General features: G+C 38.9%; 14 protein-coding genes and 4 long non-coding RNA genes across 36 annotated transcripts in view; 7 read left to right on the top strand and 11 right to left on the bottom strand.

The window, feature by feature from the left end:
- Positions 1–11405: 11405 nt before the first annotated feature.
- On the top strand, positions 11406–48332 carry LOC125985095 (uncharacterized). Its single transcript, XR_007487220.1, has 2 exons — positions 11406–11853; positions 47005–48332. It is a non-coding gene; the product is annotated as an uncharacterized lncRNA (long non-coding RNA).
- klhl20 (kelch-like family member 20) lies at positions 44097–51337 on the bottom strand. The gene is made up of 14 exons (XM_049747547.2): positions 51198–51337; positions 50285–50345; positions 49869–50126; positions 49656–49764; positions 49331–49537; positions 49028–49186; positions 48841–48935; positions 48581–48696; positions 48075–48258; positions 47757–47900; positions 47539–47672; positions 47044–47252; positions 46763–46869; positions 44097–46605 (listed from the first exon to the last, which is right to left on the bottom strand). Exons 2-14 carry the CDS (start codon positions 50305–50307, stop codon positions 46521–46523), a joined length of 1830 nt encoding a protein of 609 aa, XP_049603504.1. The 5' UTR covers positions 50308–50345; positions 51198–51337; the 3' UTR covers positions 44097–46520.
- A 638-nt stretch (positions 51338–51975) lies between these two features.
- LOC125985076 (LIM/homeobox protein Lhx8-like) lies at positions 51976–56241 on the bottom strand. 5 transcript variants are annotated; one of them, XM_049747568.2, is made up of 8 exons: positions 56085–56241; positions 54945–55088; positions 54536–54657; positions 54123–54355; positions 53840–53931; positions 53580–53675; positions 53040–53217; positions 51976–52817 (listed from the first exon to the last, which is right to left on the bottom strand). In XM_049747568.2, exons 1-8 carry the CDS (start codon positions 56109–56111, stop codon positions 52741–52743), a joined length of 969 nt encoding a protein of 322 aa, XP_049603525.1. In that variant the 5' UTR covers positions 56112–56241; the 3' UTR covers positions 51976–52740. The 5 variants fall into 5 exon arrangements, with proteins under 5 accessions (XP_049603525.1, XP_049603520.1, XP_049603521.1 ...); XM_049747563.2 differs by lacking the exon at positions 56085–56241 and adding an exon at positions 55408–55836; XM_049747564.2 differs by lacking the exon at positions 56085–56241 and adding an exon at positions 55408–55835 and having other exon boundaries at positions 53840–53928.
- Positions 56242–62696: 6455 nt separating this feature from the next.
- Positions 62697–100110, top strand: map4l (microtubule associated protein 4 like). 6 transcript variants are annotated; one of them, XM_068648711.1, is made up of 17 exons: positions 62697–62931; positions 69205–69404; positions 70944–71030; positions 71231–71308; positions 71560–71799; positions 73658–74854; positions 84080–84444; positions 85515–85703; positions 86028–86142; positions 86492–86551; positions 86746–87002; positions 89101–89157; positions 92261–92353; positions 93437–93518; positions 93601–93710; positions 94079–94274; positions 94543–100110. In XM_068648711.1, the coding sequence occupies exons 2-17, from the start codon at positions 69215–69217 to the stop codon at positions 94545–94547; spliced, it is 3321 nt and encodes a 1106-aa protein (XP_068504812.1). In that variant the 5' UTR covers positions 62697–62931; positions 69205–69214; the 3' UTR covers positions 94548–100110. The 6 variants fall into 6 exon arrangements, with proteins under 6 accessions (XP_068504812.1, XP_049603478.1, XP_049603480.1 ...); XM_049747521.2 differs by lacking the exon at positions 73658–74854 and adding an exon at positions 76519–76527 and having other exon boundaries at positions 62790–62931; XM_049747523.2 differs by lacking the exon at positions 73658–74854 and having other exon boundaries at positions 62790–62931.
- Positions 100111–102038: 1928 nt separating this feature from the next.
- LOC125985052 (myosin-7) lies at positions 102039–112766 on the bottom strand. The gene is made up of 38 exons (XM_068648710.1): positions 112615–112766; positions 112118–112338; positions 111894–112037; positions 111663–111819; positions 111572–111599; positions 111382–111490; positions 111121–111213; positions 110980–111043; positions 110589–110687; positions 110395–110498; positions 110169–110307; positions 109782–109900; positions 109560–109709; positions 109301–109471; positions 108916–109225; positions 108734–108801; positions 108177–108382; positions 107965–108088; positions 107753–107889; positions 107244–107499; positions 106916–107158; positions 106671–106847; positions 106451–106596; positions 106279–106369; positions 105641–106030; positions 105421–105547; positions 105240–105358; positions 104974–105170; positions 104709–104892; positions 104448–104613; positions 104241–104365; positions 103841–104149; positions 103559–103762; positions 103186–103482; positions 102965–103069; positions 102779–102874; positions 102576–102710; positions 102039–102158 (listed from the first exon to the last, which is right to left on the bottom strand). The coding sequence occupies exons 2-38, from the start codon at positions 112316–112318 to the stop codon at positions 102138–102140; spliced, it is 5811 nt and encodes a 1936-aa protein (XP_068504811.1). The 5' UTR covers positions 112319–112338; positions 112615–112766; the 3' UTR covers positions 102039–102137.
- On the top strand, positions 108214–127826 carry LOC125985092 (uncharacterized). The gene is made up of 5 exons (XR_007487216.2): positions 108214–108340; positions 115310–115383; positions 115485–115540; positions 122168–122310; positions 127539–127826. It is a non-coding gene; the product is annotated as an uncharacterized lncRNA (long non-coding RNA).
- On the bottom strand, positions 116329–125552 carry LOC125985051 (myosin-7). The gene is made up of 37 exons (XM_049747500.2): positions 125324–125552; positions 125099–125242; positions 124866–125022; positions 124771–124798; positions 124578–124686; positions 124370–124462; positions 124245–124308; positions 124076–124174; positions 123881–123984; positions 123661–123799; positions 123456–123574; positions 123235–123384; positions 122993–123163; positions 122613–122922; positions 122434–122504; positions 122147–122352; positions 121899–122022; positions 121691–121827; positions 121320–121575; positions 120989–121231; positions 120744–120920; positions 120524–120669; positions 120348–120438; positions 119828–120217; positions 119608–119734; positions 119427–119545; positions 119161–119357; positions 118912–119095; positions 118603–118768; positions 118391–118515; positions 117995–118303; positions 117713–117916; positions 117329–117625; positions 117116–117220; positions 116946–117041; positions 116720–116854; positions 116329–116555 (listed from the first exon to the last, which is right to left on the bottom strand). Exons 1-37 carry the CDS (start codon positions 125522–125524, stop codon positions 116535–116537), a joined length of 5814 nt encoding a protein of 1937 aa, XP_049603457.1. The 5' UTR covers positions 125525–125552; the 3' UTR covers positions 116329–116534.
- A 580-nt stretch (positions 127827–128406) lies between the features above and the next one.
- LOC125985053 (myosin-7) lies at positions 128407–139843 on the bottom strand. Its single transcript, XM_049747503.2, has 39 exons — positions 139724–139843; positions 139616–139654; positions 139321–139532; positions 138816–138959; positions 138564–138720; positions 138438–138465; positions 138196–138301; positions 138022–138114; positions 137868–137931; positions 137469–137567; positions 137288–137391; positions 137031–137169; positions 136825–136943; positions 136569–136718; positions 136327–136497; positions 135937–136252; positions 135789–135856; positions 135489–135694; positions 135279–135402; positions 134799–134935; positions 134434–134689; positions 134113–134355; positions 133847–134023; positions 133619–133764; positions 133429–133519; positions 132967–133356; positions 132761–132887; positions 132553–132671; positions 132292–132488; positions 131881–132064; positions 131342–131507; positions 131152–131276; positions 130760–131068; positions 130483–130686; positions 130101–130397; positions 129884–129988; positions 129571–129666; positions 129326–129460; positions 128407–128516 (listed from the first exon to the last, which is right to left on the bottom strand). Exons 3-39 carry the CDS (start codon positions 139519–139521, stop codon positions 128496–128498), a joined length of 5814 nt encoding a protein of 1937 aa, XP_049603460.1. The 5' UTR covers positions 139522–139532; positions 139616–139654; positions 139724–139843; the 3' UTR covers positions 128407–128495.
- A 3045-nt stretch (positions 139844–142888) lies between these two features.
- On the bottom strand, positions 142889–153350 carry LOC125985090 (myosin-7-like). The gene is made up of 37 exons (XM_049747588.1): positions 153150–153350; positions 152658–152801; positions 152428–152584; positions 152320–152347; positions 151880–151985; positions 151719–151811; positions 151551–151614; positions 151369–151467; positions 151165–151268; positions 150560–150698; positions 150371–150489; positions 150105–150254; positions 149863–150033; positions 149478–149787; positions 149327–149406; positions 149037–149242; positions 148840–148963; positions 148612–148748; positions 148260–148515; positions 147952–148194; positions 147707–147883; positions 147477–147622; positions 147308–147398; positions 146846–147235; positions 146543–146669; positions 146338–146456; positions 146068–146264; positions 145803–145986; positions 145333–145498; positions 145127–145251; positions 144730–145038; positions 144452–144655; positions 144071–144367; positions 143631–143735; positions 143454–143549; positions 143251–143385; positions 142889–143025 (listed from the first exon to the last, which is right to left on the bottom strand). Exons 1-37 carry the CDS (start codon positions 153348–153350, stop codon positions 143005–143007), a joined length of 5820 nt encoding a protein of 1939 aa, XP_049603545.1. The 3' UTR covers positions 142889–143004.
- Positions 146367–154671, top strand: LOC125985093 (uncharacterized). Its single transcript, XR_007487217.2, has 4 exons — positions 146367–146464; positions 149058–149200; positions 152983–153045; positions 153173–154671. It is a non-coding gene; the product is annotated as an uncharacterized lncRNA (long non-coding RNA).
- A 9271-nt stretch (positions 154672–163942) lies between these two features.
- Positions 163943–166013, top strand: fitm1l (fat storage inducing transmembrane protein 1, like). 3 transcript variants are annotated; one of them, XM_049747576.1, is made up of 3 exons: positions 163943–164072; positions 164726–164920; positions 165001–166013. In XM_049747576.1, exons 2-3 carry the CDS (start codon positions 164742–164744, stop codon positions 165626–165628), a joined length of 807 nt encoding a protein of 268 aa, XP_049603533.1. In that variant the 5' UTR covers positions 163943–164072; positions 164726–164741; the 3' UTR covers positions 165629–166013. The 3 variants fall into 3 exon arrangements, with proteins under 3 accessions (XP_049603533.1, XP_049603534.1, XP_049603532.1); XM_049747577.1 differs by lacking the exon at positions 163943–164072 and adding an exon at positions 164079–164490; XM_049747575.1 differs by lacking the exon at positions 163943–164072 and having other exon boundaries at positions 164079–164920.
- Positions 166014–166371: 358 nt separating this feature from the next.
- trnau1apb (tRNA selenocysteine 1 associated protein 1b) lies at positions 166372–171791 on the bottom strand. 2 transcript variants are annotated; one of them, XM_049747562.1, is made up of 9 exons: positions 171611–171791; positions 171193–171290; positions 170543–170642; positions 169755–169807; positions 169544–169672; positions 168835–168951; positions 168243–168558; positions 167788–167827; positions 166372–167240 (listed from the first exon to the last, which is right to left on the bottom strand). In XM_049747562.1, exons 1-9 carry the CDS (start codon positions 171644–171646, stop codon positions 167104–167106), a joined length of 1026 nt encoding a protein of 341 aa, XP_049603519.1. In that variant the 5' UTR covers positions 171647–171791; the 3' UTR covers positions 166372–167103. The 2 variants fall into 2 exon arrangements, with proteins under 2 accessions (XP_049603519.1, XP_049603518.1); XM_049747561.1 differs by having other exon boundaries at positions 167788–167830; positions 171611–171790.
- Positions 171792–174820: 3029 nt separating this feature from the next.
- Positions 174821–176042, bottom strand: dad1 (defender against cell death 1). Its single transcript, XM_049747586.1, has 3 exons — positions 175721–176042; positions 175327–175495; positions 174821–175023 (listed from the first exon to the last, which is right to left on the bottom strand). Exons 1-2 carry the CDS (start codon positions 175929–175931, stop codon positions 175365–175367), a joined length of 342 nt encoding a protein of 113 aa, XP_049603543.1. The 5' UTR covers positions 175932–176042; the 3' UTR covers positions 174821–175023; positions 175327–175364.
- Positions 176043–176354: 312 nt separating this feature from the next.
- abhd4 (abhydrolase domain containing 4, N-acyl phospholipase B) lies at positions 176355–179736 on the top strand. Of its 2 annotated transcripts, none has more exons than XM_049747558.1 (8): positions 176355–176547; positions 177249–177334; positions 177627–177731; positions 177872–178160; positions 178311–178498; positions 178579–178690; positions 178824–179010; positions 179194–179736. In XM_049747558.1, the coding sequence occupies exons 1-8, from the start codon at positions 176495–176497 to the stop codon at positions 179281–179283; spliced, it is 1110 nt and encodes a 369-aa protein (XP_049603515.1). In that variant the 5' UTR covers positions 176355–176494; the 3' UTR covers positions 179284–179736. The 2 variants fall into 2 exon arrangements, with proteins under 2 accessions (XP_049603515.1, XP_049603516.1); XM_049747559.2 differs by having other exon boundaries at positions 176535–176607.
- A 578-nt stretch (positions 179737–180314) lies between these two features.
- tgm1l1 (transglutaminase 1 like 1) lies at positions 180315–192411 on the bottom strand. The gene is made up of 14 exons (XM_049747530.1): positions 192249–192411; positions 188097–188383; positions 187793–187984; positions 186147–186398; positions 185214–185332; positions 184625–184732; positions 184363–184540; positions 183704–183842; positions 182873–183065; positions 182614–182767; positions 182212–182496; positions 181558–181718; positions 181343–181479; positions 180315–181258 (listed from the first exon to the last, which is right to left on the bottom strand). The coding sequence occupies exons 2-14, from the start codon at positions 188380–188382 to the stop codon at positions 181114–181116; spliced, it is 2349 nt and encodes a 782-aa protein (XP_049603487.1). The 5' UTR covers position 188383; positions 192249–192411; the 3' UTR covers positions 180315–181113.
- Positions 192412–197990: 5579 nt separating this feature from the next.
- On the bottom strand, positions 197991–211802 carry lrrc24 (leucine rich repeat containing 24). Of its 2 annotated transcripts, none has more exons than XM_049747546.2 (5): positions 211703–211802; positions 202376–202558; positions 201151–201429; positions 200869–201037; positions 197991–200121 (listed from the first exon to the last, which is right to left on the bottom strand). In XM_049747546.2, the coding sequence occupies exons 2-5, from the start codon at positions 202535–202537 to the stop codon at positions 198887–198889; spliced, it is 1845 nt and encodes a 614-aa protein (XP_049603503.1). In that variant the 5' UTR covers positions 202538–202558; positions 211703–211802; the 3' UTR covers positions 197991–198886. The 2 variants fall into 2 exon arrangements, with proteins under 2 accessions (XP_049603503.1, XP_049603502.1); XM_049747545.2 differs by lacking the exon at positions 211703–211802 and adding an exon at positions 209226–209501.
- Positions 200066–201484, top strand: LOC137839618 (uncharacterized). Its single transcript, XR_011085629.1, has 2 exons — positions 200066–200194; positions 200891–201484. It is a non-coding gene; the product is annotated as an uncharacterized lncRNA (long non-coding RNA).
- A 4837-nt stretch (positions 211803–216639) lies between the features above and the next one.
- slc6a9 (solute carrier family 6 member 9) overlaps positions 216640–225252 on the bottom strand; it is a 33646-nt gene continuing 25033 nt past the window's right edge. For all 5 annotated transcript variants that reach the window (XM_068648648.1, XM_068648649.1, XM_049747542.2 and 2 more), the window contains 9 exons: positions 224637–224769; positions 224374–224508; positions 223736–223839; positions 222724–222961; positions 222463–222597; positions 222222–222321; positions 221716–221816; positions 220716–220886; positions 216640–220412 (listed from right to left, as the gene is read on the bottom strand). In XM_068648648.1, coding sequence (XP_068504749.1) covers positions 220170–220412; positions 220716–220886; positions 221716–221816; positions 222222–222321; positions 222463–222597; positions 222724–222961; positions 223736–223839; positions 224374–224508; positions 224637–224769 — 1360 coding nt within the window. In that variant the 3' untranslated portion in view covers positions 216640–220169. The remainder of the gene's footprint in view (positions 220413–220715; positions 220887–221715; positions 221817–222221; positions 222322–222462; positions 222598–222723; positions 222962–223735; positions 223840–224373; positions 224509–224636; positions 224770–225252) is intronic.

Genomic DNA, 225252 nt, shown 5'->3' with positions numbered 1-225252 from the left:
ATTCAGGGCGGCTCGGTGGCGCACTGGGTAGCACGTCCGCCTCACAGGTAGGAGGGTGCGGGTTCGATTCCACCTCCGGCCCTCCCTGTGCGGAGTTTGCATGTTCTCCCCGAGCCCGCGTGGGTTTTCTCCGGGCACTCCGGTTTCCTCCCACATCCCAAAAACATGCTTGGTAGGCCGATTGATCACTCCAAATTGTCCCTAGGTGTGAGTGCGAGTGCGAATGGTTGTTTGTCTCTATGTGCCCTGCAATTGGCTGGCGACCGGTTCAGGGTGTCCCCCGCCTACTGCCCGATGACAGCTGGGATAGGCTCCAGCACGCCCGCGACCCCCGTGGGGACTAAGCGGTTCAGAAAATGGATGGATGGATGGATGATGTCTATTCATTTATATAGTTACAATATGTACTGTATATGGATTCAGTTTTATTTCACACCTTAGATTCTTATCCATTGAGAAGAAGCCCAATATTTCAATTTTAGATTCTTTGTGTTAGCCTTTTTTAGTTTAGCAAAGCTGTGCAGTATTTTTCTATTGGCAGCATAAAGTGTCTTCCTATGATTATTATGTATTACGTTAATATGTGACCTTCAAATTCTGAAATTGTAAGCTCAAAGTCCTTTTTAAACCAGGTTTTATGGTGAAAACTTGAGAGGCCAATTCAATTGTATTAAAAAGAGCAACCACCTTGGTAAAAAAAGAAGAAACAGAAATTTGAAAATCATAATAATTAAAAAAATATTAATTATATATATATATAATATATATTCACTCCATAAACTGCTTATCACTTGGCTTGAACATTTTACGTTCTATAGTTCCTTGGGGGAACTGTGGTTCCTCTTTATCGTTTACAATATGGTAATTTTCCACTTTCAAATCGAGAAAACAAATCACCTGTAAAAGCACAACTTGACAGATAACCCTCTCCCACATCTCTATCAAAATGTAAACACTGAGGGTGCAGGGTTAAGTTGTGGTTATGTGAAGAGTCGGTAAGAGTGCAATCACATCCAGCATGGATTAGATATGGACATTGTGGACACGCCTGGCCTTCCATGCCTGGGGATGTTCAATCTCAATAATCACTACACAACACCGAGGCCTCTAGTACACACTCACACTTCTGGAAATGGACCCACTTGAAAGTGCAATTTTGCAGATAACTCTCGCTGTTGACTTCCATTTCTATTACATCAGCGGTGTGCACACTCACACTGGGCAAGTTCCACCTTCGGCATAATATCCCCTTCCTCCTACAATGCACTGCACTCATTCCCCCCTTCAGCTTGTTTTTCTGTGCCATCATTTCCTAATACAAATCAGTAGTACCACAACTTTCTTGATTTTGTGAGTAATTTTAAATTGTTCTATTCTGTTATGCAGATTAGATAAGTGGATCCGCACTCAAACACATCTTAAGGTGAGAATTGTGATGTACAAATGGGTGAGTGAATACACTCGGTGTGTATGTTATTATTATTTTTTTAAGTTGCTTAGTATTTGTCACCCCTAGTTTGATTTCTTACCACGCTGTGTCTGAATGTGCCATATAATAGAGAATGAGTCTATTACCCTGGCCCAGAACAGTAAACCTACTGTTTTGTACACACTCATTCTAGGATAGTCTTCTACAATAAACAAAAGAAATATGAACTTGATTTTACAGGAAGCCGGTCCTCCCCTGAAGACACTGTGGTGAGAAGGAAGGAAGATTTCCTCTAGGAGAGAGCTGTTAAACTGACTGTGAAATGGATTTGTGAAGAGAGCTGCATCAAGGTATCGTCCACTGGATTCTGTGTGAACACAGCCCACCTATGATCTGACAGCCAAACCTGGGGTCAAGTGCTTTTGAGCACTGCTGGGTTTCATAGTAAACGTGTGCTCTCAGTTTCTAAAATGCTACATTTTATATTCTCTGCATCTTTTTTTTTAGCATTTAATCCCATTTCACTATACTGCATTAACTTCATTTTGAAACGTTAATACGATTGCTTTGATTATGCATTAAGCCACCGTCATAAAAACAAAATTCACAAATGAAATTTAAAAAAATTCAACTGGTGGAATCAGCTAAAAGCAAAGTATCAGATTTGAATTATCTACAGGGGCCCTGCTATGCACTGCATGGGGTCATGTGAGCCTAGCGGTAGGAAACATCAGAGGATAACAGTCGAGAAATCACTGCCAGCCATAAAATAAGTGTTGAGATGAGGCAGAGGGACGGGGGAGCCATCAATATTGCAATCTTTAGTCATAGGTTTAGCAAAGGCCCAGTGGTAAAATTTACTCTGTATGGGGCCATTACATGGAGAGGCCAGCAAAGCAATTAGATTCTTGCAGTGGGTTTTGGTGTTGGGGAATCGACTATAAGATCTCCATGGAGGCGAGGATTGCTGTGAAGAAGATGGAAATGTGTGTGTACACGAGTGTGTGTTTTAAAAGAAGAATATCAGATAATCATTTTGTTGACCTCTAATCCCACACGCTGTCATAAAAACCATTTTCATCAGCTTTCATCCATGTCTCATTATATAGCAACAGAAATAGAAGCACCCCATCAATGTGGCATCTCTACAAAGTAACCCACTGCTTTATGGCTTCATAAATAAATTCAAAGCCATAGTAATAATCATGCAGCTCCAATTATTTAAGTAATCTTATTGGATATGTGTTGAAATATCGATCTGATTATGTAATGATGAATAATAAAACCTTTTACACCTAGAATTTGCTATCTGTGGATAGGTTTGAAAAAGTTCTCCATGTCGCCAAGTTCTGTTATATGCGGCCAAACTTTTAAAATGTCTTTCACCTAACCTTGCAAACACTGCTGCCTTCTGTTATTGGTCATCCGTGAAGAGGAATAATACTTGATTTAAGGCTTTCTACTAAAACATCTAATCAACACAGCGTGAGCAAAATCATACTCTGTTGATTAAACGAAATTAAATCTGGACACGTGCAGTATTTTTTTTTTTTTTTTACAATTATCATCCTCTACTTGGTGAAAAGACAAGTATGCTTGAGCATATATGACTAAACACTAAATACTGTTATGAATTAATTTTATTGTGATGAACTTTTCAAGCATATTGCCCAACGGTACCATTAACAGATAAGGGATAAATGAACTGAAGCAGTAGGAGAAAACAATTAGCAGAATTAGTCTATGCCGAGCATGCAGGACAAATGTATGCATGATTTCCCCCGTCCTTGAAAATGAGAGTTTACTGTTTTTCAAACATAAATAGAAGTGCAGTTCGAATATGAAAATGGTGCTTATATTCATAAAGCAGATTAAACGATTTTACATTTACATGAAAATGGCTTTTTAATTAGGATGCCATTTTTTCTTGTAATTGCTGCATGGCGCTTCATTGCCAACCACTCCCTGTAGTTTATGTAACATTCGGAAAATTATCATGTCTTACTGACTTTAGCCATGCCTCTTTGTTGGGAATTGATTACTGTTATTATTATTGTCGTTATTCATCCGGTTTAAAAAATGCCCATGTTTTTTTGACATTCAGCTTACCTCTCGTTAAAGCTTGAGGTCTTGTTTATTTTTTTAATCACAAGATGACCCTAATTAACCGTATCTTGGGCTATGCCAAAGGTCTGTTTTGCACATAGTGTGGTGTGAATATATTTATTTTCTTCTTCCCTCTTTCAGGCAAAATTGATTTGTTTTTTTTTTTTACCAATTTTCCTTTTTGTTATATTTTGGAATATGACACTGACTGTTGCTTTTGCTATTGCCAGACACAAATATAAAAATGAAATGAAGTGAAAGTTTTATAATAACTTCTCCAACAACAACCGTCTTGCTACTTTTAAAGATAATCAGAATTGTGTCATTCATTTCTGCATTCCCAGGAATATCAATCTCTAAAGATCTACGTAACTCGGGGTGTGAATGTATCCTCGTCTTAGTTCCTGAATGATGTATGTTTGAAGTGTTCCCTGGGAATATAGTTGTCAGGATGCAGAAAGGATATGTCACTTGAAGGTCATGTTCTTAAGTCACCATGGGAAATAGATCACTAAGACTGTGCAGATAAACATACCGGCCGATCTATATTCACACACCTGGGAGAGGTGAACCACATGTTGAGAATGCAGCAGTCAGAACAGAATACTAATGTTAAATTCATATAGAATTTCTCTTGAGGGAAAATTGATGCATGCAGCTCACAAACCGAGTTACAGGGGGGGATGCTTCTCCTCGGTGCATTTGTGTAATATATTCAGTTTCAGTTAGTGCGAATGTTTGCATTGCATTGTAATTCTATTCTTCTTTCGGCTGTTTCGAGTGTGAGAGATTAGATTTTTTGAAAAAAGGCAATATTTTGAAATGCTTCAGTATACAAAGATTTGAGTTCAGGGTAAATGAAAATCCCTCTTTATACAATAGCTTTTCTTGGTATTTAGAAAAAAAATTAATGTCTACCTTTTCCGGGGGCTCTCCAATTATTTATCAGTCTGTTTTATCTCATTTACAGCGACATTTGTCCCCCCTTGTGGGCCCACACTGAGTATGAGTAGCACACGTATTCTGTAATTATCCACTCAAATTGACTTGATAGGGGGTATCTAGGTCACAACTGAGCCCCCAGCACACAATTAAACACGTTCATTACTATTTTTCATTGCATAGTTCAGGACCCAAAGGTAGGCTGCGGGAAGGATATTGGCGCTCCTGACTATGCTATTTGAGCTGTGCAGCAGATTTATTTCATCAATCCCTGGCATACAAAAAAATGACAATGACAATATTCCAGTTTGTTCTTTTTTATAGATTATTCATTGTATTGTTTCTCTACTGCATGAAGGCGACATCCACAAAGTGAATACATTGGTAAATAAATGGTGCAATAGAAATCTTTGGTATCTTTCTCTAGGCTGGTAGTATATCGTTAGAGCTGAGGGGCCAGAGGAAAGAAAAAAAAGTTAGTCACCTGTGGCACATTTCCAGCACGAAGCCCGTACATGTGCATATGAATACAATAATACATGTAAGAAATGTTTACTTTAACTATCGCTGACTTTGCATAACGGAACATGTACGTACCTAGAGGTAGGTTTTCGACATAAAAATGTGCGTGACTTGAGAATTCGTTACATAGGGTCGTTCATGACTGGAGGGTTTAGCTGTCTTTGCATTTTTCTTTAAATCCAACCACTTTGCATAAAATATTACCAAAGTTCCTCTTATCCTATTCTCGGTTGTCTTAGATGCCCCACCACCACCATCACCCATCTCCTGCTCTGCCACGACATAGTACAATCTCAAAAGCCCATTTCTTCTTCTAAGTATAAAGTGAGCTTGTGGCTGAAGAAAAAAAAAAAAAGAACAAAGTGTTTTGCTCTATTGAGTGCCAAATGTTGATCGATTGAAGAGTGAACATCAGACGACAGGCAAGCCCTGACAAACTTAGACCTCAGAGATTAGAAGTGAACCTGCTCCTAAGAGACTGCAAGATTTCAAGGCTGAAAAAAAAAAAAAAAATATATATATATATATATATATATATATATATATATATATATATATATATATTGGAATACCTTGGAAGAATGCAACATAGGAATATTTCAGTGTTGTTAATGTTGCTAACAAGTCCGAGGCAAGTCCGAGTCCACAAAAAAACTTGTCCAAATAGTGGCTCAGGCATCATTGTCCGTCACTTGATGAGAAGAAACTTGCAGGCTTTACCTTCTATATTTGTACGGATCATATTAAAGTGTCCTTGAGCATGCTACCTCAATAAAGCGTAATTACTCTTGATGAGCTGCACCATCAGTGTGTGAATGTGAGTTTCCAGTCTGATTAGTATGCGTTCTATTCCAGACGCTGCTACATCAGCAATACTGCACATCGTGTTGCAAGATGGACGCTGTACATTGCATGCAACATTTGCCACCTGTTTTTCTACATAGTTCATCCATCCATCCGTCCGTCCATCCATCCATCCATCCATCCATCCATCCATCCATCCATCCATCCATCCATCCATCCATCCATCCATCCATCCATCCATCCATCCATCCATCCATCCATCCATCCATCCATCCATCCATCCATCCATCCATCCATCCATCCATCCATCCATCCATCCATCCATCCATCCATCCATCCATCCATCCGTGTGTGTGTGTGTGTTGCTGCTTCCTAGCTTTTTATCTTGGTTATGCTCTTCATTTTTTTTTTTTTCATGGCCTCTCACCTGGCAACAAAGCTGGAATCTTCTTAAAGCTCTCTTCTTTCTTGCTACAAGCTTGGGAATGATTAATAAACCAGAATGAACTAGCACACAAATGCACACAAAGTACACACGCATTTACACACACACACACACACACGCTCGATGACTCAGTGGTTTTGGGGAACATTTAAGGAGTAACTGATGAGCTACTGCATACCTGCCATCCCCACAGTCAGCAGGGACGTTAGAGATAAAGTTATAACAGAACCCCGCTTTGATTCATTGAGCTCAGAAAATCCTTTTTTGTGATCTTAGTCAAACCAGTTTGAAATGCAAATCAAATTGGATTTATATATATAGATGTACTTTTTGTTTTCCATTCTTTAAACGTTTTGGCAAAACAGTCCAGCACATGCTATAAGTAACAGAATCTGACTGTGGAATTGAGAAATTTCATTCCACACTGTAATCCAAGTCCCTATTCTCATTACCCAACGAACAATGAAATGACTTTTGGATATGATCCTGTCAGATGACCTTGAGCTGCTCATTGCTTCCCCTACAATTTGTATTCATCTGCACATCTGCCGATCCAATCCGGTAGTTATTTCACACTACATCAAAATGGCATGTTAGGGGCACAACACCTCATCCTACCAATGTGAGTGTGGCAGAGAGGAGTGTGAAGTAGAAATACATTCAAATGAAAAAGAGATAGAAAAAGAGAAAGGCAAGGTGAATTGGGGAAATATGAATATTGAATACTTAATGTAATTTCTTCTTTCTATGCTCTCAACTGGGCAGCTCTAATAGTGTATTTACAATAAACACCAGAATGACCTCCGTCACCCAAAGTGGCATGCATGAGATTATTTACTTTAAACTCTGTGTAGGGTTATAAATATTTACTTTGACCTTTTTTCCTCCAACACAGCATACAGGCAGTCAAATGTGATGATCTCTTATCCGTCGACGTGGGACGTGGCTATGTAGTCATATAATCATTTTTTTTTGTAATTTTGCCTTCCTGACCTGTATGCCATAATTTGTATTTTGAATAATGCCTGTGGCGTATATAAATCAGCATAGTACCTGCTCTTTTCTACGGGGAATATGCATTAATTTTTCAAATTAAACCTTTTTATTTTAGAATTTATCATCATTATGTTCTCCGACAGATACTTTACAGACTGTTTCATCAATGTTACACTATGCTAGGACATAATTACAATGGTCTATGGTCACTACACACTGTTGCATTTTCTAATTAAGATGTAAGGTTACATTCAAGGTTAAATTGAATATTGAGGTAAAGTGATTAAAATCTCTGCTTTCATATGAAAACATCCCGCAACTCTTGGAAGGACATACGTTGCCTGTTAAGAGCTTCCGTTCCTTCGGATATGTGTAATAATGACTAGCCATGGTTCACTGAATGGAGTCTATTGGTCATTGTTGAACATGACAACAGTGTTTGCCATTTTTAGACATACAGTCAATTCCGACATTCTTCTAAAGAGTCTTGACCCCCCTCTTTTCCTGACTGAGACTTCCTCCACTTTTTCCAGCACTTTGAACAAGAGTATGGTGCGTGGTGTATGATTACTGGTCTGACTTTGGACGCCAACTCTTTTCAAGGTTTCTCCTGCAATCAATGCCTTTTTCAAAAGAACCCAGCTGTTGCCAAGTCCACTCACCAAAGGAAATCTCTATGCTATAACCTTTACAGGTGACTTGACTTTTGAAAGCATACGCCATCATTTAAGTGCTCTTTGCACAAGTATAACATAGTATTCTTTCACAAGAAAATGAACAGCAATTTATTTTTTAGAAAGGGGTTTTAATTATATCCTTTTGTGTCTTTCTGTGTCTCAGCTCTCTTTTACAACCTGATGATAAAACTAGTTAGTTGTCCACTTCACGCAGAGAACATAATGTTTTCTTGGAAGTTGACCAATTATGGATGAATTGAAAATGTCAAAACTGGAACAATTAACTGAAAATATCAAGGAAAGGAATGAATTGTAGCTTACAGGAATCATATGCAATGATCAGGGAACAAATGCCCTACTTTCTGAAACATTTAGAAGAACCCACTGAGTAAATAGAGTTACCGTATTTTCTGGGCTATAAGGCGCACCGGACTATAAGGCGCACCTTCAATGAAGGGCCCATTTTAAAACTTTGTCCTTATATAAGGCGGACTATAAGGCGCACCACTAATGCATCGTGTCAGATTTTTAATCCAAATCAAACTTTTTGATTCATGATTCATAGTCTTCAGTGGGCCACTTATGATTGATTTCATGACACAATGCTTCGGGCCAGTTTAAATTTAGGAAGTTGGTCCATATATAAGGCACACTGTTAGCTTTTGAGAAAATTTTAGGTTTTTAGGCACGCCTTATAGTCCGGAAAATACGGTACTCCTGCATTAACCATGACGCACGGACAACAGAATTGATTACACACCACATTTCCCGATTCAGAACCCCAAATTTCAGCCTTATCTGCTGCATAACTCCCAATCAGTCATTTGTCTCGTGAATCTCCCGATTTTATTGTCAAGAGTTTCCATTTTGGGGAATTTGATGCAACATTGCTTCTCTTCATTGAGGAGGGGGAACTGCTTGCATAGATTTTTAGTCAGATGAAACCATCCAGCTTTAAATTGACCATGGTGATCTGCAGATTGTCTTGACAATCAATGCAGCTACTGGTTGCTATGGGAACCCAAGGGATGGAATGCATCTGGGCTATAGGGTGACCTAAGGGCAGTGCTGCTTCTGTTTGTTTTTCAAGGGTAGCTCCTCAGGGGCCTTCGGTAGTTGGTGCGGTGATCAAGTTGCCCCATGCTCAGTCTTGGCCCTGTTCTTCTGGCTGCACCCTCTGGTGTCAATGGATGACAGGCACTCCCATACCTCTGGGAGGCCACTGGGGTTGTGGTGTGCTGTGCCTAAAGCTCCAAGCGTGTTATTTCTATTCTTGTTGCAAGTTGTCATCAATGTGGTTACCACAAACTGTACATGTACACAAAAACAATCATTTAAAAATTATCATTAACGGTGATTATTTCTGGACTATGGCGTGAAAATTCTAATTTACACTCTGCATGCAGCTGCAAAAGCCTAACACAAAATGAGGCATAACAGGGAAACATAATGTAACAGCATTTATATGATGATGCACTGATAATAATTTTATTAACCTCAAGAATGCAGCCTAGTGATAATTCACTTCTCTCGCAGGAATGAGAATTAGGGATATAATTTTAATTGTAAATAAAATTAAAAATAAAGATATTCTGTACCGTTTGTCCCCATGGGGGTTGCGGGCGTGCTAGAGCATATCACAGCAGTCATCGGGCAGTTGGCAGGAGACACTGTCAGGGTTTTCCAGGTTATCTTTATCGTATGATTATGTTGGAATGCAACCTGTAATAAATAACCTAGCTAGATTAGTTTTATGCTTATGTTGGAATGCAACCTGTGATAAATAACCTAGCTTGTCCCATCCTACACAAAGTCGTAAAACACCCCTTGCTATGTTTTGACTAGAGGTCAAGGGCTTTCTCTATTCAGTCCACTCTTACCCCCACCCTGTTTCTCTTAATAAAAATGCTCTTGCAGGAGCCGAGAGTCAGACCTCCATTCGAATGGACTCTCCACCTGCAGGTGTCTAAAATGACTTACTTGTCTCCCGTGTGGTTCTTGCAAAATAAGTTGGAGTGAGCGAATCTCTAACAGACACCCTGGTTGGACTGGTTGCCAGCAAATCGCAGGGCACACAGAGACGAACAACCACTCGCACTTGCACGCACACCCACGGATAATTTAGATTGCCCAATCAGCCTACCACGCATTTTTTTGGGATGTAGGAGGAAACCGGAGTTCCCGGAGGAAACCCACGCAGGCACGGACTGAACATGCAAACTCCACACTGTCTTTACTTTTTTTTTTTTTGTCTCGCAGTCAACAAAAAGTGAACTCCGGCACTGTTAGAGTACACTTATTCATGATCACAATCCAACTAGTAATTCAATTTTAAACTAGGTAAAGAGAAATTATAACTGTTGTCTCACAAAGGCAAAAAAAAAAAAATCCAATTACACTCAAGAGTCATAAACACATAGTATTATGCAAATGGAGTACATCGGCTTCGAGGGTTCTGCATAGAAAATTCTAGTGAGGAGCACGGCTTTAACTTTGGCTTCTTATGCAGATGGATGTTATGATTAGAGCATCGCCACAAAAAAAAAAGTATAATGCGGGATTATCTCAATTGTGAGAGCAATCCCATTAATCTTCGGATTTCTTGTGAAAAGCATCTGCCCAAGACATCGAAAGCAATTCCCTCATGGGCATTAAATTGTTCTTCCTCTGAGTAACCTGCTATTTATCACCAGGACAAGCAAACAGTAAATCAGAGTATGGAACGGGTCATTTATTCGTATCGTTTACTTATTTAATAACATCAGACTCACTGTCAAATATCCTGCATTCTAGATATACTATAATAAAAGTCAGTTTTAACTGACACTGTCAGATATGTATTAAATTAACAATGTTCGAATTTTGATGATGACACGCATGAAGGTTGATTGTTTTGCTTGATAATATTTTTATCATTTGACTAAAATAGAACTGCAATTACAATGTTTTTTTTATTATTGATCTTGACCCCAGTTGAAGGCTGAGGAGCACAAAAATGGTGGCCTGGAAATGGCTGTCAAGATTTGTCAGTGAGAAATTGACGCTCAGTCCTGGCTGGCATCAATACCAATACTGACTTAAGTTTCGACTGCCACTTCTGAACCCATCAATGCTATTGCTCAAGATAAATGGGATTAGCTGAAGTTGATTCATATTTATTTTATGGTCTTTGAAAAAAATATATGAATCAGTATTCATTTCAAATGGCCATAAGAGAACTGTGCCCTTTTCTGGTACATCAAATCTCCATGGTGAAGCCCACGAAATATTGGCTCATCTCTCTGTCTGAAACTGTAAGTTATTATAATGAAATCTCATCTCTCTTACAAGTTTTTCTTCCTGATCCAGATACATAAATATTATTTGAAACGTTTGATGAATGCAAGAATTACTGTTATTTGGCGAATATCAAGCATATTTCACTTGACAGAATTGTCATTTATTATCCATCCATCTAAATTGCTTTTTCTGATATGGGGGCATATTTGTTACGTTTTATGATTGATCATTTTGTTGAATCTTTTTCTAATGTTAATTTAGTGTTGCTCCACCCGATTCCTCAGTCTTCTTAAGTTATTGTGTGCACCAGTGCTGATTTTCCCTTCCCCTTGTCTTACCCAGTCAGCCTCCTCCAGCCAATTGTGTCTCGTCAGTTTGTTGTTATTTAGTTGTTTGCTTTGTTTCAATCCTACAGAAAAATATTTAGTCAAAATATCCACTAGTCCTCCTCCAGACCTGAAGGTGGCAGAGAAAAAACAGCCAAATCACCAAACTTCCTGTCAGATGCGAGGGACTGCCATATTGCCTATAGACCAGCTTGTGAGCTGGGGGAACAAAGAAGGGAAAGTTTGTTAGTGAAACAAAGAAAAAGCTTGGAGAAAGCAAAGACAAAAAACTAAAGAGACTTCCGAGTTCCTGATCACATGCAACAGGTAGGAAATAGTCACTTGGATAATATAGTTTGGGAAATGCTTAGTTTGTTTGAAATGTTTGAGCCACAACCTGTTTTTATCTTAATTTTGAGTCAGTTTAAAGTACTCACAAAGACAAATTGGATGTTTATGTTTGGCATTTATGTTTAAACATTCAGGTAAGTTGCTTATTTACTTTAACTTCATTACTTATGCTTCATTTTCTCCTGGCATATGTATGCAATGACTGAACTTAAAATGATGCAATGTTTTGTTTGTTTAAGGTTAGGAACCTAATCACCTTCTAATTAACCTTGCAAAACTGCAAAAAGAAAGAGGAAGATCTGAGTTGGTCTTGTGTTCTAAGGACCAAGGCCCATTTTCAAGTTAGGGCAAAGAACTGGGGAAAGTCAGGACAACTTGACAATGATGATAACTGTAGTGTTTGATTTGCGTTTCAACTCTAACATTTTGCAGGGAACACTCTAATTTGAAAGTCACTCAACCCAGAGTGCATGTGTTTCATGAAACTGTAAGTAGCACACTTAAATCCTGTTTCAGAACTTTTAACAATGAAATGAAAACAAAACCAACAGGGGAACTTAAGTTGTTGCACTGATTCGCCCTTGCTCGTGAACAAGACCCAAAATACTTGAACTCCTCCACTTGGGGCAGGATCTCATCCCTAACCCGAAGAGGGCATTCCACCCTTTTCCGACTGAGGACCATAGTCTCAGAGTTGGAGGTGTTGACTTTCATCCTGACCGCTTCACACTCGGCTGCAAAAGCCTCCAGTGAGAGCTGGAGATCACAGCTTGAAGAAGCCAACAGCACCACATCGTCTGCAAAAAGCAGAGCTGCGATGCTGAGGTCACCAAAGTTGACAACCTCAACGCCTCCGCTACGCCTAGAAATTCTGTCCATAAAATTTATGAACAGAATCAGTGACAAAGGGCAACCCTCACTGTGAACGAATCCGACTTACTGCGGGAAATGCGGACAAAACTCTGGCATCGGTGATACAGGGACAGAACCACCCCATACACCCTCGAGGATCTTGCAGAGGGTATAGAGCTGGTCCACTGCTCCTCCTAAATCCAAGATTCGACCTCCGACAGACCCTTGAATAGACCTTACCAGGGAAGCTGAGGAGTGTGAGTCCTCTGTAGTTGGAACACACCCTCCGGTCCAACACCACCCCAGTCTGCCAATGCAAAGGCACTGTTTCCGATGCGCTACTACCTTCACCCACAGCCCGAAAAGGCAACGTGGGTCCCCCTTCCCATGGGCTCACCATCTGTGAGTGGGGTCAAAGGGGTCGGGTGCAAAGAGAGCTGGGCGGTGGCCAAAGGCGGGGACCTTGGCGGTCCGATCCCCAGCTACGAAAGCTGTCTAGATAAATTATATAAAAAAAACTTCCTAATTAGACTAGACTTCCTTTATTTGTCATTAAAACAGAGTATATAGAATACAGAACAAAATGTTTCACTAATAATAACCTGGTGATCCTGAAAGGGGGATCCTTCCATCTGTGGTCCCTTCTCAAGGTTTCTCATTTTCCCCTGGCAGGGGTTTTTGGAGTTTTTCCATGCCCTTTTGGGAGCTTAAGATCAGGGGATGCTTTGAGAATAATTGTCAATTTTGGCTATGTGAAGCCCTTTGAGACTGTTTGTGATTTAGGGCTATACAAAGAAACTTGACTTGACTTGACTTGACTTGACTTGACTTGACTTGACTTGACTAATAAATGGGTGTGATTATACATGCTCTCATTACCGTAAAAACAAAAGTGCTATAAACTGTACGTATTCCGCTGTAAACTGTTTCCCAAATTCAAACTCCTTCATCAAAGTCGTCGTCGTCAAATATGTGAAAGGTTCCAAACCATGTATTTTTCAAGAGGCAACAAGAAGAAACGTAAGCACAACCTCTAAGGCAGAATAATAAAAAACACTTAGACCCTCAGTGAAGTGTGTATCTCAAATCAAGCCTGCTGCTAAAATCAAAGGAGTGTAAGTGTTTTCCATTGGTTGTATTCCCGTTAGAGACAAGGCAATATTCTTTGATTCCGCCCCCAATCTTGCACCTTTCCCTGTGCTGATATTGTCAGCCTTGGCTTAACAGCATATATATGAGGGTTTGTCTTTGGCACTTGGGCCAGCATCAGTGTGTATTGGTTTATGATTGTTTGTCTACTTCAATGACACCGTAAAGTAACCCCTGCAAAACGAATGAAGCCACAGAAGTATGTTTTCACTGTTGCTGTGTAAATAAACCAGGTGAGTAATATTCGGGAGAAGGACACATTTCCGGTTTCTGCTTGTGTATCTCCAGCGAGACCTTCATGGGTTGTTTTTTTCTTCACCGTATGCTTGTTTTTTTTCCGTCTGTGTTTGCTTATTTATGCTCGTGCGTGTGACGGCAGACTGTTGTTGGAAAATCTCGTTTGTGACTGACAGCTGACTATGTAGAATGTGCAAGTGTGAGGAGAAGAGGGTTTGAGGAAGAAAATGGGAATGGGAGAACTAGGACTGTAGCAAGCTAAGAGACAAATGTAAAAAGCAAGAGAAAAAGAGTGTAAAACAAAGCTTTTTATTTTTCAGCCTTTTTATAAACGATCACGTCATCGTCCTACCTCTTTATGCTCTCTGCTTGGTGTTGAAGGGAGCTATTGATTTTTATTGAGTCTTCTGCAGCAAAATATTCTGCTCTTTTATAACAATGATGAGAATCACAGAGAATATCTACCATATTACATCTACCATTATTTTATTATTAATATTGTATGTAACGTATTTGTTAAATTCTTTGATGACCAAGTTAGTGGCCTGATCAAATTATCAACATGCACGCACACACACATACACCAGAGATGCAGACAACATCTCTTGAATTGAAAATGTGCATGCCTATTTGAGACGTGTCCATTGAATTCCAAAAGGTTTAACAATTCATAAGGTGAGCACAATGTGAGATGAATGACACAGAAGGTGTTTTAATGGTCTCTAAATTAATTATATAGTTGTACATTTGGCTGTGTCATAGGATATTTCTGGCTAAAATCTCAAGTGGCAGTTGCTTGAGGGGTTTCACTGCATGCATAGAAAGGTTTGTAATGACTGCAAGCAGTCTCTCTAATCGCGTGACCTTTTTCATGTGTTGAAGAACACTGTACATTAATAATGATTAGATCCTGACTGATCGTGTCAGTGAGTAGAAGTTATTAATAATCGATGAAGTCTCAGTTCTGCTGTGCTTTATGCAGCCATGTTTATTTCTTTCTCTTCAAGATAGAAGTCCTCATCATTTCTGCTATAGGGGAAGCACTACTGTCACTTTATAATGAATGTGTACTGTAAAGCTGAACCGTCTGCTATCCAGCAAGTTAAAAACAACTTTGGACAGAGGGTCCAAGGTGACATTAATGCAGACAATCTATTAGAGTAACATGAATCAACTGGAGCTCTTTGAGTTAAAGGAGGGTGTGCCAGTCCAGTTCCTGGGCTGTCCTAGAAATGTAATTAAACACAGGCAGCAACAGAACATTAAGCGTCTGCAATGCATTGTCCTCCTGCCTACTTTGCAAAATGAAAGTACATATAAAACCGTCAGCATTTTTTTTTGAGGACTGCAACACACCACATTTGAGAATTAGCATGGAAATATAATAATTGTAAATATAACTTGTTCAAATATTTTTTTTAACTTTAACCAGTACCGTATTTTCCGGACTATAAGGGATACCTAAAAACCTAAATATATGCACCTTATATATGCATAAGTGGCCCGCTGAAGACTATGAATCATGAATCAAAAAGACTATGGATCATTATTTGGTGATTCTAAAGTAATTTGTTGCGTCTGAAGTTGAAATAAAAAAGATAAAATGGAGAATGATTTGATTTGGATTAAAAAATTGACATGATGCATTAATGGTGCGCCTTATAATCCGGTGCGCCTTATATGAGGACAAAGTTTTTAAATAGGCCATTCATAATCCGGTGCGCCTTATAGTCCGGAAAATACGGTAACTTGTTCAACATGGTACACTTCATTCACTTCAACTAAGCAGAGCATGTTTTTTTCCCTAATTTAGTTCAAATCAATAAATAATAAGTAAAAATTGTTCAATCAAAATACTGTGAATAAGTAATGTCCTCTCTATGCACAAAACATACAATGAAAATGCACCATCCAACCTCTACTAACCATGCACCATTTATAAAAGTCTCTTTACAGCAACCAACATCTTCCTTCTATGTTCTCTTATAAAAGGTCTCCATTAGTCATTTATTTTACACCATTACATTACTTTTCTCTTTCATTTAGGCTTGATTGATTTTGGGATGTCAAAGACTGGATGTAATGGATCAGCAGCCATTATGCACTCAATACACTAATGTAATGTAATTAATCACCAAAAAGGCATTCAAGTGTATGGTGCCATATGGGGCTGCAACAGATTTGAATCTGTTTACAGAGATTGCAAGGCCAGTATATGAGCTTTTTTTTTTTTTTTTTTAGAATACGTTACAATAGCAACAAATCGGGGTCATGTGCTTTCTTATGAATACTTCCCTGAATTAACAAAAACTAGTGAGGACGAGCGGTTCCGAAAATGGACAGACAGACGGATGAATGGATGATTGATGATGCGTATCATTTGAGAATTTCATGAATTGTTTCTTAGTACTTTCTTTCTTAGTACTTTCTTTCTTAGTACTCTTGCATTTATCAGTGGATAATGACAAAACAGTTGCTGATGAGCCATTTAAGTGCTCATTAGTGGAATAATAAAAAAAAAAAGTCTTCATAAAAAGCATGGGCCATCATGACACATGACCGACCCCTTCTGGGATATTTTATCATCCTTTACTGCAGTAAAGCAACAATACGTACGTAGTACATTTATCTCACTCAATTACAGATTTTAAATTGTTACTCCTTGCACAATGCGCACATTTCTGTTCAAGTCGGTGCATTGCAGCAGATAATGAGTATCATTTACTTGTGCTTGGAAAGGCACAAAATGAGCAATTTAGAGAGCGGCTAGGTTATCATAAATAAGTGAATACATTGTTACAGTTTTGTGCTTCTAAGCAGCCGCTTCAGCATTATAAGGACCGATGACTGATGCTGACAGATGATGATGATGATGAAAGCTGCTGCAATGCTGACTTTTCAGCATTTGAATTATTTCAAAAGCTGAAAAGTCAGCATTGCATAAAGCAATCCGTGTCACAGTGGAGTTATATATCTTCGCTGTGACATGGATTGCTTTATGGTTTGCAAAATGTGTTCTACTGTGGACAGCAGAGATGAAGAATAAAAGCAGCAGGGTAATTCTAAAATTAAAATGGGCAAACATCCATCAGAAATATTTTAGCTGCATTAGTTACAAGCTGTATGGAACTGTTGTGATTTAAAAGGATCGTGTTTGTTTATTTTTCTATATGTATTGCAATGTAAATTTAATGTAAATTTCAAAATACTCACATTTGTTTGGGTTATTGTTGCGTCGTGTGGCAGGAAGTAGTTACAAGTACCGTATTTTCCGCACTATAAGGCGCACCGGATTATAAGGCACAGCTTCAATGAATGGCCCATTTTAAAACTTTGTCCATATATTTGGCCCATGGGCCGGACTTTGGACATGTCTGCTGTAGTGGCTCAACATTGGTCCATATATAAGGCGCACCTGATTATATGGCGCACTGTTGGCTTTTGAGAAAATTGGAGGTTTTAGGTGCGCCTTATAGTGCGGAAAATACGGTAGTCGGATAATTGCGTCAGGTCTGTGAGGAGGAAGATGAAACATAACGTGCATGCAACAAGATTTGGATTACTCTTATTTGCTCCTGAATTCCTGTCTGGAACATGAAACGGTATGAGTCAGTGTGTAATGTATTGTTTATGTTGTACACTGTGAATTGATGTATTTTCATTTTAGTTTTTCACCCAAATTGTCTGAAATGGATGTTCTGATATTAAAAGTGGTGATGTTGGCTCATCTGAAAGATCAGTAACTGCACAAGTCCCTGTCCATCCAAAATTAAGAATTGCAATCCAAGCATAGCTTCATCAGACATAATGCAAGAGTGCAACTTCAAGCAAATCAGCCTGATGCACAGAATCCAGAGGGAGGAAGCTGACCATAAAACTTTTAAATGAAGTAATGAATGATTCAAAACAACACTTCTTGTGAATTAGCTGATGGCTGAAGTTGATGAAAATACAGAAGCCCCTCTATAACCTATGAAGGCTACTTTCATCTCTTCATTAGAGGAGACTTTTTGTTGTTGCCATGATCATTCATCAACATCAAAACACAAAGTGGCATGGACAGTAAGCACTTTGCTTTTTAATTGGGATGCTGTGATGTTTCTGCTTGTTAAGTGAAGCACCACCTGCAGAGGTAGCATAGCGGAATGACTCAGCGGGCTTCACATAGCCCATATACCTCAACGGGTGTTTCACAAAATTGCATTCGTCTTTTGTCCCCTCAGTGCACATTAACTGAAATAGAAATCCCAATTGAAGCACTCTTTAGTAGTAATTGCTTATTCAACCAGCTTCCCTCTGTGCTCATGGATAGAAAATGGTTTAATGAAGTTCACCTAAGTACCACTTGTAAAACTGCTGAAATTACCCCGAGAGTGCAGATATAGTCTTTGTTTTATGTCAATAAAAAAAATTATCTTTTTTAATACATTAAAGAAACAATATATAGCTCCAAGGGTCTTAAGATTGAGCAACTGACAGCTGTACTGCAGGGTTGATGAAATATTACATATAATATTTATGCATGTGATATTTTTCATGTTCATATGCAGTTCTCGATGGAAAACGTTTCCCTGCTCTTCTGAAAGATGTGGTTGGGGAGCCCTCTATAAGCTTTTGCTTCACTCAACTCAATTTTTTTTTTGCGCATTTGTTTTTTTTAGGTAGTATAATGTTGACGCGAGTTTGAAACAGCAAGGTACAAAATGTACAATGACATTATTTAGACAGTATTTTAAACAAGCAAAACAGCATGGCCACCAAAAACTGACACCTTTTCCATGCCCAGAACTTTTTCCATGCTCCGCTGCCTTGAAAAACAAGTTTTTAAATATTCAATATTTTACTGTTTGTTGTTATTGTAAAGTTCTGCTGTTTCTTCAGTCGGGCCTTTTTTTTTTTTTTTTTGGGCTCCACTGCAAGCATGAATTAATAAAGTCAAATAAAATAAAATAAAAATACAACTGGAACAAAGTAATGCCTGGGCACCCAAAAAAAATTTTTTGAGCTCCTGTAAAGTTGTTATTTAACAGTACAAGGTTGCCGCCTGACAGCGATGATGTTAATAAAGAAACACATTTATGATTTTGGTCATAAAAAAAATAAAAATAAAAAAAAGGGGGCTTCCCCTCCATTAATGACCAGCAGTCACCACTGAATATTACCGGTTCCTGTGTGTCCCTGAATGCAGCGTGACTAAACTTTTCTTCTTAACTGCAATTAACTTTAACCCACCGGAATTTAGTTCACCAGCATTTAAGTATCTTTTTCCCTTGGTAGATTGATCCTCTGCTCATGCATGACTTTCCAACATTTGTGTCTGGATTGATTTGATTGTTGTTGACCCTGCCTGACCCAACTTCGACGAATGGATTTTTTCTGAAGCTTTTTCAATCAACCTGTGGATCTTCCAGAATTTGAATGAGTTTGGTCAACCCTCTTCTTGCATCACCACCTACATACCACGCCCTACAACAGTCAAGGACGACCATGGAATTTTATTTCCAGTTTACCCTGTTAAATTATGGGAATGTTTTTCTAAAGGAAAAATATTTTTCTGGACAGAAGACAGCATCTTAAAAATAATTTTAACACTAGCCGGTGTAATAGCCAAGTATCTGTATCTGATTGTCGCATTGCAAGTTTCAACCCACCAACATGATCCTGCCAAGCTTTCACAAACAACAATTATTTACCATCCTGTGTGAAGTAAGGGAGTTGATTGTGATGTGGATGCAGGAGGTAAATCATTTAGCTAAACAATCAGAGAATTTAATTTTGTGTGAATGGTGTTATTGAACAACTCATTTGAGAATAATTGATTTTACTCTATGGTAATTGCTAAGCGAGCAAAGCAGCAATAATGACAATTTAGGTGATAAAAAGAGCAGTCCTGCAAAAGAAATATATTTGCCAGAGGCCTCAGTGGGGCAAAAAGCTAATTTTTCTTGTTAAAACTTTAGCTTATTTTCCGTTATAGGGTTCAAACCAGCCTGACACCAGCCTCGCTTGTCCCAGCTTGACAAACGTGCTTTTTCATTACAACGTGCGCCAATGAATTGATCAACTGAACTATCAGTGTAAAGTTCACATTCAAAAAGTGTGGGGTTCTGCCCAAAGATTTCACGAGAGGTGAGTCTCGGCCTCTGGATTTCATAATGTGATTTTGAATCTCATTTGCATGATGTGGTGACATTGCAAATTTCAGCCCATAAAAATGCACACATTTTCACACAGATAGAAAAAACATTTACTGATTCAAGCAAATGAGACAGAGGGTGGAAAAAACAACTCAATAACGTAATAGTGACATTTCTGAACCGGACTTGGATCAGAAAAGCGTTCTGTTAGTCACTCAAGACTTCAGCATAGAAAATGCTGTCCCTGGAGTCATCAGGATATCATTAGATAGATTGCATCGTCTGGACTGAGACACACAACTTGACTTGCCCTCACTGTGTGTTCTGGCTATTGTAGTTCCACTGCAGCAAATCCAGACAATATTCACTTTTTCCATTTATTTGCTGTAACAGCCTTATCCCAAAATGGCGTAAATCATCCTTTCCCTCAAAATGACTTATCCCATAATGACAAAGTGAAAAAAAGTCTGTTATGGTGCTAATTTAGTAAATGCACCTTTCGCAGTAATAAGGAAATATTCTAAGCTAGCCATTTGCACTAAGAAAAAAAAAATCACAGCACATGCTTATTTTATTTTTGAATCAGTTTCCCTTTTTTTTTAAATTGTGGATCATATATACATGCCTTGGAAAATACATTAGCAAAACTAAAATTTATTAGGAGCATCTATTTTGTACGCATGCATGTATTTTGTCCGCATTTAAAATAACATTTTTCTCATTCCTCCGGTTGGAAACTGCGTTTGCGGCCAATACGAAGCACCGATTAAAAAAAGTAAGTTGTCCAGTTTTGATGTATTCAGATACGAACAGTGTCAATCATATTCCTCTTGTATAGTACTAGATATAATATAGACAGATAAGGTAAGCCGCAGGGTTCCAAATTTTGGAAAAAAGTTGCGGCTTATAGTCCGGAAATTACGGTAGTAATATTTATCAGCCGTGATATTCCCTGCATTACTAATGATGTAGATGTATTCACTTTTCCAGGAGAATTTCCTGATGTATAACTGAAACGTAGAAAATTATATAGGAAAATCAATGGCCAAGCATATTGAGTCACAATAAGTGTGTGCACTCAATAAAAACGAAGATTAAAAGTTTACAAAGCACTGTGCCATCCCTGATAATAAAAAGGAAGACTGCTGTGCTGACAGGGCAAAGAGTGAAATTACAATGTTCATTAAGCATTCACTAAATCCTCACTCAGCTGGGAGCAACATCTGTCTTGCTGGTTAATACCACTGTAGATCACGCACACACACACAGACACACACACTGTCGCACATAGGTATAGAGGAGGAGACAAGACACACAATGGTTTTTCAGACAAAACTATTAAATAACTAGAATAAGATCAAAAAATGAACAAATGACAAATTTGTCCAAAAATATGCAAATTGAGGGGGAAAAAAAAGTTCTGTGTTATTCAAGCAAAACCTTTTTTATTTGACAATAGGCATTTAAATGTTGACTTAAAATCCTTCCAGACTTTATGCCAAGCTTTGTCTATTCTGTATTTCCCATCCCATCTGTTGTGTGTCTGGAATGTACTCCCCTGTTGTTTGATTGACTGCCAGTATCATTGTTTGAGTAAATTTCATTCGTTCCATTGTCTAATATCTGCTCCGTCATAGCTGCGCTTTGGGTAATAATCGTGCTTGTCTGAGCAGCAGTATTACAATCCAGTCCAATGTCAATCTTTCTGCCAAATGTTTTCAGAGTGCGAACAAAATACATCCCTTTTGAGATTATTTATTTTCTCTTTGATCCCATTATGCAGTATATTGCAAAGTAGCTAGGAAGTAAATCCACTTTATCACAGGTTACATTTCATGTAAAATAATCTACATTAGTGACCATTTGATCTCAAATTATTTTTTTAATTAATAAAAAATCACTAATCGATATAATTGTGCCATTCTTGTATAATTCTGTCAATCGTTGATGCAGACATTCACAAAATGCTGGTCAAAAAAAACAATCATGAATGGTCATATTTTTCTATGAGCTTAAGTAAAAAAAAGATCTGCTCACTGACACACTAGTTTGGCTGTGAGGATTCTCCTGTCCACTGAAGGCTGTCATTTATACAGCTTCTCGCCAGATATGCACTCTGGGAGATACTCTAAAATGTCGCCATTCCTTGTTAAATCTGGTCATCTGTAGATTCTCTAGTCAACATATGCAGATTTCTTCTGCTGTAGTAAAGACTGTAGAGAGAGTAGTAAATCCAGCAGCCCAGGAAGGTGAACCATCATATTGGGCATGATGTTTTACAATACATCCCGCCACAATTATTATACACTTCAAAAAAGCTACCGTATGTAACCATATGTACCGTATTTTCCGCACTATAAGGTGCACCGGATTATAAGGTGCACCTTCAATGAATGGCCCATTTTAAAACTTTGTCCATATATAAGGCGCACTGGATTATAAGGCGCACCTTCAACAAATGGCCCATTTTAAAATTTTGTCCATATATAAGGTATATACATTTTCCCCGCGGGCCGGACTTTGGACACGCCTGCTGTAGTGGCTCAATATTGGTCCGTATATAAGGCGCACCTGATTATAAGGCGCACTGTCGGCTTTTGAGAAAATTTGAGGTTTTTAGGTGCGCCTTATAGTGCGGAAAATACGGTAGCTATATAGAGAGCTTGAGATAGAAAAAAAAACACACCAGCATATTTATACTCTTTTCACCTACAACTGAGAGGGGTAGCTTCAAACTCAAATGCTGGCGTCCGACAGTGAAAAACAAGGCTCAGGTGGTTCTTAAAAGCGTAGGGCTCCCACTATTACATTCATCAAACGGCACAGTGGGAAATTTTAGTACTGTATTTTCAAGACTTTAGGACAGTCGCTACTGTTTTCCTATGCTTTGAACCCTGTAGCTTTAAATGTGACTCTTTTGATCAAAATTGTCTGCATGGGAAGAGCGATGCTCACAACAGGTATTGTAGAAGTTTGTCCTGACAGCAGGTAGATCCATTATAACCAACGGATTTCAAATGGCTGCACTGACTGCTGCGTGATCGTACTCAAGCCCATCTTTGAATTTGCCTTGTGATGTCATTTAAGGTAAATGTTTTTAAAAATCCATCTGTGCGACTTATTACTTTGCAAATAGCTGATTTCATAAAAAGCTAACTAAACTAAAAACCGAGTCATTAAAAGTCTAGCAGCTGACGGTACTGGACACATTTTTTTTCCGTTCTATGCTGATTGATTGCTGTCTATTGGCTCAGCTTTGCCCCAACTCAGAAATGCGCATCGATGCAATGATGCGACTCCACACCAAAGGAGAGGATTATTCATCATTACTCCCCCCCCCCCCCTTCTTCTCTTCCCTTCTTTTCAAATTTGGCACCTCAGGCAATCAACTCAATGCCCTCACCCACTCAACGCTACTGGTCTGAAGTGTCCTGAAGAGTGTTGGACCTTATTTAACTCAACACTGACACAGACAAAATATAAGTTCCCATGGTTACATAGATTATGAAGTGAAGAACAAGAAGCACAGATATTGAGGAGGGAATCAAATCTCAAATGTCATTATTGAGTGCTTGAGAAAGAAAGCTCTGTTCTCCCCAGTCATAAGATGATGGACCTGAGTCTGCAAGTTGAACACTACATTGCTTCCATTTATCCACATGACTAGATAGAGCCTGTTCTCGTGAGAATTTAATAGGATTTGGTATGAAATGCAATGCAGTGTACAGTTGTTAGTACAATATGGATACATAATACTCAACGGCTTGAAAAGCTTTATTAATTTATCGGAATCACTCTAATGACCTCGCTCAGCAATTCTCAAAGTGGCTCCCTTGTAGGTAAAGGATGAAGTCGATTTTTGGGAGAAAGTCTGTCGGTCAGAACTGTGATTTTGTGTCGCCATGAAAAAAGTCACTGATTTGAAATTTCAGAAGGACCTTGCTGCAATGACATTTTAAACTCTTCTTAAATTCAGATTATTTTTATTCGGGATATTTTAAAATTGGTCCTTGAATAATAAATAACCTTTTAGTAGTTCTGGGCTTGGGAAATACAAGTAAAGACACATGTCACGTGACTCATTCTTTCTCCCATTTATGTCACACTAAATGGGCTGACTGACCAGCCAGTAAGTAATGAGGTACCGTGTTCTCACGAAAAAAAAAAGGCTTCTTGAAAGCCTGGCTTTATCAGCACAGCTCAGAAGTCTTAGGGTGAACAACTAACGCGCAATACAAGGAAGGTGTGCGTCTTATCTTTGGCAGAGGTCAGCTGGAGCGAGGAAAAATTCAGCGGGGGACATGACGGAGGGGGATTAACTCCAATCCTAATTAAGGACTGCCTGGAAATGACGTTCTCGCCAATCAATGAGGGAGGTCACAGTAATTCCTGTTGGGGGCAAAGCTGGACATAAAATGTAAATTGGTCACAAAGATACTTGCCAACCTCACACAGAGGAGAAATCTGGAGAGACTATAGGCATGTTTTAATCATGCCTATAGTGTAATATGATAACACACGACAGCCACTGCATTTACTCATACTGTATACATTAGCATTCAGCCAAAGGAGTTGCCAAAGGGAACTCTAGTCAACTATAAGAGCAAATATGCAGAGAATAAAACATGTTCTATCCGGTGGTAAATATTTGATTAACTACCCGATATGCATGAGATATGTAAAGTAGGATGTGACACATTTGCGATAACTGCCAGTTATGGGAAAGTCTTCAACATTGTATTGTAAGATATAGACAGTAAGTAGATTGGAAAGCAAACTGTAATCTTCCAAAAACAATCCTCCAACACAGTAATCTTCTTTGCTGTGCGGGTTATGTTCCAAATATTTACTTGATTATATGTTTTAAACTTCAAAACAGAAGCCCAAATATACTACATATGCTGCTGAGGTTCGGCTATTATTTATAATATTAAATCCATGCATCTGTACATCCATTTTTGAACCACCTATTTGGTGGATGAAATATTGATTTGATTGATTGATTCCACAATTGACAGTTGGATATGCAGAAGCGTATACTTACACCCAAAAACATTCCGTCTTGCATTAAATTCTTCAAATTATTTTATATGAATATTTTCTGATTAACTGAGGCGGAGAGTAAAATGTGTATTCATAAGTGATTTAATAATATAGCGTCTATGCAAAAATATTCATATGTAAAATAGCATCTAAGACACTATACTGTATTGCCAAAGCAATATTTTCCATAAAATTTCATTTTAAAAGTCAAATAGATTACAATTTATGGTGAAGCAGTTCGTATCTAACCTAGCAACCTTAATCAATATTGTATTGGTATTCTATTAAATTAGAGTTCATTTGAAGGGGTGTTTCATACGCCTTCGTCCACTGTACGCGCAAATCAACCATTTAACTGGATTGTTCTTAGCTACAAACCAACCCTCAATGTTTTCTAATTAAATGATGCTGAGGGCATTACTTCTCTAATCTAAAGACCGATTGAATTTCAAGTTAGCATTTAAAGCCTATAATTTGAGCGAGTAATTAACCCTAATGCTGAGTCTCATCTCAGATGTGTTGAACTTCAAACATGTTTAGTGAGGCATGATGAGGACAATCAATTATCATAGCTGCCCTAAAAAATAATAAACCAATAGTTAGCTGCCCTAATAAATAAATAAATAAAATAAATAAAATAAATAAAATAAATAAAATAAATAAAATAAATAAAATAAATGTGTTTGGACTATTTGTGTTGAACCCTGAGTTTTATTTTTTTTAAATTTGTGTTTTATAATGTTAACTGTGCTCCTCTATATTTTTCCCTGTGTCATTTATCCAGTCCCAATCAATTTTTGACCTGTCTTCTGCAGTGTCCCCTTCATTGCTGTCCTTTTTTGTCATGTTGTTCTCTGCCTCATTCTTGTTGTCTTGCTGACCTTTACTCAGGTAAATAGTACACGTAGAGAAAACTTGTAGCGGCTAACTGAGGTGCCTCAGTAATGGTGGTCATTGCCCTGTTCACCTTATGTCCACTTCACCTGTCAGTGTCTCCTGTTTTTCCAGCTATTCCCTAAAGAACAGCCTTGGACATTTCTATTTGTTTGGTATCCAGTCCGTCCTCCTGACAGGCCCTACTGAGTCTCTTGTGTTGGGTGTCCCAGTGGACACACTGAGTAGCCCCAATGATCCAACCGTGCTTGGTGTCCTTAGCGCCACACTGACCAAATTTCACCGCACCCAGTTGTGTGTGTGACAATCATTGGGACTTTAACCTTTAACCTTTACTTCCTTTGAATGCATGACAGTGGTGCTGAAAGGCATTGCAGTTACTTATCTTAAATGTGCAATTTATTTTGGAAAGGGAAATTTGCTTCTGACAACATACAGCATATGACAAATTTGTTGCTCTGACTACTTATTTTATTTCTTCTTCTTCTTTTTTTGATGGTTGGCAAATTTGTCTGGTGAATTACGCCCACCTTCTAAAATAGTGCGTGTTTCAATGACTGGTGATTCATTTTTGAAAATTGCAGCATTTCGTTTTTATGGCCAGTACTTATCGTAATTTGAGTCAGTTATCAGTCTTCAAACTAGGAAGAAAAGTAGACTAAAATGTATACTGTAGTGGCATGTGGCAGTAGTAATTCAATGTAAAATCTAATCTTGGTTTAGAATACTCATTGTTTGAACAATTAATTTTTTTTCAGCCTCTGCAAAATATGTTTATGCCATTAAAGAAAATATTCTACTGCCTCATCTGCTTAATATTTGTTCTTTTGTTATCTTCTGAGTTAATGAGAACGTGACTCACAACTGATTCATAATCATAGTAAATTACAGCAGTTTACAAAGAAATCAGAAAAACCAAAGGTTAACATTTTCACATGTCACAGTGATCATGCTTCAGTAAACAGTTTTCATACTCCTTCAGTACTTGGGACTGGCTGCTTTTTTTTTTTTTTTTTTTTTTAAATCAAGCTGTTTGGCTGGGTAACCAAGCATTTCATGAGCAACCAAATCATGACAAATGTTCATGTTTGGAGAACAATGGACCAAAAAATAAAGACTACAATGAAGACGTATGGCAGCACACACGCGTTTATCTGCCAGTTGAGAACTGTTAGTTAGGCGTTATTGGTAAAAAGTTACACTGATAAGTTGCGTATTTTCTACTTCATGATTGGAAGACGTGGTGATGCATGTGCAGGAGGAAATTACTGTTTATGATTTAAAGCCAAGCTTTTTGAAAGCTAAGGTCACAGGTATTTTTATCTATCTATCTATCTATCTATCTATCTATCTATCTATCTATCTATCTATCTATCTATCTATCTATCTATCTATCTATCTATCTATCTATCTATCTATCTATCTATCTATCTATCTATCTAAAGTTCTAATACAGACACAGATTTATATTTATTAGATCTTTGAGTTCAACTCATTAAAAATTGGCGCATACAAATTAATATTCTTGTTCATTGTGTAACAGCTTGCTACTTGCACGGTATTGCTTGATTTAAGTTTAGAATGAAAATGCAAGAATAATTACAGCCAAATGTAAGTTCCAAAATTGTTTGAGAAATGGGAAACCAGAATAATACTCATGCATTGAATTATCTGAGGGTCAAATGTTGACACAGAACCAGTGTTGGCCCCAAATGAATCATGATACAAATGACCCAAACTATGAGAACAGCAGAACATTGCCAAACTCATCAGCTTACAGAAAGGGGATTAGTATGCTGAATATTAAATGATGATGGAAAAACACAGACATTGAGAAAGATATCAGTTTTGATTTTGAAGAAAAAAAAAAAAAATCACTGGCAAACGTCCCTGTCCAAACCTTGGACAGTTCCCACACATAATTTCAGCAGACATTAGCACCTAAACATTTCTGCCCAAATTTCAACAAGGCTTGAGGACGACTCTTTCTCACACCACCGACTTTTAATGACTTTGTAATTTATTTTTAGCTCGAAGTTTGAACACGTTAACCAGATAGCTGCCACGGCTGCAGGCTAAGTAGTTAACACAAAGGCCCCATATAATACCAATTTTGACAGGGAGAAAAAACAGTAATATGTGCTGTGGGGGGCAGTCACGTAATTGATTAATTTAGCATAAAAATTCACTGACAGTAGCTCAGTCTGCAAGGACTCACCCTCTGGCAAGAGAGGGTATGGACTTGGTATGTCAAGTTGGTGTTGAAGAGATTTTATTTACAGTATCTACTCTTGAAGTGCCTCTGAGCAAGGCAGCAATCCCCTACACACTCATCTTTCTTGCTTCCCTTGCTTGTGTATGGTCAAATTCTCTTTGGTGTAATAAACATGCCAATATGTAGAGCAAGGTGAAAATTGAATGTGCGCTGCGATTGGTTGGCAACCAGTCCAAGCTGCACCTTGCTCCTTGGCCAATATCAGCTGGGAAAGGCTCCAGTTCACCCACAATCCTAATAAGGACAATTACATAGAAGTCAAGGGGTATAGAAAATTGATTGCTTGGTGGATGAAAATTGAATTTTCCTTCAGGGATCAATACACATTGCAGGTTCGAAAGAGTCTGATTTTGTTCCGAGCGTGAGGTTTGCTTTAAAATAATTGTAAATGTGATTTTTGAGGATTACCAAATAATGGTGTAGTTAGATGTTCAGTTCAGTTCACAGTGCTCAGCAGACAGGGGTCACGGAAAACGAACGGAAAACTAAAGTCATACGATAAGAAATTGAAATGAGCTGCATCACTGTCAAACTAAAAACCAAAAGATATTACAAAACAGAGATTGCCATGATTGCTCTAAAAATGATTAGTTCTCATGTTCGACTAAGAATCACAAAAATAGTTTCATTATTGCAAATAAAGAGGAACTCAAAACAAGAGAAAATATATGCTGTGTATAGTTCCCAACAGTAAACAAGTAACTTTTTCAAATGTCTATTTTTACCGTAGCAAACTGTGGTGACGGCTTCCGCATGACGCAATCTTTTGCAAAGGCTGGCGCATGAATTGTCTGAGATAAGCAAGACAGGACTGCTTGTCAATGGCAAAACTAAGTAGCGAATTAAGTTAAAATAAATAAAAAAGTAAACTAAATACTTACTTGGCTGAATGAAGGTCAGACAAGCTATAGATAAGAGGACCAACAAAAACAACATTCACTATTTAGAGTAGATACTGAGGGGAGAATGTTACTGCATCAGTTTGACTTATTTTTTTAAGCTAAATATTTCCATTATTTCAGGGGAGTTCTGTGTTCTTAGGATTTCAGGAAACTAACGTGAATGTTGTTTCTACACTCATTATTGGGGTACTGTGGTTCACTGAGAAAACTAACTATCCATAAAAAAGTCATTAAGAAAGATGGCATTTAGATATCACGACACACAAGAAACATATTGCACTTGCATCAGCAGATTTATTTATTGTGATGGCTCATTCATCAGCCGTTTGTCTCGCAGCGAAAAGCCCAACATTATTAATGTAGGCTATTAAAAAAAACATCAATGCATCTTATTTCTATATCTAGATTAATTGATAAAATAACATCTGTTGATTTTTGACTTTTTATTTGAAGGCATATTTTGGTAGAGCCATGTGTTCGGATTAGAAAAGAGCACAACTTCACGCACGCACACACACACACACACAAAACATTGAGTTATTTATCCTATGCGCCTTATGTATGGACAAAGTTTTAAAATGGGTCATTCATTGAAGGTGCGCCTTATAATCCGGTGCGCCTTATAGTGCGGAAAATACGGTATGTCATTCATAGATATGTTAACAGCGTCGGAAAATCCCTCTGAATCATGGTAGAAATCAATTCATTGAGCAAATTACTACTTAGTACTTAGTCTTTAACACTGCTCTCCCTGGAACGTTCCACTGCTGATCCCTTTCTGAAATGTGTTATGGTGATTACCTTATTGACTGGTTAGTGATCTCAAAGCCCCACACTCCATTGTCCCCTCTTCTTTATTTTGCTTTGGAGCAATTTTAAAGTATTACTTGAATTAACTTATTACATTTTAAAATGAGTGGGTTCATAGGTCATGTTTGACCTCGGGGCTTCTTTTCATGCTATTATCCATGCTTTACTCAGTCCAAATGATTGCAAAATAGTAAGTAAAAGTACTTTCATTAGGCCACAATTTTATTGGTCATGGCCTAACACATTTGATTACAAGCCAACCACAGTGTTAACAAAATTTACACCAAAACTATTACACCAAAGAGAAACAGATACAGCCAATGCAAATCCAACTGCTCCGTACAGTTTTACTACTTGGGTCCTTGCAAAGGGGCCATTTTATTTTAAAGTGTGGCTATCTTGCTAATGAGTCTCAAAGTGAATACTGACTTCCCGGGAATGAGCACCATTGTGTAAGCTGTGATTTGAAATTCAGACCTGCCAGACTGCAAATAAATCATATCAAGACAAACTAGATGACAGACACCCAGCTGTCACACAGTAATGACTGTTTAAAAATATAAACATGTCTTGCTTGGTAATGTATGACGTCCTCTCCAAACGCCTCTCTTTTTTTCCTCTTGCCACTGCTTTTTTTTTTTTTGCTTGTGAAAGGAAGCTGGCGGTAGTCAAGTCGGTTATTTATATTGTGCCAATTCACAACAGTTATATCAAAGCACTTTCTATATTTAGCAGGTCCAAGAAAAACAACCTATCAAACCCCACATGAGCAAGCATTTAATAGTGCTGAAAATACAATATTACTATGTTGATTTGTTTATCAATATTTTTTGGGAGACCTAAAAAATATTTTATGATGCTAGTTAGCTTCTTGTGGTTTATTCCTCAAGTAATTTCTCTAAATAAAACAGAAACCTTCCTTCAAGCTGTTGTCTGGTTTTAATGTACCGTATTTTCCGCACTATAAGGCACACCTAAAAACCTCAAATTTTCTCAAAAGCCGACAGTGCGCCTTATAATCAGGTGTGCCTTATATATGGACCAACATTGAGCCACTACAGCAGGCGTGTCCAAAGTACGGCCCGCGGGCCAAATGTATATATCTTATATATGGACAAAGTTTCAAAATGGGCCATTCATTGAAGGTGCGCTTTATAATCCGGTGCCCATTATATATGGACAAAGTTTTCAAATGGGCCATTCATTGAAGGTGCGCCTTATAATCCGGTGCGCCTTATAGTGCGGAAAACACGGTATGTCAAAAAAAAATCCTAAAGTTTCTGGAAATATAAAAATAACAAAAACAGGATACCTGCGTTAGATCATGTCTCCATTATTACAGAACATTTGCATGTTCATAACTCCTGTTGACTGTGTCTTGAATTTTGGATTTGAAGACTAGGGCTTAGTGCAATCTAGTTAAAGCATTTTTATTTTTCACAGCAACCTTGCAGGTTGAGGGACTTGCTGTAAATGGGTAGCCAGCCACACTCTTGTCTAACACAGAGTGGGTGGATGTTCGCTTGTGGGTAGGTCGCCTTTAGGTCATGTATCCACTCGGCGGACAACATACTGTATTTCTATAGGCACAAACAAACAAGTGCCCAATGCTCTGCAGCAGTCGTTTAGTTGGAAAAAATAGTAGTCATTATACCACACGTCGATAAAAAGCTGTGCACACTATTTTGCAATAAATGTGGGTTTGGTGGAAATAAATAATAGATGTAAAGGGTGGTACAGAAATAATAAATGTAATGCATGCAAGTAATTAGCTGATTCATTCTTAAAATGGTAAACGCTCTTGGAACTTCTTCAAACATTAGACGATCAAAAAACACACCTCATGAGTTCAACCTCTAAAGCCCCATAGCTTGTAATCACAGCTAGCTGCGGGGATGAATGGCTTTGATTGCACAGGTCAAGAGGAAATTGTGTCCACCTCCTATTATTGACTGGAAGCTATTTGAACTTGCTCAGTCTCTGCTACACCTTAATATGTCATTGTCTTCACCATGACCTTTTGATCTTTGCTGTGTGATTTCCTGTTGACAAAATTGTCCCTCACTCTCCCATGAGAAGGTGTCTGCATTCCTATAATAACCAGTGACCTTGGGTCGCATGAGCTGGGAGATGACGGTCGTCAAAATGTACAAATGAAGGGAACCGCGCCTGCAGCCAGGATAGGAATATTTCGATACATCAGTCTCCAGCACCCGATAGATGTAGGTAAAATGTTCTGCACACTGCCTCCCCCTCAGAGCAGGGACAGATAGATTCTCTATCACTATTCATCACAACCTTGTGTGGGTTGTCTCACTTTTTCTTGTTTTCCGTTTCAACTTGATGTAATCATTTTCTTTATTTTGCTGTGAGGATTGTATTGTCCATCATCGAACTTCTTGGCTGAAAGATTTCATCTACAACACCCACTAACGAAGTGCTGGGGATGGAAGGAACAATTTAGACCCCAGGGAGCTCACACAATGTTTTTGTGGTTAAAATGGGATTCATGTTCCAAAGTAAATATACCGTAATTTCCGGACTATAAGCCGCGACTTTTTTCCAAAATGTTGAACCCTGCGGCTTATAGTCAGGTGCGGCTTATATAAGATTTTTTTTCGTGATTTTTGTGATGACGTGATCACTTTTATACACTCGTAAAAAGTAATGAATGTGAACTTTTAATGCATTTTATTCAGAAGGTTACTTTGAACCCTCAGGCTTAAATGGCGGCGCGGCGTACTTATGAATTTTTACGGCTTTCTGTGTACTGTCTTTCCTTGTAAAAAACTCATGTGCACGTGCGGCTTATAGTCCGGTGCGGCTTATGTAAGAAAAAAACTAAAATATCCCTGAATTTTAGCTGGTGCGGCTTATAGTCCGGTGCGGCTTATAGTCCGGAAATTACGGTAATTGTTGACCGTATCTGTGGGTGCTATTTTTATTTTTTTCAATGTGCGCAGATAATAACATGACATATGATGGCTAAGTCCATAGACAGACGTATGCTGTATACGATTCATAGACCTTACCTCAAACGCTGAATCATGCAACAATATTGTTCCGACATTGGATGTGGAAAATTGGAGCGACCGGCGAACGTGCAGTATTTTTATTGCAGACACGGATCTCTCCACACTAGCCCAAATATATACAGTAGGTACTCTACCAATTCTCTGAATACAAAAACATATCGCCTGAATGAGGACAAGAGTATAAAGGATGGATGGATTTTCCGAACAGAATATTAAAAGCACAACCGCTAGACATAGTGATGACTGACATGATCTGATGTTAGGACAGCATAATAAATCATTTGACCCAGCTTCTACAGCTCAAAGTATTACAAATGGCCTCACAAAAATTCTTAGTCATTTCAGCGCTTTGGGGTAAAGTTAGTTCAAGTTAGTACAAATGCCTCTTTGAATTGTCAGTGTGATTTAAACCTGGGGAGAACTTGGCTGTGCTTGTCATCCGGATGTTTTTTTTTTTCTTCTGTTCTTAATGAGAATGTCTGAAAGTGAGGAAGGAATAAGGAGGGAGGGATGGAAATTGGGCAGGGATAAGCAAGAGTGCATTCTTGCATGTTTGCAGGCTCACCAGCTGCTATCACTAAATATGGCTGCACAGTTAGCTTGGCACAATGCATGCTGTCGCAGAAACAAGACCAGAATAACAAGCTCCTGCAACCCCAACACCTACGGAGTGAGAAGGATCACACTTCTGCTTTCTTCTGAAGCTTAAATATACAGGATATGATTTTATTATATCATAGGCTTTTCCTTTTTTATTGGAAGTTCAATTTTCTAAGTCATATTTTAGATGGCCCAATTATAGCCTCTGTATTTTCAATTCAATATTATTTCATTTTGTGATTTGGCTTGAAATTTAATTTAACTGGTGCCGGTTCATGGACATGTTCTGCTGATGGAAAAAAATCGTTGGAAAAATACAATACATCAGTGCAAACAATACAACCTTTACCCGAAATCGTAAATTTCAACTACCCAAAACTCAATCGGAGGAAAAACCAAAACACATTTAAAATGTATTTTTTTCTTAATATCTGTGTTCTTGTAGACAATCCTGAAAAAAATACTGATCAACCTTTAATGGAATATGACTCAAATGTACTTTCAAATGCTAGCTTCAAAATAACTGAACAGTGATGGTACATTAGCACGTTTGATGGTAGAATAGAGATGCTTCCAGTGCCAGCGCAAACCAGATTACCACCCCTCTACAATATTAGTCGACCCACTTGCCTGGACACTGTTTACATTTTGTTTGAAAATGACTCAGTGCAGACCCTTTACAATGAACGGCATAAACAAAGTAATTGCCAAGGGCATGGTTGGACGCAGCAGTGGTTGAGTATGCAACGAAGCGGCATGGGGAGAGAATGGGATGTTCTGACAATGTGCCAAAGAGCAACTAGAGCTTAAGCTCTGAAAGACACCAGGCCTGTGACAAAATAGTATCACAGCAATTGCAAATGTCAAGGACCCAAACACAGTAAAAAAACGAATGGTGGTCTACCATAGGCAAGTTTTGTTAGTCGTGTATTGTGTGAATTGCTTAGCAAATTTATGAAATGATTTATCTATTTATTTTCAACATCTTCCCTAATTAAACCAAACTGACGCTTATTTTAATTCTAAAATAGAATCCTTATTGGTATCGGTGAAAATGCATACATTTTATGGGTTTGATGTTTTTCTTCTCAGAAAATTGAAGAAAGAAAAAGTTCAGTTTGAAATTATTCCTGTTAAAGTTGAGCGCTCCGTGAAGATAACGGTCCGCATGAAAGCACTTTGAGATTCTGGATAGTCCCTGAGACGATGAAGTGTGGTCGCCTAATGAATTATGCACTGTACATTCATAGGCACTTAATTTATCCATCCCAGGCTTGAAGGTAGGTTGATATTGCATAATCAGTTAGTCACCATTAATCATAATATAACAGAAAATAACCAATTTAGTATTATATTAGCTGGACAAAAACTCTGAAACTGAATGCATACTGTCAGAATTTTTCAGCCATTGTCTTGATATTCACCTGCAGTCACCCATTTCGTCGGTGTCATAAGTCATGGTCACTCATAACGCCAGCTCCGATGTGTCTGGCAGAGTTATTGATTTTTTTTTGCCAAGGCCTTCTGATCCCCTGTGAATTTGCCCTGATGTGGAAATGGCCTAACAGGTGCTAACCCCCTGGTTCGAATGTGTGCTTTAAAAGCATCTGAGACTCCACGGGCGTGTGTATCACAACACGGGCTGGGATGCGGCATTATCGAAATCTGAATGTTGACTGAAACATCCTGCTGGCAGAGTATGTAAAACCCTCTGAGCAGCACTACGGAATTCGCAAATGGCACAATAAGAGATTAAACACATGGGAGACATTTCCTGGTGGTTCATTCATACTGACTTACTGACTATAGATCTGTAGACTGAGATCCAATTCATGAATGCCTTCCTTTAATTAGCAGTGTTGTGATAGCTGAGGAGGATCTGTTACGCTCCACTGAGCATGAAATATTGTTATGGAGCAGCAGTACAAAAGAATGTGTGCTCAGAAATAAACAGGCCAACCCACCAAGCTCATCCCTCAAAATGTTACATCGCTTTACATTCCGAATCGCAGGCTAAATAATTGTCGTTGAGTCTGAGCCATGTGATTAGCATACAGCCTTAAAGCTGAAGTGCAGCATTCCACTTGATAAGTACGTTGTAAAATGGCAATCTGAGAGCTTATAGCTCGCAGCTTTTTGTATGCGGATTTTAGCATATGATGAGGGACTGTGTGGAGCACTCTTGAGAAAAGTATTTAACCTTTAACCACTTCCCTTAAAGTCACACTGTTCCAGATAAGGGCAGGAGAAAAACAAGTGATGATTAACATTCTGAGAAGCAATGCTGCCATCACCAGGCGATGATGAGCATATCACCCCCAAACATGGTCAAATACTGATGGACCTTCATGATTTGTGCACAATTATTAATTATTTCTTTGTTGTTGTGATTACTGCAATGTCTTTTCACTGAACGTGAATTGAAATACAGTGTAACCTACAGTAATTATCCTCTTGTAGATTTAGTTCATTACAGACACACACACGATGAAAAACATTTATTATTGTACTGTGACTTACGGTATATGTAACCAATTTGAAAGAGAAATAAAAGTTAAGAAGAGATTCTTCCATATGATTTTTTAGAAAAATAATTGCTTGACTGAACTAAATTTCTTTATTCTACAAAGTATACAAAGAGCAAAAGAAAACTACTTCACAACTAATTTGTGAAGGAAACTATTGTTATTGTATCATGGAATAGCCCTAAGTGGCATTATACCAGAAGGACCTCATTAAACTTTTAAGGTGTTGTTTTGCTGTTACTACATTATTGTTAAAAATGCATTCAATGCCGTACACAGACTAGCTTTTTTCGCCACAAAACATAAAATGGCTTGTATACATAATTTATTTGCCATATAGTGTCATGAAAAAGTATTTGCCCTTCCTGATTTCAGACTTTTGTTGCAAATTTATCATTGTAAATATGAAAAGCACTTTCGACATAATCGACAAAATCGGCATTTCAGCAGACCAAGAGCATTAAGTATTAAAAGCTCCCAGCGTGCCTCACAATTTGGTGACAGAAAGTAAACTATAGACAAAAGACCAGCTAAAAGTTGGTCTATTTTGCGGCGCAGATAGTGAAACATGATTTTGGTATACTTCACCGAGATGCAGTAAGACACATTTTGAAAAAAATGTATGCGGTGGATGTCATCGTACTCCTTAATAAGTACTTTCTATGTTTTAAATATGTTCAAAATAAAGATATCAATCAATCAATCAAAAAAATGTGACAACAGTGTGCCCCAATTCCTCTGAACTATTATAAGAATTAATTGAAGGAATTATTAAACAACACACAAAGAGATCTTGCACTTCCTATAGTATGCACACAAGCATTTTCCATTTTGACTATTGACTTCACATCTCAGCTAACTTTTGGCTCCGGCTTACTATTGTTCAAGCAATGAGAAGGATATTTTCCTCATTATCTATTATTCCCCAAATGTTGAACTATCGCTTTTAAACAGACGCAGAATTGGCCTCACATCATTTTCATTAAATATAATTTATGCATTTATTCTACTACAAAAAAAAATGAAGAAAGCATGAAATCTGATTCTGAAGCCTTTTCTTATCACTTCTGCTGCTGTTGAACTTTAAGAAAATCCTTAACATATCGCACCAGGATTAAACACTTTGAAGATTCCCTTCCATTCAAGGTAGCATGTTGAATAATTTGTAATTTTACTGCTTTGTGATGATGTTTGACCTGATGGATTATTCTTTCCCACTAAAATGTATCACATTTATTTGTTGGGGAGCTCTGGCGCTATTTGATTGGGAAATTATACAGTGAATTTATCAACCATAACAAATAGAGTTGATAAGGTTCTTATTAATGATTTCATAAAAGTGTTAATGTCTTGACTTTACTAACACTTTCATAAAGTTACAATATATCAATAACTCAATATTGCTCAAACGTTAATATCACACAACACACAAAATAAACACTTTAATAAGTTAGTCCTCATCCACAAATCCATATTGGTCCATATATAAGGCGCCAAAAATTGGAGGTTTTTAGGTGCGCCTTATAGTGCGGAAAATACGGTAATTGCCCATTTTACATGATGTTAAATTGTAGAAAGGTCTTGAGTTAAACTGTGACTGACTAGACAAAGATTTGTCAAGCTGATCCCATATTCTGTCTCTTGTCTATTTCATTGGTTTCAAAGTTTAAGCAAAATGAATGTGCTCACGTAATTCACAATTTTTTTCGGCCATCTGGGTCTTCTTTTCTGTCAGGATGTTTATGGCAATAAGATAGCTGTGAATGTTCAGCTTGAGTGGAAAGCAGAAAATGCACTCATGTGTAAACACGTTGTAAAGGTGCAACAAGTTCATTTCACACTGCCATAGATTGAAAGAAAACAATGCGGGGCAATATTCTTCCATAAGTCTTTGCCAACTCCAGACTTAAAATGAAAAATCTCTTGCGACAGACTCCAAGTCACCGTCATCACATTATGCATTTTAGATCAGAAGACACAGGAAACGCTACTAAAATATTTACACAGCATCACGTTCCTTTCTATTGGAGCTGACACGTGCACCAAAGGAAATAAGAATGCAGTCTCCAGCTTTTCGACGGCTGAGAAAATTAAACAGACTTGTATCACATCTTTGAAGATGAAACCAGATGAGCAATACTGTCACACACGTCAATATGATTTTATTTAACAGTGATCCCGAAATAGACTATTTGTCATTCGACCTGCATTTTTCCTGTATATTTTTTTTTTTTACACAAATGCAATAAGTCCGCAACAGTATGAAGGGACAAACACTCTGGTTTAAATAACAAACAAACAAACATCTGCCACAAGGTATTGACTTTGTAGTCAGAGGGAGTGAAGATAATATTTATTGTTGCATTACAGTTTATTCAGTCATATTTCAGTTCTCGTGAGCAGTGTGTTCATTCCTAGGAATTTTCCATTAGAGAATGATTTCTCCCAAAGTGCTTTGGTGTTTACTTTAACAATGTTATTCCATTTTGTTTGGCTAATTAGTAGACTGAGCTTTATCGTCATTCGATAAACACACTGCAAATTTTTGTAAGATGTTGTGTTTAGAGCAGGGGTGTCAAACTCATTTATTTTGCGAGCCGCATTGTCGTCATAGCTTCTTTCCGAGGGCCATTACGACTGTCAACCCAAATAAATGCAAGAGCACTTCATATTATATACAGTAAAAGCTACAAAACAAACTGACATAACTCGTTTTCATATCAGTCGAGTAAAAACTGGTCAAATACTTAAAAAAAGATATTACCGTAATTTCCGGACTATAAGCCGCGACAGATATTAAAAGTGAAGACAATTTGCAATTCTAGTAATGACACACGAATTCGATGCACAATTTGTCTTGGCGGGCCACATAAAATGATGTTGTGGGCCGTATCTGGGCCCCCGGGCCTTGAGTTTGACACCTGTAAATATGGTCAAGGTGATACAACAACTAACTTTGTAAAATGCAAAGCGTAAGAGCTCATCTGACTTGGCCTGGCTTGAAGAGGGAGGCAAGTGTTGTGTTGCTGCCTCAGGCTTGACTCTTCTTTCTCCTCTGCTAACCTCCTAATGAAGCCCAAGTGACACGAGGCACCTGTTCATGCAGTTTCATTCTCTTGGCTCCTGCCACTGCTTGCTATGGGTTAAATGTGCCCTCACTACACAAAGGCTTGCTTCTACTGATTGTTCACCCCACTAAACGACTCTCTTTTGTCTTTCTGTCTTTGCCAAGCTAAAAATTGCACGTGGGTCGTGCCATCGGCCTCTCTGGTGATGCCTCAGTAGCGTTGAAGTGTGTAGAACGCTCTTAGCCCGACCCCCACGTTTTATTTTCCCGTTAACTTCCTTGCTGTTTTGTCACATTTTAATTAATTCTTCATTTTGTCATTTTCTTTTGTCAGCTGAACAGTGTTTGCCCTGAGGGTTTATGTTTATTTCAGCGCTTTTAGTTAGAATAAATGCTTTGCTGTAGTTTATCTGAGAGCTTATTAAGAGTTTTGCTTGATGTGCTAGGTTTTCATTTGGTGAAGTGATGTCTTTCGGGAGTCTTTTGCACCTTGAGATTACACCATTTTGTTTTCTTTGAGAGCGTTAGAAGAGATTGTTTCATGTCGTGGGTGGGAGACATCTTGCCAGCCTGTTTGGATCCCTAGGTAATCAATATCCTTCAATTTTTTTTTAATATGGCATGAGAAGTATGTGGGCAATGTTGCCTCGTGTTTTTTTTTCTTGTTGCTTCCTTCTTAGTCATGGTTGAAGACAGCACAGAGTTATTGTGTTATTGCCGTCGCCAACCTCCTGATTCCTTTCTCTGTCTGCAGGAAGAAGAGTGCTTTGCTTGACCAGTTCCTTTTTTAAAATCTGGCACTGCTGTGTCTTTTTTTTGTACAGTGTATGTGCATCATCTGTTTCATTGGGTTTTCACATGGAGGCACAGCTGATAAGCATAGCACTTTGTTGTATTTTTTTTTTTTTTAAATATAATCATTTCCGATTCCACTTCACCTCCATTGTCCTCAGGCTCTTTTACATTATGGTTAGGATTCTATTGATCAAACCACTTTTTGAAACACAAAAAGATCCTGCGTCACTGATTTTCACCTCTGTTCAAATTTGTAAATTAGAAAATATTAACTAATAAGCTCACTGTAACTTTCGTGATATATTTAAAAATACGTATACTATCCATTTGTAAAAATAAGACAGGATCAGCTGAAGTGGATGAAGTGCAAAATATTCAATATGTAATATTTAATTCTAGGACTGCAACAAATTATTATTATTATTATTATTATTTTATTTTAATTATTTAATTTGCTGATTTGATTGCCAATGCATCAGCTAAAAAAATTAATGAATTTAATGAATTTATTCTTTTTATTAAAAACAGGACATTACATCAGAAAATAGACCAAAAATGTTTATCACTGTTTTTGAAAGTAAATGTTTTATTTCTGATTCAACGTAAGGCTGCTATCATGATGGACTACGGAATAGGATATTCATTGGAAAGTGAGAGCAAGAAAGAGAAAAATTGCAATTGTTATTCTATTTTAATCAGTTCTCGGATGTAGTAGTTCCTACCATAATATTTCTGCAACATTACTACCAAACACCATTAGTATTTTACTTTCATGAGCACTGTACACCAACCTTTTTTCTTGTCACCTCCTAAAGTAAGATCATAAATAGTCCAGCCTGCTATTGCAGTTCACCATGCATAATTTTATTTGCCTTGCTGCATAGAGTCAAACATTTGAATAATTTATCAAGTGGCACTTTCATTTCATGATGTTGTCATGAAATAGCGAAGGAACATGAATATCCATTTATTGTGTGGATGTGACTTACTATCTGGTCAAAATACAAAACAGGATTAATTTTAACATGTGTATTCCGTTATAGTTGCAGAAAAATAAGACATTACAGTTTTTTGCAAGTCAAGTACAGTAGTCCTCCCATATTCCAATAACATGCATTCTAAGCTAATTAAGGGCTTTAAATTACCCATAGGTGGGAATGTGAGTCTGCATCATTCTCCATCTCTATGTACCTTGTGATTGACTGATTTGCTGAGTGTGGATCCTGCCTTGCCCCCCCCCCCCCTCCCCCCACCATTCAGGCTGAGCAATATGAACAATGCATGTATGAAAGTCAATGTCATTATAATTCAGAGCAGCATTCACGGATGACAGATGACCAAAGATATCTAATATCCAGTCTATTGCAAATCTGAGCATTTTACTGATGGATCCTTATCATTTCTTTACCAGGGTTAGGGTTTATGAACGTAATAAGTTTCAATATAGTCAGCCACAAAAGAATATGCTGTATGTGCCAGGTGACGTTTGTGGCAATAATGCTTATTTCCTTTTTATCTAGGGAGTCAAAAGATAGAAATACTGTATGCCTGTGGGGTTTTCTGGGTTATTGTTTTTTTTTTTCTGTATGGAAGTGTCACCCTTTAAAATTTAATGATTGAGGTGTTTTATATTATATATATTACATTACATTGCGTTGCGTTACGTTGTGTTATATTATATTATATTATATTATATTATATTATATTATATTATATTATATATACAGCACTATATGTTTCCAAATTTGGAATAGTGAGTTTATGAATCAAATGGCATTAGAACCAATGTCTTTTTTTTTTTTTTTTTGCTCTTTAGAGAATGCATGATGAATAATGCATATGTTTTTCCAACATTGATAGATTATAAATCATGTGAAGGGCTTCTTCATTAGTCTACCTGCTTTTACATAAAAATAAGCATAGTTAAAAAACAAATATTGTATGAAGTTGGTGGAAATTTGCATTATGAGCCTCAACCTAACAACATGTGACAGCAGCCGACAGCTGTAGCTTTTCCAAAAACCAACAACTATAATTAGCCTGAAATATCTGACAAAGATTGTGGACTAGCTTTTGTACCTGCTGTTTATTTGTATAACGACCAAGTTGGCAAGCTTGACACACAAAGTATCGATGTGATGTGAATCAAAATACCACTGTCAGATTTAATTCAACATCACACTAGACCTGTTTCTTAATAAGAAAGACTTTACCCAAAACATGCAGAATGATTGCAAGCTATCGTCTTTTTTAATGCCTTGACTCCAAATCAACATTTATTTGAATTTTCTTCTTTGTACCATCAAAATAATTTTTCCTGAGTGTAACCTCAAAGACTAGCAGCATTGTCACAGAGGTTCAATGGCCTATTTCAGTCTCCTGATGTCGCTTAATCAAAGGACACTTGTCTTCATGTGCGCTTGTTCATTTAGTGCAAGCTTTCAGAATAATAAAAAGCCTAACTTGATCATGACAAACCCTGACAATAAGGAAGTAAAAGCCATTAGAATCAGACAGCGTCCCGAAATATCGTAAAAAAAAAAAAAGCAGTCATACATACTAAATATAAAATATTCATATATATATAAAATATTTCACTTCCTGGATTTTTCTGACTTCACCAGAGCATTTCTTTGCTATACGTGCTTGTGTGTCCAAAGCGCTTTGTATTGTTCACCTTGAGGGAATCTTGCTGTGGAGCCCTTCCAAGTTGACATCAATGTTTCTCAGGAGCACTACGGTCTCTAAACATTCTCTGAACTTTGACAGATGCAGCTGTGTGCAGCGGCGTGTGTTCTCAAACATCTGACAAACTCCTGCTGAAAACCCGAGTTGCAAGCCTGACTTTTATCCCCTGTTATTCCCACTGAGTTATTTTCAACTTGTTCTCAGGTTTACTGAAGTTACTTTCGCTCCTGGAGATGCCTCTAACTTCTTTTTGTCTGATGGAGTTTACAAAGCTTTTCATTCAACTTGCAGCTCTGCTGAGACTATTGTTGAAGTCTTTGTGATGATGTTTCAAACGTCATTCATCCATGCTTGATTCACGAGGCTCTCTACACTGTCATACGATGCCCCATAAATGGCAATTACAGTGGATTAGTCATCTTATTTTAATATTTCATAGACAGTGATATCATCGCAGAGGGGCAGGCAACAGGTTAGGGGGTTCTGTTTTACAACTCCATTTGTGTCTGTGCTCCACAAACAAAGCCACTCATAGCTGTGCTGACGACAGGGGTATGATTTAAAAAAAAAAAAAAAAAAAGGCATAATCATATCATAATTAATGCTCCCACGCTCAGGTCATGTGTACGGGAAGTGGTATGCAAATATTTGTCTTTCTGCATCATCAGTGCCATGTGAATGCATATTTTTAAAAGCTGGAGAAATAGAGCATGAAGAGGAGGTGGCTATAAATCTTCTCTTGAGAAGAAATTATTTTTAATGAAAATTTAAATACTGTACATTTTGACATTTTGTTTCGGTTCCCTTTATAAGAAAGGTGAACACATGTACAACATATTTTATATTTAAAACTAACCAGTGCCGCTCGGAAAACCTATTATTTCTGAATGAAAATTTTAAAAAAGAATACTTCCTAGTGCTTATTGCATTTTGTTCCAAGCGTATTCATAACATTTTCTTAGTTAAATTGCCATGATTGCAAGCTTATTTTGACGTAAATAAAATGTTTTCCGGACTTCCAAACCACATCAATCATAAACACTATTACTTTGTGATTGGATGATCAAAAATGCTGAAGAAAAACTTCCAGCTGCAAGGCTTTCCAGTTAAAAATAAATTAGCTTTCAGGCTTCGACATACATGATGCCAGAGTTTGTTGTATGTCTTATTTTCGTGGCTCAGAGTATGAATTTCAGAAAAGAGAAAATACTTTTCAGGTCAGACACGAAAATAATTTTATCATAGAAAACATACAACATACATGAACACGGGAACCTTTCTTTCCCCACTAAAACAAATGTTATTATTTTCAAGGAGAACATTTTTGATGTTGAGGCCATAGCTTAAAAATGAATCTGTGTTAGGAATTCTACAGAGGTCACACCAAACAAGTTCCAACTGATCGTGACAAGAGCACATTAGTTCTGGAAAACTCCCGTCTATTATAACCATGTACAGATACCCCAGAAAATTGTAAAACTGTTGAAGAAAATGCTCAAATTAAGGCTTTTAAAGAAAGAACATGAGGGAAAAAATAGTGAGGACATACTTAAATTATTTATAGCTCTTCTTCTTGAGCAACTGTACTCCTTGAGCATTAATAGCAGATTTGTTTTGTAAAATAAAAACAGAGATGCCCTGACACAAAAAAAAAAGGGCTGTGTGATACATTTCACAATGGCAGTAAAACTGCATAACTGAATTAGGCATTTTTCAGCAAGAGGATTTCACTTTTGTATCTAAAACGAGGCTAGATGGTGCATGTTGTTAAAAAATAAAATAATAAAATGCATGAAATTATCGAATTTTGTGAAAAATGCATCTGTAACACAAAGACTTGCATAACTAACGTGGCAGATTGGCGGGAATAACTTTCCTCGAACATTAATCCTAGAGAGCATTTGTTCCTTCATGAAATTGAGAAATCGGAGATGAGCTGCCTTTAACATTTACTTAACGTTATGAGCTTTGTGATTGCAGTGACACACACACGCACACACACACACACACAAAGCACTTTGAGACAAAAACCAGTCAAAACGTCAAGCACCACTGCATTAAACAGTCTAAATGTTTGCCTCCAAAAAAACTGGTGTCATGAAATATTTGTATGCAAAGTACAACAAAATAGATTTAAAGAAATTAAATTAAATCTGAAACTCACTTCCAGTTGCACTGCAATACATTCTGAGTATATAAACGTCTGTCATGAACTGTTCGTAAGGTCACCCCCGCCTATTGGAAAGGCAGCACGATTACTAATGAACAGCTGCACTATTCCACAGTTTCCAGCAGATGGCACTATTGCACCACATTGCTGTACACAAGCCAGCTCAGATGTAATGTGACCCAAAGCAGAACTTGATGGAAGAAGAGGGATGAATTCTAGTAATGACACGAATTTGATGCACAATTTGTCTTCGCCACATAAAATGATGTGGCGGGCTGTATCTGGCCCCCGGGCCCTGAGTTTGACACCTGTGGTCTAAGTTAAGTGTCAGCAATCCAATTTAGAAAGCATTGGCCTGTTCTTAAGATTTTTTTTAAAGATATAGATAACTGAATACTTTTCAAAAGGGAAGCTATTTCTAAAAAAATAAAAATGCAGTAATCCAGTAAGCAAGCAACACGATTTCCAGACCGTTGTATCCACTAACAAGTTTTTTTTTTTTTTTTATTGCCACAATTTCATCAATCAAATGTTTATTAGTCTGCTTTTGAAAGTGATCAATAACAAGTATATTAACTTAGGACAGTGTGGTCTCTTTTGTTATAAAGGAAATCAACTTTTCATATGTGGACTCTCCGCACAAATTTAATTGTGCAAGTCAGCTAAAAGCACACTGAGCTGTTTCAGAATGAGACTCGGCGAGCGTCAGAAATGGCTGATTTTGGAGTTTAAACCTTTATTTATTGCAGTAGTGTGATGAGGGGCCTGAACAAAGTATTTAAAACACATCATCATAAAACACAATGTGTCATATGCGGCCTACAAATAGGATGACTCGCTTGTCCTGATTTTTCTGTTGGAAAGTGGCAGGATTGTAAAGATGCTTTTTATCGACAGGCGGCAATTTGTTTTGATCACTTTCTGTTGTTTAAATTGCATACATAAATATTAACTGGGATGTCGTACAAGTTACCTCAAGCTATGTGGAAATGTGAGTAGGTTGTACATTGAGTTAGCGTTCGTTATCTGTCTCATGGAAACTGGACAAAATGATTGCTTGTTTGCTGGATGCTGTACAATGTTTTATTTTGCCTCCTTTGATGATCTTTTAACCCTTCCCTGGTTCTAAGGTTTAGAAACAGTCACTGCCCACACGTCTCAATTAAGATGAGGTCACTGGAAGGGTCCTTACAACTGCTTTCCCAATCTGGTGCTTCAGTGATGCCCAGCGTGTGCTCTCTGTGCACGATGCATAACAAGGAGATAATGTTCAATCACTGAAGACAGAAGTTTTGAAAGTTGAAGAGGGATGATGATGATGATGCGTAGGAAATGCGTTCTGCTTGCAATGTCGTCCAAACATTTCTTTTATCCTCACATAAGTAACGGTCTTTTATGGAGGTATGAGTGTTGGTGGCGTCCACTTCGAAGGCTGTGTGTGTGTGTCTGTGAGGGAGGCTAGCGTTACCATATGTGGGATTCACAGTGAGTCATTTTAATGACGCCCACTCCGCCACCTAGTCGTCGGTAATTCATTCCTCCGTACAACCTGTGAAGGGGTCAAATCAAGTTAATTGTGGTAGGGACTCAACGTAATATTTCAAAATGAGTAATTTTCACATTGTTGAATGGCATTCAATGAGTATACAGAAACACTGTTAAATATACACAACTTAAATATAATTAGGGTAGCAAAAGGAACTTACCTCCATGTGTTGGCATCAGGGTCGTAAACTTCGATAGTTTTCAAATATGTCGTCCCATCAAATCCTCCTACTGCCATCAATTGACCATTGACTACAGCTAAGCCCACCTGAAGGCGCAGTGATAATCAAAACCAACACATCAGCATTAAGTGATCCAAGTGTAACATGCTAATGTGAAACTTTTTGGGGGAGAAAGACTCATTGAATGTTTTTAATTTTTTTCCTCTGAATGCATTTCGCAGGTTTACACAATTCATATGCCGGCTGACTGCGGTACATACCCCACTCCGTCTGGATGTCATAGCGACTACGGGAGACCACTGGTTGGTCCTGGGATTGTAACGCTCTGCACTGCTCAACTCTGTTGTGTCATCCCGGCCTCCAACAGAATAAATCATGTCTTGGTAGACTGCACAGCCAAGGTGCTTACGCCGCGTACCCATTGGAGATACGGTGTGCCATCGGTTCTCCTGAGGATTGTAACGCTCCACTGAGGAGGAGAACGAGAAAGCAAAACTGTCAGGTGAATATTATTTCCCAATTTGTTTTCCTCACTGTAACCTTCTAATTTTGCATCGTGTTGACTTATTTTTTAAAAATGGTCTCTTTCCGCATTATGTTCCTTCCCTAGTTCTATACAAACCTAGAAATGTGCGTTACCATTGTTACTTGTAGATACATTTTTGAAAATTGCACAGTTGGAAAAGTTCAGATCATACAGTTTATTTAATACCTGTATTTCAAGTCAAGTCAAGTCAAGTCAAGTGACTTAATACCTGTATTTAATGGGGATGTCCCATCAGAGCCTCCTACAGCATACAGAAAACCTCCGAGCACAGCCACAGCGACACCCAGTCGCCTGGTGCTCATGGAGGCCACACGAGTCCATTTGTTCTCTTTTGGATCATACCTGCACAGCAAGTGTGTGGAAAGCAACTCATGTATTTTCATAAGCATTTTCATGGGCCATATAACGTGAGGTTTCAGCTAGTACCTTTCAACAATGTTGAGACAGGAAACCCCATCCTGTCCTCCTACTGCATACAAAAACCCACCAAGAACAGCTACGCCTACACTGGTTCGACAGGTGCTAGTTGGGGCCACATCACTGCTCCATTGGTTGGTCTTTGGATCATATCTGGAACAACCAAAGGAGAAATAGAAAAAATGTCACACAGAAGCAAAGTCGTATCACAACAAAAACAGAAGAGGACGAGACCAAAGCAGAATTCAATTTTTAACGGCAGCTACTCTGGTCAATTTTGGGAATCACAGCTCTAAAAAGACAATGAAAAGCAACATTTTTGCACACCTCTCTACCGAGTTGAGATAGGAGGAGCCGTCATGTCCTCCTACAGCATACAGCAAGTCATCCAGGACACTGACACCCACTCCGCAACGCCGTTTACTCATTGATGCCACCATCCGCCACTCATTGGTCTGAGGATCGTAACGTTCTACACTGGATATGGCGTCACCACTGCACCAACCACCAACTATAAGAAAATGAAAGATTACGACTAATCTTCTGGAACAGAGCGAATTGATGGTGATTTGAACCTTTGGAGAGCTCAGAATGTCAAGAAAGTTTGAGGCTCGTGCCGCCCCCCACGTGATATAAAAAAAATGCCGCCCTTTTGGATTGTTTTGTTTTTTTCTTTAAAAAAAAAAGAAGCTTGATTTTCATAATATTGCTATTTAATCATTATTGAAAGGTTGACCATTAGTTTTAAGATACCATGTAATTTTGTTTATATCACCTAGCCCCATAAAATATATTTCGACTGTAATACTAAATATATACTAAATAAAACTAACCTGCAAAAAGGACTTCACCACACCGTATGGGTTTTCTTGGCCGGGTTCTTGGGCCTTGCATCAGTGGCCTTTCTTGTGGCAGCAACAGGTAGTTCTTAGCTTCATCAACCAGGTCTCTAACAGCCACAGAAGAAAGTTATATAGCACACATCATACTAACCAAATTGATAGTGACAGATTGACCAAAAAAAAAAAAAAAAATAAGAGAAATGCCTAAGTGCAAAAGTTACATGAAGTTTTTGATCTATCATTTGGATTACCTGCACTCTTCATCACTCTTGATAAGAGGGTCTGAGCCCACAGTGCCCACCAGAAATTTGGGGCTAAGGAGCGGTAGTCTGACATGTTGGAGAACCTAAAACCAAAAGAAAATCATTGAGTGTCCATTTTTCCAACTACACTGGTAAAAAAAAAAATGCTTTAAGGCTTTTTTAACAAGAAACATACCTGGGGTAGTTGTGGTCTACGTTCCTGAATGCTATATTTCACCCAGGCCATCACAGCGTTAAAAACCTGCTCCTCACTTCGCACATTAAGTTCATCGCTGGAAATTATATCAATCAACTGGTTGGCGGGTAGTAACATGAACTCCTCGCTTTCCATAACCTAACGGCAATGAAAAAGACATTTTTCATTATCACATTGGGAACATTTCATTTAGTTTGGATGATTTAAAATATTCACAGTAAGCACATCAGAGAGTTGCCTATCCCTAAAATGTATCAGGCTAAAAAATGTGTACATTTTTACCTCTTGAAAATTGTGTTGCGTAAATTTGTCTGCAATTCGAAGCAGTTCCCGACAGGAGTGAGTGTCTGCAAATGCCCTGATACCCAGGCAGTTGGAAGGATCCAGCTGCCTCTTGAGGAACTCGCAGCAAGCCTCCTGGATCTCAGCAAGCTGGAGCAGACAGGCTGCTGGAAGCAGAGTCTGAACATTCCCTTCTTCCACAGTCACCTACAGATGGAAGGAGTATATCTAATTGAATTGGTGGATTTTGGGGCCTGTGATTTACGTAAGTAAGCTGAAAGCAATTTATACACTAAAAACACATCCTGCATACAAACATTATTACCTGCGAAGTATAGGCAAAGTCGATCAACAGTTCCATTGCTCTCTCGTCAATATCTCGAATAACAACTTCAGTCTGTCTACTTTCAGCAAGCTCCCCAGTAAACATTGCCCTGAAGAGAACAGGACAAAAAAGATTCTATACGTGGCAAGACCATTATGATAAATATTGGTAAAGTTCATCAAACTTAAGTCACCATCCAACTTGCTCTATTACCTGAAGTAGGGACTGCAAGCAGAAAGAATGACACGATGGGCATAAATTTTTTTGGCACCCACCACAAGTACCACATCACAGAGCTCACGGTGCTTTCTCAGCAAGTTGATCACTTCTAGGGTTTGCCGTGGGTGTTTGTCCGAGACGTACGGCATGCGCGCAGGCTGGGGGACCCCTTCGGGAAGCTTGTTAGGGTCCCCCAAAGTACAGCGGCTGGTGATGTCCATTCCAGTGGCGTCTTGACGTGCGCTGGTGGCCCTGGAGGTGAACCACACAGTCAAGTGAGTGAATATATGCTTTGTAAACACTTGTTAGTATGGACCAATCCAGTCACAGAACCGTATTCAATTCATGGTTGTGCCTTTGCTGTACTGCTAACTTGAGGAATCCCAAATTCACATTATTTTCAGACATACCTGCGCATCAGCTTTGGGTCCATGCAAGGTAGAACAGTGTTTTGTACCACACCTTAAAAGCCTGCAAACACAAAGAAACTAGATCAGAATATAGAATTGTGTGCACCACCCACCCACACTTCACTCCATGTAACCAGCCTGGCTGTTTTAAAACTGGGTCAGGAATTAATCATTTCTCCTATGGCTGTTATAATGTTTCATCTCTCAACACACTGTATGTTTTACCTTTGCCAAATTACTTTTTTCTTTTCTTAGATCCACTTTAATTGTTTACCTTCGCCGGTTACTACAAATAACTTGAAGGGTTAATGAACGTAACGTCAGGCATCTGTCACGGAAAGTCGTGGCTCGTTCGCTCATACGTTTTATAGATACGTATTATTAAAAAAAAAAAGGAAGTCATGTCGTTTCATGTTAACTATTTGAAGTTTCAGCAAATAGACACATTCCATAAAGGAGCTCAGCCGGCAAAGTAGCAAAATATCTCTACGCAGGACATTTTATTTCGACAGTATGGACCAGACAAATTCCTAGAGAATGCATTGCAATACTGTAAACTTTATGTTAAATCAAAATTTTAATGTAAACGTTAGACTGCTCTTTGAACAAATCGTAAACTAACTTGTTTGCTTTTGTCGGCAGCTGAGTGTCACAACCGATTTCCCATGACGAGTATTTTAAGTAATACAGGGGAAAAAACAAAGGTAATTTTGTGTAAGGGTAATTTAATGTATTAACAAAAGTACCTATTTGTAATACGTGAGAATCTAGCTTTTGCCTAAAACTGGTATCAACAGAATGCCATGCTAACATTAACTCCACATTATCAGCAAACACGCCACATCCAGAGCTGTTATTAAAAATTCCGAAAGTCAAAAGGAAAGAAAGTGTATTGATTTTGAAGGACAGTTACCTTGTATTTACATGCCAAAATCAGACGAAGAAAATCACAGGGATTTCGGCTTGCTAATGTTTACAAGTTTGATGGTAGGATACGCAGCTTTTCTTCCTCGACGATGTGCGCATGTCAAAATATCAAGTATCACTTCCGGACAACGCGCTTTCAAAATAAAGGAATATAATTACGTCATCGAGTTAAACGCGCAAGATCAGCGGTTCTTAAGGGCCGTGTAACACCCGATTTTTATTTTTTCTTACCTTGAGTGACGTACTCATTCATACGTGCTAATGATAAGTAGAACGTAACGCAATTGATTATTAAACGAAACTTATTTTCTTTTGTCTCCTTAATTTTAACATTTAATTTATGGCCAGTCTTTATGAACACAAATGAAGCAAAACTAAATATGTCGACTTAAAAGAATATAAATATAATATGAATCAAAATTCAAAGGAAATGTTTGCTTTTGTTCCGTATAACTATTGCATACAGTGCAGCAGTTCATTCTAGGACTAGTTCATTATTGTACAGTATTCAGAATCACTCTTGTATCATGAAGTTTCCACTAGATCAAAAATTGTACCGAGACTAAGTTTATACAGTACACAGTACAGTAAATTCAGATTTTGAATATAGTTGTGTAGTTGGCTAAAATCCCCAAACTGATAAGCTACGTATGATAATCAGGACAGTTCAGTAAGCTACCAACTTTCAGCCCTCATATCAGAATCCATTTTATATTTAAATATTGTTATGCAAGCGTGTAATTCATGCATTCACATTTGACAAATGACAATGTTTGCTGTGATTTATTTTGTGGTAGGGCATCCTTGTGATAACATGAGAATTAAGTACAGTATATCAATAATTGACCGTAACAATCAGTCAACTGTAGTGTGCCAAATGATCATTACACATTGATCAAAAAATGGAGGTGCAAGAATGTAAGTACTGGTTTGAGTAATTTTCAGTTTAACTAGTGGCTGTGAATTTTGTAACAGTAGATGACAGACATTTTATATCATAAGTGTAGACTGAAATTTCTCTTTTAATCAAACAATTTACTTCAACTGTCTTGGTGCTTTCAACATACTATGCTTTTTAAACATAAAACTCCACTCGAATTCCTCGACCTTCTCTGTGTATCTGAAGTGCATGAGAACACATTCGGGGGCGTAATCGTTACAGTAATAACTTGTGAAATTAGATGACAGACATTTTATATCCTATACATAAGTGTAGACTGAAATTTCACTTTTCATCAAACAATTTACTTCAACTGTCTTGGTGCTTTCAACATACTATGCTTTTTAAACATAAAACCCCACTCGAATTCCTCTACCTTCCCTGTGTATCTGAAGTGCATGGGAACACATTCGGGGGCGTAATCTTTACAGTAATAACTTGTGAAATTGGAACAATTGAAACAGGGTGTTTCCCCGCCACTCGCTGGCACAGGCTAGCTCGCCACCCAAATAAGGATAAGCGGTGAAGAAAACATAGATGGACAATTTGTGAGTGGTGACCTTGACCTCTCCCAGTGGTAGACAGCATCTTAAGTGTGTCTGACAGGTAGCTGTGTTAGTGGATGGGGTATGAGCGGCTGAAGTACAAGTGGGTCTTGCGTTTGTACTGAAAATATAAATAATGCATGAGAAAAAAAAGTCATAATTTAAACAAATACAATTTGCAAACATTTCTCAGAAATTTGCCAACAGTGAACTTGAAATTGAAGTGTATACGTACAACTTTAATTTGGGAAAGGTCTAACACTATTTTATACAATGATGTGGGTTCAAGGTTTTTCTGTTTGAAAATGTTGGTTGAGACGAGCGTGAAGAGAGGATTTCTTACCCTCCATATAGGTCATTGTGGTCAGAAAAGGCACATCTGGTGTAATATAAGTCGTGTACTGCAAGTCATCCAACAGTGGTGTTGTCAGATGACCAGTAGCAAGTGAAGGCATTGTTTTGGGGGCAGAATTTGAGGTTGTCTGTTTCTTTTGACGGGCTCTGCAGTTCTGGAACCAGACCTGCAGTTGAGAGAAATTAGGGTAAACTGCAATGTCAATAAATGTTATGCAGCAGAAGATCCGTGTTGAAATGACAGTACCAGAAGGAACTTTTCAACATTGAGTCAATAAAAATCCATAATTGAAAATGTTGGCAAAAAAAATTCATTGCCGATTCATTTGTAAAATATACATGGATATAAACAAAAAACAAATATAAATAAATCAGAATTCCTAACTTTGAGATCTCTACTGTGTTGATGCAGTTCTTTTTGTGCACTATGAATATGAAATAATGTCCATTTTTAATTAAGGAAATAGAAATTCAAACAACAGTTATCCATCGATTAAGCAGTGATTTAAATCATTTTATCTTCGCCCACCTGAATAACTCTGCGGCTTAGACCAGTCCTTTCCGACAGTGTCTGGAGAGTCTGAGCATCTGGGTTGTTGTCTTGAGCAAACTGAGTTTGCATTACCTGAAGATAGAGTTGAGGGCATGAGGCTCACATGACCAGTGCTCGGAACAACCATGGGTCCTTTACACCTATAACTTCAGTGAATGTAAAGTATGTACAGTATGAACAAAACACAACAACTCCAAAGTCTACGTTTTGTGGAGGGCTTGACAACAATTCAGTACCTGCAACTGGTCAACAGTAAAACTGGTCCTAGCCCTCTTAGCGGGTCTGGGCATGGTGCTGGAGCCATCTTTCACTGGCTGGTCTCCATCTACTTAGGATTGGTCATCAGAGACAACACACAGTGATGTTATAGTTTCTTTTTATTTTAATCTTAGCTTTATGTTTTTGTCCACCTGCCATTTAATGTCTCAATCGTTGCAAATAGTTATATCTGAAGTATCTACACTGCAGTAGAGATAACAACAGCTAAAAGATTGGACACAATTTACATTTGGTCATTACCTTTTTGCTCACCATTTTCTTTAGAACGTTTGATATTCTCCATCATAACATCATAGTGAGGCCGGCAGTAGACTCTGTTTTCTAATAGCCCGCATTCCTCTCCAGTCGACAGCTGACGCTTACAGGTGGCACAGGCAAAACAAGCCAGGTGGAAGGTGTTACCTCTTGCCTGTCGTACCCAGTCATTGGTATGGATGTTCCGACCGCAACGTGCACAACGGGTCCCATATTTCCTGATAAAGAACACAAAAAAAATGGTGAACTCTAAACAGTATCAGTAAAATGTGTTCATTTTGGTTAAACCACTAAAAATATATATCATTTGATTGGATAACAAAGGTATATACTTGTAAATTATTTAATAATAAATATATTTATCATCCCCATAGCCAGACCAAAACATTTTGTGTTACCTGAAGTAGTCTAGTTTGCAGTAAACTTGTGTGTCCTTGATAAAGCAGCTCACATGTCTCCCTAAGGATGTCTTGCACACACAGCATGACAAGCAGCGGACATGCCAACATAAATTGTTCACCTGAAAGGAGAATCAGCTTGAAAATATTTTTTGGGATTGATACCAAAGATTGTTATTTCATACTGGAGAGCTATAGTTGCATGTCTGAATGACAGAGCTCAGACCTAATTATCAGGTTACCCCTGGCTCTTTGTTTGCAGAAAGCCATGTTCAAATAGCAATATGTGAATTTCCGTGAATTAAGGTGAGTTTTTCTCTCACTTTTATTTGAGGCGTCCTAAAACTCTGGAGGAGTTGACTCTTTTCCGTACTTATAGTCTCTTTGATACAGTTGAACAAGGCCATACCTTGAGGAGATACCTGTCCACTATCTCCAGGCAGCAAGACGAACAGAAGAATTTTCCTTGGTGAGAAGTTATTGTGGAAGAGGAGGAGGACAAAGTGCAGGGAGAAAAGCAGTCCTCAAAAAGGTCTTCAGAGCCAGAGGAACCCTGTTAGAAAACGCAGCTCGTCATATAATAAATAACTGCTTACAAATCACATTACCATTAAGAAATAAAAAGTTCACAATTGAAGTTTTGCCTTGAGGTCGTCGAAGTATACAAATTTGACAGAAAAAAAAGGTTAAAAACAATTTAAAGCCGTTGTTTTGCTCGCACGGCAACTGTTGACATTTATATTGTATTTGTCACAGGCGGCGGCACTTTGATGTGCGCGCTCAGTTTTAAATTGTTTTACCACATAAACCCCGAGCATTTATGTAACATAACCCAAACAACGTTCAAATAATTATAGAAAAAAATAACTTACTATGTCGACAAAATAATTTCCAAATTGGACTAAAGGGTCCGGAGGTGTCAATTGTGTGTCTGACATGCTTCAAATAATGACCGACTGACAGATACTCCCTTATGACCAAATCAAGAAGCAAGGTTTATATTGCCATGACCACCAGTTTATATAATGTTAATTTACAAACACAACTTTAATCTTCAACATTATTCTAGTCTTCGTTTGACACGTTTAGTCGTATTAACAAGTTAATTAAACACGGAACCAAAACAAATTGGGTCTGGTCCGACGCGTGCACAGCTGGACACGGTGTGTGTAATTTGCCTAAGGGTGAAGGGAGTCGATAAAGCGGCTGTGCACGTACCGTGCACAGTTTGCTGAGACGCGCAGGTAATGTCGCACACCAGAACATCAAAAATACGAAAAACGCAAACTACTCCCATATTTCGATGTGTTGTTTGTTGTGCACGAATTTGCATGAATGTCGAGGTAAAAAATGACACTGCCCTTGAGAGAAAACATATCGCTATGCTCAAAAAAAAAAAAAAAAATGCATTCGAAAAACTCGTGCGTCGATTTTTAGGTTTTTGAAATTGTTATTCTTTTTTTTTTTTAAAGAAACTCCGTTTCAAGTTTTTAATCGCACTTGTCCGGCGCTGCGAATTGGGAAATGAATAATGAATAATTCAACTTACCACGCTATTGGAAACATAATGCGACATTTCCACCACAAAATTATGTAACTTAATAGACTTGTGCGTTACACAATGTTCGTTTCTGTTTCTACCCACTTCTTTCGGAAATGCTTGTTTGAATTTGGCTCTATCCTTTAGATTTCATAGGTCAAAAAAACCCCGCTCCTCCCACTCAGACACTAGAGGCCCGCCTGCATCAGGAACCACACACTGATCTGTCATTATTTGACGAACAGAAAGAGGCCTACATGCAGGATATTTGGTGTAAAATGTAGGTGTCAAATATTATTTTCTCTCAAGTACTGTATATGTCACATAAGTTCTAAGCTCTTTAAATGTTCTGCAGGTAGCGTGCCATTCATCCTCTGTTTTATTTACTTTAGCCCAAGGTCAGTCACAATTTCTCTAGCTGGATACCTTGGCTTATAGGCAACAAATGTCAATATTGTAAAGAAATGGAAGTTTACAAAAATCACTGCTTGTAGTATAAATACATATTGAGTTTGCATAGAGACATAGAATCTGTTCATGCATATGTTTTGGCAAACCAAATCAAACACAAAATGTTTGGGAATTTAAATCAAGGTAGACATTTTTATTTGATGAATTTTCGTATTTTTACAAGATACATTTGAAGACATGCAAGTTGGTTTTAATGCAATCTCCAAGTCAATGTGTGAAACTTTATCATTTTACTGGCAACAGAAAATGACAATGCTTTTTGCATTGAGTAAAATGGCTAGGCGATGATTTTTTTTTCCCATTTAAATTACAATACACAAATTTGCATCGTGAAACAATAGGCCAGAGATGCAACGAATGAAGTGAAAACTTTTATCTCCTTTTAGAAATCGAAACAGGAATCAGATATAAAATCGTTTATTAAAAATATTTTTGACATGACCTTTCCATTTTATTAGTATGCCCTCTCACTATAAATGTAAGGATTTACCAAAACACTTTTGCATATAGCATCTGCTCTTTATAATGAACGGTGGATAAGATTACCTGACCATTAGCTCCCTTATTGTATGGACAATGGTATATTATTAAAGTACTTGCCATACAATTTTTAGATGAACAAATCTGCCCAGCAGACTTGCAAAATGAAAGAAAAAAACAGATGCTAAGCTTTTTTTTTTTTATCCAGTCTCATTTACTCTGTGTGTCTGAGAGCTCTGGACAACCAGCACCTGCTTCTATAATTGACAGCAGATGGAGCCTTAAAGGCCTCTTCATGAAGGGTTTGGACCCTATGTGTTTTTTCTTTTTTTTTTTTAAATCCATCGAAGTATCAATCTCAATCCAAATATAAATAAATAATAGATAAATATATACTGTAACTTATTATGAAGCACGGTGACTTCGTTATTATGTACGATATATGATGACAGTTGTTAATACGTATACCTCAAGTTCAGGAGTCCTATATTCGAATCTCGGCCAAGCCCCTTCTTGGTTTTCCATCTAAAAAAACATGTATATTAGGTCATTTGAAGACCCTAAATTATGCCTATGTCTGAATGTGAGTGTGACTGACAACCAATTTAGGATGCACCATACCTCTCTTCTAAAGTCATTTGGGTTACAGAATCCAGCTCACAAGGACAAGTAGTATTAAAAAGGGAAGGCCAGTTCCATCTCCAGTGAATGGATTAATCATGATGTTGAGGCCTATGAAAGATGACTGTTTGTCCCCCAGTGGGTTTGGCTTCCCCTCTCCAACTAAAAACAACCAGTATCTCACGAACATCGAGTTGTTTTGGTTTACAGCAGCAGTTTTTTTTTTTTGTGGCTTGGTTATGTCATGTTGTGATTGTTTGTAACGGTAGTCATGGAAGTGTAAATGTCTCCCATCATTTATTAACCTCTTTATCCAAGTTAGAATAATAGATTATATCTACAGCACTACATCGTGCTATCACTGTCAGCAATATTTCCAGGCCCCATTCGTCCCCCTAGTAATTTTTTATACAAGTTTCAAAAAATTAGAACACAAACACAAGTCAATACCCTGTGGGAGGAAAAAAAATCCTCAAATCTCAGCCACCCGCATATTGACGAAATCAATTGTGATATGTTCTGAATCAGTGTCACACATCAAAGCTGTGTCTGTCAGTCAACTCACTAACATGAGACCAAAAGCTTTGAGCGTTTCTGTTATCATGAAGCTTTCACCACTTCATCCGCATGCACACACACACACACGCCAAGACAATTGTTTATCCAATGATATGATAAGCACGTCTATAAATGAATTTCAAAGGCAATGGAGCAATATTTTGGGGATGTTTTTCTTTTTTCCTCCTTTTAGGTCTGGACTTTCCTTCCTCCTTGTATTTGTTCTTGTTAATTTTGTCCTCTGTTCAAACACATTTACTTACCTCACTTCAATTCTTCTCACCCCCACAGCCGTCCTCCTTCTATCGCTCCTCCATCTTGCTCCCACTTCTCCTTGACATGTCTTTAAGTTTCCTGTCCTTTGTGAAACCCACTTCACAGTCACATCTTGTTTTCCTCCTTCTATCCTGTTTTAATTGAATTCCCGCCCCCTGATATAGCAGAGTCACGCTATTGGAGGAAACGGGCGAACAGTGGCTGCAGAGTGACAGGTTATTCTGGGCATCGTGTGGCGATAAACATAGAGGGGTAATGGAGGTAAATGTCGGTTCCGCTGGATGGGTGTTATTCAAACAATAGGCCAGTAGGTTCTAGTATCACAAGAAGACTCCTTGCTTATCCCAGCTGGCTTTGGGCGAGAAGCAGAGTACACCCTGAACTGGTCACAGGAGATAAATAGACAAACAAGCATTCACACCTACAATTAAGAATCTCCAATTAATATACCATGCATGTTTTTGGAATGTGGGAGGAAATTGGGATAGCCGGAGAAAGAGGCATGGGGAGAACATGCAAACTCCACACAGGAAGGCCAGAGCGGTATTTAAAACCAGTCGACTCCCGTGCTGTCATTCCACAGAAAGATCACAGTGAATGTATCATATCATGATAATCATATGTCATGTCATATCAAGATTATCATAACCAGCACACACGCACACAAATTAGGCCAAATTATGACATGCTTTTATTGATTAACTATTGTCAAAATTATTGATTACATTGATTAGAAATGTATCAAATCAAACCATTTTATTCCTGAAATTTAATAACCATTAAAAACTGTTTTTATAATACATAAAAACAGAACATAAGTTAATATTAATGTCATATATGCAGAACATGCATCGTTAAAGACTAAGCCTATTAAACCACGGGTGTCAAACTCAAGGCCTGGGGGCCAGATGTGGCCCGCTACATCATTTTATCTGGCCCGCGAAGACAAATTGTGCATCAAATTCGTGTCATTACTAGAATTGCAAATTGTCCTCACTTTTAATGATATTTTTTTTTTTAAATATTTGACCAATTAATAAGTCGTCTGATTTGAAAACGAGTTATTTGTCAGTTTGTTTTGTAGATTTTACTGTATATAATATGAGGTGCTCATACATTTATTATCCGAAAGAAGCTATGACTACAATGCGGCCCGCAAAAAAAAAAAAGTTTGACAGTGATGCCACTCAGATAAGCACAGATCCACTTACGTATGGCCTGGCCCTATTAGCAGGAAGTTTTACATTTATCCAGTAGCTGTATGTGTTAAGGCATGTGCCTTATCACAGCGGGGCTGTGTCTCCTTTGGCTCACTGCTTGCCGCAGTTAATCTAAAGAGTTGAAAGCAATGTTTCACCCATAGGCTTAGTCATACAAACATACTTTGCGGCAGGACACCAGAATGAATGGAGTAATGAAAGATGGAGCGTAGGAGGCTAGAGAGGAAGGCATCTACAATTTCCTCAAACCTGTGTTCAAGTCAATGTCTGAATCTATATTGCTATATTTCATTTTTGCAAATGTTATTTGGTTATATATTACTTACTCTCATATTTTTGCATTTACTTTTACATGCTTGTATTTATTATTTACAGTACTACTGTATAGGAACATCCTTCACTGCCATTAGATTAATAGTTCCATCAATTTGGGACTTACTCCAAGGCCTTTTAAAAACAAAGGAGTATAATGTGTTTGTCAAGCATGCCAGAGTGGCTCCATCCGACCCTTTTCTAAACCACTTAGCCTGTTCATCGTCACGGTAACCTGGAGCCTGTCCCAACTGATTTGAGGCACACGGCCAACTACATCCGCGACTATTTGCCATTCAATCACATTGCAGAGACATTCAAGTACTTTCACACTCACATTCATACCGCCTTGAGTGGGAACTGAACCCACGCTACTTGCACTGTAGATAGGGAAAGAAACAATACACAATCAGTTACTCAGTGACAATGAAAATAAACTTTTGCTAAGTGCCTTTATCCAGAGCCGCACCAACTTAATGGTTTCTTTCAAGGCCCATGCACCAACTGGGTTTAATGTTTTTTAGTGAATCATAGTTTGATTTTCAATGCATTGTTTTACAGAATGTAGGTTAACAAAAACTGTTTTCCTAATGATTTCTCATTTATTCAAATAGGCTTTCTTGTTGAGCATGTTGATTAATGTTACTTGCAAAGCCATGTTAAAAAACATACTTGGTGATTAGTGGTCGTGCACGAGTGTTGTTCTGAGTATGCACAAAATAAAGATCGTACTACTACTGAAAATACGGTATATAAATTGTTCATCAGTCATTTAATTTATTACCGTAATTTCGTATTTTTGTAAACCATTTCTATGCGGATAATTTTTTTTATTGCCCGTGAGATGTTTAAAATGGCAATTGAATCATATGGTTTCCTTTTATATATACAAGTTGCACCAACTCTTTTTGTCCACAAGAGGGTAGTGTGCATCCATGTTATTTTAGGGTGCTTTGTTTTTGGGCAGGTTTTTGTAGAACACAAATGATAAATTCTTTGCCTTCACTTCTTTTTTTAATGTCAGATGTATTCTGAGGTTCCTTTCGTCTGTAATTTCCAATTCCTCTTTGATTTTCGGAGGCCAAATATAGATATGATCTTTTCTTTAAGCGTCAGGAACAAAGTTGGCACATAATTTAATGTTAATTTGTGTCATTGTCTGCACCAGAGGTTTAATGAGTAGGGTAAATTGAAAGGGGACTAGAAATGATAAAAATTCAAAAAAGTTTGCAAGTGCCTTTATCACAAATTAGTGACTGTGTTTTGTCAAAATACCTCAAAATAAAAAACAATATTGCATGCTTTACACACCGGAGTTTTTGTTTTGTTGAAATTTGTCTGTTTGTGCCAATAGCGAGTATGGATTTCATTACCATGAAGGGCAGAAGTGGCCGAATGTAGAAACCTGTACTTAAAAAGTTACTGTGAACTCACATGGCAACATTAATTTTACTTTTCGTCAAGGAGGCTGTACCAAATTGTATTTGTCAGCTAATGTCTGGACCTGTGTGTCTAGGGTGACTCAACAGACCTGGGGTCTTCAGGCATCCATCTGAAAGGGGACATCCACAGACCATTCTCCAAAACAACTATGCTTGAGGTACCTTTAAAGGACATCAGTTTATGTTTAAAAAAAAAATCTCTTTTGAGCATTCCAAATGCCCCACTTGTGTCTCATCCCCCAATCTAACCCAGACACCCCCTGCACAGCCTCACTCCAAATCCCCTCAACAAATTCCCCCACTCTCTCTCCAAATCTTTCATTCCGCCGCACCCCCTGGGTTGGTCTGAAGACCAACATCACTGACTGACAGAAAATCTCCCAAGCCTCCCTCGATAATTCTCTTGATCAAAGTAGATATTATTTCAGATAGAATTCTTGAAAATGTCACGGCAGTTCTTTCGTCTCTACAATCTATTTGTAATATTCTATTCTAATACTATTGACAGTACAGCTTTAATGTGTGCTTTAGGATGTTTTTCATATTACTGTGTCAATCTCTAAACTAAGCTCTAACACTGCAGGGGTTCATTCCTTATTTAGGTCATCATTGTATGGATGAGGTCCATTGGAAACTCATCTGGATTGGTCCACAGAGCTCCAACATCTGGTCTGTGTGGCCGATTTACATGTAATATACTGTACGGTGTGTGGTAAGAAAGCACACACATGCAATTGACATACACTTATGGAAAAAAATATGACATCAATTTATTGGGTGCATGCTCCGAGTCTAGCTAGATTGTCTGATATTATGAACCTGTGCATGTAAACACATTATAGCCAAAAGCACTCCTTGTAAGCGTGTCAAAGATGAGCTCATCCATTTTTTGAGTTGCAAAACAGGTTTTTAGCACTGCTCTGTTTTGAATCTAGATTTGACATATTTCTCTCTCTGCCTACTTGATAGTTGCTGACAACTGTGGCCAAAGCATTGTTATGTAAACTGTTCACTGGTACGTGCCAAATACAAAGAAAAGGCAGATTGCAGCGCAAGATGCTGCAGTTTTTCATCAACCTGGGTGGTATCTTATTTTGACATGACATAAATGTTGCTTTTGGTTGCCACTTTCCCCATGGCCCCAAATTCAGAAGACTTTTGGGGACATCACTGAGGAAAAAATATATAATTTGCGTGCCTGGATGCTATGCATATGCGGAAATTCTTGTATATACGGTAGCACTTGAAGGCAACAGTACCCTCCGAAGAGCCACGCGAAGAGTCTGCAAATTGTACCGAATGGGGTTTCTCATCCCGGCTTCCAATTGGTCAAACGGGCTATTGTGGGCGGAACTGATTTCTCATCCCTGTCATCAGTTTTTTTTAGTGACCAGAGAAAGGTGGAGAGATATTTTAATCCCCCCCTCTGACTGACAGCCACACACACGCTACGAGAAAACAAGACACCAGTGCACCGTGAGTGAATTTGATTTCTTTATTTAACACCAATTGGGCTGTTATGTCATCGCGTGTGAAACCTTGTTCTTGCTGCAGCGCTCTGCAGCATCATTTGAAATGAGTGATGAAATGCGTGGGATGTAGATGACAAGACAGTATGCATTACCAGCAAGGATGTGGCCTATCTATAGATCATCAGATGGCGGAGTAGCGATATGGATCATTGTAGTATACGACGTTTCCCCCCCATCCACAATGGCAGAGCATGGTGGGCGTGTAGTGGGGGGTGTTGTCTGTCTCCTGCGGAGATCCGTGAATTCGTTCCTCTTTGTTACAGTGATGCCGCAATCGTGACGATCTACGTGCATGCTAAAAATGACTAGGCCGTAGGTTGTCAGCTATCAGAATAATAATATTAAATGGCATACGTGATGCGCAAACCTCAAAATGAGGGATCACGAACTACATTTCTTTCGACTTTCCTATATTATATTTTTCGTAGGTAGGATGGAAGACCTTGTTACATAAAATATCATTTTCTGATTTAATGCAGCCTGTCAGGTAAAGACTGTTTTAGACCAGAGCTTTTGGTTATAAAATGATGTCGCTCAATAGACACAAAGGCATCCTGGCACATCCTGTATCCTCTCTGTGGGGATTAGGAGGCCTCCACATTGTTCTGTCTGTGCCCATGTCTGTCTAGCTGTTTGTCTTTCGAAACTGAAATATCATGGATAGGGCCTATTCTCGTGGAAGTATAGCAAGAGTAAAATGACTTTGCCCTCAATAAAATACATATTTTGTCTAATGTTAGACTGGGCATTTCCAGAATGGATGTTGCAGAATTTTAGAAAAGTGAAATGCCAAATTTACTTTTGTACGTATAAGATGACTTTTCAAGTGTGGAAGTCAAAATTATAGTTGCACAAGTGTGCACACCCGCTCTTTTTTTGTATTATTTTTAAGCCACAAGTGATGATGAACTGAAGGAGATGGCAGCTTCCGGGAATAACAAACCCGTAAACTGACGTCATAACACACGCAGTAAAGGTTTGTGTTGCACATCGAACAAATTATCAATCAACATAAACATTTTCTGTAGCTGTTTTATTAGGTGAGTTTGACCCCCCTTTTTTTTTTAATTGCTACAATACACACGACAAGGGTGAAGTGTTTTGATAATCAGAGATATTAAAATATACATCTTTTGGCATGATGATATACGTACATGTAGATTTTGTACTGTGTGGATTGGAGAGATTATATTCAATCCCTCTCAGATTACCAGTCAGGCAGTTAGGTTTGGGGTCATAGAGTACATCTGGTACAGCCCACACTTTCTGCCCAGCATCCATAGAGTCTGAGTCATGTATGTGATGAGCAGATAAACGGGCAGTAGTAGGTCTATCTCTTAGTGTTTCCAGACAAAAGCATCTTTGTCTGCTTTAATAGGGTGCTTCTACAGGAAATGTGTCCCCTTATTCATTACGGCAGTGTATCAGGCAGGGGCAGGCAGTACAGGGGTGCGATCACAGGAATGTGATCAAACAGCTGTCCAAAGAGAATTTATATTCTCCAGTTGGTAAAATTTTATTGCAATAAATAGTCTATGATACTATAAAGTGCAGATGTCGTTTATTTTATGACATAGTGATTGTAAGTGGTTTATATTGCTGCTCTTTCATCCGGTTTCAAATAGTTAAAGCAATATTTTTTGCTTTTGTATAGTAAATAAATGCAATACAGTAGGCTACACATATTTTTCACAGAAATATATATATTTAGATTATTATTGCCATTTTGAACTGGGGTTTGGTTTACGTTGAGTAAACACGGTGAAACAATAGTCAAATTTTTGTTGTTTATTTTGCTGCTTCAGCATCTGTGAAAATGACAGTAGCGCCTTAATGAACTGCATCGCAGTGGTAAAGGATAAACAGAGGATCAATGACAAAGGAGTTTTGATTATCATATTCAACATTACCTCCCTCAAGGTAGACCAATCAATTCTTGTTTACCATGACAGACTTTAGTAAACCAGCAAGGTTTACTGACACAATCCTTGCCCCTCCAAACCTTGAGACAGAGTAGGTACAATACACCAGAATAATAGGCTGTCTTCGATCGTCTTTATAGCTGGTTTTTGGGGACAGGCAATGTGAAGGACACCTGTCTGGAAAATAAATCGGTAAGATGATGAGTAACGAGAGTCATTTATGCAATACACACAAGCAAATGTCGGGTTGCTTTCCGAACCTGCTAACTGGTAGCCTTGAATTTTGAGCAAATTAAGATACTTTTACCCAAGGTTGGGGTATTTATTTTGAACCAGATTGGGTTGATGACTGTATTGTGGGTTTATTTTTCTTACATCAGGAAGGGCAATTACAAGTAAGTAGCCAATAACACATTGAGCTTGCTCATTTTGCTGCAGATTTTTTTTTAATTATATAATAAATTTGTAATTTCTTTTGGAACATGTTAAACATTACAATAATATCGATATCGCTGCATTCCATCATTATCGCTACGTTTTTCCCTTATCGTGCAGCCCTAGTTGTATTCTGATATTGACGGTTTGACTGTGGTACAGATTATTTCTCTTTTCATTTTTACTACTTTTTTATGTTAAAAATCGGAGCAATACCAAGGGTTGAGTAGAAACCTATAAGAAATTATTTTGGACCATTTCCTCATTCACTGCCATCAAATGTGCATCCTGCCTGGGAAGGATGCCAGTTAATAAGTTTTAAAAATCCCACTGCACGACCACAATGTGAAATCCATACTGCTGACAACTTTGAAGAAATGGTTCAATCATTAGGCAAGTTGGATAAAATATCTGCACAGTTCTAATTTCCTGACAGGATGATGCGTGAACGTGTGTGTCTGTGTGCTTGAGGTGACAGTGTTGTCAGCACTAATCAACATTTTTTTTCTTTTCAGAAACGCTGTGTGCGCACGTGTGTGTGTGTGTGTGTGTGTTTGTGTATATGCGTGACAGAGCTTCTGCCTGTCAAGAAGGGCACATTGATGAGGTGCTGAGTCACCCTGGTAACTGCCTGGACAACCATGCACGGATTTGATGAACGGATTTAATGCACTCAGTTTAAAAAAGGGAAATGTTGTAGGGTTTTCATTGTCCTTGTATTTTGATTTGTTGTTTTTAAGTTTTTAATCTTAGAAATAAAAGGATTATCATGGGAGTCAATAGCAAACAGCAAAAAGAGAAGGGCAAGAGGAAGCCATAATTTGCTGTTTAAGGCCATAAGATTTAAAATCCATGTTTTAACATATGTGCAAAGGAAGAAATATAGCAAGAAATATTTTTTTATTAAAATAAGCAATTTCGTGCATTATGATTTCTTCTCCCTCGAATTGGTTGTTTAAAATATTTTGTTCATTTTTAATCATTTGTCTCAAAATAAAATGATTTGAAAGTTGAAAAACAATATCAGTCTAAATGTGCGTACATTAATTCATTACAAATAGAGGGCAAACACTCTTTCATGGCACAAAATTATTTATGTAGCCCTTAATCACTGTTTCAAAGGCCCTCACATACCCACTGAAATATTAACGACATCCTATTTACAAAGTAAATTTACAATACATACTATTTATTGCCTGTCTTTGGATCACTCTACTACTTCCTGGACTGCTGCTTGAAATGCATCTTGGACAGTGATTTGCCCAACACAAATTTTCAAGTCCCATCATCAGTATTAGTGACATGACTCTTTATTGCTTTTTCAATGAATATAATCCCATGAAAGCAGGAAAGAGTTTCTCCCCGAGGCCACTAACCTCTCCATTCATTACTGTTACATCATGAGCTAAGACCGCGGATGTTGTACAATGACTCATCACTTAGCCCGACGAACCTGTGGCTAGCTTGTTTTTTCATACAGATGGTGCCAAATATGATACTTTCAAATTTGACATTTGAGTATACTTAGGTGCACTCTTAACAAAACCCAATATCTTTGCAAATATGCTTCATATTAAAATACTCTGAGTAAATATTGACAATGTGAGTGTATACTGACATTTGTGGGGACGATTCCAAAAAGAAACAGTATCACTTAATTCATTACACATGCAGGTCATACAAGGTCTCATTGAAATAAATTTTGATTGACTGTCAAATAGCTGCCCATGAATTAATGCAATGCATGCAATTTAGAACATTAGTCCCCCGTTTTCAAATTAGAATATCTTCTCCTGCAAAGCCTTCATGCAAGTGTGTTTTAGTTTACATGTGCGTGTGCGTCGTTTTCGTGAGTGCTCCTCGGGTTTTGGAGCATGAGATGATTATGTAGCAGGCGGTTAAAGGTTCAGAGAGGCAGAGGTGGCTGAAAGCCAGGGATTGTGAATACCGAGATTGTTTTTAATCTCTGAGTTTAACAGGCACTCTCTCTCTCTCGCTCTCTCTCTCTCTCTCTCTCTCCTCCCCCTCCCTCTCTCATTCGCTCAGTCTCTCTCCCTCTCTTACTTTAGACAGGCATAGCTTTTTGCTTGCCACCAGTTACATCATAATGCCACCCTCTGTGAAGAACTACTGAAATTCAAAAAGGCTTGATATTGAAAGAGGCTAGATATAGCCAAATATTAATATATATATCATGTCAAATGTCACATTAGGAAATAATTGAATTACTCAAGTCAATCTTAGCCAGGAAACAATCATTTAGTTTTCAAGATAGACAATATAGAATTGCGAGTTGCCAACATTATTTAGCATTGCTTATTTTGTTTTTATTTTAATTATTATCAAAGGTTATCTAACACATTATGACTGAGATAGGATTGGTCAAAGGGCAAATCATTACCGTAAACCAACTAATGCATGCTGATTCTTACTTTTCTTGACCTTTAGATTTCTTAAGTTGATAGCGTGCAGATATAGTAATTTTTCACAAACATATGTTAACGATACAAACAGTGGAAATACCTGTGTGAAATGAATGAGAGACCCCATAACAAAGATCTCTAAATTCAGGCCACTGAATATTTTAGATTATGAAACTGTTCCTAGTTCCAATGGACTAATGAATTATAAGAGACAAATGCACTCAGAGCGCTATGAGTTTAGCAACTGCCTATTCATGACGACCACATTTAGATGTTATAATAACAAAATTGTTTGGTAAGCAAGACTAGAGGAGTGGCAAAAATAAATAAAAAATTGGTTTCCACTATACTGCACCATTACCCTGAAACAATGGCTTACAGTTCCCTGCTTACACTACTGCATGCTTTCAAACTGGCTGCTGGCCATCGTGTGTGTGTATCTTATGTGCGTGTGTTTGTGTGGATGTTTTCTGTGAGACAATGACAACTTGTTGTACTGGGAGCCTGGATGTGGAGATGTAAAGAAAACAAAAAAGAATGAGGGGTTTGTTTGGAGGCCATGGTGTCAAAGTGTCAGGATACCATTTATAGCTGATATTTGTATCATTTCACAAGTGGCATGACAATGAATGGACCTTGATGTTTATTTAAAAAAATTATGGACATTTTTTTATTTATTTAGTTCTCTGAGTCAGGGAAATGCTCAAAAAGCAGGTATAATAATTGTATTATTATTATTAGCAAGTCAATTTCTGCTTTTGTAATGGTAAGCTTTGACTGCCCTCATTTTAAATGGAATGAGGGGGAGTCGCCATCCCATGTTTGCGGAGAGTTGCAAACTTCCTCTTTCACCTGTGCGAGTCTAGAAAAATATCAAAATTGAAAAAACATAGTTATACTGCGCATTGCGCTTGGCGATGATGCTTTTCTATTCCAGCATGAATGTGCTCCGGTGCACAAAGCAAGGGCAATGAAAAGATGCTTGAATGAGTTTTGGTGCGGAAGAACTTGTTTACAACTTTTATCTGACGTCACTCTACGACAGAGAGGAGACAGATTGTGGAGAGAACAGAAAACTCAAGAAAAAAAAAAACTGCAGAGAAAGATAAAAAATAATTCCAAATAACTCCTCTGAGTAGGGCTGCTCGATTATGGATAAAATCATGATTACGATTATTTTATTCAATGTCGAAACCACGATTATTTGTACAATTATGTTTTTGAAATTGGAGCAGCATTTCCACACATTCAGGGACGCAGCTGTTAAGTTGTGCATGCACGTCTCAGAACGTCAACACTAAATATGAATTTTTCCTCGATTATATGAATTTTGAGATCGTGTGGAGCCAAAATCATAATCATGATTAAAATTCGAGCAGCCCTACCTCTGAGCAATATAACCAATGATGTGTGTGTGTCTGTATTTTATCTTTCCAGTTCGACGACTATGGACCTGAGCTTGCGAGATGCACTGGGTGGGGGTGGAGGTGGGGTCCCAGGCGGAGCCCCTGCCGAAGCACTAATCAAGAGAGACTTTATGAGTGCGCTGGAAAAAGAGAGTTATGACGACAAGGTCGGCGAGACGATGACCAAAAGTGACTACCGACCTTTACTGGATGGAAAGGACGGCAAGAGTGGTGAGTCACTACAAACATTAGAGGAAATGGTATTTTTATTGAGGATCTTGATTTCTGTATATAAAACTTTGTACTTAAGTCAGATGGTGTTGCTGCTATATGTTTCTTTGTTGACTAAAAATCATAGCTCATTTTCCGTCTTAAATGTCACATATGGCCAGAGGATAAATGTCTCACCGTGTGTTGTAGGATGTCATCTGGAATTTTGAGGAAAGTGTCATTCCGATTATCCGTCCAGTGGTTATGTTGCGTCCTACTGTGTGCAGGTTTTTATGTTAACCTGTACCGCCTGACTCCGTCGTTATTGGCTGGCTTTTAAATCAGTGTTGATGATGAAACTGATGTCGATCAAATATTATTACTACACGACCAGTTGGTCATAATGACATTTGATGTCAAAATGGAGGCAGTGTTTATACATTACAGAATAATCTGAATCATATTTTTGGTTTGTGTCACAATAAGTGACTTACCCCTCAAGAGTCTGGAAGTACTCCCCTGTGTACCTGCACCATGAACTAAACAGGAAAAGGTCAACTTTGCATCTTATGAAATACTGCAGTACATGTTGATTTAAAAAACACTCACTCCTACCCACGCATGTGGGTGTCTATTTTAGGGGTGCTACCCCATTTTGGAAGCTTTTACTTGGATGGGAAATGTCAGGAGAGCTTTCAGTTTAGTGATGCAGAAGGACTAAAAGGAGGACTTTGACCTTGAGCCTGCAGAATGACTGCAGTCCTCAGAGGCCTGACAAGATTCCAGCTGTGCTGCCCTCACATTTAGTGTATTTGCCCGTTACACCTGACCCTTTTTATTTTTTTTATTTACCTGTCCTGTTGTGTGATATAGAATGTTTCTCATATATTTCTAAATATGAATTGTTGCACCTTTTCAGTCATTCTCATATATACACAGAAGCTCAAAACAGCAGTTTAATTTGTTTTTGAGAAACCTTAAAAGCATTTATTGTGTGAAGGCAAGTAGCCTTTTCTTATATTTTATTATTCAACTTATTCCGCCCACTTTTTTGACGTACCTCTGAAAGCAAGAGTGGGTTCACAGCAAAATAACAGCATAGCTCAAGCTATCTAGTTAATCATGCGTGCCAAAGAAGCCTATTCTAACACACTCACTAGAATGTACTTCAATGACACGTACAAATGTGATGATTCTGAGACGGTGAGACACGAACGCCAAGAGTCACAGATGCTGTCGTCCTCTTCTGGTGTAACCATAGCAATAGGCCCTTCAGCGACATGTTTTGTCTGCATGTGTCATTGTCAAAGATGCACTAATACCCGCACGAGAAAGAGACACTTATGAGCTGGTTCAGCCAGTTTTGCAAAATGTTTTGATGAGCAAGCAGCATGGATCTTGTCAGGGGATAAATTCAACATGATGGATAAAAAAAAAAATATTCGACAATGACCCTGTTTCCCTATTAGACAAAGTTTGGCAGTGAATAAATGTAGGAAACACTGACAGAATTACTTTTATATACTGTTTTGGTTACACTTAAGTGTTTTTCTTTGACAGGACTTGGGATGACTTCATCAATGATGTTTCCAGGTGGACGCCAAGACCCTCCTGGACAACCTGCATTCACTTCTGACTACCTGTCCGGTAAGAATTTGTTGATGAAAAATCATTTATTTGACATTTAATGTTTGCTTTAACTAAGTACAAGAAACTGTTTGAGTGACTTGATTCACAGTTATCCAGATAATGGTAATCTGCAAATGTTGAATGTAAGCAACTGGGGTTAACTTTACGTTAAATGACTAATTTACTGATTCCTATCTTCCTCGCTTTTGCTTTCCAAGGTCCTACGATGGGTGGAATGAGTGACCAGTGGAACCAGAACAAAACAAAGGATGCCAGCATGCCTGACTCATTTCTAGGTTCTCTTATTCTTTATCTTGTGTTTGCCCGGTTTAAGATAGCAAAATTAAATGGGAGAAATATTATTAGAAAGGATGTATTTGTTTGGTAAAACACTTTAATGAAAGTGACTTCCAAACATGAATTGCTATAATAGATTAAAAAAGTGTGACGATTTGTCGTTAAATGATAACTGAATTAAGGAACCTCGTAAGTGTTAGTGTGAATTGTGGAGTATACCTGTTGAATGTATTTATTTTCTCTGCTCCAGGATTTTCTCAGTCTGTAATGAGTGGTAATATGGGTTCCAGCATGCCACCGTTCCAAACAAACGTGAACTCCTCTCTAGGCCAGATGGGTATGGGAAAATCTACGGACACGCAGAAAACTTCTGGCCTCTTTGGTTCAGAGCCTCAAAACATCAGTAACACCAGTGGCAACAATCCCTTCAAAGCAAATGATCCCTTTTCTTCTGGTGGTCCAGGATTCCAGTCTTTGGATCGCAGTCCAGGTAACCTGCATGCAGAAAGGATGAAATTAGTGAAGTGATGATAAGAAGTATGTATGTTAAAATGCATGTATTATAAGTGCTTTCGGTGAATGTGCCCAGCCTGGAATTCTGAAATGAAAAGAACAAATATTAAATCTTAGTAAAAAAAAATCTTGCCTCTTGTAGAGCTCCAGTGTAGGCAATGTGTGATGTGATGACAAAGGAAATACTTTGAGCAGCAGAGGGCAGCATTTTCATGCGACCGAGCCGTTTCAGTGTCGCGTTGACGCCTATCTTTAGATTTCCTGCATCTTCTCATTTATTTATTGCAAGCACGCAGCTCAGTACTTTCTCTATCTTAAAGAAGATTAAGAAATTGACAGGAAAATTGTTATGACTACATAATCATCTTATTCTGTTGGCATATATGGTCATAGTTCCATATGATTAATAAATATTAGTGATTTGATCAGATGTTCAACACTGGAACAATAATGCATATTTTGGGAGGGTGCCAGACTTACATCCATTAAATACCTTAATACTCCTGTCCGAGCTGTTCATAGCCGGAGAATCGCATGCCAAGCAGCAATCAATCTATGAAGTGAAAAGTCGGCTTTAGGGTGGTATGCACCTTTTCCTAGGTTTTGATTGGTTCATCCCATGATGTAAGACCGAAAGGCAGAGATGATAGAGGCTGAGATATTTTACATGAAAAGATAAAGTGAAAGCAGATTGATAAAGGTTCGGTTTGTTTTTGTTTTTTAGCAGTATCTATTTTCAATTTCTATATATATTTCTTTAGTCGCTGGATGAGTGAGATGTAGTCGTATTATATAAATATAAAAATAGGAGTTTATATAATTATTATTTATCTAATGACAGGTCAGATAACAAGGGGGGGGAAAACACGATTGGATCATTTCAAGCAAGTTCATACGCAAAACATTTATTTTGTAATATCTTGCATGTACTGCTTGTCATTCCTTTCTCTTACCTATTCCAAGATGTTGTTTTTAAACATGATTTATTTCTTTTTTTCTAATCATTGCATGTGTAGCAATGGATAATTGTATTTCATGATGCTCCCAGCACGCATGAATTTGTTTTGAATCCTGCTTTTAATGATGTACTGTATTCACAATGCACTCGCTTTATTGTTATACTTTGTATTCCTATTTTGCTATGTTATATATAGCTGCTTCATTGACAAGGCCTTTTGTATCTCGGGTTGTGCTGCTAATGATGATGTCATTAGGTAAATGTGAATCTAAACTTACGTATGTCTCCTTCATACACAAATTGATTGGTTCCTAAAATGTGCCATGAATGTAAAACAAATTTAGAAATGATATTAGTCATTTTTTTTTATAAATGATATATATAGTACTCCTAAAAATGATACACATTTTTAATTATTTAGGTTTAGTGAATAAATCAAGTACAGTGGAACCCTAAAAACCTACCGCAATCCACTCTGTGTTTTTGGACAGCAATTTGATTTGTTTATAAAACTATGTCCCATGAAAAAAAATAATCGACATAAAATAAATCTATTCCAAAATTAATCCGTCAGTTCCCTTTTAGACTTAATGATTTTTCAACCTATTTCATCTAATTAATTGTAATCCTTTTTGGCAACACCACAAAAAAGTCAAAGAAAAAGAGCATGTGGATGAAGCCTTAAAGATTTTCATTGTGCCTTTTGACTCTGAGGTATATTTTTCCTGGTATTTTTTGTTCAGGGACCTTAAGGACATACATTTAGACATAATTCAAAGAGCCTACCTTTTCACATAATTTATTTCTTTTTGGTATTTGCTTTCTGACACAGTATGTGACTGGTTCCTGCTCATATAAAACCTTCCCCCCTCGGCAGCTCCCACCCTTTCTCCCAGCGGCTCAGTGGATGACAGCAGCCCCACTTCCTCCACATCTGAACCCCTCAGTCCCGAACGATCGGGGTGTGAGGCTGGCAAGCAACAGCAAAGGCGGAAGAAGAAGAAGAGGAAGGGGCGTGACGAGGTTTACAGCTTCTTGGATAGCCAGGAGAAGAACGGCCATTCCGACAAACATGGCTTGCAGGGTGGACAGGGTGTGGAGGAGGATGAGGAGGAGGAAGACAACTGGGAGTGGGAAATAAGAGAGAGTGGGGCAGGAGGTAGAGTGAAAGGCAAGAAATTGAAAAGCCGTGCAAGACTTCCAGAGGAGTGGGGAGCACCCCAGCAGCCGGTGTCTCCCATCCCAGCTGCAGTTGCTCCTACTTGGGCCGCAGCAACAGACTTTGGCCCTTTGGACTCCAAAGTTCCTAAATCCAACCCCAGTCCATGTTTCGCTCCATCTATGCAAATACCTACAAGTCTGACCAATCGCACAGCAGATTCATCTCCTAGTTCCTTTGAGCCCATGTGTGTCTATGACTACCCTGTGTCGACCCAAAATGTGACCAGCAAACCTCAACCAATTAGCTCACCGGGCAACGCTACCAATAAAAGTAGTACACTAGGGATTGTTAGTGGAGATTTAGCATTAATGACGGGGGACAATCTGAGCCCAGTCTCCCAGACGTTCTCTTTTCTTGATTCAGTCCTCCAGACACCGCCAGGTTCTACCCCCGACTCACAGAATGCCACCCCTATCACAAACGCACCGGAACTTTCGTCAACTTCCTTGTCCGCATCAGCAGACGTCATTGTCTCTTCTTCACAAGCCTCTAAGACCACTTCAGATGTCCCTCCAACCTTTGCTGTGCCGTCAAAGCCCTGCCCCTCACCTGTCACAGACACCCAATATTCTAAATCTGCCCGTGAATCAGTCCTCAACGTTGATGCAAAGCCTTTCATCCCCTCAGCCTCACGCATAACCCCCACAACTGCTCCCAGTCCAAACGCATCTCCTGCCACGGTTAACGCAACAGTCTCCACCGGTGCAGTCATGCATCTTGGTTGTCCTCCTTCCACTATCAGTGAAGCTGTAAAGCCAGCATTATCAGACACTCCCAACAAAGCTGCAGCCACCCCATCTCTGTTCACCACACCTGCAGTTCCCGCATCACCACTGCTCCCCCCACTGGAAGGTTGGTGAACTACAGGGAATAGTATGACTAACATGGGGCTGATCATCTAAAATAAAAAAAAAGTTGCTTATATTTGTCTTGTGCTATGCATGCCTGTTTGCTTGTGGATTGAGTACTAGACTTGCTTGGACCTTGGTCCATATTTTTGATTACAAGGGTCCCGGCAGTTGAGCATACAAAAGCAAACAAACTAAAAATAGTGAAGAAACACTTTGCTGGAAGGCTTTTTAAAAGTGATTATGTCCCTTCATAACGACTTGCGCAAATGCTGGACATGTTCAGATTGTTTTAGTCGGGCTCCAAATGATGGTTCCACTATGCTTTGCTGCTGTGTATTGCTCTATTACCTCTTTCATAACCTGTTAATTACTTGATCTGCTAAATCAGATAATTATTTCTCTTCTGTCCTTTCTCGTAAGGCCAACAGCTTGTGTAACTTTCCACTGTGCCCATAGAAACACAAATGTTAATTTAATGCAGTGTGAAGCAAGCTGGCTAAAAAAAAAAAAAAGAAAAACGTCACAGCTATGGTTCTCTAACTGTAATTGTTGTGATGTTGTTAAAAGTATACATGACTATAATTTGAAAGATGAAATGTTATATAAAAATGTGTGCTACTACAGTGGATATAAAAAGTCTACACAACTGTGAAATGGAAAAATAAGAATGAAAGATATTTAGTTCAAAACTTTTTCCTTCATTTTGACACTTAGAAACTAACTGTACAATGCCAAATATTAAAAAAAAAAAAGCTTTTAGAGAGGAGGATAAAAAACTGAAATAATGTGGTGATGCAAGTGTGTACATATAGCTAAGTTAAGAATTACCCAGTTATATTCAAACAAATTTTAAAAAAGAGCCATGATTCTGATTAACACCAAATAAAGTTGGGCTATTTTAGCAGGCGTTCTTTTTTTGACCATCTAGCACAACCCTCAGCGTGTAGACTTTTATCCACTGCAAGATACTAAAATCTGATCCCTCATACCCTTGCCCCACCTCCTGTACTAAAAGTTTTATTCTAACCTTAAACATGATAGTATTATCTGGTGCAGTTTGTAAAAGCTGGCCTCACTTTTGTGTACTATATTAATCCACAAATCACCCTTTGTCATTGGGCTTCCACTCATGTGGTACTTCAAAAAGTACTAAAATTGTGAAATACTTTGGATCATCATCTACCTACCATCTTGGGTGTCATTTTTTTTACAATGCATTTTCTCCTGTAATCTGGGGTGAATTGTATTTACTTATATAATGCGTCTGATTTAATGCACTTACGATATCTGTTTTCTGTCGAACGAAGTATATAGTGTGCTGTATTATTCTCCTCACTTAATAACCTGACCAGTAAGTGGCAGTGTGTTCTAACTAAATTTGATGTGGCAAAGAGTCTAAATTCATATATTTTTCTTACAACAATGAGAATCGACCTTAGAGTGTAATTGGGACCAATCTGAAATCTGTCAACTGCTACATCTTACTGGACATGTTTCTGCACTTCCTTGAATTTATATTTTGTGATAATATATTGTTTAACAATGATCGAGTAATGGAATGTCTAAGTTGCATAATAGTTGAGTGTGACAAGCATGATGGTTCTTAAAATTGTCTTTCTTTTTCTTCCTTCTCTCTCACTTGCTCTCACAATGCTGCCAACGAAGTAGCACCAGGTAAGTCATATTTCACTCATCATATCAAATTTTTACATATGCTTTAAATTTTTAAAGCAAATATTTAAAATGAAACATTTTCACATTTTGAAACACTTTCTTGCAGTCTTTTTTTTTTGTGACAAAACGTTTTTAAATTTAATGATGAAAGCAGAAGGGAGTCTGGTTTTACAAATGAACATGCTATTAGCATTGGGAAAGGTTTCCATATTGTATGATGTTTGAGTTCTGTAACACTAATAGTAAATAGCTGTTTCATAAAATGGCAATTATTTAGTCCAATATTATAAAGAATTAAGGTGTCAACTCGAAGAGCTTACATAATTGCATCATTATTTATTATTTCATCATTATTTCATCTTTGGCATACATGTCTGACATTGGAAATATTCCAATTTGTTTACGGCATCGATCTACATATATGTATATTTCTAAGATCAAAGGTCAGCAGCTGTTTTGTAGGGTGTGCCATTCAGTGACATGCACTAAATCTTTTCATTTACAGTATATTTGTAGTCTGTGCTTCTGCACCTCTCGCTTTAAATAGTGTTCAAAGCGATCTCACTCACATCTGCTTATGCTGTATCCTCTTGATCTTGAGGAAGCAGTTCCTGCTGAGGATGTACAGAAGGCTGAGCTGTCACTGACGCTGCATGAGAAACGACCCCTTTTAATTGCATTGGCTGCTAATAGTGTTGTGTGGCTCAGTCTTGGCTCATTTGTTTTCAATTAGAGCGAGTTGGTAGAAAACCCTATTTTTCACAGGGGAGAAAATGCAGTCTTAATTTAGCCCACTGTGATGTTGCAGTAACATGGGTTGGTGCTCTTTTTGTTGCTACCTCTGTGATCTATTTGATTCAAGTGTTATTGTGTTTTTCACACCAGAGGAGTTGAAAGAACATAATTAATTATTTTTAGATTTAACACCAGGAAAATAAATATTTAGCATGCCCTAAATCTAGCGCAAATCACAGTCTCACTGTCCACATGGGTAGTTTTCTTTCCTCCGCTAGACCACCTTGCATCCCCAATGGTATTTCCGAGTGTGACACCCCCCCCCCCCCCCCACCCCTAGCCCACCAACCTGTTAAAATATTTTTTAAGATCACAAAAGCTGTTGTTGTAACAGAGCACTTTCCTGTATTTTCCATTTCCCCTTTTTGTATTCTAATCTCCATTCCCTTTATGTCCACATTTGCCATTTGGATTTTTTCTTTATCTACGCTTTTGCCCTTTCTTGTCTCCTACGACCTCATCATATCTTCCATTGGCTACCCAGATTCTCTGAGTCTCTGCCACAACGCAGTAATCACTGCATCTGCACTGCAGGGGTGGGGTGGGCAATTGAGGGTGTTGTTGGAGAGGGGAAGGCGTTGTCGGGGAGATGTGGGAGGCCGTTGCCATAGCAACTAAACCACTCTGCAAGTGAGGGATGGAGGAATAGAGAAGGAGTGGACTGGGTGTGACAGTCTGTGAGGTTGAAGATTAAAAATAGAAACACTGTGACAAGATCCCCAACCCTCTGTTCCTCCTTCGGCCCCCACCCATTCTGCCTCTTTTCTCAGCACCACAGGCAGGCAGCTGGAGCATCCTCTGTCTCCTCTCGGCTCCCCTGTCTCCAGCTGCTCAGAAATCTCTGACCTTCATAAAGATCATTTACCATGACCTCTATGAAACTGTCTGGGTAGAAAACATCATCTAAGAATCTCATTTTATTCGGTACCCCTATGTTTTCCGAATGTTTGTTAATGAATGACATCATCTATCAACTCTGGACTGCAGGCCAGTAAGAATAGCACAACCTAGTTGAACATCGATATATCCAGAGTGATTTGCCTTTTGTTTGGATTCAATTAACAGTGGTTTATTGGAATATTATTACCAAAGGGCCATTTATGAAATTGCCATTTTACAACAGGCACAGCAATCTAACTTAATGACTCTCTACAGCATCATAAGATATGTGTTGCATGTAGGCAACATTTTTGTTGAAAAGGGTTGGACTTAATTCAATTCAGCTTATTATTTAAACACAAGACAAACATTCATTTGAATACATTCATCCATCTTCCATGCCGTTTATGCTCACTAGTGTCATGAGTATGCTCGAGCAGTGATTCTCAAATTGTACTTTACCAACAAGTGATATTCAAGGCTCTCTCTCTGGTGGTACGCAAAATAATCATTGGATTTTGGTCATGAGTTCTGTAATTTCCAATTGTCTAGGATGTCATGAAGTGTGAATGGATGAGGACGAAAGGAAGCAGAGATTAGGGTGTATGAGGGAGAGACATGAATTGGCGCTCTCAGGGAATCCCGTTTATTGTTTCGGTGTGATTATAGTCCCACCTGGGTAGCTAAAAATGATGAAGGTAATGAACTAACCAGTGCGCCATCGTGCTGCCTGACAATTTTATTGGTGTCTATAAATTCTTTGGTAAGCTTTCATTTTGAAGTTAGCCTTTGCGTTGGTGGCGTGTTGTTATGAGTATGTTTTCAGCTTCCTTGACCATGGCTAAATGGGTGTGTCACTTGAACTATGAACTATGAACTGTTTGCAAATAGCAACTTTATACTAATTAATTGATTAATTAAAATCAGCAGTATATACATTTATTACAAGCATCTTTCAAGAAACACAATTTCCCTATCATTATTTTGAGTGCATAAGATATTCTTTGGGCCAAAGGAAATAAGAGTAGCCTCTGTGATTGATTGCTAATATTTTTTATTTTTTACAAAATAAAAATACTCATTTGTGTAAACCAAAAACGGGATCATATAATTTCTAAGACAAGCGGACAAATTATCATAATTGATGTCAACTGAAGTCACTGTAGATATTCATTGTTTGTTTTTTTCACATCTGTCGCCAGTCAATAGCCTCATCACACTTGTCAGGGTAATTGCAGTCCTCAGTGTTTTCCTGCAAATCTCTCCTTGTGTCTCAGTCTAAATCAACATATGAAAGGCAGTTGTCATATGCTAGCTGAACAACCGTGACAGCCATTGATCATTATTTGAGCACGTGTTTAAAGTTGCATGGCTGTGTCCGAATATGCACACTATTCCCAGATAGTGTTATGCCATTTGTAGGAGGTCAAGGAAGCATAAATGTAGGGTACTCAAAATTACTCTCAATGCAACCACAATATAGACCACAATGCATCGTGAGCAGAAAAACACAGCACAAACACAAATATCAATGCGGTGTAATTAATTCATCCATCCATCCATCCATTTTCTGAACCGCTTAGTCCCCACGGGGGTCGCGGGCGTGCTGGAGCCTATCCCAGCCGTCATCGGGCAGTAGGCGGGGGACACCCTGAACCGGTTGCCAGCCAATCGCAGGGCACACAGAGACAAACAACCATTCACACTCGCACTCACACCTAGGGACAATTTGGAGTGATCAATCGGCCTACCAAGCATGTTTTTGGGATGTGGGAGGAAACCGGAGTGCCCGGAGAAAACCCACGCGGGCTCGGGGAGAACATGCAAACTCCGCACAGGGAGGGCCGGAGGTGGAATCGAACCCGCACCCTCCTAACTGTGAGGCGGACGTGCTACCCAGTGCGCCACCGAGCCGCCCGTAATTAATTCATTTAATTCAAAAAATGTACAACTCAGAAAATGAAAACAGTTTAAAATAAATATACTTTTTATTCACAATAAATAGTCTGGGATCTTTGTCAGGACATGTACGGTGGTCACCTGATATGCCACAAGGAAAAAGTAGTGAGTTGGCTGTCTGAAATCACCAAACAGAATGAGGGAACTACTTTCTAGTACCGTATAGTGCAGGAATATATCGTGAAGGAGGGATTAGGGGAAAAGGATGGACATTCGGACACAGCCCGTGTAAGTGTATGTAAATGGTGGTCTCACGTGTGCTTGTACATGTTTGTCGCTAGGGACTAGATGAAATTTAGTACCAGCAAATGAGGGAATATTCCCGGTTGTCATGTGATTGTGTGATGTCAGGAAAGAGAGAGAGAGAGAAAGGGAGAGAGAGAGAGCGCAAGGTGTAATTTATCCCTACAGCTGATCTGTGCAGAGCTCAGAGAGGAAGCAAGACTACCAGACACACATTCGCTCTTATCTGAGTTTTCCTTGCCACACTTGTTAAGACATGCACACAAAATTTGCGTGCATGCTCTTCTCACACTTCAGCACAATCGCACCCTCAAACCAATTCGGGCATCACTTTACAGGGGATTTTTTTTTTTTTCCCCCATTTTTTTAAGCTCTAATATTTAGAGCATTTTTCCTTTACTGGACATTAAGCAAGAAGAAAACAGAGAGGAAGACGGACTCAGACAACAGAAAAGACCAAGACGGAATTAAAGGGGTTGAGTAACACAGCGGCACGAGCAAAGGACGCACACGACAACAGGAAAATGTCCTTTTTGTCTGGCTCACAGTGGCAGGAGCCTGGCATTATTGCTGGTAACAACGGGTGCAGACAACCATCCAGTGGGCATCAACAGCAGCAACCAAAATCTGCGCTAACCCTCTCAGCCGCCAACATCCCTGCAGTTTTGGCCGACCACAGCGGCTTGCATGACCCAGGCCAGATGGCACCTGGTGGGAAGGTTGCTACCACCCCACAAGGGGGGTTCAATGTGACTTTAACTGAAGAGGAATTGAGATTAGGGTGTGGCAAAACATCCTCTGGAATCACACCAGAGACCCTGGGTCTAAATATGCCTGTGTTGATTGTCGAGGATAACAAAACAACAGGTGGGGGACCGGAGGCGGAAAAACAAAGGGGAGGCATTTCGCTAGGGAGTGCAGGACAAACTCCCAGCAGCCCTCTTTCTCCATATTCCTCCCCTTCTTCTTCATCAACATCTCCAGCAGTTTCTCCTGGGAAATTATTCAATGCCGCACTGGAATCTAAACCTGGATCAAATGCTAACTTTGGAACAAACCTTTTACAGAACCTAAACTGCAAAGATGGAGTTTACGATGAGCAATCCCAAGAAGTTAAACAAAGGCAGGGCACACCTATTCCGACTGGTCGTTCATGTTCAGGAGACAAGAATAATCAGCCAAATACAGTTTGCTCGTCTTCATTTGAGCATATTTTTGAAGAAAATTCAACTGGTTGTCTGATTGAAGACAAGTCACCTATAGGGAGGCAAAATCCTGATGAGCAACCTGCTGCTCAATCTATAGTCAACGCAACAGGAAGTAACATGACATTATCTTCAAGGCTCTCCGTATTCCCTGGTTCATCTAACCAAGCAAACATTGGAGAGGGAAGAGTGATGGTAAAAGGCAACTTGAACCATGCTGAAGCTCATACAGGTGGAAAGACAAATCCTAGTGAAGACAGCAAAGTGACATTAGATGTTACAGTCAACAATGGGACAAAAAATAATCAGGCCAACGAGCTGCCTCAGCGAAGTGTGGTCAGACGAGCAATGTCGGACTGTTCTCACCTATCTGTTCCCACGTTAAATGCTGAAATGTTCCTCAGCGGTGCGGAAGGCTCAGCAGCAGTAACGCGTAACTTAACCAACTTTGCCGTAATGGGAACAGCGTGTCCACTCAGGGTGCCCTACCCGCACATGGTGGTCCGGCGTTCGCTCACAGTGACGGACGCCACGGAAGCCTCAGCTGCAATGGCATCAATGAAGTCAACTCCGTTAATGATATCACCTGTGTTGCCGTCATCTCCACCACCTAGGAGACATCATGGGACCTGCGAGACCAATGTTTTAATTTCTGTGCCAACCTCGGCTGGTATGTATGTCCGCTGTTACCAAAATGTCCATTTACCATCAAAACCTTTGAAGAAAAATGATCTTGACCTGGCCACAGAAGGTTCAGGGTTTTCTTTCTCCAGCCACATAAATGGAATTGGGTCTGTTAGCTACTTTTGGAGTGGCGTGTTCTCAGGTGTGACCTACTACGAGGAAAAAGGAAAAAAAAAATAGCAGGTCAGGAAAAAATAGTGTTGAAAAAACACATCTTTGCATTGCTTCATGGTAGATAATGTATGAAACATGACAAAAAAAAAGGGACAAAATATTAAGCTAATTAAAGTTAAACCAAGCATGCATTTTTATTTTCTCTATTTGTAGTTTATTCCAATACGCTTTATAATAGTTTACAGACTTATGTAGCATTCAGATCTGTTTAGAAACTGCAATTATAAGGAAAGAGCTGGAATATTGATTAGACATTGACTGTACTCATTCAAATATAGAGCAGCTATTTTTAGCGGTGTCTGCATGCACGCTCACACAAACACACACACGCGTGTGAAGAGTTTGTAATGGCGTCATCTTCAAGATTTTAAAGGCACAACTGCACAGAGAGCAGCAACTATTTCTATGTCTTTTAGATCTGTTTGCTCTAAGATGCTCCTCACCGCAGTCTCACTGAAAATAATCAGGTTGTTAAACAACATGCTGATCTATAGTCACTGTGCATGTTTTACATAGTGTGAAACTTGGTTGCAGAATTAGAACTAATTAACAGATATATCAATTGCAAAGTCCTACTTTGTCAGTTTCATATCCTTGACACATTTTTTTTTCCATATGCTTTCTCATTACAAACATCTTCAGTCCTTCTCAAATTGTGGGATGGGTTCCCCTGAGGCGGGGGAGAACATTTTAAGCTGTGTTGGGTAGTAGTGGTAATCCATGTGTGAAATGAATTGTACGCCATAAAAGGTAATTTAATTAGGTCATCACTGACTGTGACCACACAAGTACCAGTGATCAATTTTCATTAGCAAAGCCTGTTTGATTGAGGCTCCAGGCTGACCTAATTGAAAGATCCAATATAACTTTTGTTGGTTTGATTTGAAGTTAGCCAGAGTTGTGGAAGTTGTCAAGTGATATCTGTCAGTATTTTACAAGCACAACAAAATCAAATTGGCAAGTGTGTCGCACGAATGAAAATGGTGCGGCATGAAGACTGAGCGCAACCAGATGTCTTATGTAAGATTTTAAAAACAGAAGCAGAGAGTTTGGCTCTTTCTGCCCTTCTAAGCATGCATAATTAGCATACCAGTTCTACTGTAACAAAAAAAATAATATGAGATGTGTCTAATTACTGTCATACTTGTGTCTTAGACTTTCATGTAATTCTGTTCAAACTTTGCAGCAGAATACGTTTATTCCACTTTTTTTTAATTCAATAATAATTAGCATACCAGTTCTACCGTAACAATTTTTTTTTTTTATAAAATGTGTCTAATTACTGTCACACTTGTGTCTTAGACTTGTATATAATTCTGTTCAAACTTTGGAGCAGAACAAATTTATTACACTATTTTTTTTTAATTCATGGTGTTGTAGCTTTTGTGGGAAACATCAGTTAATTTGGATTTTTTAGCTTATGACAATTTGTCGCTTAATAGGAGCGTTTGTATTTACTGCAGTCTTTAATATGATAAGATAAAAACTAATTTAATTTGCATTTATTTCCACATGCAATATTGGAATTACTTTTTTCCATTTGTGTTGTAATTCAGTCAGTGTGAATTGGTTAAAATAGCCTGACACTAATTTTACTAATCTTACTTTCACAGTGAAAGTTGACAAGGCCAAGCAGGAAAAGACAGACATCGTGTCCAGCAAGACAGAAAAGATGGATGCCTTTGAAAAGAAGGAGATAGCGGAGAAGCAGAACAAAGACAACTGCCCTGACAAGAATCTGAAGCCTGAGAAAATTCTCAAGGATGACGAGAAGATGGACAAGATGAATGCTGAGAAAAACAAGGCCAGTGAGAAGGCAGAGAAAACAGACAAGCCAGAGAAGACCAACAAAGAAGATAAGAAAGAAGAGGAAAAGAAGCTGACTGAAAAGAAGGATGAGAAAGGAGGAAAAGTGGTGGCCAAGTCTCCAACGGGCAATGGCAGCAAGGCCCTGCCAAGCCAGGACAACAAGAGCAAGGTGGATCTTTTACACATGCATGCACCCACACACACAAACGCATGCGAACAGTACATCTGCATTACTCATGCAGTGTTTCTTCTCACGCTCAGGGTGTCAAATTTAGCAATAGCAAGACACAAACATTTGGCTTTCCACACAATCATGCTTGATCTAAGGTTGGACTTCTGTCATCTAAAAAAACACAGCAGATTCATTTTGAATGAAAACCTACCACATCAGTATTTAATTACTGTAGCCCTTTACTAGTACTTAAGCAAACGTATATTATTATACTTGTATAGCTATTACGAAAATATTGGTATATTGGTAAAACTAATACTGCAGCTTTTTTCAGTTGTTAAAATGTAAAATGATCCATTCTCTCTATGTTGTTTACCATGTTGGGTATTCTGTGTCCAACATTGTAGCTCGAGTTGTACGCACACACTTAACCGAGATATTTTTTGTTAGATGGTTAAATAAAATGACATAGATTGGTTATTATTCGCCAAAATATACCAATAATAACATTTGATACAACTGCAGTACCTTTTCATTGTCCTTGCTTGTGCATGCCCAGTATCTAATATCTGATTTGATTATTGATGTGCATTTGGACTGCTACATATTTGGCACTTGCTTTTGTAATTTACTGCTCATTGGGACTGAGGCATGATGACAATTTTTTTATGTTGATGAATATGTTTTGATTTTTGATTTTGTGGCTGCTCTGATTGGAGTGGTTGGATTGGAGCAGTTGAGTGGTTAGCATGTCTGCCTCAAAGTCAAGAGGTTTGCTGTTCCAATCTTAGCTCAGGCCTTCTTGCGTCGAGTTTGCATGTTCCATACCTTGGGTTGTGGAAAATAGGGAGACTTTTTTCCAGCCCACCTGCGACCCTAATGAGCATTCTCGCTATAGAAAATGGATGTTGCAATTGTAATGTGCTTGCTCTGCAATGACATTGCTCACTCCATTTCTGCTTGTTCTATTTCCCTCCCTATTTTATTTGATCCAAACATTCATTTATTTTTTTTCCCTTTATTATTTTGTACTCTTTTCTTATGGATCATTTTAATTGAACCTTTAGACTGAGGTGGTTTCGACCAAAACAAATGCATCCAAATCTCGTCCGTCCACCCTCCCAACCAATGGCGAGGCCACCTCAGCCAAACGCCCCTCCCCAACCATGACCCCAGCTAATAAAAAAAGTCCTCTGCCCAAGGCGGCAACACCCACTGCTGCTAAGAGGCCTCCAATAGCAACTGGATCTGCAAAAGTAAGAAAGCCATAATTGTGTTGTACTATTATCAGTACACTTGAAAACTATTCACAATGTTGCACTTTTTACATGTTTTGCTACACTATGTTAGTCTTATTCCAAAGTTGAATACAAAGTACACCCCCTCTCTTTATACAGTACATATAACATCCCATTATGTCCCAATTATTTATATATATATATATATATATATATATATATATATATATATATATATATATATATATATATATATATATATATATATATATATATATATATATATATATATGCACACACACACACACACACATAATATATTTATTTTGGTTTGATTCTCAGACGCCAGAAAGTGGAGCAGCTGAGAAACGTGCAGCTGTGCAAAAAGCCACGCCCGCTCCGCGTTCTGTTGCCAATAAGAACAATTCATCTGCTTCTGCTGGGACCAAAACTACTGGTAAATCAAAGAGCACACACAAACACACACATTTAACAACAGAAAAATAATTTGCAATGGAGTTGCTTCAGTCTCCATCTTGGTACTTAAGCTAAAAGTCAACTATAGTAGACGGAAACCTCTGAGGTAATGTCATGTGTTCTGGGATGTTAGATGATCTCTAATGTATTTGGGATCTTCAGACAGGCCAAAAAAAAGTTATTTTAGCATTCAGGGTAACTACATGCAGGATTTTAATTCCAACTCATCCACAACATAAATAACGATAAGCGGTATAGTGCACAATAATCCCAGTGGTTCCTATTTCTAGTCCCGCTATAACATTTATTTACTGCTTCCTTTTTTACAGCAAATAAGAATGACAAGACTGAGAACAAGCCAGCAGAAGCCAAGAAAACCAAACCCACAGGTGAGAAACTTAACGCATATGAATAAAATATATGAAGTCGGAAAAATTGGACAGTGTTTTTCTTCAATTACATTTCTGTAAGTACTTTTTAGGGTTGTGCATGATCAGGTTTCAAATGTTACACCATTTTACTCTGACATGACATTAAATTGATTAAAACATCATATGAGAGATTTTTTTTTTGGTCTCTGTAGCTCGTCCACGTCCAGCTTCCACCACCTCTCCAACAACTCCAGCAAACACAACCAACGGTGAAGCCGCTCCCACCCAACGGCGCCGGGTCATCACCAAGCCTCCTGTCCCCAAGCAAACTGCTCTGGAAAAGAAGCCAACGGTGCCCCGTGCTCCTCGAACTCTCCGCCCCATCAATGCGCCCACACCAGACTTGAAGAACGTACGTTCCAAGATCGGGTCCACCGACAACATTAAGTACCAGCCTGGTGGAGGAAAGGTAGGACAACCAAAGAAGCTAAATGTTATCTTTGCAAATCATGCTGCAATGATTTCTTCACTAATTGCTCATCATAGGGCTCACTACACACAGGTCCAAGGTTAAATTTTGAATTTTGAAATTTTTTGGGCAAGGGATAAAACTTTGTTACTGTGAACTTGCATACTAAAACTTTATAACTTGGGCATCTTCAAATATAATCCATGAAGCATTATTTTAATTTATAGACTGTTTCAACTCCGTGATTTACAACAATTAAACCCAAAATGGGGAAAAAAATACAAGAAGATCCCATTCTCATGTTGTTGATTTAATTATTATTTTCGTATTTAATGTTTTAATTAGCGCATATTCTGTAAGTCTGTTTGCTTACAACATAAAACATCCAAAGTCCAAGAGCATATTTTACATATGCCATTCTGTTTGTTACTTGTGCTGTTCCAAGCAAGTTGCAATTTACAGCCTCACACCTTCTGTGACACTTCCACATTATTTCTGTTCATGCATGCTATATTTCCTGTATGTCCTTATATTGGGGCAATTGGCTTGTTTTTCAATCAGCATATTTTTTCAGGATATTTTTCAATCAGCATTTTTTTCCAAGTTACATAAATGTAACAAAATAACTAGTATTAGAAAATACAAAACAAATGTACTGTAGCTCTTCCATTTGGTGCCCTGTAAGGGAAGAAATTAGAGGAAGGACTGATGCTGCTGGCTCGTTGGCAGGGAAAGGCAAAATACCTGTAAGGTGGGATGGTGTGATAACTTTTTGCATAATCTCCTTTGTGCAAATCAAGAGTTTTTTTTCCTCCTATCCCCCTAACCAAATGCAGCACTAGTCTCGTTTATTGAAAAGAGCAAGAGGTGGAGAGCGGGCGCATTGCAGATGCAATGCAGCAGGAGGTCAAGGTGAAAACATGGTCAAAGACAAGCAGGGGCCGAAGTGACAAGCAAGTACGATGTGAGGCGAAATCATTGTCAGAGACAGGCAATAGGTCGGGGGAGGCAGCGTTTGGGCATAGTCGGTCAGTCGGATGGGCAAACAGGATCGGCAACTGAAAAACAACGAGCATGAGAGCAGGAACAGGGAGCAAGACAGGTAGCCAAACTGACAAGGAATGATGAGTGGGGCATTGTCGTTGCTCTAGTCGGTGCTCTGATCAAATTCACGATCAGCATTTCACCCTGTGCCAAGACTTAGCCACAAAATTGCCACTCTGTCAGGAGTCTCCAAAAAAAAAGTCTCTTGTGTTTTCTTCTTGCTCTTATTAGTGCTCTTTAATTAAGTTCACTCCTTTTTCTTCCACGCCTTTCTTCTTTTGATCAACCTTTGTGAAGTTGTATGACATACTCGCTCCAGCACATCACTTCCTGCCTAGTAATTTCTTGCACTGCCTCACTACGTCTTTAATGATGCTGATATTTGTGTGTCTATTATGAAGCCTCATGCACAGTGTCGTTTTCCGTAAATGCTCTCTGATTTTGTTACCTTTTTTCATCTTCACTAACAAGAAATATGAACCAATTTGTGTTTTGATGTGCAATATTTGGCTTGCCCCAGGTCGGCTTTCGAATCGCGAAAATCTGCGTCTGACACACGATGAAATGCATTGGCATAATAAAACCCAAAGTATTCTACAAAAAACACAGATTAACCTCTATTATACTTTTTCTGCACCTCCCAAAAACAACCAAAACAAATAATATTTACAAAAATATAAAAATATTCAGTATTCAGGAATCTACTGTAATAGAGGTAACATGCCCAAGGGGCCATTTTGGTTGCCCATCCTTGCTCTATGCCTAAGATTTAGAACTGAAATAACATTTTTCAAGATGAACTGTCTTTAACAACCAAGGAAAAACTTGTTGCCTGTATTCAACTTTTGAGAAATATGGTGGAGGTTAACTATGGGCATGAATGACCAAACAGGCTCATTCTATGATTACTATCAACAGAATGGATGAATTTTGAAATGTATAGTTCTTGCTCAATGCTACAAAACTGCTAGGACCATGTTTCATAATGAAGCGAATGATCTTTTCCAGTAAGAATTTGTGAGATTTATTGACCAGGAGGTGGGTGTCTCCCCAGGTTTCTTCCATACAGAACAACAAGACAACAGACCCATCCAATCCTTCCAAGGCCAGAGTGAGTCGCCGCCACCTGCATATTCACTTCTACACACCAATATTTAATTTCTTCTCCAATTTGCATTGACCACGTAGTGTCTTATGGTCAATGAAAGACAGTAAAATTGAGGAAGGCTTAGAAAAAGAAAATAAATAAAACTTCCAATATAAAAAATGATGGGCATTTATTTGTACTCATTGGCATGGTAAGGAAATTGTTTTTCTCAGAGATATCTTGGTTGTTGTCGAAGGATTTAAGAATTTTTTAATAATGCAGGAGTTTTGCAATTTAGTGGAGATCAGTAAATATTAGTCATCAGGATTAGCCTGAAGTGAAATAATGTTTTTGCTCTTCAGGCAATAAAAACCTTATTTCATTTACAATACTATACAATATAAGATATTTTTTTAATAGTGGTATGAGAAAACATCAGTCCCGAATACATGACAGATATGAAACAAACTGAGTTGCACGATTTGTAAGTTGCATTTTCATCAGGCTGAAAAAAGAACAGTTCCTTGGAAAGAGTAATTCCCCTATTTATAAGTCAGGACTACTTCTGGAATTAGCTCAAAGATCTTCTCCGCTGTGCTGTGGCTCCTGCGTATATTCAGTATTTAGCATAACAATTCATGGATTAAGAAGTATTAAAATTCCACACTTTCATTTCAGTTTCCTGTTCATTCCCATTACGATCAGACGTCTTAGTTTCGAAATATCATGTCTTCTTGAAACATTTCCATCAAGCCCACTTTATCCATATTTCATTCCGCTGTGTTCCGGTTTATACTGCTTTTTGCTTGAATAAGAAGAACCGGACTTTTTAGAGGGTAAAGTTGGCTGGCATTTTTATTTCCAGTTTTCCTCACATCTAACTATAATAGTCATCGGGCCAAATCCGCCAAACTATTCAATCCGGCCCGTGACTGGATTTTATCATTATGAGGAACAAAGAAAGAAATATTTGTTTAAAAAAAGCCAACATTTGATTTTTATTTAATCTTTATTCGATGGTCTGGCCCCCAAGATGACTGTCCGGTAAAATTCTAGCCCTCTGAGAAATATAGTTGGTGATCCCTGCCATAATTAAAACATTTAATTTAGTTACCATGAATACCGTAATGCACAAAAACGACATAGATCCCAATATTTATGCTCTTATAAACATAACTGTGGGGCCACGCCCCTCGCATTGAGCCCTTTATCTAATCCTGTTTTCAAAAAAAGGGTTTTTATTTTTTTATTTATCTTCCCGAACCTGCCCAGAAGTGCAATATAAGCAGATGAAATGGACATGGCGGAAGATGGTACTGGAAATTTATGACTGTTCAGCTCTATCAAATATCACTTAGGGATGTTGGAGTAGCCGAGAGAGATGTTCATTTAATTCCCACAATTGAGCCAGCAGCAAAGCATAAGTAATTGTGTGTGTGTGTGTGTGTGTGTGTGTGTGTGTTTGGGGAGCCATCATTCTTGTTATACTGTTAAGTTTTGATTTTGATTGAAGAAAAAAAACACTTGCACAGATACAAACTAAAATTTCAGACAGAACATCGATCATGCAGAGCCACACAGTATTTTGAAATGATTGTTTTTGCCTCTTAATGCATTTAAATAAAACATTTGATAAGGGCTAAATGAATTAAAAGATTAAATACTTATTATGTCTGACAGTTGCGGGGTACTGCTTTTGAAAGTGAGTCCGCTTATTTCATGACAATGCTATGCATTCTTCTCTTGTCATCATGTTTTGTGTCTTTTGGAATATTTTACTCCAAAAATAAAAGTCAAAGCAAAAACAAAACACGCAATTGTTAACACTGATGGGCTCAGTTAGGCTGAAGTTGCCGATGTGTCAGGTTACATCACGCATGATGATGTCTTGACCTGATCAACATTCTCTTGTCTGTAATCCATCCTTAATCAAACATCTTGGTAGTTGTTGCTCAAACTTGGTGACAGTTCAACAACATTTAGTCTGAACGGCATGCTTAGGCAAAACTCACCCTGAATGTTTTGTGCAGTACAGTATTGTGTTGCATGTGCTCTGTCTCACCTGTCCTTTGCTGGCTTTATCTTATGCTGTCAATGGAAGTGCTTTGTTATTAAGTCAGTACCCTCATCTGTTTCACATTCAGCATTCATTTTTGGAACTGGAATTTCTTTCTTTTTTGGGAAAAAAAATAAATAAATTCAGCCTTATGCATTAGCTCCATTTAGCTGATGTTTCAAACACTGAGCTACCGTAATTTCCGGACTATAAGCCGCACCGGACTATAAGCCGCACCAGCTAAAATTCAGGGATATTTTAGTTTTTTTCTTACATAAGCGGACTATAAGCCGCACGTGCACATGAGTTTTTTTACAAAGAAAGACAGTACACAGAAAGCCGTAAAAATTCATAAATACGCCGCGCTGCCATTTAAGCCTGAGGGTTCAAAGTAACCTTCTGAATAAAATGCATTAAAAGTTCACATTCATTACAACTTGTTTTTGGTGAGCAAAATGTCAGAAGAATTGAATTTAAATGCTGATTGATTGGGTTTTAATACAATGCAGATGGTCCAAACAGCGCCACTGCTTTGTGTAACCTCTGAGTCACATGGCAGAGTAAGAGAAAGGGTTTAGAGCCCTTTGACGCAGGTCACCTAGCGTGCATTCCTACTAAAGCTTATAATAGTCACAAGCAACACAGCCAGAATAAGCAGCAGCCATAGTAGTGTTTCAAAATGTTTTTTTTTTTTTTTTTTTCTTCAAGATACCGCACAACAGTGGTCCACAGCCTTTTTACGAGTGTATAAAAGTGATCACGTCATCACAAAAATCACGAAAAAAAATCTTATATAAGCCGCACCTGACTATAAGCCGCAGGGTTCAAAATTTTGGAAAAAAGTCGCGGCTTATATTCCGGAAATTACGGTAATTTAAGAGGAAGCATTTGAGTTGAATGACAGAAACTCTTCCATAACAGTGCAAGTTTTCTGTGAACTTAAAGCTGCCAGCTGATCTTCTCTTTTCTGCTGCTCTCATCTCTCTTTTGCTTTCTATTTCTGTCTGTAACACCTCTATCTGATACCTATCCTTTTCTTGCTTGCCTATGTGTCTCCCTGACTGTCTTTAGGTTCAGATAGTGCACAAAAAGCTGGACTTCAGCCATGTCACGTCTCGCTGTGGCTCCAAGGACAATATCAAACATGTCCCTGGAGGTGGCAATGTAAGTAAAGCTGCTGCTGCTGATGAGAGTAGACTGGTTTGGCATGAGACTTCAATATCAGGTTTTTAAGCAAATTCCAAATTTGGGATGTATCAAGAATCTCTTGTTGTTCTGTAGCAGCCATGAAAAGCCTACATTGCTTTCTGCAAGAGAAAAAAAAATATTAACAGCAGTTTTGGGTATGCAAAGTTATCGTATAGACCTGACTGGGCTGTATTTACATTTATGGGACTGATTTTTATCTTAGTAAGCGCCACACTGCTGTTTAAAATCCCCCCCTGCCACTCTTAAAGGTATGTTTTGTGTCTTTGCTTTTTCTGTGCGTGGTGATGAATGTGAAAAGTTTAGCATTCATTATATTTAGAGTTAATATGTGCTTTAACTCTACTGCATGTCAAAACGCATGATCTGTGCTCTCACAACTACTTTACAAACAATCTTAACAACCAATCTCTAATTACTTTGGTCTGAACATGAATGAACTGGATCTTAAAGGAATTTAAAATGAAACTTTCCGGTTTGATGAGTTTTATTGGAAGAACTTGATAGTGCTGATCACAGGCGAGATGGGGGCGACCCATATTTGGTTTAATTTGCAGTTATCTTACTTTATTCCTTTTTGTATACATTGTTTAATTTTCCATTTTGGTCTGATCTAATTTTACATTTGGTCTTACTTCGAAGTGTACTTCCCCGAAAGAACGAAGAATTGGAATTCAGCTTTTATATAACATGCACATCATCATTTATTTGAATATATTATATATTATTATTATTATGTTAGCTCCTTTATGCCACTGCCATAAAGCATCAAGTACATTATAGTATTTATTCATTAATGTAATCTACAGTGGTCTCGTTGGATATAAATTCTGAAGTACGTAAATTATATTAAATACAAATAATGATTGGCAATAATTACCTTATCAAAACGAACCTCAAAGAATTCAGGGTGACTGTGGTTTCCCCACATACCCAATTATTTATCCTTTCAATAAATATGCCAGATATGCAACATAGCGGATTCGTCAGTGTGGGTATTTGCTGGGATAGAATATTCATTTTTTGAAATCTGCTCCTTAGGTGCAGATCCTGAACAAGAAGGTTGACGTGAGCAAGGTCACATCCAAATGTGGCTCCAAGGACAACATCAAGCACAAGCCAGGTTGTCGCTCTTGCGTGTGTGTGCGTGTGTGTGCGTGCTTGTTTGCTTTTAGAATGGTCTCATATGAACACGTTTACTGCAGGTGGTGGAGATGTCAAGATTGAGTCTCATAAACTGAACATTAAGGCAAAATCCAAGATTGGCTCACTGGACAATGTGGGACCAGGAAATGGACATACGAATGGACACAAGGTGAGTTGCTATTATGATCAATTCTTTCATGTTGAGAGTGTTCAATTTTGGCTCAGGAGCTCCTGTATGGCGTTTGAATCACACACACATTCCACATTTTTTAGGTTCTTTGAAAATTAAATTGGGCCCAGCAATTGGCTGGCCACCAGTCCAGTGTGCTCTCGCCAAAGGTCAAGGGACAGGCTCCATCTTGTAGCATAGAGTCGAGAATAGATGGATGGATGTATATGATGCGTCTGCTGACTCATTGTGCTCTTTCCAGTCATCACCACTAGATGGAGTAGTGGCACAATGAGTAGCCCACTAATAAATTGGATGTATGCTTTTGTCCTTGCCTACCTTGCATGGATGTCTATAAATGGTAACAGGAGGAGAGAGCAGAGGAAAAAACACCCTCACCCCCAAACAGCACTCCAAGTGCAGGACCGGCAGGTGTTGCCAAGGCAACGACAGCACCGGGAGGTGTTGCAAAGGAAAATGGGGTTAAGGAGCCCATGCCTACTCCTTTTGGTGGAGACGGATTGAGGGACCCCCTGAGTATTGACAGGCGTATTGCTGAGAAAAGTAGGTGGAAGCACACATTAATAGAATAAATACGAATTATTGTCATTACTTTGAACACCTCATCAGTGTTCTGCTGTTAAACTTGCTGATTTAGTATGGTGACCTTTAAGGGTCTGAAAAATATCATTTCTAATGCTAAATTGTTTAATTATGCTGTCACTTACTGACTCACAAAATGCAATATAAAAAACACTTAACTATAAAATAGTTAGCAATATAGCAGTGGCCTGAGCATTACAAATTTAATCTGGCTTCCTCCCTTTCACAGATTGAATCTCAGCACCAGAGTTTTAGTGGGGCACGCACCGCGCTTGCCGGCTGACCAACCAACCTTCCATGGTGACTTCCCTTTGGCCCCACCCTCCATCCCGCATCACCAAACTGAACGTCCGCCTGCCAGGGGATTTACCTTTAGCTCTCCGCACCATAGAGAAGAGCACTTATTGTCTGTAAAACTTCCGTCTCATTGTACTCCTCATGAGCACTGGCATAGAGGACGTAACATGCAAAACTAAAATCCCATCACTGTAGACCTCAACGCTCCATAGAAATATTTTTAGTTGGCCTTTTTCTTTTTCATGAAGTCACTTCACCTATTTTAGTAACTTACTCATCAATCCATTAATCCTCCAACTAGTAGCAAACAACTTCACCTCCATTGATAATCCAGCTCCACGCTTTCCTAACCATCTGAAGCTTCAGATGGATAGCAACTAATTCCCTGCCTGCTTTAAATAGGCACAGTCATCCTTTTAACCAGCACTTAATGGTTTGTAAATCCATGGTAACTACAGCGCTGCACTGTGTGTCATTGTAGGTAACTAGAGCTTGCTTAGCATTGTCTCTATTGAAACCCTTATGCTGTATCTGCAGTTACACATTGGTATCAGTGTCACTGTTAGTAAGAGAGAGCGAAACGACAGTTGATAGATTGAGACGATTTTGGGAGGGAAAATGATATCCGTCAGAAGTAGAGTGTCTATTTAATTGCTGTGCTTCCTTCAATTATTTGCATTTGATTTGTGTTGAACTTCAGTTAAATTGATCGCTGCTGCACATTTTCAAATGACATTGCATATAAATTGCGACATGGAAACATTAATATTCAGTAGGCTGGATGTGATTATTGTCTGCTGGTAGACGAGCCTTACTGTAGATTGCTTTGTTTGTGTTAGGTGAATGTATCAGCACTACTAAACTGTTGGATCATGTACATTTGCATCCTACTGACAAAAGTGTCTGCAACACTTGGACTTTCTGATCACATGGTTTTAGCACAAGACCTGTGGGACATGGTAGGAATGTTTAGTTTAGTTCAGGTTCATACATTTGGAGGCCATGGGGAGTCTAAATCTGGTGAATTAGATAAAGCTCTATAAAAGGCAAAGCTGATTTGTTATAGCTTCTTTAGATCTCAATGTGATGTGATCTATTAGGCCCGTCGCACCGAGCGCCGTGGTAGAAACCAAATGAACCGTCTCACGCTGTCCAGGGTTCTGAAACTTATTTTCAAACCTTTACAAAAATGTTTCCTAATTTTACATTTAAGGGGACCCGCCAAGTCGTACCAATACACTCCTCACAGTATAGCTATTGTGTTTTACAATAATACTTAATAATATTAATAATTTAATTTGTACCTGTGGTTAGAAAACAAAGCATGGTTGCCAAAATGCACAAGTGAAGTCAGTAAATGAGGCAATCAATCACTACCGACAACCTCTCAAAATAGCCACCCTCTTCTTTATTCTCACCCGTTTCCACTATGCGGCCATCATCTCTTTCTCGACAATCACGGCATGTTTTTGTAGTTCAATTAAGAAATAATACAGTGTCGTGTATTATTACAGGGTTGTAGTTACTACGGTGGTCAATGGAGTGGTACGGGGCAAAGAGTCGCCAACTATTTTTTTCATGATGGTCCACTTCAGTTTCGTTTGACTGCTTTGGTCGCTGTGTGTTGGGCCTAAAGAGATTCAACCTGTTAATTTTCTTTACGCTGTCTATGCACACACTCAAAGAAATACCGTATTTTCCGCACTATAAGGCGCACCGGATTATAAGGCGCACCTCCAGTGAATGGCCCATTTTAAAACTTTGTCCATATATAAGGCGCACCGGATTACAAGGCGCACCTTCATTGAATGGCCCATTTTAAATATATGGCCCATTGTCCATATATAAGATATATACATTTGGCCCGCAGGCCGGACTTTGGACACGCCTGCTGGAGTGGCTCAATATTGGTCCATATATAATGCGCACCGGATTATAAGGCGCACTGTCGGTTTTTGAGAAAATTGGAGGTTTTTAGGTGCGCCTTATAGTGCGGAAAATACGGTACCCAATATCCAAACAAGTTGGATTGTTGATTAAAACAATGCTAAACTACACAGATTTAAAATTCTCATCATGTTTGTCATACGTTTACCTCAACCAGCCATTTATTCATCGAATTCCACTTCCTGTCTCTCATTAGACGTCGATTAGAGCAATATAGTAATCCCGACTGCTGTCACAATTATATACCCAAGCAGACACATGTGCTGGAGAGGTAGCCTTTAGCAAGATTACAAAAATGCTAATCTAAAGTGTTGTCCTCTGGGTAGAATGTTGTGTTCAAATAAATCCAAGTGTGGATTTATTATGCTACTTTGGCATAACATGTTGATTAATCATTTTGGAAAAAACTGATACCGAGAAATGAAATACTGATTAAGATTGGAGGTCAAATTTGATTCTCTTGTTTTGCTATAGCCTGGATTTGTACTGTAAATACAAGAAAGATGTTAGTTTTTTTTTTTTTTAAACATTTGTTTAGTTTGTCATACTTTCTATCTTTGATAGTTTGTGTAGCACATCACACACAAAACACATCAAAGATTTATAATTATTATTGTCGTTTTATTACTCCTACTAAAAGAATTATTTAAAAAAAACAAAAAGCACCAAGAACTACAGTTAAGCCTCGATTTTACACACTTCGATTCTACGGTACATTCTGTCTAACACGATATGATCATGGACCCCGTTTTTTTTCGGACTAAGTTAATTAATTAATTGATTAATTAGTTAATTAATTATCCTGTGTGTTTTTGTCTCAGTAGGGTTATTGTAAAACATTCAACAAATGAACCCAAAATATGATGGAGCATTATTTTTGTTAAAGAGTTGGCTCCATAAACAACATTTCAGCTTTTTACACTGTGATGTACCAATTTACAAACAGAATGTTTTGTGTGACATAGGTTCAGCCCACCATCAACTCGGCAAAAGGCCTTTAGATCATGAATTGCCACTCTAATGGCCTGCACTTAAAAAGTGAAGGTTTAGTGAGGTGTTTGTGGCCGTTGATGTCAGATGTGTGAAGTGTTGCCGTCTCATCCACCTTTTAGAGTGCCGCTTAGCCTCTGGAACACTGATAGTCTGGCTCTGAAACCGTAAGGCTGTTTCAGAAAGCTGATCTGTCTCTCATGCTATTTATACGTGTGTGTCCTGCACATAGATGCTATTCAAATTATATTCATTATGTACAGCTCCCCTCTTGTGCACTTTCAACACAGTCTTGTTCATTTCTTGAGGTACTAAACTTTGCTTTACAGTACTACGTATATATGAGTATAGTCGGCTACTGTGCATCTATGTTTTGGGGAAACTATCAGTCTGGATTGTTAAAATCTATGCTAATCAAAGTAAGAAGAAAATCTCGACAAAAGAATAATCTGATTTGATATTGTTCTGTACCCTCCAAATCATATCCATAAGATGCCTAAGTAAAAAATGTGGATCATGCGTGAAATTAAATTGTGCATTCCACTGTAATTCTGAGCAAAGGAATAACAGCACTTTGATAAGAATAGTAAGTTGTTCACGTGTATGACAATATGAACTTGTAATAGTAGTAAAGACAACCTGTATGTGACCATGGCTTTGAGTTGTATCTTGGATAAACCATCATTCTAGTCAGTTTGTGGATTCTGGTGAAACGTTGGTCATTGGTGTTGTGCTACTGGCTATAACGACGTTCATAACAACTTTTAAAAGCTGAGCTAAACTGTGCCCTCACCTAAACTCTACTCTTCAGCATAACATATGCTTTGTAATTTTCATCTAATGGTGATTCTAAAGGCCCATCTGGAATGAGCCATTCAAGTATGTGGCCTAATGTTTTACTTCTAAATCCTTGACGACACCCCTTGATTTTTATTATAAGCATCCAGTGGTGTGATGTCAAATACTTGCGGGTGGTTGTGGTGATAGCGGCAACAGAAGTGTTCATGCTGACTTTATTAAAAAAAAAAAAAAAAGGGTACAAATAGCACTTTGACAGTGTCGACTGCTACCCACCTTAGCTGCAATCAACTATGAATTATCTGAGAAAAAAGTCTGCAGTAATTTGCATTTCAGCACCCTGAAGCGATGCGTTAAGCGACACACAACGTTTTTTAGGCTCAAAAAATCTCACTCCTGAAATGGTGAAAAAGACCTGAAAAGTGGGAGCCTTACAAGTCTGCAGTTTAGGGGCACAAGTTCTTGGCTTGCTCCACAAACTGACAAACCACAGCCAAATTTAATACATATGCTTTGTGCTGCACCAGTAGCAAAGAACAACTGTAGCAAGGTTTTGAAGAAGTCACATTTCAAAGAGAATAATATTGATTGTGCTTTTGAAATCAAAAGTAATCATGTGTGGAGAATCTAGGTAAAGTTGCAGATTTATGACTTGCACTGTAGGTAATAATAATTAGATCATATCCACCCATAAGTGTTTGTGTCCAATTATATCACTGGAATTCTGCATTTCCCTCTAGGATTTCACTATCCCCTGTATATAGATAGAACCACCTTTTTATCACTCCTGATATAATAATAATAATAAAAAAAAATCATACTTCACAGGGTGTTGTGAATGTTGACTGATGAACATTTGTGTTCCTAAACCTGTTACAGCTTCTAATGGTATTATTATTAAATTAACAGTGCAAGAAAGAAAAAACATAATTTTTCTTTATGGAGAGAGTCCCAATTCAGAGACTCTGATTTCAAGAATGTTTTCAAATATATCAAAGATGTAATTCATATATGAGGTCTGTTCCTGTTATGCTCTGGAAGATAGCTGATAAATGAAATTCAGTGATTCTTTGAAAGGACAGCAAATGTGGTGTCTAGGCTTGGAAATGGCCATGAACATTTGTGAACCTCAAGATATTTCGTATGTATCAGCTGAAAACGGATGTCTACTTTTGGCAGTATTTGGTACAGGAGAGTACGACACACTGGGCAGCCCTTTCTTCTAGAATTTTTTCGATTATCTTTTAAAGTATTACTCCTTATTGATGAAAATCATTACATACCAATCAACACAATTTGGAAAATGTTGGCTGGTATTCCCAAAACATAAAAATATTGGGCTATTTAGAACCATCAAATGATATCTTAAGTACAAATCCATTTGTAAACAAAAAAAAATAAAACTGGGTCAATTTATTGTATACCTTTTTGTATACACAAAGTTTTCTTGTGCAATTATGAGCTGGACATTCAGTGCACGTGTGTGCAACATTCACATTTATATCACAAGGAACTGGTTTTCAGTGTTGTTGAATAGGCCCATTGTAGTGTGAAATTATTGTGAGGGGCACAACACCAGAGCAAGAGCACACGGAAGATAAGAAAGTAACTGCTGATTGTTAGACATCCATCTTTTTTTAGCTAGAGCTCATCTTCCCCTCCAATTCTGAATATTTGGTATGAAAGCGATGTTCTTTGTGATTGTCAACCAGTGATGTGAATATTCATCAAGAAATAAAAAGATGAAGAAAAGAGCAGACGTCAACACGGTTGTTATTTCTTTGCCACCCTGTATTGTGAAATCGCTTATCCTACACTATAATGCGATATTTAATATGTATTTGCAACTCAACCTAACTTTAGATATTATTTTATAAGATTGTGACGTGATATTAAGGATTAGGTCATTTGAAAGGTGGAGTGGAGCCCCTCCAAAAAACTATGACTTGAGAGACAATCAATACCAAACTTGGAATTCTCACCCCTTTCCGGCTCCATATCAGGCCTATAATTTGATTTACCGTATTTTCCGGACTATAAGGCGCACTGGACTATAAGGCGCTCCTTCAATGAATGGTCCATTTTAAAACTTTGTCCTTATATAAGGCGCACCGGACTATAAGGCGCACCATTAATGCATCATGTCAGATTTTTATCCCAAATCAAATCATTCTCCATTTTATCTTTTTTATTTCAACTTCAGACGCAACAAATATTTTTATAATCACAAAATAATGATCCATAGTCTTTTTGATTCATAGTCTTCAGCGGGCCACTTATTATTGAGTTCATGACACAATGCTTAGGGCCAATTTAAATTTAGGAATTTGGTCCATATATAAGGCGCACCGGACTATAAGGCGCACTGTTGGCTTTTGAGAAAATGTTAGGTTTTTAGGTGCGCCTTACAGTCCGGAAAATACGGTATTTAAATTATTTAAAAACTTGTCGCAACCATGACATGTATAACCAGTATGTATCAGTGATTGTTGTGGTAGACACGGATCACTGCTGCTAGTGAAACCAGTGCAACCGCACCTTCATTGGCAGATTATTATGTTCATTAGTGCGCAGACAAGTATGCTAACGCCAACTTTGCCCATCACACCGCACAGTGTAACTTGCTATACCGTGTCGTAGAATACGCCAAACGGCCACTGCCCAGTGAAGCTAGCCGATGGTGAGTGACATTTTTGACATCTCAGTTTTCTGAACTCCATTACTTATCCTTAAATCTCTGCCCGGCATCAAGGATGAGGATGAACTGTAAGCCTCTCATTAAATGTGCCATTCTCAGCTGTCCACTGTCCTTGTATCCTTGTGCAATCTCATGCATGCATGTGCACAAAGGCAAGGAGTGAGACACTGTGTCTTGAGTTTGAGATCTGTCAGACGAAGCCGCTATTATTAGAATGCTTATTTACAAATGTCACTTGAGGAGGTGTTGAGTATTGGACCTTGCCTCCATATGTCCTTTTCTTAGCTTGTCCTTTATACCAGCGTCCATTCAGACAATGAAGTGGGATCTTAAACAGTCAGAAGAACTCTTCTGCTGAGGGAAAGTGCAATGAGCATGGAGCATAACGGAGAAACAACATCAAGGTAAGACATATATAACATTGCTCCAAAACAATTCAGGATGTAAAGAAGTTGTTTTTCCACATTTTTCTTGTCACATCTCTAATATTCATATTGCATCTCTAATATTTATATCGAGATCACAAATCTAATTCAATGCATTTTAATATTAACGTACTCTTTTGAATGTCGATTGCGAGAAAACAATAATAATTTCTATTATTCTTTTTAAAACATATGGCTATATTTGATTTAAGTCATTAATGACAAGATTTCTGAGATTCCGATAATCTCTGTGCAGTCTTATTAGAGATGATTGGTGGAACCTGTTACATATAAGCTATTCATACTTTTTAATTGTCTTGTTTTCATTTTTATCTATTTGAAATAGTAAATCTCAACACTAACCAAAATGTGTATCTCTTTCTTACAACCTTTAAGACTCTGTGAGATTCAGAGATTCTTTTTTAATTAAATACGTACATAATACATGTTTGACGATAATTGCTAAAAACATGCAAAACTGAGTATCTAGGAGCTTTAAGCAGATATATTTTTTGCAGCTATTATGTTATTATGTTGGGAGAATTGGAAATAAAAAGGCAAAGGACAGTGTGAGATGCAGATTACTTTATTCTACTGATTAACACACTTGTGGAATCACCAACAGTCAGGCCACAGGTAACTCAGGGGCAAAATGATGATCCAGGAGCTTCATTCTTCATTCTGTCCTTTCTTTAATAACAGAAAGAATGTGAGTGTGACAATTTTCTCAGAGTTGAAATTTGTTGAGTAAATTTTGTCAATCATATTGTCTAAGTTGTTTGATTTAGACATTTCATTTGGTCAAGAATGATCTGTATTATGTTATACTGTACGCTCTGTAATTGTATAAAGTTGTTTTACCATGATTGTTAAAAACCAAACAATTGCTTGATGATGATGAACATGGAATTATCCCAAATAATTAGTGATGTCTTGATTTTTGCTAAATTTAGCAGAAATTGAATGTGCAACAAAATCATCCATGTCCACTTTGGCAACAGTTGGTAGCTATTAAAATATTTTGTTTCATTGCATGGCCGGATTATAAAAATATCCACAAGATGTATTTGTTATATTTAACACATGAACAAAATATGCCAAACTGACCTTTGGGCCAACATCCCGACTCTTGGCTCGCAACTTGTTGACCTGAGACTCAGCAATGTCAGCTCTCTCCTCTGCTTCATCAAGCTCATGTTGAATCTTACGGAACTTGATCATGTTGCTGTTGGCTTGCTCCTCCTATAAACACAATATTATAAATATTTTCACATAAGTATATTTCACAAAAGTATATTATGAGTGCTTACAGCCTCCTCAGCATTCCTCTTGTATGATTTCACTTTCAACTGGAGTTTATCCACGAGGTCTTGCAGACGAACTAAATTTTTACGATCCTCTTCTGTCTGAAATAAAAATAAATATAGTAATAATTACATAAAATAAAAATATTAAATGAAAAAAATGTGTTATTTTTGTAACTAATTTAATCTTACTTGGTAGGTTAGCTCCTTGATGCGTCTCTCGTACTTTCGCACTCCCTTGATAGCATCGCTGGACTTTCTTTGTTCGATTTCCACTTCACTTTCCAGATCTTTAATCTGTTTGGAGGAAAACAAATAGTTTTTTGATTATTTGGAGTCTTAGATCTTTTGTATCCACGATATATTTCTGATGTGGTCAGCATTTTATTGTTGCATGATTTAGTAGCACCCACCCGGGCCTCGAGCTTCTGTATTTGCTTCCTCCCGCCCTTCATTGCAATTTGTTCCGCTTCGTCCAGACGGTGCTGCAGGTCTTTGATGGTTTGCTCCATGTTCTTCTTCATACGCTCCAGGTGAGCACTGGTGTCCTGCTCTTTCTTCAGCTCTTCTGCCATCATGGCTGCATCGGTGATGGCCTTCTTGGCCTTCTCCTCAGCATTTCTGCACTCCTGAACTGCATCTTCAACCTCACTCTGAAGTTGGGATGTGTCAGCTTCCAGTTTCTTCTTCTGGTTTAGCAGGCTGGTGTTCTGAATAAATCGGGGAGAAATACATATTGGCTCACCAACCTTTAACTGAGATCAATTTGCATGAATGCATTTTTACCTGTGAGTGCAGCAGCTGCACCCTCTCGCTAACTTCCAGCAATTCTTGCTCAGCAAGTTTGCGACTTCTCTCAGCTTGCTCGAGAGCAGCCCTCAGTTCCTCCAGCTCGGCCTGCATCAAGTTGTTCCGTCTCTCCACTATGGCGATGTTCTCTTTAAGATCATCATTGGCACGAAGAGACTCATCAAGTTGGAGTTGGGAATCCTTGAAAATGGAAACCCAAATGTTAAAGTGTGTTTTTGAAGGGGAATCAGGAGAGCTTTTTCTTCAATCAGTTCAAACCTTCAGATGGGCATGAACAGATTTGAGTTGCTTCTGCGCCTCGGCTGCCTGCCGGTTGGCTTGACTTAGTTGGATCTCCATTTCATTGAGGTCTCCCTCCATCTTCTTCTTCAAACGAAGGGCCTCGTTCCTGCTTCGGGTCTCAGCCTCAAGGGCGCTCTGAAGGTTGTCCACGATCCTCTGTTGGTTTCTCTTTGCTTGCTCCAGCTCTTCATCTTTCTCAGCCAGCTTGCGCTCAATTTCAGCCTTCACTTGATTGAACTCAAGCTGGGCTCTGAGAATCTTTCCTTCCTCATGCTCCAATGTGGCCTATAAAGATCAAATATTGTGGTGTTGCTGCAACTGCTTAATCTATTCATGTTGAATTGATTTTTTTTATTTATTTTTTTACACAACTTACCTCTGCTTCTTCCAGAGCAGTTTGGATGTCAGACTTCTCCTGTTCCAACTGCTTTCGAATCTTCTCAAGCTCATGGATGCTCTTTCCGCCCTCACTGATTTGTTCAGTGAGGTCAGAAATTTCCTCTTTGCATTCAAATGAAACCCATTGTAATTTCAAGTGATATTGATGTTTATGGAATATTGGAATGAATGATTGCTAACTGACCTTGTAGGTTCTTATTTTCTCTCTTCATAGTCTCAAGGTGCTCGAGAGATTCTTCGTAGGAATTCTTGAGTTTGAAAAGCTCTGTGCTTAAAGTCCTTGCCTCCTTTTGAGAGCTTTCCAACTCTGTTTGAGACTCTTCATATTTCTGCTTCCACTCCGCCAAGATCTGAAAGGCAGTCCGTATTTTTTTAAATATTTTGAATTGTGTACCTAGAATAAAATATAATCGGTCATTGGCAGTCAGTATGAAATTAGTTCAACCTTATCAAAGTTTCTTTGCTTCTTATCCAGAGCAGCAGCAGCAGCATTTGACCTCTCAACATCCACCATGAGATCTTCAATTTCATTCTGCAGTCTGTGTTTGGTCTTCTCCAGAGAGGAACATTTAGCATTGACTGCTTCCACAGCTTCCTCTGCATCCTGCAGACGCTGAGCCAGCTTCTTCCTGCATTTTGATCCAAGGTCCTTAGTCTACTGTGACACTCTCTGTGTCACTGTTGGATATACAGTTGTGGCGTTAACTCACTTAGCATCTTCCAATTCTTCAGTCCTCTGGATGGCATCAGTTTCATACTTGGTCCTCCACTGAGCCACCTCAGCATTGCTCTTGGACATACCACGCTGCAATTCAGCCTTGGCCTCTTGTTCTTCCTCATACTGCTCTCTGAGCAGGTCGCAGTCGTGGCGAGAAGACTGCACAGCATGGGCTAATGCGTTCTTGGCCTAAAATGAAATACGTACAGTTGGCTGTGTTTCACGTAATGTATATTATTATTCTCATCCCAAAGCTACCTTGACTTCCTCTTCCAGTTGCCTTTTAAGGTCTTCAATTTGTTGAGTGTAGGACTGCTTTCCTCTAGTGAGTTGTGACACCAAGGAATCCTTCTCTTCAAGTTGCCTTGCAAGTTCACCTAATTTTCACAGAGCAATGATTCGTGTTCTTGTCAGTACATTTGATTATAATAGAAAATACCATTTTCAGTTTGAAGTTTGGCTTTGTGCATGGTGAAGTCATTGATGGTACGCTGTCCCTCTTCTGCTTTTGATTTATATTCACTCATCTGGTCTTCCAGAGACCTGCACATTTTCTCCAAATGACTCTGAAAACAACAGATTACAGAAAAAGGAATTGAAATAGGTGATTCAAAGTGAGCAAAACAACAATGGCTAACCTGTCATATTAATTACAGTACCTTAGACTTGACAATGTGTTCCATATTGGAGACGACATCATCCAGTTCCAGTCTGAGTTCGCTCTTCTCCTTCTCCAGTTTCTGCTTGACTCTCTGTAGGTTGTCAATCTGCTCCCCCAAGTCAGCCACACTGTCAGCTTGTTTCTTTCTCAGGGTGGCCGCAGTAGCTTCATGCTGCAGCGTGGCCTCTTCCAGGTCTCGACGAAGTTTCTGGAACTCAGCCTCCCTCTTCTTGTTCATCTCAATCTGGGCAGATGTTGCTCCACCGGCCTCCTCTAGCCTCTCACTGATTTCCTCAAGCTCTCTGGCCAAGTCTGCTCTCTGCTTTTCCACCTTGGCTCGAGCAGCTCGCTCTGCCTCGAGCTCTTCCTCGAGCTCTTCGATGCGGGCCTATACGCATGTGAAGTCACGTGCAAAACCGTGCAAAAATGTTTAAGCACAAGACCCAGAATATGATTGTGTTCTTCAGCAGACAACAAATTATAATACAAAAGGCCAATTGTGAATTGGCAGCAACCCAGTCAAAACTGACCCTTGGTCTTTTTGGCTCTCAAACCTAAGTTCTGATAGGCTACTATAAATTGAGGTCCTTACGATTTGATGTATTTGACGTTTAGTGAAGGAAATTATGATGTTACCTGCAACTCCTTCAATTTTTTCTGGAGTTGTGAACTCATGGCTTGCTCATCCTCTATTTTGCTGAGAAACTGATTAATTTCGAAATCTTTCCTGTGAGTGGACATAAACATATTTCAGTCACAAAATGTAAAATATAATTGTGTGGGTTTTTTTAAACCTGTAACCTCTTACTTTTTCAGTCGCTCTTCAAGTTGTTGCTTGTCATTCTCCAGGTCCATAAGACTCTCTTGAGCTAATTTTAAGTCCCCTTCAAGCTTTCGCTTTGCCCTTTCAAGGTCCATTCGCACTTTCTTCTCTTGCTCCAGGGATCCTTCCAGCTGTTGGCAAGTATTCACAATTAGTTTGATTAGTTAGCATTGATTATTGATTTACATTTCATGTTGAATCTCACATCATCCACTTGCTGCTCTAGTTTCGACTTGGCCTTGGTAAGAGTGTTGACTTTGTCTTCTTCACTCTGAAGGTCATCCAGTGTTTGCTGATGAGCTTCTTGCAAGGCTTTCTTCTCTTTGGTCAGCTTGGCGATGATTTCATCCAAAGCAGCCATTTCCTCAGTCAGGTTCTTCACCTAGTCGTAGAAATATATTTTAAGCTCATACATGATTGTTTTCAGGACACGGAGTATCTGGGTTATACCTTGTTTTCAGTGGCATGTTTCTCCTTCTCCACCTTAGCAAGGGTTAATTCTAAGTCGTCAATGTCTTTCTTTAGCTCAGAGCACTCATCCTCCAATTTACGTTTCTTAGATGTTAATTCAGCATTCATCTCCTCCTCATCTTCCAGTCGTTCGGTTAACTCCTTGTTTTTTGCCTCCATCTGGATTTTGCTTTTAATCAATCCCTCACATCTTTCCTCAGCATCACCAAGGTTATCTTGCTCCTGTTATCAAGAAATACACATAATGATGAGTTGGGAGGTTTGTTTTGGTCTTAAAAATTATTGGTATTGCTTATGATAGACATACAGCCTGAACTTGAAGCTGTAAGTCATTTTTCTCTTGGAGAAGAGTGACCATTTTTTCTTCCAGTTCCTTTTTCCGGGCTTCTGATTTTGCATAAGCCTCTTTTAGTTTGGTAAACTCTTCCTTCATATTGGCCATTTCCTTCTCAGTCTCTGCCGACTTAAGGAGAGGTTTAATCTTGAAGAACATTTTCATCCAGGGCCAATTCTTCACCCCCATGAAGGCACGGATGTTCCACTGGATCACAAGTAATGCATCTCTGTTGACAACAATTTTAAACATGGTTACATTTAAAACAAAATAATTACCACTTATAATATTAGTTGTTTTGATGTAGATATTCTTCTTGCTTTGTTGGTGATTTGCAAAGTATGTATTTTTAGGAAATATTGGAAAGAAATATTCTGTACAATGATGGTTGAATAATTTTGACTGCCTCCGTAAATCCAATTTAGAGTATTCGGTAAGCCAAGGATGCATAAACTATGTTTACTAGAGTTTGGCTTTGTTACCTTCGTTCAACAATCTTCTGGAATTCAATTCTCGCAAGAAGACCCCTTGATCGGGCTTGGATACCAGTGATAATCAGTGCTAATCGGTCATCTCGCATCTCTTCAAGCTGACCCAGCAGTCCTGCTTTGAAGAACACCTGTTGGAGAGCATTATTTATTATTGGCAACAATTAGTATATAAAAATAATATTCTCAAAGTATCAGTTGCAGACCTTGGTGTGTCCAAGCCTGTACTGACTGTGGTCAATATCCAGAGAACCTAAAAGTTTCTCTGCAGCCTTCTTGTTGTCAATGAACTGTCCTTCCGGAATTGCATTGGGGTTCAGAATACGGTATCTTTATGGAAATGGAACATTTTTAATTTGAAAGTATCTAGTTGATTCAGTCAACATGTGCTTTGAATGGACAATTCACTCAGACAAACCTCTGTTTGAAATCTCCATAGAGGATCCTGTTGGGGAAGCCCTTCCTGCAGATTCGGATGCCTTCCAGCACACCGTTACAACGCAGCTGGTGCATCACTAGAGGGTTCTCCATGGCTCCAGGAGTCTTGGTCTCATTGGGGATGAGGCAGCGTACAAAGTGGGGGTGAGTAGACCTCAGGTTGGTCATCAGCTTGTTCAGATTCTCCTGCAAGGTTTCATCAATTTGATTTATGTGAATTCTATAAACCATTTTCTTAGATGTGGAGGTGCTTTGAGGTATTGGGTTTTTGTGTAAGAGTATATAATATATATCTCTGTAGTGTCCTTAAGTGCCACAAACTTAAATGGTTTTATCATGATGATGATAATGATTATGCAACCATCTTGGATAAAGGTTCCCTGATTTTACCTGTGATAATTTGTCAATTTGTCAATGAGAGTAATCAAGAATTATAAGCATTGTGTGTTGCTGTTTTCTTTAATGTTGCTATGCAATCAGTGAGCCTTTCATAGTTTTGACTATTTAAAAAAAAAAAAAAGTAGGGAAAAGTCTTACCCTATGTAAAGCAGACACCGTCTGGAATGAGGAACCTTTCTTCTTGGCACCTTTTCCCTTGCCAGAATCTAAATGAACAAAAGTGAATTGTAAAACACATTGCACTGGAAGCAATCACGTTCAAGGTTTGTATTTCTGAAACACTTTATTCACAAAGACAATTTTTTTAAAGCTCAACATACCAGAATCAGCTCCTGCATACCCAGCGAAAAGAATTGATAATAGTTTGAGGTTAGATTTCTGGAAAAGTCCAACAACAGTCTCATTTAGGGGGTCCTTGTTCTTTACAAGCCAGTTGTTGATATTGTAATCAACGGTGCCAGCGTAGTGGACCAGGGAAAAATGAGCCTCTGGTCTCCCTTTGACGACTCTGGGCTTCTGGAAGTTGTTGGATTTTCCTAGATGGTTGTCATATAGCTTAGCTTTAAAGGTGGTGTCACTGGCTTTGGGGAACATACACTCCTCTTCAAGGATGGACATGATACCCATGGGCTGAGGAGAACGTTACATTTTAGATTTCAATGTTATGTCTGCTCAATCATAGCCTCTCAGAAAAGTGTCTCTCACCTTTTCAATTAGGTCAATACAGGCCTGCAAGTCCATTCCAAAATCTATGAAAGTCCATTCAATGCCTTCTTTTTTGTATTCTTCTTGCTCCAGCACAAACATGTGATGGTTGAAAAACTGTTGCAGTTTTTCATTGGTGAAGTTGATACAAAGCTGCTCGAAGGTGTTGAACTGTAATTGGAAGTGGAAAGGTTTTTTCATTTTCAACTCTGTCCTATTATCTGCAGAGCTGAAATCTGATTTTACTACCACAGCTCACATCAAAGATCTCAAATCCAGCGATATCCAAAACACCAATGAAGTATTGACGAGGCTGCTTGGTGTCCAGCGATTGGTTGATACGGACCACCATCCACAGAAACATCTTCTCATACACTGACTTGGCCAGTGCACCAATAGCATAGTAAACCTAGAAAATAATTGATACATTTCTAATACTTATTCTATTTTTTTCCTCAAAAGATTCCCCACAAATACATACCTGGGCGACACTTTGTCCTTTGGTAACCCACTCATTTCCTACTTTAACTCTTGGATGACAAAGACCTTTGATGAGGTCAGCAGAGTTCAGGCCCATCAGATAAGCAACTTTGTCAGCAACTGTAGGGAGAATATTTTCATACCACCTGTCTTTATTGAGCATCTTTATTTCAGTTGTTTCTGTTATTGCTTTGATATCTGGGATAAGCTCGAGGACGTTACACAAGTGCATGGTAAAGACCAAGAGAAATATTTTTTCTCCACATAAACCAGACCCTTCACTAGATGTCTTGGAGAAGCTTGACTGAGTTTGACCATAACACCATGTTGGTATATATATATTTTTTTTATATATTTGTTAAGGAAAAGTGGGCAAATAATAGCTTACCTTCAGTACCGTCCGCTTCTGCCTGCTCTTCTCGCTGCTTCTGTTTAAACTTCATGTTACCGTAGTGCATAATGGCACCTGTTAGCTTATAAATGCTGTTCTTCTCTTCTTGAGTGAAGCCAAGGACGTCAAAGGCCTCCTGAAAATTAAAAATTTAAAAATGAAACAATCAGAACATTGATTAAACTATTGGATTTGAAAGTATACGGCTTTTTTCCCCCCTCACATCAGTTGCCATAAGCTCCTCAGAGTCATTGATGGAGGCTACAGTTGTCTCTCCTTGGGAGATGAAGGCGTAGTCGTAGGGGTTGTTGGTGATCAGCAACATTTCTAAAATTATGTTACACCAAATTTTTAAAATAGTTATTGATTTTGTAATAATCCCAGCTGCTAAAATATCATTTGCTTATGATTACTTACCAAGAAGTTCAGGTTTCACCTGAGACAAAATTTGGTAGAAAATATGATAGTCCCTTTCAGCTTTGAGCTGGTAGGTCACACGAGACTTTTCCAGAAGATCTGTTTAATATATACATATGGAATATTAATGTATGTTTAACATTTAAACATAAAAATAGCAAAAATAAGTTAGCATTGTTGCGCAAAACAAGAAGGTCATTGCTTGCAGGTAAATACAAATCATTTCAGAGATATTTGCATGTTCTTCCAGTATGTACAGTTTCCATGTACAATAAATTAGGTTAATTCAGGATGTCTGATCATTTTATATTACTTGCCTTACTCAAGTTGTATCACGCAACACTTATTATTATTATTATTAAAATATGTGGAAAGGTAATGCTTCACTTACAGGTCTCAATATCAGCAGACGCCAACTTTCCCCGATTGTCGAAATGAATTCTGATGAATTTTCCCTGAAATACAAAGTGTTGAACATTCATTTTGATAATGTAGCATTTCTAAATTTGCCTCAATGAATGAACATACTCACAAATCTCGAAGAATTATCATTTCTGATTGTCTTAGCATTACCGAAGGCCTCCAGAGCAGGGTTCGCCTGGATGATTTGATCCTCCAGGGTACCCTGAAGGCAAAATATGTAAGTTGCTTTCTTTTGGACAAGGTGTGTGGGGAAATAAACATGGCTGTGATTATTTTAAATTTGGTGAAACCGAAAATTCAAACACCACTCAGGTCACATCGTTTGTAATTCAGTCACACTTTTCAGGAAAAATATGCAGTTATGTGTCACCTTTTTCTCAGCTGCTGCATCTTTCTTTCCACTTGGAACTGCAGCAATGCTGGCAAAGTATTGTATTACTCTCTTGGTGTTGACAGTCTTTCCAGCACCGGATTCTCCACTGAGTTAAATCGTGACATCATCAGTTAAAAAAAAAAAACTTTTTAACTAGTGCTTAAGAAATGCATTTTCTGTGACTTACGTGATAAGAACGGACTGGTTTTCCCTGTCTGTAAATCAAAAAGCTTCCTTTCATTCATGGCTTTTACTTGCTTGAAATGTAGATTTTGTACCTGCCAGCATGTACTGGTAAGCGTTGTCAGAGATGGAGAAGATGTGAGGAGGAGCTTCACTCCTCTTCTTTCCTCTGTAGGCAACAACCACTTCTTGGTTGTAGACTGGCAGCGCCTTGTAGGGGTTGACGGTCACACAGAACAGCCCGGAGTAGGTCTAACAAAAAAAAAAAAAACTTTTAAATTGCGTGACATCAAGAAATGACAGGAAAATTAATATCATCATCTTACATAGATCATCCATGCCGCGTAACGCTCTTTGAGGTTAAACAGCACAGCGGGCTCGTGGAGAAAAGTGAACATGGCCATGTCTTCAATTTTATCAAACTTTGGCGGGTTCTGAGGATGTACGTCAATCTCCTTCACTGTCACAGTCTGTAGAAATAAATAATGCACTCATAAAATGAAAGCATGTCGTTTTTTGGGTCTCAACTAAAAGACTAATAAAAATATACCTTTCCAAACTCAGTATGAGCAGTAACTTTGTCACCATCTCGACTTGTAACAGATGCCTTGACGTACTCAACTTCAGGGTCTGGAACGAAGCATTCCTTCTTCATATCAAATTGTCGAGTTTGGGCTTCCAAACGCTCCTTGTCTGACTTTCTAAGAAAAGGGGCAGCTGCCCCAAACTCTGCCATTGCTGCATCACCCATTTTGCTCCTTTTTATGTCTTCTGTCAAGAGACAATGGAATGTTTGAACACAACCATGTTCCAGTTGCCTTTCACTCCACATTTTAAGTAAATTATGTGTTTATTTATGTTAAAAATATGTATATTTTTACAATATTTACATTGTAACAAACAATTAGTCTATTAGTCTACTATTAGAAAATTTGAATGTCTCATCCATTATGATCTACTATAGACAAGGTCAACAAAAAAAGTTAATTGGAGAACAAATCCATGTTAAGCTAATGTAAATAATGTAGTGAATATCGTTGTGCTTACCTTAAGCTGTCAAACTCTGTCAAACGGAATAATGGTTGTGGTAGCTGATGCCAGGTGTCCTCTCCATTAATAAAGGTTGTTACTCAGCCAAATAAGGTGATGGATATGAGATGGATGGCTTTCAATTTGCATATCAGAAAAAAGACATCCCCCAAATTGGGTCGAGTCTAGTGCTGCTATTTGTTGCTATCACCTTGTCCACAAAAGAACAATAAGCGAGATTGGACACGACGTAGGAAGGGGTGGTTGTAGGTGGGGAGCAGCAGAAGTACTATAGCAACTAATAATAGCAGTTTTATTGTAGGATGCCAATTGAAACAGCGTATTCCTATTGTGATTTTTCTTATATTGCGTTTGTCTTTACTTGTTTTTTTTTAAATATATTGTTTAATTACTAATTGATATTTTGTGTTACATATCCTCAGAAAACAAACTGCTTGACTTGTAATCAATGTACGGCATTTATTTCATTGATGATAATTTGTCTAATTATGTTGTACAGACATTGGGCCTATTCTGATTCTAAATTAAGTATTTATGGGCTTGTAAGCAACCAGATTTTATGAGACCCCAAACACATCAAGATCAACAATAGTCTGTCAAGTGATATGGTGTGAAATACATTTCGAGAGGGAGACTCGAGAGTTGCAGCTGCTGCCTTCAAAAAGACAAGACAGGGCCAAGGTCACAGCTGTGACATCTCTTTATGATCACTCATCACGATTTAGTTACTGTAGATCTATACCCTCGGCCCCAGGGCTCTTAAAATTGTTCGATTGTTTTTTTTTTTTTTTTTTTTTTTTTTAGGCATTGTCATTTCCATTTCACTTCATATACTGTTACTGTACATTAGTAGAAGAAGACCAGTCCAATCTATTGTATCTTGACACTTTTGACTTTCTTTGCACAAAATATTTCTGGATGTATTTTATGGTAATGCCTATAAACACCCTTAGGCTAAAAACCTTTTTTTATTCTTTGAGGAGTCAATCAATGAGTTCCCTTGATATTCTAATTTTGAGGAGCAGTTTCTCTGCCCGGGGTTACAGCTAATCAATCAGAACTCAGAACATAATGTGCAATATCTTCTGGGGGGGGGGGGGGGGGGGGGGAAATAAGTGAAACATTTTCTTTTCTCTAGAGAACTTGTGTTTTTTATGAAATAGAAAAGATAAACACCCCATTCAAACAATGGCAGGGAAAAATAGAAAACTCAAAGTGTGCTGGCTGTGTCACTAATATTGGCACACTGTCCTGTAAATCAGTATGGGAACTTACAAATGAGAATTTCTTATTCTAAATTGTCGGTGACTTTAACGTCTCGACTTTTATGTCAAACATCCAAAGACCTGAAGGCTAACCTGGAAAAGTCTGGGATCATGGTTTTAACTTGTACCATATGCCGTACAGTGCGTCATGGGCAAAGGCCATGGAAGACACCAATCTTGAGGCAAGCATATAAAAAGGAACAACTACGGTTTGCCAAGGAGTATCTGGACAGATCACAATCCTACAGGGAAATGGTTACTGGACAGAAGAAACAAAAATAGACCTTTCTGGCAGTGTATGCAAAAAATGAAGGGTACCAATACTGATGAGCTGGACCTCCATATCGCCACACAATAAGTCAGGTATATGAAAGCATGGATCTGCCAATGTGAATTTTTTTTTTTTTTTTAACCGGCAAAACCATTTAAGGAACCTTTTTCAAATTTGGTTCATAGACTTTCCTGAAAAATTGTTATGCACATTGTTTTTTTTGGGGGGAGGGGTGTGCCGTTGCAACTGGAGTGATATAAAGTCAATGTCCATGCTCGTGTCTATTAAGAGCCAGCACATTTAAGTTTTCCAGACAAAATTCTAAACATAAAAAAGGGAAGAAATAAATATAGTGCCTTTACAATAAATAAAAAATACAAAAAATATATATAATTTATAACTGAATAAAATTGAATTCACTTTGACCTTCACTGCTAGCTTCTATGCAAAAGCAGCAGAGTGCATGAGCCGTTGCCACAACATTGTACGTTTGAGTACCAAGATAACTTGTTACATTGCTCTTTGCTACCCCTGGGAAATTGTAAATTCAGAGGACAGCTTGGGGACACACGTTGACTCGATGTATTTTAATTGCTCCTCTGATTCACAATGACAGGTGACTGCCATAAATGACAATGTACATTGTGTTTGATCGGAAGAAAAGAATCACACCACATAATATACACACACACATTCTGGTATTTTCAAATATGAGAGCTCATTTGTCAGAGCAACTAATGGAGAAAAATGGCAACCAGGAAGTGAAATCCACACTGAACATTTGCACCATCAGCTGCTTTCCGTTTCAGGACCATCTTTGCATCTTTAAATGCTTGAATTTGATAACCTTTGTAATAAAACAAAAATGCTGTCAGTCTTAGCCTGTATCCAAACTTTAGCACTTGTTGCCTTCCACCCAAGGTCTCATACCCAGCTGTCACCAGTACTTCTAAGTTTGAGTTTTATAATGAGCACATAAAAGAAGGTGTGAAGCACCTTGTCTCACTTGAGTATGAAACACGAACCCATGAAGCTATTAATAGTATTTGTTCTTTACAATTGTGAAATGTGGCTTTCAAGGGGGTGTTGAATTCAGGTGGAGGCTCACTGGACTTGATCTTTATTTTGTCTTGTCTTTTCCTTCCCCCTTGCTTAGTCCACGGACCTCGGTGTGGACTCAAGATATCTGTCGAGGAAATGCAGACCAGGAGAAGCAAACATATGGTTAAGGTAATTCAATTAAAAGATCATTTTGCTAGGATGATAATGTGGAATATTTGATGTTATTTTGACCAAATTTGTTATTTCAAGTCCGTATCTCTTCCTTTCAGCACTCTTGAGAAGACGATGATCCAAACAGATAAAGATACTCACCATTGATCTAAAGGTGAGTATTTTTAGTTTTTATAGCTTTTATTCAGAAAACTAAACAGAAATCAACTCATTAGTGATTTCACACCTAGCAACTAATCAAGTTAGCAAGTGCCCTCTGCTGATTGAATTTTGCAACATCAACTGAATTTTCATTAAATGTTCAGAGATTAAATGTTTTACACCAGAAAAATATCGTTAAATGTTTGGCATCAAAATATGGTGTATAATGATATTTGTTAAAGATGTGTTCTCGTGCAACTTTGTATTATTCATACCTGGGCGTGAATTGGGGGGGAAAAACAGGCAAAAGATCTTTTAGTTTTGTATCTTAATTCAATAGTTTTCATCAATACATTGCAGATATGTATTTTTAAATATTCAGGTTTTCAAAAACATTTTCATGTATTTCCTTTAAGGCTATGGTATATTAATACTGTATTTTAATGAAACCTCAAGGTGGCACTCTTGGAATAAAAGTAGGGTAAATGTTTACTGGATATAATGTTCAGATTTGATTTGATTATTTCAGCAAGTACATAAATCAATATTCCAATTTTACATTATGTTGTACATGAAAATGGAGGCAGATTGATGTATAGACCAACACAAAATGGCAAAATATTAAGTTGAGAGAAATGATACATGGTTTTAATTAAATCTCTCATTAAAATATTTTGTGAAATGACTTCACCAGTGTAATTAAATGCTCATAGTCAACACTTAAATTCCATCCAAGCAGTTAGCTGAACAATCCAAATTATTCCTTGCTTACGTAGTATATGGTGGCATCACTACAATTTTCATTTTTATTTAACTTTTATTCAACCAAGTAGGTCAGTTAAACATGATATCCATTAATTGTAAACTCTGTAAATAAAAAAACAACAAGATATTTTAGATGCACACTCCAATTTATTCTACTGACCAAAAACATGCTTATGGAGACAATTACATAACATTTAAAACATCAGAAACAAAACGGCAGAAGATCCATCATGCGGTTGGGGTCACTCTCGATCAAAAGCTTTCTGTAAAAACAAAGAGACAAGAATGCTTCATAAATGAGTGCGGTGCAAGTTTAAATATCTGCTAACTAATAATTTGATCAATATAATATACTCGTACAGCTTTGAAATCAAACGTGCAAAATCAAAAAGATGGGTCGCTTAGAGTATGACTTAAATCTACTAACCTTTGACCCAGCGTCCCGACTCTTGGCACGTAACTTGTTGACTTGAGACTCGGCGATGTCAGCTCTCTCCTCAGCTTCATCAAGCTCATGTTGAATCTTACGGAACTTGGTGAGGTTGATGTTGGCTTGTTCCTCCTAGAAAATATGACAAGATTATACTCATAATTGTGTTTCTTTTGTTTAAATTGTCTTTAAATTTTGTTAAAACTGACTTTGTTGTACTTACTGCATCCTCAGTTGTTCTCTTGTAGGCTTTGATCTTAAGTTGAAGTTTATCCACCAGATCTTGAAGGCGTACTAAATTTTTTTTGTCTTCTTCTGTCTGTTTAGAAACAGTATTTTTATTCATATTCAGATTTATTTACTTGACAACTTTCAAAATGTTTGGTTAGTTACCTGGTATGTAAGTTCTTTAATGCGTCTTTCATACTTCCTAACACCCTTGACAGCTTCATTAGCCTTTTTCTGTTCAATGTCCACCTCATTTTCAAGTTCCTTTACCTACAAAATGGAATCATCATAAAACCCAATCATCTCTAAATTTCCTGACATTTGAATGAATCCAGATATTGAGGTAATAATTGTGAACAAATTGTGTGGTATACTCACCCGAGTCTCAAGCTTCTGTATTTGCTTTTTCCCTCCCTTCATTGCAATTTGTTCAGCTTCATCCAGTCGGTGCTGAAGGTCTTTGATGGTTTGCTCCATGTTCTTCTTCATACGCTCCAGGTGAGCACTGGTGTCCTGCTCTTTCTTCAGCTCTTCTGCCATCATGGCCGCATCGGTGATGGCCTTCTTGGCCTTCTCCTCAGCATTCCTGCATTCCTGGACGGCATCTTCTACTTCCGTCTGAAGCTGGGAGGTATCTGCTTCCAATTTTTTCTTTTGGTTTATCAGAGCAGTGTTCTAAATCAACAAAAAAATATATAAAAGTAATTATTTAGTCGCGAAAAGAAAGGTGGTAGATTTGTAGATGTCACATGTTGTTCTCACTTGTGAGTGCAGCAGCTGCACCCTTTCGCTAACATCTAGCAACTCTTGCTCAGCAAGTTTGCGACTTCTCTCAGCTTGCTCGAGAGCAGCCCTCAGTTCCTCCAGCTCGGTCTGCATCAGGTTGTTCCGTCTCTCCACAATGGCAATGTTCTCTTTAAGATCATCATTGGCACGAAGAGACTCATCAAGTTGGAGTTGGGAATCCTTAAAAATGGAAACCCAAATGTTAAGGTGTGTTTTTGAAGGGGAGTCAGGAGGGCTTTTTCTTCGGTCAGTTCAAACCTTCAGATGCGCATGAACAGATTTGAGTTGCTTCTGAGCTTCGGCTGCCTGCCGGTTGGCTTGACTTAGTTGGATCTCCATTTCATTGAGGTCTCCCTCCATCTTCTTCTTCAAACGAAGGGCCTCGTTCCTGCTTCGGGTCTCAGCCTCAAGGGCGCTCTGAAGGTTGTCCACGACCCTCTGTTGGTTTCTCTTTGCTTGCTCCAGCTCTTCATCTTTCTCAGCCAGCTTGCGCTCAATTTCAGCCTTCACTTGAGTGAATTCAAGCTGGACCCTGAGAATTTTTCCTTCCTCATGCTCCAATGTGGCCTATAAAGATCAAATATTGTGGTGTTGTTGGACCTGCTTAATCTATTCATGATGCATTTGAAAAAAAAAAAAAATTACACAGCCTACCTCTGCTTCTTCCAGAGCAGTTTGGATGTCAGACTTCTCCTGTTCCAACTGCTTTCGAATCTTCTCAAGCTCATGGATGCTCTTTCCACCCTCACTGATTTGTTCAGTGAGGTCAGATATTTCCTCTTTGCATTGAAAAGAAATAAACTGTACATGAATATTTTCTGAAAATATTTAAAACAATTTGAGGTACAGAATTTGTGTTAACTGACCTTGCAAATTCTTATTTTCTCTCTTCAGAGTCTCTAGGTTCTCGAGGGATTCTTCGTAGGAGTTTTTGAGTTTGAAAAGCTCTGTGCTCAGAGATCTTGCATCCTTTTGAGAACTTTCTAACTCTGTTTGAGACTCTTCGTACTTCTGTTTCCACTCTGCCAAGACCTGATAGATCAGGTTTTAGTTATGTGTTTATTCAAGGCATGCAAATATCATCTTTTTGAGATTTTAGTCATGTTAAAATGCTTATTAAAATTAGCATTTTATTCTTGTTAAAATTCCTCTGATAGCACATCTTGCTTTGGTACCTTGTCGAAGTTTCTTTGCTTCTTGTCCAGAGCAGCAGCAGCAGCATTTGATCTCTCCACATCCACCATGAGGTCTTCAATCTCATTTTGCAGTCGGTGTTTTGTTTTCTCCAGAGAGGAACATTTGGCATTCACTGCTTCTACAGCTTCCTCGGCATCCTGCAGACGCTGGGCCAGCTTCTTCCTGTATTATGATGATTTATTTTTATTTTGCTACGAAACTTGTTGTTAACATATATTTTTTCTTACTTAGCCTCCTCCAGTTCTTCAGTTTTCTGGATGGCATCAGTTTCATACTTGGTCCTCCACTGAGCCACCTCAGAGTTGGCCTTGGACATGCCACGCTGCAATTCGGCCTTGGCCTCTTGTTCTTCCTCATACTGCTCTCTGAGCAGGTCGCAGTCGTGGCGAGAAGACTGCACAGCATGGGCTAATGCGTTCTTGGCCTAAAATGAAATACGTACAGTTGGCTGTGCTTCACGTAATGTATATTATTATTCTCATCACAGAGCGACCTTGACTTCCTCTTCCAGTTGCCTTTTAAGGTCTTCAATTTGTTGAGTGTAGGACTGCTTTCCTCTCGAGAGTTGTGACACCAAGGAATCCTTCTCCTCAAGTTGCCTTGCAAGTTCACCTAATTTTCACAGAGCAATGATTCGTGTTTTTGTCAGTACATTTGATTATAATAGAAAATACCATTTTCAGTTTGAAGTTTGGCTTTGTGCATGGTGAAGTCATTGATGGTACGCTGTCCTTCTTCTGCTTTTGATTTATATTCACTCATCTGGTCTTCCAGAGACCTGCACATTTTCTCCAAATGACTCTGAGAACAACAGATTACAGAAAAAGGAATTGAAATAGGTGATTCAAAGTGAGCAAAACAACAATGGCTAACCTGTCATATTAATTACAGTACCTTAGACTTGACAATGTGTTCCATATTGGAGACGACATCATCCAATTCCAGTCTGAGTTCGCTCTTCTCCTTCTCCAGTTTCTGCTTGACTCTCTGTAGGTTGTCAATCTGCTCCCCCAAGTCAGCCACACTGTCAGCTTGTTTCTTTCTCAGGGTGGCCGCAGTAGCTTCGTGCTGCAGCGTGGCCTCTTCCAGGTCTCGGCGGAGTTTCTGGAACTCAGCCTCCCTCTTCTTGTTCATCTCAATCTGGGCAGATGTTGCTCCACCGGCCTCCTCTAGCCTCTCACTGATTTCCTCCAGCTCTCTGGCCAAGTCTGCCCTCTGCTTTTCCACCTTGGCTCGAGCAGCTCGCTCTGCCTCGAGCTCTTCCTCCAGCTCTTCTATGCGGGCCTATATGCGTGTGAAGTCAAGTGCCAAACCGGATGTTTAAGCTCAAGACCCAAAATATGATTGAGTTGTTCAGCAGACAACATATTTTAATTAATACAACAACAAATATTGATCAAAAGGCCAATTGTACCTGCAACTCCTTCAATTTTTTCTGGAGCTGTGAACTCATGGCTTGCTCATCCTCTATTTTGCTGAGAAATTGATTAATTTCGAAATCTTTCCTGTGAGTGGACATAAACATATTTCCGTCACAATATTTAAAACATAATTGTGTGTGTGTTTTTTTTTAAACCTGGAACCTCTTACTTTTTCAGCCTCTCTTCAAGTTGTTGCTTGTCATTTTCTAGGTCCATAAGACTCTCTTGAGTTAATTTTAAGTCCCCTTCAAGCTTTCGCTTTGCCCTTTCAAGGTCCATTCGCACTTTTTTCTCTTGCTCCAGGGATCCTTCTAGCTGTTGGCAAGTATTCACAATTAATTTGATTAGTTAGCACTGATTATTGAATTACATTTCATGTTGAATCTCACATCATCCACTTGCTGCTCTAGTTTCGACTTGGCCTTGGTAAGAGTGTTGACTTTGTCTTCTTCACTCTGAAGGTCATCCAGTGTTTGTTGATGAGCTTCTTGTAAGGCTTTCTTCTCTTTGGTCAGCTTGGCGATGATTTCATCCAAAGCAGCCATTTCCTCAGTCAGGTTCTTCACCTGTTCATAGAAATATATTTTTAGTTGATTCATGATAGTCTTCCGGACATGGACCGTCGAGGTTGTACCTTGTTTTCAGTGGCATGTTTCTCCTTCTCCACTTTAGCAAGGGTTAATTCTAAGTCATCAATGTCCTTCTTGAGCTCAGAGGACTCATCTTCCAATTTTCGCTTCTTGGATGTTAGATCGGCATTCATCTCCTCCTCATCTTCTAGTCTTTCTAATAATTCTTTAATTTTTGCCTCCAGCTGAATCTTGCTCTTAATCAGCCCCTCACATCTTTCTTCAGCATCACAAAGATTATCTTGCTCCTTTTACAAAAGACACAAAATTGATTAGTTTGAACACTTTGCACATGAATTCTAAATCTGTTATTTTGATGATAGATTTTGAACATACAGCTTGAACTTGTATCTGTAGGTCATTTTTCTCTTGGAGAAGTGAGACCATTTTCTCTTCCAGTTCTTTTTTCCGTGCTTCTGATTTTGCAAAAGCCTCTTTTAATTTGGTAAATTCTTCCTTCATGTTGGCCATTTCCTTCTCAGTCTCTGCTGACTTCAGAAGGGGTTTGATCTTAAAGAACATCTTCATCCAGGGCCAATTTTTGACCCCCATGAAGGCACGGATGTTCCATTGGATAACAAGTAGTGCATCCCTGTGACAATGATTTATTACAATATGGCAGACAGAGCAATCAAAGTGGTTTTGTTCTGAATCACTCATCTATACCCACGCAGATGGAAACTTTGTCAGACCTGAATAGCACATACCTGCGTTCAACAATTTTCTGGAATTCAATTCTCGCCAGAACACCACGTGACCTTGCCTGGATTCGGGTAATTATCAGAGCTAATCGATCATCTCGCATCTCTTCAAGCAAACCAAGGAGCCCTGCTTTGAAGAACACCTAATAAAAACAAAACATAAAAACATCTGCAGTTTTATTACGTGTATGCCATGAGTAAACTTTAATTTTACCTTGGTGTGCCCCAGTTTGTACTGGTTATGATCGATGTCCAAAGAGCCTAACAATTTCTCAGCTGCTTTCTTGTTATCAATGAACTGTCCCTCTGGGATAGAACTTGGATTTAGGATGCGGTACCTTAAAAGAAATGGAGTCTAAGTTAAAATGATATATTTTGCGTGAATGTGTCTGCAAAGAGTATTACATTTATGAGAACGGATGAAGCCATTATGTAGACTCTTTATTTTGCTATTAACAATACCTCTGTTTGAAATCTCCATAGAGGATCCTGTTGGGGAAGCCCTTCCTGCAGATTCGGATGCCTTCCAGCACACCGTTACAACGCAGCTGGTGCATCACCAGAGGGTTCTCCATGGCTCCAGGAGTCTTGGTCTCATTGGGGATGATGCAACGTACAAAGTGCGGGTGAGTGGACCTCAGGTTGGTCATCAGCTTGTTCAGATTCTCCTATGAGTTCAGAAAACATATTGTCATCAATTGTTCATAGAATTTAAATACTGCAGAAGGTAGATTGTAAGATTATCTTACCCTATGTAAGGCAGATACTGTTTGAAAGGATGAACCTTTCTTCTTGGTACCTTTACCCTTAGTGGCAGGTTCTTGAGGGGAATAAGATATGATGGTGTTATTGATCATTTTATTTGAGATAAAATGATCTAATCCATTGACTGATCGAACAACAAGCAACAAGTTTATAAAATACAAACCTGAGTCCGATCCTGCATAATTTGCAAAGAGGAAAGCCAGCATCTTAACGGTTGATTTCTGGTAAAGGCCAACAACAGTTTCATTTAGAGGATCCTTGTTCTTCACCAGCCAGTTGTTGATATTGTAATCAACAGTGCCAGCATAGTGCATCAGGGCAAAATGGGCCTCTGGTTTCCCTTTGACTATTCTGGGTTTCTGGAAGTTGCTGGATTTCCCTAGGTGGTTGTCGTAGAGCTTAGCTTTAAAGGTTGCATCGCTGGCTTTAGGGAACATGCACTCCTCTTCAAGGATGGACATGATACCCATGGGCTGAGGAGATCATTACATTTTAGATTTCAATGTCTGATCAGTTATAGCTTCTCAGAAAAGTGTCTCTCACCTTTTCAATCAGGTCAATACAGGCCTGCAAATCCATACCAAAATCTATAAAGGTCCATTCAATGCCTTCTTTTTTGTATTCTTCTTGCTCCAGCACAAACATGTGATGGTTGAAAAACTGTTGCAGTTTTTCATTGGTGAAGTTGATGCAAAGCTGCTCGAAGGTGTTGAACTGAAATAGAAAGCGAATAAAAATGTAACCGAATGTCATCTTTGTACAAAACAATTCAAGACAAAGCTCACATCAAAGATCTCAAATCCAGCAATATCCAGAACTCCAATGAAGTACTGGCGAGGCTGCTTGGTGTCGAGCGATTGGTTAATCCTCATCACCATCCACAGAAACATTTTTTCATACACTGACTTTGACAGTGCACCAACAGCATAGTACACCTAAAAGTAAAGTAAGAATTTATCTTGAAAGTAAGATTTAAAAAAGCAAAACATGACAAAAAACACTTTACCTGGGCGACATTTTGTCCCTTAGTGACCCACTCGTTTCCTACTTTAACTCTTGGATGACAGAGACCTTTGATGAGGTCAGCAGAATTCAGGCCCATTAGATAAGCAACTTTGTCAGCATCTGGGTCAGAGAATTTAATGGTCATCAATAAAGCAGCCACTGCCTCACAATGCTGATCAAAGATTTTTTTTTTCTAATACGCTCACCTTCAGTGCCATCAGCCTCTGCCTGCTCTTCTCGTTGCTTCTGTTTAAACTTCATGTTACCATAATGCATAATGGCACCTGTTAGCTTATAAATACTATTCTTCTCTTCTTGGGTGAAGCCCAGCACATCAAATGCATCCTGGTGAGCAGAGAAGAAAAGGGCTGTGATTTTTTTTCTGCTTATTTGGTCTCATACTGTGAATTTAAAAATTCAGCCCACATCAGTGGCCATGAGTTCCTCAGCATCATTGATGGAAGCGACAGTTGTCTCTCCTTGGGAGATGAATGCATAGTCGTAGGGGTTGTTGGTGATGAGCAACATTTCTAAAATGATATCGCACAGAAACCATCATATTTATTACAGTGCTCCTATAATAATGTCAAACTGTTTTATTCTCTGTAATTTGTTACTGACCCAGAAGTTCAGGTTTCACCTGAGACAAGATCTGGTAGAAAATATGGTAGTCTCTTTCAGCTTTGAGTTGGTAGGTCACACGAGACTTTTCCAAAAGGTCTAATAGTAATAATAATAATTGAGTGTTATTGTGATACAGTAATTTGTTGTTGTAAATTGTTCCACTCACAAGTTTCGATATCAGCAGAGGCCAGCTTTCCTCGGTTGTCAAAATGAATTCGGATGAATTTACCCTACATCGAAAAGAACCATTAAGTCTCTTGTTTTGAGAAATGACATTGCACAACCACTCACAAATCTGGACGAGTTGTCATTTCGAATGGTCTTGGCATTTCCAAAAGCTTCCAGAGCCGGGTTTGCCTGGATGATTTGATCCTCCAGGGTACCCTAAGTTATCAGATAAGACGAGTACCTTGGTATCCATAAATCAAGTCAGACATTGTTTCATAACTATATATAGTTAAGTTTTTAGTTAATTAAAAAAAGAACATGTCACACTAACCTTCTTCTCAGCAGCTGCATCTTTCTTTCCACTTGGAGCCGCGGCAATGCTGGCAAAGTATTGTATTACTCTCTTGGTGTTGACAGTCTTTCCAGCACCGGATTCTCCACTGAGTTCAATCGTGACATCATCAGTTAAAAAAAAAAAAAAACTTTTTAACTAGTGCTTAAGAAATGCATTTTCTGTGACTTACGTGATAAGAATGGACTGGTTTTCCCTGTCTGTAAATCAAAAAGCTTCCTTTCATTCATGGCTTTTACATTAGTGCTTGAAATGTAGATTTTGTACCTGCCAGCATGTACTGGTAGGCGTTGTCAGAGATGGAGAAGATGTGAGGAGGAGCTTCACTCCTCTTCTTTCCTCTGTAGGCAACAACCACTTCTTGGTTGTAGACTGGCAGCGCCTTGTAGGGGTTGACAGTCACACAGAACAGCCCGGAGTAGGTCTAACAAAAAAAAAAAAAAAACCTTTTAAATTGCGTAACATCAAGAAAAACAGGAAAATGAATATCATCATCTTACATAGATCATCCATGCCGCGTAACGCTCTTTGAGGTTAAACAGCACAGCGGGCTCGTGGAGAAACGTGAACATGGCCATGTCTTCAATTTTATCAAACTTTGGCGGGTTCTGAGGATGTACGTCAATTTCCTTCACTGTCACAGTCTGGAGACAGATAAGTGTCAATTCAGATGTAATACCAAAACCTGTGATACTTTCTGAGCAAAATGACTTTACAGGAAATACCTTTCCAAACTCGGTCTCAACAGTGACCTTGTCGCCATCTCGACTCTTAATAGATGCCTTGACGAACTCAACCTCCGGGTCAGGAACAAAACATTCCTTCTTCATGTCAAATAGACGAGTCTGAGCCTCCAAGCGCTCCTTGTCTGACTTTCTCAAATAAGGAGCAGCTGACCCAAACTCTCTCATAGCAGCGTCGCCCATTTTAACCTATTTAACATTAATATGGGTATAAATAATACAATATGTATAGATATAATGTTTAATTCAACAAATATATACAAACTGTCATGATAATCAGAATTTGTCAATTTAAAAGTAATCACACACCATGCCTTAAGAAGTGAGATTCAAATCAAATAAATACAACACACATGCCTAAAAGTTTCAATTACTTATTTGATTGCTCAACTTTACATAGTATCAATAATATTTCATGTAAAATATATGTTAAAAAAGATAAATCACCCTTACCTTAGGTGCTTTGCTTGAAGACAGGAATTGTGTTTAATATAACAACCTAATGAACAAAACCAACCAACTAATGTTATGAAGAGCACAGTAATATGTGAAAAATATTAGTACTAGTTAAGATTCTTCGCTTACCTGTTGGCTAAGTGAAGCGAGGAGGCATGTACTGTACTTTACAGCTGTCACCCCTGCGCTAATAAAGGTTGTTTGTCTGCCAAATATGGGGTACAATTTTGGAGAAAGGTTGCACAATATAAAAAGCTTTCTCTTAATTGGGCGGGATGCTCTGCTGCTATTCGTTGCTTTCACTGGGGAGGGAGAGAGGTGAGGTGGCAATCATAGACCGGCTTGACATCATTTACTGCATTAACAGAACACAAATATATTCATAGGTGACTACCATGCATCCTACGTGGCACCATCAAGACTATGATACTCTACGTAGGTGTGGCATAAAATTATTAAACAACACAATCTGGGTTTACTTATTTATACAAGTCAAGTCAAGTTTATTTGTATAGCCCTAAATCACAAGCAGTCTCAAAGGGCTTCACATAGACAAAAATTGACAATTATTCTCAAAGCATCCCCTGATCTTAAGCTCCCAAAAGGGCAAGGAAAAACTAAAAAAAAAAAACTGCCAGGGGAAAATGAGATATGTACGGTATGTTTAATCCAATAACGCAGCAAAACTATAACAAAGCTCAAGACAGCCATCTTTAATTCTGTTAAAAATCTAGTCAAAAACTGAATTAGCCCAATTTATGCATCAGACAAGCGCTGGTAAATCAGATACATTGATTGATTTAATGCTTAATTAAATTAATTCATTTTTGTTTGAGGTGTTTGCCATTTTAATTTATCTTTTTTTTTATTTTTTATTATTGAATCCAAGACCTTCCAGGAAATGAGATTCCAAACATTCAGCTGGAGTCGCCTCATCCAAAACGTTTACTGAAAGGTCAGTCACGAAGGTGACACACTTGTGAGACTGAATTGTTGCAGCTGTCGTTGAGTGAGGCCTAAGGTCATGGAGTGACTTCACTCGCACAACTGCTGATCCCTGAGAGGTGTACACCCTTTATCTCATTCTGTCGTCATAGCATTGTTCTTTTTCCTTTGGCCTTGAGGACAAAGTTAACCGTGTGAAATTCTTGTCTGGATTGTTTGTCCCTGATTGAGAAACAACAGCTGCCAGCTTTCGTGATGGATGAGGGTTAACAGGTGCTCAGAGAATACATCTCATCTTGAAATTTTATTATTAATTTTTGAAATAAGAATAAACTTAATACAATATCAAGAAATTAAATTATTTTTATTTTTAAACTAAATTAATTCTTATCACACCAGTATTTAGTTATACAAAGCACTAACTCATTTAAGTGCAAATTTTTATTATTAGTTAGATACACCTTAGTCAATCCCTGGTTTTCTCCTTCACTTTTAAAATTTGTCAGTGCACAGCATAATATCTGGTTGAATTTGTTTTTTTCCTTTGTGGCCTCATTCTTAGCTGTCTAACAAATCTTCGCGGCTGATATCTCACCTTCAAACCTCGATTCCCTTCCTACGGCTGTGTGTGCACAGATTTAGACTCCCCCATGAAAGTCATATGTAGAAGACGCTTAAAGGTAACAACAGTACAAATCTAAGCAGGAAGGGAGAAGCTCTTGAATAGCTGTGTGCATTTTATGTTAAGATTTTAGAAGCAATAGTTCTCCAAAATTATTCTGAACATTTTGTGCAGACTGGACTCGGCAAGATTAGGATCAACAAGCAGTGGGAGACAAGTCTGATCGCCAACTTTATCTGATCTCTGCCAGGAATGGAACTTCTGCACTACTCCGCACGGTAGAGTAACAGTAACATATTTTGCTTTTTTTCAAGAACTGTACAGTATTTGCATGCAGTGTTCTTTAGATATTTTTTTAACATGAATATTCTTCATGTCAACTTAATTATCATATTATCTTAGTTTATGTACTTATTTCACCAAATGTAGCCACAAATGGTTTTCTCCAAAACATTCTACAAGACTATAAATTGCACAAATACCTCAAGATGCACCTATTTTTTAAATGTATACATTTTCTGGTCATTTTGTAGAAGTTAATTAAAAACAAGCAGCAAATTAAGCAGCAAGCTTGCGTGGCCTGAATTACTTGCACCTTTGCCGTTCTCTGCAAATACTGTAATGAAATCAACGCCTTGAGGTGCAGTGCATTTCCACCACGCAATTAAATCTTATTGCTTGACTGATAGAAACATTCAAAATACAGCAGTCTTAGAGGGAATAATATTTAAGACTGTATAAAAACAACAAATAGATTGAGTGTGCAGATCTATTTCGAATAATTTGACCCCTTGCGGCTAAATTAGAGCTAAAAAAAATAATGCATGAAAGTGTCTCAATAACAGTCCTTCAGTATAAGTTGCTCTGCACCTGTCCAACATCATTAGATTGTCTCTTCTCGTACTAGTCAAAGTTGTGAGCACAATTCTTGATTCATGATATTGAATGAAAAGGTCTTTCTGACTTATACTTTATGCCTCCAGGTGCTTGTTGCTTTGCCTTAAAATAAAAAAAGATTTAAAAAAAAGCAATGAACATACATTTTATGGCACATTTGCTTTATTCTACAGATATTTTAGAGACTGTTAACTACAGATGAACCCAAAATTCTTGCATGGTTGTCTGTGGGTTTCACTCCTCATCTAGTCCTTTCTGTAATGAAGAATAGACAAAGTAAGACAATTTAGTGACAGATAACAACACTCAATAATAAAGAATGTTTCAAAGCCCTGTAAAATAAAGAATTCTCTTAAGAACAGGGGTGACATAAGGAGGAGAAAAATTATGTCCATGGGGCCCGTGGTTGACAGCGGCCCAAGAAAACCCTTCCATCCATTTTAACGTTTGTCCTCATTCGGGTCATGGGTGAGCTGCAACCTTTCCCATCTAACTTTGAGCGAGAGGCCCAGATTGTTTGCCAGCCAATCACAGGGCATTACAAACCGTTCGCACTCCTATTTATAGTGTCTTCAGGTAACCTAACGTTTGGGTTTTTAGAATGGATAGAAAGCTAGCGTACCCTCAACCCTTGGAAATCTGGAATGCCAAAAATAGAATGTACCGTATTTTCCGCATTATGGCGCACTTAAAAACCTCCAATTTTCCCAAAAGCCGACAGTGCGCCTTATAATCTGGTGCGCCTTATACATGGACCAATATTGAGCCACTACAGCAGGCGTGTCCAAATATATGGATTTCTATATGGACAAAGTTTTAAAATGGGCCGTTCATTGAAGGTGCGCCTTATAATCCGGTGCGCCTTATAGTGCGGAAAATACGGTAAGTAAAACCAGGATGGTTTAGACTAAAACATACTTTTAGTTTCCTCCGAAATATCTGATTCAATAAATAAACTCCTCAGTTGTCTGATTACATTAAAGACCATCGAGAAATATGAGTTGCAATTTTATGAAGACAGACATCCATTACTTTTTGCCTAGCAACATAGAAGCATCCTTTACCTTGGCGCCAACATCACGGCTTTTAGCACGCAACTTGTTGACCTGAGATTCAGCAATGTCTGCTCTCTCTTCAGCTTCATCAAGCTCGTGCTGCAGTTTACGGAACTTGCTCAAATGAGTATTGGCTTGTTCTTCCTACAGGAATCCATGCAGAAAAGCATACAACACAAAATTATTTACAATATGTGTTGTTGATTCAGTATGATGTCATTTAATTGTTGGCCAACATTTTGAAAACAACTTACAGCCTCCTCAGCAGATCTTTTGTATGCTTTGACCTTCAGTTGGAGTTTATCAACCAGATCCTGGAGGCGCACAACATTCTTGCGATCTTCCTCTGTCTGGAATTATGAGAACTAGGTAAGACACTCAAGTTCTCTCAATTTCTTTCATTTTAACTTTGTATGAAAATTAACATTGAAAGATGTGTGAGGCATCATGATGGATATCGATGATGGAATATATTTCAGTATTTAAGAAACTGACTGTACAAAGAGGCTTACATGCTATTTGAATTCATAATATTTCTGCCACCTGGAAAAAAAAGAGAAATCCCACCTGATAGGTGAGTTCCTTGATGCGCCTCTCATACTTGCGCATTCCCTTGATTGCTTCGCTGCTCTTCTTTTGCTCAGACTCCACCTCGTTCTCAAGCTCCTTCACCTGAAAGCAAAAATGTATTTTTAGCACTATAACAGGGAACTTGGTACGTTAGGATTAATCGCCTCTTTGTGATCACTTTTGGCTGAACTCTCGTGGTTCGAGGAATTCTTACCCTGGCCTCGAGCTTCTGCACCTGCTTCCTCCCCCCCTTCATTGCAATTTGTTCAGCTTCGTCCAAACGATGTTGCAAGTCTTTGATGGTTTGCTCCATGTTCTTCTTCATACGCTCCAGGTGAGCACTGGTGTCCTGCTCTTTCTTCAGCTCTTCTGCCATCATGGCCGCATCGGTGATGGCCTTCTTGGCCTTCTCCTCAGCGTTCCTGCATTCCTGAACTGCTTCTTCTACTTCATTCTGAAGCTGCGATGCATCATTTTCAAGTTTCTTCTTCTGGTTAATCAGACCGGTGTTCTGTAGAATTGTTTGGAAAGTAAATAAGTGCTGTTGCAGAAAGCCATCTGTTAACCATTTTGCGGAAACCATAAAAGTCTCTCACCTGTGAGTGCAGCAGCTGCACCCTTTCACTAACATCCAGCAACTCTTGCTCAGCAAGTTTGCGACTTCTCTCCGTTTGCTCGAGAGCAGCCCTCAGTTCTTCCAGCTCAGCTTGAATGAGATTATTACGTCTCTCCACAATAGCAATGTTCTCTTTGAGATCATCGTTGGCACGGACAGACTCATCCAGCTGAAGTTGGCAATCCTTCATGGGACAACATCAGTCATAATTAGTAGTCTGTCGAATATTTTGTGAAAATGTGTTGCGCCATGATTACCTTCAGATGTGAATGAACAGATTTGAGTTGCTTCTGAGCCTCAGCTGCCTGCCTGTTGGCTTGACTTAACTGAATCTCCATCTCATTCAGGTCTCCCTCCATCTTCTTCTTCAAACGAAGGGCCTCGTTTCTGCTTCGGCACTCCGCTTCTAGAGAACTCTGCAGAGTTTCGATAGTCCTCTGCATGTTCCTCTTGCACTGCTCCATCTCCTCATCTTTCTCAGCTAGTTTCCGTTCAATTTCAGCTTTGATCTGACTGAACTCAAGCTGGGCTCTTAGAATCTTACCCTCCTCATGCTCCAAGGAAGCCTGGCAGACACAAGAATCCACCGAAGTAATTCACGATTGACATTAATACGGTAATGTGTTGTTCTCGGGTAAAATTTCCTAACCTCTGCCTCCTCAAGAGCGGACTGGATCTCACTCTTCTCCTGGTCCAATTGCTTTCTTATTTTCTCTAGCTCATGAATATTCTTTCCACTCTCACCGAGTTGCTCAGTGAGATCAGAAATCTCCTCTGTAGAACATCAAGCACCATTAGGGATAAATATCTCCTGTAAACAAAACCCAAGTAGAGCATACCCTGTAAGTTTTTGTTTTCTCTTTTCATGGTCTCCAGATGATCCAGAGACTCTTCATAGGAGTTCTTCAGCTTGAAGAGCTCAGTGCTGAGAGCTCTGGCTTCCTTCTGGGAGCCCTCCAATTCACATTGAGATTCCTCATACTTTTGTTTCCATTCAGACAAGACCTACCAGGAAAGAAAAAAGCCACATTGAGGAGACATTTTAATGAACATACTGCTTCATTCTCGTATTTTAAAATACTGTATTTGTGGTGTTCAAGTTTCTCCTGAATCCCAGGTCCTTTTTTCTGTGTAAAACTATCCAGACTTCAAGTTCAGAGTTCATGTTTTCATTTACTGTTAATGAACTGTATGGTTAATTAAAATGATGATTGATTACTTTATGGTTATTTCCCTTCCTCATCAAATTATATCCATCAATTCATGGGTCTCTGAGTTCGTTAACTCTCGATTTTAATTTATCGAACTGCCATGAAGACAGACTTATTCAATTTTGTGGTCTGCAATTACTAATGTTGCCTCCGTATGAACACTTCACCTTGTCGAAGTTCCTTTGCTTCTTGTCCAGAGCAGCAGCAGCAGCATTTGATCTCTCCACATCCACCATGAGGTCTTCAATCTCATTCTGCAGTCTGTGTTTTGTTTTCTCCAGAGAGGAACATTTGGCATTCACTGCTTCTACAGCTTCCTCTGCATCCTGCAGACGCTGAGCCAGCTTCTTCCTTTAGAAATCATTTAAACATTATAAAAGTTACTGCTTCCATTGTTAAAATTGTTCCTTCAAAACTATTTGATTAATGGCTGCTCATTTATCCAACAAATAAACTTTTTGTTCGTCTTACATTTTAGCTGGAACATAACACAAACAAAAAGCTGATCTGCTAGACACAGTGAAGTCATGGTGAAATGATGAGAGTCACGTTTTAGTCAAGGTGGATCAAACGCTTACTTAGCCTCCTCCAGTTCTTCAGTCCTCTGGATGGCATCAGTTTCATACTTGGTCCTCCACTGAGCCACCTCAGCATTGCTCTTGGACATACCACGCTGCAATTCAGCTTTGGCCTCTTGTTCTTCCTCATACTGCTCTCTGAGCAGGTCACAGTCATGGCGAGAAGATTGCACAGCATGGGCTAAAGCGTTCTTGGCCTGTCAGAAAAATATTTTATAAATATATGGAAAACATTTATGAAACTACAAATCTTCATCTTACTTTGGTTTCCTCTTCCAATTGTCGTTTGAGGTCTTCAATTTGTTGTGTGTAGGACATTTTTCCTCTGGTGAGTTGAGATACCAGAGACTCTTTCTCCTCAAGTTGTCTGGAGAACTCGCCTAGCATTATGGCCACATGTTTCATTAATGTCTGAACATAGTGGTGAAGAACAGTTTTAAATTAAAACCAAAAGAACACAATGACATACCATTTTCAGTTTGAAGCTTTGCTTTCTGCATGTTGAAGTCATTGATGCAACGTTGGGCTTCTTCAAATTTGGTCTTGTATTCATTCATCTGATCTTCTACCGTTCTGCATGTCTTCTCAAGAGTTATCTGCAATTGCAATTTTTATTCAGTACTGTATCACCTTAAACTTGATTCAATAGAAACTTAAGAAAAATGTTCAGCTAACTTTTGTTTTGACAATGTGTTCCATATTGGAGACGACATCATCCAATTCCAGTCTGAGTTCGCTCTTCTCTTTCTCCAATTTCTGCTTGACTCTCTGCAGGTTGTCAATCTGCTCCCCCAAGTCGGCCACGCTGTCAGCTTGTTTCTTTCTCAGAGTGGCCGCAGTGGCTTCATGCTGCAGTGTGGCCTCTTCCAGGTCTCGACGAAGTTTCTGGAACTCAGCCTCCCTCTTCTTGTTCATCTCAATCTGGGCAGATGTTGCTCCACCAGCCTCCTCTAGTCTCTCACTGATCTCCTCCAGCTCTCTGGCCAAGTCTGCTCTCTGCTTCTCCACCTTGGCTCGAGCAGCTCGCTCTGCCTCAAGCTCTTCTTCCAGCTCCTCAATGCGGGCCTGATCAGACATCATCGTTTAGTAGTTTTAGAAAACTTCAAATTTCAAACCATTACCTAAACCATTTGTTACCTGAAGCTCTTTCAGTTTCTTTTGAAGCTGAATGCCAACTGCCTGCTCATCCTCTATTCTATTAGTGAGCTGGTTGACTTCAAAGTCCTTCCTGCAATGAAATATTTCTCATTAAATAGTATAGGAAACTAAAGTTTCATTTGTACCTTGGCTATATATTCCTTGAAATAATAATTGTAATGGTATTTACTTTTTGAGATGCTCTTCCAGTTGCTGCTTGTCATTCTCCAGATCCATGAGGCTTTCCTGGGTCAACTTTAAGTCTCCCTCCAGTTTCCTCTTTGCTCTCTCAAGATCCATTCGAATCTTCCTCTCTTGTTCAAGGCTTCCTTCAAGCTATTAAAAAATGCATCCAAAAACTTTTAGCTACAAGGTAGCAGTAACATGCCTTTCAAATAAATCATACTCAAGCACATACATCATCAACTTGCTGTTCAAGTTTTGACTTGGCCTTGGTCAGAGTGTTGACTTTGTCTTCCTCACTCTGAAGGTCATCCAATGTTTGCTGATGAGCTTCTTGCAAGGCTTTCTTCTCTTTGGTCAACTTGGCAATGACTTCATCCAAAGCTGCCATTTCTTCCACCAGGTTTTTCACCTGGAAATCATCGTGATAATTCATCATTAAGTTATTGTCATTTCTATTTCTAATCTTTCTTGTCGGACATAATCAAGCGGTTTTCATACCTTGTTCTCAGTGGCGTGCTTCTCTTTCTCCACTTTAGCCAGAGTTAACTCCAAGTCATCAATGTCTTTCTTCAGCTCGGAACACTCATCTTCTAACTTCCTCTTCTTTGCTGTTAATTCAGCGTTCATCTCCTCCTCATCCTCCAGTCTTTCAGACAACTCTTTGGCCTTTGCCTCCGTCTGGATTTTGTTTTTGATCAACCCTTCACATCTTTCTTCAGCATCGGCAAGATTATCTTGCTCCTAATTTAGAAACACAATGTCATATATTTTTATATAACTGATTATTTCTTAAAAGGTGAATGACGATATTAAACTTACAGCCTGGACTTGGAGCTGCAGGTCATTTTTTTCTTGGAGAAGAGAGACCATTTTTTCCTCCAGTTCCTTCCTGCGAGATTCTGACTTTGCATAAGCTTCTTTCAATTTCAGGAATTCTTCCTTCATGTTGGCCATTTCTTTTTCTGCCTCAGCCGATCTCAAAAGAGGTTTGATCTTGAAGAATAGTTTCATCCAAGGCCAATTCTTGACCCCCATAAAGGCACGAATGTTCCACTGGATTACCAATAATGCATCCCTGTCAAAGATCATCCATTGTTTTAACTTTTTGTTCAAACACAACAAACATTTGCACAAATATTAAAACAATCTGTCATTGTTTAAAAAATGCATTCTGTAGCCCTAACCTCCTCTCAACAATCTTTTGGTATTCCATTCTGGCCAGGAGACCTCTTGACCTAGACTGGATTCCGGTAATGATGAGAGATAAACGATCATCCCTCATCTCCTCGAGTTGCCCAAGGAGACCAGCCTTGAAGAACACCTTTTGAAAAATGTAATTCAATGTTACTATCTACTATCTCTTTGGATCCACTTGGAAATGAAATAATACTTCTTAATTTTTGGAAATATATTTGTATGAGTTGTTAGGTTTAATGGTCCCGTATTAACTAACTTTTATTACAAATGTTAGGAAAGAATCAGAATGTTCATTTTTATTATGCTAAAACAAAACAATAATTCTACAATCACATTTTGTATTTTTAATGCTTTAACTCAAATATTAGATAAATGCTACGTTGAACAGTTACATTATTTTGACGCATTTGGATTATGTGCACAGATTGAATATTCCAAAAATACTTTGGAACTCCTTTATAACTTGCCTTTGTGTGTCCAAACTTGTATTGATTGTGGTCAATATCCAAAGACCCAAGAAGTTTTTCTGCACCCTTCTTACTGTCTATAAATTGACCCTCAGGGATAGCAGCAGGATTCAAGATCCGATATCTTAAAAACACATGGATCAAATATTTACAAATGATAATCCCTGTGAATTTCCAATGTTGGCGGGGATAAAAGTTATCTGGTGCTACCTCTGTTTGAAATCTCCATAGAGGATCCTGTTGGGGAAGCCCTTCCTGCAGATTCGGATGCCTTCCAGCACACCGTTACAACGCAGCTGGTGCATCACCAGAGGGTTCTCCATGGCTCCAGGAGTCTTGGTCTCATTGGGGATGATACAGCGTACAAAGTGGGGGTGAGTAGACCTCAGGTTGGTCATCAGCTTGTTCAGATTCTCCTGTGAAGGTAGTGACACAATGTTTGCAACTAACCTGGGTGATAACTGTGATCAATTTTTCATTGAAAATCAAGTTTCTTGTACGTATACTGACCCTATGCAAGGCCGACACGGTCTGAAAAGATGAACCCTTCTTCTTGCTTCCTTTGGCTTTTCCACCATCTGTTAGTTAATGAGGGCCAACTTTAAATATCCTTTTTAGCGACACAAGCAAGAATAGGTGGATTGAGTTCATTTTTTACCTGCGGCTGAATCTGATCCAGCATAATTCGCAAAGAGTAAGGCCAATAATTTGAGATTCGATTTCTGGAAAAGTCCAACAACAGTCTCATTTAGAGGATCCTTGTTCTTCACCAGCCAGTTGTTGATATTGTAATCAACAGTGCCAGCATAGTGCATCAGAGCAAAGTGGGCCTCGGGTTTCCCTTTGACTATTCTGGGTTTCTGGAAGTTGCCGGATTTCCCTAGGTGGTTGTCGTAGAGCTTAGCTTTAAAGGTTGCATCGCTGGCTTTGGGGAACATGCACTCCTCTTCAAGGATGGACATGATACCCATGGGCTGAGGAGAACATTACATTTTAGATTTCAAGTTATGTCTGATCAATTATAGCCTCTCAGAAAAGTGTCTCTCACCTTTTCAATCAGGTCAATACAGGCCTGCAAGTCCATTCCAAAATCTATGAAAGTCCATTCAATGCCTTCTTTTTTGTATTCTTCTTGCTCCAGCACGAACATGTGATGGTTGAAAAACTGTTGCAGTTTTTCATTGGTAAAGTTGATGCAAAGCTGCTCGAATGTGTTGAACTGAAATAGAAAGCGAATAAAAATGTAACCAAATGGCATCTTTGTACAAAACAATATAAGACAAAGCTCACATCAAAGATCTCAAATCCAGCAATATCCAGAACGCCAATGAAGTACTGGCGAGGTTGCTTGGTGTCCAGAGATTGATTAATACGGATCACCATCCACAGAAACATCTTCTCATACACTGACTTGGCCAGTGCACCAACAGCATAGTAGACCTAGTAGAAAAAAAAAAAAAAAGTAATGAGTCCACTTATGGTGTGTGATCGTAATCAATGATAATTCTGTGCTACAAAACATTTCCACCACTTTTTTAATATTTACCTGCTTATCACTTTGCCCCTTGGTGACCCACTCATTTCCTACTTTAACTCTTGGATGACAGAGACCTTTGATGAGGTCAGCAGAGTTTAAGCCCATCAGGTAAGCAACTTTGTCAGCATCTGAAGAAATTGAGTATGAAAAATCTGAATCTATTTTTTTTTTAATCTTAATTAATCTGTTTTTGAAATCCAGACAGTCCATTTTACCTTCTGTGCCATCAGCCTCCGCTTGCTCCTCACGCTGCTTGTTCTTGAATTTCATGTTACCATAGTGCATGATGGCACCCGTAAGTTTGTAAATGCCATTCTTCTCCTCTTGGGTGAAGCCCAGCACATCAAAGGCATCCTGAGATTAATATCCAAATTATTTTGATTACCTGTCTTGATATGATTTTTTTTTTCTCTGCACTACCTAAAATAGTAATACTGGAAAATGTAACAAGCAGTATGTTTGATTTTCTCACATCAGTGGCCACAAGCTCATCAGCATCATTGATGGAGGCAACAGTTGTTTCTCCTTGGGAGATGAATGCATAGTCGTAGGGGTTGTTGGTGATAAGCATCATTTCTACAAGAGTGGGAAAAAATTTTTACTTTTTGAATCATGTACAGCAAAACAAGCCTTAGTCAGCTGTTTTTATTTACCCAAAAGCTCAGGTTTTTTCTGTGAGAGAATCTGATAGAAGATGTGGTAGTCTCTTTCAGCCTTAAGCTGAAAGGTGACACGGGACTTCTCCAACAGATCTATAGACGCATATTGAAAACATAGGTATGACAATAAATAAATACATGCATACATACATACATACATACCGTATTTTCCGCATTATAAGGCACACTGGATTTTAAGGCGCACCTTCAATGAATGGCCCATTTTAAAATTTTGTCCATATATAAGGCGCACCGGATTATAAGGCGCACTCTCGGCTTTTGAGACAATTTGAGGTTTTTAGGTGCGCCTTATAGTGCAAATACGGTACGTACATACATACATATACATACTAGCTGTTGCTATAATCGATTATATGTATAAGTGTTACCAACATGTCTCAATATCAGCCGATGCAAGCTTTCCACTGGCAGCAAAGTGAATTCGAATGAATTTACCCTGGTTAAAAAAAAAAAAAAATGGTGTTTAAGTACAACACTTAGAGGACAAATATTTTTTTTTATTACTTTTTGTATAAGTGAAACTTACAAATCTGGAAGAGTTGTCATTTCTAATGGTCTTGGCATTTCCAAAGGCCTCTAAAGCAGGGTTAGCTTGAATGATTTGATCCTCTAAGGTACCCTGAAAACACAGTAACCTTATGGAATGCAATACTCAAGAAAAAATTATAGATTTACAATTTTGCAAAATTAGGATAGACACCTTTTTCTCAGAGCCTGTGTCTTTCTTCCCACTGCCAGCTGCAATGCTGGCAAAATACTGGATGACTCTCTTGGTGTTGACAGTCTTCCCCGCACCAGATTCTCCACTGTGGAAAAAGCATGTGAAATTACACTGACATTTAATCAACAATGTCTTAAATGATGGCATTATAGATTAAATTCAGGCCTCATTCTGCTAATAAAACCTTACAAAAACCAACCAAGAACTAAAATCCAACTTACGTGATGAGAATAGACTGATTTTCTCTGTCTGGAAAGGACAAACAAGAGGGATTTCAAAACTACGTAAACAATCTCCATAAATTGTATCCATCATATTGATATGAGTCTATAAAAATCTTTAATTACCAGTTAACATGTACTGGTAAGCGTTGTCAGAGATGGAGAAGATGTGAGGAGGAGCTTCACTCCTCTTCTTCCCTCTGTAGGCAACAACCACCTCTTGGTTGTAGACTGGCAGCCACTTGTAAGGGTTGACAGTGACACAAAACAGCCCAGAGTAGGTCTGGCAAAGACAGAAAAAAAAGTCAGGGGATGCTCTGCTATCACTGGCACTTGAAGCTGACATCGTTCACATAGTTTTCAAAGCTCTTAACTCACATAGATCATCCATGCTGCGTAACGCTCTTTGAGGTTAAACAGCACAGCGGGCTCGTGAAGAAAAGTGAACATGGCCATGTCTTCAATTTTATCAAACTTTGGCGGATTCTGAGGGTGCACGTCAACATCCTTCACAGTCACAGTCTGAAGACAAAGAAAATTCAATGATTTTCAATACTATAATCAACTAAACCATCATTACAAGGCCATCAGTGTTCTTTTTGTATTTTGTCGTAACAACAGCTTGCAGACATTGATTTGCAACTTAGTGTTTGCCCGTCATTAAGGCAAGCCACTCCTTCTTTGGAGGCAATTAGTTGGACAGTGGTAATCCGTATATAGTACATATACTATAAAAGATGATTTGACAGACATAGATTAATATTATTTATGTGCAGCTTGGAATGGGACGATCATCTGCCTCCTGTCTTTTCTTGTTTAGTGTCTCACTAAATAGGTAGCTTTCTTCACCTCTGAGATTTTGGGTCCTGCCAGTATGACTGACCTTCCCCTTTGCAGTTTGAGCGGTGACTTTGTCCCCCTCGCGGCTAGTGATGGAAGCCTTCACGAACTCCTCCTCAGGGTCAGGAACAAAACATTCTTTCTTCATGTCAAATACACGAGTCTGAGCCTCCAGACGCTCCTTGTCTGATTTCCTCAGGTAGGGGGCCGCTGCCCCAAACTCTCTCATGGCGGCGTCACCCATTTTTAAGCTTGCTTAATACAAACGGAAAGCAAAAATAGAGTTAAGCATTGTAATTTCTGGTTAGAAGAAATGTTGGATTTAGATTAATACTTACTTTTTTAATCCTTATAGAGAAGACTGAGGTGCTACGGCCCTGGATGGAAAAATAGAGCGACTTAGAGTGACTTATAATAAATATGACAGTCAAACGGTGAAGCCTTACCTTGTGATAGAATGGTGACCTACTGTGGGTTCCACAATCAGTTCCCTTTATAAAGGAAGCCCCTCCGCCATATATGGAGGATGCTTGTTAGGCCCAAGAATGCTATTGTGTCCGAGTTGGGTTGGTCAGTTTGAGGGTAAATGAAGGGCGGGGTTATTGAATGGCAGAGAGCAATATAGAAATCAGCGGGTCAGAGTCTTATCAGTGTTGGGGTCTCCTGACGAGGCCATATTAGGAGCTCATTGTAGGCTGGTGATTAATCATAGGTATCCTTAAGCAGCCAGGGAAACACGACTCGATCCATAAATAGACACGAGGAGGAATTCTTTTGTCATCGTCCCAACACGCAATTGTTGGCTGGGGGAACAATGGATGTTGGGTAGAAGACCAGCATCCTCAAGACTTATTATGAATGTAGCAGTATTAAATTGTTTTCATCTGGGAATAATTGGACTAAAATTATTTGCATAATCCCTTATTTTTTTGTATATCTGCATCCTTTCATACAAACATAAACCACAGAAAGTAGCTCAGTAGAACTCCAAAAAACGTTATGCTATGAAGGGGTCTCAGTTACTCAGGGGGCTTAAGTGGTGTCTGTAATGTAATGTGATGAGTTATCATAGGAGGGCCACTGTTGCAGTATAAACAGCATGAGATGGTAAGTGGGGGAGTTCTAAATAAAGAACGTTGGTTTGTGAGATTATCCAGGCGACGAGTGTGAGGCAACACAGACTAAAATCTTCAGTCGGAGACATGGCTGAGATTCACTGAAAGGCTGTAATGATGACAAATAACAGTGGGCTGTGCCAGTATGACAGACTCCACTGTAATGCCAAGGTCACAATAGAGTAGCCATCGACCATTAAAAAGCTGGTCCCGAACAGCCCTGTTGACGTGGCTTTGTGTCTTTGAGGACAAAGATAACAGTGTGAAATGCCTTCTTAAAACCTTGCACTGATTGAGGAGAACAGCCACAGAGGCTTTGCTTGCATCAAGGATAACAACAGCACATGTTGGCCACACACACACACCCAGCCTGTTTCACATAAATACACTGAGTGACAGGTAGACGGCATTCCTCCTTACATTTTTGTACTCCAGATTAGATGCCAGCCTCTTGAGAAAAAAACTATGAGAGCATCTTTCAGCAAACTCCCCTCATTTATTTTGTCTCGATTTTTTTTTTCTTGGTCTTGGTTAATTTGATTTTTATGTACTTGACTGTGTTTAGAGACAGGTTACATTGTTTTTAACTAAAATGGCTTGGCTGTTCTATTACATAGCAGCATTTGGAAACATTAAAAAGCAAATTTATGAGAATCAATCAGAGGGGCTGTGAAGTTAAAAAAATGGAACTGAAGTGTTGTTTTTTGTTCCCCCTCTGTCACCGAGTGAATATGAATGTCCGTGAATATCGACCAGCACAAAATCAGATGGGATACTCCAAAGGATTACAGAAATTGGATGAAAAAAAAAAAAATGCAAAGAAGTAAAACTCCGACAATTTATCTCACCAACCTGCATCATAGATGTGTACTATAACAGGAACTGGACAGACAGTCCTAAGCACCAACAATCACAGTCCCTTCAAAGGTTAAGAGATAAAAAGAAGGTCAACAACTGCTGACAAGTGCTGAGATTATTTCCGTTCAAATAAGTGAGCGGACCTCTTACTGACAGCTGGTCAGTCTTTGGTGTTCTTCACTTGGGCGAAGACTCAGACGTTCTAAAACTTAATGCTGTTAGTCCTTAACACATATTGTTTTCCTTGTTATGTCAACGTGTAAATTTATTTTCATTAGCTCTTAGAGACATGATAGCCACTTTGAGGATCCAAGGACATGTTTTGTAATGAGATACTAAAGGCTCCCAGAATTTCACACCAAGAGTGTCTGGGGCCTCAATTTCCTGCCTCCTCTATCAAATGATTATTCCGTCTCCAGCAGAAATTAAAATGACAAAGACGTGATGTCACCAAAAAAACGGGGGGAAGAAATCACTCCATACTGACATTTTCGTCTTATCCAAAAATATAGCTATAGCTGTGTATACTGCAAAAATAGATCAACTGTTTAACATGTTGGTAAAAGAGATTTTAAAAACTGATTTCACTTGATCAAAGTAGGATGATTAGGCATACCGGTATTTTAACACACAAATCGATTCACTGAAATCTGCCATCATGGCCATTTGGGGAAACAGGCAGACTTTAGCGGGGATTCACTGAGCAGCTGCTTAGGATTATATGTGCTTTATTGTTGACCTTGAGGCCCTGGCAGATGGGATTTCATTAACTCTATTTTAAGATCAGGAGATTTGTGCTCCCCTTTACTTAAACTCGGGCGTCCCGACATCCAAAACTGAAATGAGTGTTGTCTGTTTCCATTTAGATCTAATAACAACTAATAAGAGCTGAGTTAGACCCTTCTGAACCAAAACCTAATTCCCATATTATTGAAAAAGTGTGTTATTATTTCGGTGTGAGGTGCAAAATGCACAATAACTACATATATACAATGACTAAGTGTCTACATGCTAAAATATAAATTACATTCTGAGTTGCAGAATTTATTATATCAACAAGGATGATGTCATTTTTATTTTTATTTATTGCCTTGTAGCCAAATTGCTTCTGTAAGACACAAAATTTTTATATTACTATACTGTGATTGGTCAAGGATAACTCGTCTATCTAACTCCAAAATATTCACTTTTCACGAGACCCCAAAAACACCATGATTATTTAACTGTTAAGATTGCATGAACAAAGACAGCAAGCCATTTTTAAAAATGTTGAATGATCAATAATCTGTATCTATAACACAGACACGAGTCAACTGACTAATATTTGAAAAAATATGAAATTGACCAAACTGGGTTTTTTAGGTTTTTGTTTTTTTGGGGGGATGGAGTTTTGTTGTTTTAGAAAAGGAGCGGCGATTTTTGAATTTTGCAGGTAGTCAACCCGATTTTTATGGAATATTTTTGTCAATATTCAATTTCATGGCAGGTTGGAGCTATTTAGTTGAAAAACATTTGGTTTAATTTTTTTTTTTCCCAACCTATTTCAACCTATTGACATGTCCAATACTACATATGACTAAACAAATATATCAACAGTAAAACTTAAGTATGGCAAGAAAATGACAACTACAGTAGAGGGGTGGTGCAATGCTTGCTAAGCTTTTATTAGACACTACAAGTAGTGAATTGTGAGGGGGTGTTGAGGGAATCTACATCACACTGCAAGCAAAAGGTTTTGCTGAAGACTCCAAACTTCACTCCTCCTCAAAGCCTTTCTGTTGCAGATTTGGGGAACAAAAAAACAGCTATTAAATCTTCGGATTAGTATTGCTTTAGTTTAGTACCGCTAAGCAATATACGGTATTGAACAATCGACTACAATGAGGTGCTCAAATAGCGTGTTTATAGTAATGACTCAATTTCAAAGCAGGATAGAAATTAAATGCAGCATGTGTAAAGGTCGGGTAGTGTATCAGCTGCAGGGTGCATCATGCACCAACCTTGGGGCCGGCATCACGGCTCTTGGCACGTAGCTTGTTGACCTGAGACTCAGCAATGTCAGCACGCTCTTCAGCCTCGTCCAATTCATGCTGCAGCTTCCGGAGCTTTCCCAGATGAACATTAGCCTGCTCCTCCTGTTTTAAATATAGGAAAATAGATGTTTACGGGCTGATGGTAGGGGAACAAATGTATTCACACATACAGCCTCCTCAGTAGCTCTCTTGTAGGCTTTGACTTTCATTTGCAGCTTGTCTACCAAATCTTGGAGACGAGCAATGTTTTTGCGGTCTTCCTCAGTCTGTCAAAATCAGAGCAAAGTTTAGGTCAATTAGAAAGAGTGTGTCCCTGTGGTAAAGAGAAAGAGCCTTGATCATCAAACCTGATAAGTGAGTTCCTTGATGCGTCGTTCATATTTACGCACACCCTTCACAGCTTCACTGCTCTTCTTCTGTTCCATTTCCACCTCACTCTCCAGCTCTTTAACCTAATCAAGGACAACCTTCTTTAAAAAAAAATAATTTGGCCATATGAAAGCAAGTTGTGGCATAAGTCCACAAAGCCAAGACAAGCTCTCTTTTTCTGATTTGCAACTACCGTATTAGGATTGGAGGCACTGTAAGTTATGAATGCTACCTTGTGGGGAACAGCAGTATTACAACTAATGGCTGCTCAGCTATAGTCAACATGTTTATTTATAAAAATTAATCTAAGACTATTCTAATCCCGCCAGTTGCCCATCCTTGCAAATGAAATATAGATACACAATCAATGAACAAAGCAAACCTAAGTGACACAAATCAGAAATGGTCCTACACTTACCCGAGCCTCCAGTTTCTGCATTTGTTTCTTCCCTCCCTTCATTGCAATTTGTTCAGCTTCATCCAAACGGTGCTGCAGGTCTTTGATGGTTTGCTCCATGTTTTTCTTCATACGCTCCAGGTGAGCACTGGTGTCCTGCTCTTTCTTCAGCTCTTCTGCCATCATGGCCGCATCAGTGATGGCCTTCTTGGCCTTCTCCTCAGCATTCCTGCACTCCTGGAGGGCATCTTCTACTTCTGTCTGAAGCTGGGAGGTATCTGCTTCCAATTTTTTCTTTTGGTTTATCAGGGAAGTATTCTAACTCAACAAAAAAGATTCAAGTGATTATTTAGTAGCAAACAGAAAGATGGGAGATTGGTAGATGTCATGTGTTTCTCTCACTTGTGAATGCAGCAGCTGCACCCTTTCACTAACATCTAGCAACTCTTGCTCAGCAAGTTTGCGACTTCTCTCAGTTTGTTCGAGAGCAGCCCTCAGTTCTTCCAGCTCAGTTTGAATGAGATTGTTACGCCTCTCCACAATAGCAATGTTCTCTTTAAGATCATCATTGGCTCGGACAGAGTCATCCAGCTGAAGTTGGCAATCCTTCATATGATAACATCCACCATATTTATTTTAGCAACCTAAACCATGTCCATGAGGTATTTTTACTAGTTTACCTTCAGATGCGCATGAACAGATTTGAGTTGTTTCTGAGCCTCAGCTGCCTGCCTGTTGGCTTGACTGAGTTGAATCTCCATTTCATTGAGGTCTCCCTCCATCTTCTTCTTCAAACGAAGGGCTTCGTTCCTGCTACGACACTCTGCTTCTAGAGAACTCTGCAGGGTGTCGATGGTCCTCTGCAGGTTCCTCTTGCACTGTTCCATCTCCTCTTCTTTCTCAGATATTTTGCGTTCCATATCTGCCTTGATCTGGTTGAACTCAAGTTGGACTCTCAAAATCTTGCCCTCCTCATGCTCCAAGGAGGCCTATGATGGATGCCAAATTGTTGAATCGGAAATGGTTGTAAAAAAAAAAAAAAAACACAAAGAAACTAAAGTTTAAATGAGCTTGTACCTCGGCTTCCTCAAGACCAGACTGAATTTCACCCTTTTCCTGCTCCAGCTGTTTACGAGCTTTCTCCAACTCATGAAGAGCCTTCCCTCCCTCACTAAGTTGCTCAGTGAGGTCAGAAATCTCCTCTATTGGAAGGGATTTGTTTACAATGAATTGGTTATTTAAGAAATAATTGATATATCATCTGCGTAGGAAAGTTTCCCTACCCTGTAAATTCTTGTTCTCTCTCTTGACAGTTTCGAGTTGATCAATGGACTCTTCGTAGGAATTCTTTAATTTAAAGAGCTCAGTGCTCAAACTGCGGGCATCTTTTTGGGCACCCTCCAGTTCACACTGAGATTCCTCATACTTCTGTTTCCACTCAGACAGAACCTGAGAATTAAGAAGTAAAGCAAAGATTGTAATTTATACATGTTGCAAGAAAAATATTTGAACTATTGGAATTCCATGGATTTCTGGATAAATGGGTTAAAGAATGTGATTTGATCTTCGCAGTTTAAACGAGCTGTTTGTCTATTTTTGTGACTTAGAGGATATTTTGTGACCTTATGGAGAAGTAGAAATTCTATGGAATTCTAAAGGGTTCGCATACTTTTCCTTGGAACGGTTTATAGGTCCTAATTGAGCAGAATAAAAAAAGATAGTGGAATGATGTAAAAATGATATATGTACTGACCTTGTCAAAGTTTCTCTGCTTCTTGTCCAGAGCAGCAGCAGCCGCGTTTGACCTCTCAACATCCACCATGAGATCTTCAATTTCATTCTGCAGTCTATGTTTGGTCTTTTCCAGAGAGGAACATTTTGCATTGACTGCTTCCACAGCTTCCTCTGCATCCTGCAGACGCTGAGCTAGCTTCTTCCTGCATTTTAATCCATGGTCCTTAGTTTACTGTGACACTCTCTGTGTCACTGTTGGATATACAGTTGTGGCGTTAACTCACTTAGCCTCCTCCAGTTCTTCAGTCCTCTGGATGGCATCAGTTTCATACTTGGTCCTCCATTGAGCTACCTCAGCATTGCTTTTGGACATACCACGCTGCAATTCAGCCTTGGCCTCTTGTTCTTCCTCATACTGCTCTCTGAGCAGGTCGCAGTCGTGGCGAGAAGACTGCACAGCATGAGCTAATGCGTTCTTGGCCTAAAATGAATAGAAATTGGTTCTTTGCAGACACACAGTGACATCATTTAAGTGTTCCGCAGTATTTTCATACCTTTATTTCTTCCTCTAATTGTCGTTTCAGATCATCCAGTTGCTGGTTATAGGAATTCTTCCCTCTTGTCAGCTGAGAAATGAGAGATTCTTTCTCCTCTAGCTGTCTGCAATACTCATCTAGAAAGGTATGCATTTCTTGATTCTGGATTCCAAAATGTTCATATCTATATCGCTAATTTTTCTTTCTGTATGGTTCTACTGACCGTTCTCAGCTTGGAGCTTTGCTTTCTGTGTGCTAAAGTCATTTAGGGATCTTTGATGTTCTTCACATTTATTCCTGTATTCATTCATTTGATCCTCCAAAGTTCGGTTAGTCTTCTCCAAATAAACCTATGAGAAGAAAAGGTCACGATCGTTTGTCACCATTCATTTTGTGAACAAAAAAAAAAAAAACAGGTGACAAAAATGCTTTTACTAACCTTCAGATTCAGGTTAACAGTCTGCTGACAAAATTCTTATCCATGTTTATGTTAATGTTGCTTCTGGTAATGTCAAACATGACTTACTTTAGACTTGACAATGTGTTCCATATTGGAGACGACATCATCCAATTCCAGTCTGAGTTCGCTCTTCTCCTTCTCCAGTTTCTGCTTGACTCTCTGCAGGTTGTCAATCTGCTCCCCCAAGTCAGCCACACTGTCAGCTTGTTTCTTTCTCAGAGTGGCCGCAGTAGCTTCATGCTGCAGCGTGGCCTCTTCCAGGTCTCGGCGAAGCTTCTGGAATTCAGCCTCTCTCTTCTTGTTCATCTCAATCTGGGCAGATGTTGCTCCACCGGCCTCCTCTAGCCTCTCACTGATTTCCTCCAGCTCTCTTGCCAAGTCTGCCCTCTGCTTCTCCACCTTTGCTCGAGCAGCTCGCTCTGCCTCGAGCTCTTCCTCCAGCTCCTCGACGCGTGCCTGTTGGTTAAAACAGTGAAATATTAAATAATAATTTTCAATACCTTTCATGACTGGTTGCGCAATTTTTACCTGAAGCTCTTTCAATTTTTTCTGTAGCTGCATTATTATGGATTGCTCGTCTTCAATTTTCCCAGTCAGCTGACTAATTTCAAAGTCTTTCCTGAAATATAAATAAAGAAGGATTATTAAGGCTTCTTAATCAGTATATTGGTCAGGCAATGGTTCAATGGAATTCTACTTTTTCAAACGTTCATCAAGCTGCTGTTTATCATTTTCTAGGTCCATAAGAGTTTCTTGGGTCAACTTTAAATCTCCCTCAAGCTTCCTCTTTGCTCTCTCAAGGTCCATTCGAACCTTCTTTTCTTGTTCCAGAGACCCTTCGAGCTTAAGGAAATCACAAAAAGAACAGATGTTGATATCTGGCAGTATATTAGCAATTATTAATAATTAATCATTTGAAATCCATACATCATCCACTTGCTGCTCGAGTTTTGACTTGGCTTTGGTCAGAGTGTTGACTTTATCTTCTTCACTCTGAAGGTCATCCAACGTTTGCTGATGAGCTTCTTGTAAGGCTTTCTTCTCCTTGGTCAGTTTCGCAATGATTTCCTCCAAAGCTGCCATTTCTTCAGTCAGGTTCTTCACCTATTCATAGAAATATATTTTTAGCTGATACGTGATTGTCTTCAGGACGTGGACTATCTGGATTGTACCTTGTTTTCAGTGGCATGTTTCTCCTTCTCCACTTTAGCAAGGGTTAATTCTAAGTCATCAATGTCCTTTTTCAGCTCGGAACACTCATCCTCCAGCTTCCTCTTCTTTGCTGTTAACTCAGCATTCATCTCCTCCTCATCTTCCAGTCGTTCGGTTAACTCTTTGGCTTTTGCTTCCATCTGGATTTTGTTTTTAATCAGACCCTCACACCTTTCCTCAGCATCACAAAGATTATCTTGTTCCTGCAAAATGATAATTGTTAATAAAAACAACCTTCATGTATGGTTAATATATATACTGTACTAACTGCTTGAACTTGAAGCTGCAGATCATTCTTCTCTTGGAGAAGGGAAACCATTTTCTCCTCTAATTCTTTTCTTCGTGCTTCAGACTTTGCATAAGCTTCTTTCAACTTCAGGAATTCTTCCTTCATGTTGGCCATTTCCTTTTCTGCTTCAGCAGATCTTAAAAGAGGTTTGATCTTGAAGAACAGCTTCATCCAAGGCCAATTCTTGACTCCCATGAATGAACGGATATTCCACTGGATCACTAGTAGAGCATCTCTGGGGTTTTTTAAGCACAAGTATCGGCTATGTTAATATCATATGTAATAAAACACTATTATTACTCTAGTTTGTGCCGGTTTTAAAAGCAAATACCTGCGCTCCACCATCTTCTGGTACTCAATACGGGACAAAAGACCACGAGATCTCGCTTGAATGCCAGTGATGATTTTGGAGAGACGCTCATCTCTCATTTCCTCAAGTAGACCCAAGAGTCCAGCTTTAAAGAACACCTGTCAATGTCATAATGCACATACATGAATTTCATTTCTTTCTGATGTATAGGAATAATATTCAATGATCCGGAAGAACCAAGATTCTCACCTTAGTGTGACCAAACTTATATTGATTGTGATCAATATCCAGTGACGCAAGGAGCTTTTCAGCTCCCTTTCTGCTGTCAATGAACTGTCCCTCAGGAATGGCAGCAGGATTCAAAATGCGATACCTATCAAATCAAATTAGGTCCATTTGAGCCATTGTTGTAATATAAATATGTGTGTGTATCATATGTATAATACCTCTGTTTGAAATCTCCATAGAGGATCCTGTTGGGGAAGCCCTTCCTGCAGATTCGGATGCCTTCCAGCACACCGTTACAGCGCAGCTGGTGCATCACCAGAGGGTTCTCCATGGCTCCAGGAGTCTTGGTCTCATTGGGGATGATGCAACGTACAAAGTGGGGGTGAGTAGACCTCAGGTTGGTCATCAGCTTGTTCAGGTTCTCCTAATAATGTGGAGGGATTCATCATGGGTTATATAGCAACCAATACTTTTCATTGTTAAAGATTGAGGAAATCCGGAAAAATACCCTATGAAGGGCAGAAACAGTCTGGAAAGATGAGCCCTTTCTCTTCTTTTCCTTCTTGGCTTCACCACCTTCAGCCATAGCTGCTCAGGGCAGATTAAGACGTTATAATAATGTTTTAATTTGATAAAATCACAAATGGAATTGCTGGTACCTGAATCTGATCCAGCATAATTAGCAAAGAGTATCCCCAATAATTTGAGGTTAGATTTCTGGTAAAGCCCAACAACAGTCTCATTTAGAGGATCCTTGTTCTTCACCAGCCAGTTGTTGATATTGTAATCAACAGTGCCAGCATAGTGCATCAGGGCAAAATGGGCCTCTGGTTTCCCTTTGACTATTCTGGGTTTCTGGAAGTTGCTGGATTTCCCTAGGTGGTTGTCGTAGAGCTTAGCTTTAAAGGTTGCATCGCTGGCTTTGGGGAACATGCACTCCTCTTCAAGGATGGACATGATACCCATGGGCTGAGGAGAACGTTACATTTTAGATTTCAATGTTATGGCTGCTCAATCATAGCCTCTCAGAAAAGTGTCTCTCACCTTTTCAATCAGGTCAATACAGGCCTGCAAGTCCATTCCAAAATCTATGAAAGTCCATTCAATGCCTTCCTTTTTGTATTCTTCTTGCTCCAGCACAAACATGTGATGGTTGAAAAACTGTTGCAGTTTTTCATTGGTGAAGTTGATGCAAAGCTGCTCGAAGGTGTTGAACTGAAATAGAAAACGAATAATAATGTAACTGAATGTCATCTTTGTACAAAACAATACAAGACAAAGCTCACATCAAAGATCTCAAATCCAGCAATATCCAGAACTCCAATGAAGTACTGGCGAGGTTGCTTGGTCTCCAGTGACTGGTTGATTCTGACTACCATCCACAGGAACATCTTCTCATAAACAGCCTTGGATAGCGCTCCAACAGCATAATACACCTTCAAGACAGCAACCGAGCAAAACATTATGATAACTTGCACAATCTAATTATTAGATCTCTATATATCTTTTTCTTCAAAAGACAAAAAACAAGTTGAATTCCTAGATTTCTTACCTGGGCGACATTTTGTCCCTTGGTGACCCACTCATTTCCTACTTTAACTCTTGGATGACAAAGACCTTTGATAAGGTCAGCGGAGTTCAGGCCCATTAGATAAGCTGATTTGTCAGCATCTGAAGACAAAACTCAAATTAAGTCAAACTTGTGTAAGATTGATCTGCCTTGACAAAGGTTTGCTCTGACCTTCAGTGCCATCAGCCTCTGCCTGTTCCTCACGCTGCTTCTGCTTAAACTTCATGTTACCATAGTGCATGATGGCACCTGTCAGCTTGTACACAGAGTTCTTTTCCTCTTGTGTGAAGCCCAACACATCAAATGCATTCTGTCAAAGAGAATACAGCATACCTATTGTAATGATAGATCATTTATAAGATGTTAGATTGAGACATAAGTACCGTATTTTCCGCACTATAAGGCGCACCTAAAAACCGCCTTATAATCCGGTGTGCCTTATATATGGACCAATATGGATTCGTGGATGAGGACTAACTTATTAAAGTAAGCTTTACGTGTTTATTTTGTGTGTTGTGTGATATTAACGTTTAAGCAACGTTGAGTTATTGATATATTGTTATTGTTTTCACTATTTCGAGTGTTACTATATTGTGATTGCATTAACGTTTGAGCAACGTTGACTTATTTATTCTATGCGCTTTATAATCCGGTGCGCCTTATATATGAACAAAGTTTTAAAATGGGCCATTCATTGAAGGTGCGCCTTATAATCAGGTGCGCCTTATAGTGCGGAAAATACGGCAATAACATCCGAAATAAAATAAAAGCCTGACATCTGTTGCCATCAGTTCATCTGCATCGTCAATAGAGGCCACTTGTGTTTCCCCCTGAGAAATGAAGGCGTAGTCATAAGGATTGTTTGTGATCAGCAGCATTTCTGAATGGGGTGTGAGACAAGGGCACAGGAGTAAGACAGTTGTAAAGCAGAGTGCATGAAACACAACAATTGGCCTTATAGTGTTTCACTCAAAACTGACCCAGAAGTTCTGGCTTTTTGTTGGACAGAATCTGGTAAAAGATGTGGTAATCACGCTCAGCCTTAAGTTGGAAGGTGACTCGAGATTTTTCCAGAAGGTCTAAAAGGATGTAAAGGGGATAATGATGCATTTGGTCAAATGGTCGTTATTAAAGAGAGAATTATGTACAGTGTTTTTCTTACATGTTTCAATATCAGCAGAAGCCAATTTTCCTCTGGTATCAAAATGAATTCGGATGAATTTACCCTGATTCATGGAGTTGGTATACATGATGACATATTTAGTATTTAATAGAATTGCTATGTATTGTTACAATAAAAAAAAATAAATAAATAAAAAAGACAACTTACAAATCTGGAGGAGTTGTCATTCCTAATGGTTTTGGCATTTCCAAAAGCTTCCAGAGCAGGGTTAGCCTGGATGATTTGATCCTCCAGCGTCCCCTGTTGGAAAAGAGTATTAGGGTATGCTGATTGCATATAAAAAGTTTGACTTAGCAAAATGTGTGTACCTTGTCTTTGACAGTGGAATCTTTTTTAACACCTCCAGCCGCAATACTTGCAAAATACTGGATGACTCGCTTTGTGTTGACAGTCTTTCCTGCACCGGATTCTCCACTGTAATTAGAAAGTGTGCTGTCAGTATACCATACGTACTACATAGCTCTGAAACTCACCATTCATATTATTGGGAACACATGCACGATCTTATGAGATGAAACACATGCTAATAATGTTTTATATTGAGTGTGGTGTTCACAGAGGAAGAGAAGTAAAAAACAATTTTTATACATTTAATTATTGTATAGTACAACTATATTGTTACATGAATAGCTCTATCAGAGTGTCAGTCAAAACTGAGCATTTTAATTGCAGTTTTGGTACAGCTTAATAATTGGGTCAAAATTATAAAAATAATGTTGAGGTCAACATATATGAAGTAAATACTTACGTGATTAAAATTGACTGATTTTCACGATCTGCAAAACAGGTTTTTAAAAGTTGTTAGTAATAACATTTGGCTAAAATATTGGACAAAAGATTTGGAGACAGTTGGTACCTGCCAGCATGTACTGGTAGGCGTTGTCAGAGATGGAGAAAATGTGAGGAGGAGCTTCGCTCCGTTTCTTTCCCCTGTAGGCAACAACCACCTCTCGGTCGTAGACTGGCAGCCACTTGTAGGGGTTGACAGTCACACAGAACAGCCCGGAGTAGGTCTAAGAAAAAAAAGGAATCTTCTAAGTTGCGTGATATCAAGAAATGACAGGAAAATGAAGATGATTATCTTACATAGATCATCCATGCCGCGTAACGCTCTTTGAGGTTAAACAGCACAGCAGGCTCGTGGAGGAAGGTCAACATCGCCATGTCTTCTATCTTGTCAAATTTTGGAGGATTCTGTTGCAGAATCTCTGAGCTTTTGACGGTCACCGTCTAAGGAACATGAATGTCAAATGTGTACAATGTTTTTTTGTTTGTTTATTTATTTATTTTAAATCAAGCTTCTACTTTTAAGAGTAAAAATAGCATTTTTTTAGATTGGCTCAGATCATTTTCTAACTGCTGCTCTGAACTTTATCTATCAAGTGTAACTTTAATTTGTCTTTATTTTTAGGCCACTGAAGAAGCATACTGGGAACCACACAGGTCAAACGTCCAAGCATGCTGGGTAATTAATGTACGTGGAGTTTTAAATATTCACCTTCTCACCAAACCATATTTTGTTCTTCTTTTTGTCAATGTAGGCAAAATTCTATTTGAGTAGCCATTAAGCTCACTAACCTTTCCCTTTTCCGTCTGCACAGTGACATTGTCCCCATCTCGACTTGTGACGGAAGCCTTTACAAACTCTTCCACCGCATCAGGGACGAAACATTCCTTTTTTATGTCGAAGGTGCGAGTGGAAGCCTCCATCCGCTCCTTGTCTGACTTCCGCAAGTACGGGGCTGCTGCCCCGTACACAGACATCTCTGCATCCCCCATAGCTTCACTGTAAATGGAGAGAATAAGGACATCACAGATGGCAATTTTTTTCCCTTTCACACACAATTTAATGATTTATGTTAATTACAAATTTAAAAAATATCAAACAGCAATCATTTTCATTATTTGTAATCATTGTGAGATTTCATTATTTGTAATTAGAATTAATAATGGAGTCAAACCATTTAGATTCAGTGTTTAATTTACCAATGCGTCCAACTCAGAGAAAGTCAGAAGTCTTGAGAATAAAAACAAAGGACTTCAGCTACAAAGAAAGCAAAGAGAATAGTTAGTTTTTTTGTGTACATTTCTAAATTCCTTGTTAGTTTCACTTTTATTTAAGCTCATGTTCTAAGAAAAACTTTTTTCTGATCATTAGCAATAGTGTTGTATGGTAAAAAAAAAAATTGAGCAAACTTACAAGATCCAGGTGAGGAGGACACAGCTGTGCAACCTGCAGGGATCAAATTTATAAACCCTGATAACCCTGCCTAAATTGGCCACCACCCTAACTTACACACACACACACACACACACACACAAAAACAGCTCTCCATCACTTGTGACATGACTACAGCTTTCATCATGTTTGGCTGACCCCTCACGCTCAAATAATGTGACTTTTTGGGAACGGCGCCAGGAACTTTCTCCGGCATAACTCATCTATGAGTCATCCAAAGCACACACTCTCTCTCCCCACTATCTTTGTTTTGACCACGTTTGTCAATCAACTCTTCAGGGAAATAATTTTTTCCAAGTGAGGCTAAAACAGAATGGAAATTTCTATGATGACGCCTGTGAGAACGGATACACACTGTGCGTGCATAAATAGTGTATTGAGTAAATTATCTTCCAACAAAATTACCAATACACACACACAATAAACACAATAAATAATTTCACTGCCACGTCCCTCACTTCCTGCTTGTGGATGCTTCCGTTTGAATTGAGGCCACTGAAGAACATCACATTGCTTTTTTTATTGTGTTTCTTGCATGAAATAAAATTTGCTGAAATTACATTGGATGTGAGAGTAAATGTTGACACCAGAAATCCTCCATGGTATGCTTATGTGTTACTTCTTCAGTGCTTTCCAAAGCGAGTGTTGTGTTGTCATGTGTTAATTGACTTGCTAATCACCTCGCTCTGACAGCACTATGACAGATTTGAGAGGTCGGCCCAAATCAGTAATGGCATCATGTCCTTTTATTATACACAAAGTGCAGGCGTTCCTTTCTTGTTACTGCTGCTGATCTTCTGTCGTCAACTGTAATCCCCCTCACGCTGATGAAATAAATATAACTCATGGATATACTTGAAAGGAATGAATCCTGAATGATGCACATTTTAATATGTTTACCAACTTGGTCATTTGTATGATTTCACTTGTCTGTGTCTCTATACAAAGTCATCAAGTTATAATATCCTTCGATGTATCTTTTGATGTTTTATTAGTTGTATAAAAAGTTGGTTCAGGGTTTCAAACTAGGGTTAGTGTGTCTTCAACCAGTAGGTGTCAGTAATGCCCATTGAAGCTGGTGCCACCTCGCCGTAAAACAAAACGAAGAACAAACTGACGTAACTTCCTGTTCACGAACGAGTCGTGAATTGCATTTCCCGTTCACTACGAGTGAACGAATCAGTGAGTGAGTGGTTCGCATTTCCAGTTCATCGCGAGAACGTATCAGTGAGGGAACGAATCTTGACTTTCCCGTTGACGAACGAGTCCATGGGTGATCTGCCTTCCTTCCCGTGCATCAACGGATCAGTCAGTGAAGGTGTTGCGTCTCCCTCCTGGCGTGAACTATGTAAGCCAGAATGTAGATTTACGATTTGCCAAGGAAAGAAAGAACCACTCACTGAAACACCACTTCTTTTATGCACGTTTTCTCCAAGCTAACGGCTAACTTACACTGAGTGCCCAAAGTCCCAATGATCGTGAGCAGCAGGGGGGGCCCCATTTCAACCCCTTACACTGAGTGCCAAGCAGGGAAGAAATGGGTACCATTGTTATAGTCACTGGTATGACTCGGCAGGGGTTTGAACCCACAACCTCCCAATCTCAGGGCGGACACTCTCCTCTTAGGCCACTGAGCTGGTAAACACTTGTATCGTGGTATAACACTTACAGTCGTTTTTAAATAACGTGTATACCTATATACGCCTAAATATTGTTATCCAAAATATCTACTGCAATTTCACATTAGATTGCCGGTTTGAAATTTGCTTTTAATATTAATTATAAATATTAATGCATTGACCTAATTTTCACATGGTCCTTTACATTTTGCATGACAGCTGTCAAGTGCCACGTTCGGGCTCTTCTTGTGTAAGTTTTCCATAGGCTTCCATAGGGTAGTGGGTAGTGCTCTGGGCTTTCATCCCAGCGACCCGGGTTCAAATCTCAGTGGGACCAAAATTTTTTTCACTGATCTAGTTGCTTGTGAGCTGCTCCATAAAACCATACATGTTCAGTGCAGTGAGAGCAAGGCTTCCATAGGGTAGTGGTTAGTGCTCTGGGCTTTCACCCCAGCGACATGGGTTTCGAATCTCAGTGGGACCAAAAATTTTTTCACTGATCTAGTCTTCTTGTGAGCTGCTCCATAAAACCATACATGTTCCATGTACTGACAGCAAGGCTTCCATAGGGTAGTGGTTAGTGCTCTGGGCTTTCACCCCAGCGACCCGGGTTCGAATCTCAGTGGGACCAAAAAATTTTTCACTGATCTAGTCTTCTTGTGAGCTGCTCCATAAAACCATACATGTTCCATGTACTGACAGCAAGGCTTCCATAGGGTAGTGGTTAGTGCTCTGGGCTTTCACCCCAGCGACCCGGGTTCGAATCTCAGTGGGACCAAAAAATTTTTCACTGATCTAGTCTTCTTGTGAGCTGCTCCATAAAACCATACATGTTCCATGTACTGACAGCAAGGCTTCCATAGGGTAGTGGTTAGTGCTCTGGGCTTTCACCCCAGCGACCCGGGTTCGAATCTCAGTGGGACCAAAAAATTTTTCACTGATCTAGTCTTCTTGTGAGCTGCTCCATAAAACCATACATGTTCCATGTACTGACAGCAAGGCTTCCATAGGGTAGTGGTTAGTGCTCTGGGCTTTCACCCCAGCGACCCGGGTTCGAATCTCAGTGGGACCAAAAAATTTTTCACTGATCTAGTCGCTTGTGAGCTGCTCCATAAAACCATACATGTTCCATGTACTGACAGCAAGGCTTCCATAGTGTAGTGGTTAGTGCTCTGGGCTTTCACCCCAGCGACCCGGGTTCGAATCTCAGTGGGACCAAAAAAATTGCAACACAGTTGCTAGTGTAACCATATAACGATACACTTCGAGCTAGGGTTAGGGTTAGAGTTAGTGCGAGGGTCGGGGTTAGAGGTGGGGTTAGAGGTGGGGTTAGAGTTAGAGTTAGAGGTAGGGTTAGGGTTAGGGTTAGAGGTAGGGTTAGAGGTAGGGTTAGGGTTAGAGGTAGGGGTAGGGTTAGAGGTAGGGTTAGAGGTAGGGTTAGGGTTAGGGTTAGAGGTAGGGTTAGGGTTAGGGTTAGGGTTAGAGGTAGGGTTAGGGTTAGGGTTAGAGGTAGGGTTAGGGTTAGAGGTAGGGTTAGAGGTAGGGTTAGAGGTAGGGTTAGAGTTAGGGTTAGGGTTAGAGGTAGGGTTAGAGGTAGGGTTAGGGTTAGGGTTAGAGTTAGGGTTAGGGTTAGGGTTAGAGGTAGGGGTAGGGTTAGAGGTAGGGTTAGAGGTAGGGTTAGAGGTAGGGTTAGGGTTAGGGTTAGAGGTAGGGTTAGGGGTAGGGTTAGAGGTAGGGTTAGAGGTAGGGTTAGAGGTAGGGTTAGAGGTAGGGTTAGGGTTAGGGTTAGAGGTAGGGTTAGGGTTAGAGGTAGGGTTAGGGTTAGGGTTAGGGTTAGAGGTAGGGTTAGGGTTAGGGTTAGAGGTAGGGTTAGGGTTAGGGTTAGAGGTAGGGTTAGGGGTAGGGTTAGGGGTAGGGTTAGAGGTAGGGTTAGGGTTAGAGGTAGGGTTAGAGGTAGGGTTAGGGTTAGGGTTAGGGTTAGAGGTAGGGTTAGGGTTAGGGTTAGGGTTAGAGGTAGGGTAGGGTAAGTAGTTTAACTACCGTGTATGGTAGTTTTTTTTTTTTTTTTTTTTTTTAAACGGTAGTTTAACTACCATGTATGGTAGTTTAACTACCGTGTATGGTAGTTTTTTTTTTTTCTTTCCCGGAAAAAAAAAAAAAAAAAAAAAAACGGTAGTTTAACTACCATGTATGGTAGTTTAACTACCGTGTATGGTAGTTTTTTTTTTTTTTCCCCCAAAAAAAAAAAAAAAAAAACCGGTAGTTTAACTACCATGTATGGTAGTTTAACTACCGTGTATTTTTTTTTTTTTTTTTTTTTTTCAAAAAAAAAAAAAAAAAAAAAAAAAAAAAAAAAAAAAAAAAAAAAAAAAAAAACGGTAGTTTAACTACCATGTATGGTAGTTTAACTACCGTGTATGGTAGTTTTTTTTTTTTTTTTCCCAAAAAAAAAAAAAAAAAACGGTAGTTTAACTACCATGTATGGTAGTTTAACTACCGTGTATGGTAGTTTTTTTTTTTTTTTTTGGGGGGAAAAAAATACACGGTAGTTAAACTACCATACATGGTAGTTAAACTACCGTTTTTTTTGGGGGGAAAAAAAAAAAAAAAAAAAAACTACCATACACGGTAGTTAAACTACCATACATGGTAGTTAAACTACCGTTTTTTTTTTTTTTTTTTGGAAAAAAAAAAAAATACACGGTAGTTAAACTACCATACATGGTAGTTAAACTACCGTTTTTTTTTTTTTTTTTTTTTTTTTTTTTGGGAAAAAAAAAACAAAACAAAAAAAAAAAAAACTACCATACACGGTAGTTAAACTACCATACATGGTAGTTAAACTACCGTTTTTTTTTTTTTTTTTTTTTGGGGGGGGAAAAAAAAAAAAAACTACCATACACGGTAGTTAAACTACCATACACGGTAGTTAAACTACCGTTAAAAAAAAAAAAAAAAAAAAAAAAAAAAAAAAAACTACCATACACAGTAGTTCAACTACTTACCCTACCCTACCTCTAACCCTAACCCTAACCCTAACCCTACCTCTAACCCTAACCCTAACCCTACCTCTAACCCTACCTCTAACCCTAACCCTACCTCTAACCCTAACCCTAACCCTACCCCTAACCCTACCCCTAACCCTACCTCTAACCCTACCTCTAACCCTAACCCTACCTCTAACCCTAACCCTAACCCTACCTCTAACCCTAACCCTAACCCTACCTCTAACCCTAACCCTAACCCTACCTCTAACCCTAACCCTACCTCTAACCCTACCCCTAACCCTACCTCTAACCCTAACCCTAACCCTAACCCTACCTCTAACCCTAACCCTACCTCTAACCCTACCTCTACCTCTAACCCTACCTCTAACCCTACCCCTAACCCTACCCCTACCTCTAACCCTAACCCTACCTCTAACCCTAACCCTAACCCTACCTCCAACCCTAACCCTAACCCTAACCCTAACCCTACCTCCAACCCTACCTCTAACCCTACCTCTAACCCTAACCCTAACCCTACCTCTAACCCTAACCCTACCTCTAACCCTACCTCTAACCCTACCTCTAACCCTAACCCTACCTCTAACCCTAACCCTACCTCTAACCCTAACCCTAACCCTACCTCTAACCCTAACCCTACCTCTAACCCTAACCCTACCTCTAACCCTAACCCTAACCCTACCTCTAACCCTACCTCTAACCCTAACCCTAACCCTACCTCTAACCCTACCTCTAACCCTACCTCTAACCCTAACCCCCTACCTCTAACCCTAACCCCCTACCTCTAACCCTACCTCTACCTCTAACCCTACCTCTACCTCTAACCCTACCTCTACCTCTAACCCTAACCCTACCCCTAACCCTACCTCTAACCCTAACCCTACCTCTAACCCTACCTCTAACCCTAACCCTACCTCTAACCCTGACCCTAACCCCATCTCTAACCCTAACCCTAACCCCACCTCTAGCCCTAACCCCACCTCTAACTCTAACTCTAACCCCACCTCTAACCCCGACCCTCGCACTAACTCTAACCCTAGTTCTAACCCTAACCCTAGCTCGAAGGAAGTGTATCGTTATATGGTTACACTAGCAACTGTGTTGCAATTTTTTTGGTCCCACTGAGATTCGAACCCGGGTCGCTGGGGTGAAAGCCCAGAGCACTAACCACTACCCTATGGAAGCCTTGCTGTCAGTACATGGAACATGTATGGTTTTATGGAGCAGCTCACAAGCGACTAGATCAGTGAAAAATTTTTTGGTCCCACTGAGATTCGAACCCGGGTCGCTGGGGTGAAAGCCCAGAGGACTAACCACTACCCTATGGAAGCCTTGCTGTCAGTACATGGAACATGTATGGTTTTATGGAGCAGCTCACAAGAAGACTAGATCAGTGAAAAATTTTTTGGTCCCACTGAGATTCGAACCCGGGTCGCTGGAGTTAAAGCCCAGAGGACTAACCACTACCCTATGGAAGCCTTGCTCTCAGTGCATGGAACATGTATGGTTTTATGGAGCAGCTCACAAGAAGACTAGATCAGTGAAAAAATTTTTGGTCCCACTGAGATTCGAACCTGGGTCGCTGGGGTGAAAGCCCAGAGCACTAACCACTACCCTATGGAAGCCTTGCTGTCAGTACATGGAACATGTATGGTTTTATGGAGCAGCTCACAAGAAGACTAGATCAGTGAAAAATTTTTTGGTCCCACTGAGATTCGAACCCGGGTCGCTGGGGTGAAAGCCCAGAGCACTAACCACTACCCTATGGAAGCCTTGCTGTCAGTACATGGAACATGTATGGTTTTATGGAGCAGCTCACAAGAAGACTAGATCAGTGAAAAAATTTTTGGTCCCACTGAGATTCGAACCTGGGTCGCTGGGGTGAAAGCCCAGAGCACTAACCACTACCCTATGGAAGCCTTGCTGTCAGTACATGGAACATGTATGGTTTTATGGAGCAGCTCACAAGAAGACTAGATCAGTGAAAAATTTTTTGGTCCCACTGAGATTCGAACCCGGGTCGCTGGAGTTAAAGCCCAGAGGACTAACCACTACCCTATGGAAGCCTTGCTCTCAGTGCATGGAACATGTATGGTTTTATGGAGCAGCTCACAAGAAGACTAGATCAGTGAAAAAATTTTTGGTCCCACTGAGATTCGAACCCGGGTCGCTGGAGTTAAAGCCCAGAGGACTAACCACTACCCTATGGAAGCCTTGCTCTCAGTGCATGGAACATGTATGGTTTTATGGAGCAGCTCACAAGAAGACTAGATCAGTGAAAAAATTTTTGGTCCCACTGAGATTCGAACCTGGGTCGCTGGGGTGAAAGCCCAGAGCACTAACCACTACCCTATGGAAGCCTTGCTGTCAGTACATGGAACATGTATGGTTTTATGGAGCAGCTCACAAGAAGACTAGATCAGTGAAAAATTTTTTGGTCCCACTGAGATTCGAACCCGGGTCGCTGGAGTTAAAGCCCAGAGGACTAACCACTACCCTATGGAAGCCTTGCTCTCAGTGCATGGAACATGTATGGTTTTATGGAGCAGCTCACAAGAAGACTATATCAGTGAAAAATTTTTGGGTCCCACTGAGATTCGAAACCCATGTCGCTGGGGTGAAAGCCCAGAGCACTAACCACTACCCTATGGAAGCCTTGCTCTCACTGCCCTGAACATGTATGGTTTTATGGAGCAGCTCACAAGCAACTAGATCAGTGAAAAAATTTTTGGTCCCACTGAGATTCGAACCCGGGTCGCTGGGATGAAAGCCCAGAGCACTACCCACTACCCTATGGAAGCCTATGGAAAACTTACACAAGAAGAGCCCTAACGTGGCACTTGACAGCTGTCATGCAAAATGTAAACAAGGACCATGTGAAAATTAGGTCAATGCATTAATATTTATAATTAATATTAAAAGCAAATTTCAAACCGGCAATCTAATGTGAAATTGCAGTAGATATATTGGATAACAATATTTAGGCATACATGTTATTTAAAAACGACTATAAGTGTTATACTACGATACAAGTGTTTACCAGCTCAGTGGCCTAAGAGGAGAGTGTCCGCCCTGAGATTGGGAGGTTGTGGGTTCAAACCCCTGCCGAGTCATACCAGTGACTATAACAATGGTACCCATTTCTTCCCTGCTTGGCACTCAGTGTAAGGGGTTGAAATGGGGCCCCCCCTGCTGCTCACGATCATTGGGACTTTGGGCACTCAGTGTAAGTTAGCCGTTAGCTTGGAGAAAACGTGCATAAAAGAAGTGGTGTTTCAGTGAGTGGTTCTTTCTTTCCTTGGCAAATCGTAAATCTACATTCTGGCTTATATAGTTCACGCCAGGAGGGAGACGCAACACCTTCACTGACTGATCCGTTGATGCACGGGAAGGAAGGCAGATCACCCATGGACTCGTTCGTCAACGGGAAAGTCAAGATTCGTTCCCTCACTGATACGTTCTCGCGATGAACTGGAAATGCGAATCACTGATTTGTTCGTTTGTGACCGTGAAATGCAATTCACAACTCGTTCGTGAACAGGAAATAACGTTATTTTGTTCTTCGTTTTTTTTTTTTACGGCGAGGTGGCACTAGCTTCAATGGGCATTACCGACACCTACTGGTTGAAGTCATATGAACTGAAAAGTTTCGTTCATTTATTATTGAGTTTAGGAGAATTTAATCAAGTTTTCATTGCAGCAATTTGGCTCGAGAACAGGTCATTTCAATTCCTATTGTTTTCTATGTGCAAATGGATGAAAAGGGCAATCAACAAACACCCAGAAACCAATTGTTCAAACTTTGATGTTCCTCTATGCACAGGTCTTCTCTGACCTTGACATTGAGGACTCACTCCAAACAAAACAGCTGTTTATTTCTTGAGCATTTGCACACACAGTGCAGCACATGTGACTGATATTTATAAACCTTTGATATCATTCCTGACCACGGTTCTGCAACATAGACACGGTACAGACACTCATTGTGTATACTGGAGAGAATTCGCTTATCAATGGCATTTACACCTGATAGCAGCAGGGCAGATATGAAGTAATTCCTCGAGTAGTTGAGCCAAACCATGAAGAGACAGTCATGGGCAGTGCAAAACAACAGCTGACATCTTGTTATATACACACACGGGTGCATGGGTGGCGTGCAATGAGCCTCATGACTGCATGGTGTGGCACTACTCCTCTGGAGAAGATCTAAAAATATGAACCCAAATATAGAAGTAAATATATATATATATTCCCAATTTAAGATTATGTAAATACAAAGAGAACATGTTTATGAACGATAAATGAGAAGTCAAATGTAAAACTTGTATTAATTACGTACTGTATATTAATGTATAATTGTATTCTACAACAGACTATTTTTTAATGGTACTCTTTGTGCCAGTTAAATTTATCTTTATCCATCCATGCTGGGTTTTTGTACACTCAACTGTCAATTACAGGTCTAACATTGGAGACTTCAATAAACATTCATTTTGGGACTGTGGGAGAAAGCTGGACTACTCCAAAAAGAGCTCACTCATGCAAAAACAAGGTGTGAGATGACCCATTCAAAGGCAACAGTGCCAACTACCACTCATCATCATCCACGCCCACCATCCACATCCACTTTCACTCCATTGTTGTTACGGCATGCAAATCTCTCACTGATATCATGAAATATGCCATTGTGTTATCATACTTGGAGGGTCATTTAAGTGGCCATGTGGGCAGTCAATTGCCTAACAGTTGATATCACTGAAAAAAGGTTAGTATCAAAGATATGTACCGTAATTTCCGGACTATAAGCCGCACCGGACTATAAGCCGCACCAGCTAAAATTCAGGGATATTTTAGTTTTTTTCTTACATAAGCCGCACCGGACTATAAGCCGCACGTGCACATGAGTTTTTTACAAAGAAAGACAGTACACAGAAAGCCGTACAAATCCATAAATACGCCGCACCGCCATTTAAGCCTCAGGGTTCAAAGTAACCTTCTGAATAAAATGCATTAAAAGTTCACATTCATTACAACTTGTTTTTGGCGAGCAAAATGTCAGAAGAATTGAATTTAAATGCTGATTGATTGGGTTTTAATACAATGCAGATGGTCCAAACAGCGCCACTGCTTTGTGTAATCGCTGAGTCACATGGCAGAGTAAGAGAAAGGGTTTAGAGCCCTTTGACGCAGGTTACCTAGCGTGCATTCCTACTAAAGCTCATAATAGTCACAAGCAACACAGCCAGAATAAGCAGCAACCATTGTAGTGTTTCAAAATAGTATTTTTGTTGTTTTTTTCTTCAAGATACCGCACAACAGTGGTCCACAGCCTTTTTACGAGTGTATAAAAGTGATCAAGTCATCACAAAAATCACGAAAAAAATCTTATATAAGCCGCACCTGACTATAAGCCGCAGGGTTCCAAATTTTGGAAAAAAGTCGCGGCTTATAGTCCGGAAATTACGGTAAATGCTAATTTCCTTAAAGTCCTTGTAAATCATACAGTTGAGCAAAAAAAAAAGAAAAGTTGAGCAAAACAAAATGTTATAATATTCGTCTCACTTTGCCCACCCACCCACAAGGAGAAGCAGATGGACTGTCGCAGCTGTCGAGCTTCAGCGTGGTTGTCGGTGCAAAGGTTAGTGCTATTATTACACGCGTACATGCACACACAGTTGATTTTAATAATACAACATTTGTATATGTTTAATTTTTTCTTCTTATGCTTGTACGTCAGATGAGATATACCCTACAATCAGGTTATTTTGACCTTTCTGTGATTTTCAAACACTATGACATTCCCTCTTCTAAATTATTATATTCATATTATTGTAGGGAATCTTCGACTATAAACTGTGAAGTTTGAGTTCTGTGCAGTATCTGCGACAGCCGTTACGGAGCAACTGACTCACTGGAAATTATTGTATGAAGTCAACAGACAGCAGTTCAAACTGTTCTCAGACACTCGATACTGCTGCGAGTCAGACCTTCTCACCGGCACTTGAGAATTTCCCGGCTGGATTTAACTTCACGCACATATTTGGAGCCGCAAACAGGTGGCTCGTTCAACTTCCTGCACAGTGGCAACCGACTGCACGGCAGCTTCGAATCTGAACGATCAGGGCTCGGTCTTCAGCCAATTAGGATTGTATCTCAACTATTTTTACTAGTATTTTGTTTCTTACATCAAGTGAATAGCTTGGATTCAAATCTCGCGTGACTTGGTGCATGCTGAACAGGACTGTGAAGAATTTGATTCAAGACCATAACAGGCAATTCCTTCTGTCTTAGTTATTTGTAAGTAGAGATGATCCTGAACACAGTTCTGGTGTTCCTGACGGACCTGGTCGCCCACTTGCTGGGAAACAATTTGTTCCGTCGACACTTCCATCTTGTGTTGTCTGCCACGGTGATGTTTGGCCCAGTGCTGAGTTTCTGGGTGTCCCAGCACAGCATCTTCGCCAAGAGAAGCCACTTCCTTTACAGGTGAGGCTGCTTCCTGTCTTCTTTGGTGTGATGCTTAGGGTGAGAAGGATGCTGTGACTTTACTTTACTTATTTTTCCAGGATGTTTTTGCGATCTGGTTGGGGATGGACGTGCATCTTCGTCGGCTCTTTTGTCTTCCTTCTGTCCTTCTCCTCTCGTCGTTCTCTCTCACTGTCACTCCGTCATCTGTCTCGACTTGGAGTGGCCGGTGGACTGTGGTTCGTCTTCTGCAAACTTCTCGGCGTTCTTGAAAATGCTACAGGAAGCTGCTATGAGACCCTTCCGGGTAGCCCGGAGAATGACAGTCAGTCTCTCTTGGTGTTGCGAGAAGGTGAAAGCAAGACAGAATGCCTCAAAGCTGGAATGCTATGGAGAGGATATGAAGTTTCAGAGGATGTTTTCCTCCTGTGTCTCTGCTGCCTGCTGCTTGCTGAAGAAACAGCAGTGTTTGGACCTTACCTAAACCGAGGGGGATTCTCTGATGCTCCACTTAGGATCCTCTTCCTGTTCTGTGTTCTCCTGCTCAGCCTTTGGCTCTTCCTGCTCCTCTGTCTCCTCGCCTACTTCCCCCAGTTTCCCACTCAGCTATTAGGAGGGGCCCTCGGTTGTTTGAGTTGGAGGGGATTGTATCAAGGGTGGTACCGTCAGGTTCCCTGCTGGTACTGCCCTGGGAGACCTGGACTTGGACTTCTGAAAAACCAAGACTGAAGAGGAACAATCTGAGTAATTGCACAAGTGTAAGCCTGGGTGAAAGGTCATCATGTCTCAGAGGTCTATTGGCACTTCACTTGATTGGTGATTGTTACACAGATGGACAAAAACCCAGTTCGCCTGTCCGTCCATTTTGTTTTTAGCGCTCGTCCCACGTCCTCAAAATCGGCATCCGTTAGTAACAGACAGAGGGGCCATTTCGTCACCGAGACGGAATGCAATGTCAAAACGAGATGCAAAATTTAACAGCACTTCAAATGCCCCCATTCCTTTTATATCATAAGAGTGTCAAGTGTGAATTAATATAAAACCTAAGCAAAGTATGTCAAGGGGTTGTTGAATGTGTAAAATGTTTGAAATAAATCCCAGTTTGTCCACTTTGCATCAATAGTTGATGTGTCCTGACTTGTTACGACCGAGCATTTTGTAGAGCATATCAAAATACAATTTGAGACGAAAAAAAAAGTGGTGTGCCTCAGATGTATTTAAATGTTCACAATCCAACTTTTTTAATGGTCCCAAACCAGTGTTTGTGACGCTAGTTTAACTCTCTTAGCTTTTGTAAAAATGAAAAAAACAATAGCTAATATTTGCTCATCATCTTTTCATACATCTCATTTACACGCAACCGAGTTTAAGTGCTAATTTGGTGAGGGTAATAATATATTTGGGTCTAATTTTACATTGATTACCTTGCAATTTATTTTACCATCTCCATCCAAAATGACCAGGCCTGGAGACCCTTTTGAAAGTGTTTTATTGCTCAAACAGTTTCAGAAAAGATATACCTATATGTACAAAATTGTCATTCCAATCAACATTTAGAGATGCTGCTGTGACATCCATTATTAGAAACAGGAAGGTTGCATTCACACAACAAACATGTTTGGTTTAAAAATCGCTCCAGCTTTCATAAAACATCCCCTAGATCAGGGGTCACCAGGTCGCCCGCAGGACTGCTCTAAAATAGCGGCACTTGTCAGTGAGCTGCATCTATTTATTTTACAGTCAAACCTCGGTTTTCGAAAGTCCTGGTTCTCGAACAAAGGTTGGTGACCCCTGCCCTAGATTTAACCATTATCTAAAAGTTCCTTCATGAAAGCCTGAAAGAATAATCCTATGTATACATGAATTATGTACCATCCAGGAGTGACTATCTAAGGCTCAATGGGATCATTACGCATTTTCTACAATGACCATCGACATGAATCAATGCAACTTTTGTTGTACTTCGGTGTTTGATGAGCACTGCTACAACAAATGTGAAGATCAGACAGGGTTCCCAAACTACCCACGCACACTGTGGCGTGAGGGGTAACGTCACTCCTTATAGTGAGACTCTGAATCTTACCAACATGGTAAACAATAAAATCAAAGTAGACTCGTACTGTTGATGGTGACACTTTGGAGCTGTGTCTATGGAGTTGACAGATGAAAACACAAACAAAGGGGAAACCAGGACTAATTGACTTTCAAACAAGTAAGGGTATAGCAGAATCAAAGGAGTCCAGTGGCTCCCAGTGACTATCCATCAAGGCATCAAAGAACTCCTCACTGCGTTGCATAAAATCTGCGTTCCACTGGTCAACGTCACATTCTTGGAATGGCACTGTAAAACACCAAATAATAAGCACCATAGCAGAGTGAAATGATACTAGAGGCACTTTCTGTGAATACCAAATGTTAGATTTTTTTTTTTTTTCCCTGCCGGGGCTACAAAGGGACTAGACCGATAAATAGGAGGCACTGAGAAAATAATTTATGCATTTTCAGAATTCAAAACAGATGGCCTAATTTATCCTCAAAATAGACCGGCTCACAACTTTGCTCTGATGTGCTTTGGAGATCCGTCAATTGAAGTCAAATTAGAAGGATGGCACACATCCGACAGCCAACAAAGACTCTTCCACGCATAGGCACGCGCTCTACGGCAGGCAAAACCTCCGAAGGTCAAGCATGTTAAGAAAGCTTTGGGAAGAAGACAAGGAAACATAACTGATGTGATTCTTGATCTTTGGAGTATTTTGAAAAGAGTAAAAAAGCTCATGTCTCCTTTAAAGAGTTGCGGACTACAATCATTTGCATGCCTCAGGGGTTCGTCTGAAAGGGCCAACTGATACATTGCACAAAGTGAGAGATGAAAGTGTCTGGGTTACCTTCTGGATTATCCTCACCATCTCCGGTCTCTTCTTGACTCTGCTGAGGACCAATGAACATAGAAAATATGATTTTGTAAAGTCATGAACAGCATTATTGGTAAGTCAAAGAACGTGATTTTAGCGGCTCTATTCCACAAATGCAATATTACTCATACTGCCATGTTTCCGTCTACTGGGGGTGCATAGACTATATTATCGTTTAAAAAAAATGGACTTGCCCTTTAACTTTTGTGTGCTGTATATTTAATTTGACCCATTATACTTTCCTACTAAAGTTTAATGTTGGTCGTAATGATGATACTGGGAAGAGCCAAGTAGTTTATGAGGTGGTACTTTGTGTAAAAAGTTGGAGAACCACTGCAGAGACCGTATTTCTGTAACCGAAAACTATGCAAATACTTTGATGGTGTCAAACAGTCATTTAAGCAGCAGGATCACAAAACCTCACATACCTGGACATCTCCTGTCACATCAGAAGATGGGGGTGGCAAACCCGTGGGAGGTGGTGGTACCATGTGGCTGGGTGGTGGGTATCCGTAGGGGCCATAGTTGTAGGTGTAGCCACTGTTGTAGCCGCTATCGTATGCCGTATTATTATAGCCAGTGTTGTAGCTGCCATTGTTGTAGTTGTTGTACTGATCGTAGCTGCCCCATTGAGAGTAGTAGCTTTGACCCCCGCCATTGGTGTTTCCAAAGTAATTGGTTGGCGGCTGGCTGTAGTTAGTCTGATAATTCTGACTTGAGCCCACCCAGGTGGTTGTCTTCTGGCTATAGAACAAACAGTTAAAAAAGAATGTTAATTTTAAAGAAAGAATTCTAAATCATTGGTGTAAAAGAGGGGTACGGTGAACACGCATATGAAACTGATGGGGTTCGGTACCGCCAATAATGTTAAGAACCACTGCCCTAGATAATACCCCTTTCTAAAGGTTAAAGGCCATGTGTTTCGATATAATAGTGTTTACACACAGTGGAGTCCTTTGATGAATGTGATGGAGTATTGGGGTACATGAGTATTTACATGTCAAATGATGATTAGCTTACCTCTTTGCCACCGCAAGGCTGAGTCGGAGTGCCTTCCCTGCAAGCACAACGCCCTGGCATTCCTCGATTGCCTTCTTCTGTTCATTTTCATCTCCAAACTTGACAAAGCCATAACCTCTGCAAGCAAACAACAGTCAGGACTCCTCTCAATGCCCCTGGACATTTAATACTTTTTAATTGAAAAGCAGCTAATATTGAGAACAGTATATAGATGGGTATTATTATAGTAGAACTGAAACCTGTGGTTTTACTTTTAACATGAAGTAGCATCACTTCAATTGTGAGTTGCTCTTGCTTAGCCTATATGGGGAAAACAATAGTTTTAGCATAAGACAAGAAAACATTTCTTCAGGCTTCTAGTGAAAATGTCATCAAGGTCCCTTGTGTTGTTATCCAGAAGCTACTAAACAGAAACATAAAATATTGTAAATCACTATGAAAGCTTTGCAATTACACTGACCTACTGTGTAAAATCAGTCTACACCAGTGATTCTCAAAGTGGAGTAAGCGTACCAGTTCTTTCTGGTGGGTGGTATGCTAAATCATTTTCAAATGCAATCCAACACCATGGTGCTACTTGCAAAATATGTGCAAAATATTTTTGGGTGGTACTTGTAAAAGGTTTTGAGAACCACTGGTCTATACCACATCCAAGTACAGATTTCATTGAAATGGAGTTGCAGTTGGGTCCTACTGCGAGTTGACATACTTGGAGTAGCCATATTGGTCTGTGACGACTTTGGCTCCCTTGCAGGAGGGAAAGTCCTTAAAGACATGGTGGAGCTGGTCATCATCCACCTCAGAGGATAAATCTCCAACAAACACTGAGAACTCAGGCCTTGGGGAAGTAGAAGAAAAGACAGATCATGCATTCTTATATATTGACATCCATTGCAAGTGGTCAGATTTCTCAAACTTACCCTGCCTCCTGTCGTTTCCCATAGGTGGCAAAGTTTAGCTTAAACTTCCGAGGCTGCAAATGGGAAAAGAGAATACACACTAAGCAAACCAGAATCGCTCAAAAATCCTGTAGTATAGCACTGATATTGCTGGGAATAAAGAGAGATGTTATTATGGTTATTTGTGTTTACATACCTCCTCCACCTAGACCAGCCTTTAGCCCATTCCTCTGTTAGTTGCTACCAGAGACTCTATTCACCAGCTTCAAACAAAGTTCATTCATGTACAAGCAGCCTCTTAGCAGCAGGTCGAGGGCAGTGGAACTCAGAAGCATGGCCCAGCTCACAGGGCCAACAGTAATTTGGTAGCAGTACTTTCATGCGCCACTAGACACTACGTTTTTTCATATACCATGTGATTCACGGTTCTATCAAATATACTCACTACATTGTGAACATATGTCAACACAGAAAAATGCATACATGTGTTATATTTGCCAGTAGAAAAGGAAAAATTCCCCTACTGTACTACAGGGTCCAAACTGAAATCAAATCTTTTTACAAAGCAAAACCACAATACAGGGACTTTTCTACTAGGGGTACAACTAACAATTATTTTAATAATCAATTAATCTGCAAATTAATCCACAAATCAGATTTGACAATGGAGTACAGTAATCCTAATAATATACAGATTACCACTGCGGAAAAGAGGAAAGTCAGTAGTATTCACACGTACAATGGAGAAATGATGACGTTCAGCAATTATTAAAGAAAAGAAATGTAAACAACTTGCAATGAGGGCATACCGGGTTTGAGCCAGGAACCAGTTTTCCATTTAGTCTTTGAACACAGCGGTCGACACTTGCTTCGTCTGCCATCTCCACAAAGCAGTAACCCGCAGAACCACTAAACAACACAACACAAACATTAGAGAAAGGTGGAAAAATGTCATATGTTGAGACAATATGGACCTCTAGACTAGATTTCAGCAAAGCTCTAGGGAGAAACCTGCTACAGCAAAGCCACAGGCCACTGACGTATGTACTGTTATGTGTTTGGGGCCCTCTGGTGGGATGTGACAGAGTCACAGCTTAAGTGCAACTCATTTCACTTTTAAATTAAGAATATGTGCATAAATATTTGTTTGGATGTATTTTATCAGATATTTTCTTATGTAACTCTCTAACACATTTTCACAGAATCATAGTGATGTAAAACAAAAATCTTACGATGCAAATCGTGCATATTACCTTACAGGGAGGGTGCTATTAAATATATATATATATATATTTTTTTAGGAATATAGCTTTAGTTTTGTTTTGATAGACACTTGTGGTATTGATTTTAACGTTGGTCATGATGGTAATACTTGGTGAGTATTTTGGTAGGTGAAATATGTGGTTAAGAACCACTGCCATAAGAAACACTGTAACACGAATCTTTGAATATAGCCTACCCGGTTAACTTGTGAGTGATTATTTTTACTCCAAGCGGTGATTCCCCCATTGCAGTGAAGGCCTGCTTGACGAAGCTCTCGTCCATGTACGGGTCCAACTATAGAAATGGGTGATAAAAAAACAACAACTGTATGCTACATCAATTGCAGTAAGAAATCCTTACGTCATGCAAACAACAATTTTAGTTAACATAAAACATATGTAAATTTTGAATCGGTGTAGCAAATGGTTCGAGCTACGCATCGAGTTGAAGTGATTAAGTGTTTATTGTGATTAATTTAATTTAAGTAATTGGTCTCATACACAGAAAAAGCAATTACAATTTAACAAGACTGTAATGTTAGCCGGTGTCATGTTCGGAACTCGCTAAATTTAAAACTAGGCTAATGCTATAAACTGAAAAGACTTCAAGCATACATCACCCATCCAGAGACTCGTTTGTCTGTTAAACATCTTGTTAAACGAAGTGTGGAGAAGTTGACGTCCAAAAGCTTGATTTAGAACTCGATCGAGGGTTTATTTTCTGCTAAAGGCTCCTTCGGTGTTTTCGGTCTCGTCCTTTCTCTTCTTCGTCGTCTTCTTCTTCGCCTTCTTTTTCTTCTAATCGACTTCTATATAAATACTGCCACCCGTAGTATTGGAGCGGAACAGCACCAACTACTGTTTTTAATGATTGTTTTGACAAAATCGACATTTTCAAAACACTTAACGCAGAGGGCTAAACACATGCCACAGAGGTCAAAATGGCACATTCTGTTTGCAAAAGGCAATACCTATGCCAAAATATAAAAGATATGGAACAAAAGCAAATTTTGCCTTCAAAAAAATCAAACTTTGACTCAAGTGTATGAGCACCTCTTGCAAAAAAAAAAAAAAAAAAAAAACATTTGGGACTGTGGTTGACAAATAAAATATCTACACAGAGGATACATGGAAATAAAAAATAAAAAATCCATTACTGTGCGAGAAATTAGGAGGAAAAAAAGTATTTTACAGTGAAGAATCCATGCTTGCCAAGAATAACACAGGTCTGAAGACTGATTGCTATATCCCAGTTTCTTCAAACAAGTCAAAGCAATCAATAAAAACTGTAATAAGATTGATGGGCTACACACCTACCGCTGAGGAAAGTAGATCATGTTAGGAAACCAAGCCATGTTTGTCACAGCAGGGGGCTTGGATGAGGTGCTCAGGTGACACAAAGAGCTATGGTTTAGATGTCACTGTTTAGAATTAAATTTGACATACAAAGCTCCTGTCAGGTCTAAGTACATTCAGACATTAAATCACACGCTGGAACGAAGAGGAGAAGACAACCAGAACAGGTTTACTCGCGAGGAGAACGATCGAGAAAGGAACCTCAGTTACAATCTCCATCAATTCTGAGTCCTTACTCCACGTGCCCCTCTTTTGAATGTTTTGGTTGCCCTGGTTACAGAGGTGTTGCTACACTAAAGGGAGGGGAGATTGTGGCTGGAGCAACGCTGATTAGCTAAGGAATGTAGTTTGGTGTGAATTAGTACTTCATTGTCGGCCCGTGACCTCCGCAGAGTCTGTCCTCTTTCCTCAACCAGCTGTCTTCCCCCAGGGACAGGGATTAAAAGACATCCCTGTCACTGAAGAGGAAGAACCTAGTTCAAAGGAAAGTCATAAACTCGTAAAGATGAGGCCTACAGGTCTGGCACGCCAAGGCTTCACGTAAATTATTCCAACAGCTCCTTTAAAAAAAAAAGTGAGTGTGAGAGAAAGGGAGGAGCCCTCAGGTTGGATTGGTAGAGAGGGTCATTGGTGACGTTTAGGTCAATGAGAGAAGCAGTGGGAATTAAAATACATTTGCAAATGAGGATGGCCCTCCAGCTCTATATGACAACATATAAGGAGCAGTTTGCCTCTCCTGGGAAAGTGGAACGAATCCAACTTCAACCAACTTCTGCCCACAGAAGAAACAACCCACACCCTCAACCGGTAAGAGGCTGAGCAGTAGAAATGTTTAAACCCAATGAATCAGCTAACAAATACAGTAATGAAAGTATAATGATGTGTGTATCTTTGATGTATTTATTAGAAACTATCAATTGAAAAATAACTTTTACACACAGTGAAGTAATTATTGCTTCTAATTTGTCTAAGGTCGAAATATTGAATTTCCATATACCGTAATTTCCGGACTATAAGCCGCACCGGACTATAAGACGCACCAGCTAAAATTCAGGGATATTTTAGTTTTTTTCTTACATAAGCCGCACCGGACTATAAGCCAAAATAGTATTTTTTTTTTCTTCAAGATACTGCACAACAGTGGTCCACAGCCTTTTTACGAGTGTATAAAAGTGATCAAGTCATCACAAAAATCACGAAAAAAATCTTATATAAGCCGCACCTGACTATAAGCCGCAGGGTTCAAAATTTTGGAAAAAAGCTGCAGTTTATAGTCCGGAAATTACGGTAGTTCAATGAGTGTTTTTGCAATGGGCTAAAATTCTAGTCTCTGTATAATTGGATATTTATTGCTCCTTTATTTATGCTGTTGCCTTGGCAGGACTTTCTTTTCCCCCGGCTTTTTAAAAAGCAGAACAAACAGTCACACAAACCATTTACACCTTTACCCCCTGTGGCGGCTGGCTGTCAACCATTCCCCCCTGTAACACGACTGTCATTCTATAGCCCAGTAAGAACTTGTCCTGTCAGCCCTGACAAGATTGTGGGCTCAAGCAAAACACAGCACATGCAAGCCATAAACCCATCTGCAGTTCAAGAGCTGCCCTCTATTGCCCGGCAGCCGAAACTATCATATACCGCTGCCAACTGTGTCCAGCTGAAGAAAATATCAAGGTAATTTTTTTTATTTATTATTATCTCAAACTATGGTTTTGATGGTGATCCAGATATTACATTCGACACACAAAAACAAACAAACTTAGTTTGTGCATCCAAACTAAAATTGATCAAGCTATTAATCACTATTTTTTTATTGGTTTATCAACAGTGGGTGCGCCAGCTGTTTCCATGTGGTGAAGCCCTACCAAGCCGGTCACTATGTAATACACCCGCAGTTTCTATCTGAATGCCGCCATTAGGACGATCTTCAGGAAATACTTGATGAGTGGAGCATCCTAAGAAATATTTTACCACTTTTTTTCCATGCAATAACAGTACACAGTGTCGTTGGCTGCACAACAGAACATTTAACTTTGTTGCTAAATATGCAGTTAAAAATTGCACTTTACACTTATGTCCAAATACTGTCTAATTTTTACTTTTAAAAATATCAATTTAATATGAGACCATGTCAATGATTGTGTCTATTTCAAAAAGCAAATTTTCCTGTTATATAATGGACAATAATCACATATTAAATTAAAACAAACTATAAACTGCATAGAAATGTTTTCATCTTCTTAACTTTTGTATTCAGCTTTTAATATGTGTGGTATTTTCACCTTCAGTGTTCTGTTTGACTGTGTAATTGGTGATCAATGTGGAAATAAAGTGAAATGTTGAATGGTATTTCAGATTAAATTAATGTAAAGGTTAGTGTATATTGCTTCTCCTGAGCTGCTTTAAATAAACTCCAGATCAGAAGAATGAATACATGTGTACACTGAACAAGAGTGTAAAGACACCCCATTTCAAAGTTGTAATTTTGTTTAAATTTTATTTCTATGCCTCAGTGCAAGGTAATGATAACAAATTCAAACGTAAAAAAAAAGATTTCAACCATCATCTGTAAGAAATTGTGACATTCATCGATGCAATTTTCCCATGAAGATCTACAAAAGCAGATGTGGACTTGTCGAGAATATTCTTTTCCATCTTCTTCTCGTATGCATCTATGAGCAAAGCAAAGTCTAGTTAGCAACACAGGATATATGATTAGTCAACAAGAGGTTCCAGAGAAAGCCAACAGTTATTAATATGCAATTAATCAATATCAGAACATGATCTGAATGATGTTTCGCCCATGAGAACGATACAAGGTGACTTGTACCACACGTGCTATAACATGTATTTTTATAGTGACAGAATATTTGGCCGTGATCTCTTGTCGGTTTCTAAAATCGTCCTACACGTGATATAGTCGCAAACATTATTATGATGCTCCTTGTAAATTCTGTAAAATGTCAAACACACACCTTCCACCAAGGTGATACTGGCAGTCATAGAAAAATGTTCAGCCAATGAAGTTCATGACAACGAGATGCAGAACAGTGTGGGCAAACAGAAAGTCAGCAAAGGCTCTCTCTGGTGAGATGGACAAGAAGTCTCCCTTGTTGTGAGGGTTGATCTGGATACGAAGACACACTTGAGAGACATAAGCCATACACAGAATTAATGAGTTGTGTTGCATATTCTCTGCAAATAGTTTAAGAACATTATTTCTGCATAATTTGCAAGGTACCAACAAACCAAGGGGCGGACCTAGCTTTTCATTGCCGTAAAAAATGGCGACTATCGGTAAACTGGGTTAAGTTTGATTTAAAAAAAAATGCCTTTCAATGCTGGATAAACTATTAAATGAAAACTTACCTGCGAGAATGAAAGAGCCAACGCATGAGATGAAGCCAGAAAGAAAACTGTTGAAGGGGAATGTTCCAACGAGCAGACAGTAAAGAAACTGCAGCGCTCCCGTTAGCATGATGTACAACAAATATGCATCCACCACTTTCAATTTATTGGGCGTCGTCGAGGTATATTCTTCAAGAAACCGAGAAATAACTGATAAAACTGAAGCCGACATTGTTGCGTTTCAATTATTTGGTCAAGTGCGCTCGTCAATAGCAGTGCAAATGATACAATTACGCTACGTGTCGGTAAAACACGGAAATGGTCATAGTGCAACAGTAAATATAATCCGGTCAAAACATTTAGTAGGAACCAAAGTACAACAATCAACGGCAGGATGCATTTGCTGGGTCGCGCCACAAAGATTGCGTCACAATGGAGTACTAATGTGTCACTCTGACACTTTTTAACAAAACTGTATTTTAACAACCCTCTTCTGACAAAATGACATTCAAAATAACAATTCCACACATCTTGAATGAGTTGTTAATCTGTTGCAGATTGTGGCATTACGGGATGAAGGTTTGTGGCGAGAAACGCCTCCATGATTTTAAAAGTGACCGTAGCGTGAGGCATCTTTATGTTTCTCAATCTTTGTCTTAGGTCAGCTGACCCAGGAATGCACAAGTTACCAAACATTGTAATAGGTAGCTCGAGACAGTGACAGAAAGACGCATACACAAATAACTACAATAACTTTACTTCATATTGTATGCAGTCACCAGGATACATCTATGAATGGATCCTACTCCTACGGCACCGGGAGCATTGCAAAACGATTGCGAGACAGAGTAAGAAATGTCACTGCTGTACTAGTTGATTACGTCACAGACTGACCGGAGGAAAGACGCGTGCGTATGTTTGTGTTTGTGCGTGAGAGGGAGAGAGACTAAAGATGTTGATTAAAATGTGGGAAACTGGTTAATCATTTAGTATTGGCCCTAATTTGACAGTGTTTTAAAATTTATTTTATGCAGTTTGTAATCATTAGCATTATACTGTTTTTCAGAATGTTCTCAAAGAAGAATTAAGTAAAAACATTTCGGGGGTGAGGGCATTTAAATACCTTATTTTTTTAAATAAATAAAATGCATATCTGTACTAACCACAACCTTTGAAAGACCTCATACCAAGATAAGCTTATAGAGCAGATAGCTGTGCTCAGGTTGGAGGCCATGGGAGGTATACGTGTACTGATAATGAAAGAAGAAATATGGTATTGTTTTGCAATATTTGAGCTCCCAGACAGTGTAAACATATATATAATACTAGGAAAAGGAAAAATGTACTGAACAGCATGCATATCATGTCCACTGATAATCATTTGCACCAAGAGGTACTTACTAGTTAAACTGTTTTTTACTGACAGCATGGGGATTTGCCCTCATGTGATTTGTAGTGTAATGTTTGGACCTGCCCAAGTATTGAAGCAAAACATACTGTATACTGTAATGCTTTATTTATTTGTGTTTGCTTTGTATTTATTTATCAGGTCGAGTTCCATTTGGAGCTGGTGGCCTTCGTGGCGTCCAACATCCATGTCTCTATTGAAGGCTACAGAGAGCAAGATTCTTAGTTGTATGGTCACACACCCCCCGACACATCATACCAATATTTAGTTTCTTCTCATACAGTATAAAAGTTTGAGCATCTCATTAAACCTGCAGAAAGACGGAGAGATAAATATGGAAAATGTATAGTTGTTGGAGAGAAACTAGTCTGCTGACTGCCATGCCATTGTGAAAGCAGATTGTAGTTGGTACATCTCATGTAGTATTAAATTGCAGTAGACTGTACTGATGATTAACCTAGGCAAGTGTATCTCACAGCTTTCTTGACACCCTTCATAGATTTTTTTTTCTGCTTGCAGGTATTCAAAATAATCTATGGGCCAGGTTTGTAACCCTCCCAACTCAAGATCGAATATGGACTCTGACCCTTACCAACAAAGTGGTTCCAAAGCCTGTAGAGCAAGGTAGTACCTCTGCCTATCCTTTTTTTCCCCATTGTTTGTCGGACTGCAACAGGCAGCATTCTGGTTTATTTATAGCAAATTAACAATTTTTTAAATTATTGAAAATTGTGATGATTAATATGCACCTGCACATGTCTTAGATTCCAAAATGCCGCTGGTGATGGTCCATGGCTTTGGAGGAGGGGTAGGCCTATGGATTCGGAATCTGGATGCACTGTGCCGGTCACGTCCTGTTTATGCCTTCGACCTCCTTGGCTTTGGCAGGAGCTCCAGGCCGTCTTTCCCTTCTGATGCTTCCAAAGCAGAGGAGCAATTTGTCAACTCCATAGAGCAGTGGAGGCAATCTCTTGGTGTGGAGAACATGATTCTGTTGGGCCACAGCTTGGGCGGGTACCTGGCTACATCCTATGCCATCCAATACCCTTCAAGGTAATTATAAAAGTTTTAGTATTGGGGTGGATCATATAGATTGGGAGGGATTTCCTTTTTTTCTTAATAACTCTGCCTGGAGCCCTCTGAGCTGGACTTTTCAAATAATCTTACAAATGCACTAGCAATAAGTTCTGTGTTCTCTTCCAGAGTGTCTCATCTTATCCTGGTTGATCCATGGGGTTTCCCTGAGAGACCGCAGATCCAGAGACAGGAGAACCAAAGTCAGGCCACAGAATTGGTCAAAAGACCATCCCCACCTAACTGGGTGAAAGCGATTTTTTCCGTAGTTTCCCTCTTTAATCCTCTGGCTGTCATCAGAGCAGCAGGTCCATGGGGTGAGACATAATCCCTAAGTATTCAAATTCTTTGTGGCATGTAACCCATCCTCTTACCTCACAGAGTGTTGTTTATTCAGGTCCAGGATTGGTGAACCGATTTCGTCCTGATTTCAAAAGAAAATTTGAAGATCTGTTTGATGATGACACCATGACACAGTATATCTACCACTGTAACGCACAGCCGCCGAGGTATGTCGACACACTGTTGCGTACAGTATGAGATCCAATATTCAATTTCTGGTCCTCATGCACACCCCCAATGTGCACCCCTCATTATTTTCAAAAGACTATTTCTTAATTTTTTTCACTTTTCTGTTCTCAGTGGCGAGGTGGGTTTCCGGGCCATGGCTGAGTCTTTGGGTTGGGCAAAGAGACCTATGCTGCAGCGAGTCCATCTGTTACCCAGCTCCATGCCGCTTACCATGCTTTATGGCGCCCAATCGTGGGTTGATAGTTCCTCTGGGGACAAAGTGGTCCAGGTTAGGAGTCCTGCTCACACCAAAGTGCTGGTAAGTGCAGCAATTATCAAATTATCAACCGTATATTGGCTGTCCTGATTCAAATTAGTGTCACTTGACTCTAATTTATGTAACACTATTTATTGGGGAAACTTATGTTGCTTATAATGATAATCTTTGTTTCTGTTCGTCCATCAATCCATTTATAATATTGAAATTTGTTATACTCCGTAGCTGATAAATGATGCCTCTCACCACGTTTATGCCGACCAACCGGAGAAGTTCAACGAAGTGGTCGAAAATATATGCAACTCTGTTAACTGAATAGAGCTTGTGTGTAGTAATATTGTATGTGTACTGTGTACTGTATGCTGTAAATATAAAGCCAAGTTCAGAGGGTTTCTGTATCTTATATGAGTAGGAATGTTGTTTTGTCCTGTCCTGTCCTGTCCTTGATTTCATCATAATATATAAAAAGTCTGTTTCTATAGTAATGTCTTTTTATCTATTACCATCATCTTCGCTATTGAAATCTAAACATATTTTGGTTCTCAGTGTGAATGAATAAGCAACCAATTATTTGTTTTTCATTTGCTAGATTTAAGCAGCATTTGACTTGGGTGGTTTATTACGGCTATGTTTGGCATTTCAACTATGTAAAAAGCATACATTTATTTTTCTTTTTTTTTTTTCTTTTGATCGCTTGTTTGATTTCACTCATGACTGTATTTTCTACCTTGAAAACAATAAATGGTTTTAGTCCTTTGAGGTACTGTATGTGCGAAGAATATTCATGACAAACCAACAAGGGTTTATGCATAATCCACAATCATAATATAGACTAAGAACTTTATTTTTGTGAATAATCTAGTAAATTTGTGCAAAATTCACTTGCTTGTATGCTTTTGTGTCATGTATTGCCGTCTAAATTATTTAACCCACACCAGCTATGAGAAATTTAAAATTATTAATGATTGATTTGATACCAGAACGTGTTTCCAGTGACCCACTTGAGAATTTAGGCAATTTCATCTTCTACCACTAGGTGACAGTGGCATGTTTCCTTTTTGTAAGAATGAAAGGACCAGTGATTCGGGGAGGAAAATAATCACGTCGCCTTATATGGACTATGCATACTTGTATAACAACAACCGTAATTAAATACTTTACAGATTGAGATGTCACAAATTTCTGCTGTCTATTAATTTGATACAGGTTGAAGTGCAATATCTGGAGAACATTGAATATTGCTTACACAATGTTCAATGTTCTCAACAGAACATGTGAACGTTGTGTACACAGTGATGGATGATCTTATCTGAAAACTTTGCTGTATGGAGAGTGAAAGAATTCAATTCAGCGTTTTGGTATAGTTTTATCATCATCTTAGGGGATACAAAAAATAAATAGTAAATTGGTACTGAATCAGTTTCCTTCACATTTTATAGTGATTTCTGTGAGGTTAAATATACTGTAATAATAAAAAAAATTAAATGTAGGTCAGTGTTTACCATTCTCATAGGGCTACCTGATGAGTCCACTTATCATCGTGATACAGTAGTGAGCTTACTTCATTATTTGCGTGCACATGAGCATAAATAGCCTATATTAGTGAAAATAGCAAAGATATGATGGATGGAACAGTACAGTCTAATATTCACGGGAATGAACATTATCTTGTAGCATTGCACAGGTGTCTTTTAGAAAAAAAGCACAAGAGTAAACTGCCACTCAGGCCTTTCCTGTACTGAGATAATTAATGAAAATTAAAAAACTGGGAAATCACAATTCATCCAAACCTTCCATGCTACATTCATTAAATCCATTATGAATTCCACTTTGTTCAATAACACTTTTCACATACTAAAACTAAAAGATTCGGTATAAAAGAATTGTGAAATAAAAATGTTTGTTCAGTAAGGTTTTTTTCAGTGCTTCAATAATTATTTGAAAAATTAGGAACCTTCATAACAAAAATCCTCGTGCTGTGTGCTGTCAACACTTAATTAACACTGTGTGGTGTTTTTAAAGCAAAATATATTTCTGCTAAATGCTGTTGCTGCAGAGCACTACATATTTTAAGCTTCATATTGACTTCATATTTTATAGGTGTCAGTGACGAATATGACAATATATGATGGTGCCGGGTGCTTCTCACTGTTCAAGAACAACGATGTCAGCCACTCCATGCACTTGTGTCAGTTGTTTGCAGTCCAGAGATGCCACCAGTTTCCTGGGCCCGGGTTGAGTCGGGATGAAGTGTTCTGTCAATGTCACGGTGGAGTGACCACCGACGTCACTGAGATAGAAGAATGAGAAGTTAATCATCAAGTAAAATAATCAATAACAGGAAGTACAGTTTGCACAAGATAAGGAGTCCTACCCTACAAACACTTCGTGGCCTTTCTGCAGGCCCAGTCCTTCCACTCTAAAGATCACGCCCATCAGCATTCTCGGCAGCGGGTTAGTGAATGTGATCTTGGCTGCCATTTCCTTACCAACCACAGCTTTCCCCAAAGGCTGCCGATCATAAATTCAGAATTTATATGAATTAATGCAAACATATCTGATTTGATACTAAAGTTAAGAAAAACTCACCGTGACGATGAGATCAGGTGTAAGGAGCCTGAAGGTGGTCTGGTTGGCTAACACTTGCTTGGTTTCATTGACTCTTCCCGACAATGTCAGCATCAGTGCTGCCTGATCCACCAGTTGGTTCTGGTATTGTTGATAAGGCAAAATCCACTCAATCTTTTTTTCTGTGTATAGACAGAGGAATAACTTAGAACATTCTCACATTAATCTAACCCTTGAAGCCGCAGTCATGCATCCTTCAGAATTCTTTATTGCCCATGAAGTTACCACTGCCGAGAAATGAACAACCAGTCATCTTCTAAAACAGCATATTTGAACAGGCACGTCCTTTTTCACATTCACAAACTCTTGGCGATGAGTGCTTTCCAAGCATTGGTGTGACATTCTTTCTGTGGATGCTAAGCTCTTTTCTAGTTGAAAAATTGATTTACTGCACTAAAATACCTTCACTGTGTCGTTCATCAGGTACGCTTGCACAATAAACGAAGAACTGCATAAACTGTACAAAGTACCTCTCCAAGCTTTACTACTGTAAATAAATATCACTAGGCTCTTAAAATAATGATTTAAGTCATACTTTGAAAAAAAATCCATCCGTTCACCCGCCCATCTGTCCATCCATTGAGCCCTTGAGAGTCAATTTCTGTGAAAACTGACCTTCGTTGGGCAAAAGCTCCACTGGCAACTGCTCTTTCTTGATGGTGCCCTTCACAACACCAGTGTAGTACATGACAGCCACGTGACTGTGCAGCGTAGTTTTACGAGGCTCAGAACTCAGATTCTTCACCACGATGCTCAGATGAGCGTCAGTCCCCATCCTGGGCCCTTCTCCCTCCATTTTGACTTCAATGCTGACGTCCTCTGCCATGGGTGAGGAGTAGACGTATGGCTTGCTGCCAAAACGACTCGCGGTCTCTACGGCAATACGCTCCTCCTCTGAACCTGGAGAAACGGGAAGAGAATGGGAGGAGATATTGATCTTGAACAATCAAATTTAATGGTGACATGTAGTAGTCGCCACAGAACACCACTCTATGAGCACGAATAGAAAACTCGTACCTTCCTGATGTTTATACAAATGAGTGATGTCATGTCGCTCATCAGATCCAACAGCTTTTGTGCTGATACAGTGGCCAACAGCCTTCTTCTCACTCTGGATCTGGCTGAATGTACCATCGAGATTCCTTTGCCAGTAGATCTTGTCACTGTTGACCTAATAAAGGAGTAACATTCCAAACATCAGTAAACAGGGTTGACTTGCCTTTTATGGAGATGATGGTGACTATGGAAAGTTTGAACATAATGAAGACTAGCCCACCTCTGCAAAGACAAAAGGTGTGTCATGTTTGAGGTAGACCTGGCCAGAACGGATGGCGGTGACAGAGGCGGGGCCACAGCGGAAGGTACCCTGACTTGTCTCCTGGGGTGTGGAGTCAACAGCTTGCCAGCCCCCATGACCATGGGGCAAGTCTGGTCTGGCCATCCAGCAATCATTCCATACATGGAAATTCCTAAACACAGGGATTGATTCTGATCAACTGTTAATCACAGGGTGACTGTTTTAAACATTGCAATTGAATTTTTATTATTTTCCTAGACTCGCACAGTTGGACGAGGAATGTCGAGCACCATTGTGTGACGGACTGCTTCTATTGAGAGCTGAACATTTTCATTAACTTTAATTGAAGGACCGTCTACGGCACAGGTGTCAAACTCAAGGCCCGGGGGCCAGATACGGCCCACATCGTTTTATGTGGCCTGCAAAGACAAGTTGTGCATCAAATTCATGTGTCATTACTAGAATTGGAAATTGTCTTCACTTTTAATATCTTGTTTTAAAAATATTTGACCAGTTTTTACTCGTCTAATTTGAAAACGAGTTATTTGTCAGTTTGTTTAGTAGCTTTTACTGTATATAATATGAGGTGCTCATACATTTATTTGGGTTGAGAGTCATAATGGCCGTCCGAAAGAAGCTATGACGACAATGCGGCCCGCGAAAAAAATTAGTTTGACACCCCTGGACTCTCCGGCCTGCCTCAAGTTCAAGGTGACTATTTCTCAGTATATCTAAATATAGCCGACTCTGGTATAGAGCAGGCCATTTTGATGTCCCAGGTCATGTCACATACCTCTTTCCATAACTTACCAGACAGAATCACGATTGAGGTAGTCGATTGGGTCCATATTCTCATCAAAATATACATCTGTTGTGAGGGACACATCAGTGTCATGAGCAGACTGGAAGTTGGTCACGCTGCGAGCAGGTATGCCAAGACAACGAAGTACTGTATACATAGATGGAAAAAAAAAACTGTGATGTAGTTGTTAGAGAGCTGAAGGGCTGATTTCATATTTCAATTATGAGTCAATTTTTCTGAACACATAAATATTTCTACCAAGGGGACATTTGCATGATAGTACTACACTTTGCTGGTGGAATGAAAGTGACTCATGTTGCTGTATGAGGGACCAAAGTAGAAGGTATGAGAGGAATGTCAGTGTAAACATTTGGGGGTGTAAATGAGTTATGGCTATCAGTGCTTGGGTCAGCTGGCTATCATGTGCATGCACACGCACGTGGTGCAGCCTAACAAGGCCTGGCAGAGAGAACACTGTGATTGTGGAAATTTTTAAAGTTGACTTCACATGGAAATGTTTCTGGACTGTGACCAAAATCTACAGCAAAAGAGAATTGCATCTTTGTAACCCAACTTGGGAGACAGAAAATCTGGCACTGCTAAGGTGAGTCCTGTCATCATGAAATATGTCTTCACACTTTCCTCCCTTGTTTGCTCACCCACTCACCTGATGTTGTGACTCCAGAGAAGACCCAACATTGTCCATATGACACAGGAATTCCATTGGAAGAGTGGTATTTTTTCAGAATCTCCACACTGCTGCTCCACGCGGCAGGAGACACTCCATCAGAGTAGTTCCCAGACCAATTTCCAATTAGAACTCCATAATCGTCTTGTGCATTTATCTACAAAAAAATCATATACCCAAAACAAAACAATTTTTAGGAAATTTTCTGTATAAAAGTATGTTTATGAGTAAAGTCACTTACCATGGCTGATATGACCCTGACAACATTAACAGGATCCCCTCGACCAGATGGTGGCATGTCACTCTTCTCCAGAACAAATAGACATGCTTCCAAGATTCCCTCATGAAACTGCAGTCAAGAGACATATAGAATCATTTTGTCATTTTTTTAATAAAAAAAAAAAGCCAACAGAATTATGCCATCTTTAACACAGATGACAGTATTGATAATGCCAGAGTGAAAAGCGCAATCAATGTCTGTTTTTAAATCTGCAATTGTGTAACATTGCCTTGGAAAACGCAGTGCTGTGTCTTTACAAATTCTTTACAAACCCAAAAATTGTTCTGTAGAGCATGCTGAAGATAATTCATTTGAACCAATAAGCTAACCTGCTCTATATATATAATAATAAAAGGTATAGTTTCATTTTTAGGAGTTCAAAAATAACAAACAAACCAAGAAACAAATTGTGGGCCAATGACAAAACAAAAGTAAGATGGTACACAACAGACAGAATATTTGTATTTTCAAAGCATTTGGACATTTTGAAATACAGAAAGAGGAAAATACTGCAGTGATCAGGCTGTTGTGTTGTCCAGAAAGTTCCTACCTGACCAAAGTTCCATGTGCGAGCTCCAATTTGCTTCTCAGTTCCATAATAAATTCTTCCAGTGTCATTCAACACATACTCCTTCCTCTCCTCTTCATTATCCAAGAATACTGGGTCCTCTGAAAAAGACTACCATTTAAAACACTTGAAATACTTCCTTGAGATTATTATTATTATTATTATTATTATTATTATTATTATTATTATTATTATTATTATTATTATAATTATTATTATTATTATTATTATTACTGTAGTAGTGGTAGTAGTATAGTTGTTGTTTCTCATTCACATTAGTTTCAGTTTAAGATTTAAAAATTTTTGCTTGCTCCCTTTCAGTGAAAGAGGCCCTGCAAGCCTGGTCTATTCACCTCTTAAGTTACAACATCCCTCAAGAATGTGATTTTTTTTCACGAAAAATTAGGGTTTCAATAGAGCCAGGAAATGGTTCCCAAACATGGGCCCCAATTCTGCTGGGGCAGAGTTGGGTGTTTTTATCCCATCTCTTGTATCTCTTATTGTTGCTACAATGGGTGGGAAACATAACGCGACAAAGATAGACAAGCATGACCAAAAAAAAAAAAAAAAAAGTGGAAGGAAGAGGCTTCTAGTCATGAGGGACAGCGAAGAGAAAGAGGGGAAGTTGTGTGATTGGGGAAGGGGGGGTTGAAGAGGTCGTGGGGTGGAGTAAAACTCTTGACTTCTGGCAGGAGAACTGTATTTTTAAAATTTTAAGTCAGAACAGAGACAGAGAGGATGAAGATGAGGGCAGGGCTCTGAGGTGAAAGTTTGTGAGAAGTTCAGGTCAGCAGATGTGGCAAAACTATGCGGAGGAGGCTTAAAGAGAAAATAAAGTTTAGTAGGGGAGAGGACAAGTTAGCACCAAACTGTGTGCACTTGTATGATGGGCGGACAAGACTTTCACCATCTTACCTGCACACCAGGGGTTGAAGAGCATGATGATGTTCTTGCTGGAGGTGTAAATATTTGGGTTTTCATTTTTCAGGGTGCTGGTTGTGACTGTCAGACCATAAAGACCAATCACAGCATTGGCAGTAGAGCTGACAGACAACGTAAACTTGTTGTTATTTTGCTCTTCAATCTTAGCGCCCCATTGTTTATTATCCAAGGTATCAACCAATGGGATGATGATGTGGGTCCCTTTGGACACAAGTGGTAGTGGACCTACAAAAAAGATCATATATCAGGTTAAAACAGATTAGACAAATTCCTACAAAATGTGCTGCAGTTTTTCAGATTTTCACCAATTATGCATAGAAAAAAAATGCTAATCTATCCTATTATATTTTATTTATTTCTTCCTCAGCAAGATTGGAAATGGCGGCCGTTTCCAATGGTAACAAATAGCAGTAGTGCTAAATGAATTAAAAAAATAATGCATTTGAAGTAGAGTTTTGTGCAGTTTTGGAGACAAGTTTAATTTATGATTTTAATCCAAGGTACTTATCTGAACTGAAAGTACATTTACAAAAATGCATGCAGTTTCTGGCTTTCCACAAATTACCAAAATACAATATTTTCACAACAACATAGTATCTGTTTAGCAAGAATTATATTTGATTGATGTGTGAAAAGTATTACATTTCACTGAACCTTCACCTTTGGTACGCAAGACTTAAAAATAAAACCTATCCCTTTTCATTACTGTCCAAAATTAGAATTGCCCTACGTGGCATTATGACATTTTCTGCCAGCTAATATTGAAACTGAAATGAGAAAACAGTAGTTGTCCAAGTAACTAACTCCCTTGTTTTCTTCCAAACTGTTTACTTAGTGGTACTCGGTTGGACTGGATTCTGCTGGATTTGGTTACGTGAGGATCGAGCTTATCAAGAATCCATTGTTCTCTATCTGATTCCTGACAAGACCTCACCTCCCTTCCTCGCCCATCGCAGAACATTACTGTGAAAAAAATCCATTTAAAAAAAGTCTGCTTTATTCTTATTGCTTCATCTTTGACTGAAAATCTTTACTTCTGTTTGAACCAGATAATGGGTTAGAAATCTATAAAATGACAAAGTACTTTGTCAAGGCATTGAAAGCTGTGCAAATGAGGATTTGTTTAAGATTACATAGATGGGATGGGTGTGATTTTTCAAATGTTTCTGTTGTGATGCAATGGTCACCATTCCAAAGAGTGTCGTCATGGCTATTTATTTCAAATACAGTCTCAGCACACTGCCTCCTCTTTGCTTTAGTAGGCTTGACATGAAATGACATATTAAAATGTAACCGTTAGATATCTTTATCATGGTCATGATTAATCCCTCTTAATTTTGTGAAGCTCCAACTCATAGCTTCAGAAGCGCTAAGAATAAAATTGGATTAAAATGAGGATTTTAATCGTACAATACCACATAGCTTCCCAAGTACCATTTGAGTCAAGTCAAGTCAAGTCAAGTCAAGTCAAGTTTATTTGTATAGCCCTAAATCACAAACAGTCTCAAAGGGCTTCACATAGCCAAAAATTGACAATTATTCTCAAAGCATCCCCTGATGCTTGACCCTTTATGACCACCATACACATTTAATTTTTGTTGTTCTTGTCTCATACATACCTGTTCTCAGTTCTAGATGCAGCTTGTCAGTGTCAGCACGAAAGGGCCTGTTGAGCTCTAGTTCTATTTGGAACGTCTGTCCTCTGCGGATGATCAGCTTTTCTGAGTTGTACAGATCGGTGTGATGCTCCTGTCTGTTTTTTCCTGTTCTGGAGCTCAGCAGATCCACAGAGCACACAGACAACTTCATAACTGTGAAAGAAGGGTGGAAAAAGAAATGAAATGTTTGAGTACATCATTACAATTTTCACTGACCTCAAAAATTAATCTACCTTCGCTGACCTCAAAAGTTAATGGACATTACCTTCCATTTCGTTGGAGTCTCCATTTTCTGGCTTTGGTCCATCAAGTCCTGGAATCGGCGTGGGAGGGTTGACCAGTTCTACTTTATCCGTGATATCATAGGTGGTGATATTCTGGCATTTACAGCAGCATGGGCACATTTTCCGAAACCAGCGGCGACAAGCACTGTCTTCTGTTTTTTTTTCCCCTTCCTTGTGAATGGACAACTCCACCTTGGTGGGTGGGGCTGCACCCGGAAAGCGCCCCATATCAGATGTGCTTCTTACTGTCAGCCTCTCACCTGGCATCCTTCAAAGGACATGACATTCATTTATTTCAGTCAAGACAGAAATATTAAGTCACTGACTAACTATTAGAACCTATAGAACCAAAGAAATGGAATGTGAGATCATAAATATTGTAGGCTACCCATTGTGACTGAAACAAAATCATGTGTATGTTTAATAAATTAGAAACAACTAAATAGCACATTATTTTGAATTAGAAAATCATACTTCACATTTTCAGTGCCTGAGAGGAAAAACAACTCAATTATTGCTTTGTGCCATCGTGTTGAAGTTGACATTATACTCTCAAATGAACATATGAATAGGCGCTCTTTCCTTCCCTTTATTTTTTTCATCACAAATCAATATCTCCTTCGCGTCCACAAACGTTGCATTCATGTACACATCATATGGGCATTTATCACAATGTCACATTCCCAGCACTGTGTGGAGAACCAAGAGACAAAGCAGAATTTGGCCATTTAAGCTTTGCCTTTTGTTCTCAGCTTTAAATCGGGGTGAGAAATTTCAAAGTGGGAAAAAAAGAAGCACCATCATCATCATCATCATCGGTTTAAAGTCCGTTTTCCAGGCGCCGCTGGGTTGGACTGGGTTCTTGATATGGCTTTCTTCCACCGGGAACGGTCCATGGCCATCTCGTGGTTGATGCCGAGTGCCTTCATGTCGGCTGACACGGTCGTCTGCCAGGTCTTTTTAGGTCGGCCACTGGGTCTTGTTCCCTCTACGTTATACGACACAACTTTCTTCACCCAGTCGTTCTCGTCCTTCCTCACTAAATGTCCGTACCATCGCAGTCTGCCTCTCCTCACCACATCCACTATGGCCTCCACTCCCATCTTCTTTCTCAGCTCTGCACTGGTTTTTTTCTCCCTCATTGACACACCACACATCCATCTGATCATCCTCATTTCTGCTCTGTTTAGTTTTTCTTCGTGTTCTGTTTTCAGGGCCCATGCCTCAATTCCGCAAGTGAGTGTTTACTTTTGTTTTAGTAAACACTCACAGTGTGTTTACTAAAACATAAGCAGAAGGGAAAGATGTCATTTCCTTTTATGTGTTTTCTCACATCTTAATGTTCCTTCGCCTAATTCTGAAAGTTATATTGACCATGATACACAGCAAAAAAATCCAAGATTAGTAAAAATGTTAAAGCACCCGTGGAGTCTGTTAGCGCTGGTAAAACACCCAGTAATGAGCAGAAATAGCACACAAGCACCTTTTATGTAAGCAATTGAGTGGTTGCTTTATGCCATCATTATTCTAGTTTTTACTACGATTGAATTTTCACTAAACAAGTGACTGCACATCTTTGTAGTTATTCTGCGATTCAAACTTTAAAATCTACCATTAAAGCTACCATAGTTTACAACTATCACTGTTGCAAGGAAACAATCCGAATTCCTATTTAAAAAAGAAAACTGTCACTTTGCAGTCCTCACAAGTTTTATCTTAATTTCAACTGGGCAATATTAAAGGAAAACGTACATTTCCAGTTTACATCATATTGCGTACGGTACCTCAAACGTCCCTTGAAAATCATAGACATTTATTTTAACGCTGAAATTCTTTTGATTTTGGGAAGAAAATTCAGCACAGTCATTAAAACTTGATAAAAAAATAAATAAAAGTACTGTGCATAAAATATCACAAAATGTTCAGTGCTTTGAGTGGTGCTATAATTGTACAAACACTATTATGGAAGGAATGGAGAAAAAGAAAACTACTTTTTTACACTTTTGGGTGACCTGAGAGAAAGTTCACAATGTACTGTTATTTGTTAAATATTAACATGTGACTTCAGTTTGGAGGAAAGTCAATTATGGTGAAGTGATGTAATCCAGTTAAAAGGGCACAGAACAGCTGAGCATAACGTAGGGTGTCGTTTCTGAAATCACAGCCACCCTTAAAGATGTGTTTAAGTTTAAAAGTTTTGCTGCTTGGTGTGTGGCTGCTCTCCCTCACATTCTGTGTGCGGACGTGTGTGTAATCTAATTTTCAACAGTGACTTCCTGAGTTCACCCCTCTGTTTCCAAATCCAGTAAATATTTGCAATAAACATCCAAAATCATTGTGATGGAGACAATAGGGTTTGTCAACTGCATGAACAATATTTCAATTTGCCCTCTATCCATTACTACTGCAATCACCTATGACCTTGCAGCCTTCCTTGCTTGTCAGCTATTTTTGGCTAAATATAACAATGCAGTTGTTTGTTTATGTGTGCTCTGTGATTGGCTAGCAACCAGTTCAGGGTGTTCCCCGCCTACTGATTGGAGTCTGCCGGGATAGACTCCAGTACGCCCACGACCCTAACAACCTAATGATAATTATAAGCAATTGCAAAATTGTGCCTCTCAGGCCAATAGTTGGATATGTGCTCCGAGTAAACCCATGCAGGCATGGGGAGAACGTGCAAACTCCACACAGGGAGAGCTAGAGGTGGAATCAAACCCATGCCCTCTGTCCTGTGAGGCATACGTGCTAACCAGTCTTTCACCGTGCCACCTCATTTTTGTTAGCATGTATACCGTATTTTCCGCACTATAAGGCGCACCGGATTATAAGGCGCACCTTCAGTGAATGGCCCATTTTAAAACTTTGTCCATATATAAGGCGCACCGGATTATAAGGTGCACCTTCAATGAATGGCCCATTTTAAAACATTGTCCATATATAAGATATATACATTTGGCCCGCGGGCCGGACTTTGGACACGTCTGCTGTAGTGGCTCAATAATGGTCTATATATAAGGCGCACCTGATTATAAGGTGCACTGTTGGCTTTTGAGCAAATTGGAGGTTTTTAGGTCCGCCTTATAGTGCGGAAAATACGGTACTTGAAATTATATACGTTATAACTTGAAAAAGTACTGATAAAAATGTTTATCAGTATTTATACATTCGTGGAGGGATGACACAAGCAGTGACAAGTATATTTTACAACTCGTCAGCTGTCCGTCTGAGTAATTTGGGGGAATTGCATGCATTGCTCAAGTGCATGTAATAGGTGTTACATTAAACATATAATGATATAAAACTTGTGAGGCCCCAAATGATGGATTTAGATTTAGAACCATCTACCCTGATCCCTGAAGCATAAAATCCGATTAACTAGCTTGAAATTAATTTCCACATCTTTTTTTCCTGCCGATCACTATAATGGAAGTCACATGTTCCTTTATGCTGCCTGCATACTCCCACTCCATCTTCTTTTCTCAGCGAGTTTATGTTGGCATGGCACCACAACTGGAACGCCAACTGGCTCCTGAGATAAGCGCCTAAAACTCAGGTTCTGTTTTGTTGTCCCGAAACAGCATCATCTACACACAGGGCTTGTTCGTGTTTTGTTCTTTTTGTTCATCTGACAGAAATAAAACATAGATAAATAAATATAAAACTACAAGGAGAGTCACAACATGAAGTTATGAATCGTGCATAATTAAGCAAAACAGATGTCATGTGCAGCCTGGTAGCCATCATACAACAAGTCCGCTAGCCCAAAGATGAAACTTAACTAAAATCATCTGACAAAGCGTACCTAACACTAAAAATGTCATCTGATTTTTGCAGAACATGAAGGCTTCTTGTTTGTCAACTAACAACTGAGGAGAGCTAATTTTGCTTGTGCTCACAAAAGCTTCACTCTATTTTCTTTTAAATCTACAACAGGATGACTGCTGCAATTTGCCTGAACCTTGTGCAAAAGTTGTAAAACTGTCCATTTCTTTCAGTGCCATTTCTCAAAGGAACCCCGCTGTAAACTAAAGGTCAAAAGGCTTCCCTTTCTTTTGTGGGAAAGGAAACCGTTATTTACAATTCTCATCTAGCCATGAACAAGATCAGTGAAGGAAAAAAGAAAGTCTTACTTTGTCTGTGTAAGGATTAGTGGTGAAGAGTCTGCTTCTTTTCCTCTCAAGAACCTTTTGGAAACTTTTCTCTCTACTATCACTTGCTCAGACAACCGAATATGACAGTGCAGGAATGTACTGCATGGGGCTTTAAGTGTTCACACACCCACTCTAACACACACTCCGCCCCAGTGGCCCACAATGTGCGACTAAAGTTTCTCCCACTCCTCCCAAGATGTCTTTTTTCACCACTCAGCGCTATTTGGGTGTGTATTGTAAAAAACGGGACGTGGTCTGTGTGTAATTTGAGTGAGAGAGAGAGAAGGTGTGTCATTAACATTGGATATAAAAATACTAAAATGGAGGCCTTAAGTAAAAATATCATTAACCAAAAGAAAATCTTGGCGGGATTCTCGAGGAATTCCCCAACTGTGTGTGTGTGTGTGTGCGTGCATGCGTGTGTGTGTGTGCCATATAACAGTAAAACAGGATTAATCTTCCCTTTCACATTCTCACTTACCCTCGTTTGAGAAATAAAATAACATTTGCTGAGCAGAGGTTTCACAAGGTTAAGGTGAGTTTTTTAAAAATGAAAAAAATATCCATTTAAGAAAAAAATGCTGCTTACCAATGCATTGTTTAAAAAAGGCGTTGTCAAACAGCTACTATATGTGTGGTATTGCATCATTGATAATGATGTCAAAGGTCATTCATAAGTGAATAATTTTCTTTTGAGAAATTGCTGGGAGCAATAAAACAGACTCTTTTTATTCATTAGTATAGTTGATAGGATTACAGAGGATGTAATGAAAATTAACATCCCCGCCTATAAAATGTTTGTCTTTAGAAATAAAACACTAAGCAATTTGAAAGTTGAACAGAAAAACTGCTACAACTAAAAAAATAAAAACACATCTTAACTATTATGTAAGCATAAGGATCCCCCCAAGAACATGCACTACACATAAGTCAAGTTTATTCAATAGAAATTACTCAAAAACACATTTACCACTCAACATGCTATATACCAAACAATTTAAATTAAAAAACAGAAGCGCTTCATAATGGGATTAGTTCTATTATGCATTTTCTCATGATAACAAGTCAGCATTTCTCTAATGAAATTGAAGCCTTGTTACAATATTAAAAAAAAAAAAAAAAGAAAAAACAGAGCCTGTAGAGTTTTACGGATCCAGCAGAACAAACAGCGGTGTGATGAATGGCAGGGTCAACATTCACAGCTTCTGGCGAGCAGAGTACGTGAGCAGAAACATAAAAATGGTGAATTGAGCTCCCTGAGCATCTGAGGGTAACAGAGGGGAACAAAAGTTCTGGCTGGCACTGTTGGGGAAACCATGTCGTGAAGTAATTCAAATAAAATCCATAGAAATAAACGCTGGGTAAATCAGACTGTCCTTGATGTTAAGTTATCACAGTGTATTGGCACTCATCAAAAAATAACCACACTCCTTTGAACACACTAAATTGAATTTCAGTTTCTTTGTGCTTCCGCTTCAAAAAGAAATAAAGGGAAAAAAAATCTCTGTGATTGCAACATCATGGTAGTTTGCCATGAAGAGGTCACATACTTTTGAATCCGTCACTCCCATTACTGGCAGATGAATGTTAACTTGCTATGGGTGATGATTCACTTGATTCATAACAGAGTGACATCACGTCAGTGTGATTTCACTGGTGTGAGGAAACGTGCCTGTGTGCATTTAACTCTACGAATCGTGCCTGTTTGCAGTGTTCATTCGGTTTTCAGTGTGTGGCTGATTCATGCGGATAGTTGCTATGGAGATGAAAACAAACAGACAAATGCATATTCTTTTATCTTCCTGTCTGCTCCTGAGTGATTCAAGGAAATATGTTCTCATGAAAAACTAGAAGAGCATTCAGTACTAGGATTTCATTTTTTTAGGATTTTCAAGGATTTTTAAGAATAGTATTTCACCAAAAGAAAACAACGACGGGCAGAAAAATAAATAAATAATTGCACAAAAAAAGATATTTGCTGAATTTAAACATGTACAACATGATTTAAATGTGATAAACATATATATATATATATATATATATATATATATATATATATATATATATATATATATATATATATATATATATATATATTTTGAAAGGAGAAGAGAAAGCAGGTTTACAGCATTTTAATCACTATGTGTACATTATCTAATTAAAATCTTCATTTTTAGTTTGTGTAGGTTTACTGTTTAAGCATATTTTAAAAAAAAGGTCAGAACAAAAACATCAGAGCTTTTAATAAAGGTGTTACAATGGGGAAAAATAATTTCCATCTTTAATACGTAGTATAGAAAAGAATAGATGTATGATAGCTTTGGGATTAGCACAAAAACAAGGCATCTGTTTTTTTTGTTTCATCACGAGCGTGTAACAACTCAGCAGTGCCATTTGGAAACAGAATGGAAATTCTCACATTGCTTGTTCTTATTTGAAAAGTGTCATCGTCTTATCACCACTGACGCAATCCCATACCAAAACACAGACTGTATCCAGGGATATGTCATTTTTCACAGGAACTATAATGATGATGTCAATCAGTGCCCGTCGGGGTGTTCCTTATTTACTTTTGTTTTTTGTTCCTATTCATCAACTTAAATGTACCCATATATAAACTCTAAACATATTTCAGCATATTTGAAACCTCATACAAAGCATATATTTAGAAGAACAGCTTCATATAATAAAAAAAATCGTTTTTGGAATGGCTCAATGCACTGATGTGAACCATCTTGAATCTTGCAAATAACCACAACAAATGATTCCTAGTGTGCATAACATAACATTTAGAATTTAACCATGTTAAAAACAGTGCATGAAATAGCTTATTTTATCATCTGTTTGGCATGTAAGTGGTTAAGACATGCAAACACAGTGTTTGTCACAATGCATGTAAAGAACAAGCTGCTTAAAATATATAAAATGAAATAAATTGTGCTATTTTCTGGAATGTCTGCTGTACGCTCACTTGCTCCTTTTTGCTCCTCTTATTTATTTATTTGTTGTGTTATTTATTCATTATTTATTCAGCACGCTGTTGTTTACTTGTTTACTTGATTGTCTGTTGTGGGCCATGTCTTGTCACCGTGGGATAGGGGGGAACGAAATTTCGGTTTCTTTGTGTGTCTTTGGCATGTGGAGAAATTGACAATAAAGCTGACTTTGAAATTCCCGATGGCCATCATGCCACTGGCCTAAGCTGTTATTGTTTGAAAAATGCCAATTGATGAATGAACCTCAATTCAAGTTCAATTGTTGTGCTGTCAATTCACCATAATGGCGGCTTTCTAATAAGATATGAGGTTTCATTATTAGTATTGAAATCTCATCTCAAAACAATAATTTTGTTTGTAGCAGCACCTATGATTCAGGTCCTAAAGGGTTAAAGATGCAGACATTTTCTTTTCTCATAACACTTGCCGAGTACTGGTAGTTCGTTCCTCTTCGTTGCCCTGAGCAAAATATTACGTGTGCTCTGCAAGATGAGCAACTCATTCTCCTAAAATATATATCACTCCTAATGGAGAGAGAAAACAGTATACTGTGTTGTGATGATTGATTTTCTGAATATATAATTCATATGTATTTCATTTTACTTGAAAACTACACTACACATGTTGAATTCTTGCAAATCGCAGCCTCTTAAAAGAAAGCATAACGTGAGGAATAACAATTCCAAAGATGATTGAATGAATAATTAAGTGAAAAGATGAAATATCAATAATAAATAAATTAGAATCTAAATTAAATAGGTGAGTCTAGAGCCTCCCGCAAAATATCAGCAGTCTCTGTGGTCCAAATGCCCTCTGGCCAGAATGGCTGAATGCCGTATCTCCACAATTTATTTATTTTTTTCTAGCTTTGGGAGCAATTAAAAAGCCGGTGCCAGAGGATTTCAGGGCCCATGAGGGTTAATACGATAAAAGCGTATCAGATAGATATGATGGAATATTATGAAAGAACCCTTAAACTGATTCTGAAGAATGTGGAGTGCCAATGCAGTGATCTTAAAACGAGTATAATGTACTCCCGCTCATTTGTCAGCACATGAGGTGCTGAGTGTTAGAGTAGTTGTTCACTCTGTTTTTTATTTTTGGAAGATCAGAGAGCAGGGTATTGCAATATTCTAAACGACATAAGATAAAAGCATGCATAAGAACCTCTGTGTTACCTTGAGAGACTCTGGATGAAGTTGTTTTAAAGTGTGGGACAAAATGGATCAAGTATTGAATCCATAATATCATTCAAGTCACATCATTCAAAAATCACAGATGACAAATGGAATCTGCAAAAAAACATGAAACAAAAATTAGCCTAATTAGCTTCCTAATTGCACTAAATGATCAAGCTTTGTGATTCAGATTCATAATACTTTAGTTTGAATGATGCAACATCCCAATTAAAAGTGAAAAAGTTGGAAATGTGTTTAATTTGCATCATCACCCCCCACAGCAATATATTTGGACTTCACATATTGGAATTTTTTTTTATTTCCTGGTTGAATTTCATAACATGGCCGAGTAGTGATGTAAGTGAACAGATATATAATGGCCTAATTAGTATAACTTGCTTACTGATAGACAAAGTTAAAACCAACATCACTCCACAGCCAAGCCGCTTGGGGCTGCTGCTCTGCATGATTTCATATAACTGTTCTAATTAGTGCTTTTCACGCATAATTTCCTGGCTGTTAAATCAATTATGGAGCTCTCAAATCAACAATAGCCACCTTCAGGTACTCTGAGCCTCAGACCTTGTCGCTGCAGACCATATGTACACACCTCAAATGTGACGGTGACAAAACAGAGCAATATTATCTTCTGAATGGAAGAGCTGCATGGAAAAAAAAACATGGTATAAATCTGTTTTGATTACTGCAGGATTATTTCATTTTCCCTTCCCATCGAGCCACAATGAAAGAGACAGGACCAAGGCCAGTCTGTTTATCTGGATCATATAAATCCATTGCATCCATGACAACCAGGGCTTTGGTGGACATAAATTGACATCGAATTACAGGGAGAAAGTATATCCTGCACGCTAGTTTTCGAGGATATACTTTCAGTGCTCACTTGTTTACCGTATACTGTAGTAAAGTCTGTGCAATGGTGTTGCTGGGCTTCTAGTATTTATTTATTTGTGTTTTTTTTCAGTCTCTCTGTAGTCAGTGTCACTGCCAGTGCCTGCTGATGTGTTGTCAAACTTATACAATCCCTGCAAGCAGTGCCCTTTGAAAAAAGACAGCAGAATTAAAATGTCAGTCAAAATCTTTCTGCGGTCCAACCATCAGGGATTTGCCACAACGTGAGATTTCACTTGGACTCTTCAATCTTATTAACTGTGCAAACAACATTTTGCTTAATAGATTCAAAACACAAGTCTGGGTATTTAAGTATAAGCCATATTAAATAATTCTACACACTATTATTTTCAAGTCACTTTAAAGAGGCACGATTATTATAGTTCATAAGGAGAGTTGGTGCTTATATTGTATTATATATATATATATATATATATATATATATATATATATATATATATATATATTCAATATATATATATATATATATATATATATATATATATATATATATATATATATATATATATATATATATATATATATATATATATATATATATATATATATAAGACAGTACAAGAGCAATCCCAGAAATAGTGAGGCAGGAGAAAAGAGAAAGACAGCAACCCACTATATTCTTTAAAAGTTATTTTAATATTTAGAAATTGCAGAGCACTGACCTGTTCACACTACAATAAATTGGTTGTTACAAATGAATGCCAATGTGCCATCACTTTCAATTATACACGATGAAAATGTGTTCTTACAAAAAAATACATTAATTGGTAAAATGACATTTACAACAAGGACCACAAAAAACTAAGTTTTAATTTCTGCTATTATATTTACACAAAACATACTGACAACACAATGTTTGAGCAATGCAGTTGTTTCACAGTTTCCCAGTCCATTCTGTGAATATAGTTAAATACCAACTATGTCATATATGTATCTCCATGTTGATCTTTTTAAAGGGTCAATTCAGTTATCGAATGTCGGAATTTGTAATAGTTTGACCCATCCATTGTCACATAACTAAATACCGTAATTTCCGAACTATAAGCCGCGACTTTTTTCCAAAATTTTGAACCCTGCGGCTTATAGTCAGGTGCGGTGGTTAATACAGTTCAGAGGTGCGGGATTGGATTCCAGCTCTGGACTTCCCGTGTGGAGCTTGCGTGTTTTTCTTGTGCCTGCGAGTCTCTTTCGGGTATTCCGGTTTCCTCCCACATTTCATAGACATGCGTGATAGGTTAATTGGACATTCTAAATTGTCCTTAGGTGTGATTGGGAATGCTTGTTTGTCAGTGTGTGCCCTGGGATTGGTTGCCAACCAGTTCAGGGTGTACCGCCTGAAGTCAAATGGGGTAGGCTCCAGAATATACGGTTCAGTATATATCAGATATGTAATGTTCTATTTTTTGCTTTTCCCTAAAAATCTGCATGATTTGATGCTTTCCATCACTGTACACATCATTGCAAATTGGTCTCATTTAGTGGCTTTGATAAATCAACACATTATTTTGTCCACTTAACAGTGGATTTCATAAGCAAGCTGCGATCCAAAAAGTAGACTCTGACTGAGGAAGACCTCCTCTGGATCTGTGCTTAATGGCCCCTCGCCGCCATCGCCTGGATTCCTCCTAACCTCCATTCCTCCTGATCTGGACAGGGTCTGAATAACTTGATGATCCAGCAGAGCTTCTTTCATGCTCTTTTGTTGGACATACTCTCCCATCATGGGACACCTCACCGAGGCAGACCCAACTGGCTTTGCACGGTTTAGCACGTACATCTCATGGCCATGGTCATCACTGTACTCCTCCAGCTGTGCAAAAGTGGTTGGTCCATCAGAGTAATCATTTACATAGATAATGCTCTCTTCTTTGCTGGTACAGTAGGATCCCACTTCTTCTTTATGGTATTGCTGATGACGGGTATAGATCATAACCAAGAGAAGAATAGCAGTAAGTGCTAGTAAGGAGATACCAACAGCGATGGCGGTCTGTGTGGCCGGGCCAAGAGCACTAAAGTCCATGCTGTCTTGCTCATAAAGTGGCTCCTGGCTAACATCCACAACCTTTGGTTGGTAGAAGGAATTTGATGAGGATGAAACCGATGCGTGTGTGTTCAATTGAGGCCAGAATTGGGACGGATATGAAGATGAAGACATATTGACCGCTAGGTGAAATGTAACCCTTGCCACACCACCAGGATTCCATGCCTCGCACTCATAGCGACCAGCATGTGCTACGGTCACATTGCTGAGGAAGAGCATGCCGCTGCCCATATCTGGGTCGAAGCTGTCCCTCTCACCGCCCTCTTCCGTCCCACGCACAAGCCCTTTCAGTCCTCCAGTTTTCATCCCTCCGCTGCTGGGCAGCGCCGTCACCACTCCTCCAACGCCAGGTCGGAATAGTTCACCATTGGGCCCCAGCTCTTGAACCAAACCTCGCGGGGACAACTGGGCCTTGCCGTTGGAAGATTTCTTCCAAGTTACCTGAGGCTGGGGATATCCTGAAGCTTGACATGAGACTCTGAGGCTCTCCCCGAGTCTTACAGTTAGATGACTCGGTTCAAGTTGTACGACAGGGGGAATGCATACCAGGCTGTTTGGAGCTACCTCCCCCAGGCTGAGGTGGGAAAGGCGAGGTGGCTCCGAGCACATTAATCGACGCTGCTCGGCTGTGCTTAACAGCCGCTGTCCGTCCTCACTGATCCATGTCCTTAGCCAGCCGAGAGCACAATCACAGCGCCATGGGTTTTCTACAGAATGAAAACGGACAAGATGTGACGAAATTAAATTTCATCGTAACCCCTTACGCCATCGAACTGAAATGTAAGTCAGTTTATTCAGTTCTTCAAAGATCATATGAAGGCACCTTTGAACCTGATAATCATTTATGTATTTTTACCAAGGAGTTGCTTTTCTATATGGACCACAGAAAAACATTTTAGAAAAGCCAGAAATTACTCACCTACACAAAAGTATGAAAATGCTGCCAAGTTTTTATAACAGTAACAGTTTGAGGCTGAAACAGATTAATTGTTTTTCCGAGGGAAAATCTAAGAGGTGATAAGAAGGGATAAACAAAGCTTCCATTAGGGAGACTATGCAAACTACAGATGCCTTTAGGATAAATGTTGACAGGGGCAAGTTTAGACTGTCAAGGAGAACATTGTTTTATCTTAGTATTACGTCATGTTATTATGAAGAAATGCTTTGTGCTTTGGATTAAACTGCAGCAATGGCGGCACCCGTAATAAACTCATTGCAGGGTGGCCATTGTTTCCAAGCTGGCAATTGTTTTTTGGCATATCTAAATCATCCCAGTTGCCTCTGACTATTCCTCCTTTCATGGATTATGTAAATCAGATTTTGATTATACAAAATCTCACGAGTGTGAAGCGCAACAGAAACACTATGAAGCAGTAATGTTAATTTTGCAGATGCTTTCGGAAATTATTTGCGATGGGTAATTTAATGACTAACAATGCGCTCTTTCTTCAAACCTGTGACTCGGAGCACTTGCAGGCTGACAAGTGGCTGGAGTGTTGAGGCTCCCAAGGTATGGAGGTGATTTTGGCTGAGATCCAGTAGAGCCAGGGACGACAACCCAGACAGAGCTTTGTCTGCCAGTAGCTCTATGCTGTTTTTCTGCAAGTGGAGTTCCTGTAGGCGCTACAAGGACAGTGCAGAAAATGACAAATGTGAATAGAAGAAACAAAAACAACAACCGTCAACAAATCTTCTCGGGCAACGAAAAATGGAACATCATGTCCCCACAAACTCACCAGCAAACCCCTGAAGGTGTTGTCCTGGACTCGAGTGATCTGGTTGTCTGCAAGGTAGAGGATCCGAACATGCTCCAGACCTTGGAACATCTCAGGGGTAATGAGATGGATGAGGTTTCCATTGAGAGCGAGCTCAAGTAACTGACCCTGACTGAGAAACGCTCCCGGCTCCAGAGCTGAAATGCTGTTATTTTGGAGGTACAGGTAATGGAGCCTGCCTAGTCGGGTCAGATCCTGAAGACGAATATGCACAATAGCATTGTCCTGGAGGAACAATGTCTGTGGGGTAGATAGGGGAAATTAATTACAATTAATAAATAGAGGGAAAGACCCAGACGCATTATTAAATATTCAAAGAAATCTAAGTTACTCTGCACCACTTTTGACTTACCGTAATTTTCGGACTATAAGCCGCACCGGACTATAAGACGCACCAGCTAAAACTCGTGATTCCGGGTTCAAAATTTGCGAAAAAAGTCGTGGCTTAGTCCGAAATTTACGGTATTTGAAATTATTTTATTTATATATGCAAACTTTATTCTACATAAATCTAAGAAATATGTGAATAGTCCTTTCTGGTTTGATGTGATCGTCAACAAACAGCATTCAATCTTTAAAAGTTATTAATTATTTTAAATTGCTCATTACTAATAGCTAATTTTCAACAGCAAAATCAGGTGTCAGCTATTTTGCCCAAGCATGGACACTTGGTTTGCGTTTGTTCAAGATCGTAAATGGTCTCGAAAACGCTCTCCACACATTCATCAACAGTTTTGACAGTCATCAACAGATTATCTTGTCGCAAAGAAATTTTGAACATGTTCAGAAATTGCAATCGTTTTCAACCTTGACAAAATACCAACACTCGCGGCTCAGTGCGATTCGGGTAGACTACAACAAGAGAGACTTTGACACAAAGGTTAATGGAAGGAATTATTTCAGACATGGTTTTAGCAATATTAATGAGCTGCCTTAATGCTGGGGGCCTGAACCCATTAATGTGAACACGGGCTGATATTAAACATCTTGTTGACAGATGAGCAGAGGGTCACTTTCTCTGCTGATTGCCTCTCTCTCAGGCTTAAGTCGAAGATGGTCACGGCAAAACGATCGACCACAATCGTTTAACTCAAATACATTAAAATGAATCACAGAGATGTCAACAGATGGGAAATCACTGGCATGTTAATAGAGGTTCACTGTAGACTGAACTTGTCCAACTGACCTCAGTGAAAGAGGGGATGCCCTGTGGGATTTCTTTGATTCCAAAAGAGCCACACTCCACCGTCAGGCTGTAGCAGCGGCAACCGGAGGGACATCCCAGAGAAGGTTGTGAAACTGAAGCCAGGATGATCAGGATGTGCGTGGACAGCCGCAAGACGACCATGGTGGATGAACAACTGAGGAACTAACATTGAGAAAAGAGAAGCATAAATTGGCTTGATATTTCTTCTGTAAAAATGACTTTATTTAAATGCAGCGAGACAAATATGAACACATCTGCATAAATATTGCCTGCACACTGATGACATGCGACTCGAGTGCACACTTTAATGAAATCCTGTGAAAGAGTCTAAACCAATTTACCCTTGTACATCTTAAATACAGTTTGCAAACCATGGGATTCACCACTTTAAATTCAGTGCAATTCACCAGGCAGTATAATGAGCAATTTTGACACTTTTGTATGTCATCTTTAATAGATTGTATATTTATTCATGTACTGTTGTGGTCGGGGTCCCTGATTTTCCAGTGGTTAGGATGCGTGGCCTGGGTTCGATTACCGGTCAGGGAACCATATGCACCCATGTCAGTGTCCCCCCTGTGCCGGTCCCAAGTCCGGAAAAATGCAGAGGGTTCCGGCGTAAAAACTGTGCCAAACACTTCTCATGCGAATCATCTGGACAAAAACGGGTGCTTCGCTGTGGCGACCCCTTTCAGGGAAAAGCCGAAAGGACCCACCACTGTTGTGGTCGAGGGATGTGCATAAAATGGCCAAAGAGGACTAATAAAAAACTAGATTGGGAGAACTGTTCCACATGTCTAAGAAAAGGCCAAAAGCTACGATAGTGACCTTATTAAAGGCGAGATGAAAAACTTTGCAAATACCTCTCTGTCTCTTTAGTGCATGCAATTTTTTATGGTAGCATTGAGACATAGAAATAAACATATTAATTTTTCACTATATATATATCACCGGGACGAATATCACCAAGGGCAATCACTGTGCCTCTTGCATGCTCCGTTTATAGAAAAATGAAAAGAGCTGCTTTGATTGGCTGCGAATCAAGTCGGCTGTGCTCACGCCCACAACAGCACCAAATGCCCTTTTTTCTTTAGTGTGCCCACACTGTGCCCACTTGCACAGGTCCACAAAAATACCACAGCTTAGTTTAGTTTGTGCCTACAAAGACCTTGCTTCACACTGTCCACAAAAGTAGAGCCTCAAGACTCATCATATTCATACTCATTAAAATGACATTAAGCATGTCTTATTTGTAGTTGGGTAATAATCCAGAGGAGCAATGCAATATTGTAGCCCATATTTCAGTCTGACAACACTGCACTATTAAGAGAGTGAGCAATGAACTGTATGCTAATATGTCATGTTATATTTAGAGACCATTTATGAGGATAGCCTGGATTGAGTACTCCATTGTGGTCTAATATCAATAGTTCAGTCATCAGAGACAGTAAAGAACAAAAGCAGCCAAGAGCTCTTGGCATATGAAAAGAACGTATCGTAATTGTTGGAAAGACAAAGGACAAAAATTGAATTTTAAATATGGCCTTGGACTGCCATTTAATTTTTTCAACATTTTGCTCTGAGAGAAAGAGCGATTTTAATTGCTTTGATTCACAATGAAAATGTCACAGGGCGATCAGAGAGCAAAGAAACTTTCGCCCCAGGCTGAGAATAGACACGGAAAAGGATGTATTTTGCCCGATAGATGTTATTAGGAACAAAAAAAACATGACGGGGAGAAGTAAATACAGCTACCACGTTGTCAGGAGAAAAACATTTGAATCTCCATTGAAACATCTTTCACTTTGTGGAGTATGCACGTTTTAGAAACTAAATTGCGAGTGCATACCGCCTCTCACCAGTCAGCTGGGACAGCCTTCAGTTATCCATGCCCCTAATGAGGACATGTGGAATAGAAATTGTATGAATGCATGGCTAGACATCAATGCCAACGACATCCTGCCAGGCAGAGCTTTTGGATTTAATTCCGCTAGTTTTTTCACTCTTTATATTCTCAGAAAATAAATAGATAACAAAAGTCAAAAAAGAATGTTCAGTGACTTGCCTTTCTAAATCAGCAGTCCTTGACTCAAGTTTTTTTTTTTTTTTTGCTCATCTGTTCTACAATTGTTTTGACTTTTTTTTTTTGTTATGCTGATGTTGGGATTTCACTGGTGAGAGGTCAATTTGTTCATTTCAATTCCAGTAATCCTCTGCGGTACAGGCGTAATCTGCACAATCAGATGCTTGTTAGCTAAGCCGCTCTCAGCACTGTTGATGTTTTCTCAGAGAGGTCTCTGTTGTTTGCTTTGAAAAATGAGGTCAACTGTATCTCCCAGCCGACAGTGTGAAAATTTAAAAGGAGGATTTGAGCTTAATGCTGTGTACTTAGATCTGCATGTTTAAAAGCAACCACTAGAGCCAGTCTCAAATGCTGAAAAAAAAAAAATCGAATCAAAACAGCAAACCAACAAAGGACATCCATTTATTTTATGTACATGCATCCTGAAGGAATGGGTTCGAAATACAAAAAGTCCTGCCTAGCTACAAAAAAAATTGAATGAAGTACGCAGATAGCGCGCTCCCTAAATTATGGACCAAAAATCCAACAATCCCAACGAGCAAAACAAGATTTTGTATTGGACTACTGAAAAACTTTGACCTCCTATTTGTCATCACATCTTTTTACAATAATTCTTCTGTCGTGGCATTTTTAATCAGTATCACAAATAACCCCCAAAAGAGACTAATTAAACACACTTGCATTACCAAACTGAAGTTTTTGATTTATGTTCTTACATGATGAGGCATTCCATCTTCAGATTCAAATGTTCTTTAAATTTGACAAATGATTGTACTTCTTGTTTTCAAATTATGCATTCAATAATGACATGCTGTGAACATGCAGGAAATTGAAGCAAAAAGTGTGAGAAGTAGGAAAGATGTTGACGTTTCAAAGTGCAGCTGACAGCCACAGCGCTTAGGGCAGAAGCTAAGTTCACGTATTGCTGCTGGTCAGCCTCATCTGTTGTTATGGTAACTCCGACGATAAAGGGAGAGTGTGTCTTGCAGAATCAAACGACCGAGCGCATTCTCTGTGAGCTTAGGCAAAAAGCTGCATAGAAATACGAGCTGTCATTCCACAAAATTACTCACAGGAACCTCAAGTCTCTGATGACCGGAAGACAAATTACAAATTCTGAAAGTCTCCATCATTTCTCCATTCCTCATTTCTGACCTCTTTCTTTTCTCATTGCTTGTCCTTGTGGCCTGACTGACAGGTCCTAAATCATTTGTCTCACTGCGTCCTTTTGTCCACAAACACACGAAGGTCAAGGTAAGCTGGGACGACACTCTAGCCCAAACCAATAATAAAATAAAATAAAAACTCCCACTTTGAGTGATAGTCTCCACCATAAACACAATAAAAACATCAACCATGTGAATGCCCATCAACATGCAGCACACATCCAAGGCAGCCTGTTACAGTTTGACTGACAGATCAGATAACACCTACACCCACACACATACACCCACACACGCTGTTTATGCACTTGCACGCCACTAACAGCCAACATTATTCTTCAACACAAATCAGATCCAAAAGCAATGGCTAAAGACACACACATTGGTAGGTCAATGGTCAAGAAAGCCCTGCTCAGTTAACAGCCCACCATTGATTTCTTTTCTTTTCACACTCCCACTCTGACAAGCTTGTTGCAGACATTGATTTGAAATTGCCCCTGTATATCACTATATGTGATAGTGAGAGATAAATGAGTGTTTATTTAAATACAAAACATATCCGGTGCTAATGCTTAAATCAGTGTAAAATCCCATTGACATGCTAATGAGAAATAGCATCAATGTCAAGGAGTGGTATTCATTCAAAAAACAAATATTCATACTCACACACACAAGCACACGCACGTTGTCATGACAACCCGTCAACCAGTGACAGAGATGGGTGTTTTTTTTTTTTTTTTGGGGGGGGGGGAGACAGTTTACAACCTTATCTGGCTGACAAGAATGATAGTATGCAGCAATTTATAGTTATTGACACTCACTCACAGTTGCAGGACAGGAAGAAAACAGCAAATTGAATGGGTACACTGTAGCAGAAAATCTCAGTTACAGGATGTAGTCCAAGACCAAAGTATGAAAAAACATTTATTTACTTGTACATTTACACGATGTACACAAATAAATAAAATAGTGCAAGTAGTATGGTAAAGTAAAAGCGCATCCTTGTTGTGTCCCCTGAGGAAGAAAAAAATGTCCTTGTGATTCAGTGTTTGCATGGACAAAAGCTTTTTTTTCCCCTGAGTCTGACTGGCAGATGAAATGACCTTCACTGTCCTTACAGAAGGGATCATCAGCAAAGTAAGTTTAGAAAAGTTAATAACCTTCATAAATCCCCACAGTTCAGATGAATGTAGCAAAATGTATGTAAAATCTTATATTTTATGCTTTACAAAAAAAAAACTATTGTTGGTACTGTTGCTTGGAGACTAGCTTGAACGAGGGAAGAGATATAATTTTCCATGATTTAAGTTGTTTTATTTCCCACGCATAGTAGGGTGCTTTATTTGCACCAAACAAATACCAAAAAACAATTTCTTCTACATCTGAAAGGTAATTCCACAAAATCTGTTATTTCGTACAACCCCAGTCAGGCGGCACTGTTGCTTGAAAAATGATTATCCCAAGATGGCGGACACCTTAACATATGATCCGGCCAATCATTGGTGTATATGTCTATGTTTTCACCGTATGTTTCTAAGGAGATAAATGGTAAAATGTCAATTATTCCACTCGGCAGCCATGTTTTCCGCAAAACCAAATCTTAACACTGTTTGCCTCTTTTCAGAATTGATTTTTTTCACATAGACTGACATTAATTTTAAATAATACATATCCCTTGTTTGAAATGTAACCATCATGACCTCCTGCTCTTTCTGACACCAATATTTCTGTTTAAATGTCAATGTCCCAAACATTCTCCCACATTCAAACACTGTTTCAAGTGTAAATGTCAAGGATGATTGACACAATCAATTAAAGCAATTTTCATATGTCGCTTTGTAGAATTTCAACAGTATATTTATATATTCTTCTCACTTCACTTTTGTCATTGGAGTTGCGCACGGCTGTGTCTGTCCCATTGTGTGCCCGTTCTTTTCTGAGCAGCAGCATTTCTCACTGTAATTGATGGATAGCATCTGACAAGTTGGAAGATAGATGAAGGGAAGTTACATCATCCCCCTTTGTGAAGCACAAATATCCCTTTCATTTTCTATTTCGTTTAAGGCATTCACACCTAACAATTAACATTTAACTGATTCTGTTCAAGATCAAGCATTATTATGCAGTTTCATCTGGCTGAATCTAAACTGTAAATATGTTTTATTTTATGGGCTCTCCCTTTCACAGCACAGTCGTTACTCAAAGAGAAATCTGAAGTGTGTGCAAATTGTGTCCGAAAATGAAATTGAAAACTATAATAATTTTATTGCATGATGCAGCATTTCAGTTAATAGCGACGCTTGATGACTAATTGTACTTTCATGGTAACATGACAGCAACTGCCAGACATATGTTAAATAATATTGTCAACCAGCCAATGGTGAAAAGTATCAGTCTTCCTCATGTCGTTCTTATTGGAGATGAGCTTTTCATTCCTAAGTCTTCAGGGATTCGGTTTGCCATACACAACATCTGACATTTATTTCAGTCATCATTGTCTGGCAGAGCCCCATGAAAAATCTAAACATCTGCAGGCATAAGGATTCAACTTGTCTGCTATACAAATCTGTTCATGAGACACCACCACCAATTCCTCCACCCCTTTGCCATCTCTGAGTTACAACAAACAAGAGTCCTATCCCAGGGACTGCTGTTTTGCCCCATGTCCATGTTTCGAATAGCAATTAAGCAGAGTCATATGCATACCCTCTGTGACAGTGGCCAAGTAGGAGCTGCACTTAATGCTGAGAATGAGAAAATATGACCTTCGAGGCAGAGCATTTGCTTTCCCTTGTGGGTTCTGAATTGCAATTTGGTTCCTTCTGCATTTAGCTTGTCATAGCTTTTTAATCCTGTCACATACACTGCATTGTGCAGAAAACTAAGTTTCTGTACTATTACTGCCCCATTTGTAAGACATTGTTGTCTTTAAAGCAAGCCACCAGGCACAAATGGATTTGTGCTAAATGGATGAAAAAAGTTGTTGTATTAGTTTGCTTGTATTGTTTTTCTCATTTTCTTAAGAGTAACAGAATTCTAATAAACTTGCAATTAGATCAAATCAAAAGGCTTTTTCTGTACATCAACAAAAATGTTCACTATACTATATACCCAAGTATTGGGCATAAAGGTAACAGTTTGGAACTCTTCAGGGTTTGAGAAGGTTGGTGTTTTTGCAAACTGAACTAATTTAATAGGAAAGGTAGAAGAGTCAAAGTGGCATGTACTCCTAAAGGTATTCTTGTCTAACTAGTTATTATAATCAATAATTCATCATTATTTGTTTCATTCGTTTTTGTCACTTTTCTACTACTCATGTGATAGTTGTCACATATACAATAATAATAATAATAATAATAATAATAATAATAATAATAATAATAATAATAATAATAATAAAAGAAGAAGAAACACGCATAGGCTACATATATTATGAATATAAAGGCGCAAAAAATATGCACTTTATAGTAAATCCTCAACGATCATATTACGTGTCCACTGCAAGTTTTTTTTTTTTTTTTTTTTTTTAAATCGCACTGTCGCACTTGACTATGCATCCTGCTACCATACAATTGCAACCTACCAATTCTCCGCGTGCAGGGGTCCTCGCTCTGGACACTTAAACGGCGAAAAAGGCATCAGACATTCTAAAGAAAGAAAGAAATCCGTGCATAAAGCACTGTTATGATGGCCGAGTTGGCGAATGTATTCCACACAGTGCGAATTGGTCCATAGGAATTGGACGCAGGGAGTAAGAAGCGCCAATGCCGGACGTCAGTGCTGGTGATGGTCGATTGACTCTTTTTAGCTCCCCTCCTCCTTTCCCCCCCTCTCTTATCTCGCCCACTGTGTGATATTATCTTCCAGCGATAACGAACATAACTAATGCTTTTGTGTTGACTTAAATGTTCTATCTCTCAGTGAGAAAAAGAGGCGAGCGTTATTACTATTATTTTCTCATTCATTTTAAAGCACAGATTTATGATCCACTCAGCCTGGAGCGTTACTCCCCGGTTGAATTTAAAACAGTGGATAATCGACGCAAGGAGCTGAGGAAGCGTGCAGACATCCTGCAGTTGGCGCTGTTTTTATTTCTTTCAATTGCGTTTTATAAGTGAAATGCATTGTATTATTTGGAGAAAAATTGTGTACCCCCCAAATATAGGGCAAATCAAATGTGCCGCTTGCAGTATTAAATGCAACAATGGATACACTATTACATACACACATGTTTTCTTTTTTACTGCAGTCTTTTGAAGAAAAAAAAAAACTAAATTTTAGATATTTCCAACTCGGGCACAAACTTTATATATATATATATATATATATATATATATATATATATATATATATATATATATATATATATATATATATATATATATATATATATATATATATATATATATATATATATATATATATATATATATATATATATATATATAAGAACAATTTATCTCAACCAGTGCAGTCTCAGTGTAATTTACAGCCAACCATATTGCTCAATCATAATGCTTTAAGCTGTTGGCTGACTATGGGCAAAAATAACATTTTAGAGCATATTTCAACGCCCGTGGTACAGATTACCCGGGATATGCAAAATTTAACTGCTTGGCTAAATTGATGGGACTGCAGTCCAGAACTCTGTTCCTCACAAACTCAACCTTTGAGCGCAGCAAGATGCAGCTAAACCCTCTATCATGCTCCTAATATAGTAATTTAAATGGATTTTTCCGTGAATGTTGCGTTTCAAAGAAATACATTTTCCTCTAGTCAAACTCTTAAGACAGTAATGTGCCCTTCAATCATTTTTCCATTAGTTCACATGGCCATCAATGCTCCATTGAGAGACGGTCCCTACTGCACAGTCATGAGCTGCATAATCATTATGCGGTAGTTTTAACCATATTCAGCCCGTCCTTTTGATCAAAATAACAATTTTAGAAAGAACATGCTAATTACGCATCAGTTGAAATAATCCTATAGTTAATGTGTTTCAAGGCATTGAATCGATCGGAGCTAGATTGTTCTGGCAACCAAAACAGTTTAGTTGGGATAGATTCAACGCCCTGACAATGAAATTACTTTTGATAAATGAGAACATTCATAAGCATTGATCAAAATATCACAGATATTATTCAGAGGCTGCTTTGGCTCATTGTAAATGGCGGCGGTCAATTAAAGAACAGTGACGGGTTCTCAATTACATTCCAACAGAATGCTCAGGCTCGAAAGGTTTCGCTAGCTTGAACCTAAAATGTATGCTCATATCTGTTACAGCTTCTCCAAATGGTTTGGAATTTTGCCATCAAACCATTTGCGAGGAATTAATTAACCCATTATATTGTTAGCGCTACTGTAAAGTGGCACTGCTATGAATAACCACATTTCCATTCATTGTGGTCTTTACTGTACATAAATATATATATTTTTTTAGCAGCTGGTTTGATGCTTTGTCTGAAAAGCTTTCCTTGCCTGAGGCGTTCCAGCTGGTTTCGAATTTTGTCTTGTGAAGTTAAGCATGACACGGTGTGTGAGTTCAAACTTGATGTTAATGAGCCCCTCCTACCCCCTGGAGTTTGTTTTGACCCACATCAGTATAATTAACATCAAATGTCTATAAGACAGTCCTTTCTGTTCACTGTCTGACTTCACAGAAGCAGCATCCATTAGTATTCTCGTATTATATGCAGAGGAAGTCTCGTCAACATTTTATTTGCACATATTGGTCCATAAACACGGCTAACAAGTTTGTGTTTTCCATTGGTTATATAAGTTGAATCGCTTTGCTGTTAGAAAGGGACAGCTAAAAAGTCTTTATTGCCTATTTTAAAACTTCAAATCTGCAGGGAGAGTGGTGCATTGCATCTAGTTGCTAAGCTGACGAGCTGAGTGCACTTAAAGTAGTTCCATTCCTTTGTGGCCATTCTTAGAGAACAAAGGTACTCAGGTAAATGTGCGTTTAGATGAGTGTGTATGTGTGGTTGAATCTACAATACCTCTGAAATGGAATACAATTTTGTTATAAAATTGTTGGGAAGGAAGGAAAATGAGTACCTTGACAAAGACGTCGAGGAGGGATGGTTTTATTTCCCCCAAGATTTTGCTGGCTCTTCTCCCTCATCGCCTCAGTCTCCTCATGTCCTCGATGGGATTTGTGGTGGGATGAACTGGCATGTAAACAGAGGAGCAAAGATCTATTAAATTGTAAATACACAAATGAGATAATCTCTTAAACGCCGAGCCATATTTACTTCCGTGACTAAACACTGTATTGTTGCGCATGATTGTCATTTCACGTACACATTCCATTCAAAGTCACAGTTGATTTTGTAACATAAAAGATTACACAAAAATATCTGAAATAACAAAATTCAATTGGGGCATCATATCCTGCAGGGTGAATGGAGCCTTTTGATTAGTTTAATTGTTGGATGTTGTTAGTTATCTTAGATTACAGGTGTCAAACTCAAGGCCCGGGGGCCAGATACGGCCGGCCACATCATTTTATGTGGCCCGCGAAAACAAATTGTGCATCAAATTCGTGTGTCATGACTAGGATTGCAAATTGTCTTCACTTTTAATATATATGCGTATATATATTTTTTAAATATTTGACCAGTTTTTACTCGTCTGATTGGAAAACGAGTTATTTGTCCGTTTGTTTTGTAGCTTTTACTGTATATAATGAGGTGCTCATTCATTTATTTGTGTTGATAGTCATAATGGCTCTCCGAAAGAAGCTATGACTACAATGCGGCCCGCGAAAAAAATGAGTGACACCCCTGCCTTAGATGTTTCCAGACTGCACATCCCACATCACCTTCATAAAGCCATACGACCTGGGATTACACTCCCACAATTCATCATTCTCTGCCCTCATCCATAAGTGTCATGCTCCAGGATTCACCTTCTCATTAGCTTACAGTGGTGCACCAACAACTGATTCGTGTTTTGTTGACCCCTCATTTCTGACGTTCTCTAGGTTGGCAGGTATCATTATATATACACCGTCTCTCTGCTGTCAAATACAATAGTTTGAATGATTTACAAAACAGCAGCCAAAACGATACAATTTGATAGCTTGAAGTATTTTCAGACAGACGGCGTGAGGAATAAAAACTAAACCAAACTGCCAGCAAGGTGCTATGATTTATGTGTAAATTATCTATTGTGTGAAACATTGGAGTACAATTTCAATATAAATGCAGATCGGGGAGGGGGGGGGGGCAAAATAGCCTAGAAATTGTTTTTTATGTTTGCGCTGTGATCTGCATGGATTTAGGTGATAATAAAAAATCATATAAACAGTACACATAAATAGTGTGAAGTCACAGTTACTTTAAAAGATCACTTTGAGCAAACCATCATAGAAATATTTCCCCATGCAAGTGGATGGATGTGTTGATGCTCACACACACAGTGACAGCTGTCAGTGATTTGTACTAACAACAAAAAAAAGGGGATTATATTTGTCTGCAGAATCATTTCCAGGGAGGTTGCTTGGACTGACTGCACTAGGTGATTTGATGCCCAATCAAATCAATGGAAAAAGCACAACCACCAAACATTACATCACAGAAATCTGAATAATAGCTTAGGGAACAATTGATTCTCAGAATGGTGGATCAAAATCTAGTGAACAGTCATTTGCAAAGCAAAACAAGGGAGACAGAGGCCTGTGTTATTTTTAGATTGTTGTAATTTACCCCCCGTGCCACTCGAGGGATCCTTGTGCGCAATAGGGTCATTATTGTTTGGAGTGTTCATTTGGAAGTTCCGGATGTGAGGAGGGCAAACGTTTTGGTGTTTGCTGAAGATTGGAGCGGCACCGGCCACAGAGGAAATCCGAACGGACACCAGCGTCATCGCACTAGGAAAGACTCATCAATAGTTTTCTTTTTTGAATGGCCATTATTTTTTGGTGTACACACTAAAGGGTTGAGTAATGTAATGTGACCCCAAATTACTTTCTTATTATTCACGTTTATTTATCTTGAAAATAGATGTTGTCTCCAATATTTTATTGTTTTTGCTTTTAACTACACTAGTCGCACTGGAAACTAATTTGAATATACCGTATTTTTCGGACTATAAGTCGCTCCGGAGTATAAGTCGCACCAGCCATAAAATGCACAATAAAGTGAAAAAAAAACCATATATAAATCGCACCAGAGTATAAGTCGCACTTTTGGGGCAAATCTATTTGTGAGAATCCAACACCAAGAACAGACATGAACCAGCAACAACAGGCAAAACGATACGGTATGCTAACGTGACATATACAGAAACGAGGAGCTGAGAACGGGCCTAACGTAACATTCAGAGTTATTCAAATAACTGTTACATAAATAACACGTTTATCAAACCATCGGTGTCACTCCAATTCATGAAGCTAAGCAAAGTTACAAGCTACAACACAGCTATAAGCTACGCTACAAGCTACGCTACAAGCTATGCCGAAAGCTGCAAGCTACAAGCCACAAAGTTACAGAACAGAAAACAACATCATGCCTGGAGATAGACACAAAGGTCGATCTTGGAAACGAGGAACCTCCTCACGACCAGCATTGACAATTCTATCTGTGAACATCGAAGGGTTCACCTCTGCAAAACGAACAATCTTAGCCGCCCTGCACAGCACCGGAGTTTTTGAATTTTGAAAATTTGTGAAAAAATTCACACATAAGTCGCTCCTGAGTATAAGGGTTAGGGTTAGGGTTATAAATGCCACCAAACTTCTCAGAAGGTAATGAGAAACATGAAATGGGAGATGGTAAATGGACCTTTTATTAGTCTGCTTGTGTGATTTGATGCTCTCCATTTAGACAGAAATAGTGCTGGCACAATCACACGCACACATACACATCAATACACACGTAGAAACACACAAACAAATAAGACGCAAACAAGCAGGACAAAGGTGTTTGTCTCTTCCTGGATATCCCCTGATGGCTTTTCATTTGTGATTTCTCAGGAAGTCCATTACTATTGCAGACGGGCATCGTAGTCCTGCACCACAATCAATACTCTTCCATTAAGGTGATGAACGGTCCGTTTCCCCATCCTTCTTGAGTCAAGACAAATTCTCAGGACCTACTGATCCAAATCCGTCATTGCGGATATGACAGCCTATTAAGCCAGAAGGCTGCCTGCAAGCTGAAGAGAGAGGGTGAGGGAGCCATACATCAGCCCGACATGAATTGCAAATTCACAGAAATTGCAAATTCTTTGCTCGGGTAATCTCTAACTCCTGCTCGCATGAAATCTAATATTGAGTGTAACCAAATGTAAAGACTATCATTTAATTACTACTTTGTCTAAGGTGAATACATACTTAAGGAATACTCATTAAAATGTGATTTTACTCAAGTCAGTTTGTTTCGAAAGTCTCTAAGATGATTGTATTTCTAATGATACATTGGGTAAACTGAAAGGCTACCTGTGAAAAACAACAATTAACTTAAACTTATGGTTGGTTAGTTAGTGCCATGTTTAAATTGGGTTGCTTTCTCCAGAAGACTGAAAAACAAAACGTTTTTGACAGAACATGGAACAAATGCTTTAAATCAATATTTGATTTGTAAAGCAATAAAATGTGCCCTGGGGCTTTTGTACTCTGTCTGCTATGCTCATGTCAGACTGACTTATAGTGGTTAATATAAACCACAGACAGTGTGGCATGTTATTGCGTTGTATTACATTCAGCACCATCCTGTTTAACCCCCCCACACACACATTTATTATATTAAAATATGATTTATGAGCGCATATAGCAAAGTTAAAATTAAGTTATTTGCGACACAAAATACAGTACAATCTAGCTCAACAACCCAAGTCATTATGGAAAATGCAAGTTTATTTTGTAATGTACTGTAATTTCCGGACTATAAGCCGCTACGTATAGCCACAAAGCTAGCAGTTGTGGTTTAATAGTTGGAATGATACAACAAAACCTGCTTGGCTTGGAGTATACAGCCAACAAACAGGTTGATTTATGATAGTCTGACATCAGGATAAAAGATTGCACAGCTAGCGCACGACCAGTGTCTCGCAATCTGAATCACATAAAATGATGTGGCGTGCCGTATCTGGCCCCCGGGCCTTGAGTTTGACACCTGTGGTTTAGACTATATGCTACACTGATCTCAAGGCTCTCAAAATTGCTTTCTGTCAGTAAATGTGAATCCAGTCAACCAAATGTCCTTCGGCCACGCACACGCACACACACTTTCTGCAGTGAGCACTTTCCATCACAGAGACGCATAAATGAACAGTAACAAGATTATTGTGAAGTTTGATGATAATTAACAATGGGGGTGTGTACTTCTGTTTATTCAAGCATCTTCCCTGGCGGCACAAAGATGGATGGCCAATGAAATGGCCTTGAACAAGAAGCTTAATGTGATATCTCCAGTGCTGGTGGCTAAGTGGTGAGTGTTTGTGTGGTTGATGTTTCGTTCGACACAATTGACCTTTTCACCATTACGTCACATTTACATCTAGGTGGCAAAAACTTATAAGGCGCACCGGACTATAAGGCACACCTTCAATGAATGGCCCATTTTAAAACGTTGTCCTTATATAAGGCGCACCGGACTATAAGGCGCACCATTAATGCATCATGTCAGAGTTTTAATCCGAATCAAATCATTCTCCATTTTATCTTTTTTATTTCAACTTCAGACGCAACAAATTACTTTATAATCACAAAATAATGATCCATAGTCATTTTGATTCATGATACATAGTCTTCAGCGGACCACTTATGATTGATTTCATGACACAATGCTTCGGGCCAGTTTAAATATACTAGGAATTTGGTCCATATATAAAGCACACCGGACTATAAGGCGCACTGTCGGCTTTTGAGAAAATTTTAGGTTTTTAGGTGCGCCTTATAGTCTGGAAAATACGGTAAATGAATAAATTGCTTCGAAGAGAGACAGAACGTCACCCGTAATTTTCAATTCAACAGGTGAGTGACAATAACATTATTGATCTTTAAAATAAATTTTATTTTTGAATGTAATTTAACAGTTTTACAATATACAGCTGACAAGACAAGACTGTATTTGGACCCTAAACATTGAAGAAGAAGAAGAACAGATACAGTTAGAGATATGATACAAGGTACCAAAAGAACTGTGCTCTTTTCACCTTTGTATTTCCTCTCAAGTTCTACCATGTGACATTTTGCTCATGGTAACAACATAGAAGTTCACAAACTACACTTTGACCATTTCTTTTAGTAGGACCACAGGAATGTTTTTTTCCCAACTTGGAAATGTGCATTCATAACAAAGCACACATCCTCTGGTTGCTTGCAAAAAAATGTCTATTTAAAGTAATATTAGACGAAATAAACATTGGATCAGTGGCAAATTCAAGAGAAAATGTTTAAGATTTTGCAACTGTTTGAACCCCAATGTGTTTGTTCATATTTTTACATTAAAAGTTAGTGCAGCGTGGAAGCATAGTATTATAGATACCCCATGCAGAATATACCACAGACTGTAAAATGAAAAATGGGTCCTGAAATCTGTGGAATCATTCTTCATCAATCAAATAAAACTGTTAAAATTACTAGGAGTATAATTATTATTATTTGGTGTTTGTTTTGTTCAGGTTTTAACATGTTGAATGTTTAGGATTAATGTGAATTAGTGGCCACTGCCTCTATTAAGATTAAACCACATGTGACAAACACACAAAGAAACAAACAAACATAGAAACAAACACACACAAAAAACAAAGTTATGTTGCTGCCACCACTGTCCATACCCGAGCTCACTCACTGTACAAACTGACCTTTTTATCTGTAGTTCAAGTTTCAATCCATAGCTTTTTGTTTGGCAATACTCGTATAATATCAGCTGGCTATATCTTGTGTTTTCTGAGTATATAGTTTTCAAATAAAACAATAACAAAAAAAAAACAATAAAATAAGTAGATTTTTTCCGTTTAGTACAAAATTGTTTTAAAAGATGGGCTCTATATAATTATCCATAAAAGAGTCAAGATTAGAGATACATTGACATTAACACTACGTCTGCTCTACATGCAGACTCAGCAGTAAAGCTAATTCACTACATGCACTACACAGTACACATGACATCGACATTAAACAACTAGAAATGGCAAATCTAAAGGAAACAACCTCATACTCACCCACCTCACACTAAAGACCACCCCGCCCCCCCCAACACACACGCAAGCACTCACACACACAATCATTTATATAATTTGTACATTTCTTTACAAAGGTCAAACAAGTTGTGGGTCACCAGAGATAGAGAGGGCATTCATAGAAATAATATGAAAACATGTTTTTACTTCTAATAGCAGTGACACAGAAATAATTTGAACTATGGTTGACCCGAATAAACACTGGAAAAAATATAACATAATTTGATGAACACATTTCCTCCAAAAAAATGATTCATCCATTTTCAATGATTCAATTAAAATATTCACCAAACAAAATACATAATGTAGTCTAAGAATTTAAATAAAGACATCTCTCTCTTTCGAAATAATAATTAGCCTGGTGGTTTCAATTAAGCAGCGTCTATTTTGTGAAAACCTATTTAAAAACCGCACTAGGAGGAAAAAAAAAAAATCTGTGCTTGTTTTGTCCCCACATATCTTGCCAGTCCATCTGTGCTTTCACTGCTGTGCGTTTCAACTTAGGCCCATCTTGTGGATAAAATAAGCTACTGCACTGTTTCATCTATAATGTACAAACAAGTCCATTTATTTTAGGAGGAAAAATGTTTTCATTAGCAAATGATTAAAAGCAGCAAAATAGAGCCAACCTTATGTGGCCAAATAAGTGTGCTGAAATCCTTAGGCATGATGACTACTTTGTACTTATTGGCTCGGGACACGAGTTTACGTGTTCAATGTCCATGAATAAACAAATTAAACTGTTACACTATTTTATTCCTCAAATCTTTTTAGTGTGCAATATACTATATACTGTGTTGTATAATATACATATTCATTCTCTACGTGCAGCATTGTGGCTCTGCAAAATGCCAAACACGCAAATCAGCACATGTACTTTCAGGTGTTCAATAAAAACAGTTACGAAAATAAAGAAAAAACACGTGTAACAAAATTACTGGTATTGTAGTTTTGTGCTGAATTGTGCTATGTCAAACCTCACACTTTCTTTTGAAAACATCACCATCCATTATTCTCTCTTACAAGTTCCCAAAATAAGTTGTAACTGATGACTATTTAAGATTCAACTTTTTATTTTTTGTAAATGAAAAAAAAAAAAGGTCTTACTAATGATTGACACTTACAATAGTGAGATGACCAAATGATAACTGTAGTACAAAACTATATAACTACATTTCACATTTTTGATAAAAAAAAAAAAAAAGTTGGTGCTGTTCTGGAAACAAGCAGCCATTTTTTTTTGCTTGAAAGATCACATCACAGCCTCAGAACACACCAAATGAGGTGGACTGCTACAACCACACAAAATAAGACAAGATATAAACCAGTGACTGGTTAACTCCTCTGCTCAATATTCTTTCTCCCTCATGCACATTCCAAAATTGCATTTTAGAGAAAAAGGATTGCTGGAAGACTAACAAAGAATTGTAACTTCTTAATACTTCTAATACTGCTCACAGTCACATCCAACAGGTATGCGTGTGTGTGTGTGTGTGTGTGTGTGTGTGTGTGTGTGTGTGTGTGTGTGTATACGTGTGTTGTCTGATATGACACATTATATAATACCATATTTTTCATCATCAATACAAGGTTTTCCCAGGCAAAGCACAAAGTTGAAATGAAACCTGAGAATGGACCTAATATTTCTGTACGGGGAATTATTGTGTGTTATAATCCAAGCAACATCTTTTCAATGACGATATTGGAAGCTTCTGTTTGTGCTCAGTGTACTGTTGTCATGAAAAGAAGCATCCTAAATAAGGAGAATAACAGCAAGGACTAGTTTTTCAAATCAACTTTGTGTAAAGTATTATAATATGCATATAATTAATGCCCCAGTGTAAATTAGTGGTTTTAATTGTGTGCTTTCTCGCTGACGAAACCTGAATCAGCAGGTCCATAATAAGATGACAGGCGTGTGCTTCTGTGCTGCTGCAAGCCCAACAGAGCAATTCTTACAATCTACTATACCTTCAACTGCATGAACATTGCATAAACATGTTTTTACAAACAATTGTAAGGAAAAACAAACTGGTATATTAAATTATGTGCAACACATTTACAAACCGCGCACGCACATAAACTACGTCGTTTGGACAGTGACCCAATTTATTCTTGTGCCTTGTTTTTTTTGTTGTTTCTTAAAGATACAACACAGGTAACTAGCAGAGGTTAGGATGGATATAATAAGCCTTTACAATATGTAAAGGTCTCCAGTAAAAAGGGATCTTCCCCACAGAGGACTGTGGGAAAGTGTGGTGCGCGTAGTGGAGAAGGAAGGAGAGGGGACAAGGGGAAGATGGTGTCAGCAGTGGGTGACAAAGTGGGATGCCATCTATGCACTCGGGTTCGGGTTGTTGTGTGTGTTGGTGGAGCCGTTGCTTCCCTGGATGGTGAGGCTGATGTCATCCTTCCTCTCGTTCTCCTCCTCCTGCAGCTCCTCCTTCAGATCATCCTTCTCCTTGAAAGGACGAGCCTCCGCTCTATCTTCAGAGGCTGTAGGGGCATAGCGGCCTGTGCGATGCTCTCGCAGGGCTGGGCCCCACTTTGCATGTGCCTTGCACGCGTGCTTCAACCGCTGTGCAAAATAAGAGAGGATGGATGGTTTCGAAGCGGATGCAATTAGTAAATGCAATCCAAAGCCATGTCTAATCTGAAAAAATATGGTTTCAGTGACATCTGGTGGCATTTTGGTGCATAGCAACTGAAAGGAAACCTTCACTCAGTCGACGACATCTTGAAGCTTTTAGGCAATGAGCTCTGCTACACACATTTACATCAGAATGGGAGTTGACGTTCCGCGTGAGGGACCACGATAAAAATAAACCAGCAGGTCTAAATTGTGGTATATGGAGTATAATGTGATTTTGACGCGTGTTACCTCTCTAAAGGTGGCTCCTGGGGACCTTGAGATCTTGTAGAAGGCATAGATGGGTATGCAGATCACGGAGGAAAGCGCCATTAAGAAGCCAATAGCCAGAGACCAACCGGGATATATGTAGTCATTATAGGTGATAGGCTTGTACTGGATCACTGTGAAGATCAGGATGAACTGGGAGGACAAAATGGAAGCAATTGAATACCTGAGTGCTGCAGAAAAATGTAACCAATATAGCTCATTTAATAGTCATTAGTGTCCAGTAGTGCAGTTAGATTTTTTTTTTAATTATTTTTCAGATCTTAGCTTCTGTGTGATGTCATGTAAACGTAATCTGTCCTGTGCAAGTATCTGATTGCCATACCAAATGAGCTGACTGCTTTCAAACTAGCAATAACATTTGACACCTCCATGGTAATGTAAGATTTTCTAATCTGAAAAATGCATTTTCAGACCATAGGTGCAAAATGTTCCATAAAACAAAAGGCCCAGTTACTACCTCGAAATAATAACTCGAAAATGCTCAACCGCGTGGAAGATCATTCAGGAACAAGGAAGAGTACCCACATCCGTCACTATAAACTCTTCAAAAGCTCAGCCATGTGCTTAATTGACCTTACAATGCTTTTGTAAGAATCACTTCATTTCAGTGAAATTGTAAAAGCACAAACCATGCAATTGGTTTAATTCAAGTGCTGACTGCAATTATGAGCAAAAATGGTCAGTTGCAGTGCAGGCCTTGGAGAGCAGTTCTTACTCTGAGATGGAGATGGAAACATGCCTAGAATCTGACCAGTAATCCACAACATTGAATTCATTGCTTGGTTCAGAAGCTTAGTGGACAAATACTGAGCTGCACTCATCCATTTCCTAGTCATAAATATTTTCAACGTGAGGTTGAAATTGTAAACAAAGCCCAACATATTAGCTGGAAATGTAGGTCATATTCCTAAAATGCGCTAGCAGTATGCAGACTTTGATTTGTTTGTGTGGGTACACTTACTGAGATAATGACTGGGGAGATGAACCTCCAACAGACTTTGAAGAAGAGTGGGGGTGGGAAGCCCAACATCATCTCAACATCTTTAAAGTAGTTTTGGTGACCTGGAGGAAAGAAAAAAAAAAAGGTCAAAAATTAATATCATTTGAGCTACATTCAAATGACAAAATTAGAGCAACCATGTTGAGGAATTTAACCTTTAAATGGTAGCTACAAAATAATCTGTGGGGTGAAAGAAATGTCAAAAGTTGAACCAGCAACCTTCATAATTATACATCTATCTTCATTTTTAATCCAATCATAATGTCCAGAGACTTTATATTGATGGTAATAGAAATCATTTCTTTTCTTAATAGCTGAGATAAGAAAAGGGCCAACCATTAACAAAGATTAAAAAACTAGGCCCCAATGTTAATCCTACTCAAATTACAGTCTTTAAAAAATAATTCAGTCCCATCCCACATGAACAATGACAATTTTAAGAATACTTCCAAAAAAATTCTCCTTACCGTAAACATACATGACGCAGACACACATAATGCAGGAGATGATAACTAGAGAGAAACTAGCAGCGTAGTTATCCATAAGTAGCAACCAGTAGATTCCTGCCTGTAAGCATAAACATAACAAGTGATTCAGAACATTTCCAGTCGGTACAAGAAAAGCATGGCTGTATGAATCGTAGGTATGCATTGGGTTCTCACAGTGATAAACAAAACAAAAAATTCAGGCATAGTGTTTTGGCCTTACCTGAGTTGTCAGTGGAACTCCCAGAAGGAATCCAGCAACAGCCACACCCAGCGTAACTACAGTTTTATTCCTGATGATCCAGTCGGTGCCAATCTCATCAACAATGGCTGTCACCAGCGTTTCCAACAAACAGAACTAAAATGAAAAATGAGTAACGAATCAAACATCAAAATGTCTGCAATTGTACAAACAGTGTACTGCATTTTTTTTTTCATGGCACATAATGGAAAAAAATTACGTAGGCTTGCTTTCAAGGCTTACCTGAGTCCCCAGTCCCAGGAGGATTAACATGAAGAAGAAAAGAAGCGACCAAAGTGGAGAAATGGGGAGCAGAGTGAGGGCTTCTGGGTAAGCCACAAAGGCCAGTCCTGGGCCATGGTCAGCTACCTCTGACACAGGCACGTTAAGGTGGTGTGCCATAAAACCCAGGATTGAAAAAATAACAAAGCCAGCATAGACACTGGTTGCACAGTTGGTTATGCTGATGATGATGCTGTCTCTGTATATAGAAAAACAGGTTGGAAGGAAATTAACCGTCTGCTAAGGCATAAGTTATTGCACACAAACCTAGAATACCTTGCTTTATTCTTTGGGGCACAGAAAATTCCATTCCACACAATGCTCCCCTGATATCCACAGAGGGTATAAAAACTTGACACACCTCTGTTTTATGATGTTGAAAAAATAGATTAAGAAAAATGAAGTTGCAGCAGTGGGGAAACTTCAATTGGGATGACGGCCTCAGAAGTAGATTAGGCTAGAGTGCAGCATTTTTGCGCAGATAGCTTCAAGTCAGTTCAGACCGTTCCGCCTCTTTTCTCTCTCCCTGATGCACTCGTTCTACTAGAAAGTGCGGGTGAGTAAATTACTGTAAATTCAATCTGCCTTCGTTTTGCCTACTCAACATTTTAGGACTATCTTGCTTCGCAGACCTTTGCAAATAAAAAGTCACTGCTCTGTTAAACTCAACCCCTTACAATCATAATCTGGAATAGGATATTGACTCACGCAAGGCAGAAACACTTGCTAATGCGACAACACATCAAGATACGCTTGATTTGCACACCAATATCAGCAAAAATGTGACTTTTATGACATTTTATTCTATCAGTTTATCAAATATGTTTTCTACAACATTGGGCATTTGTTTAGCATCACTTGCACAATCTAATCAACTCAAGTTTTATCAATGATTCTGTCTAATCAATAGATGACTGTACAGATGCATTTCATAATAATTGTTCTTTTTTTTATTAATGGTAGTTCAAAGCACCTGAAACAATTGTTGTGGAACTTGTTGTAAGAAGCCATGGTAATCAGACCACCCCAAGCACATCCCAGGGAGTAGAAAATCTGTGATGCAGCATCTCCCCACACCTAGAAAAACAACAATCCATTGATAGAAGTAAATAAAAATAGGTTGTGTATGTGGGCTCTTTGATTTTCACACTGAGTTTTACCATTTTATTATTTTGAACAAGAAAGAGGAACGTATTTCACTTTTTTAGTCCCAAATTTGAAATGTCTTACGGGCTTCTCTGAGGAGCCAGAAAAGTATCAAGCAAAACATTGAACAACTAAAACTATTGTTTCCATTCAAGTCAAGTCAAGTCAAGTCAAGTCAAGTCAAGTCAAGTCAAGTCAAGTCAAGTCAAGTCAAGTCAAGTCAAGTTTATTTGTATAGCCCTAAATCACAAACAGTCTCAAAGGGCTTCACATGGCCAAAATTGACAATTATTCTCAAAGCATCCCCTGATCTTAAGCTCCCAAAAGGGCAAGGAAAAACTCAAAAAAACCCTGCCAGGGGAAAATGAGAAACCTTGAGAAGGGACCACAGATGGAAGGATCCCCCTTTGAGGATCACCAAAAATAGTATTCAAAAATACTAAATAATAATAATAAAGAATATACCTTTGCATCCAGGACCTTTTGCCACTGAGGAGTCAAGTAATACATGATGCCATCAATGGCTCCATCCAGGGTAATCCCACGGATAAACAAGATGGTCAAAACAACATATGGGAATGTGGCTGTAAAGTACACCACCTGTAAATGAATACATGACTTCAGTAAAACAACAAATCCACAAAAAGGTCATTTACTTGCTTGGCCTATTTTCATCAGTTACAACTTTGACCTCTTAGGTTAACCATACCCACAAATGTTTGACTGACCTTTCCAGAGGATTTGACGCCCCTGATGAGGCAGAGGAAGACGACTACCCAGGACACAGCCAGGCAGCCCAGGATGGGAAGTCGCACTTCTCCAAAGGTTCCAATGCCATCAGAGATGTCCAACACATAGTGTCTGAAATAAACACAAGGGCCTTTTTACAAGCATGTCCAAAATCCCTCTTTTTTATTCCCTCTTTTTTTTTGCTGTCTGAACTAAACCTTGATCGATTTTTGCACCGAGGATATTGTCAAGCAGCAGCACCCAAAATTTGCATAGTGGCCAAAACACTTTCTCCCCCCAAAAATATACTTAAAAAACGTAAAAAAAAGTACGTACTATGTAGCATATTCCGATCGATGGGGAATGTCCTGCTTATCAATCATGAGGCAGTTCAAAATTGATGAAAAGGTATTACATTTCCAGGAATTGAGTCCGAATATTTGATGTTTGTTGTATATTCGAACTGACAGGTGTGAACTGACCTTGTCCAACAGGTGCCTCTTGGACCTTGAACGCAACGAACCCATGTTCAAATAATGGAATTGCACAACTGATCCTCCAACTGCATACATTCATATACGCGCGTGTGTGTGTGTGTGTGCGTGTGTGTATGGG

Source organism: Syngnathus scovelli, chromosome 17 (genome assembly GCF_024217435.2).
Source record: "Syngnathus scovelli strain Florida chromosome 17, RoL_Ssco_1.2, whole genome shotgun sequence".
Classification (NCBI taxonomy): domain Eukaryota; kingdom Metazoa; phylum Chordata; class Actinopteri; order Syngnathiformes; family Syngnathidae; genus Syngnathus; species Syngnathus scovelli.
Note: the sequence above shows the minus strand (reverse complement) of the source record. Positions and strands in the feature narration are given on the sequence as shown.

Bases quoted from the DNA above. Each gene is read 5' to 3' on its own strand.
- klhl20 (XM_049747547.2), bottom strand. From the start codon at position 50,307: ATGGACCCAAAGCTGATGCGCAG. The intron at 48,697-48,840 runs GTAATCCAAATG...TGTGGCTGTTAG, and splicing joins AAGAGTGATGAAGAGTGCAG to AGACCTGGTTGATGAAGCTA. The intron at 48,259-48,580 runs GTTAGTTTTATT...ATTTTCTTATAG, and splicing joins TGGTGAAGTCCTTTTTGCAG to TTGGTGGTTGGTGCAGTGGT.
- LOC125985076 (XM_049747563.2), bottom strand. From the start codon at position 55,473: ATGTCAGACACACAATTGACACCTCCGGACCCTTTAGTCCAATTTGGA. The intron at 54,356-54,535 runs GTAACACAAAAT...GTTCTTTATCAG, and splicing joins TGCAAACTAGACTACTTCAG to GAAATATGGGACCCGTTGTG. The intron at 52,818-53,039 runs GTAAGAAATCCT...TTATATTTTCAG, and splicing joins CACAATGACCTATATGGAGG to TACAAACGCAAGACCCACTT.
- map4l (XM_068648711.1), top strand. From the start codon at position 69,215: ATGGACCTGAGCTTGCGAGATGCACTGGGTGGGGGTGGAGGTGGGGTC. The intron at 71,031-71,230 runs GTAAGAATTTGT...TTGCTTTCCAAG, and splicing joins CACTTCTGACTACCTGTCCG to GTCCTACGATGGGTGGAATG. The intron at 93,519-93,600 runs GTTGTCGCTCTT...CGTTTACTGCAG, and splicing joins CAACATCAAGCACAAGCCAG to GTGGTGGAGATGTCAAGATT.
- LOC125985052 (XM_068648710.1), bottom strand. From the start codon at position 112,318: ATGGGTGATGCAGCAATGGCAGAGTTTGGGGCAGCTGCCCCTTTTCTT. The intron at 111,214-111,381 runs GTGACACATAAC...TTTTGCCTTCAG, and splicing joins ATGCAGCAGCTGAGAAAAAG to GGTACCCTGGAGGATCAAAT. The intron at 107,500-107,752 runs GTAACAAAGCCA...TGTTGTCAACAG, and splicing joins CAGAAGATTGTTGAACGAAG to AGATGCATTACTTGTGATCC.
- LOC125985051 (XM_049747500.2), bottom strand. From the start codon at position 125,524: ATGGGCGACGCTGCTATGAGAGAGTTTGGGTCAGCTGCTCCTTATTTG. The intron at 125,243-125,323 runs GTATTTCCTGTA...ATCTGTCTCCAG, and splicing joins TTGAGACCGAGTTTGGAAAG to ACTGTGACAGTGAAGGAAAT. The intron at 120,670-120,743 runs GTGAGATTCAAC...ACTTGCCAACAG, and splicing joins TAGAGCAGCAAGTGGATGAT to CTAGAAGGATCCCTGGAGCA.
- LOC125985053 (XM_049747503.2), bottom strand. From the start codon at position 139,521: ATGGGTGACGCCGCCATGAGAGAGTTTGGGGCAGCGGCCCCCTACCTG. The intron at 138,115-138,195 runs GTGTCTATCCTA...CTGTGTTTTCAG, and splicing joins ACACAGGCTCTGAGAAAAAG to GGTACCTTAGAGGATCAAAT. The intron at 132,489-132,552 runs GTAAGATGAAGA...TTTTTCTGACAG, and splicing joins AATTGGAAGAGGAAACCAAA to GCCAAGAACGCTTTAGCCCA.
- LOC125985090 (XM_049747588.1), bottom strand. From the start codon at position 153,350: ATGGGGGATGCAGAGATGTCTGTGTACGGGGCAGCAGCCCCGTACTTG. The intron at 149,407-149,477 runs GTACCAGCAATT...TGCCCTGAGCAG, and splicing joins TTATGCTGGATCAGATTCAG to CTATGGCTGAAGGTGGTGAA. The intron at 148,964-149,036 runs GTATTATACATA...TTGATTTGATAG, and splicing joins TATGGAGATTTCAAACAGAG to GTATCGCATTTTGAATCCTG.
- fitm1l (XM_049747576.1), top strand. From the start codon at position 164,742: ATGATCCTGAACACAGTTCTGGTGTTCCTGACGGACCTGGTCGCCCAC. The intron at 164,921-165,000 runs GTGAGGCTGCTT...TTATTTTTCCAG, and splicing joins AGAAGCCACTTCCTTTACAG to GATGTTTTTGCGATCTGGTT.
- trnau1apb (XM_049747561.1), bottom strand. From the start codon at position 171,646: ATGTTTAACAGACAAACGAGTCTCTGGATGGGTGAT. The intron at 170,643-171,192 runs GTAGGCTATATT...TGTGTTGTTTAG, and splicing joins ATCACTCACAAGTTAACCGG to TGGTTCTGCGGGTTACTGCT. The intron at 168,559-168,834 runs GTAAGCTAATCA...TTTGTTCTATAG, and splicing joins AGCCTTGCGGTGGCAAAGAG to CCAGAAGACAACCACCTGGG.
- dad1 (XM_049747586.1), bottom strand. From the start codon at position 175,931: ATGTCGGCTTCAGTTTTATCAGTTATTTCTCGGTTTCTTGAAGAATAT. The intron at 175,496-175,720 runs GTAAGTTTTCAT...ATGTCTCTCAAG, and splicing joins TGGCTCTTTCATTCTCGCAG to TGTGTCTTCGTATCCAGATC.
- abhd4 (XM_049747558.1), top strand. From the start codon at position 176,495: ATGGATCCTACTCCTACGGCACCGGGAGCATTGCAAAACGATTGCGAG. The intron at 178,499-178,578 runs GTGAGACATAAT...TTGTTTATTCAG, and splicing joins CAGAGCAGCAGGTCCATGGG to GTCCAGGATTGGTGAACCGA. The intron at 179,011-179,193 runs GTAAGTGCAGCA...TATACTCCGTAG, and splicing joins CTGCTCACACCAAAGTGCTG to CTGATAAATGATGCCTCTCA.
- tgm1l1 (XM_049747530.1), bottom strand. From the start codon at position 188,382: ATGCCAGGTGAGAGGCTGACAGTAAGAAGCACATCTGATATGGGGCGC. The intron at 182,497-182,613 runs GTACGAGTTTTC...CCGTTTCTCCAG, and splicing joins TTTGTATAAACATCAGGAAG to GTTCAGAGGAGGAGCGTATT. The intron at 181,719-182,211 runs GTCAGTTTTCAC...GTCTATACACAG, and splicing joins GGAGCTTTTGCCCAACGAAG to AAAAAAAGATTGAGTGGATT.
- lrrc24 (XM_049747546.2), bottom strand. From the start codon at position 202,537: ATGGTCGTCTTGCGGCTGTCCACGCACATCCTGATCATCCTGGCTTCA. The intron at 201,038-201,150 runs GTGAGTTTGTGG...CTGTCCTTGTAG, and splicing joins ACACCTTCAGGGGTTTGCTG to CGCCTACAGGAACTCCACTT. The intron at 200,122-200,868 runs GTTTGAAGAAAG...TTCATTCTGTAG, and splicing joins GCAAGTGCTCCGAGTCACAG to AAAACCCATGGCGCTGTGAT.